The following is a 277,444-nucleotide window of genomic DNA, read 5'->3' as shown; positions in this document are numbered from 1 at the left end:
AGGCTAAAAACAGGGTCCTAGAAAGCCAGTTGTTTACAAATGCAGCGATAGGACGGTTGACAGTCGCTTCCTAAATCTGATAGACCGAAAAATGCAGCAGCAAGATGTCGGACAACCTGGAGTCAAAGGGTGAGGTTTTATTTATGGATCAAACCACAAGCCATCTTGTCTCTTCAATCGAGAGGGCTCCTGCGCGATCGATGTCAGTCGTCTAATAGAGAGAGGACCCCGCACGGGATTTATGAAATGGGACTTCCTGGAGAAACGCGAAGACGAGCCACCCATGCCCGTTGGCCCTCGGAACCCATTCCCTGGACCCCGGCCTACCCTGCCGCCGAGCGGGCGGCAAGGGGCAGGCGGGAAGGCTGCGACCATGGCTGCTAGTTTTATGAATGAAAAAATCTCCACATTGTGCCTCGCCAGCCGCGAGGAGAGCCTCCCACCCGCGGCCAGGCTGCTCGTCTGCGTAGCTGTTGTCTCTCCGCCGCCGGGAAGGATGGGTGGGGAGGCCCCCAGGGAACGCGGGGGCTGGGGCTGGCAGGAGCAAGTGCTCGCGGCGCTGCCGGCTCTGCCTACCGACGCTTCACGCTGGCCTGAAACAGACACAAATTAGGAGATCGTTTGTTTAAAAACGACAAGAATATTGAAGTCACGCCTCCTCCTGTTCTCTGGTTCTCCCGCGCTCCAAACAAAGGCAGGAGAGGAGCCGCAGCGCCGGGCGGGGAGCCTCGGTGTCTGCCAGTCACCAGGCGGGGAGCGCGCCCACTGGGGCGGGGCGGCCGCGGGAGAAAGCCGCCACCCTTGGGGAGACCCGTGCTTGGAGTAAGGGGTTGGGGGCGGCGCAGGTAGACCCCCGAGGGAGAGGCGTGCTGACGTTCTCTTGACCGAACTCTGCGAGTGAGGATTCCAGGTGGGAATCTCGGCTCCTTGACCAGTCGCTTCCACCCTGAGCAGCCTACTTACGCTTTCCTAGTCTCTGAGCCTGCAGAGAATGGCAATAATACTTCTGTGTGAGAAGTGAACGAAGTTGTCCTAAATACAGATTGCATATCTTACTTCCTGCTCTAAAATCCTGTGACTCTTCAGTTCAGCTTTGGCTACTGTTGAACAGCCAGCTTCCAGTTTGTCTTAAAGTCGAAGAGCAGGCCCACAGCGTGGAGTACACAGAGCAACACAGAGTTAAAAGGCCTGACCGGAATTCTCAGCAGCAGGGAGCTTAGAAGGAGGATTCAGCCAGGCATAGTATCCCCAGATGGGGCACGATGACCCCCCTGTTTTAATCTCCCTTCTATAATAAAGTCATCATGTGCTGCATCTTGCCTGCAATGCTTTGATAAGCCTTCAAGAAAGTTTCTATAGTGTTACTACTGCTGTGGGGTGGGGTGGGGTGGGGTGGGGTGGGGTGGGGTGGGGTGAGGGGATTCGGGTGGGGGTGTATAGGTGTAGGTAGGTTATGTGATTGAATCATTCAAAGATGCATTTGTTCTGATGCTAACAGTATCATCACTCACCCCAGCCCATCTCAGCCACCTGGTGACTGCAACGAAAATAATAATCTTTTATGATTCTACTGTGAACAGACCTGCCTGCCAACAGGCCCCCTCCATCCTCAACCAGTACATATGTCTGAAAGACACACTGCTTTGTCATTTTCAGACCAAGGTAAACTGCTTGGGGGGCAGGCTGAGCATTGGGAGCTCTTGAAGGGGAATGGAAATATGCCTGATCAGGACTAAATTCCAAAAACTCTGTCACTCAAACTAAGCATGATTTTGTTTTCCATGGGAAGGAAGCTCAGAATTCAGAATTTTCCACCTGTGCCTTTCCCACCTGCCCCCTTCCGTTGCCTCAATCCCATGATCTAAATCAGCTTAACCTTGTACAGCTGTTGCTAAGGCATTGCTCACTGTGGGGATTGGCATCCTTCAGCTGCTATGTAGGAGCTGGTGTTACACAGTGGCTCCAATAGCTTACTGTACATAACTATAATCACTAATAGTTGTCAACATCACTATAAAAAGTCCTCTTTCTGTCCCGAGTCCTGTACCATATATATATAGAAAAATAATCTTCCTTCTCTGATCCTCAGTTTTTTTCTATTATATAATTTCAGGATAGAATTCATTGGTTCTCAAAGTGTCTGTATATTATTGATAATTGTTAAGAATGGAATCCCAGAGTCAGACACAACAGCCACCAAACAACAATAAAAATGATAGCGCTTACCTGGTGGGTCAATGGTTAAGAATCTGCCTGCCAATGCAGGGGCCAGGGGATCAGTCCCTGGTACAGGAAGATCCCACATGCCTCAGGGCAACAAAGAACATGTGCCGTACCTACTGAGCCAGCAACCGCAACTCCTGAAGCCCGCTTGCCTAGAGCCGGTACTCTGCAACATGGAAAGCCACCACAGTGAGAAGCCTGAGTAGCTCCCACTCACCTCAGTGCTTAGTACTGAAGGCTCAGTGTGGCCAGAATGATAAACTGTGTGGTGCTCAGCCATGTTCGACTCTTTGCCGCCCCGTGGGATTTCTTTCAGGAAGAATACCGGAGGGGGTTGCCATTTCCTCCTCCAGGGGTCTGCTTGACCCGGGGGTTGAACCTGTGTCTCCTGCGCTGGCAGATGGATTCTTTACTACTAGCATCACCTGGGAAGCCCCAATAAATAAATAAGTAGATAAAAAGTTTAAAAAAGAATGCTATATCTTCCTTAATAAAAAATGACTCTCATGAAGACATTTGATCCCAAAATTGAATAGCACATCCATTTTTTCAAGTCAAACTCTGGGCCTCATTTAGATAGTGAGGAAAATAATAATATTTCCATTGTAGCACTTGATAGTGTGTCCTCGACTGTTAAGTCTGCTATAAAAAAACGTCATAGACTGAGTGGTTTAAACAACTAAATTTACCACTCACAGTTCCAGAGGCTGAGAAGTCAGTGATCCGAGCACTGGCAGATCTGATGTCTGGTGAAGATACCCCGCCTTGATGCCAGACCTGCCTTCCTTATGGATCTTTCCATAGGGAAGGGGAGAGCACAGCAAGCTCTCATATCTCTCCTTACAAAGGCACTAATTCCATTCACAAGGGAGCCACCCTCATGACCTAATTATCTCCAAAATGCCCCTCTTTCAAATATATATTTCCAAATATATTTGATGATAGTTAGGATTTCAAGATATGAATTTTCAGTGATGTACACATTTAGTTCACAGTACAGTGTGAAATTATATAATTAAATTTTTTCTTGTTGTTTTTTAAATTTATTTTTGGCTGTGCTGGGTGGACCGCAGCTTTGCCTAACTCAGTGAAACTATAAATCATGCCGTGTAGGGCCACTGAAGACGGTCGGGTCATGGTGGAGAGGTCTGACAAAATGTGGTCCACTGGAGGACCGAATGGCAAACCACTTCCGCATTCTTGCCTTGAGAACCCCATGAAGAGTATGAAAAGGCAAAAAAATATGACAGTGAAAGTTGAACTCCCCAGCTTGGTAGGTGCTCAATATGCTCCTGGAGAAGAGCGGAGAAAAAGCTCCTGAAGGAATGAAAAGGCTGAGCCAAAGCAGAAACAGCCCCCAGTTGTGGGTGCATCTGGTGGTGAAAGTTAAGTCCGATGCTGTAAAGAGCAACATGGCACAGGAACCTGGAGTGTCAGGGCCCTGAATCGAGGCAGATTGGAAGTGGTCAAAGAGGAGATGGCAAGAGTGAACATCAACATTTTAGGAATCAGTGAACTAAAATGGACTGGAATGGGAGAATTTAATTCAGATGACCGTTATATCTCCTACTGTGGGCAAAAATTCCTTAGAAGAAATGGGGTAGCCTTCACACTCAACAAAAGAGTCTGAAATGCTGTACTTGGGTGCAATCTGAAAAATGACAGAATGATCTCGGTTTGCCTCCAAGGCAAACCAATCAGTATCACAGTAATCCAAGTCTATGTCCCAACCACTGGGCTTCCCAGGGGGCGATAGAGGTAAAGAACCTGCCTGCCAATGCAGAAGATATAAGAGATGTGGGTTTGATCTCTGGGTCAGAAAGATCCCCTGGAGGAGGGCAGGGCACACTAATATTCTTGCCTGGAGAATCCCATGGACAGGGGAGCCTGGTGGGTCCATGGGGTCACAAAGAGTCGGATAGAACTGAAGCGACTTAGAGCACATGTGTGCACACACACACACACACACACACACACACACACACACACGCTGCTGCTGCTGCTGCTGCCAAGTCGCTTCAGTCGTGTCCGACTCTGTGTGACCCCATAGACGGCAGCCCACCAGGCTTGCCCGTCCCTGGGATTCTCCAGGCAAGAACACTGGAGTGGGTTGCCATTTCCTTCTCCAGTGCATGAAAGTGAAAAGTGAAAGTGAAGTCACTCAGTCGTGTCCGACTCTTAGCGACCCCATGGACTGCAGCCCACCAGGCGCCTCCATCCATGGGATTTTCTAGGCAAGAGTACTGGAGTGGGGTGCCATCGCCTTCTCCACACACACACATGACCCAACGACTATTGCTGAAGATGCTGAAGTTGAACGGCTCTATGAAGACCTAAGAGACCTCGTAGAATTGCTGCTACTGCTGCTAAGTCGCTTCAGTTGTGTCCGACTCTGTGCGACCCCATAGACGGCAGCCCACCAGGCTCCCCCATCCCTGGGATTCTCCAGGCAAGAACACTGGAGTGGGTTGCCATTTCCTTCTCCAGTGCATGAAAGGGAAAAGGGAAAGTAAAGTCGCTCAGTTGTGTCCAACTCTTAGCAATCCCATGGACTGCAGCCTACCAGACTCCTCCATCAGAATTAACATCAAAAAAAGATGTCCTTTTCATCATAGGTGACTGGAATGCAAAGGTAGGAAGAGCTTCCTGGAGTAACAGGCAAATTTGACCTTGGAGTACAAAATGAAACTGGGCGAAGGCTAACGGAGTTTTGCCAAGAAAAGAAACTGGTCATAGTGAACACCCCTTTCTAGAAACACAAGAGATGATTCTACACGTGAACATCACCAGATGGTCAATACCAAAATCAGACTGATTATATTCTTTGCAGCCGAAGATGGAGAAGCTTTATACAGTCAGCAAAAACAAGACCTGGTGCTGACTGTGGCTCAGATCATGATCATTTGAATATTTGAGTATTTGAATATTGCAAACTTCAGACTTAAATTGGAGAAAGTAGGGAAAACCACTAGGCCATTCAGGTATGACCTAAATCAAATCCCTTACAATTATACAGTGGAAGTGGCAAATAGATTCAAGGGGTTAGGTCTTATAGACAGAGTGCCTGAAAGTGAAAAGTGAAAGTGAAGTCACTCAGTCGTGTCCGACTCTTAGCGACCCCATGGACTGAAGCCCACCAGGCGCCTCCATCCATGGGATTTTCCAGGCAAGCATACTGGAGTGGGGTGCCATCGCCTTCTCCGCACACACACATGACCCAACGACTATTGCTGAAGATGCTGAAGTTGAACGGCTCTATGAAGACCTAAGAGACCTCGTAGAATTGCTGCTACTGCTGCTAAGTCGCTTCAGTCGTGTCCGACTCTGTGCGACCCCATAGACAGCAGCCCACCAGGCTCCCCAGGACGGAGGTTTGGTACAGGAGACAGTGATCAAAACCATTCCCAAGAAAAGAAATGCAAAAAAGGCAAAATGGTTGTCTGAGGAGGCCTTACAAATAGCTGTGAAAAGATGAGAAATGAAAAGCAAAGGAGAAAAGGAAAGATATACCCATCTGAATGTAGAGTTCCAAAGAATAGCAAGGAGAGATGAGAAGCCTTCCTAAGTGAACAATGCAAAGAAATAGAGGAAAACAATAGAATGGGAAAGACTAGAGATCTCTTCAAGAAAATTAGAGATACCAACGGAACATTTCATGCAAAGATGGGCACAATAAAAGAAATGGTATGGACCTAACAGAAGCAGAAGATATTAAGAAGAGGTGGCAAGAATACACAGAAGAATTGTACAAAAAAGTTCATAATGACTGTGATAATCACAATGGTGTGATCACTCACCTAGAGCCAGACATCCTGGGTATGAAGTAGAGTGGGCCTTAGGAAACATAAGTACAAACAAAGCTAGTAGAGGTGATGGAATTCTAGCTGAACTACTTCAAATCCTAAAAGATGAAGTTGTTAAAGTGCTGCACTCAATATGCCAGCAAATTTGGCAAGCTCAGCAGTGGCCACAGGACTGGAAAAGGTCAGTTTTCATCAAGTCCCAAAGAAGGGCAATGCGAAAAAATGTTCAAACTACCGCACAATTACACTTATCTCACATGCTAGCAAGGTAATGCTCAAAAATCCTTCAAGGCTTCAACAGTATGTGAAATGAGAACTTCCAGATGTCCAAGCTGGATTAGAAAAAGGCAGAGGAACCAGAGATCAAATAGCTAACATCTGCTGGATCATAGAAAAAGCAAGAGAATTCTAGAAAACCTCTACTTCTGTTTAATTGACTATGCTAAAGCCTTTGACTGTGTGGATCACAGCAAACTGTGGAAAATTCTTCAAGAGATGGGACTACCAGACCACCTGACCTGCCTCCTGAGAAACCTATATGCAGGTCAAGAAGCAACAGTTAGAACCAGACATGGAACAATGGAAAATGGTTTCAAATTGGGAAAGAAGTAGGTCAAGGTTGTTTATTGTCACCCTGCTTATTCAACATATATGCAAAATACATCATGAGAAACGCCAGGCTCAATGAAGCACAAGCTGGAATCAAGATTGCTGGGAGACATATCAATAATCTCACATATGCAGATGGCACTACCCTTATGTCAGAAAGTGAAGAAGAACTAGAGAGCCTCTTGATGAAAGTGAAAGAGGAGAGTTGAAAAGCTGGTTTAAAACTCAGCATTCAAAAAATTAAGATCAGGGCATCCAGTCCCATCAATTCATGGCAAATAGATGTGGGAACAATGGAAACAGTGACATATTTTATTTTCTTGGGCTCCAAAATCACTGAGGATAGTGACTATAGCCATGAAATTAAAAGAAGATTGATGCTTGGAAGAAAAGCTATGACAAACCTAGATAGTATATTAAAAAGCAGAGACATCACTTTGCCCACAAAGGTCTGTATAGCCAAAGCGATAGTTTTTCCAGTAGTCATGTACGGATGTGAGAGCTGGACCATAAAGAAAGCTGAGCACTGAAAAATGGATACTTTTGAGCTGTGGTGTTGGAGAAGACTCTTGAGAGTCCCTTGGACTGCAGGGAGATCCAACCAGGAAATTTCCTAAAGGAAATCAGTTCTGAATATTCATTGGAAGGACTGATGCTGAAACTGAAGCTCCAATACCTTGGCCAGCTGATGCGAAGAACTGCGTCATTAGAAAAGACCTTGATGCAGGGATAGATTGAAGGCAGGAGGAGAGGGGTACGTCAGGAGGAGATGGTTGGATGGTATCACCAGCTTGATGGACATGAGTTTGATCAAGCTCCAGGAGTTGGTGAGGAACAGGGAAGCCTGGCATTCTGCAGTCCATGCGGTCGCACAGAGTCGGGCACGACTGAGGGACAGGACTGAACTAGACTTCGTTGCTTTGCATGAGCTTCCTTTAGTTGCAGTGCTCGGGCTTCTCATTGTGGTGGCTTCTCTTGTTGCAGCTTGTGGGCTCCAGGAAATAGCCTCAGTAGAGGTGGAACACAGGTTTAGTTGACCTGCTCTATGTGGAGTCTTCCCGGACCAGGGACTGAATCTGTGTCCTTTGCATTGGCAGGCAGATTCTATCACTGGACCACCAGGGATGTCTGGAAGTTATATTCTTGTATATAATCTCATTTAATCCTCACAACAAGTCTGGAAAATCACCATGTTGTCTTAATTTTATGATGAACATATTTTTACATTTTAATCTTGCTGAAATCAGTAAGCATATTACAACTGACACATACTTCTCTCTCCATGCTTACCTTGAAAATTTCTTATTAAATTGATAGTGCATCTTCCAATCACTTAGAATCATGGAAATATTTTATTATTTCCATTTTTCAGACAAGGAAACTGAGATGAGGACACTCAAGGTCTTACTATGGCTTTTAATGGTGGATCTAAACTGATCTGACTTCAAGTTCAAAGCATTTTCCTTTCAACCACAGTGGCCAGTGAAGACTTGTGTCACAGTTACTGATGGACAGTGAAGGGGACGTCAGGAATACTGGCATCCATGCTTCTTTCCTCACTTGGTCCATTGAACATGCAGCTCTCTGCCTTCCCAGGCTCCCCCACCCTCCAGGTCAAGTGTTAGTCGCTCAGTTATGTGTGATCCCATGGATGGTAGCCCACCAGGCTCCTCTGTCCATGAAATTCTGCAGGCAAGAATACTCAAGTGGGTAGCCATTCCCTTCTCTGGGGGATCTTCCCCACCCAGGGATCGAACCCGGTCTCCTGCATTGCAGGCAGATTCTTTACCATCTGAGCCTCCAGGGGAGCCTCCTCCAGGTTAGGTGCAGCTCTGACAAGGTCCTGGAAGTATTCTGTCTTATTCTTCGCATCTCTATCATTGCCTGTCATTTTTGTCTGTGTATCTCTCTCCTCGAGACAAGAAGCTTCTCAAGGATGGTGTCTGTATCTATACTGTTTCCCAGGTGTGTTTCCTCTGCTATTTTCTGGCTCTGACTAAGTTTTCCATTTTTGTAGACCAACTGACTGACTGTCAGTTTGAGAATATCCATTCCCTTAATCTTCCCTGAAAAACTTTGGCGGAAATAATTTTTTTTCTCCTGTGGAAAATATCAACAGATCTACAAGGAAATTTTCTCTGTTTAATTCTGAAGTTTGAATCGGTGACTGAGTTTTTCCTCTGGGGTGTGTGTGTGCACATATGCTCTCCTGTACATGTCCATCTTTTCTTAAAATTCTTAATTTACTCTAATCTTCTTAGTGTTTAACCTGAGTATTCCTACTTGGTTCTTTCCTCCTCGACCATCTTCTTCTCTGTTCTAAACTACTTACCCCTGGTGGTCCAGTGGGTAAGAGTCTGCCTGCCAGTGCAGAAGACACTGGGTTTTGTCTGGAAAGACTGCACGAGCAACTAAGCCAGGGCAGCGCGACTGCCGAGGCTGGGCGCCGAGAACCTGTGTCTGCAACAAGAGAGGCCACAGCCGCGAGAGGCCGGCTCAGCACAACTGCACAGCAGTCCCAGGCTGCCGAAAGTCTGAGCACAGCGACGAAGACCCAGCTCAGCCAAAATAAACAAATAATTTTTAAAAAGATAATTATCCCTCTTAAAAAATTACTGAACTACTTACTGGTCTCAGAAAGCTGGCCCTATATTTAATTTCTGGTGTCATCCCAGTTACTCCATTTTTCATGGCCCTTTTTGTTTTAAAAAGGAAGCATTTGGACACATCTGAACAGCGCATTAATAATTAAAGTTATGTGATGCACTGTCTTCAAGGCAGAGAAAAAACACTCTGCTGTGAGTGACTTTATGCTCCAGCATGACTTTTATGCTTAAAATCCCAGAAACACTCAAGATAAGACAGAGGATACTACTTCTCCTCAAAAAGCACAAATCAGTTACATAATTTACTCTGGGTAACGCAGCAAGTTACAGGTAAAATAGTCAATCTGCTTTGCCCTTTGAATTTTAAGTATAAAGTAGAATGGAATTTAAGGCTATATCAGATATAGCCTTAATATAGCTATAATCTCAAGTATAACAATCCCTGAAATATATCCTTAATGAAAACTTATGATATATTTTACTTTAAAAGGTAACTTTTAAGTTACCTTTTGTTTGTTTGTTTTCGACAGTGTAAGAGAAGTTAGCAAATTTAATAAAAATCTACAGCTCAAGAACCATCTGGTCTACAATAATTAGCATTTAAGGAGAAGAAAGCAGCTATATCCACCTCTATGCCCCGCATACCAAAGCTTCTTTATGGCGAAGTTAATGAGGAGCAATTATCTCTAGCAACACAAAGCATCCTCTCCAGGGTTTACAATTTGCTTCTTTTCCTGAAGGTAGACTCTATAGAGGAAACTTAAAACTCACCCACTTTCCCCTTCAAACATCCTTGACTGGTGCTTAACAGTTTCCTGTGTTACCTTTTTGGATGCCAAATATTGACTGTCTCTCCCCCCGCCCCCACAATCCTGAGCATCTTCTTCTCTACAGATCAGAAGACCCGTTCTTGGAAAGTCTTCCCTTCTCTCACGGCATCCTTTGCAAGCAAAGTGTTTAGAATAAAATCTCAGATGAAGCAAATTCACTCCAATTTACAAGACTCTATATACCCAGTATCTTTATAATGCGTGGAAACTAATATTATTACCACAAAAGCAATTTGAGCTTCAAATACTTATGGCTACACATTTCAGCCATGAAAACTGGAGTGCTTTTCATTTTCATGGGACCTTTTCATATATTTTCTCTAATCTGATCCTTACAACAACACAGACTGGCCTAAGAGATGGTAAAACTGAGGGAGGGGCCCCCAACCCCCTGGTAGGTTCTCACCAGCCATGCTTCTACAAGGTGTTTAGTCCAAGGGTGGTACCAGACCAGACTAGGCTGATCAGAATCTTTTTGTCCTAAAATTGAAATCCAGAGAAAGAATCTAGATGGGCCTCTGACACCCAACTTAAGGAGCTGTCCTAGAAAAAGCCTAGAAACAGAGAGTGGAGAATAAAGCAGAAATACAGAGACAGCAAAGAGAGAGGGGGCCTCTGAGGGTCCCACAACCTGGCATATGTCTGAGACCCAGCTGTCCTGTCCTTGGGTTCCATAAAACATCCCTCTAATCTAACGATATCATGACACTCTATTTTCCTTTCAGAAAGGATAGGGGTTCAAAAAGGAGTTCAGAAAGACAAAATTGGGCTGACCCATGTGCCTATTCAAAGGACTGAGGTAATAGTCTTGTTTATTTGAATACTTTATTTCTATTTATTTATTTTATATTTATCATTATTATTATTTTAGGTTTTGAATTTTATTTACTTTTATTTTTGGCTGCACTGGGTTTAACTGCTGAGCCAGGCTTTGTCTAGTTGCAGCATGTGGAGGCTCCTGGGCTCACACTGTGCCGGCTCCTCTCACAGCAGTGTACCAGCTCTCACTCACATGGGCTTCAGTAATTGTGGGGCAAAGGTTCAGTTGCCCTGTGGCATGTGGGATCTTAGTTCCCAAACTAGGGATTGAACCTGGGTCCCCTGCATTGGCGGGTGGAGTCTTAACACTGGACCACCCAGGAATTCCTTTATTTTTCTTCATTCGATATTTGAGTTGCCTCTTTTGGGGTGTTGAAATTGTTCTGCTCTCGTTCTACTGGATTCTGGCTTTGACTGTTCATTGATTTGGGCTTCCCTGGTGGCTAAGACGGTAAACAATCAGGAGTAAAAGTGAAAATGAACATCATTCAGTCATGTCCGACTCTTTGCGACTCCATGGACTATACAGTCCATGGAATTTTCCAGGCCAGAATACTGGAGTGGGTAGCCTTTCTCTTCTCCAGGGGAATCTTCCCACCCCAGGGACGGAACCCAGGTCTCCCACATTGCAGGCAGATTCTTTACCAGCCGAGTCACAAGGGAAGCTCATGCAGGAAGCAATGCAGGAGACCTGGGTTCAACCCCTGGGTCAGGAAGATCCCCTGGAAAAGGGAATGTCTGCCCACTGCAGTATTCTTGCCTGGAGAAGTCCATGGTTTTGCTCATTTCATCCCTAGATGCTATTTTCTTCCAAAGGCTTGACCTTTCTAGTCTGCTAAGCTTTGGCTCCCTCTTTTCTCTCAATCTGACCACAACTGTGTTGGGCATTGCCTTCCCTTTGGGGAGCTCCCTGCTTCCTCTTCCTGACCACAGAGTCATGGTTCCATGGCGGTGTTATTCTCTCCAGTTGATATTCTCTTAGACAGGGAATTAATGGGGTGTTGGAATGTACTTGTGGTCACTGTGAATCCAATAGCCTCCCATATTAAGACAGGGAACAAACACCTAAGGTTTGTAAACTGTTCAGTGTCTATATGGAATAGTAAGTTGGTTACTTGGTAGAAATAAGATCAGAAGAAGCTATGGAATGTTGTGTGGAAGTGATTTCAAATCCTAACAGCTTTATTTACCCAATGCCCGTGCAAGGACATACCACCAAGGACAAGAAACTCATAGCCCCCAGGCAGGGCAGCTTCCATGTGGAGAGAGCTTAAGACCAACCAAAACAATATCATGGTCCAATTCACTCACCAAAAGCATTGCTTTTATCAGGGAAGTCACTAGACAACTTAAGTAGCTTTGTAACATCAGTTGTGTTTGAGTTAGTTCTGTGAAAGAATCCCTCGAATTTTGGTAGAAATTTGACAAAACTTCTGGGGTCTGAGTGGTATGGAGGTAAGGAATGTGGGCTTTGGAGCTGAACTGGATGGGCTTGGAATCACGTCTCTAGCCAGGGGACCTCTGGCAAGATGCCTAACTTCTCAGAGACTCATATTCCTCAGCTGTAAAATGGAGATAGTAACAGTGTGTGCACATGCTCAATTGCTAAGTCATGTCCGACTCTTTGTGACCCCATGGACTGTAGCCCACCAGTCTCCTCTGTCCATAGGATTTCCCAGGCAAGAATACGGAGTGGGCTGCCATTTCTTTCTCCAGGGGATCTTCCTTACTTAGGGATCCAACCTGTGTCTCCTGCATTGGTAGAAGGATTCTTTACCACTGAGCCACCTGGGTAGTCCACAGAGAGTTGGGACAACTTAGTGAAATGACACATACAAAGCATCAAGAAAAGTGGGCAATACGGAGTGCTCAACAAACATATTATTACACTACTACTTTTCTGCCCTCCAACAAGGTCATGTGGTTGAGTCCCAATAGATATTTGTGAATGAATGAACTACAAGTAGACTATTTTGGCTAGAGTCAACAGACTGGTTCCAAATAGGAAAAGGAGTACGTCAAGGCTGTATGCTGTCACCCTGCTTATTTAACTTCTATGCAGAGTACATCATGAGAAACACTGGGCTGGAAGAAGCACAAACTGGAATCAAGATTGCTGGGAGAAATATCAATAACCTCAGATATGCAGATGACACCACCCTTATGGCAGAAAGTGAAGAGGAACTAAAAGCCTCTTGATGAAAGTGAAAGTGGAGAGTGAAAAAGTTGGCTTAAAGCTCAGCATCCAGAAAACGAAGATCATGGCATCTGGTCCCATCACTTCATGGGAAATAGATGGGGAAACAGTGGAAACAGTGTCAGACTTTATTTTGGGGGGCTCCAAAATCACTGCAGACGGTGACTGCAACCATGAAATTAAAAGACGCTTACTCCTTGAAAGAAAGGTTATGACCAACCTAGATAGCATATCAAAAAGCAGAGACATTACTTTGCCAACAAAGGTCTAGTCAAGGCTATGGTTTTTCCAGTGGTCATGTATGGATGTGAGAGTTGGACTGTGAAGAAAGCTGAGTGCTGAAGAATGGATGCTTTTGAAGTGTGGTGTTAGAGAAGACTCTTGAGAGTCCCTTGGACTGCAAGGAGATCCAACCAGTCCATTCTGAAAGAGGTCAGCCCTGGGATTTCTTTGGAAGGACTGATGCTGAAGCTGAAGCTCCAGTACTTTGGCCACCTCATGCGAAGAGTTGACTCACTGGAAAAGACTGATGCTGGGAGGGATTGGGGGCAGGAGGAGAAGGGGACGACAGAGGATGAGGTGGCTGGATGGCATCACTGACTCGATGGATGTGAGTCTGGGTGAACTCCGGGGGTTGGTGATGGACAGGGAGGCCTGGCGTGCTGCGATTCATGGGGTTGCAAAGAGTCGGACACGACTGAGTGACTGAACTGAAACTGAACTGAACTGATAGGGCTATACTTGGGGATAGTGAGGAAAACGAGCACATATCTTGCAGGAGTTACAGGAGGAGATGGGAGAGCTGTCAGATCTAATCTATCAGGAAATGAGTGTAGTTCCTGGGAAAATACAGTCTGTGCTCCTGAGGAGCTTAATGTCTAAGGCAGATGTCACTGTCAGAGAAAACACAGAACTAATGAACTTGCTAAAAATAGACAACAAGGGTTTTAAAGTACAAAGAAAACAAGGGGAGATTTTAAATATTTACACTATTCATAGGTTAAGGGCTGAGCATTGATTTTTAAACTTTTAGTGAGAGACGTCCCTGGTAGTCAGTCCAATGGCTAAGACCCCAAAGTAGGGGTCCTGGGTTTGATCCCTGGTAAAGGAACGAGATCCCCCATGCCACAACTAAGAGTTCATGTGCCGCAGCTAAAATATCGGAGATCCTGCATGTCACAACTAAGACCTGGCATAGCCAAACAAATCAGCAAATAAAAATGAATATTAAAAAAACTTTTAGTGAAACAATGCTAAATAAAGAAATTATGACCAGCTTTTATACTTGCCCATCTTTTGGATACATGTAACTGAATAGTATTTTAACATAGTAATCAAAACAGTTAACAATTTTTTATTCACTCATTTCTCTTTATCTCAAGATCCTCTTACTGGAACTCTACACCCACTGCAAAGTAATGATTGTCATAGTAGAATCAGAGAGTAAGAAAAGAGATAGTTCTTAGCATGTGGTTCTCAAATAAGGTTTTTGAACTCAGGGCAAATACAATGTTTTAAGAGAAAAAAACTGATTTTCAGATACTGAATATAAAAATAATTCTGAGTTCTAAATAACTCAGGACACATACTCTATGTAATAAATAATGATTTTAGAAACTGTAAGATTGGTTAGAATCAGTTTTTCCTGCGTCAGGAAAAAATAAAAAACAACCGAAAAAGCACCCCTGAGGAGAAGAAGGGATGTGTTAGAAGGAGAGCTGAGATGTTGGTTTGTCACCAGGAAGATGTCACAGTCCCAGTTCTCATACTGGCTGTGGGGGAAGGGATAAGGGATCACAGATGCTTCGTGCGGGTCAGGGGGCCTGAGAGCAGAGAGAGTCAGTGTGCTGATTCCTGGGAGTGGACAGAACGCTGCAAGCGTCACACAGAGGGCTGGTGGCTGAAAAGGCAGTGGAGCTGAAATGTGTCCAGACAGACAGGCTAAGGCAGCCCAGCTGGGTCCTGTACTCCCTGCAAGCGCTCCAGAAGCATAAAATGTTTTTTGTACAGCTTATTACCACTCATGTTCACCCCGGAACACTGGCTAAGCTAAAGCCACCTTGTAGCCAGAATCTATAAGAACCATATGACCAGAAGCCAAGCTGGAAATCTGCTTGACATCCCAACAGATGTCACTGTGTGTGAGAATGACACTTATGTGAGACTAGATGCTTATGCCCCTGTGCAGACACACTCTATCACAATGGAAAGTGCTCCAGAACTCAAGCACACCTCAGGGATGAGAGGAGGTGGGCAGGGGTGTTTGCCTAGAAATAACTGCCAGAGCACCTAATAGACAGAAAACAAATTTCCGTCATTAGAAGAATCGTAGCTGAAATAAAAACTGAATTCACTCAGAGACATAACAAAACATTACATTTCTTGTTCCCCCAAGTTTTTGGCGTGAGACTCATGGTTGTGGTGGTTTAGTCGCTAAGTTGCGTTCGACTCTTGCGATCCCGTGGACTGTGCCTGCCAGGCTCCTCTGTCCATGGGATTCTCCAGGCAGGAATACTGGAGTGGGTTGTCATTTCCTTCTTCAGGGGATCTTCCCAACCCAGGAGTTGAACCTGGGTCTCCTGCATTGCAGGCAGATGATTTGCCAACTAAGCTATGAAGGAAGCCCATGAGATTCATACCCGATTCCTATATTCCCCAGTTTAACTATCACAACAACATAATTTCTAGATGAGAATGTAAAGAGTGGAAAACATTAAGTATCAATAACTGCTCCAGAGTGGTGGGACTGAAATTTAACCCACAGTGTCTGATTTCATCATTCCTTCGAAGATGTTTGCATACTTGCTGCAGATCAAGCACACCTGATGAAGATGTTATTTCTATTTTCATAATACATCTACGAAAATATGGCCACAGCGCATACTTAGGCCATGTAGAAGAGATGGTACACTAAAATGTGTGACAGATATAATCTGGGGCATTCTTGTTCCTTGAAATCTAGATATTTTGGTTCAAATTGGTGAGTCCACATGTCTTCACAGAACTTTTAAGAACTTGCAGGGTGCCAACAATCTCAATGTCATCTCTGCCTATGACCATCTGCTATAACACAAGGCATTCTTATTCTTTACCATGTCAAATTGGAGAGGATACCCAGCTCTTTTTGAGTTTCCTAGATGCTCACCCTCTTCTGTCTCCAACTCTGTCCTAAGAGTTTGATCCAAGACTTGAATTCTTTGGATATAAGCTTTGCAGTCTGGCTAAACATCTACTCTGAGCTTCTGACCTGCTCCCAGTGGTTAAATGCTGGACTGATCCTTTTATCTGTGTTCGCTCCATGTAAACAAGCTTGCCAAAGAGTCTGGAAGCAGGTGATGTGGTTCTAAGAACTGTCGGGTAAAGTCAAGTGATCTAACGTACAGGTATTTAGAGGTGCAGGAGGAGGGGCATGCGTGCGTGAGAGAGAATGGGACAGAGGGTGATGACTTGGTAGCTCAGCTGGTAAAGAGTCCTCCTGTGATGCAGGAGACCCCGGTTCAGTCCCTGGGTAGGGAAGATCCCCTGGAGAAGGGACAGGCTGCCCACTCCAGTATTCAGCCCTGGAGAATTCCATGGACTATCCATTGGGTCGCAAAGAGTTGGACACGACTGAGAGACTTTCACTTCACTTCACCTAGAGCAATCATTACAAGTAGAATAAAGTGGAATACCTAAGTCACTAGTGGAGATGAATGGAATTATTTTTAAATTCTCAATTCAAAAGAAGACAATAATAGAGAAAAAAGGATTAAAGAGCAGATTCAATAAATTGAAAACAAATAGGAAGATTGAAGCTCTAACCCTAATCATATTAACAATTACATTAAATGTCAATGATCTAATCACTTCAGTTAAAAAGCAAAGATTGAATTTTAAAAAGCAAGAAATCTACTTTAAATGTAAAGACACAAATAGGTGAAAATGTAAAATTATGTAAAAAGATATTCTGTGTTAATATTTATAAAAGAAAGCTAGAGGGACTATACATCCAAAGTACATTAAAAATGAGACATGTTGGCAGAAATAGAGAGTACTATTATATAATTATGAAGGGGCACATTTTTGGAGGGGGCAGCGCTTGGCTGCATGCGGGATCTGTGTTCCCCAGAGACTGAACCTCTGCGCCCTGTATTGAGAGCACAGAGTCTTAGTCATGGACTGCCAGGGAAGTCCCAGAAAGAGGTAAATTTAAGAAAACAGCAATCTTAAATGTGTTTGCTGTGTGTATTGATAACAGCTTCAAAATATATAAAGAAAAAAATGGAAAGAAATGAAAATAGTCAAGTCTAATTATAGTTGGAAGCTTCATCACTTCCCTCCAATGACAAATAGACAAAAAAAAAAAAAAATCAGACGCTATATAAGACATGAACAATACCATTAACCAACTTGATCTAATCGACATTTACAGAACATTCCATCCAACAACAGCAGAATACACAGTTTTTTCAATTGCACATTAAACGTTTAGTAGAGTAATCCATACTCTGGGCTACAGAAAATAAAAAACAAATTTAAAAAAAACTTTAATAAATTTAAAAGCATTCTCATCATAAAAACTATGTCTTCTGACAATAATTAAAGAGCAAAACACAACCAAAGTAGCATAAGAAAGGAAATAATATGACCAGAGCAGAAATCAGTGAAACAGAACACAGAAAAATAACAGAGGAAATTAATAAATCAAAAGTTGGTTATTTACAGCTCAATAAAGTTAATAAAGTCCTAGCGAGTCTAATCAGCAAAAAAGACAAAAAATGAATTACCAACATCAAGAATTAAGAGGGAACATCATTATAGAGCCCTAGTCACTGAAAAAAAAAGAAACAAAGAAGAGCAATTTCATGACAATAAATTTTATAACTTTAGATGAAATGGTAAATTCTTTAAAAGACTCAAGCTACTCAAGAGGAAACAGATAAGCTGATTAGTCTTAAGTAAAACTGAAAAAATGAAAAAACAAAAATGAACTCTTAGTTAAAAACCTTCTCACAAAGTCTACTCCAAACCCCCATGGCTTCACTGGTAAATTCTACCAAAAATTTAAGAAATTTTACCAAAAATTGAAAAAATAATAGCAATTTTGGGTAATTCCCTTGTGATCCAGTGAACAGGACTCTGCACTTTCATTACCATGTCCCAAGTTCAATTTCTGTTCAGAGGACTAAGATCCCACAAGCCACATGGTACAAACAAACAGGGTACAACCAGTACAATAGAAAGAGTTCAAATAGGGATACTGACTTTTGAAAATAGCAATTTTGTATAAGCTTTTCCAGAAAATATGAGAAGGCAACATTTTCCTACTTGAATCACCAGCATTACCCTGATGTAAAAACAAGGCAAGGATCTTACAGGAAAAGAAATATGCAGACCAATATCCCTTATAAACACAATAGCTAAAATCTCTAACAAAATTTTAACTTGAATCTTTCAATATATAAAAAGGACAGTACTTCATGACCAATTGGTGTGCGTGCATGCTTAGTCGCTCAGTTGTGTCCAACTCTTTGTGACCCCATGGACTGTAGCCCCCCAGGTTCTTCTGCCCATGGAATTCTCCAGGCAATAATACTGGACATTGTTAAGGCATCATTTCTTCCCAAATTAGTCTATAGGTTCAGTGCAAACTCAAACAAACTCCAGCTTGTCATAGAAATTGACCAGCTGATTGGTGCAACTGTCTGGAGAGTAGTCTGACAGTACTTAGTAAAATTAAGAATACACACTCCCAATATTGCCCTAGTGGGCCAGTGGTTAAGATGGCTTGCTTCTGCACAGGGGGAGTGGGTTCAATCCCTGGTCGGGGAACTAAGAGCCCACATGTTGCATGGCATGGTAATAAAAAAAAAATAAAAGGATGAAAGAAAAAAGGAATACACACTTTTGGGGGAAGGGATAGTTACAGAGTTTGGGATTGACATGGTACATTTCAATATGTATGCTGTTTTAAAAATGGATGACCAACAAGAACCTACTGTATAGCACAGGGAATTCTGCCAATATTATGTAACAACTTAAATGGGAAAAGAATTTGACAGAGAATAGACATATATATGTACAACTGAATCACTTTGCTGTACACTAGAAACTATCATAACAGTGTTAATCAACTATACTCCAATATAAAATAAAAAGGTTTTTTAAAAAAAGAAATTGACAAGCTGACTCTAAAGTTTACATAGAAATGCAAGGGATCTCAGTCAGTTCAGTTCAGTTGTTCAGTCGTGTCCGACTCTTTGTGACCAGCCTAAAGGATTTTCGGGGAAAAACAAAACCAGTTGAAAGACTCAAACTACATAATTTCAAGACTGACTATAATTCTATAGTAACCAAGATAATAGGCATAGCTTTACAAATATGTTTGTAGGCAAATAGAATAGAATCAGCTGAGTCAGTCTGTTCAGTTGCTCAGTCGTGTCCGACTCTTTGCGACCCCATGAATCACAGCACGCCAGGCCTCCCTGTCCATCACCAACTCCCGGAGTTCACCCAGGCTCGTGTCCATGGAGTCAGTGATGCCATCCAGCCATCTCATCCTCAGTCGTTCCCTATTCCTCCAGCCCCTAATCCCTCCCAGCATCAGAGTCTTTTCCAATGAGTCAGCTCTTCGCATGAGGTGGCCAAAGTACTGGAGTTTCAGCTTTATTCACATATACATGGTCAGTTGATTTTTTTTTACAAAGCTACAAAAGCAATTCAATGGAGAAAGGACACTCTTACTAAGTGCAGATCTGGAACAATTGGCTATTCATATGCAAAAACCAAGCCATTACCTTGTTTCATATATAATACATTAATTTCAAATTGATCATATAAGAGCTACTGTGATAAAACTATAAGAAGAAAAGCTGTGTGACATTTATCTAGGCAAAAAAAATTTTTTAGATACGACAGAAGAACAAACCATTCAAAAAGTTGACAAATTGGGCTTCTTTGAAATTAAAAATTTCTGCCCTTTAAATGACATTGTTAAGGAAATGAAAAGACAAACCACAGACTGGAAGAAAATATTTGCAAAATGCACAGCTGATGGAAGATTGATATCTAGAACATCCCCCCCCCAAAATAAAATGTGGGCAAATGATTTGCACAGACCCTCTACCAATGAAGATACACAGATGGCGAATAAGCACATAAAAAAGAAGCTTCCTATTGATCTTGAGAAAACACAAATTAAAATCTCATGAGATACTACTGCATACTCATACGAATGGTTAAAATCCAAAAGTCTGACAATATGAGACGCTGACGAGGATGCGAGACAATGGAGACTTGTGTCTGTTTCTAACGAGAATGAAATGGAACAGCCACTTAGGAACACATTTCTGCAGTTTCTCAAAGGTTAAACACAAATAGAGCACACAGTCCATTCTCAGGTGTTTATTAAGAGAAGTAAAAATATATGGTCTAGGACTTCCCCAGTGGTACAGGAGATAAGAATCTGCTTACCAATTCAGGGGACATAAGTTTGATCCCTGGCCCAGGAAGATTCTACATGCGGCAGAGCAACCAAGCCCATGTGCCACAACTACGGAGTCCAAGCTCTAGAGTCCATGCTCTGCTACAAGAGAAGACACAGTAGTGAGAAGCTCATGTTCTGCAACCAAGCGTAGCCCCTACTTGCCACAGCTAGAGAAAACTTTGCATAGCAGCAAAGGCCCAGAACAGCCAATAAATTATACATGGTTCACACAGAGACATATTGCAAGCAAATATTCAGAGAATCTTTATTCATAATGGCCAACAACTGAAAACGATCCAAACCTACGTTAACAGGTGAAGAGATAAATAATGATACATACCTACAGTGGAGTACTGTGAAGTGAAGCCGCTCAGTCATGTCCGACTCTTCGCGACCCCATAGACTGTGGCCTACCAGGCTCCTCCATCCATGGGATTTTCCAGGCAAGAGTACTGGAGTGGGTTGCTATTTCCTTCTCCAGAGGATCTTCCCGACCCAGGGATCGAACCCGGGTCTCCCACATTGTTGGCAGACGCTTTACCATCTGAGCCACCAGGGAAGTCCTGGAGTATATTACTCAGCAATAAAAGAATGACTTAATACATGCAACAACACAGCACTGCATTAAGTGAAATAAATACAAAAGCTATCTACTTTACCATTCCATTTGTATGGCTTTCCAGAAAAGGCAAAAACAAACAAACACATAGTTCAGGAACTGGGGACTGAGGAAGAGAACTGAATGCAGAAGAAGCTTTGGGAAAAGCTCTCTATGGAAATGTTCTATATGTTGATTATGATGGTAGTTGCATGACTTAAAATTTACCAAAACTCACTGAGCTGGCCACTTAAAAATTAATTTATTTATGCAAGTTATATCTGTTAGTTTTATATTGCTGACCAATCAGCAGAAACTCACCCTCTGAACTCGACAGTTGTGTGTGTTGAACTAGGGTGTGCTGTGGCTGGTTTCCCAGCTCAGGGTGTCACAAGGCTGAAACCAGGGAAGCAGTCACTGAGTTCCTGTCTGGATGCTCTGGAAAAAAAAAAATCTGTTTCCAGGCTCGTTCTTGGCATTGACAGAATTTAATTCCCTGAAGCTGTAGGAGGGTCATCTCTTGGGTCCGAGAGGTCACCTGTTCTCTTTGCAGCATGACGTCTTCATCTTCAACCCAGCCAAACTCTGGGTTCTTCTGCCACCAGCCAGAGAAAATTCTTTAAAAGGCTTATGTACAAAGGGCAAGTCCACTTGCATAATGTCCTTATTTTAAGATCCCTATTTTAAGGAATTCCTGGGGACCATCATGGAATTCTGCCTGCCATCATACCTAAATAAATCTTTCTTTAAAAATTAAATTTCATGTAACTATACATTCAATGTTACCTTTTTGAAAATAATAAAATGATTTAAGATTGGGACTATGCCCCAAAATATGGTATATGTTGCTGCCATATGACAAAGTTATTTTCCTGCCACATATGTTCAGTTCAGTTCAGTTCAGTTGCTCAGTCGTGTCCGACTCTTTGTGACCCCATGAATTGCAGCACACCAGGCCTCCCTGTCCATCACCAACTCCCGGTTTTCACCCAAACTCATGTCCATCGAGTTGGTGATGCCATCCAGCCATCTCATCCTCTGTCGTCCCCTTCTCCTCCTGCCCCCAGTCCCTCCCAGCATCAGAGTCTTTTCCAATGAGTCAACGCTTCACATGAGGTGGCCAAAGTACTGGAATTTCAGCTTCAGCATCAGTCCTTCCAATGAACACCCAGGACTGATCTCCTTCAGAATGGACTGGTTGGATCTCCTTGCAGTCCAAGGGACTCTCAAGAGTCTTCTCCAACACCACACTTCAAAAGCATCAATTCGGCACTCAGCTTTCTTCACAGTCCAACTCTCACATCCATACATGACCACTAGAAAAACCATAGCCTTGACTAGACGGATCTTTGTTGGCAAAGTAATGTCTCTGCTTTTTGATATGCTCTCTAGGTTGGTCATAAATTTCCTTCCAAGGAGTAAGCGTCTTTTAATTTCATGGCTGCAGTCACTATCTTCAGTGATTTTGGAGCCCCCCAAAATAAAGTCTGACACCATTTCCACTGTTTCCCCATCTATTTCCCATGAAGTGATGGGACCAAATACCATGTTTTCTGAATGTTGAGCTTTAAGCCAACTTTTTCACCCTCCTCTTTCACTTTCATCAAGAGTCTTTTTAGTTCCTCTCCACTTTCTGCCATAAGGGTGGTGTCATCTGCATATCTGAGGTTATTGATATTTCTCTCAGCAATCTTGATTCCAGCTTGTGCTTCTTCTAGCCCAACGTTTCTCATGATGTACTCTGCATGTAAGTTAAATAAGCAGGGTGACAATATACAGCCTTGATGTATTCCTTTTCCTATTTGGAACCAGTCTGTTGTTCCATGTCCAGTTCTAACTGTTGCTTCCTGACCTGCATACAGGTCAAGAAAAACAAGTAGGAAGTCAAGAAACACCTGGAGCAACAGGCAAATTTGGCCTTGGAGTATGGAATGAAGCAGGGCAAAGGCTAATAGAGTTTTGCCGAGAGAAGGCACTGGTCATAACAAACACTTTCTTCCAACAACACAAGAGAAGACTCTACACATGGACATCACCAGATGGTCAACGCCGAAATCAGATTTATTATATTTGCTGGCAACGGAATGAAACACCAACACTGCAGCGTGGTTTGAATCTTTGTATTTTAACACTCGATTCTTACAGCTGCTTTTTTTTATATCCCTTGCACAACAACCTACAGGGCAAGTGGCCAAGCACTATGATTCAGAGACTATACAGTGCGCAGGCGCAGGGCGAGATAACCTTTACCTTGACTTATTTACTGCAGCTAAGACTTTGTTTTGGGGAACTTCCTTATCAACTTAGAATCCGTTTTGTCCCTGGGTCTGTTCCTTTTGAGGAATCAGAGAAACATCCTTGTGTGCAAGAAATGTTCTTTTCCCACAGGAACAAACAGAGGATTCTTAGCTGAACTTCTCATTTGCAAGAATGTTCAGCCCTGGTTGAGAGTCTCATTTGCAAGCACTTCTCAACCTTCCTTATACCTAGTTCCCTACAATATTCTTTGCAGCCAAAGATGGAGAAGCTCTATACAGTCAGCAAAACAAGACTGGGAGCTGACTGTGGCTCAGATCATGAACTCCTTATTGCCAAATTCAGACTTAAATTCAGGAAAGTGGGGAAAACCACTAGACCATTCGGGTATGACCTAAATCAAATCCCTTATGATTATACAGTGGAAGTGAGAAATAGATTTAAGGGACTAGATCTGATAGATAGAGTGCCTGATGAACTATGGACGGAGGTTCATGACATTGTACAGGAGACAGGGATCAAGACCATCCCCATGGAAAAGAAATGCAAAAAAGCAAAATGGCTGTCTGAGGAGGTCTTATGAACAGCTGTGAAAAGAAGAAAAGGAAAAACCAAAGGAGAAAAGGAAAGCTATAAGCATCTGAATGCAGAGTTCCAAAGAACAGCAAGGAGAGATAAGAAAGCCTTCCTCAGTGATCAATGCAAAGAAATATAGGAAAACAACAGAATGGGAAAGACTAGAGATCTCTTCAAGAAAATTAGAGATACCAAGGGAACATTTCATGCAAAGATGGGCTCAATAAAGCACAGAAATGGTATGGACCTGAGAGAAGCAGAAGATATTAAGAAGAAGTGGCAAGAATACACAGGAGAACTGTACAAAAAAGATCTTCACGACCCAGATAATCACGATGGTGTGATCACTCACCTAGAGCCAGATATCCTGGAATGTGAAGTCAAATGGGCCTTAGAAAGCGTCACGATGAACAAAGCTAGTGGAGGTGATGGAATTCCAGTGGAACTATTTCAAAACCTGAAAGATGATGCTGTGAAAGTGCTGCACTCAATATGCCAGCAAATTTGGAAAACTCAGCAGTGGCCACAGGACTGGAAAAGATCTGTTTTCATTCCAATCCCAAAGAAAGGCAATGCCAAAGAATGCTCAAACTACCGCACAATTGCCCTCATCTCACATGCTAGTAAAGTAATGCTCAAAATTCTCCAGGCCAGGCTTCAGCAATATGTGAACCGTGAACTTCCAGATGTTCAAGCTGGTTTTAGAAAAAGCAGAGGAACCAGAGATCAAATTGCCAACATCCACTGGATCATGGAAAAAGCAAGAGAGTTCCAGAAGAACATCTATTTCTGCTTTATTGACTATGCCAAACAAAGCCTTTGACTGTGTGGATCACAATAAACTGTGGAAAATTCTGAAAGAGATGGGAATACCAGACCACCTGACCTGCCTCTTGAGAAATCTGTATGCAGGTCAGGAAGCAACAGTTAGAACTGGACATGGAACAGCAGACTGGTTCCAAATAGGAAAATGAGTGCATCAAGGCTGTATTTTGTCACCCTGCTTTTTTAACTTATATGCAGAGTACATCATGAGAAATGCTGGACTGGAAGAAACACAAGCTAGAATCAAGATTGCTGGGAGAAATCTCAATAACCTCAGATGGGCAGATGACACCACCCTTATGGCAGTAAGTGAAGAGAAACTAAAAAGCCTCTTGATGAAAGTGAAAGAGGAGTGTGAAAAAGTTGGCTTAGCACAAAAGGGGACTAAGCTATCATATCCTGAAGCCTACCAAGTGCCAGACACATGCTAGGCATTTTATATAAATGAAGCAACAGGAGAACAAGATGGCAGAGAAGTAGGTGGACGTGGAGTACATCTCTCTCCATGGATACGTCAGGAGTAAACCTTCAGACACGGAAGTGCATGCAGAACACCGGCTGAGAGCAGACAGGAGTCCCTGACCAGTGGAAAAGAATATATAGAACCACGCAAAGCTCAGTAGGATGAAGGAACAAGGAGAAAAAACAGGAGTGTGGTAAGACTGGACCTGCCCTCGGCTGGTGACAGGACCGAAGCAGGGGTCCCATCCCCGCAGCGGGCAATTGTCTGAGTCAGAGGAGAAACATTTAAGGCCGAGAGTGAAACAGCTGATCTGAGGCAGCCTAAATGGAATGAGAATCAGACAGTCCTTGCCATAGCCATACATACTCTGGACAGGGAGACAGGCCCCCTGGAAGGCATAGGAGCTGGAAGCTGGAGTTAAGGGATTGTGGAGAAATCCCAGGGCAAGGGCTGCTGTTGACTGCGGAGAGACGGATCAAGGGGATGTGAGGGAGGAGACTGTGGTGGGAAATGCCTGTGGAGGAAAGCCAGGCAGCCATGGAAGCTGAGTCACTCGTAGAGGGTGGGGCCATCACCATAGCCTCTCTAGCCCCACTACCAGCTTCAGCAGCTAAACAATAGAGGCTGGACTATCAAATGCCGGAAGCACTGATCTACAGAGTAAGACCTCAGCCAGGGGGCCCCCTCTATGTGCCTGATGTGCAGAGCAACAGAGAAGGACCCCAGGCAACGGAGCCCTCTAAATGCCCAAATGGGTGGAGCTACAGAGAAAGACTGGCCAAAGAGGCCTTCTGATCGCTAGCTACAAGAGGCTCAAAGAAAGACTCTGATAGGTCCATAACTCCCACGGCAGAGGCAGTCTGTGTCCCTGCATCCTTGATACTGCCAGGGTCCTGCAAGCCAAGCAGCTGCACCACCTTCACGCTCAACTCTCACTGGGGCAGAGCTGCCACAGGCAAAAAAAGTCATACATCTATGCACGCAGGGTTGCTTTCAGTTCCGTTCAGTTCAGTTGCTCAGTGGTGTCCGACTCTTTGCGACCCCATGAATCGCAGCATGCCAGGCCTCCCTGTTCATCACCATTACTTTGGGAGTGTCCAGATCTTTGTGATCCTATAGACTGTGGCCTGCCAGGCTTCTCTGTCAGGGAAGGGGGTTCTCCATGCAAGAATACTGGAGCATATTGGCCATTACTGGTTGCCATACCCTTCTAGAGTGATATATTTCCTGCTTCCCTAGCCACCAACCCCGAGTACCTGGTGCTGCCAGAACCCCTGCAACCCAAGCAGCTGCACCAACTCCACACCTGGCCCTCACAAGGGCAAAACCAAGTCCTCCAGGGCTACCTCAGGAGCAAACTACAGTGGACAACCCACATGCAGAGGTAGAAATAAAACCACGGTTGAAACCCAGGGGCAGTGTGGCTAAGGAACAAGACCCAAAAGATTCCCACCAGCTGTACAAGGTTCAGATTAAATCCACACAATCAACTAGGCAGACTGTGTCTATGGAATATATAAAAGGCCTTTGAGAATTCCCACAAAAGAAAACACACTAGTTCTGAATACTGTGGACATTGGAGGCAAGAACACACAGGAGTAGGACCAAATTAGAATCTGAGCTGCCCCCACAGCAGGTCCAGAGATGAGCACAGTATGGGACAGCATCCTAGGGAGGTGAGGTGGACTGTGACTCTCAGCGAGCGGAAGGACTCTGACAGCAGTGACTCAAGAAAAACATTTATTATTCTTATGTTTTGACTTGTTCTGTAGATTCTCTTGGATACCCACTGTCCCTCTCCACCGCCCCACTGTAGTTGTTGATTTTATTGGGATTATGAAATCTCATTAAGCTTTTGAGCTTTTTTTCTCCCCTCTCAATCACACTTTTTATTGTTGTTATAAACCTCTGCCTCTATGTTGGGCTTTTGCAGTTCTGTGAAGTTTTCCTTTTTTTTTTTCCTTTTATCTACATTTATTCCTTTGTTTGCCTTTCTTACTGTTCTTTTCCCCTTGCAGTAAGTTTTAATGTATATAAATCTTCTTTATCTACCTCTATTCAACTTAGCATATCTATTCTTTCTTTCCTTTCCTCTCAACATATTTGTTAGTTTTGTTTTCATTGCTTTATTTCCCACTTTGCAACTTGCTTTAGTTTTGTTTTCCAGTTTGTGCTTTAGTTTTGTTTTTAACTGGTAAATATAATTTTTGATTTCCTTTGTTCACCAGGTCAATCTTTATTTATCCTGAATGTTTTCACTTTGCTCATGGGTTATATGCATATGTGTATTTTATTTTAATTAAATATTTAATTAAATTAAATAAAAAGTAAATAATAATTTTAATTGAATAAATTAAAATTAATTATATTAAATTAAATATTACAATTTAATCATTATTTTAATCATTATTTGTCTGATTTTGTAACTGCCATTTGTCTGGGGTTCATCTTTGGTTTCTCATTGGATATTTGTTTTAATCTCACTAATGCCATAACAAAACACTTGTGGAATCTTCGTTCCTGACCAGAGATCAAGCCCTGAGACTTTGGAGTGGGAGCACTGACTCCAGAATCCTAGACTACTAGAGAACTAACCCTAGGAAGTGTCAAATAGTGAGAACTCAGACAAAGGAAACAAGACTCAGCATAACCCAACCACCAGTAGCACCCTGTGCAGGATGCCTCATCTAAACAACAAAGAAAACAAAAATTCAGACCCCAGTCATCAGCAGACAGGATTACCACCTCACTCAGCCTTGCCCATCAGAGGAAAAACAAACAAACAAAAACTCAGCACAAATCTCACCCTATAGAAAGCTTACACAAACCACTGGACCAACCTTAGGAGGGCAGAAACCAAAAGGAAGAAAGAATTTAACCTTGAAGCCTAGGAAAAGGAGACCTCAAAGACAATAAGTTAAAAAAAAAAAATGAAAAGGCAGAGAAATACCGCACAAATGAAAGAACAAACTGGAAACACAGAAGTCCAAATAAATGAAGAGGAAATAGACAAACTACCTGAAAGAGAATTCAGAATAATGATAGTAAAGATGATCAAAAACCTTGAAAACAAAATGGAGAAAATACAAGAATCAATTGACAAAGACCTGGAAGAATTAAAGAAGAAACATACAGAGACAAACAATACAATTACTGAAATTAAAAATACTCTAGAAAGAATCAATAGCAGAATATCTGAAGCAGAAGAATGAATCAGTGAGCTGGAAGATAAAATGGTGGAAATAACTTCTGAAGAGCAGAATAAAGTAAAAAGAATAAAAAGAACTGAGGACAGTCTCAGAGACTGGGACAATATCAAATTCACCAACATTTGAATTATAGGGGCCCCAGAAGAAGAATAGAAAAAGAAAGGGTATGAGAAAATTTTTGAAGAGATTATAGTTGAAAATTCCCCCAACTTGGAAAAGGAAATAGTCAAAAGTCCAAGAGGCACAGAGTCCCATACAGGATAAACCCAAGGAGAAACATGCCAAAACACATACTAATCAAACTAACAAAGACTAAACACAAGGAAAGAATATTAAAAGCAGCTAGGGAGAAGCAACAAGTAACATACAAGGGAAACCCAAAATGCTTAACAGCTGATCTTTCAGCAGAAACTCTATAGGCCAGAAGATAATGGCATGATATATTTAAACTACTGGAAGGGGAAAAATCTACAACCAAAATTACTATACCTGGCAAGGATCTCATTAAAAATTGATGGAGAAATAAAAAGCTTTTCAGACAAGCGAAAGTCAAGAGAATTCAGTACCACCAAAGCAGCTTTACAACAAAAGTTAAAGGGACTTATATAGTCAAGAAATACAAGAGAAGAAAAAAGATCTAAAAAATCAACCCCAAACAATTAAGAAAATGGCAATAGGAACATATGTATCAATAATTACCTTAAATGTAAATGGATTAGATGCTCCAACCAAAAGACACAGACTGGCTGAATGAATACTAAAACAAGACTTATATATATGCTGTCTACAAGAAACCCACTTCAGACCTAAAGAAACATACAGACTGAAAGGGAGAGGATAAAAAAATATAATCCATGCAAATGGGAAGCAAAAGAAAGCTGGAGTAGAAATCCTCATATCAGACAAAATAGACCTTAAAATAAAGATTATAAGAGATAAGGAAGGACACTACATAATGATCAAGGGATCAATCCACGTGGAAGATATAAAAATTGTAAATATCTATGCACCTCACATAGGAGCATGTCAATATGTAATTCAAACACAGACATAAAAGGAGAAACTGACAGCAACACAATAATAGTGAGAGAGTCATTTCCTAGGCAGGTTGATAAGAAATCTAGGGGTCCCCAAAGGGAGAGTGATCTGGAATTCTCAAGAGGAAGAAAGGACAAACATTTTCCCCTCTACCTTCCTTAATGAAGTCGCTCAGTCATGTCCGACTCTTTGTGACTCCATGGACTGTAGCCCACCAGGCTTCTCCATCCATGGAATTTTCTAGGCAAGAGTACTGGAGTTGGTTGCCATTTCCTTCTCCAGGGGATAAACCCATCCCAGGGATCAAACCAGGGTCCTACATTGTGGGCAGACACTTTACCATCTGAGCCACCAGGGAATCACCTTCCTTAGAATTATATAACAATGCTGCGAGGGCCGGCCGGCTCACTGAGCGCAGGCGGCTGCGAGGGTGAGGAGCTAACCCACGTCTGAGGTCAGGGCCAGCGGCCTAGAGTGCCAGGCTGCTACCGCGCAGGAATGGCCGAGAGGAGCTACCCTGCGTCTGAGATCAGTGGCGGCCGGGAGGAGCTACCCCGCGTCCGAGGTCAGGGGCGGCCGGGTGGAGACACCCCACCTCCGAGGTCAGGGGTGGTGACCTTGAGGAGCCACCCACACCCGAGGCCAGGGCTGGCGGCCAGGAGGAGCAACTCAGGAGTGGTGGCTGCACAGGCACAGGAGGGCCTAGAGGAGCTATCTCACGTTGAAGGTCAGGAACGGTGGCGGTAAGGAGATACCCCTCGTTCAAGGTAAGAGAAACCCATGTAAGATGGTAGGTGTTGCAAGAGGGCATCAGAGGGCAGACGCACTGAAATCACACTCACAGAAAACTAATCAATCTAATCACACTAGGACCACAGCCTTGTCTAACTCAATGAAATCAAGACATGCCTGTGGGGCAATCCAAGACAGGCGGGTCATGGTAGAGAGGTCTGACAGAACGTGGTCCACTGGAGAAGGGAATGGCAAGCCACTTCAGTATTCTTGCCTTGAGAACCCCATGAACAGCGTGAAAAGGCAAAATGATAGGATACCAAAAGAGGAACTCCCCAGGTCAGTAGGTGCCCAATATACTACTAGAGATCAGTGGAGAAGTAACTCCAGAAAGAATGAAGGGATGGAGCCAAAGCAAAAACAATACCCAGTTGTCCATGTGACTGGTGATAGAAGCAAGATCCGATGCTGTAAAGAGCAATATTGCATAGGAACCTGGAATGTCAGGTCCATGAATCAAGGCAAATTGGAAGTGGTCAAACAAGAGATGGCAAGGGTGAACGTCGACATTCTAGAAATCAGTGAACTAAAATGGACTGGAATGGGTGAATTTAACTCAGATGACCATTATATCTACTACTGCAGGCAGGAATCTCTCAGAAGAAATGGAGTAGTCATCATGGTCAACAAAAGTGTCCAAAATGCAGTACTTGGATGCAATCTCAAAAATGACAGAATGATCTCTGTTCGTCTCCAAGGCAAACCATTCAATATCACAGTTATCCAAGTCTATGCCCCAACCAGTAATGGTGAAGAAGCTGAAGTTGAATGGTTTTATGAAGACCTACAAGACCTTTTAGAACTAACACCCCAAAAAGATGTCCTTTTCATTATAGGGGACTGGAATGCAAAAGTAGGAAGTCAAGAAACACCTGGAGTAACAGGCAAATTTGGCCTTGGAATGCAGAATGAAGCAGGGCAAAGACTAATAGAGTTTTGCCAAGAAAATGCACTGGTCATAGCAAACACCCTCTTCCAACAACACAAGAGAAGACTCTACACATGGACATCACCATATGGTCAACACCGAAATCAGATTGATTATATTCTATGCAGCCAAAGATGGAGAAGCTGTATACAGTCAACAACAACAAAAAAAGACCAGGAGCTGACTGTGGCTCACATCATGAGCTCCTTATTACCAAATTCAGACTGAAATTGAAGAAAGTAGGGAAAACCACTAGACCATTCAGGTATGACCTAAATCAAATCCCTTACAATTATACAGTGGAAGTGAGAAATAGATTTAAGGGACTAGATCTGATAGATAGAGTGCCTGATGAACTATGGAATGAGGTTCGTGACATTGTACATGAGACAGGGATCAAGACCATCCCCATGGAAAAGAAATGCAAAAAAGCAAAATGGCTGTCTGGGGAGGCCTTACAAATAGCTGTGAAAAGAAGAGAGGCAAAAAGCAAAGGAGAAAAGGAGAGATATAAGCATCTGAATGCAGAGTTCCAAAGAATAGCAAGAAGAGATAAGAAAGCCTTCTTCAGCAATCAATGCAAAGAAATCGAGGAAAACAACAGAATGGGAAAGACTAGAGATCTCTTCAAGAAAATTAGAGATACCAAGGGAACATTTCATGCAAAGATAGGCTCAATAAAGGACAGAAATGGTATGGACCTAACAGAAGCAGAAGATATTAAGAAGAGGTGGCAAGAATACATGGAAGAACTATACAAAAAAGATCTTCACGACCCAGATAATCATGATGATGTGATCACTCATCTAGAGCCAGACATCCTGGAATGTGAAGTCAAGTGGGCCTTAGAAAGCATCACTACGAACAAAGCTAGTGGAGGTGATGGAATTCCAGTTGAGCTATTTCAAATCCTGAAAGATGATGCTGTGACAGTGCACTCAATATGCCAGCAAATTTGGAAAACTCAGCAGTGGCCACAGGACTGGAAAAGGTCAGTTTTCATTCCAATCCCAAAGAAAGGCAATGCCAAAGAATGCTCAAACTACCGCACAATTGCCCTCAACTCACATGCTAGTAAAGTAATGCTCAAAATTCTCCAAGCCAGGCTTCAGCAATATGTGAACCGTGAACTTCCAGATGTTCAAGCTGGTTTCAGAAAAAGCAGAGGAACCAGAGATCAAATTGCCAACATCCGCTGGATCATGGAAAAAGCAAGAGAGTTCCAGAAAAACATCTATTTCTGCTTTATTGACTATGACAAAGCTTTTGACTGTGTGGATCACAATAAACTGTGGAAAATTCTGAAAGAGATGGGAATACAGACCACCTGACCTGCCTCTTGAGAAATCTGTATGCAGGTCAGGAAGCAACAGTTAGAACTGGACATGGAACAACAGACTGGTTCCAAATAGGAAAAGGAGTACGTCAAGGCTATATATTGTCACCCGGCTTATTTAACTTCTATGCAGAGTACATCATGAGAAACGCTGGACTGGAAGAACCACAAGCTGGAATCAAGATTGCTGGGAGAAATATCAGTAACCTCAGATATGCAGATGACACCACCCTTATGGCAGTAAGTGAAGAGGAACTAAAAAGCCTCTTGATGAAAGTGAAAGAGGAGAGTGAAAAAGTTGGCTTAAAGCTCAACATTCAGAAAACGAAGATCATGGTATCTGGTCCCATCACTTCATGGGAAATAGATGGGGAAACAGTGGAAACAGTGTCAGACTTTAGTTTTTTGGGCTCCAAGATCACCGCGGATGGTGACTGCAGCCATGAAATTAAAAGATGCTTACTCCTTGGAAGAAAAGTTATGATCAACCTAGATAGCATATTCAAAAGCAGGGACGTTACTTTGCCAACTACAGTCCATCTAGTCAAGGCTATGGTTTTTCCTGTGGTCATGTACGGATGTGAGAGTTGGACTGTGAAGAGGGCTGAGCGCCAAAGAATTGATGCTTTTGAACTGTGGTGTTGGAGAAGACTCTTGAGAGTCCCTTGGACTGCAAGGAGAGCCAACCAGTCCATTCTGAAGGAGATCAACCCTAGGATTTCTTTGGAGAGAATGATGCTGAAGCTGAAACTCCAATACTTTGGCCACCTCATGCGAAGAGTTGACTCATTGGAAAAGACTCTGATGCTGGGAGGGATTGGGGGCAGGAGGAGAAGGGGACGACCGAGGATGGGATGGCTGGATGGCATCACGGACTCGATGGACATCAGTCTGAGTGAACTCCGGGAGTTGGTGATGGACAGGGAGGCCTGGCGTGCTGCGATTCATGGGGTTGCAAAGAGCTGGACACAACTGAGTGACTGAACTGAACTGAACTGAATGTATCCTGCCTGAGGACAGTCTCTGGATTAAACCTTCTGGTTAATCCTATTATCTTAAAATAAATTATGGGAGTAGGTCTGGTGAGGTCTTTACAACTTCCAGACATTCTTTCGATTCATTGGAGAGTATATAACTCCACTGCTAACACTAGCAAGGGGGTACTCTTTCTACCCCCTTCTGACGCCTACGTCAGAAGTTTTCTCCATCTCCTTTATACTTTAACAAAACTTTATTACACAAAGCTCTGAGTGATCAAGCCTCGTCTCTGGCCCCGGATTGAATTCTTCTCCTCTGGAGGCCAAGAGTCCTGGCGTCTTTTCTGTGGTTCAGCAACAACCTTTCAATAGTAGGAGACTTGAACACCCCTACAGATAATCAAAACAGAAAATTGACATGCAAACAGAAGTCTTAAATGATACACTAGATGAGATGGATCTCATTGATATTTTCAGGACATTCAATCCAAATGCAGGAGAATACACCTTCTTCTCAAGTGCACATGGAACATTCTTCAGGACAGACCACATCTTGGGTCATAAATCAAGCCTCAGTAAATTTAAGAAAATTGAAATCATATCAAGCATCTTCTCTGACCACAATGCTATAAGACTAGATATCAATTACAAGAAAAAAACTGTAAGAAATGCAGACACATGGAGATTAAACCACATGTTTCTAAATAACTAACAGATTACTGAAGAAATCAAAATGGAAATAAAAAAATTCTAGAAACAAATGACAATCAAAACATGACAACTTAAAACCTATGGGATGCTGCAAAAGCAGTTCTAAGAGGGAAGTTTATAGCAATACAATCCTACCTCAAGAAACAAGGAAATCATCGAGTAGACAACCTAATTTTACACCTAAAACAAGCGGAAAAAGAAGAACCTTCCCCATAATAAGTAGAAGGAAAGAAATCATAAGAATCCATGCAGAAATAAATGAAAAAGAAATGAAAGAAGTAATAGTAAAGATTAATAAAACTAAAACCTGGTTCTTTGAGAAGATAAACAAAATTGACAAACATTTATCCAGACTCATCAAGAAAAAGAGAGACAAGAATCAAATCAACAAAATTAGAAATGAAAAAGGAGAGATTACAATGGACAATGCCAAAATAGAAAGGATTATAAGAGACTATTATGAACAACTATACAGCAATTAAATGGATAACCTGGAAGAAATGGATAGATTCTTAGAAAAGTTACATCTTCCAATACTGAACCAGGAAGAAATAGAAATTATGAACAACCCAATTACAAGCACTGAAATTGAAGCTGTGGTCAAAAGTCTCCCAAAAAACAGAAGATCAGCACCAGAATGTTTCACAGGAGAATTGTATCAAACATTTATAGAAGAGCTAATGCCTATCCTTCTAAAACTCTTTCAAAAAATTGCAGAGGAAGGAATACTTCCAATCTCATTCTATGAGGCCACTATCACCCTGATACCAAAACTTTCTTTTGTTAAAAGAAAGAAAACTACAGGCCAATATCACTGATGAAAGTAGATGCAAAAATCCTCAACAAAATTTTAGCACACAGAATTCAGCAACACATCAAAAATCTCATACACCATGATCAAGTTGGGTTTATTTCAAGGATGCAAGGATTCTTCAATATATGCAAATCAATCAATGTGATACACCATATTAACAAACTGAAAGATAAAAGCCAAATGATCATCTCAATAGATGCAGAAAAAGCCTTTGACAAAATTCAGCTCCCATTTATAATTAAAGCTCTTCAAAAAATGGACATAGAAGGAACCTACCTCAACATAGTAAAGGCCATATATGACAAGCCTACAGCAAACATTATTCTCAACTGTGAAAACCAGTGCACTTCCCCTAAGATCAGGAACAAGGCAAGGGTGTTCACTTTCACCACTATTATTCAGCATCATTCTGGAAATTCTAGCTACAGCAATCAGAGAAGAAAAAGAAATAAAAGGAATCCAGATCAGGAAAGAAGCTCTCACTGTTTGCAGGTGACATGATACTGTCCATGGGATTTTCCAGGCAAGAGTACTGGAGTGGGGTGCCATTGCCTTCTCTGGATACTGTACATAGAAAACCCTAAAGATGGTATCAGAAAATTTCTAGTGCTAATCAGTGAATTTAGCAAAGTTACAGGATACAAAATCAGTACACAGAAATCATTTGCGTTTGTATATGCTAACAATGAAAAATCAGAAAGAGAAATAAAGGAATCAATTCCATTCACCATTGCACCAAGAAGAATTAAATGTCTAGGAATAAACTGACCTAAGGCGACAAAAGAACTGTACACAGAAAATTGTAAGACACTGATGAAAGAAATCAAAGGCAACATAAATAGATGGAGAGATATTCCATGTTCCTGGGTAGGAAGAATCAATATTGTGAAAATGATGTTACTACCAAATGCAATCTACAGATTCAGTGCAATCCCTATCAAATTACCAATGGCATTTTTCACAGAACTAGAACAAAAAATTTCACAATTCATAAGGAAACACAAAAGGCTTCTGAATAGCCAAAGCAGTCTTGAGAAAGACAAATGGAACTGGAGAACTCAACCTTCCTGACTTCAGATTATACTACAAAGCTACAGTCATCAAGACAGTATGGTACCAGCATAAAAACAGAACTATGGATCAATGGAACAAGATAGACAGCCCATAAATAAACCCATGCACTTATGGGTACCTTATTTTTGACAGAGAAGGAAAGAATATACAATGAGGCAAAGAAAGCCTCTTCAATAAATGGTGCTGGGAAAACTGGACTGGTACATGTGAAAGAATGAAATTAGAATGCTTCCTAACACCAAACACAAAGATAAACTCAAAATGGATTAAAGACCTAAATGTAAGACCAGAAACTATAAAACTCTCGGAGGAAAACATAGGCAGAACACTCGATGACAGAAATCAAAGAAAGATCCTCTGTGACTCACCTCCTCAAGTAACAGAAATAAAAACAAAAGTAAACAAGTGGGACCTGATTAAACTTGGAAGCTTTTGCACAGCAAAGGAAACTACAAGCAAGGTGAAAAGACAACCCTCAGAATGGGAGAAAATAATAGCATCTGGAACAACTGACAAAGGATTAATTTCCAAAATATACAAACAACTGATACAACTCAATGTCAGAAGAACAAACAACCCAGTCAAAAAGTGGGGAAAAGACCTAAATAGACATTTCTCCAAAGAAGACATACAGATGGCTAAAAGCACAGGAAAAGATGCTCACCATTGTTTATTATTAGAGAAATTCAAACCAAAACTACAATGAGATATCACCTCATACTGGTCAGAATGGCTCTCATCAAAAAGTCTACAAACAATAAATGCTGGAGTGGGTGTAGAGAAAAGGGAATGCTCTTGCACTATTGGTGGGAATGTAAATTGATAAAGCCACTATGGGAGATGACATGGAGATTCCTTAAAAAGCTAGGAATAAAAGAACCATATGACCCAGCAATCCCGCTCCTAGGGATATACCCTGAGGTAACCAAAATTTAAAAAGACACATGGATCCCATTGTTCACTGCAGCACTATTTGCAATAGCTGGAACATGGAAACAACCTAGACGTCCGTTGACAGATGAATGGATAAAGAAGTTGTGGTACATATATACAATGGAATACTACTCAGCCATTAAAAGGAATGCATTTGAGTCAGTTCTGGTGAGGTGGATGAACCTGGAACCTATTATTCAGAATGAAGTGAGTCAGAAAGAAAAAGATAAATATCGTATTCTAACACACGTATACAGAATCTAGAACAATAGTACTGAAGAACTTCATTACAGGGCAGCAGTGGAGAAACAGACACAGAGAATAGATTTATGGATGGGGAGAGGGGAGGAGAGGGTGAGATGCATGGAAAGCATCACATGGAAACTTATTCAGTTCAGTTCAGTTCAGTTGCTCAGTCGTGTCCGACTCTTTGTGACCCCATGAATTGCAGCACGCCAGGCCTCCCTGTCCATCACCAACTCCAGGAGTTCACTCAGACTCGCGTCCATTGAGTCAGTGATGCCATCCAGCCATCTTATCCTCTGTTGTCCCCTTCTCCTCCTGCCCCCAATCCCTCCCAGCATCAGAGTCTTTTCCAATGAGTCAACTCTTCACATGAGGTGTCCAAAGTACTGGAGCTTCAGCTTTAGCATCATTGCTTCCAAAGAAATCCCAGGGCTGATCTCCTTCAGAATGGACTGGTTGGATCACATTACCATATGTAAAATAGACAGTCAATAGGAATTTGCTGTATGGCTCAGGAAACTCAAACAGGGGCTCTGTATCAACCTAGAAGGGTGGAATGGGGAGGGAGCCTGGAGGGAAGCTCAAAAGGGAGGGGATATATGTATACCTATGGCTGATTCATGTTGAGGTTGACAGAAAACAACAAAGTTCTGTAAAGCAAGTATGCTTCAATAAAAAGATAAATTAAAAAGAAAAAAATACTACGTCTTTGAGGTTTACCAAACATCTAAAGGAAAAAAGAAACCAACTAAAATCAGTGTACATGAACTTTTTCTATACAGTACAAAATTAGAACTTTGCCATCATTTTATTAGGCTAGAATAAGCTAGATTTAAAAACCTGCCAAAAATATACTAGTAAACACAATTCTGTAAAAAAAAAAACAAGCATAATTTTAGTAAGATAAATTATTAAAAGAATAGATGATAGCTTCAAACTATTCTATAGATGTATAATACATCAGTTAACTTCTTTAATTCCAAGAATAAAAGTTATTTGACTTTTATACCAAGTTATCAAATAAGTGACCAAAATTGATTTTAAAATGAAGGCAAATTGGTACACCACTAGTAAGAACAGTATGGAAGTTCTTTAAAAACTAAAAACAGAGCTACCATATAATCCAGCAATCCCACTTCTGGGCATATATCCAGGGAAAACCATAATTTGCAAAGATACTGCACCCCAGTGTTCACCATGGCACTATTTATAAATCACGAAGACACAGAAGCAACCTAGCTATCCATCAGTGTATGAAGGGGTAAAGATGAGGTAAATATGTACAATGGAATACTACTCAGCCATGAAAAGAATGAAAGAACTGTCATACTGAGTGAAGCGAGTCAGACAGAGAAAAGATAAATATCAGATAATATTGCTTATATGTGAAATTTTTAAAAAGTGGTACAAATGAACTTATTTATAAGACAGAAATAAAGCCACAGATGTTGAAAAACAACATGCTTACCAACAGAAAAAGGGGGGAAAGATAAATTGGGAGAGATAACTGCTAAGAACCTACTATGTAGCCCAGGGAACTCTACTCAATACTCTGTAACCACCTATATGGGAAAAAATGTAAAAAAGAGTAGATACCTGTGTATAACTGATTCACTGTGATGTTTGAAAGCTTGAAAACAGTTTGGAGTTTCTCAAAAAACTAAAAATAGAAGTACTGTATGACACAGCAATTCCATTCCTTGGTATACATTTTAAAAACAAAACAAGAACATTAATTTGAAAAGATCCGCACACCCCAATGTTCACAGTAACCTTATTTACAACTGCCATGATATGGGAAAAAAAAAACAAAAAACTAACTGTCCATCAACAGATGAATGGATAAGGAAGATGTGGTGCACTGCTCAGCCAAAAAAGAACAATATATTGCCATTTGCAGGGGTATAGATAGACTTGGAAGGCATTATACTAAGTGAAATGTCAGATAGAGAAAGACAAATACTGTATTATATCACTTATGTGTGAAATCCAAAACAACAGCCACAACAAACTGGAGAATATATTAAAAAAAAAAAAAAAACGAAGCAGAATCACAGATAAAGAGAAAAAACTAGTGGTTATCACTAATTTTATGAAGGGCCAACACAGGGGTGTGGTAGTTGAAAGATACAACATGTTGGGTATAAGATAGGCTACAAAGATAAACTGTAAGACCCAAGGAACATAGCCAATCCTCTGTAATAATGGTAAATGGAGTATAGAGCTTAAGAGTATATAAAAAATAAAATTAAAAATGTCATATGATCATCTCAAAAAAAAAAAAAAGGTGACAAAGGGCCTCTGAATCAAGGGAATAGTGTGTGTGGGTGTGTGTAGGGGGAGGCGGGAGGCTGAGATTGGACATGGTTTCCAATCAGAGAGCTGTGAGAGTGACAATATCAGCATGGAAGGCCAGGTCATTCTGGGATTCTGTCCTCAATGAGGCTGAGAAGAAGGGCACACAGGTGAAGGTGTGGGAGAGGCAAAGCCATAAGCAGAGCTCATCTAGGTGTCTTGGGGGTCAGAGTTTCCCAGTGGAGGGTCTCTCTCTCTCTCTTTTTTAAACTTTGGCTGCACAGGCTCTCTTTTTATGGTGAGCAGCCTTAGTTGCTCTGCACATGTGGTATCTTAAGTTTCCCAGCCAGGGATCAAACCCTTGTCCTCTGCATTGGAAGGTGAATTCTTATCCACCGGACCACCAGAGTCCCCCATTGGAGAGTCTTGAATGGGTTGTACATGTCAGGGGCTGGGGAAACCAGAACAGCCTTCTCAGTTTACCTGCTGCTGCTGCTAAGTCGCTTCGGTCGTGTCCGGCTAGATATACCAATTTCACCATTTTTAAAATGTGCTATCAGGTTAAAAAAAAAACAAAAACAGCTTGAGAAGCACTGGTTTGGGTTGAAGACGAGATTCCTAAAGAGAAGGAACACAGAGGACTTAGGCAGAACAGAATCAAGGACGCGTTCTGGGGTGGGATCAGTCCTTCACACCCTCAGAAGTGCTGGCACAGCAGAGGTGTTGGAGGACCAAACGTTATTGATGCTCCCCCATTGCAGACCACAGAGGAAGGAACAGGACAGGCACTGTGAGGCACCTGGGGTGCAGGTTGAATAGTCAGCTGCCTGCTACTGCTGCTGCCTGGTCACTGTCCCTGAGGGCCCCAAAGTATGGCCTCAGCATATATGATGAGTCTGGCCCAGTCCTGAGCTAAGCTGACCCAGGTGAGGGGCTGTGGCGGACAGGCCAAGGATTCTAAAGGGAGACTCATGTCTCTTCCTGATTCCACCTCTTCCCAGTTTGGAGCTCCAGCAAAGTCTACCACTGCTCTAAGGCTGTGTCCACATCTACACACAGAAAGAGGCTCATGGGATGATGAGCATGGGACCAAGCTGCAGTCTACCTCAACACCTGGCAAGTGGTGGGCATGCTGTGAACAGGAGCTTGGTTCTGCCTGATGGAGAGGCCTGGCATTATTTTGGCCTGGGGGTGTGGCACATTTTGGAGATGGGAGAGATCACATACCTGTCCTCTGTTTGGCTGACCCAATCTGTTTGTCGGGACTTCCTTCCCTGTCCAGCTCTCGCTTGCCTCCTTTCCTCTCCCTCTGGGGGTTGGACCCCATCTCTAGTCCTGTGACTGCTCATCATTGTTCTTCCAATAAGACCATTGTTCAGATCCAAAAGGGTGCTGCACCTTGACTTTACTCCATCCCTGGTTTATACTTGCCGTTCTAAGACTAGGTTCTGCCATACCTCTTGGGGCTCATGGGACTCTGCTGGTGGCTGCACACTTGGGGGTCTTTCCTATGGAGCGGCTGTGCTGTGCTTAGCTGTTCATTGCTATCTGACTCTTTGCGATCCCATGGACTACAGCCTGCCAGGCTCCTCTGTCTGTGGGATTCTCCAGGCAAGAACACTGGAGTGGGTTGTATGTGCTTCTCCAGTGGATCTTCCCAACCCAGGGATCGAACCCATGTTTCCCATATTGCAGGCAGATTCTTTACCAACTGAGCCCCCAGGGAAGCTCAAGAATACTGGAGTGGGTAGCCTATCCCTTCTCCAGGGGATCTTCCCAACCCAGGAATCAACCTGGGGTCTCCTGCATTGCAGGTGGATTCTCTACTAGGTGAGCTACGAGGAAGCCCCCTACAGAGTGGAAGGGGGCTCCCAAACTTGGAATCCCCCAGATTTTTGGCACCAGGGGTTGGTTTCGAGGAAGACAATTTTCCCGCCGACTGGGGGAGGGCAGAGGCGAGCAGATGGTTCAGGGGGTAATGTGAACGATAGGGAGCGGCAGATGAAACTTTGCTCACTGCCTGCTGCTCATCTCCTGCCTTACAGCCAAAGTCCATATCTGTACCAGCCCGTGGCCTGGGAGTTCTGGACCCCTGCTATGCAGGATTAGTTCTGGCCCCGGTTTCTTCCCCCTTTTCTCCAACCTGCACTGCCAGATCTCAGAATGGTTTAGTCTGTGTGCTAACAGCCGAGGGTCAGGAAGCAAGTGGAGTGACACTAACGTACTTGGCTACCAATAGGTTCCCTCCTCATCCTGGAGAGAGAGCGGGCTGAGAAGCAGCACTGGGCAGTGAAGAGGGAGGGAAGAGGTTTTCCTGGGCTGGATCTCCTCAGACAAGTGCCTGGGAGAATGGGAAGCTTTGGGTTGAAGTGGGTAGAGACACCCATCCCAGAGAACCACTGCTGACTTTTATCTTTCCTCCCTAAAGCTGTCCTGTCCCCAGTTTCTGCTTTGCTGAGATATATTCCTATCCCCCCCACCAAGGTTTTCCACATCAGAAGAAAGCTTTGTGGACCCAGCTGCCCAAGGAAAAGGGCTTCCCAGGTAGCACTAGTGGTAAAGAACCCGCCTGCCAGTGCAGGAGACACAAGAGATTCGGGTTTGATCCCTGAGTCAGGAAGATCCCCTTGAAGAGGGCGTGGCAACCCACTCCAGTATTCTTGCCTGGGGAATCCCATGGACATTGGAACCTGGTGGGCTATAGTCCAGGGTTACAAAGAGTTCTCCATGACCAGAAGAGACTCAGCATGCACACACACCTAAGAAAAAACCCAGCATTCACCTGGGATTCTCACCGTTATCTCACTTCTCAATTCACCGCCAAGTCCTGTTGGTTCTACTTGTAAAACTGATCCACAATCAGCCCTCTATCCCTCAGTTCCACTCTCGCTTCTGTAGTCTCTGGGTGTGTTAAGTTGCTTCAGTCATGTCTGACTCTTTGCAACCCTAAGGAGTGTAGCCTGCCAGGCTCCACTGTCCACACGATTCTCCAGACAAGAATACTGGTGTGGGCTGCCATGTCCTTCTCCAGGGGATCTTTCCATCCCAGGGATCGAACCAGCATCTCTTATGTCTCCTTCATTGGCAGGTGGGTTCTTTATCACTAGCACCACCTGAAGCCACCATCATCTTTCCTCTGGACTAGTCTAGTACCTTCTTAGCTGATGTTTAGTTTACTCTTGCTTCTTAATCCAATTCAGTAGCTACAGTGATTTAAACACACACACTCACACACTTTGTCACTTTTCTCACTTCTTGAAATCCTTCTATTGCTTCCTCTGCTGTTGTGATAAATTTCAACTTCTTATCAGGGCCACAGCCTGGTGAGGACACAGCCCTGCTGACTCACTCTGTACCCCCAGTCCTTTTCCCCTTTGCTCACCAGCTCCTGCCCCACTGGCCTCCTTGGGGCTCCCAGGACACTGCAAGCCCTTCCTGCCTCCCGCCTAGCATGGAGGGGCCCCTTCCAGGAATTCCCTACCCCAACCTGGCTTCTGGAGAGCCTTCTCTGACCAGTCCCTCTTTTAAACTATTTATCTTGTGTGTGTGTGTGTGTGTATTTTGTTTGTTTTGAAAAGCAAGTGAAAGTGTTAGTCCCGCAGTGTTTGACTCTCTACAATCCCATGACTGTAGCCCACCAGGCTCCTCTGTCTATTAAATTCTCCAGGCAAGAATGCTGGAGTTTGTTGCCATTCCCGGGGATCATACCCACACAGGTATCGAACCCAAGTCTCCTGCATTGCAGGCAGATTCCTTACCTCTAACCCTGATTCTGACCCTAAACTTTTGGTTTTGTTTTATTGTTTATTTTCTGTGTCAGTGTGGGTGTGTGGTGGTGGTGGTGGTGGTGGGCGGGTTGTTTGTTTTTCTTTTTATTTAAAGAGATTTTCACAATCTGAAGTTATCTGCTTTCTATCTATTGACTTTTCTGTGGTTTGTCCCTGACTGAAATTCTGGTCTGGAGGGCAGAGTCCTGTTTACTGTTCTCTCTGCTGAGTCTAGCACAGCGTTTGGCTCACAGTGGGTCCTAAATGGCATTTGCTGTTGAAGGAGCAGTGAATTAGGACAGATGAGTAAGTGGGAAGAAGTGCGGGCCCTGCGGTCTTGCTCAAGCTACGTGTCATCTACATTCTTGAACACAAGCAGGAGGCTGGGGCATGGTCTAGGAGGAAGGGAAGCCCACTCAGGTTTGGGAGGGTGCGCGGCAAGCACCAGGGCTGTGCATGCCCAACCATCATGAGGGCACAGTGCTCTCTCACCTCACTCCCACAAAGTGGTCCCTTCCCCCATGCCACACCTCCTGGCTGTGGAGACGGTGTGGAGGTTGAGGGAGCCAGGCAGCCTGCAGACCCACACACGGCGGGGATTAGAACTGAGCCCCGCGGGGCCTACTAAGCAGCTTAACCCCCAAATCTGTCTCTGTTGTTTGCCAGACATTCCAGAACATTCCACTCACCCTTCTCTTCAGCCTCCAGCAGAGGCAAACTCATAAAGGCCTCTTTCACCGTACACACATGCGTTGTGTGTGCCAGCTTCAGGCTATTTAAGCAAGACCTAGAACTGGCTGTAGTTCAAAGATGAAGGGATTCTGGTATTTATAGCTTTAGTGAGGGCTTTGGGCCTTTAGGGGTGGAAAGCGTAAGTAAACTTCAGCTCTCGGAGTTGAGTTTTCTATGAGGTTACTGCATAAAAAGCTCAGTTTAACAGCAGTTCTGACTACAGTCCTTGTAGAAAACGTTATAACTTGCTCCCTGTGGTCAGCACACAGCTCCCTCTCCAAGACACACTGGAGGGGCATTCTCAGGATTCATGCTTTATGCTCTTTATTTCCAAGGAAAGGGGGAAATTCCTGCTAAGTGGAAGAATGTGCAGCCCAAAACCAAGAGTAGAATTTGTGGATTTCCTGCTGCCTTCTTCCTTTTTCCTGTAGGGCATTTGGAAAAATTTCATCACCACTACAAATACTAGTTACTCTGTCGGCATGCTGGGTCCAAAAATGACCTGCCTGGAGCTATTGTGAAAAATGGGAGAAAACACTCCAAAAATTGCTAGGTATCTCCACCAGCAATGCTTTGGTCACATCCTAAAAAAAGAAGAAAACGAAGAAAAAGAATTCAGGACATGAAGAAGAGCTAAAAGACAAGGATATTTGAAATGTCAGTGTCCCAAGGTATTTAGAAGCCAGTGTTCTCGCCTGGAGACTCCCAGGGATGGCAGAGCCTGGTGGGCTGCCGTCTATGGCGTCGCACAGAGTCAGACACGACTGGAGCGACTTAGCAGCAGCAGCAGCAAACATGCAGAAGGCAATGGCACCCCACTCCAGCACTCTTGCCTGGAAACTCCCATGGATGGAGGAGCCTAGTGGGCTGCAGTCCATGGGGTCGCTGAGAGTTGGACACCACTCAGTGACTTCACTTTCAGTTTTCACTTTCATGCATTGGAGAAGGAAATGGCAACCCACTCCAGTGTTCTTGCCTACAGAATCCCAGGGAGGGGGGAGCCTGGTGGGCTGCCGTCTATGGAGTCACACAGAGTCGGACACGACTGAAGTGACTTAGCAGCAGCAGGTGCAGAAAGGAACAGATGAGTCGCAAGGGGAATGAAAATTCCTTATGGGTCAGAAATATAAAGTCATAGGACAACTCACTGATGGTTTTAATGCTTCTAGAATATTTATAGCAAAGAAACAAAATTGGTAATTGGGCCAAAGGCTGCATGTGGAGCCTCTGTCTAAGGTTGGGAAGCAAGCTGTGTTTAAGACAGGAGACCAAACTAGGGGGCAAAAGGCCATCCATGCTACCATTAATAAAAAGCTCAGGCTGTTCTGGGAGTGTTACATCTTTTATCTTCATCTAAACATTGAAAATACACCTGGAAAGTGGACATCATCATTCACATATTACAGATATACAAATTGAGGTTTAGCAATGGCTAAATCTCTTTTGTGTATAAAGTTACAGAGCTCATGTTAGGTAGCCCGCATTTTCCCTTCTTGACCTTGCTATGGAATAAGAGGTGGTCTGGCATAGTGAATATGTCATGGATTCTGGAATCAAAAAGGCTGAGGTTTAAACCCCAACTCTAAACACCTACTAAATGAGTAGCTACGGAGAAATTGTCTCACCTCTTCAGAGTTTAATTTCCTCCTCTGTAAAAGTTGGGGAAGTTTCAACACTAATAATCAGAGTTCAACAACACATTGAAAGGATTATACCCTAAAACGAATTGGAATTTCTTCCTGGAATGCAGGAACTGTTCAACATACAGAAGTCAATCAATATACCACATTAATAGAATGAAGGGGGGAAAAGCACATGATCATCTCACTGGATGAGGAAAAAGTGTTTGATAAAATTCAAATACCCTTTTGTGTATTGAAAACATTCAGCAAACTAGGAATATAAAGAAACTATGTCAACATAACAATGGTCAAATGTGAAAAGCCCATGGCTAACTTAGTACTCAATAGTGAAAGACTGAAAGATTTTCCTTTAAGATCCAGACAATAATGCCCATGTCTCAGTCTCAAGGGAGAATTCCATGTTGAGGAACGCTAGCATGTGCCGATGACAGCTGAGGCTACCCAGACTCTGCTCACAGCACGTGGGTGTTGGGTGGCACCCACTGGACTGGAGATGCTGCCTCTCATATGAGAGCCATGCTGGCAGTAGCCAAGCCTGGTGCTTCTCAGCCAAGGTTGTGCTGGCAGGCCAGAAATACTCAGGTGAAGCAGAGGTGAGGTAATTAGGAGAGGCAGAATTGCCTAGATCAAAGTTCAGGGATCTAGTTGTTTATCTTTCTGCTGGAGGAGGGCTTTGGTGTTGTGATGCCTGAGCCTGAAGTCTTGGCCAGCGTTAGAGGTAATCTCCCTACAAGAAGAATAGAGGTCATCAAGAGAGGCCAAGAGAAATCTTTTCTCATGAGATTTTCTTGGGTATGTTTTCCAGGAGCACTGGACAGAGAATGTTCTTTTTGGTCACGTTGCTTTTATTAGTAGATGGAGCAGCCATGACAAAGTGCTGTAGACTGAGGGGTTTCACCAACAGACATTTGTCTCTCACAGTTCTAGAGCCAGGAAGTCCAAGATCAACGTGGGTTCATTTTGAGGCTTCTTCTCTTGGTGTGGAGGCGGTTGCCATTTCACCATGAGCTCACATGACCTATTCTTTGTGCACGTGCTGAGAAAGTGAGGGAGCAAGACAATGGTGTTCTTACCAGGGCATTAATCCCTTTGGACTAGGGCCCCGCCCTTATGGCCTCATTTAACCGTAGTTTCTTACTAGGAGGTCCCATCTCCAAATATAGCCACACTGCACGTTAGGGCATGAACATATGAATTTTGGGGGACTCAAGCATTCAGTCCATAAAAGTTGGCAACCCCAGGAACGCCTTAAAAAAAACCAACATAGCTCCCTGGGGGGAATATGTTCTCCTGTGTGCCACTCACTGATAACAGGAGGGTCATGTAGATTTGCAGGAACCCTCCTGGCAAATGACATGTGTGAGGCTGTGGCTTGGGGATGTTTTTTACACTCACCAAAAGGTAATTGATTGATGCTGAGAGAAGCAGCAGAAAAAGCTTGGAATTCAGAGTCAGATTTTAATCACTTTTAATATGATCAGTTGTATTTTAATCACTTGTAAGTATATAATTTAGAGGTGTTAAGTACATCCATCCATATTGTTCTGAAACCATCACCACTCTCTATTCCCAGAACTTTCTCATCATCCCAAATTGAAACTGTATCCATTAAACACTAATCCCCCATTCCCTCTTCCTCCCAAATTCTGGCAGCAACAATTCTACATTTTCTCTCTTTACATATGACTACTGTAGATATTTCACGTATTTGTATTTTGTCTTTTTATGACTGGCTTATATCACATAGTGTAATGTCCTCAGGGTAGCATGTGTCAGAATTCCTTTCCATTTTATGGCTGAATAATACTCCATTGTAAGGATGTATCAGCACCACATTTTGTTTATCTATTCACCTGTCAATGGGCATGAGAGTAGTTCTTACCTTTTGACTATTGTGAATAATGCTGTCATGAAGAAAGATATACAAATATCTGTTTGAGTTCTTGCTTACAACTTTTTGGGGTATATATCTAGGAATGGAATTATTAGCTCATAAGGTAGTTCTATGCTTAATATTTTGAAGATTCTTCATACCGTTTTCCAAAGAAACTACAATATTTTACATTCCTACCAACATGCAAGGGTTCAAGTTTCTCCACATCATCTCCAACACTACTTTTTTCCAGGTTGGTTTTTTTTTTTAAATTTTTGATCAAAGCCATCATAAAGGGTGTGAGATGATACCTCATTGTGGTTTTGATTTGTATTTCCCTGATGTCTAATAATGTTGAGCATCTTTTCATGTGTTTACTGAAACACATGTATTTCTTCTTTGGAAAAATGCCTTTTCAAGTCCTTGCGCATTTTAAAATTGGGTTGCTTGTTACTGTTGTTGATTTCAGGTATTTTGAAATTCAACAAATGCTTACCATGCAAGAACCTACTTAAGCCAGTGGGGAATACGAGGATGAATGAGGTAGTGGCTCCTGTGCAACCTACCACTGTGGTCCACTTTGTGTGGGGAAATGCAGGTGAATAGCTCATTCAAGACAGAGAGTGCTGAATAATATGGTACTCCCAAGGCAAGGGGGAGCAGGCAGGTTCCAATGAAAAAAAGACGGCATTAGACCTGGTGGTGAAAATAACTGGGATTTCAGCAGACAGAGAAGGAGCAGGGGAACAGAGCCCAGATTTCAAGAGATTCACAATGGTTTTAGGATGAGTTCTTAAAAATCACTGCTTGGTTGTGCAGGGTGAGATAACAGCAGTGAGTTGTTTGTCTAACTGGTCATCCTCCATTCTCTCCAGTGGCTCTGTGATCCTCCAAGTCCCTGTAATCAACCCTTCATCCCTGCATACATGGAAGGTTCTGTTTCCTTGACCCAGCCTCAGCTGATGGGATGGCCTCTCCCTAATGGACCAAAGGCACCTATCCCAGCTAGAGGAGAACTCATCTTCTCTTTCCTTGGAATTTGCAATTGGATCACAAAGATTCCTAGTGGTTGGTAGAACAGAAATGAGGGAACATTGAGAAGACTGAATGAACTTTGTTCTTCTGGTGGGAAAGAAACGGAGTTTGTGGAGAGAAAAATCAGGTAGATGCGTAGAGAGAAGCAGAGATGAGGGGCTAAAAACTTCCAAAAAGAAGCATAAAGGAACTTTTTCTGGCTCTCCAAATGCTGGTTCCAGTTCTATGTAAAGTCCAGCATCTTGCACTTGGTTCTGTGAATATTCTTGCATCTTTTCACTCAGTTCCCTTCTCTTCATTTAAGCTAGTTTGAGTGAGTTTCCATGACTGGCAACCAAAATAGCTTTGACTAAAACTATAGGAGCTGCAGGGCTATTCTTTTGAATCATGAGTTGACACAGTCCCTGGCATACGAGTGCCTTTAAAAATATTGGTTGATTATTTAATTAAAGCCCAACCACACTCCTGGACAAAGCGCAATGACTGAAATAGTTATCTTTGGGAAGTAGCCTGTGAGGTAAACGCCTATTGCCAAAAAAAATTGTTTTAAAGAGGATTCGTTATGAATAGGACTTCCTTCAAAGGCATAATACATCACACAATGGCACACTTGTGGGAATGGAAGCAAGAGGCTTACAAATAACTTGGATTAGAACCTTTCCACTTAGAGTGAATAATGTTCATGAATGGCACAGGCTAATAAAACTGTCCTAACTGGGGTGGCAGCTTGCCATCTGTGTGCTCCCAAGGCCTCAGAATGAGTTCCATCTCTGGGTTGGGAAGATCCCCTAGAGGACGGCATGGAATGAACCCTAAAGGGTTCATTTCCTTTAGGATTGACTGGTTTGATCTCCTTGCTGTCCAAGGGACTCTGAAGAGTCTTCTCCAACATCACAGTTCAAAAGCACCAATTCTTCGGTGCTCAACCTTCTTTATGGTCCGACTCGCACATCTGTACATGACTGCTGGAAAGACCATAGCTTTGACTACGTGGACTTTTGTCAGCAAAGTGACGGCTCTGCTTTTTAATATGCTGTCTAGTGTTGTTGGGGCTTCCCAGGTGGCACTAATGGTAAAGAAACAGCCTGCCGGTGCAGGAGATGTGACACATGTGGGTTCAATCCCTGGGTCGGGAAGACCCCCTGGAGGAGGAAGTGGCAACCCACTCCAGTAGTCTTGCCTGGAGAATCCCATGGACAGAGGAGGTTGCTGGGCTACAGTCCATGGGATCACAAAAAGTCCAACATAACTAAGCAACCGAGCATGAGCATGAACTGGTGCAGCTGTCGGAGCTGAACAAGGACCTCTTCTCTCAGAGTTCCAAATGGGACCCTGGGCATATCTCTTCTGCTTTCTGCTGGAGCCTACTGCCCCACTCTGGGACTTTGCCCAGGAAAGGAAGCTGAGACACACATGTCTCTCCACATGCTTCTGAGGGCTCCACACTGTTTCTTCTCCCCCAATCCGTGGAGCAAAACCAATGCTATCTCATCTTTCCTTTCTGTTGTGTCAGGACAGCCCCTACGTTACAGTCTCCTTTCTGAAATGCTAGCTACCCTCCCACTTTCACTGGAGACAGCGTAGAGGGCAGAGTGCCTAGACAGAAAAGCTGCTCACCGATAAGAACACTTCAAAGAGTTGAACATGAGTTAGCAACTAAAACAGCAAAGAAATGCACACACAGGATTCCATGTAAACTGGTGAAATCTAAGTGTTAATGAATTGGGTACATGTCAGTTTCCTGGTTGTGATGTTGTGCAAGGTGTTATCATTGGGGGAAACTAGGTGAAGGGTAACGGAATATCTCTATATTATTTCTTTTTTCTTAATTGGAGAATAATCGCTTTACAATGTTGTGTCTGTTTCCGCCATACAACATGAATCAACCATGAGTACACACATCCCCTTCCTCTTGAACCTCCCTCCCACCCCCTTCTGTATTATTTCTTACAACTGCATGTGAATCAAAACTAAAAGTTTATTTTTTAAAAAAGAAGAAAGGTGATTAAGTGGTTAGTCTTGTGGAGAATACTCCAGGCAAAGTGAATCACTTGGCTGGAGGTAGGGAAAGGGCTTGAAAAGTTAAGGGAGCTAAATGAGATAGTGATCGGAGCTCAGGTAGCAAGCAGGCATGTGGCCAGTGATGAGACTGGGGAGGAAGACAGGGCTTAGCACATGGGCTTTACAGTGCTGAAGTATTTGAAGCAGGACAGTGATGAGATCAGATCTATCTTTTAGAGATACCTCTGACTTCATGATGAATGGCTAGGAAATAGATGAGAGTGGAAGAGGGGAGACTTCTGCAAAGGTCTAGGTGAACGAGGATGCTGTAATAGTTGGGGGTGATTTGGGGAGATATGGGCAACTTTTAGAGGTAGAATTTGCAAGCAGAAAATTAGCACAGTATATAGTAAAGAAATGTAGGTGAGGGATAAAGAGTAGGAACATGTCAAAGAAAATCTTTATGTTTCTGAAATGAGCAACAGAGTAAACAGAGGTGCTTTACTAAGAGGAGGAAGGATGAAGAAGTGTGTTCAAAGGAAACTAAAGTGGATTGATTCTCACACCAATACTGCACAGTTCTAAACACAGAACTTCTAAATATGTTTGGTATCTGTGGGACAAGTTTCCACGATTTCACTTTTGGTTTTATAGACTTTCTCTGGCTTTCAATAACTTTTTGTTATTCTATGTGATTAGAATCAGTTTATCTAGTTTAAAAAAAAATCATGTTGGCATTTTTACGGGGATCACAGTAAATATGTAAATTAACTTAGAGGTAATTGGTTTCTTCTTGGGCTCCAAAATCACTGTGGACAGTGACTGTAGCCATGAGATTAAAAGACTTGCTCCTTGGAAGAAAAGCTATTACAAACCTAGACAGCACATTAAAAAGCAGAGACATCACTTTGCCCACAAAGGTCTGAATAGTCAAAGTTAATGTTTTGTGTTTTTTTTTTTGGTACAGATATGAGAGTTGGACTATATAGAAGGTTGAGTGCCAAAGAATTGATGCTTTCCAACTGTGGTGCTGGATAAGACTCTTGAGAATCCCTTGGGCAGCAAGGAGATCAAACCAGTCAATTCTAAAGGAAATCAGTCCTGAATATCATTGGAAGGACTGATACTGAAGCTGACGCTCCAATACTTTGGCCGCCTGATGTGAAGAACTGACCATTGGAAAAGACTGTGATGCTGGGAAAGATTGAAGGCAGGAGGAGAAGGAGGTGACAGAGGATGAGATGGTTGGATGACATCACCGACTCAATAGACATGAGTTTGAGCAAGCTCTGGGAGATTGTGAGGGACAGGGAAGCCCAATGTGCTGCACTTCATGAGGTCGCAAAGAGTAGGACATGACTGAGGGACTGAAAAACAACAGTTGGTATCTTTATGAGGTTAACTTCCTCTTCAGGGACATAATATACCTTGCCATATGTCTAAGTCTTCTTTGGAGGGGTCTCAATAATATTTTCAAGTTTTCTGTAGTTCTTGTACATTTTGCATTTGGCTTATTTAATTCATCATTTTTGTTATTGTAATCGAGGTCTTTTCTTTCATTGTATCTTCTAACTGGATATTATTTGTACCTTTGAAGACTGTTACTTTATTTTTATGGTTTTCTATCTACCTTACTGATTTCTCTGATTGATCTAGTTTTTAGATTATTCTTTGAGGTTTCCTAGGTATAAAGTACCTCTTGCAAATCTTTACTTTCTCTTTCCTCATTTTTATACCTCTTATCTCTTCTGCTAATATCTTGGCCTCAGCTCATATCTCTAACTATTGTTAAATAGCAGAAAACATGATGGACCTTTCTGGCTTGCTCCTGAATTTAATAGAACATTTTTAGGTTTTTTCCTCCATAAACTTGATAATTTGGGTGAATCAGATACTTTTTAAAAATCACCGTAAAAAATTAATCTGTAATTTTTAATCTATTCAAAATCTTTATTAAGAATGGATGTTTATAAATGGATGAATCATAATCATATTACTTTTCTTTTGGGGGTATTGCTTTAATATTGAATATCCTTATTGAACTATCCTTGCATTCCCCAAATAAATTCCAGTTGGTTAAAAGATTATTCTTTCAACATTTGCAGAGTTTTGTTTTTAATATTTTATTCACAATTTTTATATCAGTGTTTATTTAAATAAATTTAAATTTAGTCCGTAGTTTTCTTTTTGTGCCACAGTTGTCAGGCTTGAATTTGTTGCTACTGCTGCTGCTAAGTCGCTTCAGTCGTGTCCTACTCTGTGTGACCCCACAGACAGCATCCCCTCGGATTCTCCAAGCAAGAACACTGGAGTGGGTTGCCATTTCTTTCTCCAATGCATGAAAGTGAAAAGTGAGAGTGAAGTCGCTCAGTCGTCTCCGACTCTAAGCGACCCCATGGACTGCAGCCCACCAGACTCCTCCATCCATGGGGTTTTCCAGGAAAGGGTACTGGAGTGGGGTGCCATTGCTAGCTTTACACAAAGGATTTAAAAGGTTTTCTTCTTGTCTATGCACTGAAACATTAGAAATTGTACTGGAGTCATCTGCTTCTTAGAGGTTTGGTAGAATTGCCTGTAAAATCTTTGAGCCTGGTTCTTTGGGGGTTATGAGTGTTAGAAACAAAACAACAGGCCCAGAATGGGGTTGCTTATGCCAAGCCCCATGCCATCAAACCAAGACGTAGTTACAACTTTTTTCCAGAAATGGAATCTTAAACTAACCAGAAATCATCTCACCAGTGCTAGGTCATCTGCCCAATAGACCCCTGCCCTCCCCTAAAGGAAAGCAATCTTATAATAACCAATCTCATTTTTTGCCTAGAATAATTTCCTTGTTCCTGCTCCCTTCTGCCTATAAAAGTCTTTGTACAGGAGCTTGGAGCTTCTTTCTATCTGCTTGGAGCTTCTTTCTATCTGCTTGGTTGAATGTTGTCCAACTCACAAATTGTTGAATAAAGTCAATAAGATATTTAAAATTTATTCACTTGAATTTTATTTTTTAACGGGGGGAGAGATGATAGTTAGCAAGAAGCTCTTGGACAAATTCCTATTCTTTCTGTGATGATTGATTTGCTTATATTTACTTTCTCTCCTAAGATCAATTTCATCTTCCTGCGGAACAGTCTACTTTATCTAGAAATTCAGATTTATTTGCATATAATTAAGAAAAGTAATTTTTTATTATTCTTTTAATTTCCTCTGTAACTGTGACTATTTCTCCTTTTTCATTTCTTATTTTGTGAATTTGTATTTTCTCTTATTTTCACAATTAGTTTAGCTATTTCTCTATTTTGTTGATTTTAAAAAAACTATTATTTATGTATTGTTTTCCTTTTTCTGTTTTAATTTCCACATTATCTTCTTCCTTTGGCTTTATTTTATTATTCTTTATCTAACTTACTGAGGCAGATACTTTATTAATTAGTTTTTACGTATTTTAGGCTATGAATTTTGGTCCTAAAATGTGATATTTTCACAGCCATTGTTTTATTTAGTTTCAGCTCTAATTTCCTCTTTGATCTAAGACTTATCTGAAACATAGCTTTAAAATTTCCAAGTGGAAGAGTATTTTGCTTGCTTTGTTTACTTTTGTCATATACTTTATTTTGCATTATGATTAGAGATTTTATTAGTTATATATTTTAGAATTTATTGAGGTTTTCCTTGTGGTTTAATATATAGTTAGTTTGTGTGAATGCTCCATGGGCATTTGAAAAAGAAGATGAATGTCTCTTCTCAGGTGGACTTGTATTATCTTCACTTTTTGTGTGTGCGTGTGTTTACAGGAGGTCTTTATTTATTTATTTTTTTACTTTACAATACTGTATTGGTTTTGCCATACATTGACATGAATCCACCACGGGTGTACATGAGTTCCCAACCCTGAACTCCCCTCCCACCACCCTCCCCATATCATCTCTCTGGGTCATCCCAGTGCACCAGCCCCAAGCATCCTGTATGCTGTATCGAACCTAGACTGGTGATTCGTTTCTTACATGATAGTATACATGTTTCAATGCCATTCTCCCAAATCATCCCACCCTCTCCCTCTCCCACAGAGTCCACTTTTTAAAAATATATATTTATTAATTAATTTATTTTGCCTATACTGGGTCTTAGCTTTTGCATGCAGGCTTTCTCTAGTTGCAATCAGTGGGGACTACTCTCTAGTTGCAGTCCACAGGCTTCTCATGTGGTGGCTTCTCTTGCTGCAGAGCACCAGCCCTAGGTGCACGCCAGCTTCAGCAGTTGTGGTTAACAGGTTTAGTTACCATGTGGAATCTTCCCAGACCAGGGATCAAACCTGTGTCTCCTGCATTGACAGGTAGATTCTTAATCACTAGACCACCAGGGAAGTCCATATCGTCACTTATTTTTAATCCATTTGATCTGTTAGAATCTAAAAGAGGTAAGTTTTCCAACTTCTAATGTGTTTCTATTTCTCCTTATAGTTCCTGTAGTTCTTCCTTTGTGAATATTGACAAAATTATTTGCTATATAGATATTTTAAATCATTACATTTTCACTGTAGATTGCATCATCTATCATTAATAATAGGTCTTTATTTTCTCCTTTCTTTTCTTTTTTTTTTTGCCCTAACTTCAATCTTTTGTTATATTTGAGGTTATGAGTTCTTTCTTTTGATTGGCCTGATATTCTTTTATCTATGTCTGATTTTGAAAATCATTTAAAAAAATTCTGAGTGCTTTGTTTTGGGTTTATCTTTTTGATACAGAAAATGTTATGTTTTGCCTTGTGATACAACATTACTGTCCACTTTAATAGGTGAGTTTCATCCCTTTACATTGATTGATGTTACAAATATGGTTGGCCTAACCTTGGCATCTCTATTAATCCTGGGTTTTCTGTTTTCATTGCTTTTAAAATATCTTCTACTACATGATTTGTCTTTGCTTACTGTAGGTAGGAGTTTTATCTGATAATTTGGAAATGTAAAATGTTTGTCCTGGTGAGTTTCTTTATAACTTTATAGAATATATTTAGCCCTCTAGGTCCTAAGACAATATATTCTAACTCACAGCTGTGAGTAAAGCCAGTATATTCTATATGTCCCACCTTTTCTTCTTCTTCTCTATCAGCCAATCTTTTCTTTAAATCACATTTTAATGTGTTTTACTTTTGTGTTTTTACATTTATTTATACTTCTGTTATCTTTCATTTGGTTTTGGCCATGCCACCCAGTTTCCGGGATCTTAGTTCCTCAACCAGTAATTGAACTTGGGACCTCAGCGTTGAAAGCACCCAGTCCTAACCAAGGGACTGCCAGGGAATTCTCACTTTTGTTATTTAATGTGTCAGCTTTACATGGTTCTTTTGACTCTCTGCTAAGAAATTGTCTGACTTACATAATCTCTATATGCAAATAGAAATGTCTTTCTTTGTGGATAATACTACTCTTGATCTTGAAATCATTCTTGTCTGATATTAATACGGCCACTCCAGGTTTCTTTTGATTAGAACTCTCATGAAATATCTTTTCCCATTATTTTAACTTTACTCTATTTGTGTCTCTAAATTTTAAGTGTGACATACATAGCATTATAGTTGGCTCTCGGTTTTTGTTGTTTTTAATTTTTTAACACAATCTGCTGATTTCTACCTTTTGATTAATGTGCTTAGTCCATTTATATTTAGCATGATGCTTGATAAAGTTGGATTTGATTTGCCACTTTGCTTTTTGTTTTCTATTTGTCTTATCTGATTTTTTTTTTTTAGTTCTTCCTTTTGTGCCTTCTCTTTTTAATCAGATATTTCTCAGTCCAAATTTTAATTTTCCCATTGACTTATTAAGGTATATAATTTTACCTTATTTTTTTTAGGTGTTTCCTTAGGGGCTATCCTTATGGTGAACGTATAACAGTATGTTGTTTTTCAGTCGCTGAATCATGTCCGACTCTTTGCGACCCCATGAACTGCAGCACTGCAGGCTTCCTTATCCTTCACTCTCTCCCTGATTTTGCTCAAACTCATGTCCATTGAGTCAGTGATGCCATCCAAGCATCTCATCCTCTGTCGTCTCCTTCTCTTCCTGCCCTCAATCTTTCCCAGCATCAGCGTCTTCTCCAGTGAGTCAGCTCTTTGCATCAGGTGGCCAAAGTATTGGAGTTTCACTTCAGCACCAGTCCTTCCAATAAATATTCAGAGTTGGTTTCCTTTAGGATTGACTGGTTTGATCTCCTTGCTGTCCAAGGGACTCTTAAGAGTGTTCTCCAGCACCACAGTTTGAAAGCATCAGTTCTTTGGTAGTCAACCTTCTTTATGGTTCAGCTCTCACATTCATACATGACAACTGGAAAAACCATAGCTTTGACTATATAGACCTTTGTGGGCAAAGTGATGTCTCTGTTTTTTAATATGCTGTCTAGGTTTGTCATAGCTATTCTTCCAAGGAGCAAGCATCTTTTAATTTCATGGCTGCAGTCATTGTCAACAGTGATTTTGGAGCCCAAGAAAATGAAGTCTGACACAGTTTCCACATTTTCCCTATCTATTTGCCATGAAGTGATAGGACCAGATGCCATGATCTTAGTTTTCTGAATGCTGTTTTAAGCCAGCTTTTTCATTTTCCTCTTTCACCTTCAACAAGAGGCTCATTAGTTCCTCTACACTTTCCTCCATGAAAGTGGAAGAAAGTGATTCCAGCTTGTGTTTCATCCAGCTCAGCATTTTGCATGATGTACTCTGCATGTAAAGTGAAAGACTTATTATAAGTGAGAGACTTTATATAAGGTGAAACACGTTACATAAAGTGAAGGACTTTGTATAAAGTGAAAGATTTTGCACAAAGTGAAAGGCTTTATATGCAGAGTACATCATGTGAAATGCTGGGCTAGATGAGTCACAAGCTGGAATCAAGACTGCCAGAAGAAATATAAATAACCTCAGATACGCAGATGATACCACTTTAATCACAGAAAGTGAAGAGGAAAAACAGTATACTTAATGTCAAATTACTTAACACCAAAATGGGGGTATTTTAAATATAAAAATTAAAAAAGTGTGAATAATGATCCCCTATAAAATGCAGAGTTCCAAAGAATAGCAAGAAGAGATAAGAAAGCCTTCTTCAGCGATCAATGCAAAGAAATCGAGGCAAACAACAGAATGGGAAAGACTAGAGATCTCTTCAAGAAAATTAGAGATACCAAGAGAACATTTCATGCAAAGATGGACTCGATAAAGGACAGAAATGGTATGGACCTAACAGAAGCAGAAGATATTAAGAAGAGGTGGCAAGCATACACGGAAGAACTGTACAAAAAAGATCTTCACGACCCAGATAATCATGATGATGTGATCACTCATCTAGAGCCAGATATCCTGGAATGTGAAGTCAAGTGGGCCTTAGAAAGCATCACTACGAACAAAGCTAGTGGAGGTGATGGAATTCCAGTTGAGCTATTTCAAATCCTGAAAGATGATGCTGTGAAAGTGCTGCACTCAATATGCCAGCAAATTTGGAAAACTCAGCAGTGGCCACAGGACAGGAAAACATTTTTCATTCCAATCCCAAAGAAAGGCAATGCCAAAGAATGCTCAAACTACCGCACAATTGCACTCATCTGACATGCTAGTAAAGTAATGCTCAAAATTCTCCAAGACAGGCTTCAGCAATACGTGAACCATGAAATTCCTGATGTTCAATCTGGTTTTAGAAAAGGCAGAGGAACCAGAGATCAAATTGCCAACATCTGCTGGATCATGGAAAAAGCAGGAGAGCTCCAGAAAAACATCTATTTCTGCTTTATTGACTATGCCAAAGCCTTTGACTGCGTGGATCACAATAAACTGTGGAAAATTCTGAAAGAGATGGGAATACCAGACCACCTAACCTGCCTCTTGAGAAATCTGTATGCAGGTCAGGAAGCAACAGTTAGAACTGGACATGGAACAACAGACTGGTTCCAAATAGGAAAAGGAGTACGTCAAGGCTGTATATTGTCACCCTGCTTATTTAACTTCTATGCAGAGTACATCATGAGAAACGCTGGACTGGAAGAAACACAAGGTGGAATCAAAATTGCTGGGAGAAATATCAATAACCTCAGATATGCAGATGACACCACCCTTTTGGCAGAAAGTGAGGAGGAACTAAAAGCCTCTTGATGAAAGTGAAAGAGGAGAGTGAAAAAGTTGGCTTAAAACTCAACATTTAGAAAACGAAGATCATGGCATCCGGTCCCATCACTTCATGGGAAATAGATGGGGAAACAGTGGAAACAGTGTCAGACTTTATATTTTTGGGCTCCAAAATCACCACAGATGGTGACTGCATCCACGAAATTAAAAGACGCTTACTCCTTGGAAGAAAAGTTATGACCAACCTAGATAGCATATTCAAAAACAGGGACATTACTTTGCCGACTAAGGTCCCGTCTAGTCAAGGCTATGGTTTTTCCTGTGGTCATGTATGGATGTGAGAGTTGGACTGTGAAGAAGGCTGAGCGCCGAAGAATTGATGCTTTTGAAGTGTGGTGTTGGAGAAGACTCTTGAGAGTCCCTTGGACTGCAAGGAGATCCACCCAGTCCATTCTGAAGGAGATCAGCCCTGGGATTTCTTTGGAAGGAATGATGCTGAAGCCGAAACTCCAGTACTTTGGCCACCTCATGCAAAGAGTTGACTCATTGGAAAAGACTCTGATGCTGGGAGGGATTGGGGGCAGTAGGAGAAAGGGACGACAGAGGATGAGATGGCTGGATGGCATCACGGACTCGATGGACATGAGTCTGAGTGAATTCCGGGAGATGGTGATGAACAGGGAGGCCTGGCGTGCTGCGATTCATGGCGTCTCAAAGAGTTGGACATGACTGAGCGACTGAACTGAACTGAACTGATAAAAGTGTAGGAGTATTACAGATGAATCTTGAGAATATCTCAACATAGGACCTAAAGCCTTTGGAAACTTTCATATAATAAATTTTTCTTGAGAGGAAAAAAAATCTGAAGCTGATGTTGTTGCTTGTTTTGTCTCTTCATATTCACTTTGTGTGTGTGCTAATTTTTTTTTTTTTAGCATGCTTTGGTTGGAAGCTGGACATAATAAGAATTGAGGCAGATAAGCATTTAGTGTGAGGCTTATATTAATCTAACTAGAAGGCGGGCTGTGTTTGATGTTTGGTGTAGCTGCAGGAGCCAGAGACTTGAAATTTTTCTAGTGTACTTGTTTATGTATCCTCTTTTGACTTCAAGTTTCATAACTATGCTTCCTTGGAAAGAGTTTGCATCTTTCAGCTATAATCCACTCTTATTGTACTGGTCCCCACTGATGTGTGATAGTGTGTAGAGGAGGGAAAACATTTTATAATCTTATGATTGAATCTTAGTCCTTTGTGGGTCTGTTCTTTTAGGCTGTGATTTACACAAGTGTTTCTTAGTTCTCTCTTCCTCCACCCTTGAATGATGTAAGAAGTCTAAGGGCCTGGAGTGGAAGAAATGCTCTTTCTTTATACCAGGTGGGATAGGCTCTGGTAAAGCCTTTTCCCCTGGAGAATGCGCTTTGTTATGGAAAATACTCTGGGCATATTTCACAATGTTCACTCCATCCCTACCCCTGCCAGAGCCATATAGGGACTTTTCTTGGCTCTTCACCATGAGAACTCTGGAACTTCCAGAGATAATAATGAAAGGGTAGGGCCCTCTCCCAAGACTGTGACCCCCACATTCAGCCTCCAGCAATTTGTCAAAATTATTGTATACGTTTATGACTTCATTGGCTTCAGCTGCAGGTAAGCAAATCTCAGGTAAGTACTCTCTGGATGCCCCTATCGCTACGGATTTATGGGAGCCAGTTTTCTCTGCAAACACATTTCTCTGATGAGTCCAAGAAAGATCATTAAGTTTTAGTTGGTTTAACTTTTTCTTGTTGTAAAGATGGAAGTGATGACTTCCAAGCACTTCACACTTCAGAGCTGAACCTGAAAGTCACTTACCCTTGTTTTTCTTATTTCTCTCTTGCTGCCTTCAATTTTTCTATTTATCATTGATTTTCTGCAGTGTGAATGTCTGTGCTAGAGCATGGTATTCTTTGTATTTGTTCAACTTGGAGACTGTGGAGCTTTACCGGATTTTTCTTTTTGTTTTTATGCTTTGGCTGTACTGGGTTTTCATTGCTGCATATGGGTTCAGTTCCTCTGCATTGTGTGGGATCTTAGTTTCCTAACCAGGGACTGAACCCACATTTCCTGCCTTGGAAGGCAGATTCTTAACCATTGGACCACTAGGAAAGTCCCTTTAACAGATTTTTTTTTTTTTTTTACAAGCTATTGAGTAAAAAAGTTGGCTTAAAGCTCAACATTCAGAAAACGAAGATCATGGCATCTGGTCCCATCACTTCATGGGAAATAGATGGGAAACAGTGGAAACAGTGTCAGATTTTGGGGGGTTCCAAAATCACTGCAGATGGTGATTGCAGCCAGGAAATTAAAAGACGCTTACTCCTTGGAAGGAAAGTTATGACCAACCTAGATAGCATATTCAAAAGCAGAGACATTACTTTGCCTACTAAGGTCCGTCTAGTCAAGGCTATGGTTTTTCCAGTAGTCATGTATGGATGTGAGAGTTGGACAGTGAAGAAAGCTGAGTGCTGAAGAATTGATGCTTTTGAAGTGTGGTGTTGGAGAAGACTCTTGAGAGTCCCTTGGACTGCAAGGAGATCCAACCAGTCCATTCTGAAGATCAGCCCTGGGTGTTCTTTTGGAAGGAATGATGCTAAAGCTGAAAGTCCAGTACTTTGGCCACCTCATGCAGAGTTGACTCATTGGAAAAGACTCTGATGCTGGGAGGGATTGGGGGCAGGAGGAGAAGGGGACGACAGAGGATGAGATGGCTGGATGGCATCACTGACTCAATGGAAGTGAGTCTGAGTGAACTCCGGGAGTTGGTGATGGACAGGGAGGCCTGGTGTGCTACGATTCATGGGGTCTCAAAGTGTCGGACACGACTGAGCGACTGAACTGAACTGAACTGACTCATATTTTGCCAGATATGAGGAATTAGTAATTTTTCTCTTGTATTTTCTCTCTTTGTCTCTCTTCTTACTTTTGAGATTGAAATTTAGTATTATGTTGGTCTGCTTGATAGTGTTCTATAGGCCTCTCGGGATCTGTCTTTTTCTTACTTGCTTTTCTTTCTGCTCTTTAGGTTGGATAATTTCTGTTTATCTTTTGTCAACTTTATTGATTTCTTATTCTGTCATCTCTAATCTCCTGTTGAGCCTATTCAATAATTTTTTTGTTTCAGTTATTATACTTTTAGCTTTGTAATTTTATTTGGTTTTCTTTAATAATTTTAATGTCTCTGTTGACATCCCCATTCTGTTCATTCACTGAACTCCTGCTGCTTTTAATTCTTTAACCATGATTGTAACAGCTGCTTTAAGATCTTAATGTACTAAATATAACATCTAAACCAATTTCAGCAAGGGCTCATAAACTGTCTTTTGTCCTGAATGTGGGCTACGCTTTCCTGTGTCTTTACATATTTGGTAATTTGGGGGTGAAAATTGAACATTATGAATGATACGTTATGGAGACTGCATTCTGATGATTGTTGGATTTTGTTCTGTTAACTCCTTGACTTGCCTGAATCTTAGCTGTTGACTTTATCTCCCTGGTAGAGGGCAGCAGCTGAAATCTCTGCTCAGACTTATCAGCTGGCTGCCTTGCTCCTGGGGGTGTTCTCTACCTATGTAGTTAAGCCAAAAGTTTGGAAAGAGTTTACACTTAGATTTAGGGTCTCATTCTTTCTGAGTTTTCCTTACTTCCAGCTGATCTGCCAGGCCCAGCTCTGGCAGATACCACAGGCCATTATGGCTTCAGCTTTATGCCACATGAGCTCTTCATGAGTTGGAAACATTAACAGTCAAGAGTAACAAATGTTGTCCTAGTTCTGCCTGTCCTTTGTTTTGTCCAGGAGAAAGCCTGCTTGTCAAGGCTCACCTCCCCAGGCTCCACAAAACAAGCCCAGCCAGATTCTCCTGGACCAGAGACTACCCAGCCATGATTGATAGGGTTTCCACTTGCTGTCCCCTGACCCCAATCACACATACCACCCAGGCTGCCCTGCATAGGGCTCCAGTATCTCCTCTGTGTTGCGTGCTATGCATGTGAGTGCTGAGTCCCTTCAGTCTTGTCCAACTCTTTGTGACCCTGTGGACTGCAGCCAGTCAGGCTTCTCTGTCCATGGGATCCTCCAGGCAAGAATACTGGGGTGGGGTGCCATGCCCTCCTCCAGGGGATCTTCCTGACCCAGGGATCTAACCCGCATCTCTTTAAGTCTCCACATAGGCAGGAAGGCTCTTTACCACTAGCACCACCTGGGTAATAAACACTTTCCAAAAAAAGAGCAGTAAAGACACACACTGTGCCTCATGCTATTCTGGCTTTTGAGAACATATTCCTCTCTCACATCTGCCTTCTTTTTCTTTGAGGCCCTTGGGGTCTCTCTCACACATGCATAGGTTAGCAGTCAGCCAAGGATGTGGATAGAATTTATGCTCATATTTGGTTACCTACCCTCTCTGTGGTTATTTCACTTCCAGCATTTCCCACTACATTTCCAGGTACTCTGCAATCCTCAGTCCCGTCCTCTGACTCTTTAGACCAGGAAGCCTTCAACTTTTTGCTGTTTGAGCTGAACACAAGTTGGAGGATACACAGAGTCAAAAGAACAGTGAATAACAAATCTTACCTGGTTCAGTTTTATCTTTCAAATGTAGATTCCTCTCTTGTTTCTGCCTGTCATTTTCTTAGACAACTGCCCGACCCCCAACCCCCTATTACCGCCATACAAGCACAGTTTATTAACCAGGGGTTTGGGCAAAGTTTATACTCATATTTTGAGTTTATTCCTTCTGAAACTCTCTTAATTTAAGATATCCTAAACTCTGTCTTCTGCCACTTTCAGCCAGTTGAAGCTGTAATTTTCTGGAGTAAGATTTTGGACTTGGAATAGAAAATGCTCCCAGGCACAGTAAGCCACAAACTTGTAAATTTTACTCTTACAGTCATCTTTTAAGAATAAATTCCCCTACAGTTTCTACCTGTTTCAGCCACTTTCCAATGCCTTCAGATGGTTAAAAAAAAAATTTTTTTTAACAGTTTTTGTAAAAGCTTTCCTAGGAAGGCTTGCTGGAGGTAGCTCAGATGGTAAAGAATCTGCCTATGATGCAAGAGACCCAGGTTCAATTTCTGGATCGGGAAGATGCTCTGGAGAAGGGGATGGCTACCCACCCCAGTATTCTTGCCTGGAGAATTCCATGGACAGAGGAGCCTGGCGGGTTATGGTCCATGACTGAGCAGCTAACACTTTCACATTCTTCACTTGCTGAAAAACCTGACACCACAGTCGTTAGTGAAAGTTCCAAAGGGTTTTTTTTTTAAACTTATTTTTATTTGGCTGCCCTGGGTCTTCGCTGTTGCACTTGGTCTTTCTCTAGCTGCACCCAGTGGGGGCTACTCTCTGGTTATAGCATGCGGGCTCAGTAGTTGTGGCGAACTGCTTAGTTGCTCTGCAGCATGTGGAATCTTCCCCAGACCAGGAATCTAACCCATGTCCCCTGCGTTGGCAGGTGGATTCTTAGCCACTGTATCACCAGGGAAGTTCCTAAAGAGGGTTTTTTTTGGTCTTGTTTTGTTTGCTATTGTTTTTATATAACTTCCTGTTTTGTTTTGGTAATGTCTTTTTTTTTTTTTTTGGCTTAGAAAATTTTATTTATTTATTTTTTTTACTTTTTGGAAGCTAATTACTTTGCAATATTGTATTGGTTTAAGGAAATGGCAACCCACTCCAGTACTCTTGCCTGGAGAATCCCATGGATGGAGGAGCTTGGTGGGCTAAAGTCCATGGGTCGCAAAGAGTCGGACATGACCGAGCGCCTTCACTTCACTTCACTTGCCATACATTGACATGAATCTGCCACGGGTGTACATGTGTTCCCCATCCTGAACCCCACTCCTATCTCCATCCCCATCCTATCCCTCTGGGTCATCCCAGTACACCAGCCCTGAGCGCACTGTATCATGCATCAAACCTGGACTGGCAATTTATTTCACATATGATAATATACGTGTTTCAATGCCATTTTCCCAAACTATCCCACTTTCACCCTCTCCTACAGAGTCCAAAAGACTGTTCTATACATCTGTGTCTCTTTTGCTGTCTCACATACAAGGTTATTGTTACCATCTTTCTAAATTCCATATGCATTAGTATACTGTATTGGTGTTTTTCTTTCTGGCTTACTTCACTCTGTATAATAGGCTCCAATTTCATCCACCTCATTAGAACTGATTCAAATGTTTTCCTCTTAATGGCTGAGTAATATTCCATTGTGTATATATACCACAGCTTTTTTATCCATTCATCTGCTGATGGACATCCAGGTTGCTTCCATGTCCTGGCTATTGTAAACAGTGCTGCGATGAATATTGGGTTACATGTGTCTCTTTCAATTCTGGTTTCCTCAGTGTGTATGCCCAGCAGTGGGATTGCTGGGTCATATGGCAGTTCTATTTCCAGTTTTTTAAGGAATGTCCACACTGTTCTCCATAATGGCTGTACTAGTTTGCATTCCCACCAACAGTGTAAGAGGCTTCCCTTTTCTCCACACCCTCCACAGCATTTATTGCTTGTAGACTTTTGGATAGCAGCCATTCTGACTGGAGTGAAATGGTACCTCATTGTGGTTCTGATTTGCATTTCTCTAATGAGTGACTAAGGTCCGTCTAGTTAAGGCTATGGTTTTTCCTGTGGTCATGTATGGATGTGAGAGTTGGACTGTGAAGAAGGCTGAGCACCGAAGAATTGATGCTTTTGAACTGTGGTGTTGGAGAAGACTCTTGAGAGTCCCTTGGACTGCAAGGAGATCCACCCAGTCCATTCTGAAGGAGATCAGCCCTGGGATTTCTTTGGAAGGAATGATGCTAAAGCTGAAACTCCAGTACTTTGGTCACTTCATGTGAAGAGTTGACTCATTGGAAAAGACTCTGATGCTGGGAGGGATTGGGGGCAGGAGGAGAAGGGGACGACAGAGGATGAGATGGCTGGATGGCATCACTGACTCGATGGACGTGAGTCTGAGTGAACTCCGGGAATTGGTGATTGACAGGGAGGCCTGGTGTGCTGCGATTCATGGGGTCACAAAGAGTCGGACACGGCTGAGCGACTGAACTGAACTGAACAATGAGTGATGTTGAGCATCTTATCATGTGTTTGTTAGCCATCTCTATGTCTTCTTTGGAGAAATGTCTGTTTAGTTATTTGGCCCATTTTTTGATTGGGTTTTTTATTTTCTGGAATTGAGCTGCAGAAGTTGCTTGTATATATTTGAGATTAATTCTTTGTCAGTTGCTTCATTTGCTATTATTTTCTCCCATTCTGAAGGCTGTCTTTTCACCTTGCTTATAGTTTCCTTTGTTGTGCAAAAGCTTTTAATTTTAATTAGGTCCCACTTGTTTATTTTTGCTTTCATTTCCAGTATTCTGGAGGTGGGTCATAGAGGATCCTGCTGTGATTTATTTCGGAGAGTGTTTTGCCTATGTTCTCCTCTAGGAGTTTTATAGTTTCTGGCCTTACGTTTAGGTCTTTAATCCATTTTGAGTTTATTGTTGTGTATCGTGTTAGAAAGTGTTCTAGTTTCATTCTTTCACAAGTTGTTGACCAGTTTTCCCAGCACCAGTTGTTACATTGTCTTTTCTCCACTGTATATTTTTGCCTAGCTAGTTTGTCGAAGATAAGGTGTCCATAGGTGCATGAATTTATCTCTGGGCTTTCTATTTTGTTTCATTGATCTATGTTTCTGTCTTTGTGGTAGTACCACACTGTCTTGATGACTGTGGCTTTGTAGGATAGCCTGAAGTCAGGCAAGTTGATTCCTCCAGTTCCATTCTTCTTTCTCAAGATTGCTTTGGCTATTTGAGGTTTTTTTGTATTTCCATACAAATTGTGAAATTTTTTGATCTAGTTCTGTGAAAAATACCATTGGTAGCTTGATAAGGATTTCATTGAATCTGTAGATTGCTTTGAGTAGTATACTCATTTTCACTATATTGATTCTTCCAATCCATGAACATGGTATATTTCTCCATCTATTTGTGTCCTCTTTGATTTCTTTCACCAGTGTTTTACAGCTTTCTATAAATAGGTCTTTTGTTTCTTTGGGTAGATATATTCCTAAGTATATGATTCTTTTCTTTGCAATGGTGAATGGAATTGTTTCCTTAATTTCTTTTTCTATTTTCTCATTATTAGTGTGTTGGAATGCAAGGGATTTCTGTGTGTTGATTTTATACCCTGCAACTTTACTATATTCATTAATTAACTCTAGTAATTTTCTGGTGGAGTCTTTAGGGTTTTCTATGTAGAGGATCATGTCATCTGCAAACAGAGTTTTACTTCCTCCTTTCCAATCTGAATTCCTTTTATTTCTTTTTCTGCTCTGATTGCTGTCTTGATTGGCTTCTCTGGTCGCTCAGCAGTAAAGAATCTGCCTGACAATGCAGGAGATGCTGGTTCAATCCCTGGGTCAAGAAGATATCCGGGAGAAGGAAATGGCAATCCACTCCAGTATTCTTGCATGGAAAATCTCATGGACAGAGGAGCCTGGTGGGCTATACAGTTCATGAGGTAAAGAGTCAGACACAACTGGGCGTGCACACACAGGCACTGTTATAACTTTTGCTTCTGCTATCAAACATAATATAGAAAACTCAAGAGAAGAAAGAAGTATATTGCATTTACTCATATTTTTGCTTATATTTTGTCCTCCTTCCTAATGTCTGAAGATTTCTTCTTATATAATTTCCTTTCTATTTAGAGAAACTTTTTTAGCCATTCTTTAAGGGTAGATTTGCTGGTGTCAGATTCTCTTAGTCTACTTTCATCTCAAAATGTCTTGATTTCTCCTTGTTTCTTGAAATATATTTTCACTGGATATAGGATTCTATAGGTTGAATTCTTTTATTTCAGTACTTTAAAGTATTGTGCCAATCCTTTACCCATGGTTTCTGATGAGGAATCTATGAGTTTGTTTTTCACTTAAGGTAAAGTCTCATGCTGTTTTTAAGACTTCTCTTTGTCTTTAGTTTTCAGAAGTCTGACCACTATGTATCTCTGCGTGGATTACTTTGGGTTTATCCTGTTTGGTTTTAGCTTAGCTTCTTGAATCTGCAGATTTATAACTTTTACCAAATTTGGGTCAACCTGTTGTTCTCCTCTCCTTCTGAGATTACGGTGACATATACATTAGACTTTTTGTTATTAGTCCCACAGGTCCCTTTGGTTCTATTCATTCCCACTCCCGACCCCCAATTTTTCAGGTTGGATAATTTCTGTTATTCTGTCTTCCAGTTCACTGGTTCTTTCCTTTGTCCCATCCATGCTTCTGGTGAGCCCATCCACTGAGTTTTTCTATATTAGTCATTGTATTTTTAACTTCTAAAATTTTCATTTGGTTCCTCTCTTTATCTTGTATTCTTTGCTAAGAATTTCCATTTTTTCCATTTCAAACTTGTTTGTAATTGCTTGTAATTTTTATGATAACTGCTGTCAAAAGTCTTTGTCAAGTAATTTGAATATCTCTGTTAGATGTTATCATGCCAGATGTGCTGGCGTCTATGGATAGTCTGTTTTTATTGAATTTGGGATCTTCTTGGGACTTGGTATGCTGAGTGATTTCCTATTGAAAACCAAACATTTAAAAATTTATTATGATTCTAAATCTTATTTAAATCTGATTTAGCTGGCTTTGTCTGACATTATTATGGTAGGGGTAAGGGAGAATGTCAGGTTGCCCAGTTAACTTCTGTTGAAATCTGAACGTTTATTCTGGGCTGTGCTGAGAGTCCCAGCTCCCCACTGAGCCTCCACTGCTACCTGTGTGGGTGAGAGGATTGTTACTGCTCTCCATGTGGCCTCCAATGACACCACGAGGAGGGGAAGCTTTCTAAGGCCCTTCAGGGATGCCAGGAATGAAATCCTGGTCCCTTCTCAGCCTTCCTTTATACAACCCCTGTGTGGGGACTGGGGTGCTTCATTATAGGCTGGTGAAGGTCGAGGTCTTAGCTCCCCATTTGGCCTTTGTTGGCATGGGTATATGTGTGGCCACAGTTTTTTTCAGTGGAGATTGGCTGAAGTAGAGCTGTGATTGTCTAAAAATTTTCTGTCTTGTTAGTCTGTCCCCTTCCTTGTCCTTTGCCTAGAGACAGCAGGCTTCCGCTAGATGTTTTCTCTTTTTAATCTGCATTCATTAGTGTTTTCAGGTTGCTGACATTCCCCAAGTCTAGACTATATGAGGCAAAAAAGAAAACTCAAGGAACTCAGCAGTGTGTAATTCCTTGGTACATTAGTTTGTCGGGGCTGCAATAAGCAGCACCACAGACTGAGTGACATGCACAATAAAATTAACTTGCTTACAATTTTGGAGGCTGGAAGCCCAAGACCGAATTTCTTCTGTGTTCTCCTTCCTTGGCCTGCAGATGAGCACCTTTCAGTTGTGTCTTTACGTGCGCACACCTTCCCTTGGGGTGTGTGGGTCCAAATTTTCTCTTCTTGTAGAGACACTAGTCATATTGGATTACAGCCTGTCCTGATGACCTCATTTGACCTGAATTACATCTCTGAAGATCCTGTCTCCAAATATAGTCACATTTGGAGGAACTGGGGGTTAAGATTTCAACATTTGAGTTTTGGGGATTCAGGCAGTTACATATGGATCCCAAGGTTCCTGGCCTATCTTCTTTCTCTCTACCTTCCTAAGTCCCTTATATTTGTTTTGTATACCCTTAGTGGGAGGAATAGGGAATAGTCAGTCCCCCATTCAGTTGTCAGACCATTAAAACATAGTTGGTGACTGAGGTAGGGTCTGGACTAAGGTCATGGAGTAGAGCTCCTTTCATTGGAGTCCTCAGTGCTCAGGCAGTGGAGCCTCTGGGAGAGTACCTGGTATAAAGGGAGAGACAGATCAAAAAAACAAAAAACAATCAGAACTAAGGTCCAAGAGCCCAGGGAGCATTTTAGTAACAGTGTAGTAAAAAGTGAGGCACCAGGTGGCTTGGGAGATAAACAGAAGGTTTTCAACTAGCCAGAGAATGAAGGAAGTCTTGGTTCTAAGCGTAGTACTAGAACTGCTTCAAGACACCCATCCCAGTGTTGTGGGCTCACCTTGGGAAACGGCTCTAGAGTGAATCTGAATAACCAGAACTTTTGCTGCGGATAGGAACCCCAATATAGAGTGTGACACAGAGAGGAAACCACCTCCCATCTGATTGCAGGGCTGTTGCCTTGGCAAGCTGACAAGGGTCTGCACCAAGGCCAGCAGAGTTCATGCAGCAACCCCTATGGCAATGGCAGATGTCCTGCTGCACTGGCCAAAGGGACTGAAGAGTGTCTACCGCAGTAGATGCAGCCCCGGTGCTCATGAAGCTGAGATCAGCAGACATGAGGAGCTGCACTGGAGTGAGGTCCCAGGCTGTCCCCCCTACACCCTCGCTTCACCCCTCACCAGGCAGCCGCAGACTCCTCTGAGCATGCCTGGGATTTCTCACATATCTCTGAGAGAATATCCCCTGGAAAAAGCTGCTTTTCTTACTGGTCATGTAAGTGGCTACAGAAGCATCAAGATTTGTGATATGGATGGAGGAATGACCTGACTTGTAGTTAGCGGGCACATTAAGGGAAGCACATTAGTCATTATTATAGCTCTTGTCTGAGTCTCTGGGCTGCAGCCAAGAGGGGAAATGTGGGTTTTAAAAATGAAAGCATCATTTTTATGCAGGAAGTACTCCAACACCTCCTGTTTCCTCACAGTCCTTCAGTTTGTCTGGTTTCTGCCTTGTCATCCCATTTGAGTTAGGATCATGCACCAGGCTAGAGAAAAGGGAAAGCCTGTCTGGAGCTGAAAGAGCATCGCTGGGGTTGGCAACACATAGCATGATTCCTACCTTCATTTTCTGGGAGCAAAAGGAGAGTGGGGTCTTCAGAAGCTCTGCAGACATTCTGGTCACTGACTCCACAGCATGCATGTCTCATATTCATGAACATCGGCCCTATAGTCCCTGATTTCTACTTAGCACTTAACAGAGGTCAGGAGTAGAATTTCTTCTTCCTTTATTGCTTCAGAAAGGCCCTCATCCGGGAATTGGGGGGAGTTACACTTTATGGATCCAAGATCTCTAACAAGATGAAAAGAAGTAACACAATCGCTTCCTGCTATCTTGGACAGATTCCTTAGGAAGAGGAAAGTGTGCCATTTTGGCGGGAGTAGACAGGAGCCATATGTCGCCATAAAGTAACATCTTTGATTTTGTATAGAACTCAGGTTCATTTTTAAATCCTTTTTTTGCTCTGAACGGCTTTCTCTTTCTGTTACTGCCTACAGCTTGAAGCTAGGACCCCATGGAGGAGACCTACAATCCTGCACTCCATTTTGCAATAATTATGTTATGTTCAAGCAATGATGTCTTTAGTTCTAAAGTGATCTTTCCTCAGTGCAAATCTGATCTTGTCAGGCAGGGTTGGATGCCTGATCTTGGTGTCCTTGTGATGCCTATACGTTTATTAGCACTCATCACACTGTATTAAAATCCTGATGTACTTGTCTTTCTTACTTGGATGTGAACTTAACAAGTAGGGGAACTGCCTCTTACTCATCTTACAATCCCGGAATGTGGCAAAAAACCTGAAACATAGGTGGCCTTCAATAAACACTTGTTAGTTAAGCGAAGGGCTAACAAAATGAATGAGTGAATGACTAATCCATGACTTTTTATTCTGAAGGACAGGTCGACTTGGCATCACTTGCTTACTTCCTAAGTATTCAATGTTCAGTTGCTAAGTCTTATCTGATATTTGCAAGTCCATGGGCACACCAGGCACATTTGCAAGTCCATGGGCGCACCAGGCTTCCCTGTCCTTCACTGTCTCCCAGAGTTTGCTCAAATTCATCACCTTTGAGAATGTAATGCCAACTAACCATCACATTCTCTGCCACCCTCTCCTCCTTTTGCCTTCAGTCTTTCCCAGCATCAGGGTCTTTTCCAACGAGTCAGCTCATTGGACCACTTTGGGTGGTCAAAGTATTGGAGCTTCAGTTTCAACATCAGTCCTTTCAATGAATAATCAAGGTTGATTTCATTTAGGATTGACTGGCTTGATCTCCTTGCTGTGCACCACAATTCAGGCATACATGTTCAATAAACTCAGTAAACATTTATAGGCCACTTACCTATGTGCCAGCCCAGCACCGGCGGTACAAAGGTTAAGAAGCACAGTGCCCAGAAGCTTTACGTAGCTTCCAGTCTGGAAAGTGGCACTGCCACTGGTCCTATAGTAGACAAACACCACAGGCTAAAATAGCCTCACATCAGGCCAGGTCCATTCTTCCTCCAGGAAGATTTATGTCTGGTTATCCTGCCAAATAAACGAGTTATGAAAACAGCAGCCAGCCTTTTCCGGTCATGCTCCCACACCAGGAAATGGGTCTGCATTTAATAATGCAGCTGTGTGTCCTGCCGCAGAGGTGCAATGACCCTGGGACAAATGCAGAAGTGGTCTTGTTGCAGGAAGGTGGACCCCTTCCAGGGCCTGAGAGTGGACTGTCGTCTAACACTTGGAAATGAATTGTCTGATGAGACACAGATGCTGATAACGCAAGAGGCTTTACTGGTAAGGGGTGCCTGGGTGGAGAGCAGCAGGAGAACCCCTCTGTCTCGTGGCTCAGGTTTTATGGTGATGGGGTGAGTTTCTGGGTTGTCTCTGGCCAGTAATCTGGCCTGGCCCGTCTCTGGTGACTTGGAGTCCTTCCTGCTGGTGCACACGTCTCTCAGCCAAGATGGATTCAAGTGTGAGGGTTTCTGGAAGGTTGGCAAGACTCCTCGCTCCTCCTCTTGGCCCCTTTTGAACTCTCCCACTTAGTTTTCGGTGGCAGCACCTCATTCTTTGTAGTGATCTCCTGTGTGAGACAACACAGGCAAGTGGTTATCCTCATGCCTGGCCAAAGTGGCTGGGTTTTGTCGATGGTTCCCTAACAATCTGACTGGAAGGGATGAGGGAGGGCTGGTGGAAAGGACAGGATTTGTGAAGTTGCATTTCCCTCCAAGCTCTAACTTAGTGTGGATATTAGAAAGGACTTTTGGTGGATCTTTTAGAAGGGTTTTTTGTGTGTGTGTGTGTGTGTGTGTTTTTTTTTTTTTGGTTTGGAATGGTGGGTTTAGAATATATATATTTTTTAATGTTTATTTTTGCTTTATTTTACTTTACAATACTGTATTGGTTTTGCCATACATTGACATGAATCCGCCATGGGTGTACATGAGTTCCCAATCCTGAACACCCCTCCCACCTCCCACCCCTTTGACAGACATGTGGGAATGCCAAAACCTCCAAAGTCACCAACAGTGCCACCACTGAATGAAGCTTTTGTCCTTTACTGGGTCTTCCCTCATGGTTCAGATGATAAAGAACCTGCCTGCAATGCAGGAGACCCAGGTTCAGTCCCTGAGTCGGGAATATCCCCTGGAGAGGGACATGGCAACCCATTCCAGTATTCTTGCCTGGAAAGTCCCATGGACAGAGGAGCCAGGTGGGCTACAGACCATGGGGTCACAAAGAGTCGGACACGAGTGAGCAACTAACGCACACAGTGTCACCATGTGCCTGTCACGGAGGTAGGACAGTGAGAATCTGGAGACATAAGACCCTTCCCGGCATCTCGAAAACCACAAGGTGAAAGGATACTGACTATAAGCATCTTTTTCATTTTCGTCATTCCTTCAGAAGCTAGTAAAAGCTATTACAGAATTAGGCTTAATAAGGAAGATGGGAAAACTATTAGCTCACTCAGTCACTTTCATTGCTTTAGTGTTATATAGGCAGCTCCATTCATCTGTCACTGTTTCTCAATTCCTCATCAACAGTCACAAAGTTCGGGAAAGATGGTAATACCCTTATTCTGAAGAGCCAGACATGAGACCAGCTCTGGTTGGGACATTTAGTCCTAGATGGGAAAGTGGCAGGGTGAGGCCAAATGTCTGGTGTGAACATGGCAGAAGCTCCTCACTGTCTTCCCTTTGCAAGAGGTTTTGACAAGCAAGTCACATACGATGAAAGAGAGGGAGAGGCGGTGGGGGAGGGCGGAGCGCAAGGGAGTTCTTTGGAAGCCTGGTATGATTCTGTCATGTTTCATCACCATCACGAAGAGACCAAATCTGAAGTAAAAAATGGCAAAGACTCAAAGAAAATAAGTCATGCAGACTGGGTAATGACCTAATTAAACAGCTCCTTTATCTGCTGCCATGTTCTATTTATAGCTGAAATATGAACATTCCTGACAGGAAACATAAAGCTTAGCAATCCTAAGATTTTAAGGTGGTAGGTTCAGGTTTGCTTAATAAATCATTCCTGTGTTCATGAGGTTGGATATTTTTATTCATATGCTTTTTCATTTTAATGAAATTGTTAGTTCATTCTCTTTTCTGTATGAGATGACATTCATGGGATTTACTTGCTATTTAGGGATGGTGGAGAGAGCAGGAAAAGGATCTTTTTGTTTAAAGTGTTTTGCTAAATGCACATGAACTTCATGCACACACCATTACCCTCAATATACCCTACTGCTTGTTCTCAGTGCTGGTTTTTTAGGTTATATTGCACCAGCTGTTTTTTCCCCCAGAAATGACCATAAATAATTGTATTATGTTTTACTGAAATCATTACAAAAATAAAACCAATAAGAAAAATAAAATCTCTTATCAAGAAGTATCTAGACCCTTATACTATATGTTAAGAGAAAAAAGCAGAACACATGTTGTGTGAGTAATCAGGCCCACATTTCTGAAGACCTGGTATCCAGGACCTATGGACATGCCAGCCAATCCCTCACTGGCAGAATTAATCTTTCATGAAAGAGTGTTTTTCAGTTTTGGGAAAAAAAAAAAATCTCTACTAGGCCTTTCAGTTCTACAAACAGTGTTATTAAATCTGAGGGTAATTCAGAATTTTTTGAAAGAAAAAAATGTACATAACCTTCTCCACTCCCCAGAGCTGATGTAAAGTATTTTTTTTCAGTACTATTAAAGTATATATTTAAAACAAGTTTTAAAATCTTGATCTTTGTGGCTGTTGTATAAATGCAAAGCCAAAACAAGTTGTGATGTTTAATTTCATTTGTCAACTTGGCGAGGCTACAATGTCTACATATTTAGTCAAATTCCAGGCTTAATGTGCAAGAATTTTTAGATGAGATTAATACGTAGATCAGTAGGCTCTGAATACAGTAGATTACCCTCCATAATCTGGGTGGGCCTCATCCAATCAGCTGAAGGCCTTAGAAGACTGAGGTACCCTGAGGAAAAGGGAATTCTGCCTCCAGATAATCTCTGGGCTCAAACTGCAGCATCAGCTCTTCCCTGAGTCTCCAGCATGCCAGTGCCTCCTGCAGATTTTAGATGCCAGCTCCTATAACCTCATGAATTTATTACAATTTTCTCTCTGTTTCTAACTGTATTCCTCTCTCTCTCTCTACACACACACACATACGCATGTCCTGTTGGTTGTGTTTCTCTGGAGAACTTTAATACACAGATCCACAAATTAAGTAACCATAAAGTATGAAACCAATAAAAGTTGAAATTAACAACTCTAATATAATGTGACAGATGTCAGTTTACTAGTGTCTGATGTTGGATTTCATGGTGGAAATATGGCTTCTTGGAATTACTTCAATTTTTTCATCTGTTTCTATATTTGACTTTAAAAATATTAATGCCAAGAAACATTGTTTATATAAATGCTTTGTAGAAAACAACATAAATAACTTCGCTCAGTAGCTTCAGTCATGTCCGACTCTTTACAACCCTATGAATTTTAGCCTGCCAGGCTCCTCTGTAAATGGAACTTTCTTGGAAACAATACTGGAATGGATTGCCTTGCCTTCCTCCAGGGGATCTTCCAAACCCAGGGAACAAACCTGCATGTCCTACATTGCAGGTGGATTCTTTACCCCTGAGCCACCAGGTTTTAAGATCTTATTTTTGCAAGTCCTGGAAAATTAGACCTTACCTTTAATTAAAATGTTGACAATAAGCACAACTAATTCTATAAAGTTGCTTAATTCACTGGCATGCATGTATGCTCAGTCACTTCCAGCTCTTTGCAATCCGTGGACTGTAGCCCATCAGACTCCTCTGTCCATGACATTTTCCAGGCAAGAATACTGGAGCAGGTTGCCATTTCCTACTCTAAGGTATCTTCCCAACCCAGGGATCAAACTTGTGTCTCTTGCATCTCTTGAATTGGCAGGTGAATTCTGTCCCACTGCACCACCTGGAAAGCCCTTAATTCATTGGAGGGTAACATAAAAACCCTCCTGAAAGTGGGCATAGAGGGAACATAATAAAGGCCATATATGACAAAACCACAGATAACATCATATTCAACAATGAAAAGCTGAAAGCATTTCTTCTAAGATCAGGAACACACAAGGATGTCCTCTCTTACCACTTTTATTCAACATAGCTTTGGAAGTCCTGGCCACAACAATCAAAGAAGAAAAAGAAATGAAAGGAATCTGAATTAGAAAATAAGAAGTGAAACCATGATGGTCTGCAGATGACAAGGTACTACACATGGAAAACCCTTAAGATGCTACCAGATGTCTACTAAAACTCAAATAAATAAATAAAACTAAAAAGCCAAATAAATAAAAATTTAAAAGATTGCCAAGAGGAATATCAACAACCTCAAATATACAGATGGTAGGCAATGGCAACCCACTCCAGTACTCTTGCCTGGAAAATCCCATGGACGGAGGAGCCTGGTAGGCTGCAGTCCATGGGGTCGCGAAGAGTCGGACACGACTGAGCGACTTCACTTTCACTTTCACTACTCTAATGGTAGAAAGTGAAGAGGAACTAAAGAGCCTCTTGATGAGGGTAGAAAAGGGGATTGAAAAAGCTGACTAGAAACTCAACATTAAAAAATTAAAATAAAAAACTAAGATCATGGGATGGGAGCATCTGGTCCCATCACTTTGGCAAATGGAAGGGGGAAAAGTGGATGCAGTGATAGATTTTACTTTCTTGGGTTCTAAAATCACTGTGGACAGTGACTGCAGCCAGAAAATTAAAAGAGTCTTGCTTCTCGGAAGGAAAGCTATGACAAACCTAGAGAGAATGTCAAAAAATAGAGACATTACTTTCCTGACAAACCTATGATTTTTCCAGTAGTCATGAATGGATGTGAGAATTGGACCATAAAGAAGGCTGAATGCCAAAGAAGTGATGCTTTTGAACCATGGTGTTGGAGAAGACTCTTGAGAGTCCCTTGGACAGCAAGGAGATCCAACCAGTCAATTCTAAAGGAAATCAACCCAGAATATTCATTGGAAGAACTTTGCTAAAGCTCCAATACTTTGACCACCTGATGCAAAGAGCCAACTCATTGGAAAAGACTGTGATGCTGGGAAAGATCAATGGCAAAAAGATAAGGAGTCAGCAGAGGATGAAATGGTTAGATAGTATCACCAACTCAATGAACTTGAATTTGAGCAACTCCGGGAGATAGTGAAGGACAGAGGAGCCTGACGTGCTGCAGTCCATGGGGTTGCAAAGAGGCAGACAGGACTGAATAACAACTGTAAAAATTTCTTAAATATACAGTATTATCTAACTCAATGATTGATGGAACTGGGAAGAAAAAAGATTCTTTGTAAATAAACCGCTTTAGTTGATGCATATAAATACTGGGTACCCAATGCAACTGCTTTTAAATATGAATGTGGAGGCAGGATCTTTGTAAGCAGCATGCTCACATCATCATATGCACAAGCTGATTCTATTCTTCTAGCAATCTCTTCAAGCTGTTACAAAAATCCTTCATGGTACAGTGCGCCATGATAGCATGTGGGCTTCAGCTCACAAACTTCACAAGTGCAAATGTAAGCACGAAACATTCTTGCCAGGCCTCATTTACAATCTAGTTCACCAGATAGTCCAGAATATACTTTTATTATTCAGGTTGTCATTGAGAGAAAGGTACAATATGTTTAAAATAATTGTATCTCTTTCTATGAAGAGCTCTTAAATATTAGTGAAGAAATGTAAGTAATCTTATTGACAAATAGAGGAAGCATATGAATAACAGCAATGAAATTAAAATGGCATGTAACAAATGGAAAGACTTCTGCTTAAGCATGGCAAATTAAACCTACATATTTCCCCTTGCTTCCTTCTATACTCTGTTAAAATTGCAAAAAGTAATGAAAAAGCACCACTCACAGGGAAAGGCATGAAAGCAGATGAGTTACATGGATGTCATTTTGAAAACTGGGGAGCAGGTGGATGAGCAACACTTACTTGGCAGCCAGAATGGAACCCGAGACCACAAGAGTGGGGAGTAAGGATGGCACAGGAGCAAGAAGAAGGATATCAGTTTACACTCCGATCCCCTGAGGGCGCAGGGATTGCTTATTAAAGCTTGGTTATCATGTTGTAGTTTTTAAGCCATACATGTGTGTGTTATTGATCCTTGCCTCTTGGTTTCATGCCCTCGTGTAGTCTCTTCCCACTCTAAACGAGGTGGTATAAGTGACAGGACATTGTGGAAAGGACAAAGTGTGACCTCAGAGGCTAGGTCACAAAGCTTCTGTCGTTCTGCCCTCCTTTCTCTCATGGAGAGCTGCTCTCGAATAACTCGCGTTATCAGGACACAGGAGTGGCCCTCTGGAGAGGTCTGTGTGTGCTGACCGTCAGCCTTGCTAACCTTGAGAGCAAGCGAGCCGTTTGGAAGCAGCTCGGCCAGCACAGGTCAAGCCTTAGACGACTGCAGCCCCTGCCAACACCCTGGCTTCAATCTCACGAGAGACACTAAGCCAGAAACACCCATGTACGCTGCTCCAGAATTCCTGAAGCATAGAAACTGAAATAATAAAGCTTTTCTAGCCACTAAGTTTTGGCGAAATTTTGTTACACAGCAACAGACAATTACTGTAAGCAGCCGTAAACTAGGAACATTGAAGAAGAAGGTGCAAGAGGCGACTGGAGAGCCTGGAGTGGATAGTTCAGAGTGAATGCGACTGGCCACCAGGACAGAAGACCCCGGGATGGGCATGTGAGACACAGACATCTCTTGGAAACTCCCAGAAGTTTTATGGAGTAAAGGCACTGTGAGAATAGTAGTGGGAAGGCTACTCAGTTACTCAGTCATGTCTGATTATTTGTGATCCCATGGACTATAGCCCAGCTAGCTCCTCTGTCCATGGGATTCTCCAGGTAAGAATACTGGAGTGGGTTGCTGTGTCCTCTTCCAGGGAATCTCCCCGACCCAGGGATAAAATCTGTGTCTCCTGCTTCTCCCGCATTGGCAGGTGGATCCTTTACCACCGGGAAGCCCAGTGGGAAGGCTAGACTCCTGTTGATGGGGAATGGGAATTTTGGGTTGTTTAGCAGTGTGGTTGGTAGCACCGCACCAGGACACAGTTGGCTCTCTAAGCCAGCAGTGATGTACACATGCTGTTATTCAGTTACAAAGTCGTGTCTACCTCCTTGTGACCCCATGGACTGCAGCACACCAGGCTTCCCTGTCCTTCACTATCTCCCAGAGTTGGTTCAGATTCATGTCCATTGAACCGACGATGCTATCTAACCATCTCATCCTCTGCCAGGTTATATATAAAATAGCTGGAAGGAAATTTTAATAATGAAGGTATCTGGATTGTAATAAACATTTACCTGTTTCCTTAGTCTGTTTTAAACCTTCCGTATTTTCTGCAGTAAGCATGTGTTGGGTTAAAATTTAATTGTGGTAAAATGCACATAACATAAATTTTACAATTCAAGTGTACAGTTCAGTAGCATCAAGTCCATTCACATCGTCATGCAACCATCACTGCTATCCATCTCCAGAACTTTTCATCTTGCAAAACTGAAACTCTGGACCCATGAAACAACTCTCCATTCCCCCCTCCCCAAGCCCCCTGGCTCTGCTTTCTATCTCTATGGAATTGACTATTCTGGGGATCTGTGTAAGTGGATTCATGCAATAGTCCTTTAATGTCTGGTTTATTTCACTTAGCATAATGCCCTCAAGTTTCAACCATATTATATGCCATATTATAGCATATGTCAAATTTTCCTCCTTTTTAGAGGCTGGATAATATTCCATTGCATGTATATACCACATTTCATTTATCCGTTTGTCTGTTGATGGTCACTTGGGCTGTGCATTAGTCTGCTCGGGCAGCTAGAACAAAATACTCAGACTGGGTGGCTGAAACAACAAAAATTTGTTTTCTCCCAGTTCTTCAGGCCAAAAGTCCTACACCAAAGTTTTGACTGATTCAGTTTCTGGTGAGGGCTCTCTTCCAAGCTTGCAGATGGCTGCTTCCTTCCTGGGCCCTCATATGGCCTTTCTTGTGTGTGTACACACAGGAGAGAGAGTGCTTTCTCTGCTAGCTCTTCTTTGTTCTTGTTGTTTAGTCGCTCAGTCGTGTCTGACTCTTTGCGACCCCATGGATGGCAGCATGCCAGGCTTCCCTGTCCTTCAGTATCTCTCAGAGTTTGCTCAAACTCATGTCCATTGAGTCGATGATAACATTCAACCATCTCATCCTTTGTTGGACCATAAAGAAGGCTGAGTGCCAAAGAATTGATGCTTTTGAACTATGGTGCTGGAGAAGACTTGAGAGACCCTTGGACAGCAAGATCAGACCAGTCCATCCTAAAGGAAATCAGTCCTGAATATTCATTGGAAGGACTGATGCTAAAGCTCCAATAATTTGGCTACCTGATGCAAAGAGCTGACTCATTGGAAAAGATTCTGATGCTGGGAAAGATTGAGGGCAGGAGGAGAAGGGGGCAACAGAGGATCTCTTCTTATAAGGGAGCTAATCCTATTGGATAAAGGCACCTCTGGAATTAGGATGCCCTCCCCTGCAGGAGATCAGAAAACCTGCACTCTGACATTTTTCTCCCCAGTTTCTCAGAGTCCATGTGAAGATCACTCCTTGTGTTAACAGGTCTTGTGGTCAAATATGGGAACAATAGAGATGTTAAGCGCACAGGTTAGAAGTCACTCCAGTCCTGAGGATGTGAGTTGCTCACCCTCTTGGTGGGGTGCATTTCAGTAACGCAGAAAACTTCTTCCGGAGTTTTGCATTGATGGGTTAGTTATCCACTCATTTCTCTCTCAGAAGAAACTTCGTCTAAGCCCCAAGAGCTGCTCCTTATGAGGTCAGCACCTGTGAGATCTGGTGCTGGGTAGGGCTGTGCAGGGCGTGGCATCCTCAGTGAAGGAGAGTGCAAAGCATGGGCTTTAACAACATGGAACTCACAGCAGCCAGAAAGGTGTATGGGCTGGGAAGTCTGCCGCATGTCCTCACAGCTTTCTTTTTTTAAATATTTGTTTTATTTATGATTTATTTATTTGGCTGTGCCAGGCCTTACCTGAAGCATGCATGATCTTTTAGTTACCTCATGTAGGATCTAGTTCCCTGACTAGGGATCGAACCCAGACCCCCTGTATTGGGAACCCAGAATCCCAGCCACTGCATCACCAGGGAAGTCCCCCTCACGTCTTTCTTATGGCAAAAGAAATGCCAAAGCCCGATGTGAAAGGAAATGATTAGACTTCTCAGAACCATGTGGCTTCATAAGATAGAGCTTCCTGAAGCAAACACTTGAGCTGATTACCAGCAGGTTTGTGTCTAATGGCTGAGTCACTGGATCATACAGGTGCAACATTCCCAGAGAGTCCTGGCCTCGTGGCTGTTGTTTAGACTGTGGAATTCTAGAATCACTAGGTCTTACCTTCTGGCATAGCCAGGCACAGATGTGGAATTACATTTTTTGTCTGATGTCCCACAGGGTATCTTTTAACACTCGCCTGGAGGTGAGTGAGCTTCTGAAGTTGGAAACACTCTGCGGCATCATAAAAATTGGCTAAACCTGCTTATTTTGAAAAAGTGTTTGATTCCATGTAAAATTAAAAGTACCTTTAGCAAGCTTTAGGATGGAAAGACCTGGATCACTCCTCCATTGAAGGTCCAGAGATGTGGAGTTTTCTTCTTTTCCTTTTAAGATTTCCAAAATGAATTCAGACTAATGGAATTCAATGAAATTCAATGGATATTGTACTTGGAGACTAATTTTTTTAAAAGGAACAGTACGATACTAGTGATGATATACATATATACATACACATATGCACATACATGAGAAAAGAATCTGGATAGATACACTGAATCAAACTCAATTCTTTTTTTAAAACATGATTTTATTTTTGGCTGCACTGGACCTTCATTGCTGTGCAGGGGCTTTCTCTAGTTGGGGCGAGCAGGAGCTACTGTCGAGTTGAGTTGTGCGGGCTTCTCATTGCAGTGGTTTTTCTTGTTGTGGAGCATAGGCTCAGCTGCCCCACAGCATGTGGGATCTTCCCGGACCAGGGATCGAACCCATGTTCCCTGCACTGGCAGGTGGATTCTTAACCACTAGACCACCAAGGAAGTTACCCACATGAACACATACACACAGCCAAAGTGATTTTCCAAACTGCATTTCCAAAGGAAATCGGGTTTTAAAGGCTCTCATTCAGACTCACAGTAATCAAAATGCCACAGAGCAACTGGGCCAGTTCAGCTGAGCACAATACCTCCCATGAGGTCCTATCTTCCACTGGAGTCTATTGGGCATTTCTGCCTGAATGGGAGCCTGGGACAGGCAGCGTGAGGTCACCAGTCCCCCAGAGCAGCCCAGGAATACATGGAGCAGGCTCCATCTTCAAGAAGTCAGCAGACTCCTGGCAAAACAAGGGGGCAGAAGAGAAGGGTGGGGGTTTGTAAAGCCAGGAGGCCCAGGAGAGTTCCTTGGGTTTTTTCCTTCTAGAATGAAGTGCATTCCCTGTGTCTTCTTTATGATAGCCTTAGAAGGCTGGTGATGAAATCTGCTGCTCCACGGTGAAACGCCCACCAGCATTGCTTTCCTGGACACCTTTTCCCTTGCTCTGGGGGTGAGAGCACCCCGTTAGGAGGTTTTCCGGGAAGAGAGGTACAGGAAATCGTGTGACGCTGTTAGTGATTTTATTTATGCAGCACTTGCCCCCAGGACGAGGGAAGAGAGGTGGGAGACTGACCCCCTAGGGCCTTGGGAGCAGAGTGCCTGCATGAATGGCAGTGTCCAGAACTTAATCCGTTAGGGGGTGCTTAGCTGCCTTTGTGTTGGAGGTGACCAGATAACTGGGCACTTCAGCTTCCTTCCTTTGGTAATATTCAGCTATTAATTCACACACTGTGACCAAATCAGCCTTTTTCGTTTTCCTTTCTTCTTGAGGAAACATGGGTAAGAGACAAAATGAGACTTCGCTGGTGGTACGGTGGATAAGAATCCGCCTGCCAATACAGGGGACATGGATTCGATCCCTGGTTCAGGAAGATTCCACATGCCTCAGGGCAGCTAAGCACATGTACCACACCTAGTGAGCTCCTGTGCCTAGAGCCCATGCTCTGCAGCAAGAAAATCACTGCAGCGAGACGCCCGCACACCACAATGGAGAGCAGTCCCCAGGCTCCACAGCTAGAACCCCTGCATGTAGCAGTGAAGACCCAGCGCGGCCAAAAATAAAGAAATAAAAATTTTTTTTAAAAAATTGAATAAACCCACACTGAAAAGGAAGGAAAGACAAAATGATTTCTGTCAAGCATCTTCTTTCCTTCATTTTGGCAGCTAAGCTGGTTTTTAAACAACAGTTACCTACGTTTCTGTCTCTAAACCGTATTTTGATGTTACAATTGTTTTGATAGTGATAACTATCACTAATGGGGAAACTACTGAACACCTGTGGCTGCATCCTCTCATGTAATTTCCACACCACAGATGAAGCATTACTAGTTCCATTTTATAGATGGAATTTATAGAAAAGCAAGGCAATCAATGAATGGGGAAATTCATTAATGAATGAAAGAAGTATGAATTAATGAATGGAACAATTAACCAAGGAGCAATTAAAAACTTCCAGTTTATATAGCTACTAACTGGGGAAGCCAGAGTTTGACCTCAGCATATCCTCCTCCACCCACCATGTACCTTCCTTTCTACCCACCACCTCCACAAAATCTGCAAGATTTATTTTCTGTATAACTGACTTCACTCATACTTCACTCCATTCCGTTTTAAATAAGATCCCTTCAAGATCCCAAATAGTCTGGGAAATGTGTCCGTTGTAGGCTCAGCTCTCCAGCAAGTCCAAAGCAGTGTGGTATCTGTCGTTGAGGAAGGGGGATTTGTGCGAAATTTGGTTTTGTGACCATAAGCTGGCTGTAGGGCTGACACGCCACCTTTCCAGGCCCCATGAAACCCCAGCAGAGGACCCTGACAAGCTTCTCCTTGTGCTTTGAGTCAGGATTTCACAGACAGTGAACACAAAGACCTATCACCCCTGCAGAAGGAAGAGCAATGCTCTCCTTCATCCTGGTTCATGACAGCCAAGCCCCAGGCAGGCCCAGAGTGGGTCCTGTAGGGTGGTGGGCTGCCCACTGCCTGGACCATCCTCCTGGGCCCCTCGGGTCCCATGGAGGCTCATGCTCATACGACGCTTCTGAGTCAGATCTTCCTCACTGAGTGGAATTTAAGCATATATTCCAATATTTCACACCCCCTGCCTCCCCCACGCTGCCTGCCTCATGGAGCTGACATGGCAGCTGCAGCAACTGATGGGGTGTTAGCGCCTGGAAGTCGGTAAGTGCCCCATACCAAGAAACTGTTCTCGTTGTTGTTTAGTTGTTAGATCATGTCCAGTCTTCTGTGATTCCATGGACTATAACCCGCTAGGCTCCTCTGTCCATGGCATTTCCCAGGTTGGAATATTGGAGTGGGTTGCCATTCCCTCCTCCAGGGGATCTTCTCGACTCAGGGATGAAACCTGAGTCTCCTGCATTGGCAGGCGATTGCTTTACCACTGAGCCACCAGGGAAGCCCAGACCAGCGAGTAGCATTTTCAAAAATAAACATACAAAATCCTAAAGGGAGGAAGAAATGGATGGTAAGCACAGGCTCACTGTAATGCGGATGATATTGGGTGAAATGTGGCTTAGAAAACAGTCCTCATCCCTTATCCCACTTCCCAAGCTCCACATCACTGTCCCAGTGACGCATGACCAATTCCAGGGTAACTGTGCCCATCTGAAGAAGGCCTGAGAAGAGGCCTTTCTAACCTTCTAAAGCCAAGGAAGTCCCTTGTGTGTGAGATATAGATCATATACACATAAATCCCTCTGTTTCACAGGGAAGCGTTAAACACACGGCCCATACATAATAATGTCTGTCATTATTCAAGAAGCAGTTGTTGAGGATCTACTATTAATATGTGCCAGGCATTGGAAGAGACCAATAGCTCCAAAAATTATTATAACACTGTCGTAAGTGCTGTTTCTCACAGGGAACTGAAATTAGAAAATAATAGTGGATTATATACAAAGAAATACAGGATCCCATAGAAGGAAGCAGATAAATCTGTCTGGGAGAGCTAGGGAACATGCCACAGAAGCTGAGCTTCGAGCTTTGTTTTAAAGGCACATAGGAATTCGTAGGCAGAGAATTCGCAGGTTACATCAGGGAAATATTGTTGTTATTGTTTAGTCCCTAAGTCATATTCAACTCTTTTGTGACCCCATGAACTGTAGCCCGCCAGGCTCCTCTGGCCGTGGGATTCTCCAGACAAGAATACTGGAGTGGGTTGCCATTTCCTCTTCCAGCAGATCTTCCTGACCCAGAAATCAAACCTGTGTCTCCTGCAATGCAGGAGATTCTTTACCCACTGAGCCACTGGGGAAATCCTTAAATATTCATTAATTGGGCTTCCCTGGTGGCTCAGATGATAAAGAACCTGCCTGCAATGCAGGAGACCTGGATTCCATCCCTGGCTTGGGAAGACCCCCTGGAGAAGGGAAAAGCTACCAACTCTAGTATTCTGGTCTGGAGGATCCCATGGACTGTATACTCCATGGGGTCACAAAGAGTCGGACATAACTGAGCAGCTTTCACTTTCACTTTTTAGCTTTGCTAAGCAGCATGATGTGTTTATGATTGCACATTTGAGAATGAAAAGCCTGAGAGAACTGAATTTGTATGGTTTAGCATAACTTTTGGAGAAGGCAATGGCACCCCACTCCAGTACTCTTGACTGGAAAATCCCATGGATGGGGGAGCCTAGAAGGCTGCACTCCATGGGGTCGCTAAGGGTCGGACATGACTGAGCGACTTCACTTTCACTTTTCACTTTCATGCATTGGAGAAGGAAATGGCAACCCACTCCAGTGTTCTTGCCTGGAGAATCCCAGGGATGGGGGAGCCTGGTGGGCTGCCGTCTATGGGGTTGCACAGAGTTGGACACGACTGAAATGACTTAGCAGCAGCAGCATAACTTTGAGAGCCAAGGTAATGTGCATAGGAGAAAGAAAAGTCTAGGGGCTGGTTTGCGGGAAGATCACAAAGAACAAACTTTATTCATTAATTCATTTATTCAGAAAATATATATTGAACTTTATTCATATCCAGAAACTGGAGCTAATAGTAGTGAATCTTAACAGGACTTAATTTTAATTAGATCCCATTTGTTTATTTTTGCTTTTATTTCCAGTATTCTGGGAGGTGGATCATAGAGGATCCTGCTGTGATTTATGTCGGAGAGTGTTTTGCCTATGTTCTCCTCTAGGAGTTTTATGGGATCTAATTAAAATTAAAAGCTTCTGCACAACGAAGGAAAATATAAGCAAGGTGAAAAGACAGCCTTCTGAATGGGAGAAAATAATAGCAAATGAAGCAACTGACAAACAACTAATCTCAAAAATATACAAGCAACTTATGCAGCTTAATTCCAGAAAAATAAATGACCCAATCAAAAAATGGGCCAAAGAACTAAATAGACATTTCTCCAAAGAAGACATACAGATGGCTAACAAACACACGAAAAGATGCTCAACATCACTCATTATCAGAGAAATGCAAATCAAAACCACAATGAGGTACCACTTCACACCAGTCAGAATGGCTGCGATCCAAAAATCTGCAAGCAATAAATGCTGGAGAGGGTGTGGAGAAAGGGAACCCTCCTACACTGTTGGTGGGAATGCAAACTAGTACAGCCACTATGGAGAACAGTGTGGAGATTCCTTAAAAAATTGCACATAGAACTGCCTTATGACCCAGCAATCCCACTGCTGGGCATACACACTGAGGAAACCAGAATTGAAAGAGACACATGTACCCCAATGTTCATCGCAGCACTGTTTATAATAGCCAGGACATGGAAACAACCTAGATGTCCCATCAGCAGATGAATGGATAAGAAAGCTGTGGTACATATACACAATGGAGTATTACTCAGCCGTTAAAAAGAATTCATTTGAATCAGTTCTGATGAGATGGATGAAACTGGAGCCGATTATACAGAGTGAAGTAAGCCAGAAAGAAAAACACCAATACAGTATACTAACACATATATATGGAATTTAGAATGATGGCAATGACGACCCTGTATGCAAGACAGGAAAAAAGACACAGCTGTGTATAACGGACTTTTGGACTCAGAGGGAGAGGGAGAGGGTGGGATGATTTGGGAGAATGGCATTCTAACATGTATACTATCATGTAAGAATTGAATCACCAGTCTATGTCTGACGCAGGATACAGCATGCTTGGGGCTGGTGCATAGGGATGACCCACAGAGATGTTATGGGGAGGGAGGTGGGAGGGGGGTTCATGTTTGGGAACACATGTAAGAATTAAAGATTTTAAAATTAAAAAAATAATAAAAAACTAAAAAAATAAAATAAAATAAAATTAACAGGACTTAAGGAGAACAGAAATATCTACTACCATGCAGATTTCTAATCCCTGTCATCTCTCCTTCTAAATTTTCAGGAAAGTTGGTGTTCTCGTTAGCCTTTTGGTCTAGGGCTGGAAACTGAAGGCTGTATTTTCTAGTCTGAGGACGCAATGGATCATGGAGGCCACTTCAGAGCTGAAGATGCTAGGTGTCAGATGCAGCCAGAAAAGAGTGAGTCCTTGGAATCTGCAAAATTCATACAGGACTCAGGAGTGTGGAATGTGGGGTCCAAAGCAATTCTGTCTAGGTCTCTAAGGCCAGGGAGTCTCAACCCCAAATCCGTTCTTTCCTTTCTTGCGTCATCTTTTCCCACCACGTCCTAAATACTGGTGTTTAACAATGTTCTCCTCTTACTGCCCTCTTTTCTCAGTCTGTATGTTTTTCCAAGGGATTGTCAATCCAGGTCTGTAGCATCAGCAACCACTCCTATAATTATGACTCATAAATCTCTCTGGTTCCTGCCTCTCTTCTGAGCTCCAATCCCCTATTTTTAAATTTGATACTGGACATCTCTTTTTGAACATCCTTCATGTAGTTAAGAATGAAAAACCAAAAGCATCATCTTCATCTTTAGTTGTGTTCGCCTATGTTCCCTGTGTTGGTTAATGTCTCCACAAACTGCTGAGGATGTCTTTCAATACGTCTCCTTCCAGTCAGGCTCTGAGTCCCATTAATTCCTAAACATTCCCTAAATTCATCTTGTTCTCTCTACCTGCTATGTGATCACTGTTGGGATTCATCATCTCTTACCCTGTCAGTTACAAAAGAGCCCTATTGGCCTCTCCTGTCCCCCTAATCGAATCCATCTTTCATACTTATAACAGAATGGAAAATACAATTACTGGTTTTCTACCCAAGATCCATTAGCTTATTTTTCCTTCCCGATGACTCAACTTATTTCTTCCTTCTTAATGGAACCTCAATTTTGTTCGGGCATCCTCCCCTCCCCATATAACCTCTGTGCCTTGGGGGACGCTGACCGCAGTCCTAGTTCTAGGAATTAGTCCAGTTATATAGGCGGTATCCCCCTCATTGTCAGCAATGAGTTAAAAATTAGTATGAAATCAATTCTGCCAAATGACACAGGAAGAGAGGTTTGTTGGAAGCCACTAGGAAATTGCTTCTTAGTCTTCTTAGAGGGCTGTGGGAAGCCAATCAGCAGACGTGAACAAGGAAACATTTAGTCTCAGTTGCTACTGGCAGCTGTTCTCCAACCAGTAGAAGAGCCAGCTTTAAAATGATGCCAGCAGTGTGGACAGCAGAATGGAGAGACAGATGGGCATCACCAGCTTCTGTAGTAACAGACTTCTATCATCTCTAGACTGACTCAGTTCAGGTCAGTTCAGTTCAGTCCCTCAGTCGTGTCTGACTCTTCATGACCCCATGAATCGCAGCACACCAGGCCTCCCTGTCCATCACCAACTCCCGGAGTTCACTCAGACTCACGTCCGTCGAGTCAATAGGTGAGTCAATTGCCATTATGTCACTTAATTTAGGGGCTTCCTCAGTGGCTCAGCACTAAAGAATCCACCTGCAATGCAGGAGACGTGGGCTTGATCACTGGGTTGGGAAGATCGTCTGGAGGAGGAAATGGCAACCCACTCCAGGATTCTTGCTTGGGAACTCCCATAGACAGAGGAGCCTGGTGGGCTACAGTCCACGGGGCCACAAAGACTTGGACGTGACTGAGTGACTAAGCATGTATGTAGTTAGTTTAAGCCTATTTTAGTTGGCTTTTCTGTTACTTACAGCCAAATGTATTCTATCAGAGAACACAGAATGCTTCTCAGAATCACAGAGTGATTTAACATAGAGAACATGTTATATAAATCTACCTGAAGCCTCTCCACTCCTAGAGACCAAATCCCTCTCACTGCTTCAGGGCAGAATGCACTGGAGGCTGCCTGCATGACTTGCAAGAGCTGATGGCAAATGCCTCTTCTCAGATCTGCCTTTGGTGATGCCGTGGGGCACCCTGGAGTTGGTCACTGTGGGAGTATTTATACTCAGGAAGTTGGAAAATCCTGAAAGTCAGGGCTTTTTCTCCAGAGAGCTGTTGTTAAGCATTTGCCAGCACTGCGCTGCCTTGGTGTAACGTTCCAGACCTTTCTTAGTTGGCTCAGGTCTGCCTCTTCAGCTTCTTCTCCTTCCCTTAGTGTCCCTGTAGCTCTAGCCGGATTGAACTTGTCATTTTGAGTTCTTACTGAGAATGCCTTTTCCTTCATCCTCAGGGCTGACTTCCCCACCAGGCACATAAGTTACTGTGCATGGAGTCCATAGAACTTTCAGGGACCCATAAAAATGTCTTAGCTTCTTTTAAAATCAAAAGAGAAAAATGAACTTTTAGATAAAAGTGCTTTACAGAGAAGGAGAAATATCATAGGACAACATTTATATGTGGAATTTAAAAAGAAATGATACAAATAAGCTTACTTGCAAAACAGAAAGCAACTCATAGACTTAGATAATGAACCTATGGTTGCCTGTATTTAAAATGAATAACCAACAAGGACTTACTGTGTAGCACAGGGAACTGTGCTCAGTGTTATGTGGCAGCCTGGGTGGACGGGGAGTTTGCAGGAGAATGGATACATGCATGGAGAAGGCAATGGCAACCCACTCAAGTACTCTTGCCTGGAAAATCCCATGGACAGAGGAGCCTGGAAGGCTGCACTCCATGGGGTCGCTAAGAGTCGGGCAATGTATGGCTGAGTCCCCTGGCTACCTGAAACTGTCACAACATTGTTATTTATACCTCAGTACGAAATAAAAAGTTTAAAACATGGAATCAAAAAAAGAAAGTGCTTTAATATGTAATATTATATATTTGTCTTCCACCTATTCCATCAGTAAAATGTAATTTTAAGTTATTTCTTAGGAGGAGAAAGCCCACAAGAACAAGTGTCCAGATCTCATGAAAGTTACAGTGTGGCCCTAGCTCATCTATCTATCAAATTCATCCCAGTGAAGTTTTTCTAAACTCCCCAAATTATTTATCCTACCCATCACAATACTGTGAAATATACTTTTGAAATAATTCTCAGGATAAGGTGTGATGTAAATAAATAAAATTTCTGTATAATAACACATCATAACAACACTCATAGGTATGTAAATATCTACCCTCTTCACAAACCTATGAGTGTTTTTGAAAGCAGCCATTCTATTTTATTCTTCTCTGTAGCTCCAGGCTCTTGAATAGGCCTTTCACAACAGGTGCTATACGTCTTTTTTTTGAATGAATGAATGAGTGGATGAAAACCTATGTGTATTAGTTTGCTCAGGTGAACTAATAATAATATAATTAGTATACTAATAATAATAAGATAAAATAATGGTACCAAAGTACCACCCACCAGGTGCTTCAATAACTATTTTTTAGTTTTGGAGGCTGGAAATCCCAGACCAAGATGTTAGGGCGTCCCTGGTGGCTCAGTGGTAGAGAATCTGGCTGCCAATGCAGGAGACACAGGTTTGATCCCCAGTTTGGGGAGGCCCACATGCCGCGAAGTAACTAACTCCATGTGCCACAGCTATGAGCCTCAGCTCGAGAGCCCGGGAACTGCAACTGTTGAGCCCATTGCCGAACCTGCTGAAGCCCATGCGCCCTAGAGCCCGTGGTCTGCAACCGGAGGAGCCAAGGCAATGAGCAGTCCGCACACTGCAACGAGGGTAGCCCCCACTCCCCACAACTAGAGAAAAGCCCCACAGCAACGAACACCCAGCACAGCCAAAAGTAAATAAAGATTTGAAAACATCACACTGGTTTAACAAACATTAGATGTCAGCGGGGTCGAGTCCCCTGAGGCCTCCTTCCGACTGGCAGATGGCCACCTTCTCCCTCTGTCTTCACAGGGTCTTTCCTCTGTGTGTGTCTATGCCCTAATCTCTTGTTTTTAACTCGATTACTCCTTTAGACACTTTTCCCAAATACAGTCATTTTCTGAGCTATTAACAGGACTTTGGCATAGGAATTTGGGGAGACACAGTACAGCCTGTAGCACTATGCTGTAACCTCTTATACTATTTGTTTTCATTTTGGCTTCCTCCCTGGGCTAGACTGTGAAGTCATGAAGGGCAGAAACTCTTGAGAGCTTCCTGTCTCCATTACCTAGTGTAGCAGTGCAGCCTTACCTGAGCGCATGGGTGGAAAGTATCATGGGAACATTGTGCACGGCCAGGAAGGGGGCATACTTCATGAGGCACACGCTTTGGTCACAGGAGACTGCAGAGGCTTCTGGGAGCCAGCAGCAGTGGGAGAGCATTGAGAGCGGGAGCTTGACCATTCTGCCTTGAGCAGGAGCAGCTTGTGTTGCACTGCTTTACACTTTTGACTTTTGACTTTGACTTTTGACTTTGATGGATGCTTTAGAGACAGGCCTTAAAAAGCAAACACAGACTTCCCTGGTGGTCTAGCAGCTAAGAATCTGCTTGCCAATGCAGGGAATGTGAGTTCGATCCCTGGTCTGGGACAATCCCACATGCCAAGGGGCAACTAAGCCCATGTGCCACAAATTCTAAGCTGACACTCTGTGACAAGAGAAGCCACCGCAATGAGACACCCTGGCATCCCAACTAGAGAGTAGCCTTTTCTCCTCCTGACTGGTGAAAGCCCCAGTGCAACAAAGAGGACCCAGTGCATCCAAAAAGAAAAAAAAAATGCTTCTGGGTTTTTAAAAGCTTATTTATTAACAGTGATTTGCATAAAATAGTTTTGTAAAAGGGGGAGCTGTTTTCTTTTTTCCAACCGGTTTGTTAGGATGTCATGAATCACAGGAACACTGTCTGATTGTACCATCCCCAAAAGATGATGTATATACAGCTGAGGGTAATAAGAATGTTTTTGATGGGATGATGGGTTAAAATCCCAAGCCATTTCTTTCCACTCAAGCCATATCTTTCCACTGCATTTCTATCCTTCAGAAAACTGGAAATTATTCTAAGCTTCTAAGATGCCAAGAGGCCCTGCCATGTGATACACGTTCTTTGGATTATATCCCATTTTTGATTCTGGTCGTTTTCACTTCTCATCTCAGATCACTGAATGATGGAGCTGAAAATCCTTTTCCTCGTGTTCCAGCTGAGGAAACAGAAGGTCACGGAGTGGGTGAGGGGTTGAGTGTGATCTGAGTCTGTACCTCACAGTCTAGGATTATTTCCACACGTTGTTTCCTCTACCACCCAGTTCTCAGGCTTTGCTTTCAATCCCTTCTGAACCGGAAGTGGACTTGTATGTGAGTTAGAGGTCAAGTATCAGGTAGATAGATAAATGGTTGTGCGTGCATGTGAAATGCTTCAGTCACGTCCAACTCTTTGTGACCCCATGGACTGTAGCCTGCCAGGCTGTCCTGTCCATGGGATTTCCCAGGCAAGAATACTGGAGGGGGTTGCCATTTCCTCCGCCAGGGGATCTTCTCAACCCAGGGATCGAACCCCAGTCTCTCGTGTCTCCTGCACTGGCAGGTAGATTCTTTACCACTGTCCCACCTGGGAAGCCTGAGGCCTGAGGGTTAAAAACAAACCTGGGGGACCTTCCCTGGTGGTGAGCAATTAAGAATCCACCTGCCTAAAGCAAGGGGTGTGGGTTCAATCCCTGGTCAGGAAGCTAAGACCCCGTATGCCTTGGGGCCAAAAACCAAAACATAAAGCAGAAGCAACATTGTAACAAATTTAATAAAGACTTTAACAATGGTCTGAGTGAACTCTGGGAGTTGGTGATGGACAGGGAGGCCTGGTGTGCTGCGATTCATGGGGTCGCAAAGAGTCGGACATGATTGAGCGACTGAACTGAACAATGGTCCACATCAAAAAAATCTTTAAAAAAACAAACACAAACCAAACCTGGCTGGAGACAGTCATGCATGGAAAACAGCATTGCTGTTCCGCTGTTCACTCCTCAGCATGCCACGAGCTCCTCCAGCATGCTGATGCTGCTGGGAGCAGCAGGCACAGGTCCCCAAGTCACCCAGGATCCACAGCAATGGCTTGCAGAGACACTGCCACTGTTTGAATTATACTCTGCGTCAGTTTCTAGGTGTGCTGTGGAAAGTCACTTAGGGACCAGACTGTGGTTTTTCTGTCCCCGGTTCAGCGTGTGTTATGCATTTGCACATCAGACTGTCTGCCACAACTGCCAGGCTTCCTAATATGTGCTCAAGGAGATTTTAATAGTCACTGCAATTGAGGTTCCTAAACAAACCTGAATGGACCAGCAATGAACACTAAATGAGCCTAGAAATCAGGGAGTTCTCTAAGTGGAATTGCAGCAGTTCCTCTCGCTTCCAGAGAGATACAGAAGCACCATCCCCGTTTCCTCCCCAGTGACAGGATGCCTGGAGAGGCGGTTAATTGTTGTTGTTCAGTCATTCGGTCACGTCCAGCTCTTTGTGACCCATGCACTGCAGCATGCTAGACTTCCCTGTCCATCACTATCTCCCAGAGTTCGTTCAAACCCACATCCATTGAACCATTGATGCCATTCAACCATCTCATCCTTTTTCATCCGCTTTTCCTTATGCCCTTATCTTTCCCAGCATCAGGATCTTTTCCAATGAGTTGGCTCTTCGCATCAGGTGGCCAAAGCAGTGGAGCTTCAGCTTCAGCATCAGTCCTTTCAATGAGTATTCAGGGTTGACTTCCTTTAGGAAGGTTTGACCTCCTCGCTGTCCAAGGGACTCTCCAATCTTCTCCAGCACCACAGTTCCAAAGCATCAGTTCTTCAGTGCTCAGGCTTCCTCATGGTCCAACTCTCACAACTGTAGGGAAGTACTGGAAAAACCATAGCTTTGACTATATTAATCTTTGTTGGCCAAGTGATATCTCTGCTTTTTAATATGCTATCTAGGTTTGTCATAGCTTTTCTTCCAAAAAGCAAGCTCTTGGTAAAGTTTGGTAAAATGAGGGAACTTCCTGGTGGTCCAGTGGTTAAAATTCCACATTTCCACTGCAGGGGGCTTGGATTTGATTCTTGGTGCTGCAAGTGTGACCAAAAAAAGGAGGATTATTTCATTAAAATGAGGCAGATTCTGCTGAGAGCCTTGCAATCTTGTCTCTGGACAAAGCTTACCCCAAGCCCACAGAATGCAGGCTGCGAAGCTCGCCTGGACACACCCCGTCCACTCTCCAGGTGTCTTAGCCGCAGTTGGCTTCAACTTCACAGCGTGCTGGGTCTTTCCTGACTCTATAGGGTGTCCATACACCTCCAGGGAAGCCAGAGTCATGCTTCAGCATTTGTCATAACACTTTCTGCAGTCGGTAATGACTCTGAAGCAGGAGGGAAGGGGCAAAGGGCCAGGGCACAACCTCTGAAAGAATGACATAGCCTGAGGACACAACAAAAACAGATTAGAGTCAAATGGGTGCCACACGGCAGACAAGTCAACTTCAACTAGACCTTGACCCTCATTATACGCTCCTTGTAACACATCCACAAGCTAAATTACACACCCAAAGGATCCATGACAGTTCCAAAGCCGACCATCAAAGACCAAAAGGTGGTTGTTGTTACTGTTCAGTCATAGAGTTATGTCTAATCTCTGCAACCCCATGGACAACAGCATGCCAGGCTCCTTTGTCCCCCACTATCTCCCGGAGTTTGCTCAAATTTATGCCCGTTGAGTTGGTGATGATACCTAACCATCTCATCTTCTGCCACTCCTTCTTGGTGGCCCTATTCCTGGAAATCTCTGCTCTTTCCCCCCAATAGTTGGAATAATCCTCCCACTCACTAGCCTATGAAATTACCCAGACCATGAAAGCTAACCACACCACATTTTGAGGCTGTGCTTGCCCTCTGTGATGGCTCAAGCACTTGTCTATAGCGTGTGTTTCTCCCAAGGCCTCTATTGCCTTCTGAGATGGCCCACACTCTGTGCGTGGGGTGAGTTTCTTCTAAAAAAATCCACTTCTTACCCACCACTTTGAATCTTACTGAATTCTTTCTGCAATGAGACATCAAGAACCTGAGCTTCATTAGGTCCTGAAACCAGGTGTGTGATCTCAGTTAGAGTTTCAGAGAATAGCAAGGAGAGATAAGAAAGCCTTCTTAAGTGAACAATGCAAAGAAATAGAGGAAAACAATAGAATGGGAAGAGATCTCTTCAAGAAAATTAGACATACCAAGGGAACATTTCATGCAAAGGTGGGCATGAAACAGAAAGATATTATGCTCTAACAGAAACAGAAGATATTATGAAGAGGTGGCAAGAATACACAGAAGAGCTGTACAAAAAAGGCCTTAATGACCTGGATAACCACAATGGTGTGATCTCTTGCCTAAAGCCAGACATCCTGGAGAGTGAAGTCAATGGACCTTAGGAAGCATTACTGTGAACAAAGCTAATGGATGTGATGGAATTCCAGCTGGGCTATTTCAAATCCTGAAAGACGATGTTGTTAAAGTGCTGCACTCAATATACCAACAAATTTGGAAAACTCAGCAGTGGCCACAGGACTGGAAAAGGTCAGTTTTTTCTGCAATCCCAAAGAAGGACAGTGCCAAAGAATGTTCAAACTACTGCACAATTGCACTCAATTCACATGCTAGCAAGGTAATGCTCAAAATCCTTCAAGCTAGGCTTCGACAGTACAAGAACCAAGAAATTCCAGATGTACAAGCTGGATTTAGAAAAGGCAGAGGAGCCAGAGATCAAATTGCTAACATCCACTGGATCATAGAAAAGCAAGAAAATTCCAGAAAAACGTCTACTTCTGTTTCATTGACTATGCTAAAGCCTTTGACTCTGTGGATCACAACAAGAAAATTCTTTAAGAGATGGGAATACCAGACCACCTTACCTGCCTCCTAAGAAATCTGTATGCAGGTCAAGAAGCAACAGTTAGAACCAGACACAGAAAGATGAGCTGGTTCAAAATTGGGAAAGGAATACATCAAGGTTGTATATTGTCACCCTACTTATTTAACTTATATGCAGAGTACATCATGCAAAATGCTGGGCTGGATGAGACACAAGCTGGAATCAAGATTGCTGGGAGAAATATTGATAACCTCACATATGGAGATGACACCACCTTAATGGCAGAAAGCAAAGAGGAACTAAAGAGCCTCTTGATGAAGGTGAAGAGGACAGTGAAAAAGTTGGCTTAAAACTCAGCATTCAGAAAACTAAGATCATGGCATCTGGTCCCATCACTTCATGACAACTAGATGGGGAAAGAATAGAAACAGTGTCAGACTTTATTTTCTTGGGCTCCAAAACCACTGTAGATGGTGACTGCAGCCATGAAATCAAAAGATGCTTGCTCTGTGGAAGAAAAGCTATGACAAACCCAGTATGTGTGTGCATGCTAAGTCATTTCATTCATTTCTGACTCTTTGTGACCCTATGGACTGTAGCCCACCAGGCTCCTCTGTCCATGGGATTCTCCAGGCAAGAATACTAGAGTGGGTTGCCACTTCCTACTCCAGGGGATCTTCCTGACCCAGGGATTGAACCCACATATGTTACGTCTCCTGCACCGGCAGGCTGTTTCTTTACCACTAGTGCCACCTGGGAAGCCCCAACAAAACTAGACAGCATATTAAAAAGCAGAGCCTTCACTTTGCTGACAAAAGTCCATATAGTCGAAGCTATGGTCTTTCCAGCAGTCATGTACAGATGTGCGAGTTGGACCATAAAAAAGGTTGAGCACCAAAGAATTGATATTTTTTGAACTGTGATGTTGGAGAAGACTCCTCAGAATCCCTTGGACAGCAAGGAGATCAAACCACTCAGTCCTAAAGGAAATGAACCCTGAATATGCATTGGAAGGACTGATGCTGAAACTGAAGCTCCAATGCTTTGGCCATCTGATGCAAAGAACTGACTCATTGGAAAAGACCTGATGATGGGAAAGGTTGAAGGCAGGAGGAGAAGGGGACGACAGAGGATGAGATGGTTGGATGGCATCACCAACTCAATGGACATGAGTCTGAGCAAGCTCTGGGTGTTGGTGATGGGAAGCCTGACGTTGCTGCAGTCCATGGGGTCGCAAAGAGTCGGAAACGACTGAGTGACGAACAACAACAACCTGCTACTCACAAGCACGTAGTCGCCAGATTCGTTGGATCCAGAAGTTTGATGATGTTGACTCCCAATTACCTCACTACCAACCAATAAGAAGAATGCCAATGAGCTGATCACACACCCTACAACTGCACTTCCTTACCATGTCTTTCCCTGAAAACCATTAGGGAGTTTGGGCCTTTTCAGCACCAGCTACTTGGACTCCTTGCTTGATGCCTGCAATAAATGTGGCATTTTTGTTCACCACTGTGGTAGGAAAAGACTCCTCCATCAAGGGCACTTGGGGTCCTAATCACTGAGGTCCTCCTAGCCTCTAAGGCCCAGAGAGCAGACGTGAAGCTACAAGTAAGGGCTATAACATCAGCTTCACTACAAGGGCAGAGAGAATGTCTTTCTGTGGCTTTCAAATCTCATCATGCCCCTACCAGCCCACTCTGTGAAGAAGGATCATACAAGGAACCTAGGCCTGAAACTTCTCTGGTTTGGTTCAACAGCAAATCAGCTGAACAATCCCCCAAACTATGTTCTCTGTCTATTGGGGAAGCTTTGATGGTGAGGAACCTGCTGCCACTGATGCCACACAGGGTCCTGTGTGCTCCTGGGCATGGAGGCCTTTTTGTCTCCCATTTCTTATAGGCAAGACTCCAGCCTCTACGGCCTTCTCTGAATCCCAAAGGGCAGAGTGGTTACTAATCAAAGGAAAAGGAGCCATGAAACCACCTGAGGTGAGATTTAAGGGATGAGAAATGTTCATCAAGATTAGGAGAGGACCACCTGAGACCCTGCACGTACCCATATCTTGTCAGCAACCCCACCCTTTTGAAACTGCAAAAGAAAGAAGAATGCAAGATTGTCACTGCCTTGATCCTTATCATCTCTCCCCACTCACCAAGGAGGGGGCACAGTTCTTGAGGCACGACCCTAGTGTGTTCCCCCTCCACCTGGTAAAGTCATAAAGCCACACTTTCCTTCTCCTCCATAACTCTGATCTGATATTTCTGTTTGGCATTGGTGCACAGAAAGCCAAGATTTTGGCAACACCATCAGAGGTTGCAGCTTCTGTGCTGGGAGGTGGGCATCCTATTCGGCTCCAGCCTCTTCCTAACTCACCTGAGCAACTGCCTTAGACATCCTGGTGTCCTCCCCTGCAAGCAGACCCGCCGCTGCTTCTAGCTCTCAGTGTGCACACACGGCTGAACACGCTGCCACGTGTGCCAGACAACCTGCCCCTGACAGCCCAGTGGAGAGAGGAGGCTCCTCTGTCCGCGGGATTTCCCAGGCAAGAATACTGAAGTGGGCTGCCGTTTCTTTCTCCAGAGGATCTTCCTGACCCGGGGATTGAACCGAAGTCTCCTGCAGTAGGAAACAGATTCTTTGCCATTGAGCCACCACTAAAGGCTGCTGTGAAGCCCAGTTCCTCCAGGAAAACAGACCGTAGCCCCTGAGAACTGCCAACCAGCTCCCTCCCTCCCTCAGGAGCTGTTTTCTTTGTCTCAGGCACAATGGTTGACCAACACCCTTTCCTCTGAGGTCCCCTCCCCACCTCTCTAGAGATTTTCTTTTATAACAAGGTTCACTTGTGCGAGCTTCAGGGAGCTTGGGCCAGGTGGTCCCTGGGGCTTTTTCTCTGCAACTGGCCCCTTGCCTTGTTAAAGGAATAGGGACATCCCAACAGTCTCTGGTGGTACTGCGGGGAGCCTAGGAAAGGCTGACGTGCCTGGGTCCAAACACAAGAATAAGTTGCTCTCAGAAATCACTTACGAGCATTAGCCCAGATTAGCACAGAATACCACCTAGGACAGTAGCTGGTAAAGGATGTGAAGACACAGCAGTCAGAGGAGGGGAAAGGGGACCTTTTGTAAATATTCCTTAGCAGCCGCCCTCTCCAGCTCTCTTGCTCCTTTACCAATCCATGGGTAAATGATTTCTGTGACTTTGGGTGGGGGGTGCCCAGAACAACATTTTCCCTAGCAGTTCAGACGGTAAAGAATCTGCCTGCAATGCAGGAGACCTGGGTTCAGTTCCTGGGTTGGGAAGATCCCCTGGAGAAGGGAATGGCTACCCACGCCAGTATTCTTGCCTGGAGAATTCCATGGACAGAGAAGCCTGATGGGCTACAGTCCATGGTGTTGCAAAGAATCAGACACGACTGAGCGAGTGACTTTCACTTCACTTCACAGGACAACATCAGAGACCCCCCACCTCCAGGCAGAGTCTATGGGTAAAATTGGGATTAGCAGAAATACGGCAAGATGCTGAGGGAGGTAGTGTTTCTTGTGTCTGTTGATAGGCACGTTAAAGAGAGCCCTGGCTTAAAGAGAAAGGAAGGAAGGGAAAGGGAGTAGCGGGGAGGGAGGAAGGAAGGAGAAAAAGAAGAAAAAGGAAAAAAGAACTCAGCCCAAAATTACACACCATGAAGAGGAGAAAATATATTACAATCCAGAGAACCGCAATTGCATATGTCTTTTTTAAAATCAGCTCACCGGATTTTTCTGTAAAAATTAAAAAAGAGCAAGCAAATTAAAATTCCTTCCTGCTTACTTCTGAAAGAGTCTTAATCTCACAAGGGCAGACGATAAACAGAGCTCTCTTTCAGCAAACACTGATCCATTGATACAGAAATTTTCTCCTTTTCAAACAAAGGCAGATAGACAGGCCAGCTATGATCCCTTGTGTACCATCCTGTATGCCCCCTGCACCCCCCTGCCTTGGATACCTGCCTTGACCTGTTGCCAGCAATTGCTTATAAATGGCATAATGAGATTGTGCCAAGTTACTGAGCTTTGACCAAAGAAAATTCAGGCAGAAGGCAGGGTATATTGTAGACACATCTGCTTTTATTTGTGGCCCTCGTACAGAGAGAGTTTCAGGTTCCCATTTCCTGCCTTTCTTTGAAAGCAGCTTTGTCTTTTTCCTGGACTAACGCATTCATTGTATTTGCTGTAATCCAAACTCCAACATATAGAGCAGCCATTTCTAAGGTGGCATCTGCTTTTACGGCTGACACCATGAAAGCATTGCAGGCCAGAACTCCTCACCCATATCTAGCTGTGTGTTGGTTTATAGTCATGGGGAGAGAGAAAGTGCTGGTTATTTGGTGTGTTAGTACACCGGCCCTGCCAGAACAAAGTGCTGCAGACTGGTGGCTCAAACGACATGCATTTCTCCCAGTTCCAGAGGCTAAAAGTCTGAGATCATGGTGTCAGCAGATTTGGTTGCTTCTGAGACCTCTTTCCTTGGCTTGCAGATAGCCACCTTCTCCCTGGGTCTCCATTAGGTCTTCTCCATGTGTGTGTGTGGGGGGGGTGGGGTGGGGTGGGGGTGGGATTTGAGCCCATCCCAATGACCTCTATTTAAAAACCAATCTCCAACTACAGTTACATTCTGGGTTCCTGGGGGTTCAGTCTTCCATATATGAATTTTAGGATACACAGTCCAGCCCATTCAGTTCAGATCAGTTCAGTTCCTCAGTCAAGTCTGACTCTTTGCGACCCCATGAACTACCCCACGCCAGGCTTGCCTGTCTATCACCGACACCCAGAGCTTGCTCAAACTCATGTCCATCAAGTAGATGATGCCATCAAACCATCTCATCCTCTATCGCCCCCTTCTCCTCCTGCCTTCAATCTTTCCCGGCATCAGGGACCTTTCCAATGAGTCAGTTCTTCATATCAGGTGTTTGAAGTATTGGAGCATCAGCTTCAGCATCAGTCCTTCCAATGAATATTCAGGACTGATTTCCTTTAGGACTTCCTTTGATCTTGCAGTCCAGGGGACTCTCAAGAGTCTTCTCCAACACCACAGTTCAAAAGCATCAGTTCTTCAGCACTCAGCTTTCTTTATAGTCCAACTCTCACATCCATACATGACCACTGGAAAAACCATAGCTTTGACTAGACCTTTGTCGGCAAAGTAATGTCTCTGCTTTTTTAATATGTTGTCTAGGTTGGTCATAGCTTTTCTTCCAAAAGCAAGAACCTTGTAATTTCGTGGCTGTAGTCACCATCTGCAGTGATTTTGGAGCCCAAGAAAATAAAGTCTATCACTGTTTCCATTGTTTCTCCATCTATTTGCCAAGGAGTGATGGGACTGGATGCCATGATCTTAGTTTTCTGAATGTTGAGCTTGAAGACAAACTTTTCACTCTGCTCTTTCACTTTCATCAAGAGGCTCTTTAGTTCCTCTTCCCTTTCTGCCATAAGGGTGGTGTCATCTGCATATCTGAGGTTATTGATATTTCTCCCAGCAATCTTGATTCCAGCTTGTGCTTTATCCAGCCCGGCATTTCACTTGATGTACTCTGCATATAAGTTAAATAAGCAGGGTGACAATATACAGCCTTGACGTACTCCTTTCCCAATTTGAAACCAGTCTGTTGTTCCATGTACAGTTCTAACTGTCGCTTCCTGACCTGCATACAGATTTCTCAGGAGTCAGATTGAAATTGAAGTCTTAAATTGAAGAAAGTAGAGAAAACCACTAGATCATTCAGGTATGACCTAAATAAAATCCCTTACAATTATACAGTGGAAGTGAGAAATAGATTCAAGGGATTAGATCTGATAGAGTGCCTGAAGAACTATGCACAGAGGTTCATGACATTGTACAGGAGGCAGAGATCAAGGCCATCCCCAAGAAAAAGAAATGCAAAAAGGCAAATTGGTTGTCTGAGGAGGCCTTACAAGTAGCTGTGAAAAGAAGAGATGTGAAAGGCAAAGGAGAAAAGGAAACATATACCTATTTGAATGCAGAGTTCCAAAGAACAACAAGGAGAAATAAGAAAGCCTTTCTCAGTAATCAATGCAAAGAAACAGAGGAAAACAACAGAATGGGAAAAACTAGAGATCTCTTCAAGAAAATTAGAGATACGTTTCATGCAAAGGGAATATTTTCATGCAAAGATGGGCACAATAAAGGACAGAAATGGTATGGACCTAACAGAAGCAGAAGATATTATGAAGAGGTGGGAAGAATACACAGAAGAACTATACAAAAAAGATCTTCATGACCTAGATAACCACGATGGTGTGATCACTCACCTAGAGCCAGACATCCTGGAATTCGAACTCAAGTGGGCCTTAGGAAGCATCATTGCGAACAAAGTTAGTGGAGGTGGTGGAATTCCAGTTGAGCTATTTCAAATCCTGAAAGATGATGCTGTGAAAGTGCTGCACTCAATATACCAGCAAATTTGGAAAATTCAGCAGTGGCCACAGGACTGGAAAAGGTCAGTTTTCATTCCAATCCCAAAGAAAGGCAATGCCAAAGAATGTTCAAACTACCGTACGATTGCTCACATTTCACACGCTAGCAATGCAATGGTTTGCTAGCAAACCTCCAAACCAGGTTTCAATAGTACCTGAACCATGAACTTCCAGATGTTCAAGCTGGATTTCGAAAAGGCAGAGGAACCAGAGATCAAATTGCCAACATCTGTCGGATCATACAAAAAGCAAGAGAGTTCCAGAAAACATCTATTTCTGCTTTATTGATTATGCCAAAGCCTTTGTGTAGATCACAACAAACTGTGGAAAATTCTTCAAGAGATGGGAATCCAGCCCATAACATTTGGTAAAAATTATACTGTTATTTTGACTTTAACCCTTTCTCATATAGAGAACAGCCTAGAATATTAGAAACAAAAACGAAAGAAAAATGCCGTTTGACCACGTCTGCAGATGCCAGTTGAGGATCTGGCCTATTCAAAGGGAACTTGCCATTTTAAGTATCGTGTTGTGGGAAACTTTCTCTGTGGTAAATCAGGAGATGAGTTTTTTCATGTGATGCTTATTCAGTGACCTCAGAGGACTTGATCAATTAGTGCACTAAAGTGATGGATAAATAGATCCCTTAAGCACACAAGACTTCCTTTAAGATATATGTATGGAGCAGACCATTTATTGGGCTTTTGGGCTTAGAACTTGCCACTTGTGAGTCTAAATCAAATGCCTGTCTTTGATCAGCACATTTTCCCTTGTTGGGGGCTGTTAATTTTTTTCTTTCTAGATGATATTGTTCCATTTAGGTTTATTAGTCCTTTCAAACAAAGGCTTTAAATCAGTCACATAATGCAGCATTATGACATAAGAATTTCTTGTGTGACCAATCCTAGGAGACAAAAAATTATTAATTTTATTGAAGAAAAGACATGTGATTCTCCTCTGCACATGCTAGTGGAAGATCAAATCTTTAGACTAGTGTCTAGGAAATCAATAACCCAAAATACTTCTGCTGCAATGACAGGGCCCATGTCATCCTCAGCTTTCTCTTCTCAGTCTACCCTCCCACTTCCAAGCTTACATCTCCCACATCTAACTAATTCTCAGCTGGCATTGCTCTTGTGAACTTAGATCCCAGAGACTTCTGAGTACTACAGTTGCCCCCTTAATTCTCCCACAGACAATTTGAACCCAACACGATCCAAAGAGTCACCATTATTTTGCTCCCAAACCTGCTCCTCCTCCTGTATCATCCCTGTTTGGTCAAATGACACCATCATCCATCTGGCCTCCCCACTATTCAACTTCTAATTCGCTAAGACTCTACTTCATAAGACCTCTTGAAAGCACAATGTCTCTCTTTCCCTATTGCTGCTGTCCTAGACTCTGCCCTCAAGTGTTCTCCCACAGAGCACTGAAAATCTATCTGGTACAGGGCATATCATGGCTAACATCATGGTTAAGAGCTAACCAGTATCATGATTTGGACTCTGGAAGGTCTGGATTCAAATTCCAGTTCTACCACTTAATAACTGTGTGACTTTGGGCAAGGTACTTCATCTCCACAAGCCTTGACCTCCTCATCTGTAAGATACAGAACATGTCCAATTTCACATGAGATGCCATATGCAAAGTACTTATTACAGTGCCTGAAATATAGTTCTTGGATCTGATCATCAAATTCTTCTGGTTGTGATGTTCCAGGGACCTCAGATTTCCTGGGAAGGGCACATAAGGCCAGACCCATCACCTGTTTCTGTCTCTTGAACCCTTTTACCAACCTGCTGTATCTCCACCATGCTGAACTCTCTGAAGTTTCTAGAACGAGCCAGGTTTTCTCTACTGGCTGTAACTTTATGTAAGCCAGATGCTCTCATGACCTGATCACATGCCTTCTTGTTCCCACCTTGTCTATCTTCAAAATCCAGTTCAGGACTCACCCTTCTAGGAAACCTGCTCTGGTCCCTTAAGGTTGAGCCTCATACCTCTTCTCCTCAGTCTAGTAGCTTCCTCCTGTCATAGCACTGGTCACACTCAATTCAATTCCTTTCTGTGCTTATATCACTCCCTTTTCTTACTAGACATTGCCTTATGCCTTGTGTGGGTAATTCCTGTCACTGAGGCTTGTATATTGAAGGAATGGTAATAGCCAACACTTATTTAGCACTTAGCATGTGTCAGGGTAATATGACCCTAATTTCTTTTTGTTGAGCCCCACTAATGTTGAGTTTGTTTTGTTTCCTGGGGGTGGGGGGAGTAGGGAACAAAACCCTTTTTAAAAGTGTTTTGGTTATCTGATAAGATTTGGAAAACTTTAAGCTTGGCAGAAATCTGGTTTATCAACTAATAATGCTACTAGAGGTCTCCGTCTTCATGGGCTTCCCAGGTGGTGCAGTGGTAAAGAATCTGCCTGCCAATGCAGGAGACACAGACGACATAGCTTAAAACCAGGGTTCAGTCCCTGGGTCAGGAAGATCCTCTGGAGAAGGAAATGGCAACCCACTCGAGTGTTCTTGCCTAGGAAATCCCGTGGAGAGAGGAGCCTGGCAGGCCACAGTCCATGGGATCGCCAATGAGTCAGACATGCCTGAGCATGCATACGCTACTCTCGTACGTCTCTGTATTCGTATTTGTTGCATATCTGTAAGCAGGAAGTTCATAGGGAGGAGGCTAAGACAGGTCCCCAAAAATCTGTTCCTCAAGCAGCCCTGAGTACTGAGAAGTCAGACGCTTTTTTCTTAGACCAGCGTCCTTTGGACTGTATTTGTCCTGGTGGTTGTTGTTTAGTTGCTGAGTTGTGTCTGACTCTTTTGTGACCCCACGGACTGTAGCCCTCCAGTCTCCTCTGTCCACGGGATTTCTCAGGTGAAAATACTGAACTGGGTTGCCATTTCCTTCTCCAGGGGATCTTCCAAACCCAAGGATTGAACCTGCATCTCTGGCATTGCAGGTGGATTCTTTACCACTGAGCCACCTGGGAAGCCCCTCTTTTGTCCTGGGTCACTCAACAAAACCTTATGAAATAAAACTCAAGAACACGGTGCTGAATGGAAGAAGTCAGACCCAGAAGATCGCACGTGGTATGGTCCATTTATATGGAAAGTCCACAATTGCCAAGTCCACAGAGATATAAAAGTAAATTGGTGGTAGCCTAGGGGTGAGAGTGGGAACAGGAACTGACTGAAAAAGGACAAGAAGTGATTTTTTGGAGTGACGAAATGAACTAAGATTGGATTATGTTGCACAACCAATATAATCCTTGGTTGCACAACTGTGTAAATTTTCTAAAAAGAACTATCTAATTGTACATTTTAAATGGATTACTTTTATAATATATAATCTATACCTTAATAAACTTATTTTTGTATTAATTTCCTCTGAGAACGTTCCTTAGTCCTACCTTGACTCCATGAGAGTCTGATTCCAGGAGCTGTTTTTTCATTCAGTCCCTAAGTCCTATCCAGCTCTTTGCGACCCCATGAACTGCAGCATGTCAGGCTCCCCTGTCCTTCACTACCTCCTGAGTTTGCTCAAACTCATGTCCATTGAGTCAGTGATGCCATCCAACCAGCTCATCCTCTGTTGCCCTCTTCTCCTCCCTTTAATCATTCCCCACATCAGGTTTTTTCCCCAATAAGTCAGCTCTTGGCATCAGGTGGCCAAAGCACTGAAGCTTCAACTTCAGCATCAGTCCTTCCAATGAAGAGATCTCTCCAAACATTCCACCCTCTGGGAACTGCAAGTAGGTTTGGTTTGTGGTTTTACAGCTCAGCTTGAGGAAATGGAGATGCAATACTTTGAACCAATTATTCAGAGACTCTGAAGAAGTTATCTCAGTCTGTGACACATACCCTCCAGGGCACAATCCTACCTCTCACCTATGTTTATGCTGTAACTCAGATTCATGTACTTACCTTCCTAAATGGCATAATTTCACCAAAGATAATTTGGCATTATTGTAGCCACCCTCCAGGAAATTTTGAAAGAAATAAAATTATTTATTTAAGAGATATCTTAGAGCAAAAAGGAAGCATTTCCAAATATCCAATATTCTACATTTTTTGAATTGGTATGAGAAAGTGGGAAATTCTAAATTCTAAAACTACCTTAGAGATTCTTTGGCCAAGGCAAAGAAAAATGTGAGCAACATAAAACTGTTTCTCCATTTTAATTTCTTGCTGTGCTGTGCTGTACGACTCTTCAGACATTACAGACTGGAGCCCACCAGGCTTCTCTGTCCACGGGGATTCTCCAGGGAAGAATACTGGAATGGGTTGCCATGCCCTCCTTTAGGGGATCTCCCAACCCAGGGATCAAACCCGGGTCTCCTGCATTGCACGTGGAATCTTTACCGTCTGAGCCACCAGGGAAGCCCAAGAATACTAGAGTGGGTAGCCTGTCCCTTCTCCTGGGGATCTTCCCGACCCAGGAATCGAATCAGGGTCTCCAGCATTGCAGGCAGATTCTTTACCGTCTGAGCCACCAGGGAAGCCCCTTTAATCCCTTAAGCACAACTAAAATATGATAGCCTTTCTTCTCACTAGTCCTCTTTCTTCACCCTGCGCTCCTCTATCTTTTCTGCCCCTGCCCTACCTCAATCCGCCCCTTTCCTTCCTGAAGAGCCAGAAACTTCAAAGTTCAATTATTTTTTCAATGTAAATCCTCCTCAGAACAGAGACAACCCCTTACAATTGATATTAAGCCCTCTTCTTGCTCTGAGCTGAGGGCCATTGTCAAAGGTTTTCCAAAGTCTTTGGAGCAATTTACAGAGGAGTTTAAAATAGTCTTAGGGGGACTCCCTGGTGGTGCAGTGGCTCAGACTCTGCACTCCCGATACAGGTGGCCCAGGTTCAATTCCTTGTCAGTGAACTAGATCCCACATGCTGCAACTAAGACCCACAACCAAATAAGCAAATATTAAAAAATAATAATAATAAAATAGTCTTAGAACATGTAATCCAAAACTCACAGATCTATACCAGTTAGTTCATGTATTAGCAGGAACCTCAGATGCAAAATAAATAAATAAAGGTTGAAAAAGCAGAATGGGAAGATCTAAGGATGACTTAAAATGGCACAGGAAATCAGAGGAATTTAGAAAAGCTGCAGGTGTTGAACAAGAGTTTTTGAAAGCTCCTCCCAGCTCTTCCCTATGAAAACAGATTGAGCTCTGATTCAGTCCTACAAGCAAAAAAAAAAAAAATATATATATATATATATATATCCATTGGAGAAACTAGAAACAGGCTCTTTTCCACCTATAGACAGCATTCCAAAGTAGATCCTTAAGCAATTGTGACCTCGCTTTTTATAAATGGCTTTAATCCAGAAATAAGGGATTTAATATACATGCAATAGCTAGAATGGGAAAGAGCCCCACTGCCAGACCTCCAGCCCCTTGCTGAGCAATCCAAAAGGAAAAATAAGGCTCAGAATAAACTCAAGATCTTACAAAAGTTTCAGTAAACTACAGTCCATGGGCCAAGACCCTGACCTTCTGCCTGTTTTTGCAAATAAAACTTTGATGGAACACAGTCACCCTTATGTTTACACACTGTCTCGCTGCTTTCACAACACAGAGTTAAAAGACTGCAGCAGAGCTGCATGGCTTGCATAGTCCAGAATGTCACTATCTGCCTGCAGGAAAAAGTGGCCAATCCTTGGTATCACAAATAAAATAGTCATTAATCCCCAAAGGAGGGAATCTCTAGGCAAAGGCCCTTCTAGAAAGAACGAGGTAAAAACAGTTGTTCTGCCTTAGCTAAGAAACTAAAGGAGGAAAAAATGAAGTGATTGACCAACTAAAATGCTCCAGTGGGAAAGTAAGCACTTAATTTTATATTTTATCCTTAAATCAGAAGGAGAAACCTCTTTAACTATTAACAGACAACACTGCCAAATTTTAATTAATTCAGGTGCTATAGAACAAAAATAATAATGACATAATATATAAACTTTAAACCTCCACTGTCTTAGAGTCAACACCAAGTCAGTTGGTGGGTATCTCTAATAACCTTCAAATGTTCCCAATGCCAAAACGGTCTCCCTCCAGACCTGTAACCAAGGTACAATCTTTCTTCCTCCTGAATCATCAGCTTCAGATGTAACTTAATAGGGATGGGTTACTGTGCAAATAAAATGCCAGATTAAATGTTCCCCAGGGGGCTTCTTTCTTGAAATCCCCCCAAACTCTCCTATCACATGAGATCGTAGCTAATCTGGATGTTGACTTACTGTTACTCTAGTATCTGAATTAAGCCCAGATTGAAGATATCGAGAAGGTCCAAACATTTTTTAGGAATAGGCGGGATTTAGGAGCTACAGTGAAGGTTCAGATTGATTTCTCTAAATCTCTGTTCAAACTGTGCCATGGTAGGCGCCGTGCAAGCCAGTTGTGTCCGACACGTTGCAACCTTCTAGACTGTGGCCTGCCAGGCTCCTCTGTCCATGGGATTTTTTAGGCAAGAATACTGGAGCAGGTTGCCGTTTCCTGCTCCAAGGAATCTTCTCGACCCAGAGACTGAACCCATGTCTCCTGTGCCTCTTGCACTGGCAGGTGGATTCTTTACCGCTGGGAAGCCAAAGTACACAGCATCCTGTTAAACAAGAAGCTAAGGAAGGACTTTGGAAAAGATCCTAATTCTGGGAATGATTGCGGGCAGGAGAAGAGGGTGACAGAGGATGAGATGGATGGATGGATGGATGGCATCACCCAGTCATCGGGCATGAGTTTGAGCAAACTCTGGGAGATAGTGAAGGACAGCGAAGCCTGGTATGCCATAGTCCATGGGGTTGCAAAGAATCAGACACGACTTAGCGACTAAAACCAATCACTAAAAGTCTTAACTAGGGCTTCCCTGGCGGTCTAGCGGTTAAAACCTGCCTGCCAATGCAGGGGACATGGGTTCAGTCTCTGGTCCGGGAAGATCCCACCTGCCAAGGAGCACCTAAGCCCATGTGCCACCACTACTGAAGCCTGTGCCCCTAGAGCCCGTGTCTCACAACAAGAGGAGCCACCACAAGAAGCCCTTGAACCTCAGCGAGGAGTAGCCCCCCGTCACTGCATCTAGAGAAAGCTCATGTGCTGCAACGAAGATGCAGTGCAGCCCCCAAAGATTAATACTAAAAAAAAAGCGTAACAGAAAAAGCTTTTACCAATCCACACTCAAGGTTGTAAATAGAACAGACATTCCTTGCTTCCCTGTAGTACCAAACCCACATCTAATTTCATATTAGTGCCTCCTGAGGCTGCATATTTAACAGCTTGTAGATTTGCCTTCTGCTTACCTCAGCGCCAGGGCTTCCCTAGTGGCTCAGATGGTAAAGACTCTGCCCGCAATGTGGGAGACCTGGGCCCAATCCCTGGGTTGGGCAGATTCCCTGCAGGAGGGCATGGCAACCCACTCCAGTGTTCTTGCCTGGAGAATCCCCATGGACAGAGGAGTCTGGCTGGCTACAGTCCATGGGGCTGCAAAGAGTCAGACACAGGTGAATGACTGAGTATAGCATGTACCTCAGCATCAGTACTGATTTATTTTCATTGCCCAGGGGCAAGGAGCAATATGCCAGGCCCACTATACCCCAGGGGTTTAGAATCTCCCTCCGACTTTTCACAAGTCTTCAGCCATGGTCTCAAGGACCTTCATTTCCCTAGGACTTACTCTTTCCTGGGCGTCCTAGGTGGCACAGTGGTAAAGAAACTGCTGCCAGTGCAGGAGGGGCAAGAGACTCAGGTCCCGACCCCTGGGTCGGGAAGATCTCCTGGAGTAGGAAATGGCAATGGGCTCCAGTATTCTTGCCTGGAAAATCGCATGGACTCAAGAGCCTGGTGGGCTACAGTCCGTGGGGTTGCTGTGAGAGGCACACAACTGAGCAAGTATGCGCGCGCTACTTTTAACCACTATATAATGACTTTTTGCTGTGTTCTGAAGATGAGGGGAGCTCTGAGACTGTTTCCATCTGTTTCAGTGTTTTAGCTCAGAAAGGGGGGAGGTTTCCAAAGAGAAGTTACAGTTTTGTCAAAGTAAAGTTAATTTCCTAGGACATGTTTCATCCCAAGATATCCTGCAGGGGCCTGTAGCACAAGGCCTCTGTGCCCCCATCTCTTTGACTACAGGAAGCAGTATTCATTCAGCCTCCACGACCTTCCCCAAACTCCAATGGGCCGATTCAAGCAGTTGTTAATTGAGGAAGGGAGGGATGTGAGACTAGAGAGAAACAGTCAGGTAGGCTTTAGGCCAGGTCCTGCTTCCCCATCAAGGGATACATATAATAACATCTTTGAGCTATCTTGCCGATACTTAACTCCCCCTTCAGGTGGGGAAGTTAATGACTAATGATGGTATGCTGCCCACAAGCATGTAGGGCCCGGACCAGTTGGACTTGAAGGTTGATGATGCCGACTCCTACTTATCTCACCACCAACCCAACAGAAGAATGTCCATGAGCTGATCACACCCTCTTTGGACATTAATATGAAACTTCTCCCGATCTTCCCCAAATTTGGACGCTTAGTTTGAGGGCATGAGCCCACTGGGTCCCCCTTTGCCTGGCAAAGCAATAAAGCTATTCTTTTCTACTTCATCCAAAACTCTGTCTCTGAGATTTGATTTGGCACTGGTGCACAGAGAAGCTGAGCTTTCAGCATCACCAAGGAGGTGACACACTGCAGGAACTTCAAAACTTTCCGAGGCCGGTTATTAAGAGACAACTAAGATTACAGATCAATTATACTTCAATTTAAAAAACAGAAGAAGATTCTTGGGTCTCACTGGCAGCTGCAAGCTGTGGCCTCCAGCTTCTCTGAAATTGCCTTGTCACCATGAGACTTTACCAAGTCCTTGGTAAGCAAATATCTTCCCTGGGACTCTAAACAGGAATGGGGCTTGAATGAGTTAAAATTAGCTCTTAACTGTCTCCCTCTCTGGCCTTCCTGGTTACTATAAGCCTTTCTACGTATTTGTACATGAGACTCACCTCCATGAGGATCATCAGAGGCCAGTAATCTACTACAGTCTGCCTTGGTCCAGTGGCAAAGCTAAGCCACGTAAGTGCAGTAACCACAGCAGCCCAACTAGCCAAACTTGGTTTGTCTGTGTGCATTATTTTTTTATTTTAATTAGCTTATTTATTCATTACTGCAAATGGGTCTTCTCTAGCTGGAGTGAGCAGGGACTATCCTGTAGCTGCAGAGCTTGGGCTGCGCATTGCGTTGACATCTCTTGTTGCAGAGAATGGGCTCGAGGGCAGGGGCTTTGGTAGTTACTGCTGCATGCGGGCTCAGTAGTTGGGGCTCACAGGTTTAGTTGCTCTGGGCCATGCTGGATCTTCCCAGGACAGGGATCGAACGCATGTCTCCTGCACTGGCAGGCAGATTCTTAACCACTGGACAACCAGGGAAGTCTGGTGTGCATGTTTTTAATTGTGTAAAATGAATGCATAGGACCTGAAGTTTTCCATTTTAATCATTTTAAATTCAGTGACATTAATTACAGAGGCTATGCTGTGCGACCATCACCACTATTTATTTTGAAGTGCCCTTTCATCAACATTTCATCTTTCGAAACAGAAACTCTGTAGCCATTAAGCAGCAGCTCACCATTCCTCTCCCCACACTCCCCGGCAACTTCTAATCTGCTTTCTTTCGCTAAGATTTGGAGAGTTTACCTAAGTGGAATCATACATTTGTCCTTTTGTGTTAGGCTTATTTCACCTAGTATAATTTCTTCATGGTTCATCTCTGTTGTGGAATACACTAGGATCTCATTTCTTTTTATGACTGAATAATATACTGTTGCAAATACCACATTTTGTTTATTTATTCATCTACTGATAGATACATGTGTTGTTTCTATTTTTGGCTATTGTGAATAATGCTGCTATGAACATTGATGTACAAGCTTGTGTACTGCTTCGGTCCCTGATTTCAATTCTTTGGGGTGTATACCTAGGAGTGGAATTGCTAGCTTATATGGTAATTCTGTTTAACTTTCTGAGGAACTGCCAAACTTTTTTTCACAGAAGCTGCACAATTTTACAACCTGATAGGCAGTGTATAAGTGTTCCAATTTCACTGCATCCTTGCTAACACTTGCTATGTCTGTTTTTTTAATTATCACCATCATAATTTGCGTGACATGGTAGCTCATTGTGGTTTAGATTTGCATTTCCCTTCATTCACTGGGTCAGGAAGAGTGAAGAAGGAAATGGCAACCCACTCCAGTATTCTTGTCTGGGAATCCTAAGGACTGAGAAGCCCGGTGGGCTACAGATGATAGGGTCGCACAACAGTCAGACACAATTTCCTGACAAAACAACAGATTGACTAATGGTATCTAGCTTCTTTTGATCAGCTAATTTTTGACTTGTATAACTTCTTCAGAGAAAAGTTTACTGAAGTCCTTTACCCATTTTAAAATCAAAATATCTTCTTGTTGAAATGTAGTTCTTTAGATATTCTGAGTATTAAACCGTTTCACATATATGATTTTTTTTATTTTTTATTTCTATTATTTATGTATTTATTTTTTAATTTTTATTTTTACTTAATTTTACTTTACAATACTGTATTGGTTTTGCCATACATTGACATGAAACTGCCACGGGTGTACATGAGTTCCCAATCCTGAACCCCCCTCCCACCTCCCACCCCATATCATCTCTCTGGATCATCCCGTGCACCAGCCCCAAGCATCCTGTATCCTGTATTGAACATAAATGATTTGTAAATATTCTCTTCCATTCTTCAGGTTGTCTTTTAACATTCTTGAGTGTCCTTTGATGCACAAATGTTTTAGTTTTTTTTCTTTTTTAAATTTATTTATTTTTAATTGAAGGATAATTGCTTTACAATATTATGTTGGTTTCTGCCAAACATCAATGTTGACTAGCCATAGGAATACATATGTCCCCTCCCTCTTAAACCTCCTGTCCAAGTTTTAGTTTTGATGACATCCAACTGATTTTTTTCTTTTGTTGCTTGTGTTTTTGGTGTCAAACTTAAGAACACATTGCCAAATCCAAGGCCATGAAGATCTTCCCTGGGGCTTCCCTGGCAGTCCAGAGGTTGAGACTCTGCACCTCCAATGCAGGGGGCTCAGGGTCCGGAGAAGGCAATGGCACCCCACTCCAGTACTCTTGCCTAGAAAATCCCATGGATGGAAGAACCTGGTAGGCTGCACTCCATGGGGTCGCTAAGAGTCGGACACAACTGAGCGACTTCACTTTCACTTTTCACTTTCATGCATTGGAGAAGGAAATGGCAACCCACTCCAGTGTTCTTGCCTGGAGAATCCCAGGGATGGGGGAGCCTGGTGGGCTGCCGTCTATGGGGTCACGCACAGAGTTGGACACAACTGAAGCGACTTAGCTGCAGGGTTAGTCCCTGGTCAGGAAACTAAGATCCCACATGCCACTCGGCACAGAAAACAACAATTTTGCTCTTATAGTCTGACCCATTTATTATTTTCTTTGATCCATTTTGAGTTAATTTTTGTGATTGGTGTGAGGTAAGAGTCCAGTTTCATTCTTTTACGTGAGGCTGTCCAGTTTTCTCAGTACCATTTGTTAAAGAGACTGTTCTGTCTTCATTGAATGGTCTTGGCACTCTTGTGGAAAATCAGCTGACCGTGGATGTGACAGTCTATTTCTGGGCTCTCGGGTCTATCTAGTTCATTGGTCTGTGTGTCTGTCCTTATGCCAGTTCCACAGTGTTTTGATTACTGGAGCTTTGTAGAAGGTTTTAAAATTGGAAAGGGTGAGCCTTCCATGTTTGATCTGTTTTAGGATCTCCTTTAAATCTGATGGTCCTTTCTGCTGAACAATCTTTGTTATTCATTGAAAATACACATTTCTCAGTATGTAGGTTTATCTCCTATGAAATCCTGTTTCTTCTCCCTTACTTATTTCCATTCATCATTACAATACCTTGACCTGGTATTCTTCTTCTATTACTTGATGGGAAAACTCATAACCATCTAACTTCTGTTCATGAATGAATAGATATATCAGAAATTTTAGCAAAATGAAGACTAATCGTGTTGGTTGATGGGCCATATCATCGGACTGAACCAAAAAAATACTGTGTAACACATTCACTTTATCTCTAAAACCTGATCTTTTGGCAGTTGGAAAATCTGCCCAGATGGCAGAATTCACTCACCAGGGCTTGCCAGATAGCTCCAGATGAGAAGGTTTAATATATGCACAGAGGTTGTCCGTGGTTTTGGAATGCTTTCGAAACAAAAAGGATTCTTACCCTCAGCAGAAAACCCAGTTAGGAATGGGAGCATATCCAAGAAGAACAGAGTAAGGTGTGGGGGCCCTGAGCCAGAGTGAAGACCACCCCCTCATCCCAGTGTTTGTGATCCATCCTGTGTTCTTTTTTTAGATGTAAACACTGAACCTAGTGTAAAGCTGCTGGCATATTATTTGTTTGCTTGTGTTTTTTTAAATTTAAGCAGACAATTTCTCTTAAAATAAAGTTGGCAAAGGGGGTGAGAATGAGGCTGAAGACAAACCTTGTTGTCTCCTATGTGGCTGGGACTTACTTTACTCCTAACTCACTCTGGCTGATAGGGCACCCTTACAATCCGACAGAGGGTTTTGGGCTCTAAGTACCTGAAAGGACAAGCCAAAGTCTGGGAAGGAGTTAGGCTGCCTGGAATCCCCCAAGCTGCTTTCAAAGGCAAAGAAGACTGAAATACAACTGGAAGAAGGATTTTAAGAATGATAGACTCACTGAGAAATCAGTTATTTTAAAAATAGCAGATTTGAGAAATGAGAGAATTCTTTATTCATCTTTGATTTACAAAATAACAATTTAAATTTCAGATGTTCCCCCCTCTTAGCTGCATCCTCAAATTATCTCAGTGTAATTCTTGATCTGGGTTACCTTGCTCTCTCACCTAGCCTGTGATATATAAACAGGATGTCCTCCTCTCCCTCTTAAAATCTACTACCCCAAAGTGAAATGAAACCCACCCTCTTTCTTTGACTCAGGAGAAGATGGCTATTTCTGAATACATTTCTCTTTACTTTCCTAAAAGTTTTCCCTTAACTATTCAAGCCTAAAAAGTTTATTTTCTAGTTACAGATGAACTATTTTCTTGGCCTTTTTTCTACCTTAATGGAAAAGCTTACTGAAGACTGGGGAACAGTTCCTTGGGAACTTCAGCTCCCAGAGACTGGAAACACCTACAGTCAGGGTATCTGAGCTCAGGTCTGGTTTCCTGGTCTTTAAGCCAGTTGTTCTCAGGCAAGCCACTTAAATTTATCCATAAAATATGAATAATAATATGCATTCCATCTGCTTAATCAGCTGTTGTGATGACAAAATAAGATAATGTCTGAGAATGTGCTCTTTAAATGGGACACAGTACAAAACATTGTTATCTGTGAGTGGTGGGATTATAGGCCATCTGATTTTCTTCTTTGTGTTATCTATAACTTATACTTTAAAATATAACATTTAATTATACTAAATGTTCTATATTTTTAAAAGAAAGCATACAGTGCTATACAAGTAAAAGTTATTAAAATCAATCTTCTTAATGGTGTCAGGGTGTCTCTGTGGGATCTGGGCATACAGAAAATAGTTAAGCTATGTATATAAACATTAGATTGGGAAAAAGTGGAAACAATGACAAATATTCTTTTCTTGGGCTCCAAAATTACCACAGACAGTGATTGCAGCAATGAAATTAAAAGACATTTGCTCTTTGGAAGAAAAACTGTGACAAACCAGCTGCTGCTGCTGCTAAGTCGCTTCAGTCGTGTCTGACTCTGTGCGACCCCATAGATGGCAGCCCACCAGGCTCCCCCGTCCCTGGGATTCTTCAGGCAAGAACACTGGAGTGGGTTGCCATTTCCTTCTCCAATGCATGAAAGTGAAAAGTGAAAGTGAAGTCACTGAGTCGTGTCCAACTCTCAGCAACCCCATGGACTGTGGCCTACCAGGCTCCTCTGTCCATGGGAATTTCCAGGCAAGAATCCTGGAGTGGGGTGCCATTGCCTTCTCCAGTGACAAACCAGACAGTATATTAAAAAGGAGAGACATTGCTTTGCTGACAAACATCCATCTGGTCGAATCTAGACTTTGTCCAGTAGTTATGAAGAGATGTGAGAGTTGGACCATAAGGAAAGCTGAGCACAGAAAAATTGATGCTTTCAAACTGTGGTGCTGGAGAAGACTCTTGAGAGTCCTTTGGATTGCAAAGAGATCAAACCGGTCAGTCCTAAAGGAAATCAACCCTGAATGTTCATTGGAAGGACTGATGCAGAAGCTGAAGCTCCAATAGTTTGGCTACCTGATGTGAAGAGCTGACTCAATGGAAAAAACTTTGATGCTGGGAAAGATTGAGGGCAGGAGGAGAAGGGGACAACAGAGGATGAAATGGTTGGATGGCATCATCAACTCAACGGACATGAGTTTGAACAGACTCCAGGAGATAGTGAAGGACAGGGAAACCTCGTATGCTGCAGTTCATGGGTTTGCAAAGGGTTGGACACGACTTAGTGACTGAACAGCAACATAAACATTAAGCAAAATAGAAATAGGACTTTTGATCGTTCTAAGAAGTAAACCAATTCTTAGAAAATTGGTTCGTTTAGATACAACAAATGGCTTTACCTAGAGGTAGCAGAGTCCTATGACTGAGAAATCAACCTCTAGTTTCTCCAATGCCTGCCAACACTGAGTGTTCACCGAGTATCTTTCCTCCGGTTGTCAGATCTCAGGATCTTCCAGCTCTGTGAGAGGTCGGACTTTTTTCTTTTGGTTGCACTGGCTCTCACTGCTGCTCATGAGCTTTCTCTAGTCCCAGCAAGCAGCAGCTACGCTTCATTGTGGGGCACAGGCCTCTCTTTGTGGGGGCTTCTCCTGGTGCAGGGCACAGGCTCTCGGCCCACAGGGTTTAATAGTCGCAGCAGGTGGGCTCAGTAGTCGTGGTGCACGTGCTTAGCTGCTCTGAGGCATGTGGGATCTTCCCAGACCAGGGACTGAACCATGTTCCCTGTACCGGCAGGGAGATTCTTATCCGCTGTACCTCCAGGGAAGTCCTGACCACTGTTCTTTGTCATCACACCTCATGCCTGGGCAGCCACGTGTTCATCAACAGCTTCAGGATGGCACCACACAAAATTCTGGACCAGTCTGCATAGCTCTCTCCTCTCCATGTTCTGCCTGATGAGTTTCAGCTGCCTCTGTTCTCCATGGTTCCAGAACTGAACCCTCCCCACACTGCTGGAATTCTGGAAGTGCTTCTGGATGGCGAGTCAGGGCAGTCAAATTTGTTACTGTCTTATTTGTGATCACTCTCTCGGGGACCACAGTCCCTTGTTGCCTGTTATCTAGTAAGCAAAAGCAGCTGTTTCCTAGGTTTTGTTCATTTTTCTAGTTGATTTGGGTGGGAGAGCAACATTGGTACCAGTGACCCCATATAGCCAGAGTCAAAAGTCCTCAAACAAATTTTTGAAGTTAGGCCCTTCGTCTCCTAAAGGAGATTGCTCATATTCTGGATTAGAAATTTGATGAGTGCAGAACTTTATTGGGTTCAAAGGAGCAAGAAAAGAGGCTCCAGGTGGGCATCTAATATAGGCCAATGGCCTAAGGTTCATGATAAATAGTAGCCGATTACCCAGAGGGCAGGCTCCAAGAATAAGGGAAACACTGAGAGGTCTTCTTCTACTTCACACTTTTGCCTGGAGCCCACCTTGGGAAGGACAAGGGGCAATGATGGCTTTCTTGATCTCTAGGTCCATATATTTACCTGCCACTTACCTGCCACTGGTCTTCTAACTGGAAGCTCCCCATATGCCTCAAAACTATGTGGACTTCCCTGGTAGTCCAGTGATTAAGAATCTGCCTGCCAATGCAGGGGACATGGGTTCAATCCCTGGTCCAGGAAGATCCCACATGCAAGGGGGCAACTAAGCCTGTGTATCACAACCACTGAGCCCACACTTCCGTGCAACCAGGGAAGCCAGCACAATGAGAAGTCACTCTCTGAAGCCAGAGAAAGCCATGCACAGTAGAATCCAGTGCAGCCAAAAATGAAATAAACATAAATTTAAAATATATGTATCCAACCAACTTCTTCATTGTTTCCTCCAAAGACTGCTCCTCCTCCTTACATTCCTTCTTTTGGGAGAATCAGCAGCATTCACCTGCTGTCTTCCCTGAAACAGAAAGTTAGGCCACCCCTTGCTTTCTCTTTCCTCCCTCAGACCTAGTCAGTCGCTGATACCTGTCAGTCTGATGGCCTCCACTTTACCCATGATGAAGGCACCTTGTCCATCTGTGTTCTACTATATGCCTCATATAATAGGTGTTCAAGAGACAGTTACTGATGGACTTCCCTGGTGGTACAGTGGGTAAGAATCTGCCTGCCAATGTAGGGGACATGGGTTCGATCCCTGGTCCCAGAAGATTCCATATGCCACAGAGCAACTAAAGCCCACGTGCCACAACTGCTGAGTCTGTGCACTGCAGCCGCGGAAGCCCGTGTGCCTAGAGCCTGTGCTCTGTGTGCAGCTGTGGAAGCCCGTGTGCCTAGAGCCTGTGACCTGTGTGCAGCCGCGGAAGCCCGTGTGCCTAGAGCCCGTGCTCTGTGTGCTGCAGCTGCGGAAGCCGGTGTGCCTAGAGCCTGTGCTCCGTGTGCAGTCACGGAAGCCCGTGTGCCTAGAGCCTGTGCTCCGTGTGCTGCAGCCGCGGAAGCCCGTGTGCCTAGAGCCTGTGCTCCGTGTGCTGCAGCCGCGGAAGCCCGTGTGCCTAGAGCCTGTGCTCCGTGTGCAGTCACGGAAGCCCGTGTGCCTAGAGCCTGTGCTCCGTGTGCTGCAGCCGCGGAAGCCCGTGTGCCTAGAGCCTGTGCTCCGTGTGCTGCAGCCGCGGAAGCCCGTGTGCCTAGAGCCTGTGCTGTGCAACAAGAGGAGCCAGTGCAGTGAGAAGCCTGCGCACCTCGACGAAGAGCAGAGCCCTCTCCACAGCTAGAGAAAGCCTGCTTGCAGCAACGAAGGCCCAGTGCAAGCCAAAATGAATGATAAAGAAATAGGCAAATTATCGTTTAAAGAACGAGAGAGATAGTTACTGAGTGAAAGAACAAGTGAATAAATAGATCCTCACTGAGGGCTAAGGCCTTCTTCTTTTCAGATGAACAGCTATGATAGTGTATAAAAGAGAGCAGGCAAGAAACCCTCCAATTCATTGACCACAACTCTGCCAAAGGGATTGTTCTAAAGTGCTCTCAGTTCTTGTTATTCTTGTTATTCACTGGAGTTATGTACCAAACCATTGCTCCTGAAGGGAAAATACAGGATTCAGTTCCTGAAAGCCTCTGGTCATAACATTTTCATCAGCTAATCAGTATATAACCTTGTCTTATGTGCATTTCTGTTTAAGGACACCTTACTTAATCTATCTCACTGATTCATTAATATTGAAGTCACAGCCACAGCATGCCTATGCATGCCTGGACAGTTTTACCTAACACAGTGTTTTCTCCATAACACACATCAGCGTGTTCATGCCTAGAGGAGCAGGACAGCACTTCAGCATTTAAAAAAACAAAACTGCCAACAAAAAGTGCAAAACTTCCCCCCGCAAAAGAGGGGGCACTAAACAGACTACAAACAGTACATCTTTTAGGGTAGGAGTTGACGCAGGAAGGCAGAGATCCCCGTGCTCCACCTCAGTTGGGGATGAGAGCTGGGAGATTCAGATTTTTCACTTCTCGGTCCACGCCCACAGATGATCACAAAGTACTGCAAGTGTTAATTTTGAGCTTACAAATAAATTTCACCAAGTAGACAAATTGGCAAATCCAGAACCTGCCAATATACAGCCTGTAAATGATGAAGATGGATCACAGAACTCCATCATGTCACTCCCTGCCTGAATCCTCGGTGCCTTATTCCTGCCACCAAGAAACTGAGCTTTGTCCACCCCACCTCAATAATAGAACCAGGTCTGCATATTTAACTTCTGAGCTTACATGCTGGTCTCCTGTGCTTATTGAGAGGAGAAACTGTGTTCCTTTCACATAATACAGTGGCTGGCACATAGAAGTTATTTAATATATAGTAGTTTTTTAGAAATAAGTTAATAAACCAATAAAGTGAAAAAAATAATGGTAGATCTCAGGGTATCTAGGATAGATGACAGAGAAGCCAATACTTTAACACTGATTTCCAATTTATTGTTAATAAATTGCCCAGAGTGAGTGCATAAATCTATTTAACTTATTAATTAAACTTTAGTACCAAACTTGCCACCGAAAAAATTGAAAAGGTTGTAATCACAGCACTCTTTACTATGCAGTTGGATTAGCTAATTGAGCTGAATAAAGCACAATTCACTTTTACTCTGCTGTGTGGAACACTGATGACTTTGTCTAGATTAATTCTGTCTGATGCTCCTGATTCTATTTACATTCCAATTTCCCTTTGCTGTTTGTGTGGATTCCTGGCCAATATGTGCTGAGAGCTTTTGGTCTTCTTCCACTTTCTGTCCCGTCCATTTTAACCCCATTGTTTGATATTCATTTAAATAGTGAGTAGTGCCAAATGGGGAAACTCCATGATTTTCAGTTCAGCTGTTATCTAAATGGGATTTGCAAATAATTTTCCAACCAAAAGATTCTTGGAAATGCTGGCCATTATATAGAGGGCTTTTGAATGGTTTGTTTCAACTTGATTTGTGTCAAATGAATGGCTTTTACTGTGTGTGACAGTCCCAGCGATCAGTGTAGTAATTCTCTCCACTCTCAATTTATTCAGGATAAAAAGCACACACATATGGACACCTTATCTTTGACAAAGGAGGCAAGAATATACAATGGAGTAAGGACAATCTCTTTAACAAGTGGTGCTGGGAAAACTGGTCAACCACTTGTAAAAGAATGAAACTAGATCACTTTCTAACACCACACACAAAAATAAACTCAAAATGGATTAAAGATGTAAACGTTAAGACCAGAAACTATAAAACTCCTAGAGGAGAACATTGGCAAAACACTCTATGACATAAATCACAGCAGGATCCTCTATGATCCAACTCCCAGAATTCTGGAAATAAAAGCAAAAATAAACAAATGGGATCTAATTAGAATTAAAAGCTTCTGCACAACAAAGGAAATTATAAGCAAGGTGAAAAGACAGCCTTCTGAATGGGAGAAAATAATAGCAAATGAAGCAACTGACAAACAACTAATCTCAAAAATATATAAGCAACTTAAGTCCAGAAAAATAAATGACCCAATCAAAAAATGGGCCAAAGAACTAAATAGACATTTCTCCAGAGAAGACATACAGATGGCTAACAAACACATGAAAAGATGCTCAATGTCACTCATTATTAGAGAAATGCAAATCAAGACCACAATGAGGTACCACTTCACACCAGTCAGAATGGCTGCGATCCAAAAGTCTGCAAGCAATAAATGCTGGAGAGGGTGTGGAGAAAAGGGAACCCTCCTACACTGTTGGTGGGAATGCAAACTAGGACAGCCACTATGGAGAACAGTGTGGAGATTCCTTAAAAATTGCAAATAGAACTGCCTTATGACCCAGCAATCCCACTGCTGGGCGTACACACAGAGGAAACCAGAATTGAAAGAGACACATGTACCCCAATGTTCATCGCAGCACTGTTTATAATAGCCAGGACATGGAGGCAACCTAGATGTCCATCAGCAGATGAATGGATAAGAAAGCTGTGGTACATATACACAATGGAGTATTATTCAGCCATTAAAAAGAATACATTTGAATCAGTTCTGATGAGGTGGATGAAACTGGAGCCTATTATACAGAGTGAAGTAAGCCAGAAAGAAAAACACCAATACAGTATACTAACACATATATATGGAATTTAGAAAGATGGTAATGATGACCCTGTATGTGAGACAGCAAAAGAGACACAGATGTGTAGAGCGGACTTTTGGACTCAGAGGGAGAGGGAGAGGGTGGGATGATTTGGGAGAGTGGCATTGAAACATGTATACTATCATGTAAGAAACGAATCGCCAGTCTATGTCCGATGCAGGATACAGGATGCTTGGGGCTGGTGCTCGGGGATGATCTGGAGAGATGATGTGGGGTGGGAGGTGGGAGGGGGGTTCATGTTTGGGAACTCATGTACACTCATGGTGGATTCATGTCAATGTATGGCAAAACCAATACAGTATTGTAAAGTAAAATAAATTAAAAAACAAATAAAAAAATAAAAAAGGAAAGTGTGTGTAGATATGTAGTCTCTGAGGGTAATTCTCAAATCTCTATATGCCACCAGTCATAAAATACTAGAGGCTTCCCTGGTGGCTCAGTGGTAAAGAATCTACCTGCAATGGAGATTTGGGTTCCATCCCTAAGTTGGGAAGATGCCCTGGTAGAGAGCATGGCAACCCACTCCAGTATTCTTGTCTGGTGAATCCCATGGACAGAAGAGCTTGGAAGCCTTATATAGTCCTAGGGTGACAAAGAGTCAGACCCTCTCTGACTGAAGTGACTGGGCACCCGCACGTCAAGTACTATGTTGCTTTGTTAAAGATATCTCTTATACCTCTTCTCTCCATCCTTAGATCCAGGTCCTCAGTCTGGGGCCCAGCTTTAGCTCCCACATGGATAGAGGAAGACATTCACTTCTTAATTGTTCTTTCCTTCTTTCAGTGAGCCCATTTCTTCCCCTCCCCTACCACATCTGCCTTGAGCCCTGCCACATTAATGCTCTAAAACAGATTTTGCTCTCTCTTTTGAGGGAGAGAGCTCTCACCAATGTGGTGTGTGTGGTCGACTCTGTTCTCATAGGTTACCTCTGGAGATTTTCAGCATTAAATGATTCCTGGCCAAGAAACAAAAGCATAATCATCTCTTTCCCCAGATGGGTTTGGATGCACACTGGTAATAACATCAAGTCTAACTCCAAGAGGAGATAGTAGAGAAGAGCCCGGCTGGGTCTCTAAGGAATCCCACATGAGATGACACCATACTTTAATGCTGTATCAAGGTCTTGGGCTGCTTATCTCATCACCACTATCTGGACAGTTGGACAGGTTCTATTGGGAAATTGATTTTTTTTTCTTTGTTTCTATGCTTCTGCACTAGTAGGTTCAGTATTAAACATAAGAGACCTTTTGTTTGAAAAAAATCAAGATGCAGATTTCATCATTCCTGCACTAAAAATATCTGTGCTCACTCTCTGCTGAAGAGCAAAATCCCTGAGCTCTACCTGAACTTTATGGCTAATGAGCCCACCTGGTCTCTGGCATTCCTCAGCCTCAGTTACCTCCTTCATTCAGATTACCATCCTCATTCTTGCTCACAGGCGCCCTTTCCATCTCCATGCTGTGGAGCTCATGTGGGCCTGTGTCCTGGAAAGCGAAAGTGTTAGTCGCTCAATCGTGTCCAACTCTTTGCAACCCTGTGGACTGTAGCCTGCTAAGCTTCTCTGTCCATTGAATTCTCCAGGCAAGCATACTGGAAAAGGTTACCATGCCCTCCTCCAGGGGATCTCCTCAACTCAGGGACTGAACCAGGGTCTCCTGCACTGCAGGTAGATTCTTTACCGTCTAGCTACCAGGGAAGACCTCCTATCCTGGGAGCCTCTCTTTTAACTCCTTAAAGGCCCAGAGAAGTCCAGCCCCACTTCCAAGGCCTTTCTCTGTTACTGGTCCCTATCTGTGAACTCCTGTAGTCTGTAGCATTCTATTTTGATGCTTATATTATTCAATAATACTTTTTATGTTCTTAACTCTTTCATAAATTTTTATCTGAACTGTAAGCTCCTGGGGATTCAGGACTTATTTTAAGCCAGCACTGTCTGATAGAAACACACATTGTGAGCCACAAATACAAGCCTCAAATGTAATTATAAATGTTCTAGAAGCCACATTAAAAAATAAACAGATGAAATTAATTTTAATAGTATATTTATTTAACCAAATATATCCAAAATATTATTTCAAATGCAATCAATTATTAATAAGATACCTTACATTCTTTATTTCATCCTAAGCCTTGGGAATCAAGTGCACAGCACATCTCAGTTTGGAGCGGCCACATTTTGGGTGCTCAGCGACCCTTTGGGGCTAGTGGCTACCGTACTGAACAGCTTAGCCCTTGATATCCCACATGGGTGGGTGATGGTATAACATACACAGAGAATGTGAGTCAACACATTGCTGTCACACTGGAGGAATGTCTCCAGCACAAGTTTCAGTCCTTGACCCTGCTCTGTTTATGGTTTTTATTGTTGGCTTGGGTTGTGCAGTGGTTAAGAACATCCACTCTGCTGCAATGGATACATAGTTAACAATACTTTAACATTTGAAAAGCAGGTAGACTTCATGTTATGTGTTTATTACCACAATTAAAAAAAACAACAACATCTGCTCTGAGTCAGAGTGACCTTAATTTCAAATCTCAGTACTACCAAACTACATATGTGAATGTGGGAAAGTTAATTTTCTTCTCTTAACTCTGGTTTCATCATCCATAAGTGGGGATAATTACACCAACCTCAAAGGAGTGTTGTGAAGAAAGTGAGATACTGTCTGTAAAATGCCTTACCCCAGTACACAGAACACATGAAGCCCTTAAAAATACGGGGCTTTACCACTATCATTATCACCATAAATGGTGTATTTATTAATGTAGCAGATGAGATAATTCTGGGAAAGACAGATTAAGTTAAAGAATGAAAAAGCTTTTCCCAAATTGGATGCACTGGGTTGAATAAAGCAAGCTGAAATTTCTGTAGATAAGTGAAAGTATTGCATTTAGGTTAAAAAAAATCCAATTACACAAAAATAAGCTTGCAGCTGAATTGTAGTTCATGTGAAAAGAAACAATTATTTTATAAGTTGAAATTTAATTCTATAAATTAAAATTTATATTTGACTAAATATAGTTGGGATAAAATTATACCTTTTATTTCATTACATATTTAATGTAAAATGCAAATAGTACAAAAGGGTATAAAGAAAAAGGTTAAAAAAATCTCCCTCTGAGAAAGTCCCTTTCCTACTCCTTAGAAGTAAGGAGCCACCTTCTTACATGTCCTTCCAGGAATGCCTGGTGCCTAAATAAACATATATCTGTTTACCCTTTAAAAGTTTTAACACTTATGGGGATAGACTGTTATTCTCTAGTGCAACTTACTTGAAAAGGGGTTAAAAGTAAAGCCGGATTAAAGGTCAATATTATTCCTAAATGGGATGTGTCAACTCCAAACTTTAATTTGACTTTAAACTTCAAAAGAAGTAGGCTGATGGTAAAATGAAGTAAATAGTCCAATGCTATTTAGAACTTGTCAAACACATCTGGGATTTTTCACTTTCATATGGACACTATCTTTTAAGAAAAACACTGACAAACTGTATGTGTCTGGTGGAGACTGATTAAGGGGACAAAGAATTCAAAACCATTGGCGGGCTGCAGGACCGCAGGATGTTTAACCGGAGGTAGGAAAATCCCAGAGGAATGTGCCAGCTGTTTGCGTGGGAGGAAAAGCAGTCCTAACCACCTCAAGGAGCACTGCTGGGACTCCCTGGCGCTTCAGTGGCTGAGACTCTGCAGTCCCAGTGCAGGGGGCCCGGATTCGATCCCTGATCAGAGAGCTAGATTCCACATGCCACAACTAAGACCCAGTGCAGACAAATAAATTAATTTTTAAAAAATGTATCTCTTTTAAAGGAGCAGTGTTGGAGCAGAATCAAGTTTCCAATCCTAGTGTTAGTCATGTCCGACTCTTTGTGGCACCATGCACTGAAGCCCACCAGGCTCCTCTGTCCATGGGATTCTCCAGGCAAGAACGCTGGAGTGGGTAGCCATTCCCTTCTCCAGGAGATCTTCCCAACCCAGGGATTGAACTTGGGTCTCCTGCATTGCAGGCAGATTCTTAACCATCTGAGCCACCAGGGAAGCCCCAAATTTCTAATAGTTGGAGGCATATTTTTGAGTTAGTAAAGACTCTTGTGGAGATAAATGAGATGATGCATGTAAAAGGGCTTTTAAAGTTGCCACCACTGAGGACAATTATTTCTAAAAATTCGAAAAGTCTGAAATCTGAATGGACGAATTTCACCCAGTTTGACCCCCGATTATTTCAGATGTTTACGGAGAGGGTGGTACATCATAAGCAAAAAGAATTGCCATGTTCTTCAAAGCATTTCATTCCTTATCTCAGCATGATTTATTTTGTATCTCTGAGCCTGGCTCATTGCTTGGCACAAAGTAGATCAAAGTGCAAAAAAGAAAGGAAGGAAGAGGTGAGGGAGGTAGGAAGGAAGGGAGAAATGAATAGACGATATTAATCCAAGTATTTCCATTTTCTTTATTATTTTTCCCTTCCACTCCCTTGCCCATCTATATCTCAGTCTCCTCCTGCCTGGATTCCTCACACACACTACTCTAGTTCTCCACCCACGAGATTTGAAGACAGTTCCTTTCCATCTCTGAAGGGCATGTTATTGTCTGGTTAAGCTCCTCAGCTAGGGGCTTCATCTTGCACTTCAGAAAATCAAAGTGCAAGTGGTGGATTTTCCCCAAACGTTCCAATTCATTTACTGCATTTTCTAGGTTTGTGCACTCTCTTTGGCTTTTTTTTTTTTTTTTTTTAACTTCAAAGGCCTAGTGAGTGAAGGCGTTTCCAAATACTGGTTGAAAGGTGCTCTCACTGTGATCTCTTCCATTTCAAGTATTTTAACCATCACCTCTAAGTGTCCACTCTGGTTCAGCCTTTCCCAACCAAACAGCTCCCTGGATTCTGTCTCTGGCATCTCCCCAGTAAGAAAACAGTGGCCTTTGTCAAGATTCCATCCTTTACGAGATAAGCAAACCTAAGCAAACCAGCTACCTTATTCCTTATTCATCAGATGGAGCTCTAATGCTCACCTCCCAGAGGCTGTGCAGGCTAAAGGAGAAAAATCTATGAGAAATCTATCAAGTGTTAGTTTTTTGTTTCCTATCCTTTGCTTGCTGCTGCTAAGTCACTTCAGTCGTGTCCAACTCTGTGCTTTGTTTACTGCCACCTAATTCAGGCCTTCATTTCCTCTTAATTCAAATATGCATTAGCAAGGACTTCCCCGGCAGTTCAGGGGATAAGACAATGCAGGGAGGGTAGGTACTATCTCTGGTCTGGGAGCTAAGATCCCACATGTCTCGAGGCCAAAAAACCAAAATACAAAACAGAAGCAATATGTAACAAATTCAATAAAAACTTTCAAAACAGTCCACATCAAAACAAACAAACAAAAATCTTTAAAAAAAGAAAAGATGCATTTGCAATCAACTCAACTATTCTCCCTGGCTCTAGTCTCTGCCTCCACCTGCAAACTACTGAGTATGCAAGTGCCAGAATGATCTAAGGTTCAGGCTATGTTGCTTTAAGGGGCTTCTCTGGTGGCTCAGACAGTAAAGAATCTGCCGGCAATGCAGAAGACCAGGGTTCAATCCCTGGGTCAGGAAGACCCCCTTGAGAAGGGAATGGCTACCCACTCCAGCATTCTTGCCTGGAGAATTCCATGGACAGAGGAGCCTGGTGGGCTCTACAGTCCATGGACTCAAAAAGAGTTGGACACAATGGCATCACTGACTCGATGGACATGAGTCTGAGTGAACTCCGGGAGTTGGTGATGGACAGGGAGGCCTGGTATGCTGCGATTCATGGGGTTGCAAAGAGTCGGACACGACTGAGCAACTGAACTGAACTGAATGACTAACACTTTCACTTTCATGTTGCATTTAAAATGCCTAATAGCTCTTTTACCAAGGACCCGCCAACATGGGTCGCGTTCGCACCAAAACCGTAAAGAAAGCGGCCCGGGTCATCATTGAGAAGTACTACGCCCGCCGGGGCAATGACTTCCACACCATCAAGCGGGTGTGCGAGGAAATCGCGATTATTCCCAGCAGGAAGCTTCGCAATAAGATCGCAGGCTACGTCACACATCTGATGAAACGGATTCGAAGAGACCCGGTGAGAGGCATCTCCATCAAGCTGCAGGAGGAGGAGAGAGTGAGGAGAGACAATTACGTGCCTGAGGTCTCAGCCCTGGATCAGGAAACCATTGAAGTAGATCCTGACACTAAGGAACTGCTGAAGCTCTTGGACTCTGGCAGCCTGTCCAACTTGCAGGTCACTCAGCCTGCAGTTGGGATGAACTTCAAAACACTGCGTGGAGCTGTTTTAGTCTTTCTGCTGTGCTGTAATATTTTCAATGAACCTCGGACAACAACAACAACAGAAATGCTTAATAGCTACCCCTGTCTAAGAAATAGACTCTAAATTTCCAAGTACTCGTTCTGAAACCTTTCCTGGTCTAAGGTTAAGAGCTGTGACACCCTTTGTCTCCCAAATGTAACCCTCCTTGCAAACAACCAGGACTCTTCCCATCCCGCCCTGGTCTGGCTTCACTTGAAAGCCTACTTACCCTTCTAGCCCAGTTTAAAAGAACACACTCCTAGCATACCTTTTCTAACCCCCTCAAAGAATCTTTCCCTGCTGGAACTGCCAATGTTTGCTTTCTACTTCTATTACAACGTCACCTCTCCTGATAGACTGTACATGATTTGACGCCATGGATTGAACCCCAGCCATCTTTATGTTCATCATAGAGCTTAGCCTTGGGGTTTACACATAGTAGATACTCAAAGTGACATCTAATGATACATTCTTGAATTTTTAAAAATATCACTAGGTGCCTAGCATCGTGTCAGTTGCTATGGCAGCTACAAAAAGCCTTGCCCTTGTCCCTGACTAAATAAACAAAATATTGTTGCACTCACAAAGCAACCACGTAAGAGCAACGTGTAAGAATCTAGGAGACACTGCTTTGGGAAAGACCTGCAGTGTGCTTCCTTCATTCCTCCTCCTGGAAAGAAAAAAAAAGAAGAAAGGAATAAGAATCTATGATTACATGCTAAGTTCCTAGTCCACTTAGTGTCTACACGGTTGTATATAAAGATCTTTGAAACGATTTGTGTACATTTTAAAATTTATGACTTGCTTTAGAAATGACAGAAACATAAGAAATTTTACCTTGGAATAAATACATTTGCTAAAATTGAGGCCAAATATATTGCACAACTGATCTCAAAGTATTCTAATTTTAGGTCTGGCCACAAGAGAACAATGTTTACTATGGACAAGAAAACATGGTTTTCTCTCTGGTTAGCAGAATTTAGGGCATCGACTCTAAAAAGACAGCTCAATCAACTTACAATGTATTTTTCAGGTTATTTCTATACTATCCACAACCTAAGTTATTAAACATTTAGAATTACAAAAAAGCACAAAAGGACTCTGTAATGTTCCAGAAAGCACATGCCAAGTGGGTAGGGGTTAGAGATGGAATGAAGAAGCGGCTGGATTGGCGGAAGGAGAGGATGGAGGGAGATGAGGGTGCTCTCAGTGAGTCTTTGAAAGTTCACCCCGAGATCAAGTGCACAGCTGGCTGAAAAGGCTGGGAAACGAAGCTGAGATACACTGAGTGTCATCAGATGTGAAGTCAGAGCTCTCAGGCCCAGGACCTGGACACTGATCTACAAAAAAGTCTAAGAAGAGGTATGGGTTAATGACTACAGCCCTGAAATAAAAGTCTGTATTTTCTGACTTCCAAGAGCTTGTGAACAACAAACAAAAGAGGGAAAAGACTGATTTAGCTGCAGAGGAGATGGCTAGGGTTCACTCTGATTTGAGGTCAGAAGGCTGGCGTTTCAGACTTAAAGTAAAAACGCATATTTTTAGAAGTTTTAAAAAATTACTTCATTTCTGATATAAGCATGAACCTTAAAGGGTACTTATATTTGCCTTTGAATAAGCACAAACTACTGAAGAAGGAAATGGCAACCCACTCCAGTATCCTTGCCTGAGAAATTCCATGGGCAGAGGAGCCTGGTGGGCTATGTATTCCATGGGGTCACAGAGTCGGACATAGCTTAACTACTAAACGACAGTAAAGCAGGTTACTATCTGACGTGCCCCATGGGTGTTAAAATATTTAATGGGCTCTTGCATAATTATGTTTTGAGTTTCTGCAGAAATTTCTCTTCACACTGGATGTTATTGTTTGTTAATATAAATGATTTCCCCTCGTTGAGCATATACCTGCACATAGAACCTGCCTTGAAAATTGTAGGGTTTGCATCATGTAAACTGTCTCTCTTGTCCTGGCACCAGGGACCTCATTCTGTTATCACACTGGCTCCAACCCTCTTTCCTTCTGGCCTTGTGTAATCTGCTCAAGTACATGCTTTCAGTGATTTAAGTGCCCACATAGTTTGAAATTATTTCTTTTCTTATTGCACCATCACACAACCTGTTACCACCTTACGTCAATGATTTCTGCTAATTACTGTAGGATAGACAGCAATTTGACACACCAAATTAAAACAATCCATGCCAGGGTGTGAAGGAAAGATCAAATGTCCCATCCCTTCCTCTCCCCTCTCCCTTACTCTCACACAAGCAAATCTGTAACTCTCCCAGACACCCACTGTTTGAATAAGCAAATGAATGAATATCTGAAATCAGGAAATGTAACTAGGCAATTAGTGAAAGGTGAGGCACAGTGATGAGAATGAGAATTCTGGGCACTGGGTGGGGCAAGAAACCTTCATGACACCCTTGGATCACACTGCTTGCTCTGGGGCTTCTCCATGCTCCTCTCACCAGGTTGCCAGGGTGTATCAAGGACGTCTGCCAGTGTTGCAGATTGATTCTGGAGAGGAGTCTATAGGGAATGGTAGATAAAAGGGGAAAACCCCCCCAAATTGCAGGGCTCTTTAATGTCTGAGAGTGTTCAGAACACTTTATAATTGTGATCCCGTTGAATGCATTTAGAACAATTAAGTCCCTTTTATAACGAAAGCCAACAGTAGGCATTATAATGTATCCATTCTCTATATACGGCATTAGTTTTTAATCTGCAGTGAGGCTGTCTCTGCAAATCGATCTTAACCTCTTATCTTTACTGTCTCTAATCTGGTTGTAACATCTGTCGTTTTTATTCGTCCTCCAAAAGACAGAGCCTTCTTTCTTTCTCTCCCTCTCTGAGATGTGAATCGTATTTATTTTTGCCTCAGAGTTGAAGAATAGTTTCTGAAATATAATCCTTTTCTTCACTCTCCTAACATTTCCATTGAGAACTACTCTTGTGTTCACAACCAGGTTGAAGGACATGTTTGGTCGCATTTTGAGGTTTCCAAAGATGACTCTTGGCTCCTCTTGGCCAAGCTCTTCTTGACTCGGCGCTCCTTTTGGCTACTGTCGGTACGGACAAAGGTATGGACGTCGTTTACAGAAAAGGCCTGTGGGCCATCGAGTGAACTAGTGACTAGCCCGAGCCTGGGGGCCCCAGCTCTCCCGGCAGGAAGTCACACTTAGCAGGAGGCGGTCTAGATTCAGCCCTCGGGGACGGGCGGGGGCGGGGGTGGGGTGCGGTGGGTTCCTCTGGCCAGAGCCCCGCCTCCTTCCCCCGGTCTCCGCGGACCCCGCCGGCTGCGACCACGCCGCCTCTAAGGACCCTGACCGCGGGCGCGATCCCAGCACTACCAAACCTCCCTGACGTCCTGCCTGCCCCGACGGGGAGCCTTTATACCCCGATTCGCCGCACCAACTGGCCTCGTCGGATGGCATCTGAGGTGACCCTCGCCTATCAGTAATTACAAGCAGCTTTGGAGTCTAGTGGCGGAGCCCACCTTGCCTGGAGTCGGGCAGCCAGGGCAGGGCTCGACTCCACGAGGAGGGCCGGCAGGCGAGAGTCCCAGGAGGTGCTAAAGGTGAGCCAGGGACCGGCCCGAGGATGGGCGCAGGGGTGGAGGCTAAGTGGGCGGGGCCGCAGGAAAGCGGGGGAGGCGGGGCGTCAAGAGGGCGCGGGCGCGGGGCGGGGACTCAGGGAGGGGGCACGGGCAGGGGGCGGGGCAGGGACGCAGGGAGGGGGCACGGGCAGGGGGCGGGGCGCGGGGGCGGAGGCGCGGAGAGGGGCGGGGCAGCGAGGTGGGGAGGGGAAGTGGGCGGAGCACCCCCGGAAAGGGGGCGGGCTGGGGAGCAAGGGCCCCAGGCAGCGGCGGCGGCTGCGGACCCGGGAGCGCGCGGTCAGGCCGGACGGGATGAGCGGAGCCGGGGCTGCTGGCTCCGTGCGCGGGCTGCGGGTGGACGGGCTGCCTCCGCTGCCCAAGAGCCTGAGCGGGCTGCTGCACTCGGCGTCGGGCGGCGGCGCGTCGGGGGGTTGGAGGCACCTGGAGAGGTTGTACGCGCAGAAGTCGCGCATCCAGGACGAGCTGAGCCGCGGGAGCGCGGGAGGCGGCGGGGCTAGGGCGGCGGCGCTGCCCGCCAAGCCCCCCAACCTGGACGCCGCGCTGGCCCTGTTGCGCAAGGAGATGGTAAGGGAGGTCCGCGGGCCGGAGCGGGGGTCCTTCCCAGCTGGGCTCGCCCTTCTGGGAAAGTTCGCCGGAAGTCCCCGCGCCACCCGCCCGTCTCAGGCTCTTTGGCCCCAGGCGCCGACGAGTACAGGGACACTGGCCTCTCAGCTACCCCGTTTTGCTTGTCCTCTCTGTGCCCACTACTGGACCCTCGCCCAGGGAGGTACCCCTTCCAGAAGGCAGCTTTCTGGAGACCCGGCGCTGCTCGTCCGGCCCCAGCAGGCTCAGAGACCCAGGAGGCGCGGCGTGGGGCTGGCGCTTGGCCTCGGGCCGGGGGCGGCTGGTCACCCCTCCCCAGGGGGCAGCAGATCTCCCGGGGTCGGGGGGGGGCGGCCTTCACTGCCCCCGCGGGGTTAAGAGCTGTGTGCAATTGTGTTTTCCTGCCCTGAAGAGGACAGCTTTTTGTCCGAGCGAGTGTAGACTGCGGATTGGAACAGCTCTCGCCCCCTCCCCCTCGTCCAGGGCGCGTGCAGAATCGGATTACAGCGGAGCGGCTCCTGCCGGCAGATGCCGGGAAAGTGGCCGCTCACCCTGATAGTCTCCGCGTGGTGGCCGGTTCCCCAGTCCCGCTAGAGAGGACTGGGGCGGTGGCGTCTTCGCCGTGTGGGTGAAGTCCATGTGGGTTCTTCAGGTTGTGCCTGGGCTGCAAACAATGGGGTTTGGTTTTTCTCGGTGGTTGGGAAGTATGTTAGTTGTTCGTGGACTAGGACTAATGAGTTAAGGAGAAGCCAAAAGCAGCTCAGGGGTCTCCAGCTTTCTCCAAGCTTAGGCCAGCTCAGAAGACAACAGAAAAACTTCCGTCTAACGCTCCTGCAGGCCTCTGATCACCTTTCTTGGCCACTCTCTCTGTTTAGAATTTGCCCTTTCCTTTTACCTAATGCAGAGTCCCCCCTCTCCTGGCACAGGTAAATACTTTATTAAGGAAATCTAATATATGAAAAATTTTTTTGTCCCCCAAAATAAATTGGCACCTAAATTTATTATAGGAATCCTTTAAATATGCTTTTAGTGTATTAAGATATTATTTAGAAAAACTCAATTTATGCATTTCTTTCGGGAAAATATCTGTCCTGAAAAGTAAGAATTAAATCTAGAAACAGCGTTAACACCTTTTAAGCAATTCAGTATTGTCTTCCCACTCTGTGGCTGCCGTTGAAGTGATTTCCAGTTCTCCCTGAGAAGATTTTCTAAGCTTCTTACAGAATGACTTAAATTTCAAGCCAACTGTTTTTATTAATTAATCAGCATTAATCAACACCAGCATTGCACAGCTGGAAAGCTGTGTTTTCATTAGATAAGCTTGCACCCAGTATGTCTAGTCTGAACTTGGATGCAGCAAAAATAAAGAGGGTGAAATAGGAAGACTCATCCTGGTTAATTTACGGGACCAGAGACAGGAAAACCTCAGGCCACTCCCCTTGTGAAGCTCTCTCTGGTTTATAAACATGCTCTGGAGTCTTGCACACTCCCAAGTAACCATGCTGTTCCTGAAAGTGTTTTTCCAGGTCCCTCCTGGTGCAACCAAACTACAGTCACAGCCTCCTTCTAATTATGCCCTGGACCAGAGCTCTTTCTCAGCCTATCGGAAACACAAGAAAAATAAACAGCCGTCTGATATTTAGCTGAGATAAAGACAAAACATGGCTACAGGCCTTAACAAGTCCCTTTCAAGGAATGTCACAAAGTCTTTAGGAGTGCTCTGGGTTTTTTTGCCTTTTTTTTGCCCCACTAGGGCAGTGGGGTCTGAGTGGTCGCTTCAAACTGAGGCTCCCATGGGGGTGGGGGTGGAGGCTTGCAAGATTAGAGGTGAGAGTTTGTGCTTGAATCATCTGCCCAGTAGTCTGTGTTGATCTATTTAATTTGAAGGCCTTAAGTAAACTCTGTGCCCGGGGAACTAACAAGAAGTCCTGGCAGACTGTAGTTAGTTGCTTTTTAAACAGTCGTATACAAGCGCAGAGGAGCAGTAGTGTGGAGCCCTCAGAATGCGACTGCATTTTAAGAAGAGAATGGGTGATAGAAAATCCAGACTGACGTGCGCTCCTGTTGGAATAGGGCAGGTGTGGACATTCCAACTGAGAGGACGGGTTGGGGCCAAGTGGGCAGAGGAAAGCCTCAGGAATAGCAACGGAACAAGTAAAGCCAGAGAACTGGCTTTGAAGAGTTAATGTGAAAGGAAGGTGCTTAGAAGGGCGAGCTGGCTGAGCTTGGGAGGTACTGGAGATGTACGTGGAGCGATGAGAGCCTGCAACAGCCTGGAGATCCCGGAATGTGAAACGAGAATCACATGGGAGACACTTCATTGAAATAGAATCCACAGGACTTGCTGGGTAAATATCAGAGTCAGGATGGTGATGATAAGGAACCAGACATGACTTGTCTTTTTTCCAATAGTTTTATTTATGCTATTTATTTGACTGTGCTGGCTTTTCTCTAGTTGTGGTGAGCACAGGCTACTGTCTAGTTGCAATGAGAGGGCTTCTTATTATGGTGGCTTCTCCTGAAGAGGACAGGCTCGAAGGTGCTCAGGCTTCAGTAGTTGTGGCTCCTGGGCTCTAGAGCACAGGCTCAGTAGTTGTAGTGCATGGACTTAGTTGCTCTGTGGATGTGGGATCTTCCTGGACCAGGGATTGAACCTGTGTCTCCTGCATTGGCAGGCGGATTCTTTACCACTGAGCCACCAGGGAAGCCCCGAGCAATAACTTAAGTTTTTTTAATGGAAAGTGCCCCTAAGCAAAACAATAATTATAGTCGAGCTTCCCTGATGGCTCAGTTCAGTTCAGATAAGTCGTTCAATCAAGTCCAACTCTTTGCGACTCCATGCACTGCCTGCCCCACGCCAGGCTTTCCTGTCCTTCGTCAATTCCAGGAGCTTACTCAAACTCATGTCCATCAAGTTGGTGGTGCCATCCAACCATCTCATCCTCTGTCATCCCCTTCTCCTGCCCCCAATCCCTCCCAGCATCAGAGTCTTTTCCAATGAGTCAACTCTTTGCATGAGGTGGTCAGAGTATTGGAGTTTCAGCTTCAGCATCAGTCCTTCCAGTGAATGAATATTCAGTGATTTCCTTTAGGATTGACTGGATCTCCTTGCAGTCCAAGGGACTCTCAAGAATCTTCTCCAACATGCTTCTTCAAAAGCATCAATTCTTCTGTGCTCAACTTTCTTTATAGTCCAATCCTCACATCCAAACATGACTACTGGAAAAATCATAGTTTTGACCAGACAAACCTTTGTTGGCAAAGCAATGTCTCTGCTTTTTAATATGATGTCTAGGTTGATCATAGCTTTTCTTCCAAGGAGCAAGCGTCTTGTAATTTCATGTCTGCAGTCACCATCTGCAGTGATTTTGGAGCCCAGAAAACGGAGTCTATCGCTGTTTCCATTGTTTCCCCATCTATTTGCCATGAAGTGATGGGACTGGATACCATGATCTTAGTTTTCTGAATGTTGAGTTTTAAGCCAGCCTTTTCGCTCTCCTCTTCCACTTTCATCAAGAGGCTCTTTAGTTCTTCCCTTTCTGCCATAAGGGTGGTGTCATCTGCATATCTGAAGTTGTTGATATTTCTCCCGGCAATCTTGATCCCAGCTTGTGCTTCATCCAGCCTAGCATTTGGCATGATGTACTCTGCATATAAGTTAAATAAGCACGGTGACAATATATAGCCTTGACGTACTCCTTTCCCGACTTGCAACCAGTCTGTTGTTCCATGTCTAGTACTAACTGTTACTTCTTGACCTGCATACACATTTCTCAGGAGACAGGTAAGGTGGTCTGGTATTCCCATCTCTTTCAAAATTTTCCACAGTTTCTTGTGATCCACACAGTCAAAGGCTTTGGCATAGTCAATAAAGCAGAAGTAGATGTTTTTCTGGAATTCTCTTGCTTTTTCGATGATCCAGTGGATATTGGCAATTTGATCTCTACTTCCTCTGCCTTTTGTAAATCCATCTTGAACATTTGGAAGTTCATGATTCACATACTATTGAAGCCAGGCTTGGAGAATTTTGAGCATTACTTTGCTAGCGTGTGAGATGAGTGTAATTGTGCAGTAGTTTGAACATTCTTTGGCATTGCCTTTCTTTGGGATTGGAATGAAAACGGACCTTTTCCAGTCCTGTGGCCACTGCTGAGTTTTCCAAATTTGCTGGCATATTGAGTGCAGCACTTTCACAGCATCATCTTTCAGGATTTGAAATAGCTCAACTGGAATTCCATCACCTCCACTAGCTTTGTTCATAGTGATGCTTCCTAAGGCCCACTTGACTTCGAATTCCAGGATGTGTGGCTCTAGGTGAGTGATCACACCATCGTGGTTATCTGGGTCATTAAGATCTTTTTTGTGTAATTCTTCTGTATATTGTTGCCACCTCTTCTTAATATCTTCTGCTTCTGTCTCCTAATGGCTCAGTAGTAAAAAAAAATCTGTCTGCCAGTGCAGGAGACATAGATTCAATCCCTGATCTGGGAAGATCCCGCACGCTGTAGCGCAACTAAGCCCCTGCGCCATGACTCTTAAGCCTGTGCTCTAGACCCCGGGGGGCCGCAGCTGCTGAGCCCACATGCCGCAGTTCCTGAGGCCCGTGCGCTCTAGAGCCTGTGCCCAGCAACTGGAGCAGCTGCTGCAGCGGGAAGCCTGAGCACCACAGCTAGAGAGCAGCCTCTGCTCGCCGCAACTGCAGAGAAGTCCTCGAGGGAAACAAGACGTGGCACAGCCATAAATAAATAAATACATAAATAATAACTTTAAAATTACCGTCCTAGCACCTGATCACTTTACTATTTGGGGATATCTCCTGGTAGGCACAGTGTAAATGTTTTCCTTCAGTTCAGTCGCTCAGTCGTGTCCGACTCTTTGCGACCCCATGAATCGCAGCACGCCAGGCCTCCCTGTCCATCACCAACTCCTGGAGTTCACTCAGACTCACGTCCATCGAGTTGGGGATGCCATCCAGCCATTTCATCCTCGGTCGTCCCTTCTCCTCCTGCCCCCAATCCCTCCCAGCATCAGAGTCTTTTCCAATGAGTCAACTCTTCTCATGAGGTAGCCAAAGTACTGGAGTTTCAGCTTTAGCATCATTCCCTCCAAAGAAATCCCAGGGCTGATCTCCTTCAGAATAGACTAGTTGGATCTCCTTGCAGTCCAAGGGACTCTCAAGAGTCTTCTTCCTTACGTCATCTTATTTGATTTTTATAACTTCTCCACTAGATAGATACTGAAAGTCTACATTTTAAAAAATAGGATTCAGAATTTAAGTAGCTCACCTAATGTGACAATCTCAGCCAGACGTGTCTGCCTCCAAGACCCTGTTAAATCATAGGGTTTTACTGCTTTGAGGGGACACATGTTGCAAGTATTTTTTAGGTCAGTGTATATTAAAATGTCTTAACTCCATGGAGCACCATTATGTGGCAGTAATAACTTTGGTCATTCATCACTGGGAAAATGGGGGTCATCACAGCAATAAGGGAGTCAGGAGAAGTGGCTGCTTATGGGGGAAGGTGGTTTGCTGTCGCATCGGTGGAAGAGTATGTTAAACGTTTCAGAACGTGGAGCCAGAGGCTGGCAGAGCCTGGCCTGCAGATAACTGATTGACGGATGTTCAGGGCAGAACACGGGGAGCTGGTGTTGAGGGGCGCCTGTGTGGGTGACGCCCTGCTCTGCTTTGAGCGTCCTGATGTCCACTGGAGTTTCAGCACTTCCTGTGCTAGTAATGGGCTTTCTCTGAAGTTCTGTGCCGTTGTGAGCTCCCTTCCCCTCCCCCAGCGAGCCCATTTGGAGAGCTGTGAGGGTCAGACAGATGCTTTTTGCTCTTTAGACCTGAAAGCATCCTTTAAAACAAGAAGTTCAGATTGTTCTCCCCCCCACCCCCCCAACATCAGAGAGTATATTTGGATTGTATCAGACAGATGTTTGCCACATGTCTGCTGCTTATAAAGTGCTGTGGAGGATACAGGGCTGAACTAGGGTATAGGGCTGAACTATCTAGGTGTTAAGGAGCTTATAACATCTATCAGAGGTGGGCATCTTTACAGGAATACAATTGCTGTAGTTTAGACCGTGTGTCACTTTTCATGTCTGAAGACTTTATTAATAATAGAGACTCAGTTTGAACCAGCTCTTGCAAAAGGAGAACCTTGTAGGGCTGGATGTGTACAGAGGCAGCCTAGAACCAGGGTTGGTGGGGAACCCAGGAAGGCTGCTGCAATCTTCTTTACCCTCCTTTTTCCCCCCCCACTACATTTTGGAATGTGACTGTCTACAGTGTCCACACTCCCAGTTTCAGCTATGCTTCTTACTGCCACTTTGGAAATACTGTGTGGAAGAATACCAGTGGGCCCAGCTTGGGGGGTCTGGACAGCTATTGGTGACTGAGGCCAAGATGGTGTTTTATTTACTAAGGTGATGTGACTGTGTGGATGGGGTGCAGGGCTGGGCATCCCTAAAAGAAGAGTTTGCAGAAATGCTGGACAGCCAAAATATAAGATATCTAGTATTTTAAGCATTTTTTCTTTTTTAACTTTTTATTTTATATTGGGGTATAGCTGATTAACAAAACAATGTTGTGATAGTTTCAACTGAACAGTGAAAGAACTCAGCCAAACATACACATGTATCCATCTCCCCCAAATTCCCCTCCCATCCAGGCTCCCACATAACGTTGACAGAGCTCCATCTGCCGTACTGTAGGTCCTTGTTGGTTATCCATTTTAAATATAGCAGTGTGTACATGTCCATTCCAAACGCCCTCACTGTCCCTTCCCCTCATTCTCCCTACACCCCCACCCCACTGCCATAAGTTTGTTCTTTAAGGCTTTGAGTTTTTTTTCTGTTTTGTAAATAAGTTCATTTGTATCATTTTATATTTCACATATAAGGGATGTTGGGTTTCCCTGGTGGCTCAGACAGTAAACAATCTGCTTGCAACCCAGGAGACCTGGGTTCAGTCCTGGGTTGGGAAGATACCCTGGAAGAGGGTGTGGCAATCCACTCCAGTATTGTTGCCTGGGAGGTCTCATGGACAGAGGAGCCTGGAGGGCTGCAGTCCATAGGGTCACAAAGAGTCAGATATGACTGAGTGGCCAGCACCTCCACTTTCTTATAAGGGGTGTCATACGATATTTCTCCTCTGTCTGCCTTCCTTCACTCAGTATGACAATCCCTGGGTCTATGCATGTTGCTGAAAATGGCATTTTTTCCTTTTTAATGGCTGAGTAATACTCCATTGTGTATGTTCCATATTCTCTTAATCCATTCCTCTGTTGATGGGCGTCTAGGTTGCTTCCATGTCTTGACTATTGTAAACAGTGCTGCAACAAACATTGGGGTGCACCTGTCCTTTCGGATCATGTTTTTCTCCGGATATGTGCCCAGGAGTGGGACTGCAGGGTGCTATGGTAGCTCTATATTTAGCTTTTTAAGGAACCTCCATACTGTTCTGCATAGTGGCTGTACCAATTTTACTCCCTGCAGACCTCTTTCTGGATAAAAATACTTTGGCTTCAAGGGCCCCACAGCTTGAAAGATTTTTATCTGGTATGCTGACAGGCTAGCTTGGCTCAGAGGATCTTCGTTGGCATTTCAATCCTTGTATGTGGTTGAAGCACACACGTGACTCTCAAGAGTCCACAGGGACCCTGGCACACATCTTTCCTTGCAGGGTTCTTCAGAGACCACTGCCCAGCAGCCCTGTAAGTTTAGCTCATCAAGCTTCTTAGGTCCTCAGAAGCACCACATGAAAATGTAGAGGCAGGAAGAGAGCCTCAGACACGGGGTCGGGAGATGGCAGATCTCTGAGGATTCTTGAGTTCCACTTCTCAAACCATCAGCAGCACCTTTCTAAATAGTAACTTTGAAAACTTTCTGCCTCGTTTTTTCTTTTTTTTCCAAACTATCCAATAGTTGCTTTGGTTACCCACCTGTGAGTGGGAAGTTGTCCACACAGAACTTTTGAATTCCTGAACTGCAATGGTTTGGGTGAAGAATTGAATCTGAGAAAAAAGGTTTGATTCCTGAGAGCAGCAACACTTCGCTAAGTTGTATCCAACTTTTTGCCACCCCATGGACTGCAGCTCACCAGGCTTCCTTAGCCTTCACCATCTCCCGGGGCTCGCTCAAACTCATGCCCATCTAGTCAATGCTGCCGTCCTACCATCTCATCCTCTGTTGCCCCCTTATCCTCCCACCTTCAATCTTTCCCAGCACCAGGGTGTTTTCTAGTGAGCTGGCTCTTCCCATCAGGTGGCCAAAGTATTGGAGCTTCAACTTCAGCATCAGTCCTTCCAATGAAAATTCAGAGTAGATTTCCTTTAGGATTGACTGGTTTGATCTTGCTGTCTAAGGGACTCTGAATATTCTTCTCCAGAACCACAATTTGAAAGCATCAGTTCTTTTGGCGTTCAGCCTTCTTTATGGTCTAATTCTCATATCCGTCCATGACTACTAGAAAAACCATAGTTTTGACTGTATGGACCTTTGTTTGTTGGCAAAGGGATGTCTCTGCTTTATAATACACTGTCTAGGTTTTTCATAGCTTTTCTTCCTAGGAGTAAGTGTCTTTTAATTTTAGTTGAGACAACACCTAAATGCCTGACAGCCTTGTGTGGTGAACTAGAAACCAGGAGACGGGCATGAGCTTGAATAGCCCAGATCCCCGCAGAGTTCAGTCTTCACCCTATACGAGGCAACAGGGTCTCAGAGAGGGGGTTTGAGTCTTTAAATGGGCTTATGGTTGGAGGTCCAGTCTCAAGGCAAGCCCATGAGTGCCATTTGGAATAAGAGTGTTAGCTCTCAATGCAGGATTCTTGGTTGGCCTTGGTCAAAGGAGATTGGGGATGGCCACTGGCCTTTAATATCGTGTGGACACCAACCCTTTTTCTTGCTTTTTATGTCAGTTGTCTAAAAACACTAGACACTGACATGAAGTTTTCTGTTTATTGTCCAAGAACTTGGTTTCCTGATTTTTAGCTTCAGATTTTCTTCCTTTCCTGAATCTACTCTCGCAGAGAGGCAGTTTCAATTAGTTATCATTCAAGAAAATGACAAAATGCAAACTAACCTTCAGATGGGTGTTGAATTCCCATGTGTCGTGAGTCAAGTCATGCTTTTTCCTCTAGTCCTACTTGACTCTTAGAATCAGCTGCGTTCTGTGTGCATTCCTCATCGTAACTAGTGAACTCTCAGGCCTTTGACACATCCTCGATGAATGGTCCGCTGTTTGTGATCCCAGAATTGAGGGATTGGAAGGAAAGCATCCCATTTCCCTTCTCTGCCTTCTCCCCTGCAATTTCATTTTCATAATTTAAAAAAGTTTTTTTTACAGAAATAGTCACCCAAGGGAATAACAGTTCTTACATAGGAATATCTTTTGCAGTGATATATAGTAGTATTCTATAATAATAATATATAACAGTGATAGAATATTATACAATTGTTGAAGAGAATGTGGTAACTATGTAAATGAACATAGGTGTTCAAGGTTTGGAAAAGTGAATTACAAAACAGTACCTAAATACATTTGTATGTGCAGTGTGTCTTGAGGGAGGTATGCTAGACAGCTAAAAGTGGATATGCTTAGAACAGTAGTTCTTAAATTATGGTCTGAGGACACCTATGGGTTCCCAGAGCCTTTTGTGGGGGTGTCCATAATTAGGTGGTGATCATATGGGCAAATGTGACTTTCCAAAATAGTACCTAAGGAAATATTTGGAGGGTCTACATTCAGTGAATCAATTTTCCACATTTTTCATGGAACTAACGCTTGGTGCATGGTTAAAAGATCCATTCAAAATGCAAGACTGGTGGGTTTTAATGAAACAGTGTTAAAAGCTCATTGGCATAGTTTCAAATTCCACACTGGAGCCAGCTTAAGGATAGTGCCAAATAAGAATATCCACTGTTAACTTGAAAGGTGGTTTAAATGCTCCTTTTTCCCAAGTACATACCTATGTGAGGCCAGGTGTATTTCAACTAAAAAAGCGTGTTATGAAAGATCAAGTACAGAAGAAGATAAGCCAGACATTAAAAAGATTTCTTACACAATCCCATTTATAAAAATGTGATTTATGTTAGCAGTGGGTGTAGTGTTTTTGAATGGCTTTATATGACAGTTTCTCAATTTTCATTTCTAATGAGGTAACTATTGATAGGTATAATTTACATAAACAGGAGCTCTTTGGGACCCTCAGTAATTTTAAAAGTCTAAAGGGGTCCCAACCAAGACCAAAACACTCTAAGATTGCTGCATTAGGACATGAAATTAGGGAAGACTGTATAATTATGAGCCATTGAATTTTTAATATAGCTAGAATATTTTAGTTTTGTAATTGGGAAAGGATTTAGTAAAGGAATATGCAAAGACATGTCTTAAAGACAGTGGCCAATTGCCTTTTTCTTTTTCCTTCTCTGCGTAGGACAGAATGAGAGGAAACAGGCTTCATTGGTACAACCATTATTGTAGGTTAGAGATGGACAGGATGTCTTCACTAGCACTGCTGAGCTGCAGAATGGGCTCCATCCACCAGCGTGGGCGCCTTCAGGTGTAGCTCCTGGTCTGCTTGCTCTCTGTCAATCACCAGGGCTCTTTTGAGGCAGTCCTCAGCTCGGTGGGGCTGCAGCATTAAGAGGAGATGAGGTTGACAGACGCATACCCCCTGGGGAGGAGCTGAGTGACTGATGAAGCCTGCCTAGGGAGCCCAGAATCACAGTTCACCTGGGGGCTTGGGGTCCTGCAGGAGTATCTCCGGCCAGCTCAGGCAGCTGAGTTCATAGCTCTTTCTCTGTTAGATCAACACTGATGAAGCTTTTCTCTTTGGTCTTCTCCTTTTAAACAGTATGCAGGTCAGCGTTCTGTCAACACATCCTTTATTCAGAAATCAGGTTATGATCCATTAAGTCACTGCGATCTTTATTACATTCCAGTCCTGCGGATGCATACTAGACACTCATTAAATTTGGGGCATTTACTAATAGTGTTGTCTAAAATAAATTTACAAGCCATTTATTATGTTTTTAAAAGTTCATTATGAGTTAATACATATTCATGGTAGAAAATCTGGAAAACTCAGAAAGGTGAAAGTCAAAGAGTTAGTCAGTCATGTCTAACTCTTGTGACCTCCATGGACTCTCTAGCCCACCAGAATCCTCTGTCTATGGGATTCTCCAGGCAAGAATACTGGAGTGGGTTGCCATTCCCTTCACCAGGGGATCTTCCCAACCCAGGGATCGAACCCAGGTCTCCTGCATTGCAGGCAGGTCCTTTACCATCTGAGCCACCAGAGAAAATTCAGAAAAGCCAATAGTAAGAGTCACCTGTGATCTCAGCAGCGTGCTGCCCCAGCGGACATGGCGCCCTCTCCCGGTGTTGTCTGTGTGGGCAGCGCAGGCTGATGGTCAGGCATGCGTGCTGGAGCCCTGCCGCCTGGCTGCAGCCCCCTGCTCTTAGTGAAGGGCCTGCATCTGTCAGGGCTCAGTTTCCTCACGGTAGCAGAATCCACACCTGCTTCACAAAACAAGGATGAGGATTACCTATTTGTGTACAGCTGAGATTTTCTACTCCAAAGCCACTAGCGATGAACTGGTTAGCTGGTGAAAAGTTATATGATATTTTAAAGCTTTTGATAGACATTGCCAGTGAGTCCTGCTGAGAGGTTTTACAAGCATGCAGCCCTACTAACAATGCACATAAGTTATATACTTTATTATAACTGCTAAGTCACTTCAGTCGTGTCCGACTCTGTGCGACCCCATAGACGGCAGCCCACCAGGCTCCCCCGTCCCTGGGATTTTCCAGGCAAGAACACTGGAATGGGTTGCCATTTCCTTCCCCAGTGCATGAAAGTGAAAAGTGAAAGTGAAGTCGCTCAGTCTTGTCTGACTCTTAGTGACCCCATGGACTGCAGCCCACCAGGCTCCTCAGTCCATGGGATTTTCCAGGCAAGAGTACTGGAGTGGGGTGCCACTGCCTTGTCTAGTTTTTAAAATTAAGAGTAACTGCTTGTTGGAAAAAATTTTTTTAGCAGTACAGAAGGCTGTAAATATCCAGTCCCACTTTGCAGAAGTAAATTCTGCTCATGGACATTTTCTCTTCTAGTCAAAAGCTTGCATGCGTGTATGCCTAATGTATAAAGTGAGGTCCTACTCAGCATACTATTCTGTACCTTGGACTTTTGTGCCTAATGGTGGGCGTTCATCGGTGTCCTACTCTTGTACTTAGAGAGCTGCTCTTTTAAGTAACTGCCTAGTTTTTATTGTATGTGTGTGTGTGTTCAGTTGCCAAGTCGTGTCTGACTCTTTGTGACCCCATGGACTGTTGCCCACCAGGCTCCTCTGTCCATGGGATTTCCCAGGCAAGAATACTGGAGTGGGTTGCCATTTGCTTCTCCAGGGGATCTTCCCAACCCAGGGATCAAACCTGGGTCTCCTGCATTGCAGGCAGATTCTTTACCACTGAGCCACTACAGAAACCTTTTTATTGTATGACTATAACATGATTTTCTCAGTCAAGTTTCTATCATCTGTTATGTTTCAAACTAAAGGTTCCCCCACCAGAGTTTTTCTGCATCTGTCTCCATATTTTGAGGCCCCCTGTTCCTGATTCTATAGCTTAACTTCAAACCTATACATCCCTTGTACCATGTGAGGTGGGGTATTTTTCATCTTCTGGTTGAGGAATCACAGCAGTAGGAAACAGTGGACTGGCAGGGGAGAGGCTCATCGCAGAATGACCCCAGCGTGACTGCTGGGGCTAAGCTGTGCTGGTGCCAGGTTTACTCCCCTCCCCCACCCTGGGCCCAGTATGGACCTGGGTACAAATAAGACCGTCTCCTCGTATGTTTGTCTTGTTTTCTACTCATTGCTGTATTTCAGAAAAAGTTGCTTTTATGTCTCTTGAAAAAGACATAAAAGAGTTTCATACAAGCAGGAGAATTACCCCCACCATTTGTTTTTGGGCTTTCCTGGTGGCTTTTGGTTTCTTAAATGAAACAGACTGTTTTTCTTAAGTATATTTTTTACTTCTAAAAACTTCCTAAAATTTTTCATGATGCTTTGTTTGCAATCAACATTAATTTCCCACTGCAGTTCTCTTTCATCTCCTAAGCCTCGTATCCTAATGGTAACATTTCTATTATCATCTAAAAGTCAGGAAGCACTTCCTCCCTAACCTTACCTTCCAGGGATATTCAGAGACTTGGCAACCCGAAACCCAGCTGGGAGCCACCATCCTGTCTGAGGTGTGTACATGTGGCCAGCCCATTGTGAGTTTTGAAACTGTTTGGAGGGTGGTTCAGGATTGTTTGGCCCTATTGTTGGAGATGCTGGGGATGAGAGAGCCACCTGTGTGTACAGCAGGCGCGGTGATCAGGAAGGAAGCAGGAAGCCTGAACAGAGAGAGGAAGGAGTCAGGCCAGTTTAAAGCGTGGAGATGAGTGGCTTGTTCTTGATTGTCTCAGAGGTCTATGGCAAGGGGCTACAAGCTTCCCTGGTGGCTCAGAGGTTAAAGCGTCCGCCTCCAATGCGGGAGACCTGGGTTCGATCCCTGGGTTGGGAAGAGCCCCTGGAGAAGGAAATGGCAATCCACTCCAGTATTCTTGCCTGAAGAATCCCATGGACGGAGAAGCCTAGTAGGTTACCGTCCACGGGGTCGCAAAGAGTCGGATACGACTGAGCGACTTCACCTTCATCTTCAAGAATTCTGTACTTTTCTAAAATGAGGCTGTCTGAATTTTTCGGCTGGGTTTTCAGAAAAGAGCTGTGTTTTCTGAATCCAGCTGTGACTCAGCGCCTGTCCTTTAGGGAACACATCACTAAGGTGACGTGCTTCTGCAGCGGGATGAGGACAGAGGTGAGGGTTAGTGGGCTTGCTGAGGGCGTGTGCCCCTGCCTCTCCCCACTGTTTTTCTGGAATGATGAGAAGTTCTTGTTTGTGAGTGATTTAATCGTGTCCTAAAACATAACTGCAGTTTAGTTCTGTTGGCCGGGCCTTCTCTCTGCTTCCCACACCCCGGAGTCTTATGCCCTCCTGTTGAGAGCCTGCTCTATGTCCCTGCTTCCCAGCTGCTGGCTCTGCAGTGAGCACTCAGGAAGGAATCTTCGTTTGTCTCTTTTCCTGTCAGGCAAGAGGTGAGTGCTTTTCTGATGACATGGCGAGAACCATGTGGCCTGTGGCTTTCCTCAGGGGCACCTTGAGGTGAAGCCAGGAGCCTGTGGATCCCAAACCCACTGCCGGGCCACTTCACCACCAGATGCTCTCTGGGAGGGCATCGGGGTCTCTATAGCTTTCCCTTGGTCACCAGTGTCTGAGTTTCCTCCACAAGGATCTGTACTGGGTGCTGAGGGACCCAAGGGGCAGATGGGTCCATGCCTTCTGGGTGTGTCCTCACGTGGGAGAAGGAAGACCATGTGCACCCACAGCAAAGGTAGAGAGTGATCATCGCCGTGAGACAGGCAGAGACGGTGAGGGAAGGTGAGGCGCACTGGTGACTGAGTCCGTCCAGGTCAGAAGAGAGGAGGGGGAGCTGGTGTTGCACTGACTTGTTGCTGCGCTGGGTCTTCATTGCCGCACGCGGACTTTCTCTAGTTGCGGTGTGCAGGCTTCTTGTTGCAGTAGCCTCTCTTATTGTGGAGCATGGCCTCTAGGGCTCTAGGGCTTCAGTGGTTGAGGCTTGCAGGCTCTACCGCACAAGCTCAAAAGTTGTGGCGCGTGGGCTTAGTTGCTCCATGGTCTGTGGGATCTTCCTGGATCAGGGATTGAGCCGTCTCTCCTGCATTGGCAGGCGGATTCTTAACCACTGGGCCACCTGGGAAGCCCGGGATGCAGTGGGAAGCAATTATCTTCCAATTTAAAAAAATTAAAAAAGGTAAGGAAAAAACTTGGAGAATTAAATAAAATGAATCTGATGCTATTAAAATAAAAAAAAACAACAGGGCCAGGGGGCAGTCAGGAGGAAGGGGCCTCCCTGGCCGGTGGAAGAGGCACAGGGAGAATTGTCCAGATCAGATTATGGGATGCCGCCTAGGGATTTTCGATTTACTTCTAGAAAATTCAGGTGAAAATGTTTAAACTACCTCAGCAGGGGAAGAGGTGTCCTGGGTGGGAAGCTAGATTGCTCCTGTATGTACTTAGCTCCTGTCCTCCTGGCTAATCTGGAGGGTTGTTGGTGAACCAGAGGAAGCTGAATCTCACGTCTGAAGAAGGAGGCCCTGAGAAGCCAGGCTGTGGGCGTGCACATGTGCTGTGTTTAAATCTCTGTTAAATTAGTCCAAACCCTTGGCATCTGTTGGCTTGTGTAACAGGCGTGTATAGGACTCTGCTGTATTCCTAGGTGGGTCAGACTTGGTTTCTAGGCCAGCGTTCCGCCCGATGACAAGGCAGCTTTGTGAGTCACCGGCTGCCACAGTGCAGAAAGGTCCAGGTTATGATCCAGCTCCCAGCCTGTGCGTCTCCCACGTAGGCCTGGGAAAGCCTCGGACACCTCAGCACCGAAGGAGAGCAACCTGGAGCCGTGCTCGGGGCGGCATGCGTTGAGGGAAGTCACGGCTTCTGCAGTCACCCGTGCCCACCTCCAGCGGTCCAGGAGAGTGGCAGGCCTGGCCGATGGCACATCGCTCTTCTACTTTTTCCTTCACAGTTTTGGGTTCGCTAGAGGTTAAAAACCCACATGCCATTGCAGGAGACATGAGAGATTCGGGTTTGATCCCTGGGTCGGGAAGATCCCCTGGAGGAGGGCATGGCAACCCACTCCAGTATTCTTGCCTGGAGAATCCCATGGACAGAGGAGCCTGGCAGGCTGCTGTTCATGGGGTCACAAAGAGTCCGACAAGGCTTAGCAACTTAGCAACAACAAAATAGCCAATTAACTTTTGAGAGTAGGATGCCTTGGAGCGGAGCGTGCCTGGGGCCACACCCCCAGCGTGCTGGAAGTCTCTTCCTGGGAACAACTTCTTCAGAAGTTCTACCATAGAAGGAATTCTGGGACGATGGGACTCACGCTGGAAACAACATGGCCTGCCTCTCTACCTGGTCTTCCTTTGAGTATCTTGGCTAACATCCCAGGTCAGTGTGAGTGGCTCCGTTTCCGTGGTCTGTTCAGAAGTACCAGAGAGGTCACTGGTGAACAAGAATGGTTGACGGTGTGAAGAGTGACCTGGAATTTAGTCTTGTCACCAGATAGCTTCTCTTGTGTAGAAAATATCATTGCTGGGTAATTATAAAGACTAAATCTTTTGACATGCTCTGTGTTTCTTTTAAAAATATATTAATATTTAATTTATTTTAAATAATTTTTAAAATATATTTTAATTTTAATTTTTTAAATTATTAAAGTGTGATACCACATTTACAGGAGACTTGAAAAATACAGAACAAGGTTACATATAGTTCCACTATCAGTTCAGTTCAGTTCAGTCGCTCAGTTGTGTCCAACTCTTTGCAACCCCATGAACCACAACCCCATGAACAGGCCTCCCTGTCCATCACCACCTCCCAGAGTTCACTCAGACTCAACGTCCATCGAGTCGGTGATGCCATCCAACAATCTCGTCTTCTGTCATCCCGTTCTCCTCCTGCCCTCAATCTTTCCCAGCATCAGGGTCTTTTCAAATGAGTCAGTTCTTTGCATCAAGTGGCCAAAGTATTGGAGTTTCAGCTTCGGCATCAGTCCTTCCAACAAATACCCAGGACGGATCTCCTTTAGTATGGACAGGTTGGATCTCCTTGCAGTCGAAGGGACTCTCAAGAGTCTTCTCCAGCACCACAGTTCAAAAGCATCAATTCTTCTGCACTCAGCTTTCTTTATAGTCCAGGTCTCACATCCATACGAGACTACTGGATAAACCATAGCCTTGACTAGATGGATCTTTGTTGACAAAGTAATGTCTCTGCTTTTTAATATGCTGTCTAGTTTGGTCAGAAGTTTCCTTCCAAGGGGTAAGCGTCTTTTAATTTCATGGCTGCACTCACCATCTGCAGTGATTTCGGAGCCCAGAAAAATAAAGTCAGCCATTGTTTCCACTGTTTCCTCATCTATTTCCCATGAAGTGACGGGACCAGATGCCATGATCATAGTTTTCTTTAAGCCAGCTTTTTCAGTCTCCTCTTTCACTTTCATCACACACCACTATATATTAGTTATTTTTTTAAGTAGATAAATTAAGACGTTAGTTGGAGTTTTAATATCAAACCCTCAAAAATTAATGGACTAAATACACAGAGAAGTAGAGGGATACAGTAGGCCAGAAAAGGCACTGTGAGCCAATTCAGCATAATTAAGATTTATACAATTTCCACAGCGCAGTAGGGTACCCATTCTGTTCAAGTTCCCCTACAGTGTAAACTAGGAGACACTGAAACATATCCAGGGACATAAAACAAGGTGCAAAGATTTCATGGTCTAAAGGTATTGAAATCATACCGAGTCTGTTCTCATATCACTGTGGAATTATGTTAGACATCAGTATCAAAAGACATTTGGAAATAACCCACATAATTTCAAGTGCGCTGTGACATTTACCAAGCGAGATCTTCAGCTTAGCCATTGAAAGCCTCAATAAAGTTAGATGAAAAAACCCACATATTCCGTGTTTGTGTGTGCTCTTTGCTGTGCATCTTGAGTGCGCTAGTGTAGTGCTTGGTATGTGGGAGACATTTGGTTGCTGTTTATTAAAATAGTTGATATTTCATTTAATCCTCCCAGTAGATTAAGAGAAATTATTTCATTTTGTCATCAAAGCATAGAGATGATAAATAACTTGCTCGAGAGCCCGGAAGCAGAAGGGCCCAGGGCAGGACTCCTGGCATCTGTTTAGTTTCCCATCTTGAGAGTCCCTGAGGTTGACTGCTCAGCAGCTTGCTCGGCGTCCCCATTCCCAGTGGCCCTGGACCTGGGCCGGAGTCAGAATCTAAAGGCTTCACAAGAGTGGTCCTCACGCACCGGAGAGAGTAGATGTGCTGGTCTGGGATGCATTTCCAGATGGATTAACCCCTCTCTCTCTGGGATTGATGAGAAAGAGGCATTTTCCTGTCCTGAATATTCTCTTTTTCCTGAGATAGGCCACTGGGGGGGAGAGGAGCTTGAAGATAAATGTGTGGCTTTGAAATGTCCTTTGTTCCATTATCACTTGGGAAAATAGTTCGCAGGGGAATCTGTAGAGGCCCAGGTCTTACTCCCCAGGTTCTCTCTGGGGAGTGACCCCACAGCCATCTTAGGAGATGTCCTCTTGTCCAAAGGAGAGGGAGTCTGACTCCTTGTGAGTCTGCAGACCCAGCTGATTGGAGGGTGGGTGCTCCAGGGGGCAGCGTATGACGCTAACTGCCGAGCTGCTGGTTCTGGCACAGAGACTGTTGCCCCAGGAAGGAGAGAGCACGTGGGGGTCTCCTCTGAATCTGATCATAGCAGGAAGAGATGGCACCTTTGCATCTTGGAGTCCAAAGTGAAGCTGGCTGGGGCTCTCAAAATGTGCAAGGCTGTTGTTCTGCAGGACGGGCCAGATCGCCAGGCGATGTTCTGCAGGCCGGGCCCGCTGCCCCACACGTGTGGTTGTTCCCTGACATGTTGGGTGACGTCTGAGGTGTGGGCATTGCATAGTTAAGGTTTTCTCAAAACTGAAGAGCCAGAGCATTCAGGTGATGCTCTGAGTCACTGGCCATGTGGAGAGAACATGCTGGCACGGGCAGGTTGCTGACGGAGAGCACCGCTAAGATTCCACTCTGTTGCTGACATCTCGCTTTTACCTCCCTGCCCCTTCCCTCAAGGTTGGCCTCCGACAGCTGGACATGTCCCTGCTCTGCCAGTTGTACAGCCTCTACGAGTCCATCCAGGAATACAAGGGAGCCTGCCAGGCAGCGGCCAGCCCAGACAGCACTTACGCTCTGGAGAACGGCTTCTTCGATGAGGACGATGAGTATTTCCAGGAGCAGAACTCCCTCCAGGATGGGAAGGAGCGAGGCCCGCCAAGGGACCTGACGCTGCCCGTCTCCCCACTCCCCAGCGGCGACTGGGTCCTGGACTCCATGTAAAGGGTGCAGGAGGCAGGCCACTGTCAGCATGGGCTTCTCTTCCGTGGGCCGTCCTCGAGCCTGTGGGACCAGCATTGCCAGCTTAATTTGCAGGCGGGGAGATGTGCCTGGGCGTGGGGGCCGTGGTCTGTTTGGAGGGCTACTTTCTGCTGAGTGATCTGGAGGTGCTCAGCAATCTCCTCACACCCCAGTCCTGAGACCCTGTGGCCAAGGGTTTATACTGAGAGAGTAATGAGAGGATCCCTGGAGAAGACCTCGTGTTCTGGGCAAGATGAAACAACTTGTATATAGCTATATTTCTACCAGTGGGGTTTGCTTCGGGTTTGCAGTGTGTGAGAGCTCACATTTCACTGCTGCCCTTCCTCAGGACCTTCTGCTGCCTTTCTTGCTGTTTCATGAGCTTCAAAGCCACGTGGTTGAGCTTTATTTATTTGTAAGGTGCATTACTAATTGTCCAGGGGACTCAGTAAAAAAACCGTACTGAGAAAGTAAACCTTTCAGGCCACACCAATCAAGAGACTTGCATTCTCTGAACCTGTCCAAATATTTTGTGTCTTTCTCTGTGCTTCAGAGATGGGTGGGAGACAGTGCAGAGATACCTTGAGTTGGGAAACAAAACTGGGGCAAGCGATGTGTATCAGTCACCGTAAGGTGGTGAACGTTTTCGGTTTTAAAGATTCTGGGTACCAGCTGTAGTATGTTAGAAGGCAAACTGTTCCACTCAATACGGTGATCACCTGAAGCCTTACTATATTTATTAAAATCTTTTATGAACACTTTACACTTTGTAGGTTAAAAGTAAAGATAAAAGGCTAAACTGTCTGTGGTTGTATATTATTTTGGTCTGAGTTACGACCCATCAACTTTCATAACTCGAACGCAATGAATCCCATCAGTGACTGGAAGAAAACTGCTGTTTGTTCCCTTGCCATTTAGAATTTTGAAAGACGCTTTGTTCCTCTGTTGGCCCATCCTTAAGGCTGTTTTATCGGTAGACTGCACCATACTTAGGTCTCAGTACTGTTCAGTCATTGCATACTCTGGACCCCTTGCTCCTCTTCTCTTTGGTGCAATAATTGCTTATTAGGACCTTTTTTGGGTCGGAGTGAGGAAGGAAAACTCACCATTGTTAATCAGCCTGTTAACAGCCTGTTATGCACACAACACTGTGTCGGGAGCTGGGGTGAGGGGCAGAGGAGAAGAGGTCTCCTGCTCATTTTCTGTGTTGAAAATGGTCATTGAAATGAGGGGTGGCAGTAAATTGCCTTTAGCATGTGGCCTGACTGGTGGGGAAAATTGAAAGCGGTAAAACCCGGTGAAGGACAAGGGGGCAATGGAGGATGAGATGGTTGGATGGCATCACTGATTCAATGGTCACAGTTGGAACAAACCCTGGGAGATGATGAAGAACAGGGAAGCCTGGTGTGCTGCAGTCCATGGGGTTGCAAAGAGTCGGACACAACTTAGGACTGAACAACAGCAACAAAACCTGGTGACAACTGGTTGTCTGCTGGGACCTCTTTCTTTGAGGCTGGCCCCTGCGTCACATGAGCTGAACCCAAGACCAGCGGACCTCAACCTTGACTTTGACCACACTGAAATGCTTGGGGGAACTTTTAGAACAATATTGTTTGTTGTCGTTTAGTTGCTGAATTGTGTCCGACTCTTTTGTGACCCTATGGACTGTAGCCCACCAGGTTCCTCTGTCCATAGGATTTCCCAGGCAAGAATACTGGAGAGGGTTGCCATTTCCTTCTCCAGGGGATCTTCGCAACCCAGAGACAGAACCCGTGTCTCTTGCAATGTTAGGCAGATTCTTTACCACTGAGCCACCAGGGAAGCCCAGAACAGTATTGAGCCTGGATTCAGACTCCCCCTTGCCCTCGTCCCCTCTCCAGCATCATTTTGATTTAATTAGTAAGGAGTGAGGCCTGGGCATCCCTATGGTTATAAAAGTCACCCAGGTGGTTCTCATGTAGATCTAGTTACCATCTAGAGTTCAAAGTGTAGTCCAGGGAGCAGGCATCACCAGCACTGTGGTACAGAATCTCACCCCACCCGGCCTTCTGCCCCAGGTCCTGCAAGCACCTTGACAAGATTCCTCCTGTGTAGATGATTCTTCTGCACAGAGTTCCAGAAGAATGCTGCTTTAAGTCAGCCCAGCACCAACACAGCTGCTCCAAGAGGGCTGTGGGGGCCCCCTGCAGCACGAAAGAATTGCCTGGCCTGCCCCAAACCCCAGCCTCTGTCCTCTCAAGAGAGCCGGGCTTGCAGGGCTGGGAGCCCTCTGATTCAGAGTGCAGGTGTTCCCTTGTCTGCTGCCTCTGGCTCCTTCTAGACCTGCAGTGACTCATGGCGCCTGTGAGTCTCTGAAGGCAGGAAGTGTGTCAGAGTGCAACGTGGGGTGAATCAAGGTGAGCAAGGGAGGCTTTCCTTCCTGTTGGACTGACACGTTCCTTGCTCCTGTAGTGAAGTGGTGTATACACGTAAACCACTGTGGTGGCTAATGCTCCGCTTGAAATATATTAATGTGTCAGTTCAGTTGCTCAGTCATGTCCAGCTCTTTGCAACCCCATGAATCGCAGCACGCCAGGCTTCCCTGTCCATCACCACCTTCCAGAGTTCACTCAAACTCATGTCCATCGAGGTGGTGATGCCATCCAGCCATCTCATCCTCTGTCGCCCACTTTTCCTCCTGCCCCCAATCCCTCCCAACATCAGTCTTTTCCAATGAGTCAGCTCTTTGCATGAGGTGGCCAGAGTACTGGAGTTTCAGCTTTCGCATCAGTCCTTCCAGTGAATACTGAGGACAGATCTCCTTTAGAATGGACTGGCAGTCGAAGGGACTCTCCAGAGTCTTCTCCAACACCACAGTTCAAAAGCATCAATTCTTCGGCGCTCAGCTCTCTTCACAGTCCAACTCTTCACATCCATACATGACCACTTGGAAAACCATAGCCTTGACTAGACGGACCTTTGTTGGCAAAGTAATATCTCTGCTTTTGAATGTGCTATGTAGGTTGGTCATAACTTTCCTTCCAAGGAGTAAGCATCTTTTAATTTCATGGCTGCAGTCACCATCTGCAGTGATTTTGAAGCCCCCAAAAATAAAGTCTGACACTGTTTCCACTGATTCCCATCTATTTCCCATGAAGTGATGGGACCAGATACCATGATCTTCGTTTTCTGAATGTTGAGCTTTAAGCCAACTTTTTCACTCTCCTCTTTCACTTTCATCAAGAGGCTTTTTAGCTCCTCTTCACTTTCTGCCATAAGGGTGGTGTTATCTGCACATCTGAGGTTATTGATATTTCTCCCGGCAATCTTGATTCCAGCTTGTGTTTCTTCCAGCCCAGCGTTTCTCATGATGTACTCTGCATATAAGTTAAATAAGCAGGGTGACAATATACAGCCTTGACATACTCCTTTTCCTATTTGGAACCAGTCTGCTGTTCCATGTCCAGTTCTAACTTGCTTCCTGACCTGCATACAGGTTTCTCAAGAGGCAGGTCAGGTGGTCTGGTATTCCCATCTCTTTCAGAATTTTCCACAGTTTATTGTGATCCACATAGTCAAAGGCTTTGGCATAGTCAGTAAAGCAGAAATAGATGTTTTTCTGGAACTCTTACGTTTTCCATGATCCATATGAACCACCCCAAACTTTCTCTTGCTCCACAGGTAGTGTGCTGCTCTGAGTATTGCTCAGCAAGGAGTATTAAAATTCCCCAGATCATAAAATGTTCTCTAATAGACCCTTCTACAAAGGTGCCTTAGGTGATTAGAAAATAAATTCCATCGGTGTCCTTTTTTGCTACCTGGCATAAATCATTACCTGTAAGTTCAGACTGAGTCTGTCTTGATACTCAGTGACCAGCAGAGAAATGTAGGTGATAAGGCCATCCAATGTTCCTGATGAAAGCTGAAGAAATTGTGAATTACTTTGAAGGCAACATCCATAGTAGTTAAACACCTTCAGCTTTCTAGACATAAGTGCAATGAACTCAGAATTGTTGTTAGTTTAAGTCTTGGAATTCACAGATGATACAGTTCTTGTGTGCCCAGTGGAATTCAGTTAACCAACCTGGCTCCTTGCTTTCATTTCTCTGTAACCTAGGGTGATGTCATTCATTCACCGAACATTTGTCTAGCGTTTTTCTGGATCACATTGATCCAGGCGCCAAGAACAGGTGAATAACGAAGAGCGTCTGGCAGATGTTGCACTTCCACAAATAGCCTAGTACGTGATGGTAAGTATTGTGACGGGGCAAGTACCATGGACCACTGAGTCTAGAAGACTCAGCCACTACTTGAGGATGTTGGTGAAGATAACATCTAAGCTGGCTTTGGAGAGTGAGTGAGTTCTTCAAGAGGCAAAGAGTAAGAAGCAATGGTGTAAACAAATTCTCCAAAAACATTTATGTGCAGTACTGTGTGTGTTCATAAAACATTTTCATTTCTGTAATTTAAATGGATTAAGCCACTTACTCAAGACCATGGCTAAATAATAGCAGAGCTGGAGTTCTCAGATGCAGTTTGTGCTTTATGTTTAAGGCACAAGCAGGTGCAGGTATAACGTGAAACCTAAGGAGATTGTCTGGTATAGCCCTTTCACCTTCATCACAGAGCTTTATTATTTAATGATTTGTTGTGTAGTGCGTTCTGCAGGATCTTGTTGTAACTTCTACATGCACAGGCCGTATTTCTTTCAGAGTCTGTGGTAATACGTATATGCCAAGTGTATGTGGGACTGAAAGACTCTATAGGAACCAGCATCACTTCACCGTAGGCAAGTTGGCAATTGAGTCCCATCTTTTTTTTTGCAAATTAGAATTCTTTATATATGTTGTGTGTGTTATAAAATACGGACAAATGCTACTTCAGTGTTTGTAACCTTGTGTGTGTCTCTGTGTGCGTGCTCAGTCATATCTGACTCTTTGTGGCCCCACGGACTGTAGCCTGTCAGGCTCTTCTGTCTGGAATTTTTCAGGCAAGAATACTGGAGTGGGGTGCTGTTTCTTCCTCCAGGGGATCTTCCCGACTCAGGGAATCTGCGTCTCTCAAGTCTCCTGCATTGGCAGGCAGATTCTTTACCACTGAGCCACCTGGGAAGCCCATATGTATATAAAATATACTAAAATATATTTTATTTATAGCATTTTACTAAGATACTATATACTAAAACACCCACGTGGTTCTGCCGTGTTATTTGCTCTCAAGAAAGGGGCAAAGTGAAGAATCCCAGCGCAACTCAGTGGGCCCAAATGTGGGCCTTCCCACAGTCTCTGGCGCGCTTGCCCACACCCCCAGACCACTATCCCTTTTGCTGTTCCCAATTCCCAGTTCCTGCAGCAGGAAACCCCAGTGTCTGGCCTGGGCACTGGGGGAGTCGAAGGCACCTGAAGGGCTGACTGGGTGAAGGAGGACACGTGACCTTTAAAACAATGCTACAGTGTGGGCAGTGGGCTGTGTGGCTTGGGCAGCTGCCAGGGGCCTGTCCTCTTCGGTGCAGATGGATGTTGGAGGCCCACTCCTCCAGCAGAGAGTGTTCCAACAGAGAACTTCTCAACGTTGTTTTTGGTACAAAATAAATGCAAAGGAGATGGTGGGGTAGGGAGTGGCGCAGGCTGGGCCAGCACCCTCTGCAGACCTCAGATCATGGCAGTGCTCTCGGGGGCTCAGTTGAGGTGGGTGGAGGTGCTGCTGCTCTGGAGGATTTGCAGGCCCAGCAAGTAAAAGCCCAAGCCTGTCCCATCTTGCCATCATGAACTGTACTTTCAGTTCACAGACATGTATCTGAGCCCATTATATGTGGAGTAGTAGAACTCGTGTTGGAAGATAGCATCTGGAGGTTACTCCTGAAGAACAGCTGACACCTGCTGCGTCGGTGTCACGGGTGAAAATGCTTTGGGGCCGTGTGGGCCTGCCGAGCACCTAGTGGGGGCTTTGGAGAGGGTGTCAACGGCCTGCCCAATGCCTTTGTTCTAATCAGCTGTGATGAGGATGCCTGATTTTCCACCCCACTTCTCTGGCTACCAGCTAACTGAAAGACAGGTCCCTGGATACCCAGCTTCCAGCCTGATTCTCTTGACTCCTTGAAGAACTTGCGCAAGCCAGTTGAGTATCTATGGAATGCTGAGCAAAAACCCTTACTAAATACATGAGCAAAGCAAAATTAGCAAAATGAAGCAGAAAGCAGTCACAGGTCAGGAAGAATTATGGCCCTGGAGAGGCAGGTGCCTGTACGAGGAGAGGGCAAGGGGACGAGAGAATTAACACACTGCCAACCTCAGGCAAAGCTCAGAGACCCCTCTCCCTGCTCTCCATTCCATCTCCAAGAAGGAAGCACTAATGAAAGTCAGTGACCATTGAGGTCCCAGGAACACAGAAACCACTGATAATGGGAAGGCTGATTTTGGTGGGAGGAGTACTTGTGTGAGACACAACCATGGTGCTGATGAACCCATTTGCACGGCAGAAATAGAGACGCAGACATAGAGGACAGACTTGTGGATGCAGAGAGGAAAGGAGAGAGTGGGACAAATGGGAAGAGTAGTATTGAAACATATCTATTACCATATGGAAACCAGATAGCTAGTGGGAAGCTGCTGGATAACAGGAGATCATACTCTGACAACGCAGAGGGGTGGGAGAGTGTTGGGGGGAGGAAGGGAGGTCCAGGATGGAGGGGATGTATGTATGCTTATGGCTGATTTACAGTGTTGTATGCAGAAAGCAACACGACATTGTAAAGCAATTATGCTCCAGTCAAAGATAGAGAAAGATGCAGACACGGTTAAAGCACAGTCACCATATGACCTGAGAGCACTTGCCTGTCTTACAAGGGCACAGAATCAGAGGAGAAGAGTTAGGACTTAGCTCTGCTCTGTTTCGGGATTTAGGGGAGAGAGCAGCTTACCTTTCATTCTGTCTGTCCTGTCCTCAGGGTGATAAGATGCCAGGGTGGGCTCAGGGAGAAAGGGCAAAAGAGGAGACCGCTTAAGATGGCCTCTAGAACATCATCTGTGTTAGAGACAAGAGCGCTCTGAAATTCCCAAGTCCAGCACAATGGTGGGAAAACCGTGGGGATCTGAGGCTGAAGGGCAGGCTGGGAAGCGCGTTCATTCGTCTGATGCGTCACGTGCAGGGATGCCCCAGGAATCTAGATGGAGGTGAGTTTGCAGAATAGGAGGGTGCTTGCTCACCAGCCTCCACCTGCAGCTACTGTGTGTCCCTAGCGTGCCCACTGAGCACTGGTACTCTGGGCTGATCCCTCTGCCTTCCTGGCAGAAATACTGAGTTGGCCAAAAGGTTCGTTATTGGTTCCCCCCATAGGCTGTTGTGGGGAAAACTAAAGGAACTTTCTGGCCAACCCAGTACTAGAGAAGATGTATTCAACTCATTTCCCCTGGGGTCGCACACCATGTGACTTTTCTCAACAAGCTAGTATCAAGACACATCCTGAATGACCATGTCATTGAGCAGTAATTTACACCAGCTCAAGCACCCGGGCTGAAGCACTTCCAGTGTGCTGGGACCTTGAGTTGGAAGGAGCCCAGTAGAAGACGTGCAAGTTGAACTCCTCTCCCCCAACTGTGGAAGGAGGAGAGGGAACCTGCCCCCAGGGCAGAAGGCACACTCTAGTGCAGACACGTGCCTGGTCACACCCATTGATCATTTTCAATGGATTGATATGATTTATATGTCACCTTCATTTAGAGAACTCTTAAGGTCTTCCCTGGTGGCTCAGTGGTACAGAGTCTGCCTTTGGATGCAGGAGACACTGGTTCGATCCCTGATCTGGGAAGATCCCACATGCCACGGGGCAACTAAGCCCGTGTACCACAACTACTGAGCCTATGCTCTAGAACCTGGGAGCCCAAGTTCTGAAGCCCAGCACGAAGCCCATGCTGAGCCAGCGCTCAGCAACAAGAGAAGCCCATGCACCCACCACAACAAAGAGCAGCCCCTGCCTGCTGCGATTAGATGAAAGCCCTCGTGCAATGAAGGCCCAGTGCAACCAAAAATGTGTGCACGCTAAGTCGCTTCAGTCGTGTCCAACTCTTTGTGACCCTGTGGATTGTAGCCCACCAGGCTCCTCTGTCCATGGGATTCTCCAGACAAGAATACTGGAGTGGGTTGCCATTTCCTACTCCAGGGGATCTTCTTGACCCAGGGATCAAACCCATGTCTCTTGTGTCTTCTGCTGGGCAGGTGGATTCTTTACCACTAGCACCATCTGGGAAGCCCAACTAAAAATAAAATAAGTAAAATTATATATAAAAAAAACTCTTTAAGACTGCTTTATAAAAATTCACACAACACAATACAGGCAATTTTTGTTTTTGTTTTTGAAAAGTGGGTTTAGAAATCAGCACAAGGGCAGGGAAGAGAAGATGAAGCCGGGGGTAGAATCAGCACAATAGGCACCCACTGTGAGACAGACACACCGTTCTATTCGCCTGCAGCACGTAAATGCAGGATTTTCTGACCTTGAATTCAAATTGAGGCCATGGATTGATGGTGAATGGCAACTCCAGAGCAGGTGTTTGCCTGGGTATTTCCCTGCCAAATGTGTTCGAGCAAGGTGACTTCTGGAAAATACGGGGAGGAGTTAGAAGACATTCTCTATATGTCATGAGAGAACTTCAGAGCTGCATGGAATCCACTCCCAGCCAATGCAGAAAGTCCCTTGTAATTCCCCGAAGACATGGGTTTGATCCCTGCGTCAGGAAGATCCTCTGGAGGAGGGCATGGCAACCCACTCTTTTTTTTAATTTATTATTTTTAATTGAAGGATAATTGCTTTACAGAATTTTATTATTTTGGACAGAGGAGCCTGGCAGTCCATAGCGTAGTAAAGAGTTGGACATGACTGAAGTGACTTAGCATGTACATGTGTGAGTGTGTGTGTTGGGTGCGGGGCTGTTATTAGCCAGATAATTTTGCGGTAGGCTGAAAAATGGTCGGGAAGGTTCCACATCCTGCCGGGCAACTAAGCCCGTGTGCCACAACTACTGAGCCCGCGCTCTAGAGTCCAAGAGCCTCAACTACTGCACCCCTGTGCCTAGAGCCTGTGCTCCACAGCCAGAGTAGCCTCTGCGATGAGAAGCCCGCACACGGCAACTAAGACTAGCCCTGCACCACAGTGAAGACCCAACACAACCAAAAGCAAATAAATGAAATCAAAAAACGATCTTATTTAAAAAGAGAGGGAGAGGGGAATTTGACTCATGGAGGAGGAGGTGATGTGAAGATGGAGGATGGACTGTAGTGACATGCCCACAGGCCAAGAACTGGCAGAGCCAGCAAAAGCTGGAAGTGGGGGTGTGTGTGTATTCTCCCTTAGAGCCTCTGGGGGAAGGCGGGTGGCTATCCACCCTGGATTTGGCCCAGTGAGACTGACTCTGACTGAGCGTGGCCTCAGTAGTTGCGGTGCACAGGCTTAGTTGCCGGGCAGGATGCGGAATCTTCCCGGACCAGGGATAAACCCGTGTCCCCTGCATTGGCAGGCAGACTCCCATCCACTGCACCACCAGGGAAGTCGTCCCTCTGCCTCTGTCTTCTGAGGACATTTGTGATAGCATTTAGGATTCACTCGGGTAATGTAAAATGATCTGGTCACCTCAAGACCCTTAATCACATCTGCAAAGAATTTTTTATCCAAATAAGGTAACATTGACAAGTTCCGGGCTTCCCAGGTGGCGCTAGTGGTAAAGAACCTGTTTGCCAGTGCAGGAGACATAGGACACTCATGTTCAGTCCCTGGGTCAGGAAGGTACCATGGAGGATGGCATGGCAGCCCACTCCAGTATTCTTGCCTGGAGAATCCCATGGACAGAGGAGCCTGGTGGTCCATAAGGTCGCAAAGACACGACTGAAGCAGCTTAACATACCTATAAGTTCCACAGACTGTCTTCGGCCTTGCTGCCTCCAGAATTGTGAGAGAGTAAATTGAAGCCACAAGCTTGCTGCAATTGTTACAGCAGCCACAGGAAACTGACACAGGCTTTCTGGGCACTCCCGTGTCCTTCCCATTTAGGTATTTATCTGTGTTGCAACAGGACAGCAGCATTTGATCTGCCAGCCAATACACTGTGCCCTCTTCCCTTTCAAAATACCCAGAAGACATTTCCTGGTGGGCTCCTAGAGGCAGCTCCTAGGGTTACCATGAGGATTAAGTGACTTAATGATTATAGAACCCCTGAAATAGTGCCTGGCACAAGAGAAATAATAGGTATATATAATAGTTCTTAAATAGGAATGAATGAATGAATATAATCCTCTTTTGGGTACCGACGTTCCCGCTTTTGCAGTGTGTTTCCTCTTTTGGCTTGTCAGCCAGAGAACATTTTAATTTCATCTTGGGTTACTAACTTTCCCTTCAGAATGAGTCACCAACTTTGTATTGTAAATAAGGTTATGATTCAGGTCAGTTCAGTCGCTTAGTTGTGTCCAACTCTTTGCGACCCCGTGAACCACAGCATGCCAGGCCTCCCTGTCCATCACCAACTCCCAGAGTCCACCCAAACTCATGTCCATTGAGTTGGTGATGCCATCCAACCATCTCATCCTCTGTCATCCCTTCTCTTCCTGCCCTCAGCCTTTCCCAGCATCAGGGTCTTTTCCAATCAGTCAGCTCTTCGCATTAGGTGGCCAAAGTATTAGAGTTTCAGCTTCAGCATCAGTCCCTCCAATGAACACCCAGGACTGATCTCCTTTAGGAAGGACTGGTTGGATCACCTTGCAGTCCAAGGGACTCTCAAGAGTCTTCTCCAACACCACAGTTCAAACGCATCAATTCTTCAGCTCTCAGCTTTCTTTATAGTCCAACTCTCACATCCACACAGGACTACTGAAAAAACCATAGCCTTGACTAGACGGACCTTTGTTGACAAAGCAATGTCTCTGCTTTTGAATATGCTGTCTAGGTTGGTCACAACTTTCCTTCCAAGGAGTAAGCTTCTTTTAATTTCACAGCTGAAATAACCATCTGCAGTGATTTTGGAGCCCCCTAAAATTAAAGCCTGCCACGGTTTCCCCATCTATTTGCCATGAAGTGATGGGACTGGATGCCATGATCTTTGTTTTCTGAATGTTGAGCTTTAAGCAAACTTTTTCACTCTCCTCTTTCACTTTCATCAAGAGGCTCTTTAGTTCTTCTTCCCTTTCTGCCATAAGGGTGGTGTCATCTGCATATCTGAAGTTACTGGTATTTCTCCCGGCAATCTTGATTCCAGCTTGTGCTTCATCCAGCCCAGTGTTTCTCATGATGTACTCTGCATATAAGTTAAATAAGCAGGGGGACAATATACAGCCTATATGTACTCCTTTTCCTATTTGGAACCAGTCTGTTGTTCCATGTCCAGTTCTAACTGTTGCTTTCTGACCTGCATACAGGTTTCCAAAGAGGCAGGTCAGGTGATCTGCTATTCCCATCTCTTTCAGAATTTTCCAGTTTGCTGTGATCCACATAGTCAAAGGCTTTGGCATAGTCAATAAACCAGAAATAGATGTTTTTCTGGAGCTCTCTTGGATATTGACAATTTGATCCCTGGTTCCTCTGCCTTTTCTAAAATGAGCTTGAGCATCTGGAAGTTCACGGTTCACGTATTGCTGAAGACCTGGCTTGGAGAATTTTGTGCATTACTTTACTAGCATGTGAGATGAGTGCAATTGTGCAATAGTTTGAGCATACTTTGGCATTGGCTTTCTTTGGGATTGGAATGAAAACGGACCTTTTCCAGTCCTGTGGCCACTGCTGAGTTTTCCAAATTTGCTGACATATTGAGTACAGCAGTTTCACAGCATCTTCTTTAAGGTTAGGGTTAGATGTGTTCGATACCAGAAAGTAATGACACAACTCTTAAGGATCACAGCAATTCTGAGGAAAAAATACAATAAAATGCTCATCTTCTCCTACAGCTTCTTTCTTGTAGCCAGAGGACTAATATTTAATCTGGCCCTAGGCATTTGAGTTCCCTATTTAAAACTCTTCTTTTCTCTGTCCCTAACTGTATTTGAAGTACATTTCCTTTTTTCTTAGTGAAGAAAGAATGACTTGGTTACCCACCCTAGTCCCCATTAGATGAGGGGTGGAGACTAACATAGATGCAGGGACCCACCATTAAACTAAAAGTGGAAACTAATATATATACCCAGGAATCCATGATTAGACTATGTAGCAGAGACCCAGACTGACCCAAGGATCCCCCAGGGGTCCTCCACTAGACTACAAGTGGAGGCCAAGAGAGATCCATGGATCCTCTCTTAAACTAGAAGTAGAGACCTAGGTTTTCGTTCCAATCCTACCAATGTATGCTTGTGTGACCATGAGCATATCCCTGAGCCATTCTAAGCTTCAATTTCTTCATGTAAGACTGCCTTCTAAAGTATCTTCCACTTTTCGATTGATGTTTGCCTTGTCTTACTGCAAATAGCTAAAAACATGCTTTCTTTGGCTCTCATGGACACTATGATGTTTTCTTCCTAATTTAGTTTGAAGGGCTTCAAACACTTTGACTGAAAATATTTAACAGAAGTTCAGTTCAGTTCAGTCGCTCAGTCGTGTCCGACTCTTTGCGACACCATGAATCACAGCACACCAGGCCTCCCTGTTCATCACCATCTCCATCCAGCCATCTCATCCTCGGTCGTCCCCTTCTCCTCCTGCCCCCAATCCCTGCCAGCATCAGAGTCTTTTCCAATGAGTCAACTCTTCACATGAGGTGGCCAAAGTACTGGACTTTCAGCTTTAGCATCATTCCTTCCAAAGAAATCCCAGGGTTGATCTTCAGAATGGACTGGTTGGATCTCCTTGCAGTCCAAGGGACTCTCAAGAGTCTTCTCCAACACCACAGTTCAAAAGCATCAATTCTTCGGCGCTCAGCCTTCCTCACAGTCCAACTCTCACATCCATACATGACCACAGGAAAAACCATAGCCTTGACTAGATGGACCTTAGTCAGCAAAGTAATGTCTCTGCTTTTGAATATACTATCTAGGTTGCTCATAATTTTTCTTCCAAGGAGTAAGCGTCTTTTAATTTCATGGCTGCAATCACCATCTGCAGTGATTTTGGAGCCCCCAAAAATAAAGTCTGACACTGTTTCCACTGTTTCCCCATCTATTTCCCATGAAGTGATTGGACCAGATGTCATGATCTTCATTTTCTGAATGTTGAGCTTTAAGCCAACTTTTTCACTCTCCTCTTTCACTTTCATCAAGAGGCTTTTAGCTCCTCTTCACTTTCTGCTATAAGGGTGGTGTCATCTGCATATCTGAGGTTATTGATATTTCTCCCGGCAATCTTGATTCCAGCTTGTGTTTCTTCCAGTCCAGCGTTTCTCATGATGTACTCTGCATATAAGTTAAATAAGCAGGGTGACAATATACAGCCTTGACGTACACCTTTTCCTATTTGGAACCAGTCTGCTGTTCCATGTCCAGTTCTAACTGTTGCTTCCTGACCTGCGTACAGATTTCTCAAGAGGCAGGTCAGGTGGTCTGTATTCCCATCTCTTTCAGAATTTTCCACAGTTTCTTGTGATCCACACAGTCAAAAGCTTTGCCATAGTCAATAAAGCAGCAATAGATGTTTTTCTGGAACTCTCTTGCTTTTTCCATGATCCAGCGGATGTTGGCAATTTGATCTCTGGTTCCTCTGCCTTTTCTAAAACCAGATTGAACATCAGGAAGTTCACGGTTCACGTATTGCTGAAGCCTGGCTTGGAGAATTTTGAGCATTACTTTACTAGCATGTGAGATGAGTGCAATTGTGCGGTAGTTTGAGCATTCTTTGGCATTTCCTTTCTTTGGGATTGGAATGAAAACTGACCTTTTCCAGTCCTGTGGCCACTGCTGAGTTTTCCAAATTTGCTGGCATATTGAGTGCAGCACTTTCACAGCATCATCTTTCAGGATTTGAAACAGCTCAACTGGAATTCCATCACCTCCACTAGCTTTGTTCGTAGTGATGCTTTCTAAGGCCCACTTGACTTCACATTCCAGGATGTCTGGCTCTAGATTAGTGATCACATCATCATGATTATCTGGGTGGTGAAGATCTTTTTTGTACAGTTCTTCTGTGTATTCTTGCCACCTCTTCTTAATATCTTCTGCTTCTGTTAGGTCCATACCATTTCTGTCCTTTATTGAGCCCATCTTTGTATGAAATGTTCCTTTGGTATCTCTAATTTTGTTGAAGAGATCTCTAGTCTTTCCCATTCTGTTGTTTGCCTCTATTGCTTTGCATTGATAGCTGAAGAAGGCTTTATCTCTTCTTGCTATTCTTTGGAACTCTGCATTCAGATGCTTGATGCTTATATCTTTCCTCTTCTCCTTTGCTTTTCACCTCTCTTCTTTTCACAGCTATTTGTAAGGCCTCCCCAGACAGCCATTTTGCTTTTTTGCATTTCTTTTCTATGGGGATGGTCTTGATCCCTGTCTCATGTACAATGTCACGAACCTCATTCCATAGTTCATCAGGCACTCTATCTATCAGATCTAGGCCCTTAAATCTTTTTCTCACTTCCACTGTATAATCATAAGGGATTTGATTTAGGTCATACCTGAATGGTCTAGTGGTTTTCCCTACTTTCTTCAATTTAAGTCTGAATTTGGTAATAAGGAGCTCATGATCTGAGCCACAGTCAGCTCCTGGTCTTGTTTTTGTTGACTGTATAAAGCTTCTCCATCTTTGGCTGCAAAGAATATAATCAATCTGATATCGGTGTTGACCATCTGGTGATGTCCATGTGTAGAGTCTTCTCTTGTGTTGTTGGAAGAGGGTGTTTGCTATGACCAGTGCATTTTCTTGGCAAAACTCTATTAGTCTTTGCCCTGCTTCATTCTGGATTCCAAGGCCAAATTTGCCTGTTACTCCAGGTGTTTCTTGACTTCCTACTTTTGCATTCCAGTCCCCTATAATGAAAAGGACATCTTTTTTGGGTGTTAGTTCTAAAAGTTCTTGTAGGTCTTCATAAAACCGTTCAACTTCAGCTTCTTCACCATTACTGGTTGGGGCATAGACTTGGATAATGTGATATTGAATGGTTTGCCTTGGAGACAGAGATGATTCTGTCATTTTTGAGACTGCATCCAAGTACTGCATTTCGGACTCTTCTGTTGACCATGATGGCTACTCCATTTCTTCTGAGGGATTCCTGCCTGCAGTAGTAGATATAATGGTCATCTGAGTTAAATTCACAGATTCCAGTCCATTTTAGTTCGCTGATTCCTAGAATGTCGTCGTTCACCCTTGCCATCTCGTTTGACCACTTCCAATTTGCCTTGATTCATGGACCTGACATTCCAGGTTCCTATGCAATATTGCTCTTTACAGCGTCGGATCTTGCTTCTATCACCAGTCACATCCACAACTGGGTATAGTTTTTGCTTTGGCTGCATCCCTTCATTCTTTCTGGAGTTATTTCTCCACTGATCTCCAGTAGCATATTGGGCACCTAATGACCTGGTGAGTTCCTCTTTTGGTATCGTATTATTTTGCCTTTTCATACTGTTCATGGGGTTCTCAAGGCAAGAATACTGAAGCAGTGTGACATTCCCTTCTCCAGTGGAGCACGACCACTTGTCTGTTTTCTTTGTGCCTTATTCATCTATATTGTGCTCTCATAAACTGAGTATTTTTTTCTTCTCTGGTACTTGATGTGTTGAAAACTCGTCATCAACGGGTTGGTTAGCCACTGTGACCATAACTGGTCCACGATTGTGATTATAAGGTAATTTTCTAGAATGGCTTGGGTGCATATGCCTTTTCAATAAAACTATGGATATCTAAAAGTAATTTAAGTTTTATACCTTCAAGAGAATTTTCACATAAATACCATTTTTGTTGTTGTCTGACCATGTTTCAGTGACTGGGAGAGAGGAATGGCTTGGAGAACAGACATCATTCTAAAGCACCAAGCACCACCCGTACCTCATCTTCCCAGTATAATTCTAAGTTCTGCCATCTCAGAAATCATAGGGCAGAATTTAACAACTGTACAATCTAGGTGGTGAACAGATGTGCTCACTGTACAATTCTGTCAACGTTTTTGTATCTTTGAAATTTTTCACAAAACATGCTGAAAAAGCATAAAGAGAAGATGAATTCCTGGGCTGGGCAGTGGGGCCTGGCCTGGGGACGGGAGAACAGATTACTCCCCACATGACCTGGAAGGCAGCCTCTCTGCCTTCTTTCTGGAGACTTGCCCTTTCTTTTCTCACTCCAACAAGTGATGTGATGAATACACTGAGCAGAGTCTAAGGTCACACATAGCTGAGGAGACGGGTCTCCCTGGCAGTCCCTCCCACCCACCCATTCTGCAGCACTTAGCTACCCACTGCTCGTGGACACCTCACTGGCACCCAGGAAAGGGGTTCTGAACACTCGCTTTGTCTTTAAAAGTTAGCAAATACCTTTATGGTGATCAAGACAGACTGGGATGTAGACAATATAAATTTATAAATAGATGATGTAGTTTCTTTTTTTATCTTAGCCAAAGATTTGAAAAGCTATGATCAGTGTATTTTTAAGGTCACTTCCCCCTCATGCATGTTTTTTAAATGATTTTTTCCCTTTCGTTGTGTTTTTGAACCATGTTTTCTCCTTCTCTCCTTAAACTGACAGGCTCCATCTGGTGGTCAACAGTCCTCTCCATTCTCTGACTACTCTGTGATGTTATTCCGATGGGTTTTGTCCTGTTTTTTTACTGTGTGCTAAGTCGCTTTAGTCGTGTCTGACTCTTTGTGACCCTATGGACTGCAGCCCGCTGCCAGGCTCCTCTGTCCATGGAATTCTCCAGGCACGAATACTGGAGTGAGCTGCCATACCCTTCTTTAGATTTTCCCAACCCAGTGATCAAACGTGTCTCCTGCATTGGCAGGCAAGTTCTTCACCACTAGCACCTCTTGGGAAGCCCGTTGTTTTACTTTGGATTCTTCAGCTTTCTGTATTGGTTTCAGCATCCTTGGGATAAATTACAACTCACGAGGCCCTTCATAATCCGAACTGTACACGTCTTCCATGTATCATTTGTGGAACTCCCACTTGCCCACACTCTACCCAGTTGGACCATTTGCTTTCAGCCCCAGCCCATGCCCACTGGCACTCTGCCCTCCACAAGTTTGTGTGCACTGTCCTCTCTTCCAGGCTACTGGAAAGCTCTGTCCCTTCCCCTTCCTTTGGAAGACCTTCTTGACTTCTGACTGGAACAGGTGCTCCCACCCTGCCCTTCCCGAATAGCCTATACTCACCGCTTGATAGGACACTGTGCTGCAGCTACCTACTCCTGTTTCTAAATCCATCGCTTCTCAGGAAACGTCAAGAGGGCCAGGCACCATGCCTTTGTTGCTACCGTATCCATACTGTCTGACCCTAACAGACTAGGTGCTCAGTATCTGTGGAATGAACAAGTGAAAGAACAAATGAGTGAAGCAGGCAGAGAGAAAGGGAGAGAGGCGATGTTTGTTTATTTAGGAACAGCTCTACTGAGATATAATTCACTCTTGTCAGATGTACAATTCAGTTGTTTTTAGTTATTTATTTTTGAATCAGCTGATTTTAAGAGTAACTTAGTTACAGGGGAAGATTCTGAATTAAAAATTCACAAAAGCTCAGTTTATTGTTACTTTATTGAGAGAAAAGTATTTCTCTTGTAAGAATACAAAGTATTATTTTAACCATTAACATTTAAATTAAAAAGATATAAATATGTCAAAGCCATGAACAAAGATCTCTTCTTACGTGTGACTCATGAATTCACGTCGCTTCGATTCCAGGGCTTACCAGAACCGTCTATAATGTACAAATCTTCACTTGCTGCATACATTAGTCCCTGCTGCAACATTCCTTGTGTTTGTCTGAGTGTTTCTGTATGTGGTTTAGTTGTTTCCTACATGGGTTAGCAGTTCCCAACGCCATAACTGTCGCTTTCTTTTTCAGGAAGTATATCCAAAGCTTTGCTTCATTTTACACAACAATAATGAGAAGATTGGTTTGTATTTTTATGTCTTCTATTTTACAGATGCAACCAGTCATGCCACAGACAGTAAAAAATGAAACTGTGGATAATAAAAACGGTATTTAGAGTGGCACATTCCACAAAAAATCAAATCAACAAATACTTATTAGGGCAGGCTCTGTACTACAGGAGACACCATTACCTCAGGGCTGGTCTGTCCTGGCACCAAACCAGGTTGAGGGAGTCAGACATAAATACATGGCATTTTAATGTAAAGTGTAAACAAGTATAAAACATGAGATAACCTAAAAAGGATAATGGCTTTCAAATGGCTGTTAAAGACAGGGGACCTTCTCCTCACAGAAATTATACTGGATAGCTCAAAAGGCAGAAGCACTAAAAGAAGTGGGGGCAAGTCTCTGGGGGCAGCACTGGGACAGTCTCAGGAGCTCTGGGAACGTGACTGAGCTGGGCCCTGGGAGCTCAATGGAAGGAGTGAGCGTGACAGACTCAAATTTTTGGAAAGTCTTCATTCCACAGAGAAGCAGAGATGACTGACTCTGGTTAGTGGAGAAGAGTGTGATCTGTCTGGCAATGAGGAAAGGGTAGTGGAGACCGTGGGTAGAAACCTGCCCACAGAGGAGAAATGAGCACTAACGCTCAGAGAAAACTGAGAGGGGTTGCTCACGAAGGGACCGAAACTCTGGCCAACAGTAAGAAGGGGTGGAGGATCCAGGGAGGATCCAGAAGTGGTGCTCTGTGAAGATGGACTGAAGGTTGGTGAGGAGGTTGTTACAAACTTTGAAACAGGAGATGATGAGGGTTGAGCTGGGGGCTGAGTGACAAGATGAAAAGCTTGCAGGGGACTTCCCTGGTGGCGCAGTGGGTAAGAATCTGTCTACCAAGGCAGAGGACACAGGTGCGACCCCTGGTCCGGGAAGATTCCACACGCTACGGGGCAACTAAGCCCGTGTGCCACTACTGATCCCGAGTGCTACAGTTACTGAAGCCCATGCACCTAGATAGAGCCTGTGCTCTCAACAAGAGAAGCCGCCGCAGTGAGCAGCTCAAGTGCTGCAACCATGAGTAGGTCCTCCTCGTTGCAATTAGAGAAAGCTGTATGCACCACAGAAGACCCAGTGCAACCAAAAAATAATAGATATTAAAAAAACAAAACAAAACTAAGAACAACAAAAAAAGCTATCGGGAAGATCCTGTTTTGGTGAGGGCTGGGGATACTGAGTTCAATTTTAGAGGTAACAGCCAGGCCATCTTGGAATTATCTTGAAGGCAGTGGAAGGGCATGAGTGACCTGGCAGAGGGGGGTACTGGAGGTATTGGGTCTGGAAAGATCTGGAAGCAACCTGCCCTAGATGGGTCAAGCCATGCTGCTGCCAAAGCCAAGTGTCTGCACAGCAGGAGAGACAAGCGGAGGGCTGAGGCAAGCCATGGGAGACAGACAGGGGTAGGGAAAAGGAAGGTCTGATGGCAGGAGAGGCGCAGGCGGCCTGTCTGGGAAGGCAGCAGCTTCCAGAGCAGAGCAGTGAGAGGGCCCCGGCAGAGCTGGGGGCTGGCTGCCTTCTGTTATCAGCACCGACTCGGGAAACTGGGGAGAAAGTGTGTTTTACAAAGAGGAAAGGCAGTGGAGAAATGGGCTCAGATGGGCTCAAATGGGCTCAGAAATGTCTAAAGTAAAGAGCTGCACACGTCTGCTGGCAGAGGGGAAGGAGTCGCTGCGGAGGAGAGAGGGTGAGGAAGGGGCAGTGTCTCTGAGGACCCGGAGAGGAAGAGGGTGAGCTGAGCGTGGAGGGCAGGAGGGCTGCTGAGGCACCACTGGGAGAGGCAGAGAAGGCTCAGAGCTGCGCCTGTGGGATGAGGGGGTGCCCGAGAGCTGCTTCAGCTTCCCCTGCCTGCTCCCTCCCTTCCTCACCACCTGCCACTCCTTTATGTCTACCCGATCAGCCATCCCAATACAGACTGTGGGTGGCTGGCGGTGGTCCAGAGGCTGACAGTGACCAGAGGCAGGAGGGTACCTTCAGGCTGTACTCAGCTCTGGAGAGGAAGACAAGCTGAGCACAGTGCCGGAACAGGAGGGACGGAAGGAAGAAAGAGGGCAGGTGACCAAGCAAGAGCTGAAAGGAGAAGGAAACTCGGGGAGTCTCTGGTGAGTCTCCATTCTCAGCAAAGTGAGAGCAGACACGGGGGTAAGTAAGGCAGGGAAGACTTCAGAACAACTGCTCCAAGGCCACTGTGTGTGTGGCGGGGGCAGGGGGAGGGAAAGGGGTCCGCAGAGGTGACCTCAAGACAGAGGAGCACACACAGCTGCGCTCTGTGCAGACACAGGGGCGACCTGCCAAGCTCAGCAGAGAAAAGAGCTGATGGACTCACCCCAAGAGCTCTAATGGGGACGCTGATAGAAGGGCAGGGAACCGGCTGTTTCAAGGGACTAGCGGAGGACGATGCAAGCTGCCTATAGGTGCCAGGCACAGTTAAGAGAGAGGAAAATGGGACAAAGGTAAAGGAAAGTAAGAGGTTTGGGGGAGAGAGGTAAAAAAGGCAGCAGAAGGCAGGGGTGGTGGGAGGGAGGGAGCAGAATGGTTGGAAAGGGTGGGAGACAGCTGTCAGCGGGACAGACTTCAGCGTCTGAGGTTTTGGTGGGAGTGACCTGGAAGGGAGGTGTTAGAGAGCTGTGAGAACAGGGACCCGGAAACAAAAACATAGCTGCTGAGGTCACTGAGGGTGACAACAGAACTAGAGTGCAGAACCCTAGCGTCCCCCAGGGAGACAGAGGTGACCTCAAGGTACCCAGGTGCTGGGGTGGGGTTGGGAGGGGTGCTATGCGTTCTGCAATGGTATCTGTCTAGTTTGGGAAGGACACCTGTCTGGCTGCAAGAACACTGAGAGATGCTCTGTACCTCTTCAGAAGTCTTGAGATTTATAGATGGCACAGTCACTTCCGACAGCCCATTCCATCCTCTGGAAGAAATAGACCATGGTGCTCTCCACCAGTAAGCCACTCAAGATGGCCAAGAAGGTGAGCTTGCGGTTAATGTTTAGGGTCACTAAAAAAGAAAAGGCAACTAATAAGTTCTGAAGAGTCTAAATGAAATTGGCATGTAAATTGTGTGGCAGTGTGAATGGAATGGTTTTGTAAAACTGTTTCTTAGAAAATCTCTATTTGTTCTTATTAATCTATATTGTTACTTTTCCATCTGCCAAGCTTTTGGGAGAACCAAAGCATCTGCTGATAACAAAAACACCAAGCTTCTCCTGGTCTCATCAAGACAGAGTTGCATGAATATTAAACAGGAAAATAAAAGCTAGATCTTAAAGTTATCAAGAGAATAGCAGAAAAAAAAATGGATACTCTTGGTTTTATAGTTTATAAGATGCTAAACATTATAAGAAATATCAGATTAATACACTCATTTAGAACAGCACTTCTCACAATGTATGGGATGAATGATGACACGCAGGGCTGCTTTACCTTTCCTCAATGTAGTAAGAATTCTCCTGAGTTGTGAGGCAGATACCTGGCATTCTAGCCTGGCTTGACAACTGCCTGGCTATGTAACTTTGGACAAGTCAGCAAGAGCTCATATATAATGTGGAGGTAATAATAGTTGCCCTATTGACTCCACAGGGCTTGCCTGGTGGCTCAGTGGTAAAGAACCCACCTGCCAATGCACGAGACATAGGTTTGATCCCTGGATCAGGCAGATCCCTGGAGAAGGAAATGGCAACCCACTCCAGTGTTCTTGCCTGGGAAATCCCAAGGACAGAGGAGCCTGGTAGGCTACAGGCCATGGGGTTGCAATAGCTGGATATGACTGAGCGACTAAACAACAGTAACCGACCCCACAGGATGGACGCGATGCATAAGGGAGCATTCTGCAAACTAAAAAGTGCCATGTGATTAAACTGAACTAATACGAATATGTGCCATGGACGAGGCACTATGAAAATGTTAGGCATTGCTATTATTCTACAAAGAGTTCCGGTGTTTAATAGGTTATATAAAAACTGTACTCTAGAAACAAGGCTTTAGAGATTGTATCTGGGTTGAAAGCTAAGAAAACAGAGTAAGATGTAAACATACCTCTGATTGCCTGAAAGTTTGATGTAAGGACAAACACTTTAATGAGTCTGAGGCACAGGGGTGTGTAATCATGTTCCCAAATCACAGCTGGGATCAGCAAGAGTTTTCCGTAGCTAGATAACAATAATGCCTTCAGCAGCAAAGTGAAGTTGAGTTTTTCTTTCGCTCTTATGGGTCGTTCTACCCACAGGAAAGCGAAAATGCCAGTAAAATAGGCAGTCTGTTCTAAGGAAGAAATGGAAAATAAAGATACAAATGTCTCAATCCAAACCAGAGCCCCCTAAAACCAAATAAACCACAGTTCCAAAATACAGCCTATCAGCTGATGACAAAAGAAATGCTTTATCAAGATCAAATCTTCTGGACTTCCCTGGTGGTACGGTGGATAAAAATCCACCTGCCAAGGCAGGGGACATGGCTTTGATCCCTTGTCTGGGAAGATCTCAGCCATGGATCAACTAAGCCTGTGTGTGATGACTACTGAGGCTAGGCACCTAGAGCGTGTGCCCCACAGGAAGACAAGCCACAGCAATGAGAAGCCCACCTACAGCAACGAAGAGCGGCCTGCGCTTGCCAAAGCGAGAGAAAGCCCGGCAAGTACAGCAACGAAGACCCAGTGCAACCAAATAATAAACACTGCTATTAATAACAGTGGCTTCCCTGGCGGCTCACTGGTAAAGACTCTGCCTGCCAATGCAGGAGACATGGGTCTGACCCCTGGTCCAGGAAGATCCCACACGCCGTGGAGCAACGGAGGCAGGTGCCACAGCTACTGAGCCCACGTGCGGCCACTACTGAAGCCCCTGTGCCCTAAAGCCCGTGCCCAGGAGAAAGAGGAGCACTGCAACGAGGAGGCCACACCGCGACCGAGAGCAGGCCCCGGTCACTGCAGCTGGAGAAGCGCCTGCACAGCAGTGAAGCCCCAGCACAGCCGAAAGTCAATTAATCAAATTGAAAAAATAGTCATTAAAACATTAATAATAAAAAAGAAAATTTTCTTTATTATTTCTTAAATAACCCCTGTCTTTTGTGTCAAATCCTGCTGATATCATTTCTGAACCATATTTTGATAATTCTTTCATGAAGTACTTCACTCTCTGGAGAAAAAGTAATTCTGGGAGAATTGTAATCATCAACTTTCCAAAGTTCCCTTTAGGAAATCAGGTTGTTTAAGCGTTTTTACTCCTAGAGATCTCCACAGAGAAAACAGACAGGGGAGTGGGAGCTTTTAAATCCGGAAGATGGGACACAGCCTGGGAATTACACATGAAGATGTTCTTCGTTGCTGATTCACCTACTCTTTATGGAGTGCCTCTTCGCCATAAGACCTTGAATAGTCTCTCACCTAAATTAAAAACACCTCATATTCATCTTAACAAACTTTATGAGTGTAATTCCATATCCTTCCAGAAAGTATGCAGAGACAGAGTCCAGACTAGAAGAAGCAATAGTTCCCCTGGTGTCCCAGTCAGAACAGGGTGCAATCTGTTCTGTTCCCGATCAGGAATTTAACAATATCTTTTACCTGCAGTATTTTATTAAGATTGTTATTAGTAAGACTGTTAGTACTCTGACTACCCAGCTGCATACATTTTGATTGGTCTGTCCCTAATTCTATTTTCTCCTATGCTATTGTTCAGTCGCTCAGTCATGTCTGACTCTTTGCAACCCCATGGACTGTAGCACGCCAGGCTTCCCTGTCCTTCACCATCTCCCGGAACTTGCTCAAACTCATGTCCATTGAGTTGGTGATACCATCTAATCATCTCATCCTCTGTTGTCCCCTTCTCCTCCTGCCTTCAGTCTCTCCCAGCATCAGGGTCTTTTCCAATGAAGCAACTCTTCGTACCAGGTGTCCAAAGCTTCAGCTTCATCATCAGTCCCTCCAATGAATATTCAGGATTGATTTCCTTTAGAAATGACTGGTTTGATCTCTTTGCAGTCCAAGAGACTCGCAAAAGTCTTCTCCAATACTACAGTTCAAAAGTATCAAAGTGGACAAAACATGGTCCACTGGAAAAGGAAGTGGAAAACCACTTCAGCATTCTTGTCTTGAGAACCCCATGAACATATTATAAAAAGGCAAAAAGATTTTCTCCTATAAGCTGTGTTATTTAGGTTTCTACAGGATCACATTTTTTTTCTGGAACACATGTATTATATCATAGAAGAAATAACTGTATTCCTTCTAAAATGTTCTATAACTGAATCTAGCCAAAATGAAGAGGTTCCAAATATAGGTGATTAGGATCCATAGTCCATAATTAGGATTCATATGAGTCAATTAGGATCCTTCTCAGTGGGACCTTCCTGATTGTTTGCTTCCCCAACAGCTCAGTTGGTAAAGAATCCGCCTGCAATGCGGGAGACCTGGATTCGATCCTTGGGTTGGGAGATCCTCTGAAGATGGGAAAGGCTACTCACTCCAGTATTCCAGCCTGGAGAATTTCAAGGACTGTATCATCCATGGGATCATAAAGAGCTGGACACAACTGAGTGACTTTCACTTTTAGGATCCAAAAATGTAATTTAGGATGGTTAGCCCCCATGGAATTTGACAGTCTTCAGGGGAGACACACCATCTCCCTTCAAAATGACTGAAGGGCTCGTCCACTGCAAGGATCTGTTCAAACAGGCAGATTATATATCTTGGGTTTTTAACTGAAAATAATGAAAATAAAGAACTTCCTCAGAAGAACCATCTAACAGTGATGGGTGGCCTTTGTCACTGGAGACAGTCTTGCACAAATCAAGAGAGAAGGGCTTCCTGCGCTGGAGGGAAGAGCAGACGACATCGTGCCTTTCTAGCTTAGAGCCTGGGGGACTGAGGAAGCTGTGCCTGCCCTTGCGCGCCACAATCTTTCACAGGCAGGTATTAGAGGGCCCCTAGCCCTTAGAGCTTTCCCACATTAGATGGGCTCAGGAGGAGCAGCAGTGGAGAACTGCAGCGGGGAAGCCAAGAGACGGGGCACCGGGAGGCCTCCCCCGGCTCTGCACTGACGCTCACCTGCTGGGGGAACTTCAGGGAGACCACTGGCCCTCCCTGTTTTTGTGCTTTGACAACTGATAGGGAAGGCAACCCAACCCACCTACCAAAGAGGATGGTTATAAAAACTGAGTTGATGATACTGTAAAAACAGTTTTTAAGTTATAAAGTGCTAGATTTGTGTAAGACATTCTTTATAAGCTGTGTTAGGGATCTGCAACCTAACTAGGGATTAGATTAAGACACATAAATGTAATAGGAGAAAAAATTTCTGTTCAAGTGTCAAAACAGCCACTATTAGAGTAAGTGCTACAGAAATTCCAAACTATTTGAAAACAAGCTTGGTTGGTTTGTTGTTTTGTTTTTTAATTATAGACATAAAGCAGTTCATCTATAGCAATTTTAAGAGGATCTGCTTTAAAGCTTAAAATTATATTAGGTTATAGCTCTTGGTTTAGGTGATTTGTTCAAGGAAGTTTTTAACATTATTATGTACATTTGGGAATTCTCAGCAGACAGACGAATTTTAAAACCACTGGGACTGGATGAGAGGGCCAAGGGAGTGAGGGCAGCCCAAGAACAAGGGACGCAAGAGGACACACAGTCCAGAAATACGACACTGCGGTGGTGTGCAGGTGGCACTAGTGGTAAAGAATCTGCCTGCTAGTGCAAGAGATGCCCTGGGGGAGGGCACGGAACCCACTCCAGTGTTCTTGCCTGGAGAATCCCATGGGCAGAGGAGCCTGGCGGGCTACAGTCCATGGGGTTGCAAAGAGTCAGACATGATTGAAGTGACTTAGCACGCAGGCATGGAGACTTAATAGTACTAAAATAATATTTCAGTATCAGGAAGAAGATTTTAGAAGTAGAAAAGCATGGAAACCAGTAAGTAATAACATAGTCACAGAAATTAATTCAACCCAATTCTGACCTAAGTCACAAATTTCAAATTCTGTAGAAAAGCAATTTTAGAACTCAAAGAATTCTGGGGAGTAGCTCTTTCCCTGCACATAGTATATGAGTAGGTAATTTGTATAATAATTAGTAATTATTATAATTAGTAAGAATAGTAATTAGTACAATACACTGAATAATGTTTGGCTGTTATTAATCTGTTTTAATAAAGACGAGATCCAAGCAATCTTCAGATTGGATAATCATAACAAACTGAAGAATTTTACCCAAGACACTGTGTTTCAAAATACTTTATGAAAGACCTGTATCTGATAAGCATAATCATTTCCATGCCCTACGTGTGGTAACAAAAGTAAGAAAGCAGGTAATTTAGGCAAACTCACCTAGCAGATTAGTAGCAGAGCTGAAATTTAGTTTCAAGTCCTCTAGCTAGCTCCTCTTACCAATGATTAAAACCATGCACCTTAATTTTACAATCAAGATGGTTGGTCAAATAATAGTAGAAAGTATGGCTTCTTCCTACCTAGAGAAGCAATTGCAAACATTCTATAGAAGTCCCACTCCTTAGCGTATCGGATAAAGTCGTCAGGATCAACGCTTCGGCTGGAATCTTGAAGCTGCCACCATCTCAGGTATGCTTCACAAAGCAGACAAAATACACAGAGTTTTCCGTGCATCTGTCAAAAAGACATTGCCATTCAGTCAGGTAAAGAAACAACTAGTTAGTATCGACCAGCACAGACACAGCTAACTTTTGTGGGTTCTGAAGAATGTCCGATCTAGTAGCTTTTCGAATTCAGAAACTGCCCAGTTAAACGCAAATTGTATTCAGTCTGTAACCACTAGGACTTAATCAGCAATGTTCAGCAGAAGTATCACATGGGGAGATTTTTCAAAATACAAATGTCTAGACCCCAGTCCTGATTCAAAATCTGCAGAAGGATATCCCAGGCAGCATACTGTGTGTGAAACACTCAGGCAGAGGGTGAGCGCTAATGTGCACCCCTCGTTAAGAATCACTGCTTTAAATAGCAGTTCACTTCATCCTTTGTTATATTCTCAACATTTGTCTGATACACAGAATCAAGCAAGAATTTATGTGACTCAGGATGGGTGGAAGCAGCAATAAACACATTTAATCTTAAGATTTCATGACACCTCATGAGAAACTTAGTCTGAACATGAATTTTTTAAAAAATGCCTCTAGGTTGGATGAGTATATAAACTAAACTAGTGAAAGACAGCAATTAAAGGTGGCAAATCAGCTGGAGGTTTTAAAGAGTCTGAAATTTTGGCAAAAACAAAAAATGTTAGGCAAGAAAAACTGGCTCTTTTCTCTATATTTCTCCTACTCGTTGACATTTATCTGTGTAAAGCGGGGAAAAGAAAGTGTGTGTGCAGAGTCGACGTGGTCCAGGGATAAGCATGGGTGTGAGCTTCTAGGGCTGGCCATGGAGCACACTGCTTCTCCTGGCTGCACTTTGGCATCCACTAGGGAGATTCAATGGAGAAGGCAATGGCACTCTACTCCAGCACTCTTGCCTGGAAAATCCCATGGGCGGAGGAGCCTGGTAGGCTGAAGTCCGTGGGGTCGCTAAGAGTCAGATATGACTGACTGACTTCACTTTCACTTTTCACTTCCATGCATTGGAGAAGGAAATGGCAACCCACTCCAGTGTTCTTGCCTGGAGAACCCCAGGGACAGGGGAGCCAGGTGGGCTGCTGTCTATGGGGTCGCACAGAGTCGGACACAACTGAAGCGACTTAGCAGCAGCAGCAGCAGGGAGATTCAAGGAATACTCATACCTGGATCCCACTGCCAAAGATTCTGATTTAACTGGTTCTGGGTGAGGCCTCCGCCTGGAATAATTAACTGCTACCCCCACCCACTCCCCCAGGTGTTTCTAATGTGTAGTCAAGTCTCAGACTTCAACTATATTACAAAAGAGCCCAGGTTATTTAACTTGCGGGAAGGAGGACAGGGATAATCCATTGCACTGTTACTGTCTCTGTTAGCCCAAAATTAGGGTTGCCAGATTTGGCAAATAAAAATGCAGGACATCCAGTTAAATATGCACTTCAGGTAAGCAACAAATACTTTTCTGTGTATGCACGTTCCATGCAATATTTAGAGCATATGCTAAAAAATTAGTTTATCTGACTTCCAAGTTTAATTAAATGTCCTGTATTTTATCTGTCAGTCCTAGTGAAACTATTAAGAGTATACAAGTCAATTCATTAAATTGCACATTAAAAAGAAATGCAACTGCATCTATTAGCACTTTCCTGATTTTTCATCTCATACATTCCCTCAACAGGCTTCTCTGGTGGCTCAGTAGTAAAGAGTCCATCCGCAATGCAGGAGATGTGGCTTGGATCCCTGGGTCGAGAAGATGCGCTGGAAAATGAAATGGCAACCCACTCCAGTATTCTTGCCTGGGAAATGCCATGGGCAGAGGAGCCTGGTGGGCTACAGTCCATGGGGTCACAAAGAGTCAGACACAACTTAACAACGAAACCAATCAGCCATTCCCTTAATAGCAGAGTATACCATGCAATACGTTACATTTTAAAAATATTTTTCTTTTAATGTTTGCTTACTTTTAGGGATAATTCTCTCCCTACCAGGTTATATTTAATTTTATTCTGTTCAAAATTATTGATATGTTTCAAAAGGTAACCTACTAAAAAGGCAACCCAGATGATGGTTTGTCAACTTCCTGCCAGTGACCATATTCTTAAATATACACTAGACATTGCACACCTTTCAAAAAAGTAATGCCTGCTATTTCCGGAAATTTCCAGACATTGTTGATAAAAGACTCCCTCTTGTTAGAATTTCTTTCTTTAAATAATGTTCTTTAATTCTGTTCAAAAGTATTATTATTTCAAAATGCAAAATCATCAAGCAAAATTAGAAAAAAAATTATCACAACTTACGTTTATTTTCGTATTGAAAAGAATATGCCTGTAGGCCTGGGCTTTGCATAAAATAGCATTAATCAAGATGATTACAGGATCATACTCGATGTATTTGTCTACAGGTTTCTGGCAGGATTTCTGAAATAATGCAAGACAATATTAGAAAAAATATATTCACACATTCTGAAATCTTAGAGGATTTCAAAGCAGCAGATTCTGTTTTGGATTTGTACAGCAATAAGGTTGTATCAGCATTTATTTAAAGATGGCTTCCCAGGTGGCGCTAGTGGTAACAGAATCTGCCTACCAATTCAGGAGACATAAGAGACGCAGGTTCGATCCCTGGTTGGGGAAGACTCCCGGGAGAAGGAAATGGCACCCCACTCCAGTATTCTTGCCTGGTAAATTACGTGGGTAGAGGAGCCTGGCAGGCTCCAGTCCATGGGGTCACAAGCAGTCAGACACTATTGAGCAACCAAGTGTGAGCATTTATTGAAACTTCCATTCAGATGTAAAATGTTCACCTGTACAAGCCTTGGTTTCAGATGAGTAAATATAATCTTCTAGGGTAAAAATATTAATCTTTTAGCCTCATATTAAAAAGCTAAAAAAGATATTTGATTTAAAGACATTTCAGGCAGGAAAATATCTCAGAAAATGCTACTTTCAGTCTGTAGGAACTGTTATAAAATAAATAAGTTCAGAATGTACTTTCATTGCCTGTTGACTAGATGGCTCCAACTTTGTGGCTCTTGAAATATGATTTTGAGAACGGGGTTCAGAAAAGTAACCCTACACCTAGAACTTCTGAGAGCTACAGGCAGGCAGGAATCCTGGGGTGGCACCTACCAAAAAGAGCCTGTCTTTTTCTTTTTCTTCATTGAGAACATGGCAAGAAAATGGTCTTTCTCTGCTACAGTAGACCCTGGAGACTGCTGGCTGTATGTAAGGAATGGGTTGTGCTTCCTGGTTCTGAGTTGCCCAAATCAAGGTCCTTGGGCCCTCAGCAATTCCTATTAAATGGCTTTTTTTTTTTTTCCCTTTTGGACACGTGATTACAATGTTATGAAACCCCAATGCCATTCAGTTCAGTTCAGTTACTCAGTTGTGTCCAGCTCTTTGCAACCCCATGAATCGCAGCATGCCAGGCCTCTCTGTCGATCACCAACTCCCATAGTTCACTCAAACTTACGTCCATCAAGTCGGTGATGCCATCCAGCCATCTCATCCTCTGTCATCCCCTTCTCCTCCTGCCCCCAATCCCTCCCAGCATCAGAGTCTTTTCCAATGAGTCAACTCTTAGCATGAGGTGGCCAAAGTACTGGAGTATCAGCTATTGCATCATTCCTTCCAAAGAACACCCAGGACTGATCTTTAGAATGGACTGGTTGGATCTCCTTGCAGTCCAAGGGACTCTCAAGAGTCTTCTCCAACACCACACTTCAAAAGCATAAATTCTTCAGTGCTCAGCTTTCTTCACAGTCCAACTCTCACATGCATACAGGACCACTGGAAAAACCATAGCCTTGACTAGATGGACCTTTGTTGGCAAAGTAATGTCTCTGCTTTTGAATATGCTATCTAGGTTGGTCATAACTTTCCTTCCAAGGAGCAAGCGTCTTTTAATCTCATGGCTGCAGTCACCATTTGCAGTGGTGCCCCCCCTCCAAAAAAAGTCTGACACTGTTTCCACTCTTTCCCCATCTATTTGCCATGAAGTGATGGGACCAGATGCCATCATCTTAGTTTTCTGAATGTTGAGCTTTAAGCCAACTTTTTCACTCTCCTCTTTCACTTTCATCAAGAGGCCTTTTAGTTCCTCTTCACTTTCTGCCGTAAGGGTGGTGTCATCTGCACATGTGAAGTTACTGGTATTTCTCCCGGCAATCTTGATTCCATCTTGTTCTTCGTCCAGCCCAGCATTTCTCATGAAGTACTCTGCATATAAGTTAAATAAGCAGGGTGACAATAGACAGGCTTGACGTACTCCTTTTCCTATTTGGAACCAGTCTGTGGTTCCATGTCCAGTTCTAACTGTTGCTTCCTGATCTGCATATAGGTTTCTCAAGAGGCAGGTCAGGGGGTCTGGTATTCCCATTAGAATATACAAAATGCAGGTATAGGAACAAGCTCATTAGAACTGTAACATCTGAATCAGTATTAGCTACAAAGTTGCAGGGCTACTGCTGCTGCTAAGGTGCTTCAGTCGTGTCCGACTCTGTGTGACCCCATAGACGGCAGCCCACCAGGCTCCCCTGTCCCTGGGATTCTCCCTGGCAAGAACACTGGAGTGGGTTGCCATTTCCTTCTCTAACGCATGAAAGTGAAGAGTGAATGTGAAGTTGCTCAGTCGTGTCCAACTCTTAGCGACCCCATGGACTGCAGCCTACCAGGCTCCTCTGTCCATGGGATTTTCCAGGCAAAAGTGCTGGAGTGGGTTGCCATTGCCTTCTCCTAGTCCCTGCATAAACTAATGGCTACAATTAAAAAAAAAACAATTTTGAAACTCTGAGAGGATAAAATAGAAATACAAGAAATGATGGATATGCAAACATACTAGGATGACACTTTGACTGCATCAGAGTGCTAGGAGAAAGATGGAGTGCGTTGAAGAATAGCAACCCTGCACTCCCAATGCCATAAAGAGTTAGATTCAACTCCAATTCCAAGTTTCTCCGTTTCACTCATGTCATTACAAGAAGTGTGTATGTTTGTCTAGTCATCAGGTAAACCAATGAAGGGAGATGTGCTATTACCCCAAATTTAAATCCACCTAATAGATCTGAGGTGTAACAGGTTAGGTTTTTTAGCTGAGCAAAGAGAAGGCCACAGAAGCCACAGAATCAGAAGTCATATAGAAACAACACAGCAGGTTTCTAGATCTTTCCCTGTGCTCCTTACGTGGAGAACACTTCTTGTCTAGATACAAGTAAGAATGGAAGGCCAGAGACGCTGCTTCATTTTAAGATGAAGAAACCAGAGACTGGTCGGGGGTCTTCTCTCTGTCCTTTAAAAATTCTTTGAAACCCATCTCCTGACAGCATGAAAAGCCTACGATGGGATTTGGACGTATTTCAGAAGGGGGAGGCAGGAGCCAGCAGCCGGAGACAGGGCAGCGTAGCTATTCCTTTTGCAATCACTTACCTGACCAATGTGTCTGGAATGACTACTACACTCAGAGCAACATCTCTCTTTACTCGGCCATTTCTATGGATCAGGCATACCCACAGTGCTGGATACACACAAGCTCTAATCTCAAGGACCTTACAGTTTAGAAAGTGAAAGCCACCCAGTTGACCAACTCTATGAGACTCCATGGACTACAGCGCTCCAGGCTCCTCTGTCCATGGAATTCTCCAGGCAAGAACACTGAAGTGGGTCTCCATCTCCTTCTCCAGGGGATCTTCCTAACCCAGGGACTGAACCCAGGTCTCCCACACTGCAGGCACATTCTTTACCCTTTGAGCAACCCTGGAAGCACTGCCCTGGTGGCTCAGACAGTTCAGAAGGGGAAGGCAAATGAACATGCTACTGAGAGTGCTACAGCGGGCCAAGCACAGGGTGACATACACCGAGCAGAAGAGGCGGCTGCTGGCACCACGTGAAGTGCCATGTGCTACGCTCAGCTTCCCTTCCTAGTGTGCTGCGGAGTTTAGAAACACTGAGAGTTCATTAAAGTCTGCTGGTTCCCTCCATACCAGTTTAGGCTGAATTTTTCCCTTGTTCTGCCTCTATTATTTGGTTTTCACTAGAGTCCTTCCTTCACCTTGAATGTAATGAGTAAATGCCACGCCCCCCCCACCCCCGCCACACACACACACACAACAAATATAGTAAAGCATCCTGTGGCGAGAGAGCTAAATTGAGTAAATAAGGTTTCTTATTTCTGGAAGAAAAGCTATGACCAACCTAGACAGCATATTAAAAAGTAGACATTACTTTGCCGACGATTGTCCATCTAGTCAAAGGTATGGTTCTTCCAGTAGTCATGTATGGATGTAAGAGTTGGACTATAAAGAAAGCTGAGTGCCAAAGAATTGATGCTTTTGAACTGTGGTGTTGGAGAAGACTCCAAGGAGATCCAACCAGTCCATCCTAAAGGAAATCAGTCCTGAATATTCACTGGAAGGACTAATGATGAAACTGAAACTCTGGTGCTTTGGCCATCTGATGTGAAGAACTGACTCACTGGAAAAGACCCTGATGCTGGGAAAGACCGAAGGCAGGAGGAGAAGGGGACCACAGAGGATGAGATGGTTAGATGGCATCACCGACTCAATGGACATAAGTTTGGGTAAACTCCGGGAGTTGGTGAAGGACAGGGAAGCCTGGCGTGCTGCAGTCCATGGGGAAGCAAAGAGTTGGACATGACTGAGTGACGTGAACTGAATGATTCTGGCAAAACTGCTCCACTCTGTATCATTTATTATTAATAGTCAAGTATCCTCAAAGAGAAGTTTGTCCTCTAAGAAATCCCTACAGCACAGGGACCATGAACACCCAGGAAACTCAAATGCTGCTTCCGCCAGCTCAGTCTTAACATGGATATGACTTAGTTTCTGCTGCTATGTTCTCTAATTCTACAATGAATCACATCTCTTTCAGAACATGAATTGGTCACTTTTATTTTTTCATGACTATTCTTACTGCTTCTTCCTTCCCATCATCTCCAGGACAATTCCCTTCCCCCCTCATTCTCAAATCTCTTTGACTTTAGCTCCACAATAAGCAAGCACACATCTGAAAAGCGAAACCCATGAAACTTTCCATTCCTGTGAGGGTACTGCTGTCTTATTCATCTTTGCACCCAGCAACCAGGGGTGAAAGCTGTCTCCTGTTGTCCTGAACAGAACTAAAACTTGGGACAATCTCAAAGGAGTCTTGTTTTTTTTACCATAAAGGATTTAACAAATATCTGAGCAGTTAAAATAGGTCAGGCTCTACAGGATATTAAAAGTACAATATCTTTAACATAACTATAATAAATTGTGAAATGCTGACGCAGAGAGAGTGACTAAAAGCAAGGGAAATGCTTCCACTAGAAAAAAATGAGAGAAACAGAGATAGGCAAGCTGGAAGGAATGGCAAGGGAAAGCAAGAAGAGCAAAGGGAAGGGAGATTAGAATAAAAAATACCAGGAGGAGATCAGGTTGAGTATACCGCTGACTCCAAATACAGCAGAGAAGAGACCAAAGTACGTATAAGTTACTGCCTGTAACCACCTAGAAAGTGGATATTTTTTCCACAACAAATAGCATGATGTCAGACTTCTCTGGCGGCAGAGTGGATGAGAATCTGTCTGTCAATGTAGCGGACACAGGTTCAATCCCTGTGTCTGGGAAGACTCTACATGCTGCAGGGCAACTAAGCCTGCACACCCCAACTACTGAAGCTCAATCGCCCAAGAGCCTGTGCTCCACAAGAAGAGAAGCCGCTGCTATGAGAAGTACGCTCACTGTAATGAATAGCCCCCATTCACTGCAAATAAGCCCTCATGCAGCAATGAAGATCAAGCGCAGCCACAAATAAGAATAATAATTTTTTAAAAAATCTGTAGCTTCATCATATATAAAAAACAACATGATATCTAAAACCCTTTTAATCTCAGGACTTTCGGACAGCCTTTAAAAAATTAATTATTTTATGGTTTAATTTTCAGAGTCTGGCACCAAATGAATGATTTGTCTGAGTAATGCAATTTTGCATATTACTAAGCATTAGTATAGGAGAAGGCAATGGCACCCCACTCCAGCACTTTTGCCTGGAAAATCCCATGGATGGAGGAGCCTGGTAGGCTGCAGTCCATGGGGTCGCTAGAGTTGGACACAACTGAGCGACTTCCCTTTCACTTTTCACTTTCCTGCATTGGAGAAGGAAATGGCAACCCACTCCAGTGTTCTTGTCTGGAGAATCCCAGGGATGGGGGAGCCTGGTGGGCTGCCGTCTACGGGGTCGCACAGACTCGGACACGACTGAAGCGACTTAACAGCAGCAGCAGCAGCAGCAGCAAGCATTAGTATAATATAAACAAGGTTACTACAAACTCCACCTCATTATGGAATGATTGTGTACAATAATTCAAAATGTATAGTACCACCATTCAATATCCCAAATATTACTCTAAAATCTGTCTCCTGGGTGAGAAAGTGTAATGCTGGGGGTCTGGGGGTAGAAGGAAGTGGGCGATAGTATAGCTGTTGACCTAAATAGCCATCCAGTAATTATTTTTACATAAATAAAGGTATAGAGAAGCCAGCATCTGATGGTTTGAAAGGGATTTTGTTGTTAGCCTCATGTCAGTAATTTTTAAAAATATAAATTATTTTATACTAATAATGATTGCTAGCTAAAATGCATAGACATTTACTAGCTTTTCTTTGGACAAACAATATTCATAGTTATGTGACTGTTATCTTGTCATCTTTCAGATGGGCTATTTAATTGGACTAGCCCAAAGTCATTAAGTTCAGACCACATATAACTTACTGTTCTCTCCCTCAGACCAGGATGGCTAAGGATATGATCATCTAAAAAGCTAGAAATGGTTCATTCATCCAACGAATACTTATTTAATAACCATGTATCAGACACTGTCCTGAATGATCCAACCACATTAATGAATAAAATATACACAATCTCTGTCCTTGTGTAGCTTACATTCCAGTGGAAGGAGACAGACAATAAATAATAAGGTCAATTACATACAATATTAGAAGATGATAGGTACTATGGAGAAAGATAAAGCAGAGAAAGGTGATAAAGTTTACCAGACTTGAAAGGGAGATCATCATTTTTAATAGGGTGGTAGAGTAAGCCTCTGTGATAAGATATTTGAGAAAAGTCCTTGAGGAGGTAAGGGAATTAGCCACACAGCACCTGAGAGAAGAGTGTTCCAGGCAGACTGCAAAGTCTCCGGGCAAGGAACTCTCCTGGTTTATGAAATACGAGGCAGCCAATGGGACTGCAGGAGAAAAGTTAAAGTTAAGTCGCTCAGTCGTGTCCAACTCTTAGCAACCCCGTGGACGGTAGCCCACCAGGCTCCTCTGCCCATGGGATTCTCCAGGCAAGAATACTGGAGTGGGTTGCCACTTCCTTCTCCAGGGGATCTTCCCAACCCAGGGATCGAACCCAGGTCTCCCACATTGCAGGCAGAAGCTTTAACCTCTGAGCCACTAGGAAGCAGGAGAAAAAGGGGGCCTTAAAACCAGTGCAAGGATTTTGGCCTTAACTCTGAGTGAGATGAAAGTCACTGGATGGTTTGATCAAAGGAATAACAGAATCTAACTTAATTTTAAAAGGATCAGTCTGGCTGCTGTGTTATGAGGTGCAAAGAGACATAGGGAGGCCACCTGGGCATTGTGGCGATAACCCAGATGAGACACAATGGCACGTGGATCACATTTGTAGCTGTAAAGGTGACGAGAAGCAGATGATTCCGAATGTAATTTGAAGAGTTAACAGGACTTGCTGAGCAACTGAATAAGGAACATGAAAGAGAAGAATCTTGAGTGACTATAAGACCTTTTGGCTCTAGGAATGAAAATGATAGAACTGCCATTAACTGTTTGAAAGTTTGAGATGATTAGTTATGTCCAAATGGAGAAGTCAAGTAAGTAGCTGGATATTTGAGTCTGGAGTTCAAGGGAGTTCAGGCAGAAGGTATAAATTTGGTAATTTTCTACATTTAGATGGTATCTAAAGCCATGAGCAAGAATGAGTTCTTCAAAGGAGAGTATATAGACAGAAATGGGCCCAAGAACCAAGCATCAGGGTACTCCACGGTTAAGAGATAGGACGGGAGGCGAGGCAGAATCAGAAGGGAGACTGAGAGAAAAAAGCCAGCAAGATTAAGAAGAAATCTAGAGAGTATGGTGTCCTGGCAAGTGAACATAGCATTTATACGAGGAGGAACCAAGGGGGGCACGTGCTGCTGACAGTTAACTGGGAATGGCTAGCAAAGTGGAAGTCAATGATGATCTTCACAAGGTCAGTTTCTAGTGGAGGGCAGGGGTTAGCGTGGAGTGGAGAAGAAAGCCTGTCTTAAGCAGATTCAAGAGAAAGTAGGAGAGGAAATGGAGAAGGCAATGGCACCCCACTCCAGTACTCTTGCCTAGAAAATCCCACGGGTGGAGGAGCCTGGTAGGCTGCAGTCCACAGGTCGCTAAGAGCTGGACATGGCTGAGCGACTTCACTTTCACTTTCATGCATTGGAGAGGGAAATGGCAACCCACTCCAGTGTTCTTGCCTGGAGAATCCCAGGGATGGGGGAGCCTGGTGGGTTGCTGTCTATGGGGTTGCACAGAGCCAGACACGACTGAAGCGACTTAGCAGCAGCAGCAGCAGCAGCAGGAGAGGAAATAAAGAGGACAAGTGAAAACACCTTTTAAAGAATTTTTGCTGTCAAAGGGAGGAGAAAGAACAGGAGCTAAAGAAGGAAGTGGGGTCAAGATTTTTTTCTTTTTTTTTTTTTTTAATGGAAGAAATGATAGTACTTATGTAAATGAAGTGATCCAGCAGAGAGCAGAAGAGTACTGCTATAGGGGTGTCCTGAAGTAAACGGAAGAGGGTGGTGCATGAGTGGAGCCATTGGCCTTGGACATGTTTATGAATAGTTCATTCTTAGTAACAAAAGGGAAGATTGAGCGGATGCATTTCGAACACTAGTACTGGGTTTATGTGGTTGCATAGTTTGTGGAAGTTCTCTTAGCCAAGCAGGAGAGGATACACGTGAAACTTGAGGAAAGACAGGGTATTGTTCAAAGGAGTGGGAACAATGAATGGACTGGTGAAGTGTACCATGATGGACAGATGGTATCAAGGCATACCTGAGGTTAGCGGTTATGAATTTAAGGTGTTTTCTCCCCAGCAAAGCTCAGCAGCAAGGGTGTAGGGTCAGATCAGGCAATATGTTTCAATTTTGCCAAATGAGAGAAACAATTTCAAAGAATAGGAAATTGAGAGTGCAGGCACAAGAATGATTATTAATATAATGGTTGACAAGAAACAGGTACACATTCACACTGTTGACTCCCTTGCAAATTACTCTTGCCATGTTTTTGAAATGAGAATTATTAAAAAGTCATCAGGAGATCAGAAAGGGGACAAAAATGTATTCACTGCCTATATTGTGACAGATTCTCCGCCAATGTCCCCCAAAGAACCTCCAATTTTGTGGTTTTTTAAAACATAGTTATTCTCTGTAAATAGACTATGGAACACCTTGAAAACAGAATTTTTACTTCCTCGTTTTTGGTTTTTATATCATCAACGTTCAGCATAGTGCTTCGTACATAACAGTGTACATTCATGAAACCTGAAAAAATATTTTAGGAGAATTTACTGTAGGTTATGAAGTGTTAAGACGGTAACATCTGTCTAATCAAAGGGAGAATAAGAATGAAATAGTTTTGACGCGAGCGCAAATGTCAGCCTAATCAGATCTTTAAATATCTCTGCACAACGCATGCATCCACCTCCTTCCGAGGATTTGCTCGCCCCAATCAGCAAACACGAGCCGAATGAGAAAAGCGCTGTAGGCAGCACTTGTCTACCGCTACAGGTATTCATGCAAAGGTTCCACGGAGCCGGAACGGAAATGTCAAGCATCGAACTGAAGTCTGTATCAGAGCACTCTGAAACGCGTTGATTTTTGATCACCCTAAAACGCTGGCAAGATTCCACGGTCTCTCACGGTCCCCAAATCTCGCTGCGCCATTTTTCCCCCAAGGACACCCACACCTGGCAACTCACACAGATGGTTATCTTCAACACGCCGTGGTTATAGTCTCGGTACAACTCCTTGGCCTCTTGGTTGCATTCGATGCACCTGTACTGGCAGGAGGCCGAGGCATCAGTAGCCGAAGTCACTGTCACCTCATCCGTCTTCCCCTTTCCCGCTGTCTCCCCTTCGGTGTTCCCTTTGCCAGGCCGAAGCCCATTCCGCCCACCAATGCCCATTTCCACGCAACTGCCAGCCAGAACTTCCGATTCAGTGGCGGGGGAAGACATCAGAGGGCAGACCGGAAGTCTTGCGCCGGGCGGTGCTTGCTGGGACTCGCAGTCCCAGCACCGAAAACGGGCTCTCAGGCCAGGCTGCGCTGGGACTACAACTCCCAGCAGGCAGTGCTATGACCACCTCTTCTCCCGCCCCGTTGCCACAGCCCACCTGCCCACCGCGGGTTAAGGCTGGGAGGGCGCAGCGCCCCGCCAGGGCCGCCGCACATGCGCCTTGAGGGAAGATGGCACCTGCCGGCTGCTGCTGCGGCGGCTGCTGGGGCGGCGCTGTGGCCGCCGCGGACGCCGCCCGGCGCGTCTTGGTGCTGCTGCTGCTGCTGGGGGTTCTGTCCGCCGGGCCGGGACCCGGCGCCTTAGCCACCGAGCACTACTCGCCGCTGTCCCTGCTCAAGCAGGAGCTGCAGCACCGGCAGCAGCAGGAGGCCCCGGCGGGCGGCGGTTGCAGCCCGCAGTCCGGGGACTGGGGGGACCAGTACTCTGCCGAGTGCGGCGGTGAGTGGGGGGCGGCGGGCGGGCGTCAGGGCTGCGGCGGAGTGCCGGCGCGGCGGGGCCGTAGGGGCTGCGGGCCTCGGCGCCGGAGCTGGACGCCCTGGCCTCGCGGCAGCCGGCCGTGGCGTGTATCCCTGCGGGAGCCGGCTTCTCGAAATGTTGCGCCAGGGCCCCTTCCCGCCGCTCGCACCCACGCAGCTGTGCGCCCTCCTCCTGAGGCCGCCTTGGGGAGGGCGGTGAATAGTGAAAAAAGCTGGCAGCATTCTCCCGAGGCCAGGGCGGGCTCTCTGCAGCCCTAGCAACTTTCCAAAGGGTGGAGGAGGAGATGGCAGGTGGCCCGGGGCAGCCTCAGTCTCTGCTCTGGCCCCCTGCGGGTGCTGTGTGAGCAAGGGAAGGAGCAAAAAAGACCAGACTCGCGTCCGGAGCGGGGATGTCTGGCTCATCTTAGGTCTGGAAATCAGATTTTCTGACCTCCCTATTGAGGTTTTGCATTATACATAGCCTCCAAGAATTTGATCCCTGCAAAAAAGGAGGGAACAGAAGCGTAACCTCATTTTATCTGTTCATTGACATCTTGCTTCCAGTTGTTTAAGACTGACCTGTGATCTGTCAGGTGTCTCCCAGAGAGTAAAAATAGTCCTGTGGGTTCCCAAGTATGTCAGAGCCGTCTTGGCACTGGGCCAGCTCATTCATTTAGATTGGGCACTGTTGGCCTCAGTTTATTCCTCAGAGGCAGGGTACATATGTCCATTTTTTGAAGTTCTGTAGTGGGTCCTTTTGGGCTTCCCTGGTGCCTGTAATGCAGGAGACCTGGGTTCAATCCCTGGGTTGGGAAGATACCCTGGAGAAGGGAATGGCTACCCACTGCAGTATTCTTGCCTGGAGAATCCCATGAACAGATGAGCCTGGTGGACAACAGTTGTCCATAGGGTCGCGAAGAGTCAGACACGACTGAAGCAACTAACACTTTCACTAAGTGGGCATTTTTACCTTTCAGTCCCCTCCCTTCTCCTTCCTCTTTCCTCTTGGCCTGTGTGAGTTCCCTTGAGGTTTGCTTTTGAAATGTGGGGTCTGCTTGACTCATAGGAACTGGCTGGTTGGTTTTATGGCCTGACAGCAGTCTAGCATTGTTTACCTAGGAAGACCATAAGTATTTTTGGTTGAGATGAAATGTCAAGATTAGCACAGTGTGATTTCCTTTCACCACAATCTGACTTCCTTGAGGGAGTCTCACTCGCTGAGGGCTATGTGACTTCTGTATTTTGTAGTAGGCCGTGGCCAGTAACAGCATAAATGCACAGTGGAAAGAGAATAGCTTTTACCTCTGTCACTTTCTGTGACTCTGATCAGGTTAATTACCTGTCTTTGCATAATTGCCGCCTCTGTAAATTGAAGACTGTTCCCCTGAAGACTGTTCCCTAATGACAGGGTTTCATTTTCTTCACAAGGATGTTGTGAGGAAAATGAGAAATAGCTGTCATTTACATTTGCAGTGCTTGCTGTGTGCCAGGTGCTGTTTTAAGAACTTTTAAGTTGGTGAGGCTATTCTCTTAGCCTGTTCAGTTCAGTTCAGTCGCTCAGTCGTGTCTGACGCTTTGCGACCCCATGAATTGCAGCCCGCCAGGCCTCCCTGTTAGAGCCTTGGTTACTGTGTCATTGGATGTTAGCTCCTTTTCTAGGCGAAAACGGAGGCACAGTGAAATCATCACTTTACTGAGGGCCCACAGTTGGACAGGGAGGAGCCCAGGTAGTCAGACTCCTGACAAAATTTGTATGAAGCACTCAGTGGTTATAATTAGGAAAACACATTTGTAATATTTACAGGCATATAGAAAGTAGTGCATAAACGTTCTCTTCCTTTCCCTCCTGTGTTCATGATGCTCGCTGGCTAAAGGAGACCCTGATTCTAGGCAATGAAGATACAAATCAGTTTAATTATGAAATCAGTTGATTTTGTTGATCTAGGTAACACATTTCATTTTGTAGCATCAGGCTTATGCCAATGGCTAAGAGTCCTCGTTGGAGCCAACTCTGACTTGTATTATGCTTTTCCCTCAAATAATGATAAATGTCGGTTTTCAGAACCAGGGCATTTGGAAGAATCCTGTTCATCCTCCATGCCTTTGCGTATAGAGCCAAATGTTCTCTGCTTCAGGGGATGAACAGAGGCTTTAAGCATTATTTAAATGTTTCCATTTTCTCTTTGCCTCCTCCATATAGTACTTACTCTCTCAGTCTTCCAGATAGCCTCCCCTGGGCTGACAGGAATGTTCCAGTAGCAGCCGAAGTGGCTTGGCTGCTGCTGTTGTCACCCGGGAAGTAATTGCCAGGGTCGACTCCTTATGCTCTATGGGTCCCCAGGTGTTCCTGTTAGTGTTACTGGCTGCAGTGTGTGACAGAAGCTCTCTCTTTTGTGATAGAAACTCACCCAAATGTTTCTCTTATTTCTCCATCCTTGTCCTAGACAACCAGATAGAAGCAAGTGAAACCTACCTTGATCCCTCTCTGTTCCAAGAAGAGCAGATGTAGCAACAAATTTAGGATTTAGAGCGAGCCAGATCATAGCCTCATGCTCTGCATCTGAAGCTCCTAGATGATTAGTATCAGGTCTAAGCAAGTGCCAGGATCCAGAACTAATCAGTTATTCAAAATCAAGACATGATCTCACCAACTATTAATCATGTCACTGGACTGTCCAGCCCCAAATCAAGCCAGCCCCTTTTCAGAGGGTGGACACAGCCACACAGTGGCTTTTCAGAAGCCTTCCCACTACTGCTAGATATAAATAACTGAGTTGATGCCTGCGCAAGCCTGAATCTGCACACCTTTGGATGAGCTGTGTATGTATTCTCTTAAGATAGAAACTTCAGTGACTATAGGGCTGAGGAGAATGGCTGGTGGGAGCTGTCGGTCTGCAGAGGACAGTGGCCAGAATCCAGGCCCCAGGGAGCAGCCTTGGGGAGCCCAGTTGCCCAGACGACAAGCTTGGATGGTCTCAGTGCCATGGGGCTCAGCCTGCTTTTCCTGTTCCCTAGGTCCCCTTCAACTTTTTCTCCATTTTTACATTTTGCATTTTGTTTGAATAGCATATGTAACCTCAAAATTCTGATACCCTGTTTTCCTGTGGTGAAAATCATCCTACTCTTTTAAATAATGAATACAGTAATGTACATATTTTTAAAAATAAAAGTAGATGCTCCTCCCCTTCCTTGTTATCTTTGCCCTGTTTGTAGTGTGGAATTGTGGGAAGGAACAGAAGTTTACCCCTAATTCTTTCCTCTGGTTTTATACTTGTCTACACTGCATCCTTATTTAACGCAGTGCTTGACACTGAAGTAGGTACTGTTTTGTCTCCATTTTACATAAGGGGAAACGGAGGCAAAGAGAATGGTTACTCAGTAGAGAGTCAAGCCGGGGTTTGAACCTGGCCTTTCTGTGAACTGCTTGTCAGTAATATTTGCATATTAGTATAATTTGTGTGGGTTTCTTCAGTCGTGTCCGACTCTTTGCAACCCCGTGAGCTATAGCCTGCCAGTCTCCTCTCTCCATGGGATTCTCCAGGCAAGAATACTGGAATGCGTTGCCATTTCCTTCTGCAGGGGATCTTCCCAACCCAGGGATTGAACCTGAGTCTCCTGTGTCTCCTGCATGGGCAGAAGTTTTCTTTACCAGTAGTGCCACCTTCTTACTAATACTATTGATAAAGTCCTGTGCCCTTTGGATTTGTTTGTCGAGAGTTACGTTCTTAGATGGCTTGTCCTAGAATTTTATATCTACATATGCGCAGGGTTGTTCCATTGAATCTGATGTTTTGGACTGTAGAGGGGACTGATCTGCTACTTAACTGAACACCTGTGTGTATGCCTCCTGGATGCTCCTCAGTGTTGCAGGCGCTGGGGTTACAGCGCAGTTGGCTGAGCTCCTCCCTGGAGCCTGTGTGCAGGAATCAGCACGCACTAGGCCTGGGGAGAAGTGCCTCCAGAAACAGAGTGGTGTGGGGATGCTTCTTTGAGAAGCCCTGGGAAGGCCTCTGCTCACATGACATGAGCAGAGACTCAGATGGAGTGAGACTTGGAGAAATCTTAAGTGTGTTAGTCGCTCAGTCCTGTCTGACTCTTTGTGACCCCATGAACTGTAGCCTTGCCAGGCTTCTTTTGCCTGGCATGGATTCTCCAGGCAAGAATTCTAGAGTGGGTAGCCATTCCCTTCTCCAGGGGATCTTCCAGGGATCAAATCCGAATCTCCTGCATCACAGGCGGATTCTTTTCCGTCTGAGTCATCAGAGAACCGCGGTATCCTTAACCTGACACCCTGAAGTCACAGATCTGGTAAAGTAAGGTTTAGTTAAGTTGTCACTTGTCCACTGATTCAAGAAATCAGGTTTTCATTTCTGCTCTTCCAGCCAAAGTTAAGCTGCGTCTCATTCCAGTGTGGCATTCATCTGTATTAAATATGTCTTTGCATGTTCTTTATAGAAGGTCCAGCTGTATTTTAGTTAAAATGTATGCATTTCAAGTACTTGTTTCAAAAATACTTTTTTTTCTTTATTTGAAAATGTATCAATAGAACAGTACATTTATGTGAGTTTTTTTCTTGCTACTATCTTCTTGAGAGTATTTTGTCTCCTTCTAGGTGGGGTGTTTTAGTACTTGATGTCTTTATGGTCATTTTCAGAAAGCCACCTTCATCCAGCTGGTGGTGGTAGCAACTGTCCGTGCTTAATGCCTCCATCAAGTCCAATAATTACAACCTGAAGTAATTTTCTTCAGTTTGTTGAAATTAATAATCCCAGATTTGAGTTCCATTTTCTCACCGTTCTTTATGGAGAACTGAATATTAGTGTCTGTCTGATTTGGGAGTTTTAACTGCCAGATAAACAAGGAAGTAGTTGTGAATGTTGCTCTGTGTTTTTGACAATCAGACGGCCTTAAAGATTGTCAGTATTTATGATCTCTCTCTTAATTGAGGAATTGGTTTCTTAAATACATGAAATTGATCTTATTGCTCACAACCTTAAATTATGGCTGTGTCTTCAAGGTGGTAAGGAATCAATAGAGGGAAGCTTCTGTGATGAGAGCCATTTCCTCTTTTGTTCTGGCTGCGGGGAAGTTGAGAGCCAAGTTTTATGCCCAGTCATGGCAGCTGTAAGTAACCCTTTCAGTTGCAGTGTTTCCTTGACCCCTTCTTCCCTTGGCCCTGATTTTCGGTGTTATTTATCATACACAGTTTCGTGGCTGATCTCTTCTGATCTTTTTAAAGCACACAAACAAATTTGCCAGTGTAAAGGAGTTAGCTTATTTCAAGCACAGAGGTTGAGGCTTGGAATGATGAAGAGATCCGTGTATTGTTACCTCAGCCAGCCCAGGCCACTCACCACCAGGAGGGCGAGCAGCATTTTTCAGAAAATCATCTGATTTAGGGGTGGTTCTTTGTAGTGAGCACCCAGTGAAGCTGATGTCCTATGGTATCTGCATTTGTTGTTCAGTTGCTCAGTTGTGTCCAGCTCTTTGTGATCCCATGAACTGCAGCTCTCCAGGCTTTCCTGTGCTTCACAATCTCCTAGAGTTTGCTCAGACTCATGTCTACTGAGTTGGTGATGACATCCAACCATCTCATCCTCTGTTGTCCCCTTCTGCTGCCTTCAGCCTTTCCCAGCATCAGGGTCTTTTCATTGTGTGGCCAAATTATTGGAGCTTCAGCATCAGTCCTTCCAATGAATATTCAGAATTGATTTCCTTTAGGATTGACTGGTTTAATCTCCTTGCTATCCAAGAGCCTCTCAAGAGTGTTCTCCAGCACCATAGTTCAAAAGCATCAATTCTTCAAAGCTCAGCCTTCTTTATGGTCCAACTCACATCCATACATGACTACTGGAAAAACCATAGCTTTGACTATATGGACCTTTGTCCTCAAAGTACTGTTGACAAAGTAATGTCTCTGCTTTTTAATATGCTGTTTAGGTTGGCATTGCTTTTCTTCCAAGGAGCAAGCGTCTTTTAATTTCATGGCTACAGTCACCATACAATGGTATTTCCATACTCACTAGCTTTTTCCTGTAGAGCTGTTGTCATTAGGAATTACTTTTATTTTGCAAGTTCCTGTGTGCTGGTAGATGTGTTCTGCTTTGGGTGACCTGGTGGCTCAAACAGTAAACAATATGCCTTCATTGCCGGAGACCTGGATTCAAGCCACGGGTTGGGAAGATCCCCTGGAGGAGGGCATGGCAGCCCACTCCAGTATTCTTGCCTGGAAAATCCCGTGGACAGAGGAGCCTGGTGGGCTGCAGTCCATGGGGTCGCAGAGTCAGACACAACTGAGTGGCTTAACACTTTCACACTTTCACTTTTGGATGACAAAGGTTATTTTTTTCCCCTCTGGATGCTGGCATAAAATACACGGCCTGGGTTTTAAAATCTAACCGCATGGAGCATGACTACGGGAAATGGCAGAGCACTTTCTCTATACAAACTTTTCAAGAAGTGTCTTTTACAGTGTGTAGATACAGCTTGGCTTCTTTATACTTGGAAAATACTTGGCTGACTGACCACCTTATACAGCATCTCCTTTTCATAATGTAGTGTTTCAAAGAGGTCATCTTTTTGTTTAAGCTTGTTTTCTTGCAGACAGAATAAGTACAAAATTTATCAAAGCAGAATTTTAATACTTTTCACTTTGGGTTAATGCTTCCCAACATTTTCCATCTGTTGTTCTTTTTATTGTCACTCTTTATTGAAATATGACATATGCGGAAAAATGCTCGTATCACGAGTGTAAAGCTCCCTACGTTTTCACAAACTGAGTAATGGATGTAACCAGATAGAACCGCAAACCAATAACTGCTGTCTGTCCTTAAGCGTGTCGATAGTCTTACTCTGTGTCACCCTTGTTTCATTGGGAAATCCTTGCTGTGGCTTCATCTCTGATTCAGAAACTGGCACAGCGTGTGCACTCTGCTCGGATGCCGGCGTTCTTCACACGGACACCCGGGGTCCTGTGTCAGGAGGTCTGTCCTCTACTTGGCTCCACTTCTGCACAGGAGACCAGTTGACTTCTCCTGTGACTTTTTTCTGCCTGTGTTTGGGATGTTCTAAGTGATACCACGTTTCCTTGTCAGTAATGGTTTCACATTACTAGATCTGCTTCGGCTTTCCCAGTAGAGATGATGACGTTTGACAGAAGGTGTGAGCTTATGAACGAGTCTTCAGCTTGTAAAAGTACACTTTGAGCATCGGATGCGTTTTCAGTCCAGCTTAAACTCCAGGCTAGATGATCAGCCTTTGTGGATAAGGCCCGCTGCCCTGTTGGTTGCCTGCAGCACCTGCCACCCTATTCTGTTTTTGAATTGGTGCCGTGTAATTTGCTTCCATGCTTCTTTTTCCAGTCTGTGCAGCTGACCGGCTCCTTTTCTTTTGGGTTTATACATTCTTTACATGTGTTAATACTTTCATGTGAGTTAATATAGCTTCAATCAGATTATATTCATGTTTTGCTAAAAAGCCTTTCTCTCTTTAAGATGGCTTTTGCAGATCCTTGTTCTAGAGGATTAATTATATATGTTGACTTTATAATCTTAATTCTCAGTGGGCAGCCTCTATTTTCAATTTGTTTTATGATAACTTACACATCTCAGGTAAGTAATCTCAGTAATTACACATTACTGACGAATAATATTAGAATAAAAGAAACATATAAATTCTTGAGGAGGAAAATTTTCCCAGTTATTTCTTTTCCTGTTATTACAGTTTGAAAGAAATACCTCTTGAGACCGTCCAGGAAGTTAATATACAGCATCTTTATTACCGAACCGAACTTGAGTCTACTTGCCCACAGCACAGCAAAGCTGATCTGCTGATACTGGGTTGTCATGAAGGAAAGTTTAGTGTTTATTTGCAGGGCACCAAGCCAGGAAGACGGAGAAGGCGATGGCACCCCACTCCAGGACTCTCGCCTGGAAAGTCCCATGGATGGAGGAGCCTGGTGGGCTGCAGTCCATGGGGTCACAAAGAGTCGGACACGACTGAGCGACTTCACTTTTACTTTTCACTTTCATGCATTGGAGAAGGAAATGGCAACCCACTCCAGTGTTCTTGCCTGGAGAATCCCAGGGATGGCAGAGCCTGATGGGCTGCCGTCTGTGGGGTCGCACAGAGTCGGACACGATTGAAGCAACTTAGAAGCAGCAGCAGCAGCAAGCCAGGAAGAATGGCAGCTTATGCTCAAAAAACCCAAAGTTTCCATAAGCTTTCAAGGAAGGGTCTTAAAGGCAACCTTTGGGATGAGAGTTATAGGCTGTGGATTTTCTTCTGATTGGTTGATGGTGAGGTGATTCGGTGATGTTTTGAAAATCTTAATCATCAACCTTCTGGTTCCAGCCAGCCTGGGGCTACAGGCTTGTGGTCAGCAGGCAGTCACCATCCTCCACCTGGGTAGGCTCTCCGCTTCTGCAGAACATCTCCAAGATATGCATCAGATTGTTATGTATATCCCTTCAGGAGGAACTGGGACTTTTATTGCTGAACTATTATTTAAGCTACCATTACTTTTCTTGCTTTGAATTGATGCTTTTGAATTGTGGTGCTGGAGAAGACTCTTGAGGATCCCTTGGACAGCAAGGAGATAAACCAGTCAATCCTAAAGGAAATCAGTCCTGAATATTCATTGGAAGGACTGATGCTGAGGGTCCAGTACTTTGGCCATCTGATGTGAAAAGCCAACTCATTGGAAAAGACCCTGATGCTGGGAAAGATTGAGGGCAAGATGAGAAGGGGGCCTCAGAAGATGAGCTTGTTGGATGGCATCACCGACTCAGTGGACATAAGTTTGAGCAAACTTAGGGAGATAGTGGAGAACAGAGAAACCAGTTGCTATAGTCCATGGGGTTGCAGAAAGTTGGACACAACTTAGCAACTGAACAACAACAACTTTCCTTGCTTGACTGCTTTTCCTTAGTTTGTGTATTCCCTCACTTCCCTAAATGGTTACTGCTTGAATCTGCTCTTTGAAACTCAGGGAACGCCTAGGGAACTAAAGCCTTTTTTCTACAAACAAGAAAAAGGGTATATGGAGGGGCTTTTGTACCTGGTTTTATACTTGGTTTCCAAAACTCCTGCTTTTCTTTGATGCTCCCCAGTCTTGAGGGGAACAGGGGCAGAATGAGAAAGAGAATAAAGTTTTGAATAGAAAGGTTAATCATAAACTTGACAGGACAGTTTTGTGTTAGGGGGATCCAATTTCATCCTCAACAGTGGTTGTCTTACAAATGTGGAAATGGATAAAAGCAAAGGTACTATAAGTTAATGCCATGTAGCACCTGCTTGGCCTTCAGGTAGCTGCTCCAACCACAGGTTATCCTACAGTCGGGACTACAATTGTCAATAAATGTCTGGCACTTGACTTCCAAGTTCTAGCTCCTCCGTGGGAAAAGCCCAGTCATCCTTGTGTTCAGGTGAACCAGGCCCACCATCTTTTATACCTAGAGTGAAGTGGTCGAGTGATGAGCACAGCAGCAGCTCTGGAATTCCTTATAAAACATTTTCCTTCAGGGATTGGCCATGGGGTTTGCTGTTGGCAAGCTTCTCAGTCAGTTTTTTACTTGCAGGACGGGAATGGGTGTCATATGCACTCTCCTTCCAGTGACACGTCTCTCCTCAGCAGGAGGTAACGCTCTCCTCTTACTTGATCAAGAAGGAAGCAATGAGGAGAGAACTTCCACACTTTCCCACCGTCCTAGGTGTGGTCTGGTTGCCTTGGAGGGTGCTTCTGCCTACTGCAGCATTCTCCTTGTGCCCAGAGTCATCCCTTCACATCTTCCATCAGCATACAAATGGTTATAATAGCTCCCATCTTGCAACAAAGACAGGACCACCGAGTCCTTCCAGCCACCACCTCATCTCTCTGTTTACTTTTACCGCAGAATTCCTCAAAGAAGATGTTTGTATATACCGTCTCCATGTCCTACAGTCAGGTCCCATATCTTCACCCGAGACACTCTTCTTAAAGTCGGCTGTGTATACAGCTTAGAAGAAAAAAGAAAGAAGTTGGATGGCGTTGCTGCAGTAAATTATCACTAGGCCCCTGCATTGGTATGATGAGTGATGACAGATGTGCTGTGTACCTCTGTCCGTGGAGTATCCTGGAGCATAACTGTGGCAAATCGTCATCTCAGTTTCTCTGTTTTGTGACCTTGAACATGTCCATTAACATTGATCGTCATTCCCCTTGGGTACAATGAGCCCAAAATATGTTCTACCAGTTTCAGAGAGTGGAGCATCAAAAAAAAAAAATGTTTGTGAAATTATTTTGAAAGCTGTAAGGTACTGTGGAGACCAAAATAAACTTCAAGAAAGCAGGAGGAAGAAAAGAACCAGGAATTTTCAGGAAAGAAGCAGCAATTTCAGCCTAGATGTATATATTAACATTTCACAGTCATTCTGTGAACTGTATACATTACGTCCATTCCTCACAGTTGCCCTGTGAGGGGATGTGGTGGTACTTCAAATGAGGAAACTGAGGCTAAGAGAAATTCAAGAGAAATCCTGTGCAAAGTCAGCCAGCCAGTTAGGCATCTAATCTGAGTCATCCTGTGCTCTGAACCACTGCTGCCAAACTAATTACATTTGAAGCCAGGGAAAGGGTAGATTTAAATATTAAAAGAAGAGCTGGCTCTTTGAAAATACAGACATTAATTAGACACTAATTTAGCAAGGCTAATCAAGAAAAATGAGAAGAAACCAGTATAGCTGGCCCTTGAACAACATGGGTTTGAACTGTGCAGGTTCACTTACACGTGGATTTTTTTTTCAGTAGGAGATGCTGCGGCGCTACATGATCTGTGGGGTAAAGGCGATTGTGAAACTGCGGGTTCGGAGGGCTAACTATAAGTTATACACAAATTTTTAATTGCATGGAGAATCAGCACCCCTAACCCTTGTGTTGTTCAAGGATAAACTGTATTTCCCTTTAGGAATCATTGTAACTCCATATACCTTTATGACAAAGATGCAGAACAGTTCTAAGAAACAATTATAAAATCCCTCCTCAGAAAAAGGTAAATTACCAAGTTTATTTTCCCTCTGCCTCTTAAATATCTTGTTTCCATCAGGGTCAGCTCTTCTTATTGAACTTAAGCTTCCTAAGCTTTCTTAGAGATCCTACCTGCTTAATCATCCACCATTTATGATTATCAAATTTATATCTGTAGCTCTCTCTTTCTCTGAAATCTCCTACTACACACAAGACAACTCCTGGTTTAGCATCTCATGAACACTTGCTTAAACTGAAAGCGCTTTCAGTTCAGTTCAGTCGCTCAGTTGTGTCCGACTCTTTGTGACCCCATGAATCGCAGCATGCCCGGCCTCCCTGTCCATCACCAACTCCTCGAGTTCACTCAGACTCACGTCCATCGAGTCCATGATGCCATCCAGCCATCTCTTCCTCTGTTGTCCCCTTCTCCTTCTGCCCCCAATCCCTCCCAGCATCAGAGTCTTTACCAATGAGTCAACTCTTCACATGAGGTGGCCAAAGTACTGGAGTTTCAGCTTTAGCATCATTCCTTCCAGAGAAATCCCAGGGCTGATCTCCTTGCAGTCCAAGGGACTCTCAAGAGTCTTCTCTAGCACCACAGTTCAAAAGCATCAATTCTTTGGCTCTCAGCTTTCTTCACAGTCCAACTCTCACATCCGTACACGACCACAGGAAAAACCATAGCCTTGACTAGACGGACCTTAGTCAGCGAAGTAATGTCTCTGCTTTTGAATTTGCTGTCCAGATTGGTCATAACTTTTCTTCTAAGGAGTAAGTGTCTTTTAATTTCATGGCTGCAGTCACCATCTGCAGTGATTTTGGAACCCCCAAAAATAAAGTCAGCAACTGTTTCCACTGTTTCCCCATCTATTTCCCGTGAAGTGATGGGACCACATGCTATGATCTTTGTTTTCTGAATGTTGAGCTTTAAGCCAACTTTTTCACTCTCCACTTTCACTTTCATCAGGAAAGCACTTTTCCTCTTAAACTCCCAACTTCAGTTACTGGCAGAGCTCCGAATCTCTAGCGGCACATTCTGGGGACAGTGCCTCTCTCCTCCTCCCATGCCCAGTTTTACTCAAGCTTTGTCTTTTTTACTTCATATCTCTTTAGACTATGACCCTGTGTTAACTCAGTGGCCTCTACGTATGTTGGGACTTTCCTGCTTTTTAACTAGTCCCAGCCTGCACCTGGCCTTCCTGCTCCAGTCTCCAGTCCTCCTGTCACCACCGTCAGTGATCTTCCTGCTGAAGGTTTCTGTGGCATCTCAGTATTAAAGAGGAAAGGAAATAAATGAACTGGATACTAGAGAAACTAGGAGAGGAAATAGGGAAATTGCAGGACTAAAGAAAAGCAGAGCCAGAATAAATGAATTAGAGCAGCAGTGAAATTGATCAATAGATCCAAGAGCTGCATCTTCAAAGAATAAAATAGATCAGTCTGAGAAGGCTAACATGTAAATAGGGAGCAGATGCAGCTGTATGTAATGAATGAGGGATACGTGCACCACTGGAGAAGCCGTTAGAATTAAGAGAGAACTGCATAGACATCTCTGCTAATAGGTTAAAAATATGAAGCAATAGAGAAATATCCAGGAAAAAGATGTAGAAGAAGATGAGATTCTGTAATGTGTTTTGAGAATATTTCTGCGGTAATCACAATCCAGTTACTTGTATGACCTAAACAATGAGGAAAACAGACATTTCCTAATTTCATGGAAATCGATATCATTTAAATACAACTAGGTTATTACTCCACTCCAGTACTCTTGCTTGGAAAATCCCATGGACGGAGGAGCCTGGTAGGCTGCAGTCCATGGGGTCGCTGAGGGTTGGACATGACTGAGCGACTTCTTTCACTTTTCGCTTTCATGCGTGGGAGGGGGAAATGGCAACCCACTCCAGTGTTCTTGCCTGGAGAATCCCAGGGACAGGGATTCTAGTGGGCTGCCATCTGTGGGGTCGCACAGAGGTGGACACGACTGAAGCGACTTAGCAGCAGCAGGTTACTATCAGAAGATAGCTGACTCCATAGTGAATTAAATATTTTTAGATTAAAGAGCAAATGTAACCTCCTAGGCCAGGCAACTCTAGTTACAACTAGAGCAAACTATTTTCCTATCACAGATCTTACCAAGCCACCAAAAACAGTGATGCCAGAATCTGATAAAGTTGGGGAGTGCGGGAAGGAAAGAAAGCTGTTAACAGTTATAAAAATCCTAAGTAAAATATTAGTAAACTAAAGCCAGCAAATAAAAGAATAATCTGCCTTGATCAATTAGTTTATTCTAGAAGTACAAAAGAGTGTTCAACTTTGATCACTTGATAGATCAAAGGAGAAAAATCATACGATTAACATAGAGAAATATCCAAAAATCACCTGATAAATTTCAGTCAGCTTTCCAGATTTAAAATTTTTGGTGAAGCGGAGAATTCTTCCTTTATATGGTAAAATATATCAATCTCAAAATAGCTACATAGAGCAGCTTCCCCCTGGATGTTTAAAAATTTTAAATGAAAAAGTATTATTGTCAGAAGTTGAGGACATTCTGGGTCATCGAATGACATGGTAACTTCAAGAATAATCTGGCATGCCTTTTATCACTAGTGCTGTTGAGCACTTTGGGAAGGTTTTATCCAGTGCAATAAGATGCTAAGTGAGTATGAATATTAAAAAGACTTTGATACAATTATGTGTAGTTGATAAAGTGATCCACTGTAAGGCATTAATAGAGCAGTTAAAAGTTCAGTAATATGGAGGTGAATATTCACCCCTAGTCAGTTAAGAAGACAGAAGACTGACAGCTTGCTGCATCTGTGCCTGGACTGCTCTCCCAGTCCTGCCAGCCTCCCACAGACCTTCACCTGTTAGATCCTTAACTTTGCTCGGATCTGCCTTCACTGTCAGGCTCCAGGAGTTGGTGATGGACAGGGAAGTCTGGCATGCTGCAGCCCATGGGGTCGCAAAGAGTCAGACACAACTGAGTGACTTTCACATAAATCATCTCAAAGATGTTTTAAAAAAAGAAGTCTAGAAATAGATCCCTGGAGAAGGAAATGGCAACCAACTCCAATATTCTTGCCTAGAGAATCCTGTGGACAGAGGAGCCTGGTGGGCTGCTGTCTGTGGGGTTGCATAGAGTCAGACACGATTGAAGTGACTTAGCATGCATGATGCATTGGAGAAGGAAATGGCAACCCACTCCAGTATCTTGCCTGGAGAATCCCAGGCACAGAGGAACCTGGTGGGCCACCGTCTGTGGGGTCACTCAGAGTTGGACATGACTGAAGTGACTTAGCAGCAGCAGCAGCAGCAGCAGAAATAAGTTCCAGTGTCTAAATGTCTTATAAAGGTGGCATTCAATTGATAGTTTCATAAGTGGCCTTGAAGCAACTGGCTAACCATTTGGAAAATAGATAATTAGAAATTATTCCCTATGTCTTAGACCAGAATAGATCACATGACTTACAAATAGTGAAGGACATATGCAATTTGGACTTCCCTGGTGGCTCAGTGGCACAGAACCCACCTACGAATGTAGGAGGTGTGGGTTCAATTCCTGGGCAAGGAAGATCCGCTGGAGAAGGAAATGGCAACCCACTCCAGTATTCTTGCCTGGGAAATCCCATGGACTTTGTGCCTGGCAGGCTACAATCCATGGGATTGCAGAGTCAGACATAGCCACTAAACAACAACAGAAGCAATTTACAAAGAGATACAAATGGCCAATAAATCAAAAGGTTAGTTTTACTAGTGCTGTATTCAGATTGGGAAAGATAAAAAGAATGGCAATACTAAGTAGAGAGAGAGAGTGTTGCTATACACTGCAAACAGGAATGAAATTACTTTTAAGTATTGGGATGGAAATGGAGCAATATAATGGAAAATGTTAAAATTTTTACCTCAGCAATTACATGTGTTATACTTTAATTGCCCAGTTGAGTAAATTTGCAAAAAATATAGCCCAAGGATACTCACTGAAACAGTAGCTATATCAAGGAAATAAGAAAGGACATCTTAAATATTCAGTGTGAGGAATGTGGTTAAATTCTATACAATGGAATGCTGTATAGCTGTTTTAAATTATATAGATGTTTATTTGTTGAAACTGAAAAGAATCCCACAAAGTGGAGGGATTGTTAGAATACAGCCAATGTCTGTGCAGCGCTTTAGCACAGTGCTCAGTGGGTGGTAAGTTCGCAAATTGTACCTTTTTTAAAAGGTAGGAGAGAGAGGTTATAAATTATTGCATACTCAACTACTGATCAACAAGCATTACTGCTTCTTCATTCTTGTCAGACTAACGTCTTTCTCTGGGTCCATTACTTACCCTACTCTGACCACTTAGCTTTTTTTTTTTTTCTCTTTATTTTAGTTTATTTTTTACTTTACAATACTGTATTGGTTTTGCCATACATTGTCATGAAGCCGCCACGGGTGTACATGACCACTTACCTTTTAAACTCATATTTTTTTATTTTCCAGCACCAGCTCCCTCCTAGCCAGGGTTGTCAGCCCACTGCCCCTTTGCGTTTGCTTGCCATTGTGTTTTTGTATACCAGTCCTCCTGCCTGGAATACTCCTCCCCTTTCCGCACCCGAGTCTGAACCCATGCATCCTTGAAACCCCTCTGTGCTTTGTGAGACTTAACGTTCCGGCTTCAGTCTCTGCTCTCCACCAGGGCTCATGTGAGAATTCAGCTAAATTGGTTCATGTGGTTCCTTGAACGTGACTGCTGAATTAGAGCACGTGAAAAAAAAATAATTTATTGAAGCAAAATTCACATAACAAAAAATTAACCATTCTTTAGTGAACAAGTTCAGTGGTGTTCAGCACATTCCCTAGTTACTGCAGTTACCCTGAGACATGCCCATGATTCCAAGGTAAACTCCTATGTCATTCCCCTCCAAGGTGCAGTCTGTGTCTGTGGATTTTCCTATTCTGGGTATTTCTTAGAAATGGAATCATACTCTACGTGACCTTTTGTGTCTAGTTCCTTTCACTTCGTTTTTGCTTTGGAGGTTCTTACATGTTGTAATATGTCTCAGGACTTCATTCATTTTTAAGGCTGAATAATACTCCGTCACATATCTGTATCATAGTTTGTTTATCCATTCTCTGTTGATGGTCATTCAGGCTGTTTCCACCTTTTGGTGATTGTAAGTAGTGCTGCTGTGAATATGTGCGTGTGTACTTGTTTGAGTCCCGGTAGTCAGTTCTTTGGGGTGGGCACCTAGGAGTGCAGTAGTGGGACCCGTTGGTAATTCTGTGCTTAACTTTCTGAGGAACCACCCGGCTCTACAGTGATCACACCATTTTACATCCCCATCAACACTGCACAAGGGTTCAGTTTCTCTATCTTTTTCAACACCTGTGATTTCCCATAAAAAAATTTACGCCTATCGTAGTGGGTGTGCAGTGGCACCTCATTGGTTTGTATTCACTAATTAATAATGATGTAGAGCATCTTTTCATGTCCTCACTGGTTGCATATCTTTGGAGAGTTGCCAGTTCAACTCCTTTGCTCATTTTTAAATAGGATTGTCCTTTTTTTGTTGAATTTTACAATTTTTTTATCTTCCAGATACTAGACCCTTAGTACATATCTTTTAAAAATTAAAACCGTATGTATTTAGTTTTTCTGTTGTGCTGAGTCTTCACTGTTACGCGTGGGCTTTCTCCAGTTGTGATGAGTAGGGGCTCCTTTCTGGCTGTGACGTGTGGGCTCTAGGGCACAGGCTTCAGTACTTGCAGTACATAGGCTCAGTGGTGGTGGCTCCCAGGCCCAAGAGTGTGGGCTCAGTTGTGGCAAATGGGCTTAGTTGCCCTGTGGCATGTGGAATCCTTCTGGACCAGGGGTAGAACCTCTGTCCCCTGCACTGGCAGGCAGATTCTTAACCACTGGACTACCGTGAAATTTCCTTAGCACATATCTATCAACGTTAGGTCTTCCTGGCTTAACTTTGCTCTTCTCTTGGTGATTTTTTTTTTTTTAACCTCTGGTTTAGTTCAGTTTAGTCCAGTAGCTCAGTCGTGTCCGACTATTTGCGAACCCATGATCCACAGCACACCAGGACTCACTGTCCATCACCAACTCCCGGAGTCCACCCAAACCCATGTGCATTGAATCGGTGATGCCATCCAACCATCTCATTCTCTGTCGTCCCCTTCTCCTCCTGCCATCAGTCTTTCCCAGCATCAGGGTCTCTTCCAATGAGTCAGCTCTTCACATCAGGTGGCCAAAGTATTGGAGTTTCAGCTTTAGCATCAGTCCTTCCAATGAACACCTAGGACTGATCTCCTTTAGGATGGACTGGTTGGATCTCCTTGCAGTCCAAGGGACTCTCAAGAGTCTTCTCCAACACCACAGTTCAAAAGCATCAATTCTTCAGTGCTCAGCTTTCTTCACAGTCCAACTCTCACATCTATATATGACCACAGGAAAAACCATAGCCTTGACTAGCCAGACCTTTGTTGGCAAAGTAATGTCTCTGCTTTTGAATATGCTATCTAGGTTGGTCATAACTTTCCTTCCAAGGAGTAAGCGTCTTTTAATTTCATGGCTGCAGTCACCATCTACAGTGGTTTCGGAGCCCAAAAAATAAAGTCAGCAACTGTTTCCACTGTTTCCCCATCTATTTCCCATGAAGTGATGGGACCGGATGCCATGATCTTAGTTTTCTGAATGTTGAGTTTTAAGCCAACTTTTCGCTCTCCACTTTCACTTTCATCAAGAGGCTTTTTAGTTCTTCTTCACTTTCTGCCATAAGGGTGGTGTCATTTGCATATCTGAGGTTATTGATATTTCTCCCGGCAGTCTCGGTTCCAGCTTGTGCCTCTTCCAGCCCAGCATTTCTCATGATGTACTCTGCATATAAGTTAAATAAGCAGGGTGACAATATACAGCCTTGATGTACTCCTTTTCCTATTTGGAACCAGTCTATTGTTCCGTGTCCAGTTCTAACTGATGCTTCCTGACCTGCATACGGGTGTCTCAAGAGGCAGGTCAGGTGATATTCCCATCTCTTTCAGAATTTTCCACAGGTTATTGTGATCCACACAGTCAAGGGCTTTGGCATAGTCAATAAAGCAGCAATAGATGTTTTTCTGGAACTCTCTTGCTTTTTCCATGATCCAGTGGATGTTGGCAATTTGATCTCTGGTTCCTCTGCCTTTTCTAAAACCAGCTTGAACATCTGAAAGTTCACGGTTCACATATTGCTGAAGCCTGGCCTGGAGAATTTTGAGCATTACTTTACTAGCGTGTGAGATGAGTGCAATTGTGCGGTAGTTTGAGCATTCTTTGGCATTGCCTTTCTTTGAGATTGGAATGAAAACGGACCTTTTCCAGTCCTGTGGCCACTGCTGAGTTTTCCAAATTTGCTGGCATATTGAGTGCAGCACTTTCACAGCGTCATCTTTCAGGTTTTGAAATAGCTCCACTGGAATTCCATCACCTCCACTAGCTTTGTTCGTAGTGATGCTTTTTAAGGCCCACTTGACTTCACATTCCAGGATGTCTGGCTCTAGGTGAGTGATCACACCATCGTGATTATCTTGGTTGTGAAGATCTTTTTGTATAGTTCTTCTGTGTATTCTTGCCACCTCTTCTTAATATCTTCTGCTTCTGTTAGGTCCATACCATTTCTGTTCTTTACCAAGCCCATCTTTGCATGTTCCCTTGGTATCTCTAATTTTGTTGAAGAGATCTCTAGTCTTTCCCATTCTGTTGTTTGCCTCTATTTCTTTGCATTGATTGCTGAGGAAGGCTTTCTTATCTCTTCTTCCTATTCTTTGGAACTCTGCATTTAGATGCTTATATCTTTCCTTTTCTCCTTTGCTTTTCCCTTCTCTTCTTTTCACAGCTATTTGTAAGGCCTCCCAGACAGCCATTTTGCTTTTTTGCATTTCTTTTCCATGGGGATGGTCTTGATCCCTGTCTCCTGTACAATGTCACGAACCTCATTCCATAGTTCATCAGGCACTCTTATCAGATCTGGTCCCTTAAATCTATTTCTCACTTCCACTGTATAATCATAAGGGATTTGATTTAGGTCATACCTGAGTGGTCTAGTGGTTTTCCCCACTTTCTTCAATATAAGTCTGCATTTGGTAATAAGGAACTCATGATCTGAGCCACAGTCAACTCCCGGTCTTGTTTTTGTTGACTGTATAGAGCTTCTCCATCTTTGGCTGCAAAGAAAATAATCAGTCTGCTTTCAGTGTTGACCATCTGGTGATGTCCATGTGTAGAGTCTTCTCTTGTGTTGTTGGAAGGGGTGTTTGTTTGCTATGACCAGTGTGTTCTCTTGGCAAAGCTCTATTAGCCTTTGCCCTGCTTCATTCTGTATTCCAAGGCCAAATTTGCCTGTTACTCCAGGTGTTTCCTGACTTCCTACTTTTGCATTCCAGTCCCCTGTAATGAAAAGGACATCTTGTTTGGGTGTTAGCTCTAAAAGGTCTTGTTGGTCTTCATAGAACTGTTCAGCTTCAGCTTCTTCAGCATTACTGGTTGGGGCATAGACTTGGATTACTGTGATGTTGAATGGTTTGCCGTGGAAACGAACAGAGATCATTCTTTCATTTTTGAGATTGCATCCAAGTCCTGAATTTCGGACTCTTTTGTTGACCATGATGGCTACTCCATTTCTTCTAAGGGATTCCTGCCCACAGTAGTAGATATGATGGTCATCTGAATTAAATTCACCCATTCCAGTCCATTTTAGTTTGCTGATTCCTAGAATGTTGACGTTCACTCTTGCCGTCTCCTGTTTGACCACTTCCAATTTGCCTTGATATATGGACCCAATATTCCAGGTTCCTATGCAATATTGCTGTTTACAGCATCGGACCTTGCTTCTATCACCAGTCACATCCACAGCTGGGTATTGTTTTTGCTTTGGCTCCATCCCTTCATTCTTTCTGGAGTTATTTCCCCACTGATCTCCAGTAGCATATTAGGCACCTACTGACCTGGGGAGTTCCTCTTTCAGTATCCTATCATTTTGCCTTTTCATACTGTTCATGGGGTTCTCAAGGCAAGAATACTGAAGCAGTGTGACATTCCCTTCTCCAGTGGACCACATATTGTCGGACCTCTCCACTATGACCCACCCGTCTTGGGTGGCCCCACAGGGCATGGCTTAGTTTCATTGAGTTAGACAAGGCTGTGGTCCTAGTGTGATTAGATTGACTAGTTTTCTGTGAGTATGGTTTCAGTGTGTCTGCCCTCTGATGCCCTCTTGCAACACCTACCATCTTACTTGGGTTTCTCTTACCTTGGACATGGGGTATCTCTTCACAGCTGCTCCAGCACAGTGCAGCCGCTGCCCCTTACCTTGGACGAGGGGTATCTCCTCACCGCTGCCCCTCCTGACCTTGAACGTGGAGTAGCTCCTCTCAGCCCTTTTGTGCCCACGCAGCCACTGCTCCTGGGACGTGGGGTAGCTTGTAAAATGTTACCCAGTTGTAAAGATTTTGAAAGACGGGATGCTCCTTGTAACGTTTTTTGTTTGTCTTTTTTTTTGTTTTGTGGATTCTGCACATTGCAGTGCATAGTTAAGTGCTTAAGAGCTGTGAATCTAAAGCAAGGAGAATAACAAGGACTGTTTCCTTTTCAGAGTCATCCTTTTTGAATTTCCATGACTCCGACTGTGAACCCAAAGGATCACCACCCTGTGACTCTCTGCTTTCCCTTAACACTGAAAAGATTCTGGTATGTATCTTTTGTGCCTCCTGTTTTGGAAACACAGTGATACTAGTTCCATAAGGCAGAGATGGCCTCTGTTTATCAACCAGGAGTTGAATCCAGTTGCATAAAATAAAGATAGGTCATCTGTTGTTTATTCACACTGAACCATTATGTCTTATGACTTGGGTGGTTGGTCATTCTGGACCTAGGACTTTTTACTTTTAAGTTCCAAGGAATAAAAAATAAATAACTTTATTTCTAGGAGCCTTATGATTTCCAGGTGTAGTATAATCTTACTTTTCTAGCCTTGCTTGGGTATCTTTTATGTCTGTTTTTTTATCAGTACCAACTAAACTGTACAAGAGACCTCTCCATTCCGGAGCTGAGTACCTGGCACTGCGTACCTGTCTGTGCTAGCATGTGTCCCCCACCAGCCAGCTGCCTCAAGGTGCAAGGGTTGTGTGTTCCCACTTCATTCTGTGAGGCTGTTCTTTCAGTGCCCAACATTAACATTTTTCCTCCAGACCTTTTCCTTCAACATCCACATAGATTGTTTGCTTCTTTTGCTTCAGAATTTCCTTTTAGTATACTCTTTATTTTCCAGATAAAGCTCTGTCTTTTTATGGAAGAACTGCAGAATATGGGTAGAAATTGCAAACTAGTGAATGGTCAACTGATTATACCTAACTCGTTGCATAGCCGTCAACTTGATATAGAAAAAAACATGTCCAAAACTAGAGTGGGCTAACTTGTGAAGTAGTGAGTTAACCATCACTGAAGACATTTGAGTAGAAACTGGTTAATCCCCATCTTGGAGAAGCAAGTAGATTATGAATTATTAGGGACCTTCTCTCTGATTCAAATATTAGCTACTAGTTGCATTTCAGTTTAAGATGGCACTAGCTAGAAACCTATGGGAGAAAGCTTATTAATCTAGGCCTTTTGTGTTCCTGAGGTTGAAAATATGAGAGTTAAACTATTCATTTATTCATTAATTTTTCAGGTATTTATTTTGTATCTGTTTGTGCCAAGCGTTGTGCTAAGTAAGTACTTAGCCAGAGAATGGTAAGCCCAATAACCTTGGCCCCAGGACTTAGGGCTCCTGTAGCTCCTAATCAAATAATTATACGAATAAACATAGAAGTACAGTTGTGCAAATATATGAAGAAAAAACAAAGGGTCAGTATTCCTGAAGATATCAGGGAAATCAGGCAAGACAGGTTTTAGGATTTGAAAGATAAGCAGGGACCTGAAAGGTGGATTAAAATTAACCTGCTAGTAGTATGGGGCTGTGTGTTTAAACTACTTTGATAATAGCTGCCTGCTTTGTCCACAGAGGATATCTATAGGTATGATATTAGAAGTGGGAGAGATTCTTTTTTGATCAGGAAAATAATTTGTCCATATTACACTTTTCCTGCCCACTTCTGTTATAGAATAAAATAAAAACACTTTAAACTCAGATCTGCTCTTCAGTATAAATATATATATATTTTAAATTTCCGTCCGCGCAGCGCGTGCCACTGTCCGGCTGTGCACACCCGCATCGCCGCTCCGCTGTGTGCACTTCAGTATATTCAAGAGGTTGCTTGGTAAATGATTTATTTTCATGAGATTTTGTTTCTGTTCTCATCCCATCTTTTTCATGAAGACTTGGCAAATGGTAGACTCTCATTGAATACTGGATGAAATAATAAGGTTTTTAAAGTATTAAAAAGCCTTATCGACTGCTTTCCTTGGCCCTACACAGTTTATTTATTAGAGAAGTGTTTCACACCTGTGTGTCTGTGTGTAAGCAGCTGGTGAGGAGGAAGGACTTGTGTCTGGTCACAGCTGACACAGGTGCCGGGCCGCCTTCACGTGTTGTCGAATCTGTCGCTTTAAAAGAAACGGAACTTGGCTCCCATGTATGGAAGCTCCCAGCTGTAGAGCAAAGCAAGAAAGAGCTGGCAGAGTTCCTCTCTAGCCATTAAGGTTTTACTGGAAGAAATAAAGTGTAAATGTTCCCAAAGGAGTAGAGTTCTTTTTCATTTTGTTTGGGGTGAATGAAGTCCCAAGTTCTCTGAGGTGGGATGCTTTTCTGAGCTGTATCTTCTAACTTATGTTCTAAGCAGAGGCAGCTTATTCTTGGCCTGTTTTGTAGGCAAACCAAAAACCACTCTGTATCTGAACATCAGTCTGGACTTCAAGAGTATAGGGAAAATAGGTGGAAATGCCTGTTATTCTGTAGAGTCAGTGAAGCCCAAGAGACTACGGCTAATGAGAAGCGATCATTAGCTAAAGAGCATACCCATCAGTCAGAAGAGTCACCCATGGGGAAATATTTGACTGTCATACCTGCCTGTAGGCATCGATATGGTAGATTTAAAAAAAAAAAAAAAGGAATTCAAATAATTGAGATGTCACTGAGTTCTGATCCTGAAGTTTTGCCAAAAGCAACATTTTTAGTTTTATCCTAGCTTTTCCTATCTATATGTGTGTTCAAGTTTTAATCACATCTTAGATGACTCTGGTATGAAGTTATCATTTTAATCTGTATCCTGTAGGCTAAGCATATCATACCATAGCATCGACAGTTAAACCTTCTGACAAAGTGACGGCTGTTTGCATCTTCAGATATGATTTGTCTCCAGAGCACAACAGAGCCATCATTTTGTATGTTGGACCACTGCTGCCTGTAAAATCACTCCACTTACTAAATTAACTCTACTTTGTTTTCCCCTAGTTTCCACTCTTACTTTAGCTGTTGTACCAAGTGTGCATATGTGTGTCTGTGTGACTTCTTGTACTGTGTCAGGCCAGATGGTTCTGTTCAATGCCTGCTATGCGTTGTTTAAGCGCATCTTGCTTCTTGGTCAGATTTTACTGGCCCTGTGACGGCATCATCCCTGTACAACCTGTGTCTCTTACTTGTAAAGAGTTCTTTACAGTTTACAAAGTAATGTTCTCTTATCAAGCCACTTTGGAGACCAGTCACTAGAATGTGATCTTTGTAATGTGATTGACGTCATTGAATAGTCTGTGGAGGGAGCTTTGAAACAGCCAAGAAGATGAATCCTCATGAAATTAAAAAGATAGGTGTTCCTGGAAATCGAAAACCACAAGATGTGTCTTAAAGTACATCATTGATATGACTGAATGTCAATTTTCTTGCTTCCATATAAATTAAATGTAAGTTTAATTGTTTTAAATACAGGTTTCACTGTAAGTTTCTCTTCATTTGAGATAAGCTAAAATGTATGTTTGTCTTTATTTCAGAGCCAGGCCAAGTCTATTGCTGAACAAAAGAGATTCCCATTTGCTACTGATAATGACAGCACAAATGAAGAATTAGGTGAGGCTTGACTTGGGGGCTTTTCTTGGGACATTTGCCTGGAGTTTATGATTAGGTGTAGAGTGGGTAGGCAGGATGGTGTGGCAGAAAGGACACAGCCTGGCTCTGCCAGCGTGAGCGGTTTGATCTTGGGTAGGGCGTTCAGCCCTTGTCAGGGTTTGATATTCATTATGTCATAAAATAAAAGGTCTGGATGGAATCAGTGTTTCTTTGGAAATTAATAATTATGGTATGAGTTCTAACGAGCTATTTAGTTCAGTTCAGTCACTCAGTCATGTCCAACTCTTTGTGACCCCGTGAATCGCAGCACGCCAGGCCTCCCTGTCCATCACCATCTCCCGGAGTTCACTCAGACTCACGTCCATCAAGTCAGTGATGCCATCCAGCCATCTCATCCTCTGTCGTCCCCTTCTCCTCCTGCCCCCAATCCCTCCCAGCATCAGAGTCTTTTCCAATGAGTCAACTCTTCGCATGAGGTGGCCAAAGTACTGGAGTTTCAGCTTTAGCATCATTCCTTCCAAAGAAATCCCAGGGCTGATCTCCTTCAGAATGGACTGGGTGGATCTCCTTGCAGTCCAAGGGACTCTCAAGAGTCTTCTCCAACACCACAGTTCAAACACATCAATTCTTTGGCTCTCAGCCTTCTTCACAGTCCAACGAGCTATTAGCACCCATTAAAAGATGATTTGTGTGCTGCCATCAATATGAGCAATACAGAAGTGAAAGCAGAAGAGAACCACACCTCCTTTAGCCTCTGTGTCATGACGTGGCTGCGTTGGATTAGTGTTACTCATGGTTCCAGTCAGTTATTGTTGGTCCAAACTCGTGGGTGTAGAAGATTGAGCTCATTCTGATCTGCAGATGGGTCATGCTGTTTGGCTTGTTCAAGGCGTGTCTTGAAACAGCCCGGTTTCGCCAGTGCCTGATACGCTTTGGGTGTGTCTCCATCATTGCCTAGTCAGCTCACACTTGAAGGAGTGGAAGCAAATTGAATACAGGACTGAAGAGTGCAGCTGGACAGATTCCACAGAAGGGTGTGCTCCTGGTAGCCCAAAGCACCTGAAGAACTTTCTGTCTGATTTACACATAATTATTTTTATCCTTTCTGCTGCCATATCCATTTTATGTTAAGGCTGAGCACTATTTTGAAAATATTAATCACCTTTTATTTGTATTCTTTGAGTAAGCTTTGAGAATTATCGTTTAAGGCATCAGATTTGGTCTCCTTTGTAATCCTTGAATTCTATTCAATCTTATATTCATTTATTAAATAATGAATTAAGAGTGTACTATGTGCCAGGCCTGTCCTATGCTCTAAGAGTAATCCTAGTACATCCTGGGATAGTATAGGCTCCAAGCTGGTTTAGGATCTTCTGAATGTCAGTATTTATTATTTTTTTTCTTGGAAAAATGACCTCTGTAAGCATACATGTTGCAAGGAGATGTGAAATTGCTGGTTAATAACGATTTCTGGGAGATTCCATTTATCCTAGTTTTCTCTTTATGTCTTTGAACTCTCACAACTAAATTTAGATCCTGCTGCTGCTGCTGCTAAGTCGCTTTAGTCATGTCCGACCCTGTGTGACCCCATAGACGGCAGCCCACCAGGCTCCCCCGTCCCTGGGATTTTCCAAGCAAGAACACTAGTAGTAATTTTTTTGTACAAGATTCAGATTACTTTTCAATACATATATATGTGCTAGTCATGTCCAACTCTTGTGACCCCATGAGCTGTAGCCCGCTGGGGTTCTCTGTCCACGGAATTTTACAGACAGGAATACTGGAGTGGCTTGCCATTTCCTCCTCCAGGGGATCTTTCCAGCCCTGGGATCGAACCTGTGTCTCTTTACGCCTCCTGCACTGGCGGGTGACTCTTTATCACTGTGGTGCCTGGGGGTTTCCTAAAAAAAACAAAAATACCTACTTTTAGATGGAAAGATTTGAGAGCTGCATTTGGTTTTATTTGAAAGGAGTTCAACACCTTGGCCATGAACAACAAATTAAGCATGTTGCTAAATGTAATATTTATCCCCTAAAGCTGGATTTGTTTTTATGGGTCACATTCATTTGTTCATTCAATAGACACTTACTGATTTGAGAAGGTAGAGAGGAAGTTCTGAAATTTTTAGATCTGCAAGAATCTCATGCAATTAAGGAGTAATTGAGTTACAATACATGTAAATGGTTAGGATTGTGCCTGGTACCTATTAAGAATATAGTGCATGTTACTATTATTGTTATTGTTATTTTTACTACTAATGCTCCTATTCCCACCAAAGAGGTCTCTGGCTACATTATCTGCTACAACTATCTGAATAGTATCCACTCCTGTTATTCTGAATATGAGTTTGACTTTAATTATCTTTTCAAAGAAATTAGGATGAAAACAGACCTCTTTTCATGTTGAAGAGTGCATCCCAGAGCTCTTGTATTATTATGATGCTCAGTGTTTTGAACTTTACTTTTCTGAGGTTAGTTATAAAATCTCTTTCTGCATTTAATGTATTTACTACTTTTTACTGTCAGGGAATTTAAACTGAATGACATTAAAAGTTTCAGTTGCCCATCTCCTTGGACACTTATGTCCTTAAACTAGAGGGTCACAATAAAGCTTTTTTTTTTGCAAAGAAGTAGATCAAATAAGATCAAATATTGAATTAAGAATATAAGTTTTCAGAAATATTGGGGGCTTTAGGGAATTAGGGCAAATATTGCAGGTGGAAATATATTCTAGATTAAAATTAAAATTTATTGGTTTTTTTTTTTTGGACAGGTGACGTTTAGTCAAAATACTGCCATGTTTGAACAGGTTGTCCTGACTCTAACTTCAAAATACCATGGACATAAGCAGTTTGATTAAAAACTGTTATGATCTTTAGAGTATATTTTGAGTAATGTTTGGCTGTATTTTAAATAGAAGAGCTAGGGAAAAGACTGCAACTGCATATTGCCGTGGGGTGAATTAGACCTACAGTTAAGCATTATGTTAATACTTATATAATACTATGGTAATTGGAACCTCTCTTTTTGCTCTTAGTAGGTAATTGGCAGAAAATTGGGCACCTGCAGATACTGAGATATGTGATGCTCTTTGTTTATTTCTTCTAATGTTCATAGTAAAGTTACATTGCTGTGTTATATGGATATTATACAGGCTTATTACTAGCTCCTTTGAAATACAGATAGGAAATACCATAAAGATTACTTGATATTTGAAAGTGAGTGATGGGCTTAGACAAAGATAATTGCTTTTTGCAGGCAGATGTTTTATAGATATCTTTAATAATTTAAACCTAGATAGAATTAGACTGACTAGCAAATACCAAATGGTAGGAGAATTCAATTACACCTTATTAACTCTAAGTTTCCTTTAACTGCTTCTCGTCCTTGGAGCTGCCTTTTAAGATTTGGTGAAGAATTTAGTTGCCTGTTTCAGTCCGAATCCTTTATTCATTCCTTTAATGTTTCTGTGTTCTTTATCCTAGCTATTGCGTATGTGTTGATTGGCAGTGGTCTCTATGATGAAGCAATAAGACATTTTTCAACAATGCTTCAGGTAATTTTTCTTCTTAATCATATAATTGCAAGTTTATAGTAATGACAAAAATATGGACTTATGTGTAACTAAAGTGCTGCAATAAAACATAGATTTTAAGATTTTACAAGAAAGTAAAGGAAATCAGCCCTGACTGAGCCCTTTCTTGGTGGTGCAGGCCTCATAACATGCTCTCACTGAATCTTTGCTGTGTCACTTTATTTTAAAGGAGATCAGGCAATTTGCTTGTAGTCTCCCCACCATCAACAGGCAGAGATGAGATTCAAATGCAAGTTTCAGAAAGATAAACATCAGCTTCAATTCATTTTATTGTCTCCCTTGATATCTCTCATGAGATGCAGACACTGGAAATTCTTGGAATTGCGGATGTTTACTCTCTGTGCAGGTGCTGATCTGCATGGTTAAGTCCACTCATGGATTTGTTTCTCACCGTAAAGTATAAGACCCTTCAGTCGGAGCATTTGACCTCTGCTTATTGATGGCTGTGTTAAAGTCTGGTTCAGACCAAGTGCTTAAATGCCTCAGTGTAAGAGCTGCATAGGAGACCTGCAAAATGCAGCCTGACATTATGGTCCATATGTCTTGGGTCATTATTTAACTGTATTCTGGTAGATGCTTGGCCATTATCCATTATCTGTTCAGGACGGTCAAGTAGGGTTAGAAATACCTGAGTTCTAATCTATCTCTGCTGCTCACTAGAAAGTTATTTAACCTCCTGGATTACGGGCATATTAATAACTGCCTCCAAAAATACTCTAGTTCAGTTTAAATGAAATATCTTAAAAAAGCACTTTACTGGATGCCTGGCACGTACAGTGAGCGCTCAGTTAATTTCAGCCACTCAGAGTACCGTTCTGGCATATTCGTCTGTGCTCATACAATAAGAGCCAGTAGACAGTTTACAATTCAGCAGGCTGATTAAATTTTAAAATACCAGTTTTGAAAATTTTGCTCTTCTTTTCTCTTTTTAAACATAGAATGAATTATGTTGATAACTTAGTCTTCATTCTCAAATAATCAATGAGATGTTTTTATAGTTATTACTTTAAACTCCTTGCATCTAAACGGCTGTGTGTTTGAGTGGTCATATGGGATAATATTCTTCAGTGGAGTCTAAAGTACAATGGGTAGATTATAAAGTTTTAAAAATCATCCTTTTGTTTAACGTTGCAGTATTTAAAAAAGTAAGAAAGCACTGGTTTGAAAAGGGGGCTTTGATGCGTTTATAAGAGCACATATCAGTTAATTTATGATAGCAATCAGAAGACAACAGTTTGAGCTTGCAGATGTGTTATCAGTTCATTCAGCTTTTTGAAAAATATTATCTGTCTAGTTAAAGGTAATCTAACAATGTTAAAATAAGTAATAAAAAATTTCTCAATTCTCCCACTCTAACATTATATAAGTTTTTTGTTTATGACCTTTTCAAAGTATGTGTTTGTTTTTTTATAATCTGAATATATATACTATTTTGTATTACTTTTTCACTTAATTTTATAAAGTTTTTCCATGTTTCTCTACAGTTATTATTTTAATGACTCTATAGTATCTCTGGTGTCCATTTATTATTGTAACACTTCTCTTGCAGTTGTGTTCAGAAAGTAGATCAGAATTTTTCTCTTTGTGCTAAGAAAAGATATTAATATACTGACGTTTGATGTAGTATTTTCATCAATCTACATTGGGTTGCTTTCAGCTGATAGATTTTTCTTTGAGAATGCATGCAGTATAAATTGGACTGCTGATTCTGGTGATCCAAGCTACTGCTGGGGCGGGAATGGAAGTCAGGGGCGCAGCAGAAAGTTCAGGTGCTCCAGGCCCACGGGAGACAGGCCCGTGCCATCCTTCAGAGCACTTCTTACCCGGAACTCAATGCCTTGGCTTTCGTGCTGGTGCTCTTCTCGGTGACGTCTCTCTTCCCTTTCGTTTCGGTTCTTCCCAGCCTTTTCTGCATCATAAGACATGTGGAAAATCGTTTTTTCGTGACACACTGGAATAATAAGCAGGAGCAAGTTTAGAGGCATCCATACAGAGCTTGGTGAATATCTGTCACACTTTATATGACTGCGGTAAATATATAATACAAAGATTTGATGTTGAATGATAAAATTCTTTTTTAAATTTTAATAAGACTTGATCCTGCTTTTCTGGATGTAGTTTTTCTATATTAGGCGTTATGAAATTGATGCGCATAATTCCTACGAAAGAGTTTTTCATTGATTTCTTCAAGTTCTTGATAGCCAATCTCATCAAGGAACTCTACAACCAGGCGGGAGTGAATGTCCAAAGAATAGTTATTGCTGCTTCTTTCACTGACCAAAACTCTTTTTCTTATCGTGAATCAGAATTTACATGTCAGTCTCTTTCATTTTATTTTTACAGTATGACCATTCTTTAAATCTAAGTGCTCTTCCTTTTCTCTTTTTGGCAAATGTAGCAATACTTTGTCTTGCAGTAAAGAAATTGGTTTTTAGCCCAGCAATACTTTTTATTTTTATTGTCCAGTATTCAGAAGAGTGGTAAAGTATTTCTTCAAGCTTGGAGAGTTGTTGCCTAATTAGGACTCAACCCAGTATCACTGGAGGATCACTTCTGTCAATACATTGTGTCAGCTATTAGATGTCCATCTGTTCCTTGCAGGACCTTCTACATGTGCAAAAACCCCGTATTTTTCTTGGCTGCGCCACGTTTTAGCTGCAGCATGTGGGATCTAGTTCCCTGACCAGGGATTGAACCCAGGTCCCCAGTGTTGGGAGCATGGAGTCTTGGCCACTGGACCACCAGGGAAGTCCCCAAAATTCTATATTTTTAACCTGGTAAACACACCTTAGCAAATCTTCAGTGATAACTGTTCACAGACAGACTTTTCCAGCTTTTTTAGTTTGTCGTTGTTGCTGTTTAGTAGTGAAGTCTTGTCTGACTCTTTGCAAAACCGTGGACTGTAGCCTCTCCAGCTCCTCTGTCCATGCGATTTCCCAGGCAAGAATACTGGAGTAGATTGCCGTTTCCTTTTTAGCTCGTTAACTCTTGACAAAATGTTTCTTTCAGACATACTGCAAGCTCCAGCTTGAAGCAACAACGCATGGAATCAGATTCCATTCATAGAAAGCTGAAGACAAATGGGGCCATGGGTGCTGGGATTTTATTATATTTACTGTATATATAAGATCATTTAATGTGAAATTTGGATCTGTGCTCAAGGACACATATTCCAGAATGACCTTTTGATGTAAAGCTTTTATACCTTCTCATTGGCTTAGTTACAGGATCAGAGAACAAACTTATGGGATATTTCCATAATCTTTGTTGTTTTAATGTGTTCATTTTAATATTTATCCAAATGTGGATTGTTTAGAACATCTTTAAAGGAAGACAGTATTCCCTGAGCATCACAGTTTCCAACTAAACACGATTTCAAGATTTATTAGATCTGTCCATCTTCGTTGGAAACTCTTGATTTTAAAAGCTTATCAGTCGGTACTGTCTCCATGTCCGTGTCTTTGTGTCCTTTCCACATGTGTTGGTGCCTCCATCACAGTGTTCTTGAAAGCGGGAAACTCTCCTGATTTCTGTGCTGCTTCGATGCTCATGCAGGGCTGGGTGACCTAAGTACTGTGATGATGTTCAATGAGGCAGTTGACCTTTGCTATTAGTTGTGTGACTTTGAACTCATCTGACTCTGATCTGATTGTAATGGAACTGAATTCATGAAAGAACTTTGTTTTTTTTAACAGCAGAGAAAATGTAAAGCATTCCTCTGCTCATGATCTTGTAGTCTTACTTTATGCACGTACGTACGTGCACCTGCCGCTCACACAGAACTCCGTCCTCCTTACATTGCTGGGCACTGTCGCTTTTTACTTCTTTGTCTCTGATCCAGTGACTTGCAGGTTTTAACAAAAAGCCAACCTTGTGGTGGAAAAATGAATATTTGTAAATTTTAAAATCACTATGTAAATAATATAATGAATATGGTAAATTAGACGTTTATGGATTTTAAAAAAAATATTATTTTTAATTTGAGACATCTAAGTGGGCCTGACTCCAGTAAGCTATCTTATTATACTATGATTTTGTATTTGCACAAAGTGAATAATATTGGACAATTGAAACATTAGTTTAATTCATTTAAAATTCTGAAAGGTTTATAAAGTGTAAGTATTATTAAACTCGTGTATTCAAAAATACTTCAAAATGATATGCTGAGCTCAATTTGTTTTTAGAAATAAACATTTTTTTATTTGAAAAAATAGTTCATTGTAACATTTCATAAAGAAAGAATTGTGTCTTGTTAACATCCAAAGCCTGTGATAAAATAATAAAGACTATATAAAATTATATAAAATAATAATAGACTATATTGTGGTATGATAGCAACCACAATAATTATATGGGGCTTCCCAGGTGGTGCTAGTGGTAAAAAACCCACCTGCCAATGCAGGAGACATAAGAGATGTGGGTTGGATCCTTGGGTTGGGAAGATCCCCTGCAGGAGGGCATGGCAACCCACTCCAGTATTCTTGCCTAGAGAATCCCCATGGACAGAGGAGCCTGTAGGGCTACAGTCCATCGGGTTGCAAAGAGTCAGACACGACTAAAGCAACTTAGCACACGTACACAGTAATTATATATTCTTCTATGTTGTTGGAAAGGAATTCTAAATATATATATCTATATGTTGAACAATAGAGGAAACTTAGAGTAACATGCCTCTGTTAAGTATTTAGGTTTTCTCCATTCAATTTACAATAACAAAATGGATGTTTAGTTATTGTGATTGTTATCATGGTTATAGTCTAGTATTACGGGTTCCAAATCAACGGCATACTCTCCCCTGAGCCTGCCACATCCCCCCACCCACAACTGGAAAAGAGTCTCTAGTCATACCCTCGTGTTGCCAAGCTCAATGAATGGCACCCCTCCGTAGGGTTACAACATGCTTCACACATGTGTGTCGCTTACTTCATCACCAGCTCCGTCTGTGTATCTCCTAAGTATCTCCTTCATCCATCTGCTTCTCCCAGCTCTATTCAAACCATGGCCAGCCACTTTGATCTGCCAGATGACAGATGGGGCCAGCGTTTCCTGGCTTCTCTGCTCACACCCTTCACACACATGCACATGTGCACGCTGTACAGACATGTACTTTAAACACTCATATACTTTGCTGTTGGTTTTAGGTTAAAGATAAAAACCTTTAATATGGTTCCTACCTGCTTCTCCAACCTCAGCTTGGAGATGCAGTATTCCTTGCTTCTCTCAGAGTCTTTGCACCATCTGGACCAGTCATTCTGGGATTCCCCCACCCCCTAAGATCTCAGTCTAGGTATTTAAGTCTTTATACATTTTATAAAGCACCATTTATCTCTCTCACACTTACTGAGGGTGTAACATTTATATTTTTGGTTCTTTGGCTGTGCTCCAAGAAAACAAGAATCTTTTGCCGTGTGTGTTGGTTTTTCTTACTGTGGTATTTGTAGCACATGGGATGGGGCATGCTTATAGCTGGCCCTGAGTAAATATTTGTTGAAAGAATGACTAACCTCCATATGACATATAGAAACAGAGGAGGGGAGCATACCTATTTTCCAGGGGCATCTGTAAGGAGTTAGAGAAGAGGGAGTGTTGAGCTGAGACTTGGAGGATGGAAAGATTTTCCTGGGCATGGAGACAACGGGTGAGTGTTTCAGGCAGATGAGAGCATTTGCAAATGCACCCAGCTTGGAAGCCCGTGCTGCATCTAGGGAACTACTAAGTAATGCCAATTTTTAGAGTATGAACTGGGAGTGGGGGAGTGAAAGGAGGTGAATGGTGATGCAGAAAAGTGATCAGTGATTTTTGCAAAGGCATTTAGATGTCACCTCACTGTTTTTTCAAATCCTGAGGCGCTACCCTTTAGTGGGTGCTAAAATTAATTGGTGACAAGACTAACATTTTTTATTTTTATTTTTTTAATTTTTATTTTTTTTATTAGTTTTTTTATTTTTTAAATTTCAAAATCTTTAATTCTTACATGCGTTCCCAAACATGAACCCCCCTCCCACCTCCCTCCCCACAACATCTCTCTGGGTCATCCCCATGCACCAGCCCCAAGCATGCTGCACCCTGCATCAGACATAGACTGGCGATTCAATTCTTACGTGATAGTATACATGAGACTAACATTTTTTAAATGAAATATACCCTGATAAGGAAATATCAGATAACATTGTGTATAGCAAGGCTTGATGAGACTTAGTGACACTTTTGTTTCTGATGTGTTTGTGTGTATATTTATGTATATATGTATGAGTATACTGTGTCACAGTGTAAAATGTATTTCTTAAAGTGAAAAATGTTTGAATTTTGCTGTTGTAGGTGTTGGGAAGCCAGTGAATAGTTTCAGCCAGGGAAGTGTCATGATCAGACTTAATTCACTCTTAATATGGGCCTGGAGACTGGATGGGAAGAAACAGGAAGTGGTTGAGGCCATTGCAGTTGCCACGTGAGAGGAAGTGGCTGCTGGATCAGGAGATGAAACTACCAGGATTTCTTGAATAGGTGTGTTGGCTGGGGAGGTGAGGATGACTCCCAGAGTGGCTGGTGTGGCCACAGGGTATGTGGAGATGTCAGTCAAACAAGAACAACTCTATTTATTTTCCGCTTTTTCTCTTGAATGGCAATCGCTTCACAATGCTGTGTGAGCTTCTGTACAGTATGAATCAGCCATGTGTGCTGTGCTGTGCTCAGTCGCTCAGCCGTGTCCGACTCTCTGTGGCCCCACGGACCGTAGCACACCAGGCTCCTCTGTCCATGGGGGTTCTCCAGGCAGGAATACTGGAGTGGGTTGCCGCGCCCTCCTCCAGGGGATCTTCCCAACCCAGGGATCGAACCCATGGTTCCCGCATTGCAGGCAGATTCTTTACCATCTGAGCTACCGGGGAAGTCCAAGAATACTGGAGTGGGTAGCCTATCCCTTCTCTAGCGGATATTCCTGACCCAGGAGTCAAACTGGGGTCTCCTGCATTGCAGGCGGATTCTTCACTGGCTGAGCTACCAGGGAAGCCCAAATCAGTCATAAATACACATATATCCCCTCCTTCTTGAGCCTCCCTCCCACTCCCCATCCCACCCCTGCAGGTCGTCACAGAGCACCAAGCTGAGCTCCCTGTGCTAAGCAGCAGCTTCCTGCTAGCTACCTGTTTTACACATGGTAGTACAGATATGTCCGGAGAAGGCAGTGGCACCCCACTCCAGTACTCTTGCCTGGAGAATCCCATGGGCAGGGGAGCCTGGTGGCTGCCGTCTATGGGGTCGCACAGTGTCTATGGCTGAAGCGACTTAGCAGCAGCAGCAGCAGAGATACGTCAGTGCTGCTCTCTTGATTCATCCCATCCTCTCCTTCCCCTACTGTGTCCACAAGTACATCCTCTGTGTTTGTGTCTCTGTTCCTGCCCCACAGAAAAGTTCATCAGTACCATAACTCTTTATTTAAATGTACTTTTTCCTAATTTACCTCTTGTCATGTTATAAACATTTTCTCAGCTGAGGAGAAAAGCTTCTTGGATAGAGTATCTTGAGACAAATCTGAAAGTGGGGTTTGCTTTCACCGGCGCCTGTCCTCGGCAGGCGTGAGCTGCGTGGGGTCACCAGCCGCCCCCACTGCCCGATCTGGAGGAGGTGCTGCTCTGTCGCTGTACTGTCTCCTGGTGGGCGCCGGTCCTGGGGAAACACGTGAAGACTGTCTTAGTTTGATTCCTCGGTGGGGAACTCTCTTTCCTGCTTTTCCTTACTCTCTGGCCCTGGATCCCACTCCCAAGCTACTTGCTCTGCCTTTCAGCCAGGAAGAATATTTAAATGTTGAAGTTTTATCTCCAGGTGATAGAATTATAGGGTGCCCTTTACCTTCTTTTTTGTGCTTTGCTTCATTTTCTAAATTTTCTATAATTTGTAATAAGTTTTCTATTTAATTTATTTAAATACAATATTTCCAATTGATAGTAAAGTTTTCTATTACTTTCTGTAGTATGTTTTACTTACTGCTGCTGCTAAGTCGCTTCAGTCGTGTCCGACTCTGTGCGACCCCATAGATGGCAGGCCATCAGGCTCCACCATTCCTGGGATTCTCGAGGCAAGAACACTGGAGTGGGTTGCCATTTCCTTCTCCAATGCATGAAAGTGAAAAGTGAAAGTGAAGTCGCTCAGTTGTGTCCGACTCTTAGCGACCCCATGGACTGCAGCCCACCAGGCTCCTCCACCCATGGGATTTTCCAGGCAAGAGTACTGGAGTGGGGTGCCATTGCCGTCTCCGATGTTTTACTTAACATATTTTTTTTTCTGATTATAAACGTATGTGTGTGTTAAACAATTAAAAGGAATGCATCAGTGTATTAAGCAGAATAGGAAGATATCTAGTAATCCCACTTCCCAGAGGAAATTACTGTTAGTATTTTGGAGAGCATTTTTCTATGCACATATTGACCCCCATAATCGTATACAAGCCTTGTTTATAGGAGGTGACTGCCATTCTTCTGCCATTCTGTAACTCATACTTTTTTCCAATTAGTGAATAGCATGGGCGGGCTATTACACACATGTTAGAAATCAAAGATCCAAGACTGTATGGGAGCCAGAGCAGCAAGTTACATGAGCAGAGTGAACTGACGTAGTGCAGAGGCTCATGGGGAGCTGGTGGATGTTGCACATCCTTCTGAACAGGCGCCCAGGGCTTCGCTCTGGTTGGGTTTTGTTCTTGTTGCTGTCATGTTCTCACATCCTCATGCCCAAATGTGAGTCTGTCATTGTTGGATTCTTAGTTTTCCAAGAGAAGCTAGAAATCTGTGATTGTTTACTTGACTTTTTCACCTTTCCATATACGGTGAGGCCCATCTGCTGGCTGGGTTGTAACCAGTGATGCCTTGTGTGTGTTAGTCACTCAGTGGTGTCTGACTCTTTGCGACCCCATGGGGTGTAGCCCACCAGGCTCTTCCATCCATGGGATCTTCCAGGCAAGAATACTGGAGTGGGGTGCCATTTCCTCCTCCAGGGGATCTTCCTGACCCAGGGATTGAACCTGAGTCTCGTGCATTGCAGGCAAACTCTTTACTGTCTGATCTACCAGGGAAGCCCCAGCCAGTGACACACCAACTTACTACCTGATGTGGTGTACCTGATTCTGTTTATGGAAGCCTCTTTTGGGGGGGTGTTGTTTTTCAGTGAATAGCATCTTATCCTTTGTTTTTTCCCATTTACTCATCATTTAAGTTGACATGCCTTTTTCTGCAATACTGGCAGACACTTAGTTGCAGATTTGAAACTGATTATAGATTGGTCTGCAAGAGACATCATCTGATGTAGTCCTGTTAAATTCTTCACTCAGGACCTGATAGCTAGAGGCTATGTGCTCTTCTTTCTCCAATGTATAGGAAAGGGTTCAAAGAAGAGGGTAAGATTTGCACAGGTTACATGCTGACAAGTGGTGTTTCACTCTGCAAGTGAGGCAGTTCATACTGCTGGCCGGCGTATGGGACTTGATGGAGGGGCAGCAGACGCTCTGTCCTTGGGCTTGAGAGGCGTTTTATCCAGCGCACATGGGAGCAGTCTGCAAGAAAGGTTTGGTTCTTATTCTGACCCATTAGAATAAAGGATTGTATTATATTAATACCTAATAGATTGTGGAGCCAACTCATCTCTTGTTCCTCATTGAGCTGGCTGTGATGGGTTCTTTCCTTCTCAGATTATTTCATGACTATTTGAAAACAGATGAACCAGGAAGAGGCATCACCCAGTCCATTACTCCTGTCTCTGCTTCTCTGAGCATCCGTTTTCTCTCTGGGCTGTAACTGCTGGTGCTGCCAATAGAGAGTTGTTGAGAGGATTACAATTTAAGTAAGATGACTGTGTGAAAGAAGCTAGCACCAAGCTCAGTAACATTGGTTTTATTTTTCTAGTGTTTTAAAATGTAAATCTCTTATTCGTGTCTCCTTCAAATGCGTTTTTAAAATGTAGACTCTTTTGGTCGGGGACTGCGTATTGATTGACACGAGTGATGGTAGCATAACATAGCTGTCATTTGCAGCATTAACGTGCTTTAAGCAGAAACTGACTTGTTTTGTTTTGTCTATAGTGTTTGACGTGTTTCTGTTTTGGTCTGACTAGGAGGAGCCTGATCTGGTTAGTGCAATTTATGGCCGAGGGATAGCCTATGGAAAGAAGGGACTACATGTGAGTATGGAATAGTCACGCTTACCATAGTGTCTACATGACTGGACGCAGGCCAGGGTGTCCGTGGAGCCCCTCCCTGCCCTCTGGGCTCTGATGGGACAGCGGGGGTAGTGCCCCAGTTCACAGATGAGACAGCGGCCGTAGGGGACTTCCGCAAGGCCAAGTGGCCGGAAAGGAGAGGGCTGGGAATTTCTGCCCAGGTCTTCTGAGGTCAGTTTCACCTAACTTTCTATTCTAAAAGGACAGCCTTTGCCAGCCTAAACTTTAGTTCATGACGAGCTGTACATAAGCCAAGAAAAGCAGGAGACCTTGACAGAATCCCTGAGAAATGCTCATCGGTGTGAGAGAGAGACTGGGTATCAACAGTTTACAGTACTTAGAATCTTTCAGTTTTTAAAGGTCGAATAGAAGAACAGAAGTTTTTTTGTAAAATATTATAAAAAATAAATTATTTTAAATTTGTTATATGTTATTCCTTCTTAGATAGATATATCTTTGGAGCCTTATTTCACTTACTTCTCTGAGGAGTCCGGGAAGAAGGTTATAATAAGTATATTTTTTGGTCAAACAAAGGCACTTTGGTGTAAAAATGAAGACCTTCCTGAGATTATATAGTGAATAATGCAGTGGTCTAGGTCAGATGTCCAAATTTTCAGTCTTGAACATTATACATAAACTTTTTTCTTTTATATTAAAAATATTCAAATGAAATTATGCTTTGAGGGAGAAATGTCACTTTGTATTTTTGTGAGTTAAAAAGCAGTTGTCCTAATTGCCTGCTGGCCTAATGGAGAAATCTTGTATAATATTGTATACTTCTGAGACATGAGAAAGCAGACTGCACAGGAACACAGGTTAGGAAATGACGAAGATGTTTAGGAAGGGAGCATCAGTAAGTAGCCCTACTTAGGTTCAGGGCATCAGTAAATGATCAGAGTTGCCCTAGTAAAGGTCAGAGATAAGCTGCTTCTTCCTTATTCTTATCTCTTTTCATTTTATATCTTGATGTGAAATTTGCTTATATCTTTAATGTGCTTTTAATGTAAAAGTAACATCCTCATGTATTTTTGATATGAAAGTAATATGTAAATTTTAAAGAGAACAGGCTTACCTAGGCTGCTCTAGGAGTAGGTGTATAGGCCTAGAAGGGTTCTGAGTGACACTAACTTGGCTCCTCCGTTCCCACATTGCCACTAGTCAGCATCATTTTACACAATAGTGTCCACATGCTCATCCCTTGAGACTGGCTGATGTACTGTTTAAATAGGTTAAATTGAGAAAACATCTTGCCACCTGTGGAATCTGCTAGGTAGCCAAGTCCAACGTGGGTAGGTAGACTTGAGCAAGTTAAATAATTACAGCTTATTTAACTTGGCAGATCTCTTACATAGAAGCTAAGTTCCTGTTTATTTCTAAATAAATAGTTATGTCATTACTAAATTATTAGTGTTTTCAGAAAGTCTGTTCAAGCTGGTTTTGAGTAACAGTGTATCTCATACTGAGCTAATGCCTTTTCAAGGACATTAAGAATGCTGAGCTTGCTCTGTTCGAACTGAGCCGAGTAATTACCTTGGAACCAGATCGTCCAGAGGTATTTGAGCAGCGAGCAGAAGTGAGTGTGGTTTTCTTTTTCCTTCTGTTGTTATCGGATTTTTAAAAAATTCAGATTTTTTTTTCCTTTTATTTTTATTGCTGATAAATTTTAAGCCTCCTGTATACCTTTGTGTTCTCCTCCATAGGTACATAATGCATTTAAACAGTTGAAATTACTAGAAAACTATGGGCTGAGTGATACTCTTTCCTGATTTACCATGTTAAATCTTTGCTGATTTAACATGTAATAGTAATATTTAGTATTAAAAATAGAGTCATGAAGTGTACCACCACTGTCCATGTTCATTGAAAAATATGACATGTGTTTACTCTGTATGTGACATACTTTATTTGGCAAAACAGTATGACAGTATGGTCCAATGAGGCCTATTGCCTTTTGAAGCATGTTTGTGTGTGTGTGTGTGTATGTGTGTGTGTGTGTGTGTGCGCGTGCGTGCGCGCGCACGTGTTCACTTGTATCTAATCCTTAGGAGATACACCTATCTACATGGAGATGTAGACTAGGTAAGGGTGACCATAACTGGAACTTAGGACTCAAGGTGGAGACAATTCCAGGTAATATGTCTGACAGTGGACACCACGGAGGGGGTGCTTGTTCAGGAGCAGAAAAACATGGTCTGCTGGATCCCTGGGACAGATTGGCATGGGGACAGGCATTGGCGGTGTCTGCAGAGGTCTCGCTGAGGAGGTGATGCTGGAGCTGGGTAGGAACCATGTCCTGGGGAACAAGGTGGAGAAGGGTGTTCAGGCCAGAGAAAGGACTGTGTGCCAAGGCACCCCTTTTAATGTTTTTAAATGAAACATGTCCATTTTACCATTTTCATTAAACAATAGTAAACTATCCAAGTTTCATACTGTATTTATTTTATTGCACATTTAACCATATTAAGAGCTTTAGAATTTATGTTAATATTTTCAATCTGACTAGAACTTAACTTTTAATTATCTGTTCTGGTGGGATTTCGTAGTTGGACTAAAGGGACAAATGACTTTTCCTCCCTCTTTTGAGGGAGAAAGCTTAATAAGCAAAGGGAAGGCTAAATGTTTTAGTATTTTTAAAACTGCATTTATGATGTTTTTGTTCTCAAAATTATAGTGTGTTAAATTACAGTTCAGTTTCTTAAAATGAGTTTCTTTGTTTTATTGGGGATTTGGCTTTCTGAAAGAAATTCTTTCTCAAATAATGAAAGAATTCATTATCTCTTGTCTGTTTTGGATTGCTACCCTAAGGGTTGAATGACTGTAATCTGTTCGCTGCTGCATGAGAGGCCTGTTGGTTTTTAGGATGAGCATTGGGCAGCTCACTTGGTGACACTCTGCTCCAGGGAGTGGGTGCTGAGTTTTTCCCTGCCATCACAGTGATGCTTTGCTAAAATGTTATGGTAAAGCATGAATTTAATTAAGTGCACTTAGACTGATTTGGCAGCTTTGAAAAACTTGTCTATCTAATAAAAAGCTAATTGTATACCCAGAATGATATTGGTAATCAGAAAAGTGATTTCCAATGATCTTAAAAATGTGCAGTAATATCCCCCTTTTCTCGCATTATCAGGCAATAACATCATGATATAGTGAACTTTCCAGCTGGATTACAATATACTATTTGTTTATGTCAGAAATTGTTTTATGAGAAACTTTTTACTTTTATACTTTCTGAAATTGTCTATATTTAGTGAATGTAATTTAACCTTTTTTAGTTACTCTGGTCATTATGCATATTGATTTTTGTGCTAGGGTGCAATCATTCAGTTATGTTAATACTAATATACTAGGTTGGGATATTTTTCCTTCCAAAATATAACCCTAGACCACTATGTTTCTTGAATTCTAAGGGCACATATTTCCATTTCTTTCCTCTGAGCTGTCTCTCTTGCTACTGGTGGTATGCCTGCCTCAATCTTCTCTCTTGCTGGTTTTTAAGTTCCTGCAGAGGAGGAAACCAGTTAGTAAAACTTGATGGAAATGACCTGTTATAAGAACAAATTTAACCCTAATTTAAGAACATTTGTTCCAGATGAATTGCTTGAGCTTGATTGCATGAATACTGATGCCCATTTTGGATTATCTTACGTCTTTTGGGTGAACTTTTGCATTCTGAGCTGTCTTCTGTGTTGTCATTGTTGCCTGAACACAGCTGATTGCTGGATCAGAAAGCGTTCAGAACAGGCCTGCAGATGTTTTGTCACTACCTTGCAGATCATAACTGATGAGCGTTGTTCATATCAGAGGGCTTACCCAACACCTGGAATCCCAGAAAATGCCACTCAGCACTTGACACCACAGATGGCGTAGCTAGATACCATGGGGGACTCCAATCTGTGTTTATCAGTTTCTCTGCTTTAATGGTTTAGAGTTAACTTTCAGATTAATTTGACATGCCAAATTTTGTTCCGAAAGGTAAATGATAGGTTGGGGGAAAATGGTCGCACTTCAAGAAAAGCAACATCTGTTATGACACAGAACATGAAATGGTGACAGGCAGTTGCCACAGTCATAGGTCTTCAGCATCCCCTTGACTGGACAAGGTCAGCAGCCCCTCGGCTGCTGCCTTTGAATCTCACTGCACAGTACGTGGGGTCAAGGGCGCTAGGCTGCTGAGAGAGTCACATTGTAAGTGTGGGGTGGTGAAACAGACTTGAAAAGTCAAAAGCATTGGCAGTTGTAGGGGCGATCACTGGGACTTTTCTCCCCTAATTACATTTTTGGGTTTATAGATTCTGTCCCCTCTGGGACGAATTAATGAAGCAGTGAATGATCTCACTAAAGCTATTCAACTTCAGCCCTCAGCACGGCTGTACAGACATCGCGGGACCCTGTACTTCATATCAGAGGTGAATTATTTTTTGCCTTGAAATGTGTCCTTTCATGGTGGTAAAAATTTCAGCTTTCCTTCTACTTCAGAAAGCTACTATTTGGTAGATTTGGGTTTGGGGCTGTAGATTAATAGTTTGTGATATAAGACAATTCTGAAAGCATCTTCTGTAGCTGAAATTGAACTCAGTGGAGAAATATTGAATACCAGAAACACATTTTCTTGCTTGAACTGTCAGCGGTAACTAATTCTGGGCTAGGGGAAAAAAGAAAGAGTGGGAAACAGAAGAGTGATTTGGTTTATAGATGGTACCTTAACTTTCTTGGAAATGTCAGCGTAGAGAAGCAGATGTACCTGTTACCAATGTGATCATTAAACTTAAGGGTACAATTTGAGTTTCTTTGGGGATCACAGCCCGAGAATCATTACCTGAACTAATGTGGCTTCCTAGACTGTAGCTTCTCAACCTAGCGAGATTACCTTTTGTCATGAGTGGTATTTATAATTGCCATAGCTATTTTTGTTGGTTTACAGTCATTTCAATAACAATTTTTCTATTGCAAAAGAAAATAGATTTTTAAAAACCTCAGTATAATACATGTTAAGGTTGATCTATATCATAATTATTTTAGACTTCAAAATAATGGAATGTTAGTACTAAAATAATTTGTAAAGTATCCATAGCAGATTATGACTTAGTATTTAAAATAATACTCTTTTGTGGTTGAGACAGTATGCTTAAATTAAACCTTTGTGAGTTTCTCTCATCAATTAAAATCACCTCTTCAACAGAGAAAGCATGCTTCTAATATTTGTAGTCATGAAATGTTTCCTTTAAAGCCAGAAAGGGTGCAGAATAAATTGGGATTTTTTTTTCCTCCATCAGTCAAAAGTAGGACATGTCCAATATCTAACAAACACTACTATATTTTTTCTCATTCTCCTTTTTGTAGGACTATGCAACAGCCCATGAAGACTTTCAGCAGTCCTTAGAGCTGAACAAAAACCAGCCCATAGCTATGCTATACAAAGGCTTAACTTTCTTTCACAGAGGACTTCTGAAGGTGAAAGTGCTGCGCAATACGTGTACCTGCAGTGATGCTCAGTCTCCCCCGTGGTGGGGGGAATTGAGCCGGGGTTTAGTTTGGCAGGTTTTGAAATGACATCTCACATGTCCAGTTGGTTTATTTTAGAAAGTAGTTTGAATCAACAAATTGATTGAGCTCCTACTGTCTGATACGTACTTGGAGGAGGGTACGAAAGGGGAGAGGATGAAAGGTTATAAGGGAGGAATAATGCTTTACACTTAGGACAGACACAGTTTACAAAGCCTTTCTCCACATATGATTCATCACTGGTGAATAAACCAAAGAAAGTAATATCAGCAGCGTGCTTTCTTTGGAAGCCAAGGTGAGAAGCTCTCATTTGAACTCAGGAAGGTCCAGAGAATAAGTGGACATCATCTTGACTTGGAAAGCAGAGCATGGTTGGGAAGAAGGACTCTGAGGCTGAGAGGAAGGTGTGAGTAATGACCTGGGAGACACACCCATGCATGTGAGGAGGTGGGGCTGGGCCCCCGGGAAGGGAGTCCTGGAAGGTCAAGAGCACTCTGCTGAGTATTTGACTTCAGCTGGTAGGCCCGGAGGAGCTCTGAAGTCTAGATTTGGGGGAAATAGAGAGTTGAGATTCAATCTGTACTAAGGAAATGGTTGCTGATGTGGCGGTGGCTGAAGAGGCGGCTGACCAGGAGATGCTGCAGCCTTCAGGTCGGGAGTGGCCAGATGGCCGGGGTGGGGGGGGGTCTGGGGGCTGCAGGAGGGGTCCCAGCACTGTTGCTTGAAGACTGCTGTCAGGAGGAGGGGTCGAGGGACAAAGGAGATGCTCTGTCTCAGCTGAGTGGGGCTGAAAGTCACCACCAGCTGCCCGCCCCTCCTCTGGCTGGGACTCTGCCTTCTCCAAGCCTGTTCCAGGAGCCTGTCCTGCAGTAGCTTCACTCTTGCCAGGACGAGGGGAAGAAACACAGCTGAGGGTGGAGCTCTGGCTCTCACCCCAGGCCTGGCATGTCCAAACTGCCTGATTGAAGACAGGCTGGCCTGAGAGCCACAGACAGTCCACCCAGCTAGGTGAAGACACTCATTCTGACCAGGAGGTGGAGAATTCAGAGTAGGTTGCACTTAACCTGAACTTTGGAAGGTGGGAAGAGCTTCAGTAGCACGTAGCAGAGAAGAATACATGGATGTTATCATTGAAAATAACTCTGAGGATCTGATACACACATAAACACACTTAGAGGGTGGGGAGAAGGTTTACCTTTTAAAAGGCCACGAGTTGTAAATCCTCCATGTTACAGACGGTGCCTGTCACATAGTAGGTGCTCAATAAGTGTCAGTGGGGTAAATTTCAAGGGCAGAGTGTGTTGAATTAGAAGGTCGTGCTCTGAGCTCTTGCTCTGAATCTTATCATCTGCACTGCTGGGCGTGCTGCTTCAGTTCTTTCAGCCTTGCCTTCCACATTTATCAGGTAGAGATGATGCTACTCTGTGTCTCTTGAAGTGGGAGTGAGAATTACATAAAATAAAATGTGTGAAAGTCCTTTATAAACTGTAAACATAAGTCTGGTATTATAGATTATTTTCCGTGTGAGAATTTAATCTAAGTCTTACAGACTCTAAAAAAAAAAATAACTTCCATCCATTAAAAACCAAACTAGAAGGAATTCATTTCACAAATCTTATTTCATATACTTCATCTCCATTTTTGCAAGTGTGCAGAGGTGGCCCTACTAAGGACCCTTTCTGTCCCCCTCAGGATTCAGACAGGCAGGGCAGGCTTTGAGATATTTAAAATGTGCTTTGAGCAGCTTCCAGATGGTTTCTGCCAGTTTATTTTGTCTCTGCCCTCTATTCCTCTCATATTCTCTTCACCTTCGAGTCACCTTCAATTGAAAAATTCAGAATTACAATACTGTGTTCAGAATCTATCCCTTGAGTATCACATGAAGGAGAAAAAAATTTGAAATAGAAAATAATGCCAATTATTAGTACTGAGAGGGTAAAAATATTTTTTTAAAGTAAACAAATGTAAACAAATGTTGATTTCACTTTTAAGCCACATTTAGGAATGTAGGCAGGAAGGGCCCTTTGTGTTATTTCAAAAAGAATTTTTTCAGAAAAGAGTGGTAATAGAGACACTGAATAGAAACCGAACATGGGCTAAAATTCAGTTTGGTTTACTTCACATCTACCTGGTGAAAACCTAGAAACCGTGCTTTCACCCTCTGAGTGTTAGAAGCCCCTCAGTGAACCAGTCTCACCAAGCGATTTGGGCTTTCCTCCTTTTCACCACGCTCACCCGCACAGCAGTGATGTGTGTAATAGACGGGAACTTTCTTTTTGCATTTTGTAGATCTGCTGTCCGAGGAAGTCAGAGTGTTTACGTATTGTCTCATTCATCCCAGCGGCATCCCCATGATGTATAGAAGGAGCAGAGGGTGTCCCCGTTACAGAGATTGGAAAACTGAGTGGTGGAATGCCTTAATTAAATTCATGAACCTAGTTTAGATATCTGTCTTTTTCTTGTTAAATGTAGAGACAAAGTATTAAAGGGACCAATGAGTCTGAGCTATCTTTGTTTCCTAAGGGTGGTCTCTCCAGGTCAATAGTCCTGAAATTAAGTGGACGGTTGCCTATTTAATTTATGATGTAATACATTAGAAATATGTTAGGTATATTACATGACAGATTTCACGGTTGTCCAATGCAGTAGATAGATATCAGACATTTTGGATATTCCTAGGTAATAAAAACAGCAGAAACTTTTCTGTTGAATTCTACTCAGTTTGTAAGGATGTTTCAAAAATGGTCTATTCTGAACACACATTTTTATAAGCCTTTACTTTGAGGGTTACCTGTTATGGTTCTGTTCACTTACACTGAACAGTCCCAGAGTGGTGGCCGCCTCCCAGCTAGTAAGGATGATGGCGACTTAAATGGTAATGATTGCATTTGCTATGCAGACGACTTCAGAGCTAGTTCATGTGCTTAGAGATAGGTTCAACAAACGTAGTTTCTTTGTTCCCAGTGGCTTAAAATCTTGATTCTGCTATGTCCCCTCTTTGGCAGAATGAGGTAGAGAGCTGTGCAGTGATTAGACAGGAACCCCGAAACCAAAGACTCTTAAAAGCTGAAGAGAAATCAGACTTTGAAGAACTGTGGCGTCCAAGCATGCTGTAAGTGCAATGGGCAGCAGATGTCCCCTGGGCATCTCCAGTAGACGTCCACAAATGCTCCAGACTTCACACAGCCCGGTGGACTCACACCCTCCCCCGCCCACGGCTGTCCGTCCTCCTATCCTTCTTCACGATTGTTAAGCCCTGCCTTCCACCCAGGCTCCCAGCCTAAGCTCTTTCTGCCCACTCCTCCCCCTCATCCCCAGATAGCCACCACATTCTGTCTTAGTGTGCCTTTTAAAAACCTCTCCTGAATTCGACCCTTCTTTTCTCTCCTCAGAGACACTGTCTCAGTCTGAGCTTTGGTTATCTCTTGCGTGGACCACTACAGCCGCTTCTTACCTGGGTTCCATCCTTCCCCCTCTCCAGTGTGTCTTTTCTGTTTTTGCCAGCAGTCATCATCTCTCTGAAGAGTGGACTTTGTGAGGTGCCCCCTCCCCACAGCCCTCAGTCGTTGCTTCCGGGCAGCGCCCAGACTGTGGAGCACGGCAGAGGCCCTCCCTCTGGCCTCCGCTCTCCCTTTCCCGGGCTCCTGCCCGTGCACCCGCGCCCCTGCCCCTCTGACTTTCCCCGCGTCAGCGAGCGCTCTGTGCCCTGTGTGGCACCACTCCCCTGTGCAAGATGCCGTCTTTCTTTACCAAACTCCTCGCGCTCTAAGACCCAGCTCAGTGGTCACCTCCCCCCGTAGCCTCTTCTGCTCTCCCGGGCTCAGTCGGGTGTTCCTTTCCCCTTTTTCCCCAGAGACTTTTACTCATGTCTCTGTTGTAGCTCTTAGTTTGTATTCTAGTAACCTTGTTACATAACAGGCTTTCTAATGATACTGCGAGTTCTTAGAGGACAGAGATGATGACCTGCCCATCTTCATGTCTCCTTACCTCCTGCTGTCCCTGGCACATAGTAGGCGCTCAATATATGTTTGTTGAATTAAAAATGCAGTTGTAAAAATCCTGAAAGATCAAGACTGTGTCACAGCAGGTAGCCTAATTAAGAGTGGTCTTTAACATTTCTTCAGTGTTAAAAAATTATCCATTTTCATCTGTCTCCCAAACAGTAGCTATTCAGTGAGATTCCTTAATGAGGAGGTTTTGTCCCCAGTATTGCTTTTGAAGAGTTTCAAAGCCAGCCTCTCTTGGCTGCTGACCTCCCCTGAGAAAATCAAGAAGCAGGGGATGAATGACTTTCTGGAAAGACTCAATATTGTGTAGCTTTTGCAAAACTATTTTGTGTGTCTACCAGGGCATTAAATATTTATTGAGTGCCTACCATGTGCAAGGCATTTGATATCTCTAATGATTTTCTGCTATGAACTATCTAATCGAGTTGAAATGATCTATGCCAGAGTTTTTTAAGCTTTTTCTCAATTAAAGTTCTTAGAAGTTGTGATATTTTATAGCCTTTAAGTAAGATATGTCTTTTCCTTGAGAAATGTGTGAAATATCTGTGTAAAATAACATCATAATGAAAAGAGCATTGAATACCTGGTGTAAGCCTGGGATGTTTCCTCTGAAACAGTGGCTTGTTTTATCACTGGTTTCCACAGAGAGTCCTTTTGCAGCCAGGGCTCTCCCAAGAGCATAGTATGTGCAGTTCTGGAACCTTAGTGCCTCCTGGAGCTGTGCTGGCAGGAGCCAGGCACCACCACCCCCAACTTGAAGGTTTCTCTTTTATTTTTATGCTTTCTTTTCCCTTGTAGATCATGAGGATCCTTTAGTACCTATCCTAGGAGCCTTTTTTCTTGTTTTATCAGTAATTTCATGTTGGGCTTGCTTTTTTGTCTCTCTCGTTGGTTTAATTTCAAATACTGCCAGCTGTGATCATTTTAGATTATTTCATGCAGCTGTTAGGCTTACTTTTGTTCTGTAGAGTTTTTATTAAGTAGATGATACTAAAATGAAGGTGTTATTGGTAGTCAAAGTCCTAATGAAAAACAGAAGCTGTTTTCCCATTTTGAAAGGAGAAGCTTAAGGCTCTGTTGTTGTTCATAGTAATGTATTTGTTTACTATTGAAATTAAATCCCCGTAGTTTATTGTAGTTTCTGCCTCCCTTTAAGTCCTCCTATTTTGAAAAAATCACTCAGGGACCATGTATGTTATATATAGTGCATTAGTCCTTTAGTAATTTGAGAGAAACTCAATTTTAATAGTTAAGCAAGTGAAATAATTTTCTGTGTTCTTTTTATAGGAAGCTATTGAATCCTTCAAAGAAGCTCTGAAGCAGAAAGTTGATTTTATTGATGCGTATAAAAGCCTGGGACAGGCTTACAGGTGAGTAAAGCGCCAATACTCGGGGTAGGAGGGAGGGTGTATAGTGGGACAGCCTCTCATAATAGGGATCTGGTTTTTAAAAATGCACTTCTTAGCCGAAAGAGATGGTCATTTTAAATCACATAGGTGTTCACATACTTGTTGAGATCTTCTCTGGGCATAGAAAAAACCCGTGGGTAAGAGGATACCATAATGCATGTTGCTGTGCCCTAAAATAACCGTGGTCTGTATATATTGGCTGAGAAAACATTAGTCCTTCAAACGTAGGTGCTTTGAATAGTGGCGTTCTAAGCTGTTGAGTTATGGATGATACTGCCCTTTTTAGGCAGTAACTAAGGTTAATACCCACATCACGAGGATCTGTTTAAAGATCCTAGAATTGCGAGATGGAAGTGTTACAAGTATGTTGTATCTCTGTCAGGAACAAGCAGCAATGCTTGGCTTCCTTACTACATGCATTACTCTGACCATCAAAGCTATTCTGACTTTTGGTTTAAAAATTTTTTTTAGCATTCATTCTGACCTGTATAAAGGTACTATAAATGTTAGGAAAGAGAAAGATAGTGACAGAAATCTCCTGTGAAACTGTTAGGTGCCTTACTCAAAAAGGATTTAATTCAAGAGCTTATGTGACTCCATAGTTAGAAAAAGTCTTTTATACTGACTTGGAGAAAGTGTGTTTGGATTCATTATAGGTTTAAGGGATGGTATTTATCTGTCCTGTCCCATGGAATTGTTGGGAATATAAATTGAAAACAGATCTGGAAACACCTAGCAAATAGTAAAGTGCTGTATAAATGTAAGTGGGCGTTGTATATATATTTTATGTATTTATTATTTATATAAAATTGATGTGGGATATTTTAAAGCTTCTATTATTTGCAAAATTTTTAAGATACAAAATAAGGCAAGGCTGGTCAGTAATAACCATTTTTACTCTGAAATGACCACAATTCTAAAATATACTTCTTATTTCAAGATTTAAATTAGATAATGATTTATTAGATTTTAACTGAAGTAACTTAAACAGCAGGAAAAATAAATTTTAAACCTATGAATTTGGTAAAATAAAAAAGCAAACACATTAAAGTATCTTATTTAGAGACTGGATCATAATTCTGAGGGTAACTTAATTCTGTATGTTGACTAAAACACCTGCGTTATGTTCATCACTGTTGTTAAATACCTAGGGAACTGGGCAATTTTGAAGCAGCCACCGAGAGCTTTCAGAAGGCTCTGTTGCTCAACCAAAATCACGTGCAGACCCTCCAGCTCCGCGGAATGATGCTTTATCACCATGGCAGCTTACATGAAGCCCTTAAGAACTTCAAGGTGAGCATCCGTAAGAGGGAAGCACTGAAACTGCAATTTTGTATTATTCTACAAAGTTTCATGAAATGAATGGAGTTGGTAGGGGCAGGCAAGAATAGTGCTTAGACTTCAACAAAAAGAAAGAGGAAAGAACCATTGCCTTGACCAACAGACTGATTTATAGAGTATGTATTTGGTCTGATTTAACCTGGAGGGAAAACTTTCCTAATTCCAGTTCATAATTCCGGATTAAAGAGTAAAGCACTTTAAAGGTTCCTAAACTGTATGGATTCTAATTCAGCCTTTTTTCCTTCAATGCCTCAGCGATGTCTGCAGCTGGAGCCGTATAACGAGGTGTGCCAGTACATGAAAGGGCTCAGCCACGTGGCAATGGGACAGTTTTATGAAGGGATAAAAGCGCAAACTAAAGTTATGCTAAATGACCCTCTCCCGGGCCAAAAGGCCAGCCCAGAGTACCTTAAAGTGAAGTATCTCCGAGGTAAGTCCAACAGCTGCAGGATCATTGACTCTGAGTGCTTAGAGCTGCAGGAATCATGCTGCTTGTCTCTGATGTTACCTGTTAGGCAGTTGAGTCTCAGGGAAGCTGGGTGACTTGCCCCCAGCCACCCTCTGGTTAGTGGTGGTATCTGGACTAGAGAGAGCCCATATCTCCTAAAGGCCAGTCTTGGTTTGTTTGGGGGGGGTTTTTTTTTGCCTCTTCCTCACATTTTTTCTTTCTAAAATTAAAAAATTTTACTTATGCAGAAACAATGTATTTTGAACTAAATACGACAGTCATCTGGGTATCCTTGTCTTGTCACATCTCATCCAAAAATACAAGAATGACAAGAAAGTAGTCCTATGTTTTCACTGTTAAATAAGAACTTAGTATCTTTGATCTGTCAACTCCTTCATATCAGAATTCTCACATATTTTGGAGAATTTAAATTGAGATGAAAAAGAAAGCAAATCTTTGAGTTATCCTTTTGTTAGTCAGTCTTACCCTTTTTCTACTATACATAGACATCTTTATTTTTCATATAAAGCCCAGATATTTACTTTTATTTTTTCTCTTTCCTTTTTAATTAACCCTCTATTATAGTACTGTCCAAGTGAAAAAATTATAAACTATGTATGTAATTTTAAATTTCTAGTAGCCATGTTAAAAAAGTAAAAACAAACAAGTGGAATTCATTTTAATAATATATTGTCTTATTTAACTACCTCTACAATATCAGTTCAGCATATTATTATGAAAACACTATTTATTGGCTGTTTTACATTTCTTTGTACTAGTCTTTGAATATGGTATATATTATAGTTCATCTTAATTTGGATGCTAAATTTTCATTGGAAATACTTGGTCTGAATTTATATTTAATAAAATTTAAAATTAGAAAAATAGACATATATGCAAGTTATTCCAAACATACTATAGTTTTCTAATAATTGAATAAAACATCAGTTTTAAGTTTAAATTTCTAATTAAGTAAAATGTAATCTTCAGTTTCTCAGCCACATCTCAAGTTCTCAATAGCCAGCTACTAGGGACTACCTTTTGGACAGCACAGCTCCTTACTCTAAGCTGTAATTCCTCTTTTTTCCTGGTTTAGGAGAACTTGGACTTGTGAGCTGTAGACTGAAGATGGGGGTGCTCCCTGTCCTGTTTCTTTCTATGCTGCTTCCCTAGAGATAAGCAGCAGTTGGTCAGTCAGTTGGTGAAACTGCGTACAGAGTCAGTACATCTATCAGTTGACAAGGAACCAGGCTCTGTCTAACACTGAACTTGGATTCCCAGACTCTGGAATTGAATAGTGAGATCTTTCATATTGCTTATGGAAAGGTGGTTAAAATTTAGGCAAGGTGGACCTAGATGGACTGGGTTGTGTTTGCCCCTGGTAATAAGTCAGCGGCAGGCTACCTCCATTATCATATAATAGTGACTTGCGAAAATTTGGAGTTTCCACTTAGAATTCTTGTAATTAAATAACAGTTTGTTATGAAGTATTTGCACTTTGTATGCTGCTACTAAGTCGCTTCAGTCGTGTCCGACTCTGTGCGACCCCATAGATGGCAGCCCACCAGGCTCCGCCGTCCCTGGGATCCTCCAGGCAAGAACACTAGAGTGGGTTGCCATTTCCTTCTCCAATGCATGAAAGTGAAAAGTGAAAGTGAAGTCGCTCAGTCATGTCTGATGCTAGCGACCCCACGGACTGCAGCCTACCAGGCCCTTTCGTCCATGGGATTTTCCAGGCAAGAGTACTGGAGTGGGGTGCCATTGCCTTCTCTGTACTTTGTATAGATTGGCTATAAAAAAGTATAATTAGCTGTAAAAACTGTTTCAGCATATTTGGGTGTGTCAGATCTTGTTTCCTATCTGCAGAGTATTCTCGATATCTTCATGCACACCTTGATACTCCCCTAACGGAATATAACATTGACGTGGATCTGCCTGGAAGCTTTAAAGACCACTGGGCTAAGAATCTGCCTTTCCTTATAGAAGACTATGAAGAGCAGCCAGGGCTGCAACCCCACATAAAGTGAGTTATTTAAATGAAGACTTTTTTTTCTTTTTTAACACCAAGCTGTTAAGTTCATCATCATATCTCTTGCCTGATAATAGCTTTCTATCCATGTTTCTGATGAATTTATTTTTGAATTTGATATGTCTGGAAATACTTTTTCAGTTTACCTTTGGATATATGATTTCCTTTTTAAAAAATGTTTAACTGGAAGATAATTGCTTTATAATGTTGTATTGATTTCTGCTATACAACAGTGTGAATCAGCAGATATATACATATATCCCTTCCCTTTAGAGCCTCCCTTCCACCCCCTATCCCACCCTCTAGGTCATCACATAGCACCAAGGTGAGCTCCCTATGCTATGACAGCAACTTCCCACTAGCTGTCTGTTTTACACATTATAATGTATATATGTCAGTACTACTCTCAATTCACCCCACCCTCTTCTCCCCACCCACTGTGTCCATAAGCCCTTTCTCTATGTCTGTGTCTCTGTTCCTGCCCTATAGATGTGATTTCTTTTAGCCCAGCATTCCATGGTAATTTAGGGTACTTTCAGACTTCAAATGTACTTATGATTCTTGGTAGCCTTTGATATGCGTTTTACTGTATCACTTTAAAACAAATTTCTTAACATATTAAAAGTTTGAAATTAGAGTGCTGGCCAATACTGCTGCAGTATGGCAGAATAGATCTGCTAAAAGGCTACCTCATTATAGAACAATTAGATTTAGAATAGAAATTAATTCCTGGGAGTCTAGCTGCCTTAAAAATTAGGAAAAATCTGTAAAGATCAGCCCCCTAATGCTTAAAAAAAAAAGAAAGAGAAGATATTCGGCCAGAATGATGGGTGATAAACACATATTAAAGGAAAAAGATATGCTACCCAGTGGAGTGCCTTGAAGCATGAGCAGGATGGGTTTACTGACCTTCCAGGGGCTAAAGTGATCCAGTATTGGAGGCATTCCCAGGATCTCAATGGAAGCAGATACAAATCCTTCCTGGGAAGAAATTGGTGCCAATTTGTGCCCTCAAGTATTCCCACAGCTTAAGATCATTAGCATGAGAATCAAAACCAAGACGACCAAAACCATTTGTGAGAATCAGCAGAAACAGCAAACAATAGACTTCAACCCTTATGGACTTTCACATATTGAAATTGTTGAATAGAGACTCTGCAGTAACTCCAGATGAAGTGCTTAAAGAAGTAATGAAGAGATCATAAACAGGAGCAGGAAACATGAGAATATGAAAGGCCAGATTAAAAAAATAATTAGATGCTCTAGGAATAGAAAATACCGTCATTGAAATGTAGAATTCAGTATACAGACTAAAAAGCAGATTAGCTATAGCTGAGAAGAAATTGCAGGATTGGAAGATAGAGTGTTAGGAAGTATCCAGAATGGGGCACAGAGTCGAGTTGGAAAACTCGAAAGAGAGAAGATGTGTAAAATGTAAGAAGGGCTAACATGTAGTAATTGAAACTTCAGAAGGAGAAAATAGAGGAGAGGCAATGTTTGAAGAAATAATAGCCAAGAATTTTTAAGGACAAAGGAAACTCATTAGTAAATCTATAGTTTTTTTTAAAGTGTGGGGTGAATACAAAGAAATCCATTCAGATACACCATAAGTAACTGGAGAACACCTAGGGTAAAGAGAAAAGTCTTAAAAATAGGGAAGTCATATCACCTAGGGTCAGTTATTAGATTGTAAACCTTTCAACGTCAACAGTTTATACAAGTTAAAAAGTAAAAGTCAAACAACCCATTCCAACTTTAAAAAGTGCAAAAGACATGAACAGGTAGGAGGGGGTCAAGATGGTGGAATAGAAGGGCACAAAATTTGTTGCTCCTGACAAGTGCATCAAGAATACACCTACAAATGGAACAGTTCTCACAAAGCAACTGCTGAATGTTAGTGGAAGACTTTGGACACCTAAAAGAACAGGAAAAATGCCCGTACAACCAAGTAGGATGAAAGAACAAAGAAAAAAAAAGAGGAATCAAAAAAAGGACTGGCAACCCTGGTGGGAAGCTGAAGGTGAGCAGAAGTCCCCACACTCAAACAGATTCCCTCATGGTGGGGAAATCAGCTGGGAATAGAAGGAGACCTTTAGGGGATCAAAAGAGAACACAACGGATGGTCTGTTGAAGGTAGGACAAAGTAAACTGCGTGCATGGTCTGTGCTACAGCTCTGCACATCCCACCCTGAGTTGTGAGTCATGCGTGCTGGAAAGTGGGGTTTGGAATGCAGACCCAGGGAGGGGACACCTGTTGTCTTTGAAAAGACAGCCTGTAGGGAAAGGATTAATGGGCTCCAAAACTGGGAAAGTTTGTGGAAAATGTCCAAGACACCATAGAAGTAAGGCTTCATTGTTGAGTGGCATGCAAGGGGCAAGGCTGCCATTATAACCCCCTCCCATACCTGCTGGCTTATGCCTCCACGGGCACTGGAAGGGGCAGCCATCTGAGCAGGCTTGCCCACCCCTTAAGCCAAGGCCTCCTCTGCCCAGGTAGGCTCTGGGGTCTGAAGCAGGGCCCTTGTCAAAGCCTCCTTGGGTGCTCCTACCTGAGACAAAAATCCACCAGTGCTGGCAGAGGCTGAGTGCTAAAGCATGGAATTAGAGCAGATCTGGGGAAAGGAATACTATTGCTTGAGCAGATACAACAGAGGACAGAAGTGACAGAAGTGAGAGGCTCCATTGCTGGGAATGGCCCTAGTGGAAGCATGGTCTGCCTAGGAAACGAGGCATCATTGTTGAGAGGCATGGAAGAAGTGGGCCTGCTACATCCCCCCACATGCCAGCCCCTGCTTCCACCAGCACTGGGAGAGACTCCCACCAGAGTGACTGCACCCTAGTCTGTTGCAACTGCCTTCTGGTCCCTCCCACTGCAGGCAACTCATGCAAACCCTAGTTGTGGATGCTATACCCCTTACCAGCCTGAGGGAGTGTGTCCCAATCAGCCACTGTTTTCATTCCTTCTCACCTAGGCGGGAAACAGATGCGAGCGGGTGGTGTACGTTCAGAGTTGGGGCCAAAACCAAAACTGAGCCCCAGGGGCGGGGCAGCTAAGGAAAAGGAACAGAAATCTCTCTCTGCAGATGCCCAAGTCACAAATTAAATTCCTGAGACCAGCTTGGTAGATCCTGTGTCTGGGGAGCACCTAAGTAGACAACAACTATTCCCACAGATGAGGTCAGTCAGCAGTGGACTTTGAGGGTAAGTACATGTGGGAGTCAGGCCAGGTCAGAGTCTGAGCTAGACCCACAGTACCCGCAGCAGGTCCAGAGACCTACCTAGAGGTATTGGAGGCCTCCTGGGGAGACGGGGACTGGGTCTGGCCCACTGTGAGAGTAAGGATACTGACAGAGGAGGCCTCAGGAAAATATTCTTATTACTATTATTCTTTGTTTGTTTGTTTCATTTTGTTCAGTTGGTGGTGGTAGTGTTTTATTTTTATTTACCATTTTTTCTAATATATACTTTTATTTTCCATTTTTCCTTTTTTGATATTTTGTGTTTTTTTTTTTTCTTTTTGTTCTTTGGTTCTTTGTTAATTCCTTTATTTTTTTCCTCTTTCTTTTTGATTGTTCTTATGGGTTTCTTTTATGTTATCTTCACTTTTTTGTTTATTTCCTTTCTATATTTGTTTTCTTTTTCTGTTTTTATTAGTTTAGTCCTTATTGATTGTTCTCATTTTGTAATTCTTTGTTCTGTTTTTTTTTTCCTTTTATTATTTTCTACCTGCTTCTTTGTTTCTGTTTGGTTTTGTTGTTATCATTTGTCTTGGATTTGTTGTATCTGTCTAATTGTTTTCTTCTGTTTTTCTCTTCTGTATTTGTGTTGCTGGTACTGTGTGTTGGGTTTGGTTTTTTGCTATTTGTCTTGGGTTTTATTTGTTTTCTTCTTTTTTCTTTCTATTTTCTCTGGCTGCAGTGCATGGCTTGCAGCCTCTTGGTCCACTGGTTGGGGTTCAAGCTTAGGCCTCCGGAGTGAGAGTGCTGAGTCCTGGATGCTGGCCCACCAGAGAAGTCCTGACCCGAAGGAATAGTAATTGGCATGTGCTTTCTAGGAGGTGTCCATCTCAATGCCTAGACTTGTCTTCACCCAGCTGCCTTCAGGCTCCAATGCTGGACATGCCAAACAACTGGCAAGAAAGGCACATAGCCCCACCTATCAGCAGACAGGCTGCCTAAGCTGTACTAAGCTCACAGACACTCCAAAACACACCGTCTGACATGGCCCTGCCCATCAGGGGGAAAAAACTCAATTCTGCTCACCAGAGCACAGGCTTCAGTCCCTCCCACCAGGAGGCCTGCGCAGGCCCCTGGAGCAGCCTCACTCATCAGGGGGCAGACAGCAGAAGCAGAAGGAACAACCGCCCTGCACAGCAGGGTAGACATAAAACGGCAGAGGAATATGTTGCAGACAGAGGAGCAGGGTAGAATCCCAGCAGACCAAGTAAATAGGGAGAGGAAATAGACAGCTTACCTGGGAAAGAGTTCAGCGTAATGATAGTACAGATGACTCAAGAGCTTGGAAGTAGAGTGGAAGCACTGATCGATAAGATACCAGAAATGTCTAACGACGATCTGCGAGAAATAAAGAGTAGTCAGTGATGAGCAACACAGTAACTAACATGAGGAACACAGTAGAGGGGAACAGCAGCAGACTACCTGAGGCAGAAGAATGGGTAAGCAAGTCGGAAGACAGAGAGGCAGAAATAACTGCCAGGGAGCAGAATAAAGAGAAAAGAACGAAAAGAAATAGAAACAGTCTCAGAGACCTCTGGGACAACTTAAACACACTAACATTTGAGTTATAAGGGTCCCAGAAGAAGAGAAAGGGAAAGGGCCTGAGAAAATATTTGAAGAGACTATGGACAAAAGCTTCCCTAACATGGGAAAGGAAATAGTCACTCAAATCCAGGAAGTACAGAGAGTGCCATATAGCATAAACCCTAGGAGAAGCACACTAAGATACATGTTGATAAAACTAACAAAAATTAAATACAAAGAAAAAATATTAAAAACAGGAAGAGAAAAGCAAAAAATAACATACAAGGCAATCCCCATAAGGTTATCAGCTGATTTTTCAGCAGAAACTCTGCAGGCCAGACAGGAGTGGCAGAATATATTTAAAGTAATGAAAAAATAAAATATGCAATCAAGATTACTGTACCTAGTAAGGATCTCATTCAGATTTGACAGAGAAGTCAAATCTTTACAGATTAGCCAAAGCTAAGAGAATTCAGCTCCACCAGGCCAACTTGACAACAAATGCTAAAGGAGCTTTTCTAGGTGGGAAACACAAGAATAGAAACCTACAAAAACAAACCCAAAACATGAAGAAAATGTTAAAAGAAATATGTATGTCAATGAATACCTTAAATGAGAATGGATTAAATGCTCAAACCAAAAGACACAGACTGACTGAAGGGATACAAAAACAAGACTTGCATGTATGCACTCTACAAGAGACTCACTTCAGACCTAGGGCACATACAGACTGAAAGTGAGGGGATGGAAAAAGATATTCCATGAAAATAGAAATCAAAAGAAAACTAGAGTAGCAATACTCATATCAGACAAAATAGTCTTTAAATAAAGCCTACTGCAAGAGACAAAGGACACTGCATGATGATCAAGGGATCAATCTAAGAAGAAGATGTAACAACTGGAAATATTTTTGCACCCAACATAGGAGCACCTCAATATATAAGGCAAATACTAACAGCCATAAAAGGGGAAATCTACACGATAATAGTGGGGCACTTTAATACTGCACTTACACCAATGGAAAGATCATCCAGATAGAAAATGAATAAGGAAACGCAAGCATTAAATGACACATTAGACCAGATAGACTTGATATTTATAGGATATTCCCTCTGAAAGCAGCATACGCTGTCTTCTCAAGTGCACATGAAACATTCTACAGGATAGATCACATCTGGAGTGACACACCAAGCCTCAGTAAATTTAAGAAAATTGACATCATATCAAGCATCTTTTCCAACCATGACCCTATGAGATTAGAAGTTAATTACAGGAAAAAAACTGTAAAAAACACAAACACATGGAAGCTAAACAGTAGCTTCCTACTAAATAACCAAGAGATCACTGAGACATCAAAGAGGAAATTAAAAAAAATACCTGGAAGCAAATGACAATGGAAACACAACTGCCCAAAATATATGGGATGTGGCAAAAGCAGTTCTAAGCAGGAAGTTTATAGCAATACTGTTCTACCTCATGAAAGAAAAATCTCAAATAAACTACCTGACCTTACATCTAAAACAACTAGAGAAAGAAGAAGAAATAAAGCCCAAGGATAGTAGAAGTAAAGAAATCATAAAAATCAGAGCAGAAATAAATGAAATAGAAATGAAAAAAATAGCAAAGATCAATAAAACTAAGAGCTGGTTCTTTGAGAAGAAAAACAAAATTGTTAAACCTTTAGCCAGACTCATCAAGAAAAGGAGAGGACTCACATCAATAAAATTAGAAATGAAAGAGGAGAACTTAAAACTGACATCACAGATATACAAAGGATTAAAGGGACTACCATAGGCAACTGTATGCCAATAAAATGGACAGCCTGAGAGAAATGGACAAATTCTTAGAAACATACAACCTTCTAAGACTGAGCCAGGAAGAAATCAGAAAATTATAAACAGGCCAATCACAAGTAATGAAATTAAAACTGTGATTAAAAGCCTTTCAACAAACAAAATCCAGGACCACATGGCTTTACTGGCAAATTGTATCAAACATTAAGAGAAGAGCTAACACTTATCCTTACTCTGCAAAAGAATTGCAGAGAGAGGAACACTCCCATACTCATTCTACAAAGCCACTATCACCCTGATACGAAAACCAGACAAAGATGTCACACCCAAAAAGAATGTTACATGTCAGTATCACTGATGAACATAGATGCAAAAATCCTCAACAAAATACCAGCAGGCCAAATCCAGCAACACATTAAAATGATCATACACCATGATCAAGTGGGATTTATCCTAGGGATGTAAATCAATGTGAGACACCAAATTGAAGAATAAAACCCATATGATTATCTCAATAGATACAGAAAAAGCTTTCGACAAAATTCAGTAGTCATTTATGATTTAAAAAAAAAAACCTGTCTAGAAAGTGGGCATAGAGGGCACCTACCTCAACATAATAAAGGCCATATATGACAAACCCAGAGCAAGCATTATTCTCCATGGTGAAAAGCTGAAAGCATTTCCTCTAAGATCAGGAACAAGACAAGGTGTCCACTCTTGCCTCTGTTTTTCAACATAGGTTTGAAAGTCCTAGCCATGACAGTGAGAGAAGAAAAATTAAAGAAGTCCAAACTGAAAAAGAAGTAAAGCTGCCACTGTTTGAGATGACATGATAGTATGCATAGAAAAGCCTAAAGAAGCCACCAGAAAACTACCAGAGCTCATCAGTGAATCTAGAAAAGTGACAGGGTACAAAATTAATACACAGAAATCTCTTGAATTTCCTGTACACTAGCAATGAGAGATCAGAAATTATGGAAACAGTCCCATTGACCATTACAACGAAAAGAATAAAATACCCAGGAATAAATCTACCTAAGGAGGCAAAAGATCTAGATGTAGAAAATTATAAGATATTGATGGAAGAAATCAAAGATGATACGGAGAGATATACTGTGTTCTTGGATTGGGAGAATCAGTATTGTGAAAATGACTATACTGCTCAAAGCAATCTCTACCACATTACCAATGCCATCTTTCACAGAACTAGGAAAAAATTTGCAGTTTGTATGGAAATACAAAAGATCCCAAATAGCCAAAGCAGTCTTGAGAAAGAAGAATGGAGCTGGAGGAATCAACCTTCCTGACTTCAGACTATACCATAGTAATCAAGACAGTATGTTACTGGCCCAAGAGTAGAAATATAAATTCAGTGGAACAGAACTGAAGGCCCAGAGATAAACCCATGCACTATGGGCAACTTATCTTTGACAAAGGAGGCAAGGATATACAATGGAGAAAAGACAGCCTCTTCGATAAGTCGTACTGGGAAAACGGGACAGCTACATGTAAAAGAATGGAGTTAGAACACTCACTAACGTCATATACAAAAATAAACTCAAGATGGATTGAAGACCTAAGTGGAAGGCCAGACAACTATAAAACTTTTAGAGGAAAGCATAAGCAGAAAAAACTCCTTGACATAAGTTGCAGCAAGATCTTTTTTGATCCACCTCCTATAGTAATAAGAATAAAAACAAAAATAAGCAAGTGGGACCTAGTTAAACTTAAAAACTTTTGCACAGCAAAGAAAACCATAAACGAGATGAAAAGACAGCCCTCAGAATGGGAGAAAATATTTGCAAGTGAAACAGCTGACAAGGGATTAATCTCTAAAAGATACAGACAGCTCATGCAGCTAAATATCAAAACAACAAACACCCCAATAAAAAAAAAATGGGTAGACATTTCCCCAAAGAAGACATACAGATGGCCAACAAATACAAGTAAGGATGTTCAACATCACTTGTTATTCAGTTCAGTTCAGTCGCTCAGTCGTGTCCAACTCTTTGCGACCCCATGAACCGCAGCACGCCAGGTCATCACCAACTCCCGGAGTTCACTCAGACTCATGTCCATTGAGTCCGTGATGCCATCCAGCCATCTCATCCTTGGTCATCCCCTTCTCCTCCTGCGCCCAACCCCTCCCAGCATCTTTTCCAATGAGTCAACTCTTTGCATGAGGTGGCCAAATTCCCAGGGCTGATCTCCTTCAGAATGGACTGGTTGGATCTCCTTGCAGTCCAAGGGACTCTGAAGAGTCTTCTCCAACAAAACAGTTCAAAAGCATCAATTCTTCGGCGCTCAGCTTTCTTCACAGTCCAATTCTCACATCCATACATGACCATTGGTTAAACCATAGCCTTAACTAGATGGACCTTTGTTGGCAAAATGTCTCTGCTTTTGAATATGCTATCTAGGTTGGTCATAACTTTCCTTCCAAGGAGTAAGTGTCTTTTAATTTCATGGCTGCAGTCACCATCTGCAGTGGTTTTGGAGCCCCCCAAAATAAAGTCTGACACTGTTTCCACTGTTTCCCCATCTGTTTCCCATGAAGTGATGGGACTGGGTGCCATGATCTTCGTTTTCTGAATGTTGAGCTTTAAGCCAACTTTTTCACACTCCTCTTTCACTTTCATCAAGAGCCTTTTTAGTTCCTCTTCACTTTCTGCCATAAGGGTGGTGTCATCTGCATATCTGAGGTTATTGATACTTAGAGAAATGCAAATCAAAATTATGAGATACCACCTCACACTGATCAGAATGGCCATCATCAAAAAAATCTACAGACAACAAATGCTAGAGAGGGCATGTACTGTTGGTGGGAATGTAAATTAATACAGTCACTACAGAAAACAGTATGGAGGTTCCTTGCTGCTGCTAAGTCGCTTCAGTCGTGCCCGACTCTGTGCGACCCCATAGACGGTAGCCCACGAGCAATCGCATTATTGTTTATATACCCAGAGAAAACCATAATTTAAAAAGACACGTGCTCTGATGTTCACTATAGCACTAAATGTTCATCAAGAGAGGAATGGGCGAAGATGTACATGTATACAATGGAATGTTACTCAGCCATAAAAGGAATGAAATTGATTCATTTGTAGAGACTCATACAGGGTGAAGTCAGAAAGAGAAAAACAAATATATATTAACACATATATGTGGAATCTAGAAAAATGTATAGATGGTCTTATTTGCAAAGCAGAAGTAGAGACACAGACGTCGAGTATGGATACCGAGGGGAAAGGAGGATGGGATGAACTGGGAAATTGGGATTGACACACATATGCTATTGATACCATGTATAAAACAGATGACTAATGAGAACCTACTGTATACCACAGGGAACTCTACTTACTTAATGCTCTGTGGTGACCTGATGGGAAGGAAATCCAAAAAAGAGGGGATATATGTGTACCTATAGCTGATTCACTTTGCTGTACAGTAGAAACTAACCATTGTAAAACAACTAATAAGTCCAATAAAATTAAAAATGAAAAAAAAAAAGACATGAATAGGTATGATCTTACCAAGGGGAAAGCATGAATGGCAAGCGTAAGGCCACATGAGATGTTTCACCCACTTAGGTAAACAAATGTTGCCAAGTTGGATAATAGTAATATTGGCCAGAAGCAGGATCAAGGGGAAATGTCACATATTTGGCTGTAGATTCCTCCTCTCACTTTGGCCAGCAGCACTTTTCATTGCCATGTAAAATGGAACGTTTGCGTGTCCTGCAGTCTCTCTCTCTGCTCCTGTGCATATTCAGGAGAGAAGGATATGCTTGCGCGCACAACTGCCTGGAGACCTGTGGAGAGCAGTATTTGTTCACAGTTGGAAACAAAACCATCCCAAACGTTTATGAGCAGGAAAATGGGCACATGTGGCACTGCCACACAGTGTGGCATTCTACAGCAGCGTAAACAAATGACCCAAGTCAGAGGTGGACTACTTCTGCAATATAATGTTGAGTAAGAGCAGCAAGTTGGCACGTTGCAATGTCGCATTTTTCCATAAGGCTCATAAGCAAAACTATAGAATAAAGATATACATATGTAACCTATTTTTTTTAAGATAAAGGTAAGGAAATTGTGAACAGAAGATTCCAGGTAAGTAACCTCTTGCTAGAGGGCAGGAGAATAGGATAGTGAAGTGACATACACATATAGGTGGAGCTGCATAATTATTTTGGTTTCAGTTGAGTAATAAGGTTGTATGCTTTTGTAAGTTTCAATAATCAAGATAATAAAAACAAAATAGATTGCTCAAAGGGCTATATATGTTCTCCAGCACCTGCTTTTAGAGAAATACATGGTGCCGGAAAACAGGGGGTATGAAAGCCAGTCACCAGGCTGGCCCCAGGCTGGTGTCGGGAAACAGGGATTTCAGAATCTCCTCCCACCTGATGTGCCCAGAGCTAAGAGTGGCTCCCCAGTGCCTGCGCCCTGTGGGTGAACAGTGTGGTTCACACTGAACATCTGCTCTCCTCTGGGGACTTGGGGTACCTGCCGGGCAGGTGTGTTCACATGATCGGTGCCCGGTACAAAGTATCTCATGAGCATTTCACTCGGGGAATTAGTGCCACCTGTCTCCCCAGGGTCTTGAACGTGTGCCTGGTTTCCTCTAGACTTCATTCCCCGTGCTCCCTCTCCATGCCTTTTCCCTCTGACAGGTGTATGTCTTCTCACAGCGCCCAGGAGTCCTAGTGAATTACTGAACCCGGGGGGGTCTTGGAGACCCCAACACAGCCTGTAACTTAGAATTGCAGGCTTTGTTAGAAAAGTTTTAGCAGGTTGACAGTTAAACAATAGCAGTCATATACACACTCAAGTACACTTGGCATAATATAACCTGGAGCCCAAGTAGGGGATGGACTTAGTGTTGGGGTTGATTGGTTGCTTGTCACAAGAGGCGGTCCATGCAGGTTATGTGTTCTGGAGCAGTTCACAAAGTAATTAATTGATTGCAAACTAGTTACCAGCATTACTAACAAGCATGTGACGGTCATTGTACACACACTGGCGTAAAGAGTCCTTTTAACTTGTGTCTGGTTGTGTACTGAGCACTGAAATAAAGATGATGTGGTCAGAATTTTCTCAATTATGGTTCCACTGGAGGAAATGACTGCTTTTCAAATGAAATTGGATAACCGCTATCTGTTGTAAAACTCTTTATCGTGTATATAACGTTTCTTCCAGAGATGTGTTACATCAGAATTTTGAGAGTTACAAGCCGGAGGTCCAGGAGTTGATTTGTGTGGCTGATCGTTTGGGATCCCTGATGCAATACGAAACACCTGGTTTCCTGCCAAACAAGAGAATACACAGAGGTATTTTAAAATGATCTGAAAACGGAGCAAGGATTGTTCAACTGTGTTGTACTTTTGAAATGAATCATTTGTTGTGCTTACTCAAAATCTCCGTGGGATATGAACAGAAATGAGTAGATTCATTCATACTGAATTCTGAGAGAAGAATGCTTCTGGCTTTGGCTCCCGTTCTGTTGCTTTGGTGTAGGTGTAGGCCATCAGTTATTGCTTTGAGTCAGACAGCTCATCCACCAGAGCCATCTCCCACCTACAGGGTGAGGAGGGATTTGAACCTCAGTTCCTTCAGGATTGAGAGGGGACAAGTCTGCAGTCTCCAGTTTCCTCTAATAGAGCTGAGTTTTCATCAGGCCGTCCTGATGGCAATGCATCTCTGGTCTTGTTGGATGACCAATACTTGTGATTCTCTTAATGACTCCTGAATTGTTCATTGAGTTGTTGCTGAAGATCATTTCCTCTAAAGGGTACGCACAAACTCTGTTTTCCCCATGTTTCCTTCTTTTAGCCATGGGCTTGGCCGCATTAGAGGTCATGCAAGCTGTACAGCGCACCTGGACGAATTCCAAGGTCCGAATGAATGGGAAGACGCGGCTGATGCAGTGGAGAGACATGTTTGACATCGCGGTAAAATGGAGACGGTAACTGGCATTTAAATGAAAATAAACCAGAAGTCTAATCGATGTAATATAATGTTAAGTCCCCTCTAGTTAGCAGATTCTGAATCCCGTCTTATTAACTAATGAGTGTGCAGTCATGTCTGACTCTTTGTGACCCCCACAGACTGTAGCCTGCTAGATTCCTTTGTCCATTTTCCGGGCAAGAATACTAGAGTGGGTTGCCATTTCCTCCTCCTTTATTAACTAATAATAGATCTTATAAGTTATGTTTCCTGCTGTTATTCCTTTTCATGAGAAAAACACTGCTCTCCTGGTAAACCTGCACTGACTTCTTACTTGGTCCAGTTGGAATATCTTTGGAATTTGCAGGTTTGTGTTTCATATTTTTAGATGTAATGGACTGAGAAGTTTTCTGCCCACTTTCACAAAGACTTGTACATGTTTTATTTTAATGCTTTTGAACATTTCTAGGTTTTGTAAGGTCTTCATTTTTAATAAGCTCTCTTTTATAGGATTGCTGACCCAGACCAACCAGTGCTGTGGTTGGATCAAATGCCAGCAAGAAGTCTCAGCAGAGGTTTTAACAACCACATCAATTTAATCAGGTATGAACATTCTGTTTATCTTTCCTGTTTTCGTAGCAGTTTTTTTAAATTAATTAAGTTAGTTTTGGCTGTGCTGGCTCTTTGTTGCTACGTGCAGACTTTCTCTAGCTGTGGTGCCCAGGCTTCTCATTGTAGTGAGAAGTGGCTTCTCTTGTTGCAAAGCACAGGCTCTAGGTGTGTGGACTTCAGTCGTTGCAGCATGGGGGCTCAGTGGTTGTGGCTCTTGGACTTAGTTGCCCTGAGGCGTGTGGGATCTTCCCAGACCAGAGATCAAACCCTGTCCCTGCACTGGCAGGCTGATTCTTAACAACTGGACCACTAGGGAAGTCCAAGGAGATTATCTTAAATATTCAGTTTACAGGGACTGCAAGCAACCCGTTTCTCCTTTCTTGGTGACTTCTGGACACAAATTAGCCCTGTATCTGCAGGGTCCTGCCTGCGTTACTTTGAGCTGGCCTGGTTGCAAAAAGAAGTGTTGTACCTCTTTTCCAATCTCTTTGATGCAGAGCTCAGTTGAAGGGTAGAATGCCAGATTTTTGCCTAGATGTCCATCTTTGAATGGTCCTAAATTATAGAAAGTGCTTAGATGGATGACATTATGTTACCATTATATTATATACTTATAGTATTGTGGCTCAAAGAATTCTTGTAGTGAGGGAAAGGCTTCCCCCTTGAGCCACCGTGAGACACACAAAGGGTTTGGTTTAAAGACACTGGGTGCTAAGCTGCCTTCCTGGGAGGTTGAAACAGGTTAACTGGAGAGCTTTGGTTTTGTCCAGAGGCTTCTGATAAGTCAGGGGTATGGGTGAAGTGCTCACCCTATTATCCCACCCTCTCAATAAATGATGAGCAAATATTAAAAGCAGCAGCTCCAAGGGGACCCACTGAATTTAATTATAGCTAAATTTTACAAATATGGTAGTTTTGTCACATTTAAAATGCTTCTAATTCCAGAAGCGTGAATCAAGAAAATATTGTACTATACAACTTCAACATTTGAGTTTAATGGAAATATTATTAGGATATTTGGGGGATTTATTTATTTATTTTGGGGGCTGCACTGGGTCTTCATTGCTACAGGCTGGCTCTCTCTAGTTGCAGCGAGTGAGAGCTACTCTAGTTGCAATGCACGGAATTTTCATTGCAGTGACTTCTCTCGTTGTGGAACACAGGCTCAGTAGTTGTGGCACACGGGCTCAGTTGGTCCGCAGCACATGGAATCTTCCCAGACCAGGACTCAAACTTGTGTCCCCTTCACTGGCAGGCGGATTCTTATGCACTGTACCACCAGGGAAGTCTTGGGATAGTTTTGAAAATGGAGGTTGGGGTAAGAATGGGAGGAAAATACTATTTATTTACAGTGGTGGAGGGGATGAAGACAGCGAGTCAATTACACACTCAGTAGGAGTATTAGCAGCTAAGGCTGTCAGGGACACTGGGAACAGGAGGGGATATATTGCTGGGAAAGGGAAGGGATTCTTAACGGTAAAGTGGCAAATAAGTCTGGGCCTCATTTCAGCACTTGGGAACTTTTCTCCCTGCGTTGGCATCTCTGGACTGAGTTTGGTACCTTTCTTCCAGAGTGCTCTCTGTTGTTGACCATCAGTTTTGCTAAGACAGGCGTTTGTTTCTCCCATTCTTTGACTGCAAACAAACCAATGCCCCAAACCTCTTGGCTACGTTATTCTCACGGCTCTCTTACTGTCCTTTTGAATTAATGTTGAAATTAGATACTTTGGAACATATCTCACTATAAAAACATTCTCAACATATTTTTTTTTTTTCTTAACAGGGGTCAGGTGATCAACATGAGATACCTGGAATATTTTGAGAAAATTCTTCATTTTATTAAAGATAGAATTCTAGTTTATCATGGGTAATCTTTCAATTTTCTTTTTCATGGTAATGGATAGATTTTATATATTTTTCATTAGTTATATTTATGAAACTTGAAAACCACACCTATTCACAGACTGAACAAAGTATATCACATTTTTACATAGTGTTTGGAATCATAAAGCCTTTTGTAATCATTTATCAACCTTTTTTTTAACAGCTTTATAAAATCCATGGACCTCAACTGAGTGTTTTTAATCTTACAGTCTTGTGGCTTTTCTAGCCTCTCTCCTGTCTTTGAATTCAGTAAAAGCAGGATGTTTCTTTAAATTTCTTAATTAGGGATTAAATGGTGGATTTCAGCCTTAATACTCATTCTCCCTCAACTGAGAGGCTGTGCAGTGTAGATAGGACAGTGGACAAAAGGCCAGGGAAAAAGAATTCTGAAGGTTAGTTGTCACCAAGTAAATATAAAATTGGTATAAAAGCCTAGTAATATACTTCCATTTGAGCAACTTTAGGAATAAAAAACATATACTTCTAATTTCATAGTTGGAATAGGAGGATCAAAAGTTTTCTAACCAAGCCCTGACCCATGCATGTCCACATAGACACTGGCTGTCCGTCCGTTCTGATTTTCCCTATTTCACATCTGGACAGACTGCTGTTTCCCTAATTCTCATCTGTAGCGCAATACTTATTAGATTAAACTATTCCCTTATTTCGATACTTTGGTTGTGGTCCACCATTTTGAATATTGAGCCACTTGTAATTAAGGATTTATCTAAATTAAAGGTAATAGCATAACTAACTACTGATTTCTGTGTTAATTTTAGTTGCTATCTCTCTCTCTTTCCTCTTTAAAGCGCTAATAATCCTAAAGGATTGTTGGAAGTTAGAGAAGCTCTGGAAAAGGTCCACAAAGTGGAAGACCTCCTTCCAATTATGAAGGTAAATTTATCATCAAAATCACAGTAGTTGTTTTTAGGGGAAAAAATTAGTACTCTTTGAAAGAAGAACTTATTATCATTAGATGCATAATTGTTAATGTTATTAGTATTTTAAGGTTTATAAAGTGTGCCACTTAAAAACACTGATAAAAACACATTCTGAATAATAACCAAAATTAAAGCAGACCCTAGAAGGTAGGAAAATGCAATAAGGAAAGCAAAGTCAATTCAACTAAAGGTTGACAGAGAGAGAAGGGGGAGCATTAAGATAAGGGGGGAATGTGTAGAATGGGTGATGTGTCGTGAGTGACTGACTCCCCCCCCCGAAAGAACAGGCATCTCAAATCGGTGTTTTAAAGCCCAGCTGCGTTCTGTTCACTGGAAACATCTGCAAGAAGATGATGTTCAAAAAGTTCAAGGCTGAAAGGTAGGCCAGGCAAATGCTCCTGGAGAAAAGCAGGTGTGGCAATGTCAGTATCAGAAGTATTTGAATTCAAGATAAAGGGCCCATCAGGGGGAAATAATTATGTTGTTTTAAAAGTATAAGCCATTAAGAAATTAGAACTTTATGAACCTTTTCTCCAAACTACCCAAGATGTGCCCACAGCAGGAACATTTGATTTTTTTCAATTAATAGTTTGACCTATAACATAAAACTTGAATAAATATTCTCCTTGTAGCTATAGTAGATAAGACTGATGTACATCAAGTACATGATAAGACATTTCTGTGTCTGACAAAGCTCACACATTTCTAAAGCATAACCAGGAGGCATCTTGTCATGGGCAAAGCCACAAGCTGGCCCCACGGCCCAGGCCTGTCTGCTCACTGGGCTAGGCCGTCGCTCCTGGCTCTCCTCCAGGCTCTTTGTGCTGATGAGCCTTGTTTCTGACCAACCTGGTTATTCTGAGGGTCTTGTGAACTGAGGTGTGGTTCTCAGTCTTCTCAAACCTGTCTTAGCAAACCTGACTTCAGCAAACCTGTTCAGATGGCCCCTTTACTACACTAAAATCAAATCCATAAGAATGTACATACTCAAAAAAAATCCCTTAGAAAGTCACCAAAGTGCTGTAAAGGAGCTCTAAAAGCTAAGTTGTCTATAGGCAAGAAACAGTAGGTCAGCATTTAGGCATATCTTCATGAGAAGCCACAAAGAAGTAGCCGGTTGCTTGCTCATGTGTGTGAAGTCTTGGTGAATGTGACGGCTCCAGAGGCAGCCCTGCAGCCATCTGTCATTTGGTGACTCAAGTATCATGAGCTATGACTTTGGTGATACGGTTTTCCATAATGGATGGTAAACCACACTTAATAAGTTCTGTACAATGTACAGATACACTCTTTCCTCAGTTTATGTGCTGTTTGCATTTCTAGAAAAGTCAGTGGGTATTTCAGCTGTAACAGATACTTAGCGTGAGAGTGTAAACTGGAGTCTGAGTCCAGGCCTAGGTGATTATTACATTATAAACAGCTTCTTCATCCATATGCAAATCCAGTGGGAGTCATGCCCGTGTGACTGTCCCTTGCACCTCATCCTCGTAGCCACACTCTCCCCTGAATTCCCCAAATGTCCCCCAGGGGGCAGAATGGCCCCACCAAGGACTGCTGGATGCACCAGACAGAAAGAAACTGGAGCCTGACTCAGATTTCAGTCTTTAGCTTTCCAATGGGTATTTTCGGCATTTAAATTTACTATATTAGGCAGAATACGGAAGCAGCTGAGGGATATTTTAACACATATATATGGAAGTGAAAAGTGAGAGTGTTAGTTGCTCAGTCATGTCCCACTCTTTGTGACCCCATGGACTGTAGCCTACCAGGCTCCTCTGTCCATGGGATTCTCCAGGCAAGAGTACTGCCGTGGGTTGCCATTCTCTTCACCAGGGGATCTTCCCAACCCAGGGATTGAACCCAGGTCTGCTGCATTGCAGGCAAATTCCTTACTGCCTAAGCCACCAGGGAAGCCCGTAGAATGTGTGTGTGTGTGTGTGTGTGTGTGTGTGTGTGTATTAAGAAAAGCATAATGCACAAAAGGCTGCAGTTGCTGGAGAGCTGCTAAGGGGCCCAGTATCACCCTCCCCCACCCCCCCGCCCCCAGTGTCTGGCTCCCAATGCAAAGTCATTGCCTGTTTGGCTATATCTGGGAATGGCCATCTCACTGTGGCCTTGCACACCGTGCCTCCACCCAGGCTGTGTGTGTACTGGTGTTTCTAAAGGCACACATAGAAGTGAATGAAACTATGCCTTTGTGTTTAAAGTGCTTGTTGAATGTGATGCCCTGACAGGTTCTTCTACACGACGTACCTCAGCCAAAGAGCCAGGTTCAGAGTTACCTCAGTTCCCCTCGGGCAGCTGGTTAGTGAATTAGGGGACTGGATGTCATGAGGGCCTGGGTCCCCGTTTCCATGTGCAGCTCAGGCAGGACCTCACCTTGCCTCATCTCACCAACTGGGTTTCCTCACCTGTGAGATTGAGGTCGTGGCCTATCTTATAGGCATGCAGGGAGCATTAAAGAGGATTGACGCATACCCTTAAGTGTTAGCACATTCTGCCCCTAAAAGTCCTTGTCCTCATACAAAGACATCTCTTGTCTCAGCCCCTGCTGCCAGCCTTCCTGTCCACATCCACACATCTTCACCCTTCCCTGGACCTTAGTGAATGTCCACTGGTCACTGTTTTTAGACAGCTTTTTCCTCCAGTGTGTTTTCTGAAGCACCACCTCTTTTTATTTTACCGTCGGTTCTCTCATTCAAGTCTGTCAATCCTAAAAAATGCTGGCTACAACCGAATTTGGGGAGGATGCTTCTGGAGCAATGACAACACCTATTTATTGGCTTTTCAGTTTGTCGGAAGTGTTTTAAACAGAAAGCTGTGTTCATACTCAGCACCCTTAAGAGCCATTCTTACCTCCAGTTCCTTTAGAATACTCTGCTTTGTTACTCTGGTCTGCACAGTTGGGGTTTATGCATGTGTGTGTATGAAATTCTTGGTTGACAAAATTCTGAGTGCTTTTCAGACAGATAAGAGTCTACTTTGAAGAAGCACTAGCAAAAATGCATGGTGCTATTTTGAGTTGTAGTATGTTGACTACAGCTATTCTGCTTAGTGTCAAAGTTTCTGCCAATTAAGATGAACAAGAGAAAAGACCCAAATGGAGCTCTTAGGAGTGAGAGTTGCCATCGAAGAAAGCTGTGTGCCTTTTGCTCTGAGGTTCTCTTCTGGCCTCTGGGGCCATGGGGAGTGTGACTTGGGCTGAGAGAGTGGATGGGGCGTAGGCGTCCTGGACACTAGCTGCCAGGATGGGGAGAGTGACTTGGGCTGAGAGAGTGGATGGGGCGTAGGCGTCCTGGACACCAGCTGCCAGGACAGAGGACACAATGTCTTGCATTCTCTGAGCCTTCTTAGAAACATCAAAGTCAGAGTTGGCGCTGCAGATTGGGAATTTACCATGAATCTCACTAGTAATGTGAATTTTCTTTTTCCTTGAAAGCAGTTTAATACTAAAACAAAGGATGGGTTCACTGTGAACACCAAAGTTCCCAGCCTCAAAGACCAAGGGAAGGAATATGATGGCTTCACGATTACGATTACGGGAGACAAGTACGTGCACTTCCTAAGTGTGGGTGTACAGGGATGGGCAGGTGTCAGAAAGTGTGCAGACGCTTGCTATTGCCAGAGGTTTGACATTCTGGGCTTTTGCTGTCTCCTGAAATGGAGATTATCAAGGTCCAATGTATCACTAGAACCAGCTTTTTTGAAGCTTGTTGTGAGGAAGACTTTTACCAATTAAGTGAAAAAAAGATGAGAGATTGGCAGATTGAAGGCTGTTATTCGAATTTTAAATATAGTTTTAATTCATTGTGGGAGTACAAGTACGTCTTACTTAAAATTTAGAATATAGATAAGCAAAGATAAAAAATTTTAAATCATTGTTTCCTTTAAAAACTGAGATTATACTATACATATTGTTTTATAACCTGTTTCTTTTCTACCCTTGCTATGAATGTTTTCCCATACCTTATTCTTAAAAGCATTTCTAAAAATTGCATAGTATTCTATTTTTGGACTATTGTAGTTACTCCTACCTGTTTTTACTTGTCATTGATCATTTAGGATGTTTTCCACTTTTTCAGCTTATATAATAGCACCAAATGAAAATTTGTGTTAATAATCATTCTATGTCCATCTGAAACCCAAACTTCACCTCAGAGCCTCCACATGGTTGAGCTTTGGTGGCATGGTCTTGACCCTCCGCAGTCACTGCCCTCCCCACAACACGCGTTCCTCAGCTGCAGCCCTGAGCTCCACCACATCTGCGTCAGGGCTGTCTGGCAGCTCAGCGTTGGGCCCCACGTCCTCTCAGCCTCTCTGCCTCCTGGTCTCTTGCTTCCTTGTCAGGACTCACACCAGCCTTCAGGAAGAAACACCATTTAGCAAAGATTCTGTGGCTCTTCCTTTGAGGTCTCCATCTCTACCCCAAGCCACTTATCAAAGTACCTTCCCAATAAAGATGGTTCTCCGCTCATAAAAGGAATTCCAGGGTTTTCTATTGATGTAAAATTATTTTCTCCTCCCTCTTCACCCACCCATGATTAAGTTCCCAGCAGAAATGAAACTACTAAGTAAGAGTACATAAATCCTTCCCCCAAGCGGAGCATCTTCCTTAGCTGTATGTTTTCATCCCATTTGTTATTAGTCTTGCTTGGGGCCTCTGACCCTCACAAGGACTCATGACTTGTATCTCCATCTCTGGTCTCCTGGTGCCTGACCAGTGCTTCAGTGGGCTCCACCCCACTGGGTGTTCCCCTGGATCCAAAAATCCCTCCCTAGTCCATACCCTGCCATTGCCTGTTGACTCCGCAATCATTTCCCCTGCCAGACAGGCAAGGCCTTTTGTAATAATGGCCTCAAACAGTACTTCCTGCTTTACCTGAAGTACTTTCCTGCCAGAATCAGGCTGGCCACTTCAGCTGGATGACTTGTTCCCTGAGGTCACCTCCTACCTCTTGGGTCTGTTTCACTCACATCCTCATCTTGAAGACCCAAGTTCTGGCCCCGTCTTCCACAAAGCATTTTCTGTTTGCTTCCAGATCTTCCGAATTAGATCAACTTTCTCCTTTGAACCTCTGATCAACTGTTGTGGCCCTGCGCATGGACTCGTAATCATCTGTGACCTTGTTTCCCCCTCCTTTCCTTGATAAAGACAGCTGCTTTGCCTTGTTGTTCTTCACAGGAGCTCAGGACTATTTTCAGCATTTTGGTACTGGTGTTGCACAGTAAATACCTGTTGCACGGGACTTTTATCCCCCACCGGGCCTCACGTGGAGCTGCACATGCAGCAGAGATTTAAAAAATGAAACGGTGGAGGCCCCGGCTCCTGCTCTTCTGATGTAAAAGAGTGATTGTCTGATAAAATTGAAACACATTGAAATATGTTGTACTCTGTGTAGTTATTTCCTCCTCTGTTGGCTTAAGCTCATAAAAGACGTACATATGAACCTAGAGCCTATTATACAGACTAAAGTTAAGTCAGAAAGAGAAAAAGAGCTATGGTGTTTGAACACACATATATATGGAATCTAAAAAGATGGCACTGATGAACCTATTCTCAGGGCAGGAGTAGAGACACAGACATAGAGAGAGGACTTGTAGACACAGCGGGGGAGGGAAGGTTGGGACGCACTGAGACAGTAGCGCTGGGATAGGCACATCACCGCGTGTAGAACAGCTGGTGAGAAGCTGCCGCACGGCACAGGGGGCTCAGCTCCGCGCTCTCCGGTGAGCTGGGGGGCAGGCGGGAGAGGATGTATGTGTACTTATGGCTGACTCGTGTTGTATGGCAGCAACCGGCACAACGTTGTAAAGCTGTTATCCTCCAATTAAAAATTAAATTAAAAGTCAGGTTTTTTAAAAAGCACATACGGTTAAACTGAGCAAAATCTATTTGTGACAAAACCGCCTGCTGCGAGACACGCCTCGGCAGTCTGCTCAGGAAGGTGCGGACACTCCTCGCGTGTCCTGCCACATCGCCGAGCGCCACCCTGCTGCTGCCCCACAGCCCTGCCCCTGTGTTTAGCTTTGTGGATTGTATAATACATGCCTCTGACATACATTCTTGTATTTCTAGGGTTGGCAATATACTATTTTCTGTGGAAACTCAAACCACAGAAGAGAGAACCCAATTATATCACGCCGAAATAGATGCACTTTATAAAGATCTAACAGCAAAAGGAAAAGTACTGATTCTCTCATCAGAATTTGGGGTAGGTTTCTGTTTGTCTTCATTTTATCCATGCTGCTAGGATTCTTTCATCCTCTTTCATTGGGATCGTACATTTATGCTTGAAATCAGCTTTGAATAACCAGGAAATATTTCTTTCAATATTCTTATAGAGACAGTTCCCATATTTAATAATGACAGAAACTGAGAAAGGGGAATGTATGTAGGTACTCTGTTATATTATCATAAATTGGAGCTTTGTCAGTATTTAAGTGTATAGGTTGTCCATGATGGACATGACTGTTTCCTGGACTTGCGACCTCCTCCACCATTGCTTTCTGATTCAACGGGGAGCTACATCCTGCTCCCAAGGAGCTACAAGGTCACCTGCATGATTGTAGCTGTTGCTGTGTGGAGAGTATAGGGGTGCTCCCTCTACATTGTGGAATGGATGCCCATGGCTTTTGGAAAGTTCCTTTATTTCTCTGGATTTTATTCAGTTTATACGTGTAATTGGAGGAGGGCATGGCAACCCACTCCAGTTTTCTTGCCTGGAGAATCCCATGGACAGAGGAGCCTGGCGAGCTACAGTTCATGGGAGTCACAGAGAGTCAGACACAACTGAAGAGATTTAGCACGCACACATATATATAATTAAGTATACTGATCACCTAAATCTCAGTGGCGGGGTGCTGTGGTGGGGGGTGGGGGTGGGGAGGGTAATGCTAATCAGAATCTTGGAGTAGAGAGGCCTGTAGTTTGAGAAAATTTATTCAATATTAATAAGCACTTTGTTTTATTTTAATCCTAATGTATATTTTGACTTTGCAAATAATGTTATAGACCAAAACAGATATCTACGTTTATCAGAAAAAGTTTGCCATTTTGAAGGCAGCTGAGAGCATACTGCTCAAAATTAAACTGCATATACCCTTTCATTAGAAAGAAATGATGTGGAAGAGCATAAAATATTCAGGGATATGAAAAGTGGGTCCTTGTAGGAGAAGAATGAAATAGCCCTCTTCCTAGTAAATGATTCTGCTGTGCCTTATCACCTCATAAAAATGAGTTTATAATCTGTTATTTAAGTTCACGAGCACATATCTTTTTTTCCTAGGAGGCTGATGCTGTTTGCAACTTAATCTTATCCTTAGTTTATTATTTTTATAATTTAATGCCGCTCTCTCGTGGATCCAGGTGGGTGATATCCTATAATCTGACAGTTTTGTAGTGAAAAACACACGCCTTTTGCTTACGTGTGCTGTGTGGGTATGAGTACAGGTATCCTAGCAATGGCGAGAAGCCCTCTTTGTTTTTCCAAAGTCCACCCGAAAGTGATGTCCTTGATTTACTGTATCATCAAGGATTCTGGAAGGTAGTTCTAGTAGAAGGTTCTTGGTGTTTACAGGCTGGAGCTCATTCATTCACAAAAATGTATCCAAGTCTCACTCTGTGCAGTCATACGCTCACTGTGCTTTAATTCCTGGTGTTTGCCCAGACTGTGAACCTACCGGCCCCAGATTCTGGCCATTAATTGACCCTTAGCCCTAATGTTTAATTCTTTTGCATCACCAACCTCCCAAAGTATTATTACCGTTATAAATGAATGCTATTCAGCAAATTCATCAGGAGTCTTTCACGTGTCATTCAAACAAGGGTGTGTCTGTAGAGCTTTCTTCTTATTCCCTTTTATTTGGTACCATGTACAGCGAATCAGGTGAATGGCGTATGCTGTTGTTAGCACATGTTTGAATTTAAGATGTTTTGGTTAAAATCATATACTTAAGTGCCTTGATCTCTGATTAATACTTTAGAAAGTAAAACTCTCCTAAATGTGGTAGTAAGTTTTCTTGTACTATTAATGCTATTAAAAAAGCACTGGGAGTTGGGCATAATGGGTGCAGGGGGTCCACTGTGTGGTGACGGATGGGAGCTGGGCTGATGGTGATCACCCTGTGGCGTAGACATGTGTGCACCTGGAACTTACGAAATAAAAACAGCCTTGAAGTAGAATAGGAACAGGAACATTGTCCCTTCAGCACAGCTGTTACGGGAATGCTGCCTAGGTCTGTAGCAGGCGGGAGGCCTCCGTGCGCCCTGTCCAGCCACCACTTGCAGGCACTGCGCACGCGTGTGCTCACACAGCAGCTCTGTGGGCTTCTGTGTCACTTGAGAAGGAGGTCCAGCTCCAGTCACCCTGTCTCCCCCTCAGCCCCTGCACCTGTCCGGTCCCTACGTCTCGTTGACTTTGTCTCCTAAACCTCTCCTATCCGCTCATGCTCTCCGCGCGTGCCGTAGCTCAGATCTGCTCGTCTCTTGCACTGACCTTCCTTTTTTTAAAAAGCATTCACTCAGTTCTCTGTTTTTGGCTGCACTGGGTCTTCATTGCTCTGTGGGGGCTTTCTCTAGTTGCAGTGAGCTGGAGCGACTCCTTGTTGAGAGGGCACGGGCTTCTCCCGTTACGGAGCACTGGCATTCAGGCTTCAGTAGCTGCAGCTCTCAGCTTCGTTGCCTTGAGGCATGTGGGATCCTCTTAGACCAGGCATCGGACCTGTGTCCCCTGTAATTCACAGGCGGATTCTTAACCACTGGACCACCAGGGAAGTCCCCTGCTTATCTCTTGCTCTGACCTTTCTAACTGGTCTCTCCATTTCCAGGCTTTTCTTTTTCCCTCTCTGTGTCCCAGTTCTTTATACCTGTTGGCTTAGGTGCCAACTCAGTGGCGTGATGCACAGTGCCAGCTCCTCCCTGCCCTGCTTTACCATGGCCTCATCACCTTTCCTGTCATCTACCCTCTCTCCATCCTCACTCTGGCCCCTCCACCACACCCCCTGCTTGTCCAAACACCTTCCTGTCCCGCCCAGCCGGCCCACTTCCCTGCCTTCTCCTCTATCTCCATTGCCCTGCCCATGGCCTTCAAAGATAGAGCACATGTGTCCATGGCCTCTGTGAGGGCTTCCCTATTAGGTGACTGCAGGGCTGATGCCATTTCTCTGGTGTCCACTTGCAGAGGCGAGAGCTCTGTCTTGGCTGTCTTTGTCCTGGGGTGCCTCTCACAAAGCACACAGCTGACATCATAATAAAAATGTCAGAGCCCAGAGTGAGTCTGGACATGCCAGGAAGGAAGTGCACATAACCCAGCCTTCATACCAGTCTGTTAGTACTTTCTGAGATGCGTTCCTTTTCTTCTTTGGGGCCAAAGATTTTATTTTTAAATGCTAGTAATATGTTTGCATTTACAAAGTATATTATATATATGTGCATTTTAAAGCCAAGCCTCATGCAGTTAAAAATATAAGCAAGCAAGGACTTCCCTGGCAGTCCAGCTGTTAAGACCCATGCTTCCAATGCAGGGGGCTTCGATTCAGTCCCTGGTTGAGAAACTTAAGATCCCACATGCCATGTGATGTGGCTGATAAAGAATTTTTTTAAATAATAGAAAGCAGGCACATTTTCTAATTTAGTGTTTTCCTATAAGAATAAGAAAACCAATTGAAAAGAAAGCTAATTAAAATTAACTTTTTGTCTCAGAAAAATATTATTGTTACACATTTACCCTTAAATTAGTAAACCAGTAAGTATTTTTCTTAGTAAATCAGCAAACATTTTTAGAACAAATGAAAATATTCTTTTGTTTAATGTCCAAAGAATTGTTAGAAGAAATACAACGCCATCTTCTAGGATGGGAAGTCCATGGTGAGCGCTAGCGTGGTAACCGTCTGCGGGCTGGACTGACTGGTAACTGTTCTCTATCTGAATAGTGTGATCGCTTACTCAGTGATTGTGGGAGCGCTGATGGCGAGTGGAAGAGAAGTAGCAGGAAAAATTCCCAAAGGGAAGGTATGTTGGAGCTGGAGCCAGAAGGGAAAGGTTTCAGTTCCAGTCTGTGGAGTTGTATGTTAAGACACACAAATGAACCGAATCCCAAAGGGAGCCTCCCCTCCATCTTTAACCACATTCTTAAATCTCTTTCTCTTTCAGTTGGTTGACTTTGAAGCTATGACTGCCCCGGGTTCAGAGGCCTTTAGCAAAATAGCTAAAAGCTGGATGAACTTGAAAAGGTAACTGCTTGATAGGGGTCAACAAAAGGATGTGAAACTGGAATCATACTAATTTTTTATGGGTTGTGATTATGTAATGAATTTAATTTGCTTTTTCAAAGTTACTATGTTTTTGTTGTCATTTACGACCCCTTAACAGGTGAGTGTATGGATAAAAGTGAATAATGAATAACATAAGGAAGCCAGTTTGTGAAGGAACGGTTACAGATGTCTTGTTTATATAGTCAGATATTCCTGTCTCTTGGCTCATTGATCCTTTGTCCCAGACTTGCAGGGGCAGTATTCAGGAGTGGTTTTGAAAACAGCTGGACCTGACTCAGACTTCTCTGGGTGGTGGCACCTGCCTTTCAGCTGCATTTTTCCTTTACTCTTTGTTTCGGGAAGGTTGCTTTACTGTAATTTAGGTACAAAATACATAGGAGTCAGGGAAGGCTGCGAGAAATTACCCCTGACGGTTACCGTGGGAGGGCCCAGTACTATGGTCTTCCCTGGCTCTTGTTTTCAGAAGCACCACAGGAGCACATAAATATATACATTTGGGCTGAAATTAAACTCACCGGTGCTGTCATAGTTAATTTTGTGGTGGTTGTTCAACCCTAAGTCATGTCCAGCTCTTTGCAACTTTGTGGGCTACAGCACGCTAAGTTCCTCTGTCCTCCACTGTCTCCCAGAGTTTGCTCAAATTCACATCCATCGAGTCTATGATGCCATCCAACCATCTCATCCTCTGCCTCTGCCTTCTCCTTTTGCTCTTAATCTTTAAGCACATCTCACTATTTAACCTTATTGATTCTTGCTCCTTCTCCACGTTTTTTTTTTTAATATCATAGAAACTTCCAGTTTTGCCTTTCCATATCTGTTCAATATAGCAACCACTCTAAAAATCGCTGGATAATCTGTGCTCTGTTTAAAACAGAAGTTTGTCTCTGTAAGATCCTTTGGTCCCATTTGTAAGTATTCCATTAGCTTTGTAGTGAAAACTAACAGTTACACTTCCTTCTAGTATATTTTTGTCTCAGTTTACTAGTTTACATATGTTTTAGTAACATGATCATAAGGTCAAAGGCCTTGCCTCTGTTTCCTGCATAATTTTACAGTGTTGATCTTTCAACAACTCTTTGAGGAAAAAATAGCAACGCCACCTTATGTTGTGCAGCTAACAGGTTCACAATGTAATTGAGACCCATTCCACACTCCTTACCAGGAGTAAGTAACTCTGGGAGTTAGGAATACCGTCCTTCTTCCTGCAGATACAGGGAAGTGGGTCTGAGAGGAACCACTTAAGCTGATAAGGATCAAGGCTGGAGCCAAATCATGTGTCTTCAGGTTCCATGTCTAGCGTGTGCCTCAGAAGGATGTGTTTGTGTAACAGTCACTGAGTAAGTCGGTTCTTTCCGGGGGCTGGGTGAGTCTACCTGCATCTCATGACGGGAGCCTGCTGATACCTCATTCATTGCTACAGCGGGATCAGCTCTGCTCACAGGTGCCCCTGCTATATGCTGATGTCTGATGTCACACATGTGGAGTACTGTAAAGTGAATATTGTAATAGGAATCGATATAATATAAGCTTTGCCTTTTTTGGTAAAATTGTGTTGATTTTCACACCTTTTCTTTGCGTTTTTCTCTTTTCAGTATTTCACCTTCTTATAAGACTCTTCCGTCTGTGTCAGAAACGTTCCCAACGTTAAGATCAATGATCGAGGTGCTAAACACAGACTCCTCTCCACGCTGTCTTAAGAAACTCTAGTTACGCTGTGATATTTATACAAGTAAAGGGCCGGACCTCTTGCTTCTTAAGTTATTTTTTAAAACATGGAATTATAAAGAAATTAGGTCCTTTATTACTTTTGATACCAATTTTTGATAGGAATTGAATACTTGAAATCATTTTATTTACCTTTCTGAACCATAACAGAAATCATGAAAGAGGGTTTTGAGGGGACAGAAGAGCTCTGTTGTCGGGGAGGGGAGGCATTTGCGTTAGCCAGTGGCCACTTGGTTTCCACTTACAAAGTCATACGACTCCTTCCTCATGGCGAAAAAAGTTTACTCCAAAACCAAAAATTAACAATTAAAGGGAACAAAAGCTACAACAAAACAGGAGTATTTTCATTCCTTTAAAAATCTGGATATTTTTCAAAGACCTTCTTTTTATGCACACTGTGATAACGCAACTTGTTTTCAACTGATATTGTCCTCACGTGTGGGTTCTCCGTTTTGTTTGAACCGTGGAAGATTTGTGGCCATCAGCATGCCTGGAGCTCATGACCTGGGACACTTACATTGAATGATACAGACAGTATTTGCCAGTGACTCAAACACTGAATTATTGAAACAAGTTTTATTTGTTTTTTTTCCTCTTTATTGGAAAAAATAAATGGGGTGATTTCTATAAATCACCAGTTTTTGACACTGGATTATGTATGTTTTTATTTTGTGAGCCAGTTTCACTTTCAGGTATAAGAACAGTCAGAAAATTGCTAACTTTCTTTTGCAGACAGGATAAATGACAGTGCGTTGCCGGGGTCCAGCCCCGGTGGATCCAGGGTGATTCGAAGCGTGGATGGCATAGGCGAGAAGAAACTTATTTATTTATTAATATAAGAATATAAGATTAGATTAGGGAGAAATAGTGTAGTAGGAAAATTAAGTGGAGAAAGAAGGCTGAATAACTTGGTTTACGTGGGAAGCCAATAAAGTTCTAGACAAGGAGCTTGCACCATCTACGTTAGGCCACCGGCGTCCTCTTGAATATCGGGGGTGCCCCGCCTTGGGCTCCCCCTCGCGTGGATCTTGAAAGCCGGGACAAGTAAGTAGACATGGTGAGCCTCCACACCCCAGATAAGAATTCAGCCAGAAATTAGGAGACACGGGGGAAACCAGTCCAGTGACTGGCCCATCCTCTATTGTTCAGAAGGCCTTTTATACTTTTTGATTATACATAGAGATCAATGGGTAACACAAAGTTATGCAGCGTTAGCAGCCCAGACTCTTATCAAAACCAGGCTTTTCTCTCTGCGTACAAGTCTTAGGTGATTTACATCATCTTCCTGCCAAAGGGGCCAATTAACATTTTACAGCCTTTTTTCTGATAAGGGTTTGTCAACCAGAAGACTTATCTGTGTTGATCTTCCCAAAGTCTGGTGCCGCTCTCAGAAAGCACTAAATAAAGTTCCATTCTTGCATAGCAAAGATACAGCAATTTATAACAAATAAAAGGAGTACAGTGATGTACAACAAAAGAAAAGTAATTAACTCAAAAGTCTAGTGTTGCTAACATCAAAACTATTTTATATCTTTTTCTATATCCTGTTTACATTGATTAACATCCTCCCAGGTGCCTAAAAGATAAAGAATATGGAGGCCTGGCAGTAATCATTGAGTCAGCAGTGAAATCCTGTCACCAATATGATTTTTAGCTCTTTAGAAAAGGCTCTGTATCTTTAAGATGCTTTTAAGCTTTGTGCCTCTTGCGGTTGGGTTGGGGAGCTGTAAGCAATTCACAAGCTATAAGAGGTCTGGGGAACCTGTTAGGCAAGCTAGAGAGCTATCAGAGGGGTTTAACTGAAACATCCCTTTCAAATGCAGAAGACTAAAGCCCTGATTTGACTTTTTCCAGAGAATATCAGAAGAGTGGAAAAGCAGGCAGATTCTTATTTTTTGGGGGGGGTGGTGGATGCTCAGGAAATTCCCAGGGGAACCCCTGAAGTCTGATCACGTCCTTGCATTTTGTCAGGCTTCCTTCCGCATGACCTTGTCACAGGTGGGATTCCTCACGCTGGCCCCCGGCAGTGCATAAATGAGTTCAGTTAAACACCATTTCCAGTCATTTTCGTTTTTCTTTGTTCTCTGTTAAAGAGTGAAGCTAGTCACTGCTTTCTGTTACTCAGTTTCCGTCTTGCAGACTCTTGTGAGGAGGACACAGCAGTGTCTGCATGTCTGCAGGCGTCCGTGCTTGGTAGAGACGCCACCCTGGCACTGGCCGTGTGGCCTGGCACTTGCAGCGTGATCAGCAGAAGGCCGCTGTTTGGACAGATAGGACCTGCCCTTTGGACAGGTGCTGTTCTGGGCACTGACGTGTGTTTCAAAACACCGAGATGTGGCTCATAGTCTCATCTCATCTGGATGGTGATACAAATCGTCAGGCACACCTCATTTTATAAAGAGAGCTCACAGCCACAGTCAGCTTTCCCCGGAGTCTTTGTTTTCATTTTACAGATAAGAGGGTTGAGGCTTTGGGAGCTTGACGACTCTCCCAGGTGCCCCCAAAGCCAAGGTGCTAGGATCCAGCCAGGCCTTTCTGGCCCCAGGGCCTGTCCTGCCCCACCGTGGTCTCAGTGCACCAAGGATTCATTTCCAGCCTCTTCTCAAGATTCAGCATATTTAACTCTGTTCCATGCAAAATCTCCCATCGATCCGTTAGGTTGCTCTGCACTCTCAACTTCCTGCTGTTCGATCTGCATCCAGATATAGCCTACAGGATTGCAGAGTGAGAGGGGGACTGTAGAGATTAAGCAAAGGAGAAATGGGTAAGTTTCTAAACTTTTCCCTCTTTTTGCCTATCATCCCAAAGTCAAAATCTTTCCATTTCTTCAAGGATTTTTCTTCACGTTATCACCAACTCTTCAAAATTTTTAATTGTGAGACATACATTTTTCAGTTAGGGAAATGGGCCAAATAAATTAACTGACTTTTCTAAAATATGACAATATGTCCACACCCCAAAGTTAGAATGTAATTTTCCCTTAAAACTTAGTTTCCCAACTCCAAATTGCTACATTTCAGTTTTTATTTAAATATTTAATTTTCTCCTCATGCAAGTATTATAACTCTCATATAGGGCTTCTCAGGCGGCTCAGTGGTAAAGAATCCACCTACCAGTGCAGGAGACGCAAGAGATGCAGGTTCAATTCCTGGGTTGAGAAGATCCCTTGGAGTAGGAATGGCAACCCACTGCAGTATTCTTGCCTGGAAAATTCCATGGACAGAGGAGTCCGGTGGGCTGCAATTTATGGGGTCGCAAAGAGTCAAACATGACTGAGCATGCACACATCATTAGACATACTGAAATGCTAAATTCTGTGATTGCAGGATGATCTGGGAAAACCTTCCATCTTCTGCCTGAGTCCCAGAATACTTGAGCTCACTTGACTATGGTCTGAACAGAACATTATGAGCAGGTTTGTTTGGTGGCTAAGAAGATACTGTCTATTGGGCTCCTCTTCCATCGTTGAGGGTTTTTGTCTCAGGAAAGCCATGAAATTTTGGCATGCATTTTTATATCATAATATTTAAAATTCTCTTTTACATCTTCTATTAAATTGCACCTAGAAATCTGAGTTCCATCATGCAAGTTGTCCTCTGTTTATTTTATTTTACTTTATTATTTTGGCTGTGCAGGCCCTTCGCTGCCTCTCAGGCTTTCTCTAGTTGTGGCATACAGGCTTCTCTTATTGTGGAGCATGGGATCTAGAACACGCAAGCTCTGGTAGCTGCAGTGCATGGGCTCAGTAGTTGTGTGAGAGCTCAATTGCCGACTGGCATGTGGGATTCTAGTTCCCGAAACAGAGAATGAACCCATGTCTTCTGCATTGGAAGGCAGATTCTTAACCACTGGACCACCAGGGAAGTCCCTGTCCTCTGTTTAAAAAAATGTTTTTAAAATTAGAATCAGGTTTGCCTTTATCCTTTAAACTTAATATTGAAAACTTTTGATCATACTGAAGAAACAAAACTGTTCTTTGTCTTTTTGTCTGTGTTTGGTTTTTATCTCATCAGATACCCTGATCCTTTTGATCTCATGATGCGAAAAATCAGGCGCTCTGCTGCTAGACTTGTGGTACCTGAGCCTACTTCCCCCAGCCCTTAGCTTGGATGGCACCTGGGAACACCAGTGTTGAGGGGCTTCCCTGCCCCAGGTCACATTTGAGTGTGAGAGGCTGGGTTCCCAGTGTTTTGTGGGTTGATCTAATTGTGTCCCTGAATTTTAGTTCTCTTATATTACAACTGTTACCATTAGAAATTCTTCACATATTAATTCATTTGCCTACTAGTTGTCCATCTTAGTATCCCTTTACGCCCTGATGACTTGAAGTGTGTGTTAGAGGGAACTGTGGATTGGTCCAGAAATGTCATCCAGGATACCGTCCATTAGCAAGCCAGCTCTTCTCTCCCTCTTACAAAATACCCTCCCCTCATCGCTCCACTTCCCCCTCAGCTCCACTGCTACCTCCCCCGTGCACTGTGATCTCTCTTGACCACTTTTGTGGTTTCTGACTTTTCTTCCTGCTGCTGGTCTGATTAAACCCCTCACAGCATCTCACTGCCCTGAAATAAAACCCAGTCTCCTATAGTAATTCCACCCCTCACCCCCGCCCCCAGTGGCCTCTGTTTCTCCAGCCTCACCTCTCTCTGCTCTTCCCCTCATCTGCATACTTCACTCAGCTCCCCTTGTGTACCTCAGCTCTCTGAGGCATTTCCTTCTGTGGGGACCTCACAGTTAACTCAGCACTGTCCAGTGGGTCTATCTGCAGTGATGAGGATGTTCTGTATTTGCCCAGTCCAGGATGGCAGCCACCAACCACATGTGACTGCTGAACACTTGATTGGGGCTAGTATGACTGCTGCTGCTGCTAAGTCGCTTCAGTCGTGTCAGACTCTATGTGGCCCCATAGATGGCAGCCCACCAGGCTCCCCCGTCCCTGGGATTCTCCAGGCAAGAACACTGGAGTGGGTTGCCATTTCCTTCTCCAATGCATGAAAGTGAAAAGCGAAAGTGAAGTCACTGACTCGTGTCCAACTCTCAGTGACCCAATGGACTGCAGCCTACCAGGCTCCTCCGTCCATGGGATTTTCCAGGCAAGAGTACTGGAGTGGGGTGCCCTTGCCTTCTCCTGAGCAACTGTTTAATTTAGTTTTAATGAATTTAAATTTATGTAGCCATACATCGTTAAGGACTACTACATGGGATAGTATAGCTAAAGAGTTCTTAATTCGATTTTAGAATAAGCTTTTTCACAGGAATAATCCCAAATGATTTTCTCTGGTGAGAATTAGCTGTATCATGAAC

The 277,444-nt window shown here is 43.3% G+C and overlaps 4 protein-coding genes and 1 non-coding gene across 16 annotated transcripts; 4 read left to right on the top strand and 1 right to left on the bottom strand.

Annotated features, from left to right (window-relative positions):
* Window positions 1-128,556: 128,556 nt before the first annotated feature.
* Window positions 128,557-130,116, top strand: LOC114110784 (small ribosomal subunit protein eS17-like). The gene has a single exon (XM_060406814.1). It carries the CDS (start codon window positions 128,582-128,584, stop codon window positions 129,083-129,085), a length of 504 nt encoding a protein of 167 aa, XP_060262797.1. The 5' UTR covers window positions 128,557-128,581; the 3' UTR covers window positions 129,086-130,116.
* Window positions 130,117-132,885: 2,769 nt separating this feature from the next.
* Window positions 132,886-153,058, top strand: FAM89A (family with sequence similarity 89 member A). Its single transcript, XM_004021350.3, has 2 exons — window positions 132,886-133,182; window positions 151,973-153,058. Exons 1-2 carry the CDS (start codon window positions 132,910-132,912, stop codon window positions 152,234-152,236), a joined length of 537 nt encoding a protein of 178 aa, XP_004021399.2. The 5' UTR covers window positions 132,886-132,909; the 3' UTR covers window positions 152,237-153,058.
* TRNAW-CCA (transfer RNA tryptophan (anticodon CCA)) lies at window positions 146,699-146,770 on the top strand. The gene has a single exon. It is a non-coding gene; the product is annotated as a tRNA-Trp (tRNA).
* A 16,701-nt stretch (window positions 153,059-169,759) lies between the features above and the next one.
* ARV1 (ARV1 homolog, fatty acid homeostasis modulator) lies at window positions 169,760-191,130 on the bottom strand. 2 transcript variants are annotated; one of them, XM_004021349.6, is made up of 6 exons: window positions 190,872-191,130; window positions 181,140-181,259; window positions 178,723-178,876; window positions 174,299-174,523; window positions 173,115-173,261; window positions 169,760-170,299 (listed from the first exon to the last, which is right to left on the bottom strand). In XM_004021349.6, the coding sequence occupies exons 1-5, from the start codon at window positions 191,127-191,129 to the stop codon at window positions 173,119-173,121; spliced, it is 900 nt and encodes a 299-aa protein (XP_004021398.2). In that variant the 5' UTR covers window position 191,130; the 3' UTR covers window positions 169,760-170,299; window positions 173,115-173,118. The 2 variants fall into 2 exon arrangements, with proteins under 2 accessions (XP_004021398.2, XP_011960336.1); XM_012104946.5 differs by lacking the exon at window positions 181,140-181,259.
* Window positions 191,131-191,329: 199 nt separating this feature from the next.
* On the top strand, window positions 191,330-272,792 carry TTC13 (tetratricopeptide repeat domain 13). 11 transcript variants are annotated; one of them, XM_012104947.3, is made up of 23 exons: window positions 191,330-191,627; window positions 212,267-212,361; window positions 215,596-215,671; window positions 219,157-219,227; window positions 229,365-229,430; window positions 230,950-231,042; window positions 233,759-233,875; window positions 234,810-234,920; window positions 240,266-240,348; window positions 241,539-241,680; window positions 241,984-242,158; window positions 244,043-244,199; window positions 255,960-256,090; window positions 256,593-256,725; window positions 257,217-257,309; window positions 259,102-259,185; window positions 260,012-260,096; window positions 263,586-263,692; window positions 266,220-266,355; window positions 267,430-267,509; window positions 270,074-270,152; window positions 270,294-270,373; window positions 272,008-272,792. In XM_012104947.3, exons 1-23 carry the CDS (start codon window positions 191,360-191,362, stop codon window positions 272,120-272,122), a joined length of 2,577 nt encoding a protein of 858 aa, XP_011960337.2. In that variant the 5' UTR covers window positions 191,330-191,359; the 3' UTR covers window positions 272,123-272,792. The 11 variants fall into 11 exon arrangements, with proteins under 11 accessions (XP_011960337.2, XP_004021396.2, XP_042097032.1 ...); XM_004021347.4 differs by having other exon boundaries at window positions 263,583-263,692; XM_042241098.1 differs by lacking the exon at window positions 272,008-272,792 and adding an exon at window positions 271,624-271,998 and having other exon boundaries at window positions 263,583-263,692.
* The last annotated feature ends 4,652 nt before the right edge of the window (window positions 272,793-277,444 follow it).

This window comes from Ovis aries, chromosome 25 (genome assembly GCF_016772045.2).
Source record: "Ovis aries strain OAR_USU_Benz2616 breed Rambouillet chromosome 25, ARS-UI_Ramb_v3.0, whole genome shotgun sequence".
NCBI classification, from domain to species: domain Eukaryota; kingdom Metazoa; phylum Chordata; class Mammalia; order Artiodactyla; family Bovidae; genus Ovis; species Ovis aries.
This window is presented reverse-complemented; position numbering and strand designations above follow the sequence as displayed.

Excerpts from the sequence above, each read along its gene's own strand:
- LOC114110784 (XM_060406814.1), top strand. The coding sequence starts at position 128,582 with ATGGGTCGCGTTCGCACCAAAACCGTAAAGAAAGCGGCCCGGGTCATC.
- FAM89A (XM_004021350.3), top strand. The coding sequence starts at position 132,910 with ATGAGCGGAGCCGGGGCTGCTGGCTCCGTGCGCGGGCTGCGGGTGGAC. Across the intron at positions 133,183-151,972 it reads CCCTGTTGCGCAAGGAGATG|GTTGGCCTCCGACAGCTGGA; the intron begins GTAAGGGAGGTC and ends CCTTCCCTCAAG.
- ARV1 (XM_004021349.6), bottom strand. The coding sequence starts at position 191,129 with ATGTCTTCCCCCGCCACTGAATCGGAAGTTCTGGCTGGCAGTTGCGTG. Across the intron at positions 178,877-181,139 it reads TTTTCAATACGAAAATAAAC|ATGCACGGAAAACTCTGTGT; the intron begins GTAAGTTGTGAT and ends TCTTTTTGACAG. Across the intron at positions 174,524-178,722 it reads GTTTGCAATTGCTTCTCTAG|AACAGACTGCCTATTTTACT; the intron begins GTAGGAAGAAGC and ends TTTCTTCCTTAG.
- TTC13 (XM_004021347.4), top strand. The coding sequence starts at position 191,360 with ATGGCACCTGCCGGCTGCTGCTGCGGCGGCTGCTGGGGCGGCGCTGTG. Across the intron at positions 212,362-215,595 it reads TTAACACTGAAAAGATTCTG|AGCCAGGCCAAGTCTATTGC; the intron begins GTATGTATCTTT and ends TCTTTATTTCAG. Across the intron at positions 231,043-233,758 it reads TATTTGAGCAGCGAGCAGAA|ATTCTGTCCCCTCTGGGACG; the intron begins GTGAGTGTGGTT and ends TTGGGTTTATAG.